Source organism: Zophobas morio, unplaced genomic scaffold, assembly GCF_036711695.1.
Source record: "Zophobas morio isolate AGI-343-1 ecotype UQ-CSIRO unplaced genomic scaffold, CSIRO_AGI_Zmor_V1 ptg000046l, whole genome shotgun sequence".
In the NCBI taxonomy this organism is placed as follows: Eukaryota; Metazoa; Arthropoda; class Insecta; order Coleoptera; family Tenebrionidae; genus Zophobas; species Zophobas morio.
Window position 1 is genome coordinate 2,155,670 of NW_026972151.1, and position 246,687 is coordinate 2,402,356.

At 34.4% G+C, this 246,687-nt stretch overlaps 32 protein-coding genes and 1 long non-coding RNA gene across 54 annotated transcripts; 12 read left to right on the top strand and 21 right to left on the bottom strand.

Moving 5' to 3' along the window:
• The first annotated feature begins 14,340 nt into the window (after window positions 1-14,340).
• On the top strand, window positions 14,341-21,554 carry LOC135141993 (vacuolar protein sorting-associated protein 26B-like). Of its 3 annotated transcripts, XM_064073623.1 has the most exons (5): window positions 14,341-14,511; window positions 14,562-14,705; window positions 20,067-20,805; window positions 21,036-21,325; window positions 21,372-21,554. In XM_064073623.1, exons 1-4 carry the CDS (start codon window positions 14,509-14,511, stop codon window positions 21,317-21,319), a joined length of 1,170 nt encoding a protein of 389 aa, XP_063929693.1. In that variant the 5' UTR covers window positions 14,341-14,508; the 3' UTR covers window positions 21,320-21,325; window positions 21,372-21,554. The 3 variants fall into 3 exon arrangements, with proteins under 3 accessions (XP_063929693.1, XP_063929692.1, XP_063929694.1); XM_064073622.1 differs by having other exon boundaries at window positions 21,036-21,554; XM_064073624.1 differs by having other exon boundaries at window positions 21,045-21,554.
• A 913-nt stretch (window positions 21,555-22,467) lies between these two features.
• On the top strand, window positions 22,468-24,072 carry LOC135141960 (uncharacterized). Of its 2 annotated transcripts, none has more exons than XM_064073576.1 (4): window positions 22,468-22,677; window positions 22,758-22,809; window positions 22,855-23,477; window positions 23,541-24,072. In XM_064073576.1, the coding sequence occupies exons 1-4, from the start codon at window positions 22,561-22,563 to the stop codon at window positions 23,847-23,849; spliced, it is 1,101 nt and encodes a 366-aa protein (XP_063929646.1). In that variant the 5' UTR covers window positions 22,468-22,560; the 3' UTR covers window positions 23,850-24,072. The 2 variants fall into 2 exon arrangements, with proteins under 2 accessions (XP_063929646.1, XP_063929645.1); XM_064073575.1 differs by having other exon boundaries at window positions 22,470-22,677; window positions 23,526-24,071.
• A 143-nt stretch (window positions 24,073-24,215) lies between these two features.
• On the bottom strand, window positions 24,216-42,795 carry LOC135141959 (hippocampus abundant transcript 1 protein). 2 transcript variants are annotated; one of them, XM_064073573.1, is made up of 6 exons: window positions 42,579-42,795; window positions 41,693-42,159; window positions 30,822-31,101; window positions 29,670-30,086; window positions 26,348-26,444; window positions 24,216-25,039 (listed from the first exon to the last, which is right to left on the bottom strand). In XM_064073573.1, the coding sequence occupies exons 1-6, from the start codon at window positions 42,675-42,677 to the stop codon at window positions 24,930-24,932; spliced, it is 1,470 nt and encodes a 489-aa protein (XP_063929643.1). In that variant the 5' UTR covers window positions 42,678-42,795; the 3' UTR covers window positions 24,216-24,929. The 2 variants fall into 2 exon arrangements, with proteins under 2 accessions (XP_063929643.1, XP_063929644.1); XM_064073574.1 differs by lacking the exon at window positions 42,579-42,795 and adding an exon at window positions 42,208-42,385.
• Window positions 42,796-48,213: 5,418 nt separating this feature from the next.
• On the top strand, window positions 48,214-57,531 carry LOC135141987 (lachesin). Its single transcript, XM_064073616.1, has 6 exons — window positions 48,214-48,623; window positions 48,820-49,218; window positions 56,227-56,418; window positions 56,470-56,781; window positions 56,850-56,964; window positions 57,031-57,531. The coding sequence occupies exons 1-6, from the start codon at window positions 48,569-48,571 to the stop codon at window positions 57,050-57,052; spliced, it is 1,095 nt and encodes a 364-aa protein (XP_063929686.1). The 5' UTR covers window positions 48,214-48,568; the 3' UTR covers window positions 57,053-57,531.
• A 252-nt stretch (window positions 57,532-57,783) lies between these two features.
• Window positions 57,784-64,353, bottom strand: Psidin (phagocyte signaling impaired). Its single transcript, XM_064073716.1, has 10 exons — window positions 64,136-64,353; window positions 63,790-64,014; window positions 63,229-63,721; window positions 62,998-63,179; window positions 62,691-62,947; window positions 59,313-59,652; window positions 59,087-59,256; window positions 58,825-59,039; window positions 58,244-58,775; window positions 57,784-58,192 (listed from the first exon to the last, which is right to left on the bottom strand). Exons 1-10 carry the CDS (start codon window positions 64,200-64,202, stop codon window positions 57,851-57,853), a joined length of 2,823 nt encoding a protein of 940 aa, XP_063929786.1. The 5' UTR covers window positions 64,203-64,353; the 3' UTR covers window positions 57,784-57,850.
• A 5,915-nt stretch (window positions 64,354-70,268) lies between these two features.
• Window positions 70,269-76,092, top strand: LOC135142089 (uncharacterized). The gene is made up of 3 exons (XM_064073750.1): window positions 70,269-70,458; window positions 74,188-74,409; window positions 75,247-76,092. Exons 2-3 carry the CDS (start codon window positions 74,189-74,191, stop codon window positions 75,980-75,982), a joined length of 957 nt encoding a protein of 318 aa, XP_063929820.1. The 5' UTR covers window positions 70,269-70,458; window position 74,188; the 3' UTR covers window positions 75,983-76,092.
• A 679-nt stretch (window positions 76,093-76,771) lies between these two features.
• LOC135141990 (NADH dehydrogenase [ubiquinone] 1 alpha subcomplex assembly factor 8) lies at window positions 76,772-77,201 on the top strand. Its single transcript, XM_064073620.1, has 2 exons — window positions 76,772-76,856; window positions 76,941-77,201. Exon 2 carries the CDS (start codon window positions 77,004-77,006, stop codon window positions 77,199-77,201), a length of 198 nt encoding a protein of 65 aa, XP_063929690.1. The 5' UTR covers window positions 76,772-76,856; window positions 76,941-77,003.
• Window position 77,202: 1 nt separating this feature from the next.
• On the top strand, window positions 77,203-78,756 carry LOC135141989 (GPI mannosyltransferase 1). The gene has a single exon (XM_064073619.1). It carries the CDS (start codon window positions 77,203-77,205, stop codon window positions 78,634-78,636), a length of 1,434 nt encoding a protein of 477 aa, XP_063929689.1. The 3' UTR covers window positions 78,637-78,756.
• Window positions 78,757-78,820: 64 nt separating this feature from the next.
• On the bottom strand, window positions 78,821-80,769 carry LOC135141988 (zinc finger Y-chromosomal protein 1-like). 2 transcript variants are annotated; one of them, XM_064073617.1, is made up of 3 exons: window positions 80,664-80,769; window positions 80,472-80,613; window positions 78,821-80,420 (listed from the first exon to the last, which is right to left on the bottom strand). In XM_064073617.1, the coding sequence occupies exon 3, from the start codon at window positions 80,410-80,412 to the stop codon at window positions 78,880-78,882; it is 1,533 nt and encodes a 510-aa protein (XP_063929687.1). In that variant the 5' UTR covers window positions 80,413-80,420; window positions 80,472-80,613; window positions 80,664-80,769; the 3' UTR covers window positions 78,821-78,879. The 2 variants fall into 2 exon arrangements, with proteins under 2 accessions (XP_063929687.1, XP_063929688.1); XM_064073618.1 differs by having other exon boundaries at window positions 80,472-80,609; window positions 80,664-80,767.
• A 4,094-nt stretch (window positions 80,770-84,863) lies between these two features.
• LOC135141980 (guanylate kinase) lies at window positions 84,864-86,006 on the top strand. Its single transcript, XM_064073610.1, has 2 exons — window positions 84,864-84,992; window positions 85,056-86,006. The coding sequence occupies exon 2, from the start codon at window positions 85,067-85,069 to the stop codon at window positions 85,643-85,645; it is 579 nt and encodes a 192-aa protein (XP_063929680.1). The 5' UTR covers window positions 84,864-84,992; window positions 85,056-85,066; the 3' UTR covers window positions 85,646-86,006.
• Window positions 86,007-95,338: 9,332 nt separating this feature from the next.
• LOC135142291 (zinc finger protein 208-like) lies at window positions 95,339-97,993 on the top strand. Its single transcript, XM_064073976.1, has 2 exons — window positions 95,339-95,702; window positions 95,755-97,993. Exons 1-2 carry the CDS (start codon window positions 95,650-95,652, stop codon window positions 97,949-97,951), a joined length of 2,250 nt encoding a protein of 749 aa, XP_063930046.1. The 5' UTR covers window positions 95,339-95,649; the 3' UTR covers window positions 97,952-97,993.
• A 3,105-nt stretch (window positions 97,994-101,098) lies between these two features.
• Window positions 101,099-110,661, bottom strand: LOC135142319 (protein argonaute-2-like). Its single transcript, XM_064074005.1, has 3 exons — window positions 110,536-110,661; window positions 102,961-104,750; window positions 101,099-102,903 (listed from the first exon to the last, which is right to left on the bottom strand). The coding sequence occupies exons 1-3, from the start codon at window positions 110,552-110,554 to the stop codon at window positions 101,788-101,790; spliced, it is 2,925 nt and encodes a 974-aa protein (XP_063930075.1). The 5' UTR covers window positions 110,555-110,661; the 3' UTR covers window positions 101,099-101,787.
• Window positions 110,662-110,798: 137 nt separating this feature from the next.
• Window positions 110,799-112,738, bottom strand: LOC135142322 (hyaluronidase-like). The gene is made up of 6 exons (XM_064074009.1): window positions 112,649-112,738; window positions 112,325-112,591; window positions 112,029-112,265; window positions 111,349-111,978; window positions 111,093-111,303; window positions 110,799-110,990 (listed from the first exon to the last, which is right to left on the bottom strand). The coding sequence occupies exons 3-6, from the start codon at window positions 112,097-112,099 to the stop codon at window positions 110,832-110,834; spliced, it is 1,071 nt and encodes a 356-aa protein (XP_063930079.1). The 5' UTR covers window positions 112,100-112,265; window positions 112,325-112,591; window positions 112,649-112,738; the 3' UTR covers window positions 110,799-110,831.
• A 43-nt stretch (window positions 112,739-112,781) lies between these two features.
• LOC135142321 (NADH-ubiquinone oxidoreductase 49 kDa subunit) lies at window positions 112,782-116,244 on the top strand. The gene is made up of 6 exons (XM_064074008.1): window positions 112,782-112,879; window positions 112,972-113,194; window positions 113,242-113,443; window positions 113,490-113,841; window positions 113,891-114,140; window positions 115,894-116,244. Exons 1-6 carry the CDS (start codon window positions 112,782-112,784, stop codon window positions 116,167-116,169), a joined length of 1,401 nt encoding a protein of 466 aa, XP_063930078.1. The 3' UTR covers window positions 116,170-116,244.
• LOC135142320 (splicing factor, suppressor of white-apricot homolog) lies at window positions 116,224-122,762 on the bottom strand. 2 transcript variants are annotated; one of them, XM_064074007.1, is made up of 10 exons: window positions 122,539-122,762; window positions 122,306-122,481; window positions 122,095-122,255; window positions 121,827-122,040; window positions 118,300-118,385; window positions 117,747-117,993; window positions 117,136-117,678; window positions 116,804-117,088; window positions 116,449-116,755; window positions 116,224-116,397 (listed from the first exon to the last, which is right to left on the bottom strand). In XM_064074007.1, the coding sequence occupies exons 1-10, from the start codon at window positions 122,724-122,726 to the stop codon at window positions 116,295-116,297; spliced, it is 2,310 nt and encodes a 769-aa protein (XP_063930077.1). In that variant the 5' UTR covers window positions 122,727-122,762; the 3' UTR covers window positions 116,224-116,294. The 2 variants fall into 2 exon arrangements, with proteins under 2 accessions (XP_063930077.1, XP_063930076.1); XM_064074006.1 differs by having other exon boundaries at window positions 117,136-117,699.
• Window positions 122,763-126,316: 3,554 nt separating this feature from the next.
• On the bottom strand, window positions 126,317-128,505 carry LOC135141971 (vanin-like protein 1). The gene is made up of 7 exons (XM_064073596.1): window positions 128,340-128,505; window positions 128,149-128,289; window positions 127,736-128,019; window positions 127,474-127,685; window positions 127,315-127,419; window positions 127,101-127,265; window positions 126,317-127,052 (listed from the first exon to the last, which is right to left on the bottom strand). Exons 1-7 carry the CDS (start codon window positions 128,412-128,414, stop codon window positions 126,388-126,390), a joined length of 1,647 nt encoding a protein of 548 aa, XP_063929666.1. The 5' UTR covers window positions 128,415-128,505; the 3' UTR covers window positions 126,317-126,387.
• A 1,114-nt stretch (window positions 128,506-129,619) lies between these two features.
• On the bottom strand, window positions 129,620-134,417 carry LOC135141972 (vanin-like protein 1). Its single transcript, XM_064073597.1, has 6 exons — window positions 134,128-134,417; window positions 131,299-131,439; window positions 130,763-131,249; window positions 130,611-130,715; window positions 130,317-130,481; window positions 129,620-130,264 (listed from the first exon to the last, which is right to left on the bottom strand). The coding sequence occupies exons 1-6, from the start codon at window positions 134,170-134,172 to the stop codon at window positions 129,651-129,653; spliced, it is 1,557 nt and encodes a 518-aa protein (XP_063929667.1). The 5' UTR covers window positions 134,173-134,417; the 3' UTR covers window positions 129,620-129,650.
• A 97-nt stretch (window positions 134,418-134,514) lies between these two features.
• Window positions 134,515-138,042, bottom strand: LOC135142006 (eukaryotic translation initiation factor 3 subunit C). Its single transcript, XM_064073635.1, has 9 exons — window positions 137,941-138,042; window positions 137,550-137,655; window positions 137,082-137,502; window positions 136,658-137,007; window positions 135,981-136,607; window positions 135,483-135,890; window positions 134,939-135,424; window positions 134,720-134,887; window positions 134,515-134,669 (listed from the first exon to the last, which is right to left on the bottom strand). Exons 2-9 carry the CDS (start codon window positions 137,637-137,639, stop codon window positions 134,583-134,585), a joined length of 2,637 nt encoding a protein of 878 aa, XP_063929705.1. The 5' UTR covers window positions 137,640-137,655; window positions 137,941-138,042; the 3' UTR covers window positions 134,515-134,582.
• A 280-nt stretch (window positions 138,043-138,322) lies between these two features.
• Window positions 138,323-140,003, bottom strand: LOC135142009 (protein Red). Its single transcript, XM_064073640.1, has 2 exons — window positions 139,182-140,003; window positions 138,323-139,134 (listed from the first exon to the last, which is right to left on the bottom strand). Exons 1-2 carry the CDS (start codon window positions 139,888-139,890, stop codon window positions 138,398-138,400), a joined length of 1,446 nt encoding a protein of 481 aa, XP_063929710.1. The 5' UTR covers window positions 139,891-140,003; the 3' UTR covers window positions 138,323-138,397.
• Window positions 140,004-140,088: 85 nt separating this feature from the next.
• LOC135142010 (chromobox protein homolog 3-like) lies at window positions 140,089-141,153 on the top strand. Of its 3 annotated transcripts, XM_064073642.1 has the most exons (3): window positions 140,092-140,352; window positions 140,431-140,989; window positions 141,035-141,153. In XM_064073642.1, the coding sequence occupies exon 2, from the start codon at window positions 140,451-140,453 to the stop codon at window positions 140,976-140,978; it is 528 nt and encodes a 175-aa protein (XP_063929712.1). In that variant the 5' UTR covers window positions 140,092-140,352; window positions 140,431-140,450; the 3' UTR covers window positions 140,979-140,989; window positions 141,035-141,153. The 3 variants fall into 3 exon arrangements, with proteins under 3 accessions (XP_063929713.1, XP_063929712.1, XP_063929711.1); XM_064073643.1 differs by having other exon boundaries at window positions 140,089-140,352; window positions 140,416-141,153; XM_064073641.1 differs by having other exon boundaries at window positions 140,096-140,352; window positions 140,431-141,153.
• A 36-nt stretch (window positions 141,154-141,189) lies between these two features.
• On the bottom strand, window positions 141,190-141,815 carry LOC135142011 (macrophage migration inhibitory factor homolog). The gene is made up of 3 exons (XM_064073644.1): window positions 141,627-141,815; window positions 141,404-141,576; window positions 141,190-141,346 (listed from the first exon to the last, which is right to left on the bottom strand). Exons 1-3 carry the CDS (start codon window positions 141,732-141,734, stop codon window positions 141,265-141,267), a joined length of 363 nt encoding a protein of 120 aa, XP_063929714.1. The 5' UTR covers window positions 141,735-141,815; the 3' UTR covers window positions 141,190-141,264.
• Window positions 141,816-148,052: 6,237 nt separating this feature from the next.
• On the bottom strand, window positions 148,053-150,902 carry LOC135142028 (alpha-tocopherol transfer protein-like). Of its 4 annotated transcripts, none has more exons than XM_064073668.1 (7): window positions 150,768-150,902; window positions 150,644-150,693; window positions 149,001-149,275; window positions 148,691-148,943; window positions 148,526-148,636; window positions 148,365-148,470; window positions 148,053-148,314 (listed from the first exon to the last, which is right to left on the bottom strand). In XM_064073668.1, the coding sequence occupies exons 1-7, from the start codon at window positions 150,820-150,822 to the stop codon at window positions 148,163-148,165; spliced, it is 1,002 nt and encodes a 333-aa protein (XP_063929738.1). In that variant the 5' UTR covers window positions 150,823-150,902; the 3' UTR covers window positions 148,053-148,162. The 4 variants fall into 4 exon arrangements, with proteins under 4 accessions (XP_063929738.1, XP_063929736.1, XP_063929737.1 ...); XM_064073666.1 differs by having other exon boundaries at window positions 150,644-150,700; window positions 150,768-150,890; XM_064073667.1 differs by lacking the exon at window positions 150,644-150,693 and having other exon boundaries at window positions 150,768-150,890.
• On the bottom strand, window positions 150,878-166,143 carry LOC135142031 (alpha-tocopherol transfer protein-like). 3 transcript variants are annotated; one of them, XM_064073678.1, is made up of 6 exons: window positions 163,584-166,143; window positions 152,290-152,425; window positions 152,077-152,233; window positions 151,663-152,026; window positions 151,511-151,613; window positions 150,878-151,083 (listed from the first exon to the last, which is right to left on the bottom strand). In XM_064073678.1, the coding sequence occupies exons 2-6, from the start codon at window positions 152,408-152,410 to the stop codon at window positions 150,932-150,934; spliced, it is 897 nt and encodes a 298-aa protein (XP_063929748.1). In that variant the 5' UTR covers window positions 152,411-152,425; window positions 163,584-166,143; the 3' UTR covers window positions 150,878-150,931. The 3 variants fall into 3 exon arrangements, with proteins under 3 accessions (XP_063929748.1, XP_063929746.1, XP_063929747.1); XM_064073676.1 differs by lacking the exon at window positions 163,584-166,143 and adding an exon at window positions 158,539-158,624; XM_064073677.1 differs by lacking the exon at window positions 163,584-166,143 and adding an exon at window positions 152,555-152,810.
• LOC135142029 (alpha-tocopherol transfer protein-like) lies at window positions 158,782-162,121 on the bottom strand. Of its 5 annotated transcripts, none has more exons than XM_064073673.1 (5): window positions 161,383-162,121; window positions 159,519-159,871; window positions 159,105-159,471; window positions 158,954-159,056; window positions 158,782-158,903 (listed from the first exon to the last, which is right to left on the bottom strand). In XM_064073673.1, the coding sequence occupies exons 2-5, from the start codon at window positions 159,839-159,841 to the stop codon at window positions 158,788-158,790; spliced, it is 909 nt and encodes a 302-aa protein (XP_063929743.1). In that variant the 5' UTR covers window positions 159,842-159,871; window positions 161,383-162,121; the 3' UTR covers window positions 158,782-158,787. The 5 variants fall into 5 exon arrangements, with proteins under 5 accessions (XP_063929743.1, XP_063929741.1, XP_063929742.1 ...); XM_064073671.1 differs by having other exon boundaries at window positions 159,519-160,284; XM_064073672.1 differs by lacking the exon at window positions 161,383-162,121 and adding an exon at window positions 160,590-160,979 and having other exon boundaries at window positions 159,519-160,284.
• Window positions 166,144-167,773: 1,630 nt separating the features above from the next.
• On the bottom strand, window positions 167,774-170,593 carry LOC135142108 (retinol-binding protein pinta-like). The gene is made up of 8 exons (XM_064073774.1): window positions 170,460-170,593; window positions 170,181-170,404; window positions 169,972-170,128; window positions 169,560-169,923; window positions 169,394-169,496; window positions 168,473-169,338; window positions 168,348-168,414; window positions 167,774-168,287 (listed from the first exon to the last, which is right to left on the bottom strand). Exons 2-6 carry the CDS (start codon window positions 170,299-170,301, stop codon window positions 169,223-169,225), a joined length of 861 nt encoding a protein of 286 aa, XP_063929844.1. The 5' UTR covers window positions 170,302-170,404; window positions 170,460-170,593; the 3' UTR covers window positions 167,774-168,287; window positions 168,348-168,414; window positions 168,473-169,222.
• Window positions 170,594-183,096: 12,503 nt separating this feature from the next.
• On the bottom strand, window positions 183,097-185,531 carry LOC135142042 (retinol-binding protein pinta-like). The gene is made up of 5 exons (XM_064073689.1): window positions 185,262-185,531; window positions 185,055-185,211; window positions 184,635-184,998; window positions 184,471-184,573; window positions 183,097-184,410 (listed from the first exon to the last, which is right to left on the bottom strand). The coding sequence occupies exons 1-5, from the start codon at window positions 185,380-185,382 to the stop codon at window positions 184,298-184,300; spliced, it is 858 nt and encodes a 285-aa protein (XP_063929759.1). The 5' UTR covers window positions 185,383-185,531; the 3' UTR covers window positions 183,097-184,297.
• Window positions 185,532-186,525: 994 nt separating this feature from the next.
• LOC135142120 (myb-binding protein 1A-like) lies at window positions 186,526-191,799 on the top strand. The gene is made up of 5 exons (XM_064073786.1): window positions 186,526-186,693; window positions 186,752-186,937; window positions 186,990-187,172; window positions 187,223-187,438; window positions 189,189-191,799. Exons 1-5 carry the CDS (start codon window positions 186,526-186,528, stop codon window positions 191,772-191,774), a joined length of 3,339 nt encoding a protein of 1,112 aa, XP_063929856.1. The 3' UTR covers window positions 191,775-191,799.
• A 321-nt stretch (window positions 191,800-192,120) lies between these two features.
• On the bottom strand, window positions 192,121-193,953 carry LOC135142121 (uncharacterized). Its single transcript, XM_064073787.1, has 4 exons — window positions 193,913-193,953; window positions 193,592-193,868; window positions 193,347-193,514; window positions 192,121-192,183 (listed from the first exon to the last, which is right to left on the bottom strand). The coding sequence occupies exons 1-4, from the start codon at window positions 193,951-193,953 to the stop codon at window positions 192,121-192,123; spliced, it is 549 nt and encodes a 182-aa protein (XP_063929857.1).
• Window positions 193,954-197,747: 3,794 nt separating this feature from the next.
• On the bottom strand, window positions 197,748-200,477 carry LOC135141973 (retinaldehyde-binding protein 1-like). 4 transcript variants are annotated; one of them, XM_064073598.1, is made up of 6 exons: window positions 200,324-200,477; window positions 199,496-199,635; window positions 198,572-198,728; window positions 198,153-198,525; window positions 197,998-198,100; window positions 197,748-197,939 (listed from the first exon to the last, which is right to left on the bottom strand). In XM_064073598.1, the coding sequence occupies exons 1-6, from the start codon at window positions 200,350-200,352 to the stop codon at window positions 197,788-197,790; spliced, it is 954 nt and encodes a 317-aa protein (XP_063929668.1). In that variant the 5' UTR covers window positions 200,353-200,477; the 3' UTR covers window positions 197,748-197,787. The 4 variants fall into 4 exon arrangements, with proteins under 4 accessions (XP_063929668.1, XP_063929671.1, XP_063929670.1 ...); XM_064073601.1 differs by having other exon boundaries at window positions 199,496-199,627; window positions 200,324-200,476; XM_064073600.1 differs by lacking the exon at window positions 200,324-200,477 and adding an exon at window positions 200,047-200,312 and having other exon boundaries at window positions 199,496-199,627.
• A 393-nt stretch (window positions 200,478-200,870) lies between these two features.
• Window positions 200,871-204,797, bottom strand: LOC135142208 (alpha-tocopherol transfer protein-like). The gene is made up of 6 exons (XM_064073881.1): window positions 204,531-204,797; window positions 204,330-204,483; window positions 203,911-204,274; window positions 203,748-203,850; window positions 200,979-201,101; window positions 200,871-200,926 (listed from the first exon to the last, which is right to left on the bottom strand). Exons 1-6 carry the CDS (start codon window positions 204,649-204,651, stop codon window positions 200,871-200,873), a joined length of 921 nt encoding a protein of 306 aa, XP_063929951.1. The 5' UTR covers window positions 204,652-204,797.
• Window positions 204,798-213,717: 8,920 nt separating this feature from the next.
• Window positions 213,718-214,795, top strand: LOC135142403 (alpha-tocopherol transfer protein-like). Its single transcript, XM_064074115.1, has 4 exons — window positions 213,718-213,818; window positions 213,872-214,235; window positions 214,281-214,383; window positions 214,436-214,795. The coding sequence occupies exons 1-4, from the start codon at window positions 213,763-213,765 to the stop codon at window positions 214,585-214,587; spliced, it is 675 nt and encodes a 224-aa protein (XP_063930185.1). The 5' UTR covers window positions 213,718-213,762; the 3' UTR covers window positions 214,588-214,795.
• A 2,618-nt stretch (window positions 214,796-217,413) lies between these two features.
• Window positions 217,414-218,391, bottom strand: LOC135141975 (uncharacterized). 2 transcript variants are annotated; one of them, XR_010282448.1, is made up of 3 exons: window positions 218,315-218,391; window positions 218,141-218,267; window positions 217,414-217,616 (listed from the first exon to the last, which is right to left on the bottom strand). It is a non-coding gene; the product is annotated as an uncharacterized LOC135141975 (long non-coding RNA). The 2 variants fall into 2 exon arrangements; XR_010282447.1 differs by having other exon boundaries at window positions 218,115-218,267.
• Window positions 218,392-218,834: 443 nt separating this feature from the next.
• On the bottom strand, window positions 218,835-219,994 carry LOC135142415 (retinaldehyde-binding protein 1-like). Its single transcript, XM_064074126.1, has 5 exons — window positions 219,814-219,994; window positions 219,616-219,769; window positions 219,199-219,562; window positions 219,049-219,151; window positions 218,835-218,996 (listed from the first exon to the last, which is right to left on the bottom strand). Exons 1-5 carry the CDS (start codon window positions 219,932-219,934, stop codon window positions 218,845-218,847), a joined length of 894 nt encoding a protein of 297 aa, XP_063930196.1. The 5' UTR covers window positions 219,935-219,994; the 3' UTR covers window positions 218,835-218,844.
• Window positions 219,995-246,687: the final 26,693 nt, after the last annotated feature.

Below are 246,687 nucleotides of genomic sequence, written 5' to 3' on the forward strand. Positions count from 1 at the left end.
ACCACTCAACTCAAGATCACACTTTCTACCATCATACATATCTCTTAATAAATGCAATTGTTCATTTTTTACAACAATTACTTATTATTAAAAGAACTTTCTCCAATCCATCGCGACCATAAAACCCATCTAGACAGCCACAATAAAAACAATGATTTCACACTACTTCTCCTCAAATCAGACATAATTGACCATAACACAACAAACATGAATCACAGAATTCGCATAAATTTGCATACCGCGAAAAAATTTATCCTGACATTTTCGAGCTGACACGAAAACAAACAAAGGCACATCGCCAAACGGGCGCCAGATTCCCGACAAGGCCGCGGCCTTCTTGATCCGGCTCACCAAGGGTCACAGTTCAAGTGTCACTCGATTTTTTCCACCGTGCGATGACGTCATTCCTTCAAAAAACAAAAGCAAGACGTGCGCCCGATTAGGTAATGCGGAGACTTCGACGCTGGAGTAGGAGACGAACCTGACGCGTCGCCGTTTTCTCGAAATGGAGAGTTTTCGCAGAGCTGTCCATAAATCGTCGCCATTTCTATTATTTATGGCCGAGTTTCGTGCGTCAGAAAAAAGTGCCAATTGTTGTAATGTCAATGCCAACCGCTGTCCACGTGTGGAATATTTTTGGGAGAAATTTAGTGAGATTGATGTTTTATTTGAAAAATTTTGACTATTATTTGCCTAGAAATTCTTGTGGGTACGAATGTGACGATCTTATGTTTGTGGGTAAATTATGACATGTTGTGTGGATAAAATAAACGGGTTTTTTAAATTACAATTACTAAAGTATTTATACATACATATACATTTATTTTCGGTAAATTTCCACATTACAATAAAAAAATTCACCTATTCAATGCTGATTGCACATTAAATTTAAAACTGATTAGATAAAAAATAAAGCACCGTTTTAATAACAATTCATTTTGCAATTATCTTTTGGTAATACATATATCTGTTTAATCCAGCATATTTGCATACACATTTTTGTTTAAAGTTACTGTATATCAAAAAATCTACTATGCCGCAGATTATTTGCCGCAATATTATAACAGAAATATTTTAACGAATGATTAATTTTGTTTCCTTGATGTTTTTTGTTTTTTAGAAAATGGTTTCCCGTTTCCGTCTTCCTGTCGCCTGTCGGCCTAGCAGTAATCTTACAAATTGCCAAACCAATTAGGTACACTGGAGTGTGAAGCATAACTCTATTAATTGTTTAATAAATAATCAGGTCATCTTAAAAAGTAAAATATTTGCAATAAACAAATATTGTGCCTAAAAACTAATAATATTAGTAATAATAATAATAATGATCCTTTATTGCAATATATTTTATAAATTTATGTATAAATAGAAACGAAAACTAAATAAAAGTCTAATTATTATTCGTGCAATTTGCTAGGTCAAAAAATATGTATTACTTGTGCTTCAGTAACACATGTTTAGTGCCTGTTATCCCTAATTTATAGAAAATTTTACATTTTAATAGATCTAATTTAAGCCTACATAAAAAACAACATTTTCTTAAAAAAAGTAGTAACATACTTAACTAAATAATATATTCAATACGAAAATGGTAAAGACCATGTTCAGAACAGCTGGACACGTAATATTACATCCTGTTAACACACCTTTGAAAATGAACAAATTTCCTGCTAAATTAAAAAGTATTTTAATTCATGGAATTCTAAAAATAGCAAACAATAGCTTCAAAATTCTGTTTTATCATTTCTCGAAGAGTCAGTATTTGTTCGGCTGTTTGTCAAGGGGGATGGAAGTTCTGTCTAAATACCTTTAGGCCAGTTTTCCTTGTTGCCTTTTTTACCAACTCTGTATATGTCAAAAAATTGTTAAAAAGTACAATGTAACGATAATTTCATTTCCAAGTTTATTGAGAAACATTCCAAATATGTACAAAATTTTCAAAAAAAAAAAGAATTATAGTAAAAAATATGTATTTTTAAGAATGAGATTTAGATTTTGATAATATTTCAGCTCAATTTCAACTTTGAATTTCAAAAATCTCTAAAACAATCACTCGATTCCGAATTGTAAATCCTCTGAAATTTTGGAAACGTTTTAGGTTATCATAAGCACGATAAATTATTAATCATTTTTTTTTTTTTTTGGTTTATGCCTCTAAAACAATAATGACATGATTTTACAATTTTGCCGATTTAATCCGATCGGGTTTAAGGATCGGATTATCGAACGATTTAGATGAAATTTCTAAACTGAAATCAGTAGAAAGTAGAAAGTTTTTCATCTATTTTAAGGTACTTTATCATGTTTTTAAGCAAACTGCCCAATTTTGACGTTGAAGTTGTTACTACTTTTTTTATAAAATAAAAAAAGGCAATTTTTGCCGTGAAGTTTTTTTAAATGCATTTTTTAACATTTCATCCCATTTTTAAGGCTATTTTTTAAAAAGTTGTGGATTTTTAAAGATTTTGATCATAATTCCAGCGGATCCATATAGAAACCGCCGACTTTGAGATTTGTATAAAAAAAAATAAATAAAAACCACTTTGAAGTCAAAATTGGCCTGTTAAAAATGATAACACTTTTTAATAAATTAAAAAACAAAATCTGGGGTGAAACGTACCATTTTACTTGTTACTAATTTCTCTCATTTTTTTTTTTGGTGTTATATATGTAGGTAATTTTATAGGCCTCCATATATACTCCTGCATGTGTGATTTATGAATCCGTGTCGCGTTTTCACCCTAGACATCCAGATTTGTGGGGAAGAAATCAAAACTGTGTAACATTTTACAACTTAACTTTGAAATTGTAAAACCGAATGCTTTAAAAACTTACAAGTTTAAAATTATTGTAAGCATGGTAAATCGTTAATCAAAATTTTTTCGTTTATGGCCTTCATTTTATAATTTTGTAGAACAAATGTTTCTTAAATTTTATAGAACTACATACTCCATGTATGTGTAATTTAAAATCCGTGTTGAGTAGACATCGACATTTTTGGGAAAGAATTGAAAATTGTATTTTACGATTTAACTTGAAAATTGCAAAACGAAGGTACTGAAATATTTAAATTTACCTATAAGGAGGATGATAAATCGTTAATCAAAATTTGTTCGTTTAAGGCCTCCCCAAAAAATAACATATTCCTGCATGTGTGACTTATGAATCCATGTTGAGTTTTTACCCTTAACATCCAGATTTTTGGAAAAAAATCATTTTCTTTTAATCGCTGATATTTGTGCTAGTAGTCGAATTCGGTCGAAATATAAACATAAACACTCGAAGTTAAGCGTATAGTGAGAAATTGATTACAAAACGAAAATCGCAGAATCTAATTTTTTAAAGAAGAAGAATTTATTGGACTATACTTCAAAGGGGAGAGAAATTCTGTCAAAATAATCTTCTACAAATTATTTTATTAAGTTTCTTTCTCTTGGTAGCGTCATCAAAATTCCAAAAACAACATAAATTTCTGTCCAGCAAAACTCAAAATAATAACAGTAATAATAATACCCAAACAACATCTGTATACAATACCACAAGGCTCCACTTTGTAAATTTCCCGGTGGACCCCCATGTCCTAAATCCGACACTGGATCCTCTATTAAAATTTTAGTTGAAAATTTTCAAGTAATAATTCGAAATTGGAGGCTTCAAAAAATGTTTTTTGATATTAAAAACTATTGAACATTTATTATTTACATTTCATTTAAGTATATTTATTAACATTTATTGCGGAGTTTTATACTAAATCCAAAAACATGAGAGAGAATGTAAAGTTGCCATGGTAAGTTTTTAGAATTGAGTCCGAAACACACTCATTTTAGGACACTTTTGAGTACGTAAAATAGCTGTTTTTGGGAGCGTATACAAACAAAAAATACATTTACAACAACAACTGCTGTAATGTTCTTTGGATGCTGTCTAGGGGTGTAAAAATATGTATATGTACTAATAAAATTTTTAATTCATTGACAACAGTTCCAGACATTAAAAATTTTAAAGAACTCTATAACAAAAATTTCAAGTAAGAATTTGAAGTTGATTTGTGTTTAGATATTAATAAATATTTCTTACAAAAAATAATTTAATAAATCATCATGAAAAAATGGTGACAAATTTTTACGATTTTGTAATAGTATCGGGAAGTGGAAATTATTTGCAATTTATTTGTAATTTCTATATTTTGTACAATTATATAAACTTCAGTAAAATACTTTTCTTTAAAAATGTGATTTTTTAAAAAACCAGTTAAGGATAAAAAATAAGGCACACGTGGGTAAACGGCATACGCCCCGGATCCTCCACATTCCCTTGACATTTCTAAAAAAAAACACTTCTTCCCGGCCGAAAGAAAGCTAAAATAACCTCATCTCGGAAATTTTTTGTTACTTTGTTTTTTCCCTGAAGGTCAAGGCCCGCTTCCTTCCAGGTAGCACGACGCGGAAGTAGCAACGTAACATCCTTGCAGGAATCATTTATAAATTAATGATCGAAGCGTTGAAAAAATAACAGATGCGCGACCATTTCTGTTATTACTAATTATTACATAATTGGATAAGCGCTTCATTGTATGGTAATACGATGTTATCACTTGTTACGGTTCGAATATTTTTTCCTGTATTGTTGGTATTGTGAGTTACGTTTAATAATGAGGTGGTGCTTTAAAGGAATGGGTGTTTGAAAGATCTATGGGTATTACGTGGAAAGTTGCTTGAAAAATGTTGTAAATCAATTTTCTGTATTGTCTTGTTTGATGTTAATGGTGCTAGAAGTGAATCGTTTGACTTTTTATGCGAATAACAGGACCATTAATAATAAGAGAAAATGTTAATAGTTTTGCGCTGTTAGTAACCTTTGGTGAATAGGTTTAACTGTGTGCTATGCGAATTATGTAAAAGATTTTAATTTTTACCCTGTTTATTTGATTATTACGACTGCAATTAATACAGTAGTTAATGGCACATATTACGCGATAATTTTCTTCTTGATTACGGCACTGAAAGCGTTAAATTACATTGATTTATGCAGCCATAATTTTTCATTCTTTATGACCAAACAACATTCCATATGTATCCATGATTCTCGTCTGCAATTTTATGAGCAGAATGATTTTAAGGCCGAACACGATTCTTGTATGTTCTTGGGTGCAAGGTTTTCACTACCCAACAACCATGACCGGATGGTACAAGTGTAAAGACATTTAAATGAAGCAATTCATTAAGATAAGCTCAAAACCAATGTAACATACTTGAATATGATTAGGTTTCACACAGCTCTTTAAAATAAATTATAAAAAACAAACTTTATAATCTGCTGTCATCCAAAGGCGAATTATAACACTTTTTATTGTAGTTTTTTATTTTTCGAGAAAGCATTGATACACAACTTGAAACGCACAAGTTTTAATTTAAAAAAATGAGTAGAAAGTGTTAAATTCAAAATAGACCAAATGAAAGCGAACAAATAAATTTTAGAAAACAAAACAAGAAACTAAAAAAACATTAATACATCTCTGTAGCAGGAGTATATGATTTATAAAAGATACATTTTTTTCAAATCCGTGAATACTTAATCCAAAATCGAAATTCTGAACATCTTCAAAATTATACAAATTAAGTATAATGAATAATTTATATTCAAAAATTAACAAAATTAAATTAAAAAATAAAAAAACCATGGCGTTTACAGAACTTCAATATTTCTATCCGCTCTCAGGAGATATAAGGCCGCGAAATTTTATCTGGAACGACCTGTAGGTATATCATTTTAATAACGTCATCTCCTAAATTTGCAAATAAATCCTTTTTAAAATGTGTAAAACATAATATGTCTAAAGATGTGTGGATTATTATTATTAATTAACACACATGTTTTTTAATCTTTCGTCAAAAAATATGTCTAAAAAAACTTGACATTTGATTACACTTTTTAAGGTGAGGGAAGTACTGTTCCTTTAAACTTTTTTTTATGTATAGCTAATACCTGCTAAAATAAAACCGATTTTGGCAAATGACATACCCTCTAACGAAAGAGAGGGTAGGTGGGCGGGGCTAGTACCTGCTAAGATAAGAGTGATTTTGGCAAATGAGATACCCTCTAAGAAAAGAGAAGGCGGGTGGATGGGGCTAGTACCTGCTAAGATAAGACAAATTTTGGCAAATGAGATCTCTCTAAGAAAATATAGGGCAGGTGGGCGGGGTTAGTACCTGCTGAAATAAGATCGATTTTGGCAAATGACATATCCTTTAAGGAAAGATTTTAAAATCATTATCACTCCCCCAAAATGTGAGATGGATTTTTTTACTATTTTTCCCAGACTCACCAGTTGATTGTTAAGAGCATAGTGTAGAACAGTTAATCCGCCATTTTTCAGACACCCGATGTACGTACAGGATGGTCCACGAGTAATAAAGAGCCTGAATAAATTTGAAACGCAACCCAAAATACATTTTCACCACTATCTTGGATATTATTAGAATTGCAGCTGGAGCATTAAATATAGTAACCTTACCACGGTACCCCGACAAAATCGCGCTAACAAAATAGCTCCCGACAAAGTAGCTTCATTTCGAAATAGCTCCGTCAAAATAGCCCAATATCTAAAAATCTCCACAAGGGAGTAAAAATATGACAAAAAATATTTGCATGCATTATTCTTTATTAAACATCATAATTTAGCAAAAATCAGAAACCACATTTTTGGTTTTTTTAACTATGGTATAGTCTGGTTATATCTATATCATGAAAGTTCCTGAAATAGTTATGAAGTTATGATTGCAGACAGGCAAAAACATGTTCCAAATTATGAAACATATCGACTCCTAACTTGTAGAGATACGTATTTTTTTATTATTTCTGTTTTCAATTAGATAATTGTTATTTTAGCTCATTTGTAAGTAGAGGCATATTCGCATATTACATATAGTACTGCATATTTGGTGTTGGCTGCATATTTTATAAATAATTTCCACTATTGCATTTTTTTACTGGTCAAAGATTTTTTATTTAGTCAGGTCAGGTAGTCCTAATCTCAAGCAGATAGGTAAAAGTGCGAGTTAATAAATGCAAGTACAGTGCAATGGTCGTTCAGGAGCGGTCTTACAATAGTTTAATTTACCAAGATATTGGATTGATTTTCTTAGAACGGTTTATTTTTTTTGTATATTTGAAGTCTGCGGCGTCCAGAAAAACGGTCGAAGCGGCGTTCGTTAAAGAAAGGTCCAGCAGAAACGGAAGTCGCGATGGATTCCAGAAAGACTTCGATTGGGAAACATCAAGAAGGAAATACGAGTTTAAATAGAGGCCACCGTCGGGAGCGGATTCATTTAGTCGAACCACGAGTCCAGCGAATGTTAAGTCAGCAAGTCGAGTGAACCACGGAGTTATTCTGTACATAATCTTAATAGTTATTAGTCGTGTAATTCGAGCTATTAAGAAATAAATTGTTGAGTTTTACCCACGCCAAATTTTATTCGCCCGAACATCGTAACAATTTTACTGTATTATTTTACTAAAATACATAGTTTTCTTTAGTTTGCAAGTTTTCTTAGTTATAATTATTCAATAAAACCTTGATTTGGCAGCTCTAAATAGCATTCTTTGTTTATGTTTTATAATTATTAGGTATACCATTTGAATTATAAGTTATCATTTTGTAAAAATTAGTTATTTACTAAATAATTGTGATAACCCAAACTTCCCGCCTTAAAAATTGACCTTGAAACAGTTTGAAAGGCCCGCGAAAAATTCAAAATTCAAAGTTTGGCCTTGGCTGTGATCGTCTAACAAATGAGAACCTACGTTGTGTGTTTTTTTTTTGTGGTTTTGAAAAATGGCGGGAAGAAGTTCTTTCATACAAGTGCATACACTGTCGAGAGCGCAAGAAATAATAGACAAATTAGGAGCCTTCCTAAGGAGGAAAAAGAAACGAAGAACGACAGACGCTCGATTTGCCCTTCTGGCGAGTCCGCAGGGCCAAGGCATCATCGGTCTTCATTCCCCAAAACCCCCTGGGGTTTTATTCACCGACATATTACATGTCAAACACCCTAAGATATGTGAAAGAAAAACACTCGCGAATTGACAGACATACACATATGAAAACCGAACGAACACAAGACCTACACATATGTAAATTGGATGGCAGAACCCGAATCATTATGAGAGTGTGGCGATCGAACAAAATATAGAGCAAAATATAGCAATTTCATTTACGAGCACAGCAAAATACCCAGAGGGGGCGTCGTAGCGTGAGCGAAGTTTGGAGCTCCCGGTCTGGGCTGGTTTCCCCCGCGACGGTGATTCTATCTACACCAAGCCTGCCAGACAGCACCCCTCCATGACGAACATGCCGTCCAAGCAGGCCGTTTCGGCCTAAAACTAGCGGTGAAGTCTGGTCAACTACTACCTCGTCGTCAAGACCGTTCCCACTGAAATCTGATTCAAAGCCTGCACGTCTTGTGCAGACAGCTAGGGGTTCGGTCTCGTCTCGTCTCGTCGAGATTTAATGGGTCTCGATATCGGGCTCGTCAAATCTCGAAACGTAGGTATCGGTCTCGGTTTTCGAGAGTCTCGATTATTATAGTCTCGGTATCGTCTCGCGAGAGTCTCGAAAGTCTCGAAAGTCTCGCTACAGTCTTTATTTCCTAGAATTGTTTTCCTACATCCACTGGGGTCAAGAACTTTCTGAGAATTAAGAAAACCAGTTCAATCTCTAATGATTTGTCGAGCATTGTAATATTATTCGCATTCGAATGTAAGTACGCTGACGTGCCAGACTGAGATATTATTGAGAAAGAATTGAAAAAAATTTAGTAGGCTTTACCTTGAACAAGGATCTTTGAGATGCAGTCAAAGAAAACAAATTATAATGAATCTGTACATCTTAATAACGCGATTGATAGTGACAGTGAACCTTCGACTGCAAGCACAGAAAAAAAACGAACTGTCAAAGATTTTTTTCATTTTGAAATGGAAAATAATTTTAAAATAGGTGTTTGTAAATTGTGTTCGACAAGAAAATGTATAAAAATGAAGGATTCCAACACAAGTGGATTAAAAAAACATTTAAAGTCAATACATCGAAACTCATATGAAGAAATATTTGGGGTTAATGTTAATGTCGCAGAGAAAGGGCAACTGAAATTGGAGGATGCATTTAAGTCTACTTCAAAGGCAAATACAGGTACAATATAGGTTTTTGTGTGAATGTGAATGTTATTTTTTTCTCACTTCTCGAATATATAATTAACAGGGGGATTTACCAAAGTTTGAAACGGCCGGTGCCGACGCAGTGAGTTCGAATTTATCCTTTTTCAGTCACGTTTTGTGATAATTATTAAAGCTGAATCTTTTGCGAAAAAATCATTAGTTCCAATTTAAAAAACAAATTATAAAATTATTAGCTACTCTTTGGGGGCTCGACTCTTTTTAAAAAAAGGTCCTACTGTGGAACTATAATTGGATATTAAAACCCAATTTTGGGTTGTTTTATGATTTTTTTTAGCAAAACTTAATGCCTCTGCCTCTGACGACAATTACATTTTTTTAGAAGTTGTGTAAAACAATAGTCTTTCATTGTCACAAAATGTGACTGTAAAACAAAAAATCAGAACTAACTGCATTGGTTGCTTCAAAGCTCCGTGCTCTGAAAATCTCTCAAAATCTTAAATAAAAAAAAAGATTTTACATATTTCATATAATAATACTCGTAATAACGTAATCACATGTTTTTAAGTAATAAGTTCTGATTACTAACCTATATAAATACAACTACGATTTTTTTGCTTTTCAGCATCTGGTGAAAACAGCCGATGCAACAGACATTTTTGTTAAAGAAACAGTTATATGGACATCAAGAAAAAGTTTGCCGTATAACTTTTTTGATGACGAAGCTACATAGAATTATTTCAAATTAATTTCTCCAAATCTATCAATGCCAAAAAAAGACAAACTACGTTGTACAACTCTCAAATATTTCGAACAAATGCGTGAAAATGTAAAACAACTTTTACTTGACACTAGCAGTAAAATTTCTTTTACTGTAGACGGTTGGACGTCTGTTAACAGAAAATCTTATTATGGAATAACAGCACATTACATAGATGACAACTGGAAATTATGTTCTCTAACTTTAGATTTTTTACCATCTGATGGAAAACATACAGGTTTAGACATTGCAAAACTCTTTCACTCATCTATAGAATTTTTCGGTCTTAAAGAAAAAATTCAAGGCATCACCATGGACAATGCTTCTGCCAACGACATGTTTATAGCAGAATTGAAAAAACTTCTGAATCAAGAAAGCATTAGATTTGACGAAAAAAATAGCCACTTCCGATGTATGGTACACATTTGCAACTTAGGCGTGAAAGATATTTTAAACACTCTAAAAATAGAAGAGGTACGAACAGAGGATCATGAAGATGATTATAGTGCTGATGAGAACAATGAAGAAGATTCTGAGGAGGAAAACGATGCTGATAGAATATCATTTGTTGAAAAAATTAGTGGAATATTTAAAAAAATACGTAAATCAGAACAACTATGCAATAAGTTTAGAAGTTGTTGTGAAGTAAAAAGAATAACCTACAAGGATCCTCCTTTAGATGTATCAACTAGATGGAACAGTACGCAGGCAATGCTGGAAGTTGCTTACAGTATGAAAGAAGCTTTACAACTGCTCTCTGAAAATAATGCCGTTTTAAAGCGCTATTCTCTAACTGCCTATGAATGGATTTGGGTGAACAAATTGAAAGAAGTTTTAAAATATTTTAAAAATTTTTCAGTGGTTTTGGAAGGAGAACAATATCCTACCTTATCACTAACCGTTATAGCCTTTAATTTACTACTTGATAGACTGGAGTCATTCATGAATTCATTGAATATTGCTGACGAAACCGACATATGCTTTTATAATGCATGTGAAAATGGAAAAAGAAAAATCCTGAAACACTGTCAAAAAACTAACTGGATTTATTGTGCCGCTCTATTATTAGATCCGCGTCATAACCTACGGAAATTCGATCAAACTGCATGGGGAAAAGAGTTGAAACATTATTCAGTGGTATTTTTTGAAAAAGTTTTTCAGCAGGAATACTACCCCCATTATGAGGACAGTGACTACCCAAAACATCAACCTACAAAATCAACGGCATCAACAGACAACAATCCCCTAAGCAGTATATTGGCATTTTTTGACGACACCACTGCTAATTTGTCTCCAGCAGAATGTTGGAGAACTGAGCTTAACCGTTATTATACAGAACCAGCCCCAGCACCTACCATAAACATTTTAGAATGGTGGAACATTCATAGAAGTATTTACCCTAATTTAGCAAAAATGGCCAAAGATATTCTAGCCATACTTGCTACATCCGTACCTGTGGAAAGAGTATTTTCAAGGGCAGGACAAATTATGCGGAAAGAAAGAAATCGGCTCACAGCCGAAACTGCACGAAGTCAATTGTGTATTGGTTCCTGGGCTCATTGCCCTCATGCAAATAAAATTATGCTTTGATTTTTTTATATACTCGTAACATACTCGTTTTTAATTATCTTTCTCTGTTTTATATTTTATTAGAATAGAACTAAATAAATGTTTTTTTCAAATTATTTACATATAATTTTATAAAACCGATACTCGAGAGTCTCGGCATTTGGTCTCGATCTCGCCGAGAGTTTCGGCAAAAGGTCTCGAAAGTGAGTCTCGCTTATTTTCTGGTATCGGTCTCGGGTATCGTCCCGAATTTTAAGCGATTCCGAGACGAGAACGAGATTAGTCTCGATGTTTGCGAATCCCTACCTGAGACAGCGCGATACATTCCGCTACCGCAACTAGGAACTGCGCCCATCGCCGACACTACATGTTATTGTGTTATATACCTTCAATTCTATTTAAATGTTCAATCTCTATGACTCTAATATGAAATTACAACCGAACAAATGTTAAAGTTTCAACAAAGAGCAATTAACAACATTTAAATTCGCCACACACTCTTACGGAAATTCAACAACAAATAATTCTTAATTGAGATTAAATTTGGACATCAGATAATTTACATGATAGAAATATTCATCAACAAAATATTTACATGACCAAACTTAGCAAAGATTTATAAAACAAAGATCTGGTGTGAAATAAACTTGTGCAAATAAAATATCCTGTTAGGTCAAAATTGCAGAGCATGGAAATTTACGTTCAATTCAAATTATACAACAAGGAAAATTACTGAGGCTAAAATTGTGAGATAAAGAAACATTGTATGAGGTGAGACATTACAAAGTTAACAAATTTACATGAGATTAATAATAATTCGTGTCCAGTCAAGTTATTGGTTAAAATTCAAACGTGAAATTATTCAGCTACATTGTGGGCCATTATTACACATACATATCCCCAAAACACATAAACAAGAACATGGCAGACAATCTGCAGGTCCAAAATGGCGTTGGACGAATTCGTCATTCCAACTAATAGGCGTCGAAAATATGCGATGCAAAAATGCGATGAATCCTGTGGCGTTGTTATAAACGATGGGCTAAATAAAAGGAATAAAAAAAAAAAGGCACGTCCCCCCATGACCCACAATGTTTGTTAATTTGTTCAATAGATTCAACAGTTAAAACATGTGCTCGTTTAAAAGAAACAAAATGGACGCTTCAAAATGGCTGTTGCCTGAACAAAGAACGGTGAAAATAACAACTCGTCTGCCGCCATCCAAAATACAGATTTCACAAATATAGCTAAATAAAGCATGGCCCGAAATAAAAATCACTTCCTGTAAAGCCCTACTGCGACGGATTTTAAATGAAAGATAAAAAAACGAGATTAGTGGAAAAAGGCGCACGCGTCGCTGTGTCACGAGGTCAGAAGTATCGTCGGGACTTGAAACTCGCCGCAAAACAGGTGTTCAAAACATACCTCTCCAAAGGTGCGAAGATTTCGACACGGCTTACCGCCAAAAGGAACGCAAAAACCTCGTCGTAAGAACGATGCGAAATCAGGAACACCCAATGGCTCAACGGGGGCTGCTAGATTTTCCAATGGAACGGATCAACACTGGAAAAGCAAGAAAACAACAGCAAAGGCACGGAATAACTCACAGTTAAAAATACAACCTGTTGCTCGAAGCGCTCGAAGGAAGTCGACCGTTTGTTCGAAGCGATCAGAGGGAAGTGGGCGGTTTTACCCGAGACAAAACCACCCTCGCTTTGCGCACGTCTGTTTCTTTTGGAGAGGTTGGTTGCCAACCTCTTCTTCTTACCAACCGTTTCTTGTGCGCGCGAAATTCATTTGAAATTTAAAAATTCGAATTGGATTCTTACATAATGTTCTGTGTTTTTCTAAAAACTGTGAATAGTCGGCAGTTGTAATTTGTGAAATAAAAATTAATAATAATTTTTTTCTGTCTACAAAAATTTCACACCGGGCTAATCTGACGGGGCTGTTTTGTCGGGAGCTCTTTTGTTGTTGAGCTATTTTTACTAACGCCAACAATTGCTGGAATTCTTCTTTGACTGCAATGGGGATTTTCGTTAACCATTTCTAGATCTGTTTGTTTTCGGTTTTTTTACAAATTACAAATTTTGTACTTTCCGTCAAAGTTTGAGGTTCAGATTGTATGGGTCAACACTTCGAACATTTATTGCATTAGTAAAAAATAAAACGTGTTTTTATCTTCCAATTTGAAGTTTTTGTCAAAACTTTTGGCAAGTGTTAAGGTTACTGTGTTTAATGCTCCAATTGTAATTATAATAATATTCAAGATAGTGGTGAAAATGTATTTTGGGTTGCGTTTCAAATTTATTCAGGCTCTTTAATACTCGTGGACCAGCGTGTATAAACTCTCATATCAAAGTCGGCGTTAACTTTTGCCGCCTTGTCGAAACAGGAACTATAATCATTTAATCAAGCTGCTAACGTGACGTCAATTGATAGTTGCTAAATAATAGTAGAGTTTTAAATTTCCAGTGGTAAAATGATATGCTAATTAATGTTTAATGATATATTTGTATAAAAGAGGTACTGGATTAAACAGATTTTTTCAATTAAAAGTTAAATTCTGGAAATTGGAAAATTAAAAATACATAGTTATCTTTTATTACGAAACTATTTTTATGTACACTAACTTTGAGGAACTTATTTTTTAATGGACGATGTCCTCTTTTTGTTAGCAATAACAAAGATTGTGGTGACAAACTTTTGACAATGTCTTCCCGCGTCAAAAAAAAACATTCTCTTTCGCGCCACTATTCAAGAATTCGATGCAATCAATCTGTCACTTCGACACATGCATCTTTCTTACATCGAAACCACCTGTCACTGATTCGATGTAACGTCCGCCATCTTGCAGGTGCCCACAACTCCCGATAAAATAAAATTCAATTAAAACAATGATTTTAAACTGAACAAGGCTGTGCCGTGTTGAAATATAAAACTCGAATAAAATAAAACGCCCCCATTTACACAATTCCAGAGACGCCGATTCGCGACACCACTGAAAAATGGTAAGGAACACTTTTCAGGCCTGTCCATAGGTTAAAATCGGTGTTTTTAGAGCTTTTTCGGATTCGGACAATCGGCTGAAATTGAAATTTACCTGGACGGGCAAGAGTCGAGGAAAACTGCCGAAGTGAAGACTGAAGATGGGAAGAAAGAAAGACTTTTGTTGTACTACGATGGAGAGACTGTGTCCGGAAAAGTAATAGCAGTTTTAAGTTGCTTCATTCGTAGTGGTAAAGGTTGTAGGGTGTTTAACCTGTAGACTAACGCGGGGGTCTGAGGGGAAGTGTTGATCAAGTCAGAGGCCTAGTTTAAGGGGTGCAACAAAAATATTAAATACAAAAAAAATTCAGTGTGTTAAGGGACTGTTGCATAACAAATTGCAGATTTGTTGTATGTAAGTATGTGTGACTTAATTATGGTGTTCAGTGTTAAAACTGAAAATGTGCATATTTCTCATTAAACAGATGGTTAATTTAAGACATTTTCCATTTGCATGTAAAGAATTAACCAACGTGCAAATATTTCATCAACTCTTGTTTTTATTAAAATTAATTAATTTTTATTTTTAACTGAAAAACCATCGTCATACTTTTGTTTTTTTTAACTCTTTCATGTTGTGTATGCATGGCCAGCATGATAACAGACAAAAACAGTATCGAATATAGAGTGGAATAGAGAATTGTTTGACATCAAGCAATATTTATTGACTTACTGACAATTACAAATCTAATGCACTATAAAAATACGTTTGCATGTAAAGAAAGTGTAACTACAATAGACAGATAAAGTTTTACCCTTTTATTTCTAATACATGTTTATTTAAATTATTAAAAAAGTAAAGTTGCAAACACCTTTAACGTTGCGCCTCTGAAAAGAACGATTCACTCCATTAATGTTAAGAGCACCAAATTTTTAAAGGATTTTTGGACAAAAATTCGTTGGATATTTTCGGTACAGCACAACCCTCACAAATGTTCATACTAACGTCATAACTTCCATCATTTTCTTTTAAAAAATCATTAGATCGGCTTCTACGTATCAACGCGTTAGTGTACATAATTCATTATTCAATTAGCGTTACAGCAAGTATTGCGCATGCGCAGTAGGTCTGTTAATGTGTGACGTATACCAAATAATAGCCTAAAACTGCGATAACTAATTTCAAATCCTAACGCGTAGATTAAAAAGATGACTAATTTTTTTTTGTTCTGTACTTTCCTGCCTTACAAAAAAAAAATCAAAATTCAGCAAAAAGATTTGCAATTTAAATTTGAAACAATAAAATGGATTATTTTGAATTTTTGCAACTCTAAGGATGGTATATTGCCACCCGGAATTCTTCTATTCGTCCTATTAATTAAATAAATGTGAATAATTTTATTGATTAAATAAAATATGGTTTATCCAATTTTCTCAAAATTCTGGGAACACAACACTATTATTGATTTTAATGGATGTGTTGTCATAAAAAATTGCAGAGGAAAATAAATGTTGCCTAAATGACCCACCCCTTTTTTTATTTTCATAGTTCGGACAAATTCTACCATGCCGCTTAATAATTCGATTTTTATTTATAAATCTAGTTTACACATCATTATCTTTATAATTCACGTCATCGCGTGATATATAACTTGTTGAACTTCACCTGAACGATCTGGTTATTTGAAAACTTATATACCTATGAAATAATTTTGCCAGAAGTAACGCCAAAACACGTATATATTTTTTATGATAATGGGAATGTAGCAATGGTACCCGAAGTCAAGACTCGGTATGGCACGGTGTGTTATTTCCCCAGACGCTTGACAGCAAAACTGAATGACTTTAACATATGAATTATAATTAACGTAAAATAAGCGTCTTATAAAAATAGCACAACTACGGTTACTGATATAAACCGCAGACCCAATTTGTAGAGATAAAGATTGTGCTTCTAAAATAGGATAAATTTCATTGTAGCACCAATTTAAGTAATTTTAACTTTAAAACACAAAATAAAAAATGGACATTCGTCCGACGGACTCGATCATTGGACCTCCTTAGCTTACGCTCAGGAAGTAAAAATCTGAAGTCGTAGATAAAATGTTGTATGTTACACGTGGACAAATATACATTACGCATACGGATGTGACTAAACCGCTCGGTTATATATTTGGAAATTATATTCATACACTACGTCAAACGTTCTAAAATTGAGCACAGCCTGTCTGTAGACAATGTATCTTTAGTCAGGTCAGGTCTATATATTATTTTTTTCTCATTTGTAGCCTAAATGTTTAATATTTTTATTTATTACGTGGATCGTTTGGTTCGACAATTGTATTTTTGCATTTTAACTTTTATTTTACTGCCGAAGATATTTAGAAAAAACTGCAGCTCCGATCTGTAGTATCAACTATGATACAGCTGTGATTCATTCATTCGTTTATTCATTGCTTTCATTTATTATTGTTACACGAGTGACTAATAAAAAAAAGATAATGCGTCATATTTATACTAATTTGCGCATTAAATGACATAATACAAGAAGTTTCATTGTTAAAAAATTCTAAATAAATACTTGTAACTATGTGTAGGAGACATAAGTTTACCTGGTATGACTCTAGCCTTTTGTGAAAAAATTAATTTTGGAAGTTTTCCATTTTATTCTAGTTACATACAGGATGTTTACTAAATATGCGGCAAAAATTTACGGAATTATTTCTTGGATAACTTTAAGATTTTTTCTCCTTGATGATTTTAGGGAAAACGCTTTGTTTCGAAGGAACAAGACGATGAAAGCTTATCAAAAAAAACAGTACTTTATTAATTCTGTCCTCATATACTGCCGACCTTTTTCAAAAATATCAGAGTTGTTTCTAATTGTATAACACCCCTCAATGGAGTCGAGTTCATTTTCCACTGGAGTTGTTAACGGTACACTAAAGTTTTCAAGTATACCCTTAAAAAAACCAAGGAATTTAAGTATAGGGATCGAGTAGTAGTAAATCTTTCAGAAAATCATTGCAGAACAACATTTTTTTTTAATAATCCAATGAATAACCCGTCGCATTTTTGCCGCATGTTTAGTAAACACCCTGTATATGAGTCATTCTAAATGAACTAACTCACTCAGTTTTTTTTAATGTGGTGAAATTGTAGAATATTACAAAACATTAGTCGTTGGTATTAATTTTAACGTATCGCACCCATTTATTTTGTTGTAACTTTTAGTCAAAAATGATTTTGACAATTAAAAATTATTATTTTTATGAAACTGTATGTCTGTCTGTCCATCTGCCGCCCCGATTTTTATTAGCAGACTTCGACATTGCGGAAGTGATGCTCATTGTCATCCGATCGCCAGCGCTATTGCAGTCGTGGCCTACAACTTCAGGAATTCTTAATAACAATACTGCTTTTTCGCGGTTTTCCTCAGATGTTAAAATGCGTTAAAAATTAAAAATGACTGTTCAATATCACAATTTTCGTGATGATCTTGATTAGATAAACCCTGATTTGCCTCAAACGTCAACCGAGGTTGAGACTGCACTGCGTCGTTATTAATATTTGTCTGGTTGCTTGCCCATCACTTCGACTGTGCCTAACTCTGTGTATTACACAGATAACCTCCGAAAGTACTGGACCGATAGTTGTCACATTTTGTATTTATATTAGGAATATCATGTAGATGGTAAAACGCTAACCAAAATTTGTCTAATCATCCCACCAATAATGTGATGACGTCACTTCAAAATTGTACATAGTAAATGGATTTTAAATTGTATAAAATAACATAGTCCTACACATGTAGTTTATGGTTCCGTATTGAGTTTTTACCCGAAACGTGTCCAGATTTTTGGAAGAAAAAAATCAAAATTATAAAACAACATTTTTCAATTTAATTTTGAGTCTGCAAAACCGAATGTTTTGAAATCTGGGAGATGTTTTAAAGTTATCGTAAGCATGATAAATTTTTGATCAAAATGTATTTGCTCGTCCCCCCTAAAAAATTGACGTCACCTCAAAATTTTGCTGAATAAATCCTATCTTAAATGTGCAAAGTGTCTATACTTGTGATTTATCACTGCATTTATATTTTTTAGATTTGCTTATACGGGGTGTCTCAAAAAAATTAATGACCGCGTCAATTTATTATTTTATTGTTTAAATCAAGAATTTCAAAACTTAATACTTCGAGATCTTGCAGGCGTTTTAAAGTTATTGTGAGTATGATAAAGTGTTAATCAAAATATATCTGTTTATTCTCCCCCAAAAAATTTATGTCGCCATCTCAAAATTTTGCCAAATAAATTCTACCCAAAATATGATGAGTTTTTACGTGTGATTTATTACTGCAATTTATTTTATTGACTAAATCAGGACCGGCTCACTCCCTTTTCTTAGAAAATTTTGGGAATACAATACTGTTATTTTTAGTATTACACTGCACCAATCCAAGTTGATATACGTGTCCTTGTTTTTTCTTGCACTGGTAATACGCTGTGACTAGTATTATCCATGTTGATGACGTCGTCACAAATTTTTTATTGGTCAAATGAAGAACGAGTCACCCCATTTTCTCGAAAATGTGAAGAATGTCTTTATATAATAATGATAAAATAAGAATTATAATATTCAGAACATTTTGTTCGATTGTGGTTTAATTAATAATTTTAGTCCCGTGTTTTGAGAAGACAAACTCATTCAAATCAAACTAATTTCTACGAGATGAATTATTTTAAGTTCACCATAGTGAGTCATCAGAATCTGACAGCGGACTGTCAGTCAGTAGCGTAACATGCACACTTTAGAAATGGAGAGGTTTTTAAATTGCAAACAATAACAGGCAGAAACATAACTTTAAGTGAACTGGTCAACACGCTAGCACGAATGCGGATGAATCTATTAGGCACTAATCTAAACAGGTACAGGTACCCATCGCAGGCAGAAAAATTCTCTATGATAGATAAACGATGACGGACGCCTCTGAGGGTGCGCCCATTCGAAAATGGTGGATGTTTCATTGTACTTCAGGAGCGAGGGAAGTTCTGTCGAAACAACTTTCGACCAATTTTTATTTGAATAAAACGCTACAAAACACTAAAATCTTAACACTTTACGAAACTAAAAAAAAAGTACGTAAGGTGAGATCCACGAATTGCGGCGAACGTTATGTTAAAACTAAGAGTAACTAATTCTCAAAAAAATGAAGAGAGAGTAGAACAAATAGACTAATTATGTATATTAATCGATCCTTATTCGCTGTAGTTTTAGACGTTCTCTCATAACTGGAAATCTACAAATTTGTTACGCTCTTAAATAAAACTCAACGTTTTTTTAAACGCCTCTGGATCTGTAAGCCACCCGTTCGAACTGTCTAAAAATTTCTGTGGGTTTTCTTATTTACATGAAACCCTTAAGTTACTGGTATTGTTTTATTACGAGTGTGTTTAAAATGGATGATTTTCCAATAAACTGTCAAATTTGATTGTTCAAGTAGAAAGGTACTCAATGGACATGAATATTTAAATATAGTAATAACAATGATAATAATAGTGCTAACATTGTCTTTCAGGTGAACATCAGTCTGAAAAAACCTGGGAGCAAACTGGAACATCAGGGTATAAAAATCGAGTTCATCGGCCAAATCGAGATGTTCTATGACAGAGGCAACCACCACGAGTTCATTTCCTTGGTGAAGGAGCTAGCCAGACCCGGAGACATGATCGCGCACACGTCCTATCCATTCGAATTCAGCTGCGTGGAGAAACCCTTCGAAGTCTACACAGGCGCCAACGTCCGACTGAGGTACTACCTAAAAGTCACCATCATCCGGCGACTGGCCGATATCGTCAAAGAACTGGACATCGCCGTGCACACCCTCTCCAGCTACCCTGAGATGAACAACTCCATCAAGATGGAAGTGGGAATCGAGGATTGTCTGCATATCGAGTTCGAATACAACAAGAGCAAGTACCACCTCAAAGACGTGATCGTGGGCAAAATCTACTTTCTGCTAGTCCGTATCAAGATCAAGCATATGGAGATCGCGATAATCAAGAAGGAGACGACTGGTACTGGGCCTAATACCTTCACAGAGAACGAGACGATCGCCAAGTACGAAATCATGGATGGTGCGCCTGTCAGAGGCGAAAGCATCCCCATTCGAGTGTTCCTAGCGGGGTACGAACTCACCCCCACGATGAGAGACATCAACAAGAAGTTTTCTGTTAGGTATTTTCTAAATTTGGTGCTTATGGACACGGAGGATCGGCGGTACTTCAAGCAGCAGGAAATCACGCTGTGGAGAAAAGGTACAGACATGCTTTTTTTTTCAACAATATGCGTTAAAATTTCCCTGTCCATAATAATTAACTGCAAAGAAAATCATTTCCAATTTTTATTTTTTTTTAATTTCGGCCTCTTATAAAGTAAGTCCACACTGCAGCCAATATTGCCGTCAACCTTAGACACAATGCAATTAAAAAGCGTTTTAAGGATACTTTTTCAATAAACTTGAATAATCTATTTTCCTAATTTACAGGTGATAAAGTCCGAAAACCGAACCTCCAAAGCCCCGCCATCCTCGCAGGCACCCAGACGCTGGAAAACACAGCTCCTCAGGAGGACGATCAAGAGAAAACAGAACCTGCACAGAAAGAGGATTTTTTGAGGGCCCCCAACTCCCAGTCGAACGATAAACTCAATGCTAGTGACCCCTTTGATCAAAGAATTTCCTCTCCGACTGAAAGTCCACCTGAAAGTCAAATACAAAACATGACACGAGAGGCAGGTGACGGTCAGAATGACCCTGAAAATACCGAGTGATACAAGGTGGTTATTTACATGAATCGGACAGTCCTAACTTGATTTGTTTTAGAAGGAAGATTTGTGATTGAGGTTATGTAACGGGGACTTTGGGGCGTAAATGCGTGCACGTTTTGTAAATATGTAATTGTTATTTACAGTTGAAATTGGCATTCTGTATAAATAAGCAAATTTATTATTTACACATATAATTATTGTATATTTCTCATATAGGAAATAAACAAGTTGGAAAATTTATGCGCAGAGTGAAAGGGAATCAGGTTGCTGCGGATCGAGGGTGTCAATGCTATATTTTTTTCCTTTTTTAGAACTGCAAATGGGCTTAATGTTGTTATTTTCAGTTCATTTATCACAAATTTAAGATTTAATGTAACAAAAATAGGTTTGACAAAAATGAAGTATGTTGTGATTCACGTTCGCCAATATAAACTTTTGAAAAATAAAAATGTAAAATCAAGAAGCTGTATGCCAGGTTCGCCAACATAGATCCGCTTGTAAATTTTTTGCACACAAAAAAATCAAAATACTTCATTGCGAGCCTGTAATGTAATTTTATATGGAAATTAGAAAAATGTATATCATAATAAAATAAGCAATAAGCCTCTGCAAAAAAAAAGACACAAGACGGAGACAGGAGGGACAGGAGTACCAATATCATGAACATGTTTAGCTCCAAGTGGGCGAAATTCGTCCAAAAGGATAAAATATTAAAAGGTTTATATTTTTTGTATAAGATTTCAATTACATTTGTAAATGCATGCATATTATATCCAAAAACTCACCTAACCTTAAGCGAAGACTTTCACCTTTCCCGCCTGGAAACAGTATCCATACCATATACAGTTTTAATCTGGTACTCAATAATCATAAATGTCTCACGCATTTCTACACAATTCACGCAAAAATGATGAATTTTTACACACAATTAGAAGACTTCAAAATGGCGCTACTTCGAACATCCAGTGATCTCTAGCAGGAGTGCCAACCATTGCGCAAACAAATATTTCCAAGTTAGCGTAAACCTAAATATGTATATGTGTTTTGAACATGTGAGATTCTAAAAGCATTAAAATTAAGATAGATTTCCGTACCTACACCTGCTTTTTAGCAAAATATATTTTTTAGAAGAAACGTCAAAGTCATGTGGCGCCCTCACCGCCGTCTGTCACTTGTCATTCAATGCCCAAATATTTTCCCAATTTTCATACTTTTCCACCCTCGGGAGCCCCTTTGCCGTCACCATGAAGAAAAATCACCCTCGTAAACCCTCCAGCGGGCGTTGTTGTCGCTGTTCGTGTGATAGCCCCAAACACGTCGCCTCCCCCAAAATATCGAATATTGCCGCCGAAAGGCTGACAGTAAGTAACATTTCAAGTTTTGCCGCCTCCAAAGTCAAATCGTAACGGTTTTGGTGGTGCCACTGATCATTTCCTTGCAGCTCTTGCCGGGGTTTCTCTCGAAAGGGGTCAAGTCTTTGAAAGCTTCTCCAAGTAAGTTAACCACGTGTTTGTGTTTGTAGTGAGCTTTCCTTGTAGTCTCAGACCATGACGACAGCCCCGTGAACCCCCCCAAGGTGAGGCGCTCGTGGCGACTGTGCAAGAAAAATCAGCCCATGACAGTGTCAGGCTACTTCCACAAATTGATTGAAGATAAAGGGAAAAGCATTTTTCGAGAAATTAAGGAGAAATTGAGAGAAGAGGAGCCTGTCGATGAAGGATTCGAAAGGAGGATTTTCCAAAATTTACACAATTTTGAGCTGAAGGACTCGGAATTTTATAGGAAGGGGATCGAGGAGGAGGTGGCAGCTATTAATAACGTCCTGATAGGGGAAGGGCGAAATATGTCTAATAGAAAAAGGGTGTACAATGAGGAAGATAAGGAAAATTATCCAATCAAATTCCCCTACGTGCCTCCTTCCAGCTGGGTTTTCCAGACCCCTCCAAATCGAAAACTCAGCTATAATCATGTCAAAGTTGATGATAAAGGAATAAAGCCCGCCGTTATTGAAACCCGCAATGAAAAAAAGGTTGTGTATGAAATGAACAAGAAGATTAATGTGGATCTGACTGGGTTCAGCAACAACCAAGAAATCAACATTGACAAAAGATACATGGTGGAAGTCGCAGGGTCTACTTTTACTGAAGAAGAAGATGACAAGGTTCGAATTTTTTTTTTAAGTCGCTTTTGCTAATATTGCTCTTCATAGATTGATTTTCTCCAGAACGACTCTTTGGAACTCGAGAACCACTTCCTTAGCCTCACTTGTCGTCCAAAGAAGGTCACCACAGCACTGCCAAGGTTTGCTACACTTAAAAGAAAACGTGATATTTTTGAGCCTCAACCAGGTTGTTCGACTGACGCAGACGATTACAAACCGAACGTTTGTTTTTTGGATTCTCTGAACTTGACCAGTTTAGAGGAATCGTTCACTTTCAAATTTACAAGTAGTGATAATGTTGAAGGGTCTACTACAGGACATCTCTTCGATTATGATGGGAATAAGAAAAATTCGTTCAATTTTCGTTTCTAGACTGACTGCGTATGTAAATAGGGAGAGTTTTTATTTTATTTTCTTATTACTTTTGTGGTTTTTCCTGTGCAATCGTTATAATGGAGTTTTTCGATGATTTTATCGTTCCTATGCAATATTAAATTAGATGTGTTCAATTGAAGAATATTTAAATTTGATTAATTTAAACGATCACTCGTGATTAATTACTATCTTAAGCAAAACTGTTGTTAATAAAATACTTTATCCCAAAGAATGTGTTTATTGTAAAAAATTTTACTGTATTAATATGGCAACGTGGAACACGCAGATTGGCGGGAAAAGTGACGTATGGTACAGTGGAGAAATTAGGAACTAAATTTATTTCGCGCGTCAAAAAAAGCCACCTACAGAAACAATTATTTATTTTTTTATATATATATATTTTTACACTTTAGATTTATCCCTAATAACTAAAATACTTCTTTTGAAACGTCTTTGTCAACCATGTCGCAAGCACGTTGCGTCCGCTCTTAAATAGTCACATTTACGTTATAATTGTATCTAACAGCTTTGATCTAAACCCGCATTATGAGATGTTCTACGAAACGAAAGCCGTCATAAGTACAATAAAAATATCACAATGAACCAATACTTTTTCCGGTGTGAATTTAGCGAAGATCATCTCATAGTTGTTCCTGGAGAAAACTAGTGCGCTATACGGTTTAACAGCTGCTCAATTCGAACAAAAAGAATTCTCAACACCTACGATTCTCTCATTTGTACATTAAAAAGTAACTCGTGTGGAAAAGATAAGAGATGGTGCGAAAAACACTTAGACTTGGCAATATTCGGCCGTAAACAATAAAAATAAAAAATAAATAGTAAAGCGTACTCTAATAAGTAGTAAAAAAAGAACGCCCTGTGTACGCAGGGCCGTAATTCTCCGACTAAACAACAAGAATCAACAAGTCACTTTTCTAAAATCCGCAGACCACGCCCCTCTCTTTACACATTCTTATTTACATAGAGATTTTTCTAACAAAATAGATCTCGATCATCGATTTTAGAAAAGTAAGTAAGGAATTGTAGCTTCATTTGGTGGCGGCTTACTTATTACTCTTATAATATTGCTGCGTTGTCGATGCTGTTCCGGCTCGGAATCAAGGGGCTCAGGGTACCGGCCACCTTGTGGCCTCTTTCCATCTCGTAGTGCGTGTCCAAGGGAATACCTACAACAATAACTCGTTATAAAAGACACTCGACAACGCCGCAGCAACGGTCGCTTACCCACGCAAGCTTTAATCGTTGCGTAACGTTGAATGGTAAAAATTTATTGTAAAACAATGATTTTATGTCAAACAAAATGGAAAATCGTCTTTGTCTAAATGTAAAATTCATGTTAGTGGAATGAATACAAGAAACCAGTATCAAAACAATGTCGGTAAAAAAATACTTAAGCAATGGGCACTTAAAGTGATAATATGAAGTTGAGATTCTTTTTTGTGAACACAAAAGATAAAGCGTGAGTAATTTTTCAGTGACAATAACTGGTCATAACTATAGAAGAACATAAACTCATTCTCATACATATTACCTAGATTTATTTTATGATCTGTGTTTTAGGGTGTACATAGTGCAATTACTAATTCATATAATAAAATGGCAATTGTCAGTACTGTTTGTAACGGTTACAACTTGCGGTTGACTAATTCCTAGAAGGTGTGCAATGGGGGCAAGGTCGTGTTAGAGGGTAGGAGGTCAATATCACTGTGAGTACAGTACAACGTTATGATAGTGTTTGAATACTACGCAGAATTTATTAGTTTCTTAGTAAGTGTGGTGCAGCATTCAAACTTTTTTGAAGGCGTATCAGTCCATTATACTTAACTGATTGATAGTGACTTAATAGGGACAGCGATAATACATACAAATTCATTAGTTTATTACGTTAATGATGACATGATGCGTCAACTTTCATTTTATTCATTCATTTATTTTTTAAATTATTTAATCAACTAACTTCATTAAGTATTTAATCTAAATTTCAATTAACGTAATGCGTTGTGATGAATTTTCCTACACAAACAGTTTTCATTCATTGCTCCAAAAGCGCTGTGCTCTTCAAAAGAGCTTTAATTACCTACTGATACTAGTGATCTATTTCTCATATTGTAAGACCATATAGAACAATAGAAAACAATCTAATAAATTAGAATTACTAAATGGACAAACAGTGCGACCAACTTAATCGTTTTTTGAGTATGAGGATGATTCATATTTTAAAGTCCCCACGTGTTATCACATTGCTATAAAATTAAGTTTTCAATGTAACACAAAAGATGACCACACTAATAGTCACAATTTTGGAAGGTGAGTTACCACAAAACTTAACCTAATTTTTGGGGTAAATTGCGGGATTGAGGGATCTTTCACTATATTAAACACCAAACAATCTAAAAATTAGCTATGCTTGTGTGGATAACTCGGCGAAATGGTACAACCATTTTCTCTGAAATGTAATGAATTTGTTTACTTACTCGACTCCGTGCTAGACTTCGTCGGTATAAACGAGGCCACCAACAGCGCGCAAATGACTAGAAAAGCTCCAAAAACGAACGGTGGTCCCGGCACCAACTGCAACAATAAGAATTAATTGTTAACAACACATAAGTAGGAATAATTTATTATAGAGTGGAAAATCGTTGGAAAGTCTTGACTTTTACTTTCTGGGGGCAAATAAGAACCAAAAGTGTTTATTGGAAGCTCTCCTCAATAAAGCGCTTAGGATTATAGTAATGATAATTTACAGCCTTGACCCTCTCACTGGAAGGAACAAAGGTGCTATGAATCAGACGTATGTGAACACATTTTAGCATGCAAGCATTTTAAATCATCGCTCTTATAACCGTGGGCAATTTAAAAGCTTTCAATAAACACTTTTGGAAATACAAACTCAACGTTCAATAATTCCTAGCTTGTATTACGATCGTGTCACTTTGAGAATTGCGTAATTTTGTTTTGTCAACGAGTAAAACACGAAAATGCAGGTTTCTCGCCTATTAATAATACGTACCAACAATTTTACAGATACGTCTCAAAACTGCAAAATACTTTAATTTTGGCGCCAGTACTAACCAAAATTTATCTAGTCGTTCTTTTCAAAAATGGATAATAAAAGATTTACATACTAAGAAAATACGTGCAAAATTAAAAAAAAAAAAATTTCAAGGAACTTTCCTCGCCTAGTTCTGTTCAGTCTAATGGAAGTCATTTATGGTTATAACTTAAAATTATTTTCAAATATATATACAAATTTTCCATTTAAAAGATACACCAATTTTATCTTTTTTAATAGAGGTTCCTATAAATTTTTCCAAATGAATTTTTATAGAAGGAAGAAAAAACAATAACGGATACCAGAGCTTCTTCATCGACAATTTTCAAGTTCTCTGCAAATGTTCATATTTAAAACTTCAGAGCTCTGCCATTTTTGAAGATGGAGGTTTGGAATTTTGCATAAAACTTGTTAGACATATTTATGAAAATCGAACAAGGTTTACACTTGTTTACAGTTTATACAGGGTCATGAAATTTGCAAAATGTCAATTTTCTCAAAGTTTTCAAATGGAACACCTATATATTTCCTCATTTTCGAACTCGTCTCTAATTAAGCTTTCTTTTGATGCCAGATTTGTTAGTTTATTTTAACAAATAATTCCATTATTAAAGATTAGGAGCCCACCCACCCGATCTCAATTGTGATGACTCTTTTTATTCGTCGTGAGCCAAGAAGGCGGAGCTTAACTGCAAAATCCTTATTTCTCTCCGAGAAAATAAAAACATGTTTTTGAGTATCGTGATGTTAAGAAAAAAATAAAGCCAAAAATTAAGCCCTACCCATAACCGCTCCGATCTCAATTCTCAATTGTGATGAATTTTTCATCCGTTGTCAGATCCAGGGGCGGGTCTTAATTACAAGATCGATATTTGTCTACAAGAATTCACCATTTTAAACATTTTTAAGGTTTTTGTTCTGAAAAGACGACTACATATATTAAGAAAAAAGGCAAAATATAAGCCCCGCCCCCCGCCCTATTTCAATTGTGATGATTTTTAAATAGTTGAGAGCCAAAGGAGCGGAATTTAATTGCAAAATTCTTATTATTTCTCTACAAGAAATTACCATGCGAGACATGTTTTTGAGTATCGTGTTATTCAAAGAATACTAAGTAAATTAAGAAAAAACTAAGCCCCACCCATATCTGCCCTGATCTAAATAGTAATGAAGTTTTCATTCGTTAGCAGACCTAGGGGCGGCGCCTAATTGGAAAATCCATATTTCCTTACAAAAATGTACCATTTTAACCGTGTTTCAAGTTTCTAAGAAAAAAATCATTACAACTGAGATGGGGCGGGTGGGCGGGGTATATATTTTGCCTTTTTTTCTCAATATACTTAGTATTCTTTGAACAACACGATATTCAAAAACATGTTTTTCATTTCTTGTAAAGAAATAAACACATATTTTGTAGTTAAGCTCTGTCCCCTTGGTTCACGGCGAATAACAAAAATTATCACAATTGCGAGAGGGCGGGTGGGCGGGCTTACATTTTTCCTTTTTATTTTAATATGTGTAGATTTTTTTTCCCAAGGCTCCGCTCCATAATTGCAAAATCCATATTTCCTCGCAAAAATGTACCATTTTAACCATGTTCTAAGTTTTTTGTTGTGAAAAGATGGCTATGTATATTAAAAAAAAAAAAGCAAAATTAAGCCCCGCCCACCCGCCCATTCTCAATTCTGATGATTTTTTTTATTCGTGGTAAGCCAAGAGGCGGAGCTTAATTGTAAAATTACGTTTGTTTCTACGAGAAATTACCATGTGAAATGTGTTCTTAAGTAATCGTGTTATACAAAGAAAACTAAGACCCGGTTTACAGAACGCGAAGTTAAAGTTAATTCGCGATTAACTTTTAATTGAGGTTCCTTGCTAGGTAACGTGAATGTTTTAACCAATCACGGGCTCATATTCCACATTTTAATCCTCTGTTAAATTAATCGAGGATTAAATATTTAATTCATTGTTCTATAAACCGGCCCTAAATGTATTAATTAAAAAAGAAAACCAAACGAGAAGCCCCACCCATCCGTCTCGATCTCAATCGTGATGAATTTTTCATTCGTTGTCAGACTCAGGGGCGGAGCCTAATTGCAAAGTCGATACTTTCCTACAAAAATTTACCATTTTAAACATGTTTTACTTTTTTTGCTGTGAAAAGAATATTAAAAAGAAAAAATGGCAAAATATAAGTCCTTGTGGTTGTAATATCTAACCTGCATAAGTACTGACAGAAAGCTGCAGTGTAGAAAATTATGGCAGCTATTTAAAATATGAGGGTTTCGGTGAACAGGTGGACATCATTTTCTCTATCAAAATTTGATTTTCGTGGAATTAGTGCTGTCAACCAGAAAAATGTCCCCTTATTTCAAGGGATTTTCCTTCAAATTGGAAGCACGGCAACGTCAACCTTTGCTTTATATTTATCTTGCAACGGCAACGTCAGCGGCAAGTTTATAAATCGACCTTAAGAAAATGTAAGTGGAGTGTAACCTTTAAAAAGTTCAGTGTTTTTAACTTTTTTTTTTGAGAAATAATTTCTGTTCGTGTTTAATAACAATATATCAACCAGTGTGTAAATAATCAAGAAATACATACAAGTTTTCTAAAACACCGATTTAATAACGAGGATGCTTATATTTGGTCCGTGTTTGTTCTAAATAAACCCGCACGATGAATGCGGAACTGCACTTCCAAAAAATTTCTTGTGAAAATAATTCTCCACATTCCCTCCCACTCACCTGCGCATAGCTTTCATCGTGCACCGGCGTCGAGTGCGTGCCCTCCTGTCCCTCGCCTTCGTTCAGATCCACGTGGAAAACGTAAAATATCAAGCCAAACATGGCCGGCCCTAGTCCGTTGCAGAGCCCCCGCATCCCCGTCACCATTCCCTGCACCACGCCCTGCCTGTCCGGGGTGCTGACGATCGAGACGAACGCCGAGATCGCCGGATACGTAATCGAGCTCATCGACGCCAACATGCCCGCCGCCCACATCATCCACGTCGTCGTGCCGAAGCCGTACCACAGCAGCTGCAACATCTCGAAGAGCAGACCGAGCATGATCGTGTGCTTGCACCCGAGGTTCTTCATCAGCGCGCCGAGGCAGAGCTGCGCGAGGACGGCGAGCAGCCCGACGAGGCCCACGAAGACGGCGACCTGGAACGATGGATGTATTAATTGCTCAGTTAAGTGATGTGTGAAGGAGAGAGAGTGGGCTGGACCATGCTCAGGATACCTTAAAACGTTTGCGAAATTTTCTAACATTAGGTTTTGCAGTTATATTGAGAGCGGGCCACGGAAAAGATTTAAAGACAGTATACACGAAGATCTACAACGAATAAACAGCGATTGGAAGAATAATACACATATAAAAAGAAGTGGAAAGAAGAAGGCAAAAAATGCAAGTAAAGAACTTAAAAGTGCAATAAAATATATTAAAATGAACTACGTTAAAAACTATAGCACATTATTATTATTAAACTGCAGAACTATTTAAATATCTAAAGAAATAAATCTGATATAAGAGTCACCCAGACAGACTTCAATGGAGAACTCGAAATCGGATTACGTAGGTAATAAAGATAAAAAATTGAAGTTTGTTCAAGGTACTTCATGTTTATCTACATACATAACTATTTCTGTCAAGAATTATCAAAGAAATTTATTACAGCTCATTGCCCTTCATAAAATGACGTTTGTAATTTCTAAATGCCGACTACGAATTTCATTTTTGTGAATTTTTTCGAACACACGTAAATTTTATAGATCGAAGATTTTTACCAGAGCTTGTTCGGGCACTCTTGGCCTAAATAACACCAATAGGTTATAAAATTTTATTAGTGTGCAAGAAACTATAGCAAATAAACACAGAGAAGTGGGATCGATACTGACCATCGGTGCGCTCCAGCCCATCACGAGTTTCAGGTAGACGAAGATGCAGCTGTACTGGCCGGCTTCTGGTAGGTACGACAGGAACACGGTGATACACAGGAGGAGGATAGTGGGGTCCTGGCCGACATTTCGGAGGGAAGAGAAGGGATCGGCCTGCTCCCAGCTAATAGGGCTGACGCGGACCTTCTCAGGGAGGCTCTCGGGGACGGCGACGAGGATAAAGAACACGTCGAGGATGGCGACGGCAGTGGCAAGGGCGACGACGAGTGAAACGGACCACCTGGAGAAGAAAAAGCAAATAGTTAGAACTGAGCAGTCAATGTGACAAGGCTTCAAGGGTAGTTATTTAAGCACGTGGTACAAAATCTGGTTTATTTTATAAGCAGGGAACTTTCTGAAAACAAGAAGTTTATATCAAGTGTATATCAAATTTGAAAATAAATAATGGTGTAACTATTGCCTGAACGAAATGTTTGATTAAAATTCAATTTATTTGAAGAAATAACTTCACAAGTTGATTAATTAATTAATTACTTAATTAAGCTACAATGGAACAAACGGTCTAAATATTATTTTGGGTGAAGCGCTGTTATTATGATAATTATTTTTTTATTATTATTAAATATAAGCGGGCGCGGCATTACTGTATTCTTAGATTTTTGAGAAAATAGGGTGGGATTTTTTCGGAATTTATCTGTCTCGAATTAAACTTGACAAAGACGGAGGACAGACGGAAACGATAGACCAATTGTTTCGTAATCTTAGGGTCATATAATGTCCAGAAAACATGAAAGTAACCATTCGTCGGATGAAGCCTATTACAATACTTCTTTAGCTTACGCTTGGGAAGTAAAAATGTATGAATCAACTAAAGTTTACAACTTTTTCAGCATTTATCCAACTAATATGTCGTATTATTCCAGAAACCATATTTTCAATGTCCTTAAAATTTTACATTTTACATACTTTTACTATTTACCATATTTATAAAGACACTCAGAAACTTGGAAAAATACAATGTATCACTTTCAAAATCGAATTAATCTGATAACTAGAGATTAGAACAGTAAATTTAAAAAAGAATAAATAAAACATTTTTTTCCGATAACCTCAATTACCAGAAATTAAAAATAGCATACTTTGTTACATAATAATTGTTCAGTAATTTATAATACAATTAACATTGAGAATTAGGTCCCTAAAATTAAAACTAAACATGACATGCCACCTGAACGTCATAGACATAATTCACGTGAGAATAAATTCAACGATACACAACTTTACAGTAATATTTAATTAACTGTCACTTCCGTAATTTTTCGAAATAATAATTGCACTTCCGACACAATTAATTCGCTTTGTGGTTTCATGGTCACGTCAGACGTGAAAATCACCAGAAACAGCAAAAATAATAATCTAAACAACATAAAACCACAAAACAATGCTCGATATTAAACCTAAAAAGCTGATAAGAAATAAAACTTGTCAAATTATAGCATATTTGATTTGCAATTTGCGTTCATTTATTTCGCTTTATCGGTTGTGAACGCTTACGTTCGACCATTTCATGGTTTCTTACACCATTTAAATTTATCAGGGGTTTTTAACACTATGCTAATTTACATTTAACTTGAACAACCTTCGGTCGATTTCAACGTATGTGTCTGGCTCCTTGGTATTTTTATCAGTAACGCTTCCGGCTAAACACTAATGACTTCAAATAATTACGAATTCTTAAAATAGGCTTTGTGAAACAGGGCTAGCAGCCAATGAAGATACAGAATTTCAAAATTTTCCTAAAAAATGGCCACTTACCCATCTTGCATTACTGATTTCGACTTTTTTTAAACGCAAATAATTATTCTTCAGTTACTTTTAATTTATGTTATCGCAGTTCTGAAATAAAATTTTAAGCGATAGTGGTAATGGTTTTAAAGTAATTTGAGATCACTCAACTGCGATTAAACACCATTATAATCCCTTGACGTCACAAGCGGCGCTGTTATATTCCGATCTATAATTTTTTCTCAAACTCCGTTCTTAAAAAACACAAATGGTTTCACAACTTTACAAGTATCAGACGAAAAGTTTTTAATTTATCTCCATGTCAAGCTTGTTTAAGAAACAGATGTGTAACAGGGTTGGACGGGCTTTATTCGTATTAACTTTTTTGTTTACTTAAAGTTTTTTTATTATGCTTTGAGTTTTCCGTTGTAATTTTATTTATGATTTCGTCATAGAAAAATTAACACAATAAATTACACTCCTGCTCAAATATAAATATACCGTAAATATTGGCGACGCTTGAGTTGTGGTACTACATGTCAGTTTATAAAGCAGCAATTTGATATACTAACGACATAATAAAATCCTAAAAGCAGGAAACATACAGAAAAATAGACAATTATTTATTTTATTTAAGTTATATTACAAATTACAACAAATGTTGATGCAATTACACTGACTACTAACGAAGTAGTAAGTAGAGCAGCTGGAGGTGTTTGAATCTTAATAATTTTGTCTTTCCATGGATTTGATCTCCGTTTAAAGCGTAGAGGCGAGACGCTGCATAGAGTAACAATAAATCCATTTAAACGACCATTATCCAGGACAAACCTAGCTACACGTGTCGCCCACTAAGGGCCGGTTTATCAATGCGCAGTTAAGTTAAAGTAACTGGCAGTTAAAGCTTGTCTGTGAGTTAACCTGTTTATCATTACCCGTTAGCTCAAAACTGGTGGTCAAAGTGCCTGATAAATTAACTGACAGTTCAAACTGTCAGTTAAAATGTTATCCACCAGTTAGTGGCAACATAACCTAACAAATCCAAATAAATCTGTTATGAATTTAACAATATTTTGATGAGGACTTATGTTGTGCAACAAATTGACAGAGAAAAGATGAGAAAAACACTCATTATTAGCTGATAATTTTCCAGGTCTAATGTGGGTACCAAAAATTAAAAACCTAATAATAATAATACCGCGAGATCGAAAAAGAAATTAATCAAAGTAGGCCATGCACGACAAGCCGTTTGTCGTAATCACGGTGGTAGGGTAATTTAATTTTTTTATTAAATGTCAAATTGACAGTTTAGAGATTAGAATTATGACGCCTACTTTCAAAAAACACATAAGAATGAATTAAAATCACCGTTTTCCAATTTTGTCTAAAATTTATCCCATTTCTGAAGATTCTAATAACAAAAAAGCTTTAGTTTCGTTTGATAACAGTGCAAATTACTTTTGTCACCGTGACGATTAATCAAAAATTATTTTAAACTAAGACAAACGCCTTTTCGTGCATGGCCAACTTTGACTAATTTCTTTTACGATCTCTCTGTATTTATTTATAGGTGTACCTACTTGTTTCATTTTTAATTTCCAATACTTTTTTTCTAATGCTAAATTTTGCTTTTTCATGATTGATCACGTGAAACACGATATACAATCGTTGAATACCGAATGCGGATCGAATCTGACGGAACTTTCAAGGTCGGGGTAGTTTTGAACTGACCAATCACAACTCATTTCCAGTGGGGTGAGCGTTACCAACTTAAGAGAGTAACAGCTAAGCTAAACCTCGAGCTACGAAACTGGAAGAAACATCGTGCATTGATAAACACTTTACCTCCGTTAACTGCTAGTTACCCTTATCTGACAGTTACTTAACAGACACTTTTAACTGAGCATTGATAAACCGGCCCTAAGTCGGTTCGCTATCCTGCTAAGGCTATCTCAAGACATAAGTATTGAAACTAAACACTACAATTTGGTCCTCACTATTTGTGAAACGGAGACCCACAAATCATTCATTGTAGTAATTCTAATTCTAATATTCACTTAAAATGTTTTTCCCAATACACTTAATTTTTGGTAATTAGCTCACATTAGGAATGTAAAACAAGTTAAAATGTGGTACATATTTATTTTTCTTATTGTTATTGTTGTACTGCTTCGCCTGTGTAGAATACAATACCGGACGAATCTTGGAAGTATTTTTCTTTATAAATTTACAAATACATAGAAACACAAAAACTGAAATTTTTGGTAGGGACAAATATATGTATATATTTAGAATTTAGATTGATATGTTTGTATGTATTCCTATATATTCAGTGAATAAATACCAATCTCGACGTTAATGTTTTATCGAAATTACAGGAAAATTAGATCATCGAGGCAAAGTCATACATTCATTTTCTGCGTAAGCAGTTAAACAAAGTTAAAGAATACTGTTGAAAAAAAGTGATCCCATCCTAAGGTATATTTTTTTTACATTTTTTTTTAATTTTTTGGATGTCATTAACCTTTTAGAGGGGATGTATAAATAAAATTTATTTAAGTTAATGTGCTGCAATCAATAACATCAATATTTGTGTCTGACCACAATAATAAAATTTTTATTAATTAATAATGAGTAATAATTATTACAATGTCGACTTTCATTGCGGCTATTTAGTACTGGTACACAAACATTAAATTGGGAATTACAGTATATCAAATATTATCTACGCGAAACATCACAAATACCAGTCTACTATCACGAAAAAAAAATTAGAACTAAATCAAAACTCTACTCCCGTTTCCAGCACGAAAATAAAAATCGAAACCCACTTCTGTAAATGTTTCGAGTATGGAGGGCCGAAAACGATAAAGAACGCTTTACTATGATAAAACAAACGAAAAAATGGTAACGGAACATGCGATTATTTCAACATTATAACAACGCTCTTAAAAACTTGTGTTTCGGGTAATAAAAAATAATACTAGAAACATTTTCTTCATCATTATTGTTATCTTTAGAGATAAAATATAAAAGATCGAAGTGGGTTTTATTTTTAGAAAATCTGTCACTGCATTTTTAATAAGAATTTGTCGTTTCCTTATTTAACCAAACACTATTTATCACAATCTAAAAATAACATAAATACGAATTAATATATCATCTGCTTGATGATGATGAATTGTTCAAAGTGGTCCCTATTTTGCTGCAAACACGTTCACGAAATTTCAAAGCCAATTTGATGTACTGTCTTTATAATCAATATACCCAATGTATTACCTTTATTTATAACTTAATCACCACCGTGTATATTACTTTGAAAAACCATGTCGTATGCTTCAAGTGGCATGATTTTGGAACAAAATCAAACACTGGGTGTCTTTACATGTTGTGTTGTTTTTTTAATCATCTCAACATAGTGAGCTGCAAATTTTGTAAATTATGGGATGGAAGTAAACAATTTTGGAAATACACTTAGTTTTCAAAAGTTTAAGTTCGTTTCAGCTCTATGACAAATGATACACCAAATTGCGTCGCCACTGCTTAGCGATACTTTCGAACCTAGGAGCGTGGTTAAATCTAGTACATAGTCGTAAACGGTGTATAAATTCAGAGAGGTCGGTGCCACAATTTCACTGTATTATCCCTCCGTTCTTATTTCACCCCCCTCGGAAAAATCAAAGACCCAAAATACACAGGGTGTTCAAAAAATTGCGCATCAACTCTATGACACGTTGTTCAAGACTGTTCATGGAGCAGAGAAAAAAAATTGGTCGAAGCTTATTTCGACAGAACTTCCTTCGCTCCTGAAGTATAAGTCCAACAAATCCCGTTTCTTTGAAAAATTGTAAAATTATATTTTGCGATGTTTGTTTTGTGATAACCTCTATAAAGTAAAAAACCGAAGCATAAACAACACCCCCGCAGCCCCTGCACCGTGGAGGTGCAAGAGATTGTGCAAATTGCACAAGTATAGACAATGTAAAATATATGTATTTAAAGTAGATAACTAACGGGAAAAATGGCCCCTCGGTAGTACTAACAAGCTTTAACTTCAAATGTTTATTTATACATCAGAAAAATGTGACATAGAAATTTGTTTCATTTGAATGAGTTATTAATTAGGCCACAGCGGAACGAAAGTTCTGAATATTACATATTATTATAATTTATATTCTCACCTTTTCGAGAAAATGGGGTTACTCGTTCTTAGTCTGATCAATAAATAATTTGTTATAACATCATAAACATAGATAACACACAGCGCACAAGAAAAAGGAAAAAAACAATCGGCCAAGTTTGACATCGAACGTGCGACCACCGGTCCGGATGCTGACGCCCTAACCGCACGCCCACGGATGGTTATATCCTGAATTAGTGGTAAAATGTTATTATATTGTATTAATTTTTTTGTAACATTTTGCCATATAGGGGAAAAACTTAAAGCGGATGCGTACACTACAAGTATAAGAGTGTATTACTGTGTAACATTAAAATCATTTTAAAAATTTCTTTGAAATGATGTCATCAAATTGTCGGTAAGTATAGTAATCGAATCCATCGGAAAAATGGCCACTTCTATGTTTTCTCGACGTTTCATAACTCCTAGATTACGAAAAAAGTAGTTTCCTGTTTCTGTTTGTCTACCTGGCGTCTGTGTCGATTTTTATTGGACACACAATCTTCGAAACTACTGGGCCGATTGCTATCAAATTTTGTATTTACATTACGAATATCATTTTAATCAAATTTTTTTTATCAATTTTTTTTAAATCAAAGTTATTCAAAAAATTGATTATGTTATCTCAAAATTTTGCCAAATAAATTCCTTCGAAAATGTGCAAAATATGATCAGACTAGGTTATGATAGGCATGATAAGTTTTTAATCAAAATATATTTTAGTTATCCTGAAATCTTGGAGATGTTTTAAAGACGGTTTACAGTTATGATAAGCATGATAAATTTTTAATCAAAATACATATATTTGCTCTTCCCCTCCGAAAAATGTATGAAATCATCTCAAAAGTTTGCCGAATAAATCGTATCTAAAATGTGCAAAATATGATGACTCTGTTGTGATTTATTATTCCATTCATATTTTTTTTATTTACATATACAAGGTGACTCAAAAAAATTAATGAATGCGTGAATTTATTTTATTGATTTAATCAGGAAGTACAAAACCGAAAACTTTGAAATCTTGGAGATATTTTAAAGTTATCATAAGTATCGAAAATTTTTGATCAAAATGTATTTTCTCATCCCCCTTAAAAAATTGATGACGCCACCCCAAAATTTTACTGAATAAATCCTATCTATAATGTACAAAATATTATGAGTCTGTACTTGTGATTGATCATTCCATTCGTATTTTTTGGATTTCCATATACAGGGTGACTCAAAAAAATTAATGAACGCGTAAATTTATTTTATTGATGTAATCAGGAACTACAAAACCGAATGCTTTGAAATCTTGCAAATGTTTTAAAGTCATCATCAGTATGGAAAAGTTTTGATCAAAATGTATTTGCTCATTCCCCTGAAAATTTGATGACGACGCCCCAAAATTTTGCTGAAAAAATCCTATCTAAAATGTGCATAGTATGATGAGTCTATACTTGTAATCTATCATCACATTAATATTTTTTAGATTTGCTTATACGGGGTGTCTGAAAAAAATTAATAACTGAGTCAATTTATTTTATTGATTAAATCAAGAATTGCAAAACTGAATATGTACTTTGAAATGTTGACGTTGTGAAGTTATTGTAAGCATGTTAAGTTTTTAATCAAAATGTATCTCTTTATCAATTTCAAAAAATTAATTACGTTATCTCAAAATTTTGCCGAATGAATTCTTTAGAAAATGGGCAAAATATGATCAGACTATACTTGTAACTTATCATTGCATTAATTTTTTTAATTTGCTTATTATACAGGGTGACCAAAAAAAAATGTGAATCAGTCAATTTATTAAATCAGGTGAAACCTTCTCGGGGGCCCCAAGTGTCTTTTTTAAGAAGGTGAAATTTTCTTTTTTGTGACTACTGCCTTCTATATTGTTTTTACTCCATAGAGGTTTTCACGAAAAAGTAATATTCCGCAAAATCAAATTTTATATTTTTTCAGAGAAGCAGTATTTGCTGGACTGTACTTCAGAAGTGAGGGAAGTTCTGTCAAAATAACTTTCGACCAATTTTTTAGATTTGCTTATACAGGGTGTCAATTTATTTTATTGCTTTAAATCACGAAATGCAAAACTGGCTACTTTGAAATCTTGCAGACGTTTTGAAGTTATTGTAAACATGGTAACTTTTTATTCAAAATGTATACGTTTATCAACCCCCAAAAAATTAATTACGTCATCTCATAATTTTGCCGAATAAATCCTATCTAAAATGTGCAAAATGTGATCAGTCTATAACTCTATACTTGTAATTTATCATTGGATTCATGTTTTTTAGATTTGATTATACATGGTGACTCAACAAAATTAATAAAGCAGTCAATTTATTTTATTGAATAAATCAAGAATTGCACAAGTGAAAGAAAAATACAAGCTTTGAAATCTTGCAGATGTTTTAAAGTCGTTGTAAGTATGGTAAATTGTTAATCAAAATAAATCTGTTTATTCTACTCAAAATGTGCAAGGGGATGCTGAGTCTCCCCTAGATCTAGACAAGTTATAATTAACCAAATTACAACATCGAAAATCAAAATAAAATAGAGTGTTTTATTCAATAAGCGGAAGTCAGAGCAATAACAAAGTCTGGACCGTCGGCATTGTGATCCGGTTATTACAATTCGTAGAAAACATCTTTTAGTTTAGTTTCTGTTTCACTCTCACGTCTACAGGTTGATAACTGTTATCGCTATTTGTCTTAAATTACGAGTACAATAAATGATTTCAGTTCTGTCTCCAGTCGCACCTCTGTTATTACTAAAGACGGGCAAAATTAGTTGGCTCCCACTACTCATTCTCATTGCTAGCCCAGGGTCGCGCGACCGAACCTGCAGCGATGGGCGAAGCGAAACAATAACATCGCGCGCTACTGAAGGAAAGTGGTGGGAGTCGCATGCACTAACTTTGCCTGTCTCTAATTATTACATACATTTTTACATACGACAGAGGTGATTAAATTGTTTCGTTATTTTATTGATTATAAATCACTATTCAAGAATTAAAATAATACAATACTTTTATTATTAGTATTACAATGCATCTACCCAAACTGATATATGCGGCCTTGCAAAAATGTGGATGATATCAATACAAAATTTTGTAATAGAAAAACTCACTTGTAACAAACGGTTAGCACGTTTCTTTACCTTTACTCAAATATTAGATACCTACTTTTATTTTAGCTTATAAAGGTTGTCATAAAAAACAATACAATTCGCAAAATCAAATCTTTTAATTTTTCGAAGGAGCTGGATTTGACAAGCTGTACTTTATGCGTGAGGGAAGTTCTGTGGTGTAATCTTCGACCATTTTTTTTTTACCTATCTAAATCTATATTTTGTTTTTGTAAGTGTAAGGAATTTTTTAATATTTTTTCTCGAACTGGGACTTGTGAACTTAATAATGTACCATTGAGTTGGTGTGCCACTTTTTGACCGCCAATTTTAGCACTCGACAACCTCTGTTCCGAACATTATCTAAACACCCGAATGGTGGTGTCCTCTAACAGTCAGTTAATTCCCAATAGCTGTGTACATATCTATTTCGTGTACGAAAATAAGTTTTGCTACATTTTGCATACTGTTGGAACCGCTGAAAACAGGTGCTACCCAAGTAATATAGGCCACCAATAAATTTAACAGTTTTACGAAACCACTACTCCTAAACAGATAAAGCTTGACCGTCGTAAAACAGGAAAGTAAGATGACTGCATTGGACTCTATACAGGATATACTTACTTAGCCCCTAATGTGAAAGTGATTAGCCAACGACAAGATAGGATACGAGAAGTTGATGAATTTTTGTTTAGTCGTTAACAATTAATTAACACCAAGTTGGTCGTTACTTATAGTCTTTAGGGCGGGCAAATATACATAAGTATATATTTTATTTCACACTTAGAATTTTTAGTTTATCTCTACAGTGCAACGTTGAAAGTCAACATCGCGTTCTGTCGGATAAGTGCTCAACCACGTTACGAATGTTACGTAGCCGAAATCAAGGGAAACGATGTTTCGTTTTTGAATACGGTTTTGGGAGTTATTTGTTAGACTTATAAATGCTTCACAAAAAAGCTCATACTTTTTCCGAACGCAAACCACCGCAGCACTTTCTTAAAAAATACATGAACGTGTCCCTGTAAGAGTGGTCTAAAAATTGGTCAAGTTTATCATTTTTTTTTTATAGTCTGTAATTATATGGAGCTCTGTTCTCAAGTTTGTTAATTTGAAACATAATTTTTAAAACAATATAGGTATGTATCTCGAATTTGAAAACTCCTGAAACGTCAATTACGTTTGCCATGTATTTTTTTGGACTAAACAATTAACTGTATTCCTTTTTTTATTTTATGATTTAATTTAATTATTATTATATTTTTGGAATTGGCGTTTTTAAAATCGTCATATATTTACCATGTATATTAAATAAGATGCACAATTATTTGTTCAAGTTTTAAAAACAATAAAAAACGTGCGACTGGTCGTAGACTGTCTTACTAATCCCTTGTTCTACATTAACTGATTAAATAAATAGGCAGCATGAGATAAAATACTTCATTCTCACTAAATTCACTGATTTGAGAAATAAAAATCACCCAGAAAGCGATGATTCATTTATCATCAAACAAATCTACTAATACTTTCTCCAGATAAAATAGATACGCGTATAACATGTGATACTGTTAGATAATGAATCACAAAAACCATGCCAACTATTCCAAAAACGAGCGCGCGTTTTAATTCCGCACCGCTCGAACCGGTTATTTCAACCAACAAACTAGCAATAATAAATCACAAGGTCGCTTCCCGACCCCATAAACATCATTTCACTACCAAACAAGTTGTTTGTCAACTCAACCTTGACTCGTTTGCTCCTCACTAAAATCACAACCAAAACACTCACCTTTCCATCAAGTAAGCCCCCATGGCCGGCGAAATAACCATACTAGCAGCAAACGTAGCACTAACCAATCCGTAAGCCAACGACCGATCCTTCTGGTCCGTCACATCGGCCACGTACGCAAAGACGACGCTAAACGTGACGGCGAAGACGCCGGAGATGCTCACCATCGCGAAAAACCAGAACGTGTTGATAGTCATAAGTGGAATTGGCAGACATGTGAAGAACACCGTAATCAAGAGGAACAGTTTCCTGCCGCAAACGTCCGATAGGGCTCCCACCAAAGGCGCACTGAGGAAACTCAGCAGGCCCTTGATGCCCATGATGAGACCGTTCATCAGGAAAGTGTGGTCGGGGAATGTTGTATTTAATACTGATATGACGGGCATGGTCAGGAGCCCCCAAGCGAAGAACTCCAGGAAGATGACGACTAGAGCGTGGTATAGGCTGGGCATGCCGATGCCTGAAGTCTGCAACAGAAGGGGTTAGTTGAGAGGAGCAACACAGCAGGGTCTTACGGGGGGGTATCTTAGGTAGAAACGGCGGAAACGACGGAAGTTGAGGACGTATTTTTTGCACAAAAAGTAGAAAACTAACATACACATCACGAAAGCGTGATATCAGCGATAATACAGATAACAGTTATCGGTTCGTGGGCAGGTGTAGAGCCCCTCTGAACGATCCTGCTCTCGTTCATTCTCATGCTCGAATCCCCAACTCTGAGTTATGCATCTAAAAATTCGTTATCTGCAGATAATGACAATCGGGAGTTTTGTGGGGACGGGCTTGTGAGGCTTAATGCCGACGGGTGTGAGGTCAATTATCGCTGATTATCCCACTTTTCGGTGATAAATTCATTATTCAAGCAGTGACAGGCTATTATACGTACAGTGACAACTCCATCCTTGGCGATCGATTTACGAGACATCATGATTATCCCAGCCATACGTTTCGACGATTTCGCCTTCATTTCTTCTTCTTCTGTCATTGACAGTCTTTTTTGGGTTTTTAACAACACCTGAGAAGCAAAACCATTTTCAAAGTAGTTATCGATTCACTGACGTTTACACAACGGCCGCCATCACTAATCATAACCTTTGTAACTGACGTGAGATGCCAACCGGACCAATAAAATCCCTACAATTTCGCCCCACTTATTACTTTTCTGAGAGTTTATGAGACGAGATTTGAGGGAAATCCCCGGTGCTATTGGATGATGAATGATAAGAGATAAGAAAGTTCAAGAAGGTTCATGAAAAACAATGGCTTACTTTGATTTGAAATATTTGTTTCGAGTACCGTAGTCGGACTTGGAAATTTCCATGGAGATGAAAGCATACCACGCTTTATTTTGGAGGTAATTTAAAGTCAGAAACTCGGAGATTTAAAACCGATATTTATTTAAAAGTACAGAAGGCTATCGTATGTAATAATAAATAAAACAGGGTCTTAAATTCATGACACAGTATAAAATACATCACGGTATAGATGACATTATTTACAGCGACCTTACCTTATTGTGAGGCTAGGCAACCCAATATTCACTAATGAAAGTGAAAAAAAAATGAGAAAAATATTGCTTTCAATAACGACGGTATTTCTACCACCATGCTTTAATCACAGCTTTAATTACTTTGTCTGATTGTGTTAAAAATATGAGAATTAATTTGTGTTTCCTATCGATTCCTTTTTACATACTAATTAGGTATTAGTGATTTTTGTTTTTTTTTTTTGTGAATTTCAATTGTAACAAAAAATGCTACCTACTGTGATGCTACTTTTAAATATTTCTGGAGAATTTTGATTATTTTTCACAGGTCTAAAATGATATATGTATATGTTTATTTAATTATTCATGTAGCAGAAATATGTAAAGAGACAAGTTTCGCATACTACCTACCAGTGGTTGGAAGTCCAAAGATAGTTCAATTACAAGTAATTCATTACTGTAATTCAATTCCTTTTCAAGTATTTAGTAATTGTAATGCATTACTTTTCCAAAAATGTTATTAATGAGTAATTGTAACGAATTACTTTTTGCAATTACTTTTAACCCAAGTACTCAAAAATATTGTTTTGTTTTTCTCCATGAATCGTTTACCTGACATGCTGGGATTATTCTACCTAGTTCGTCCCCACAAAGAGAAGATTAATCCAGTAGAGAGTTAAAATCTAAAACGAGTTTAGCACAGAATTTATTAAGAAACCAGGTAACTATAATATACATAAGCTCTTCATCATTTTAAGGGTGAGCTAAAGCATATTCCATCATATAAACTTCTGCCCAAGTTTTTGCCAAAAGTATACGTCCGATTGTAATAAACTTCACATCGTTGAAATGTGCGTAAAAAACCCTACCCAGACTGCTGTTCCGTTTTTAAAAATTGTGTTGTCAAAAAAAACTACAACGCTTTAAAATTGTGATGAGTATGAGATTATCTGTTTTTCACTATTTACATTTTTTTAATAAAAGTTAATTTTGAAAATCTCCCAAGCCCGTCACAACACATTTACATGTAGCCAGTAAATCTCCCACCAATGCAAATTTTTGTTTAAAAGTTGTAGTTGCGTTGGCATCGAACTTTTATTTGTAGCTAGAGTGGAATGAAATTAGGCGCAAAAGAATCGGCTCTTCAATTTTTGGTAAAATATCAAATAGTATCATTCTTTCCTCCATGTAAAATTTGTAACATGTTCCCCCATCCAGCGCCGTAGTGGAAAAGATGTTTAGTGTTGGTGCGGACGTTTTTAAGACAAAACGTCATGCCTTAGCTGACGAAAAGTTTGAATGTTAGTTATTGTTGAATTTAAATTATGAATATAGTCCTCTTGCGTGAAGTATTTATTTGTTTTATTTTATTTACTGATGTGAATATGCAACAAATGCGTTAGTAAAATAACTCACTCACTGCCTTTTTCATTCTAACACGTTTTTTCTTGACCCTTTGGACCCATACAACAAATATCTAAAATTGTGTGTTCATCAAAATTTTCAAAGTGCAAAAACTAGTTGTTAAAGTTTAAAAATAATGAGTAACTGTAATGCATTACTTTTTAAAAGTAATTGTTCCAATCACTGCTACCTACGTTCAATAAGATATTGAATCAATGAAATTTAAGTTAGATCTAAATTAACATTTTTAGTTCCCAAAAGTAAGCTAAGGAAGTATTGGAATCGAGTCCGTCGGGCGACTAGCTTCTTCCGTTTTCTCGACGTTTCACGACCCTTAGAGTACGAAAAAATAGGTATTTCGTTTTCGTCTGATGTCTACCGACTTACGTCTGGTGTCTGACGTCACCCGTCTAAATAGTAAATGTTATTTAAATTGTATAAAATAACATACTCCTCCATTAGTACTTTTATAAATCCGTATTAGATTTTTACCCTAGGCATCCAGATTTTTGAAACAAAAAAAATCAAAATTGCATAACGACATTTTTTAATTTAACTTTGAAGTTACAAAAGCGAATGTTCTGAGATATTGCAAACGTTTTACGGTTATCGGAAGCATAATAGTAAATCGTTAATCAAAATTTATTTTATTTTATTTATTCCCTCCCAAAAGAGTTAAAGAGTTTTGCAAAAATTCAAAGAATGAAATGGAACAATATTATATGGAAGTAACTTAGAGAGACACGCGTGTTGTCAACACAGTGGGACAGAGATAGGGCTCTCTGGGTGGCAAAACATTGACGCGAAACTGCAGAGCACTGTGTTTCTGGAGGTTTCTTTCGTGCTGTCGCATGGTGTTTGAAGCTCTATTTTTGCAAATTTACGTTTTTTAGGCTCAAGTTACCTTATTTAAATGTCTACAGTCTTCTTAAGTTGTATTTTATTGGACTGTTTGTTAAACATCGTGAAATCGTGTTGTACGTATAATTGAATAGAACGTGCAAAGAAAGCAATCCTGTTTCATTTCATAGGTAATAATCACATACACAGACGAAGGATTTCGTAAATAATTTAAAAAATTTGTTAGATTCCATAAACATTCCGAGTTACGAAAAAAAACGGGTTATTGCTACAAAAAGAGGGAATTTTATATCTATTGATTATTGTTTTAGTTACTTGTACGTGGATTTAGAAAATAGATTTTTGAATAAGTATGTTTAATTTAATTAGGCAACTTTTATCGAATGTTTAATTACTTGTATCCTAAAAATTTCAGAATTACCAATGAACATACACTACAAGATTAGTTAACTTGCGGAAGATTATTGTACTAACTGAATTCGTAATATATTGTAGATTCTCTATACATTTCATTTTATTAAAAGACTATTTCCACCACTTAACACGATTTTTGTTGTTTCACATTACACATAATTTTAATGTAAACTGTAAAAATATAGTTTTCATTAACAGACGTTTGTTATAATTGATTGTTTGAACAAATTCGTAAGAAAACATATTAATTCCCGTTCAAATGAAGCGTTTCTTGCCACCCAGCACGTGATATGTGATCAGCCGTCCTTTCCCCACTGATGCATAACCGCTCTAGCTATTTCTTTCTTATGTTGATTACACTCGCCCGCGTATGGAAACGTATACAAGGCTCTATCCACTCCTTTATTAGATCAATGAATGAAACAAGTAAAGGAAGCTACAATTTGTGCACACAAAGCATTTGTAGTCAGTTTTCGACATAAATGGAAAATTGATGAGGTGATCGTAACTGTTACTATGGAGTGAGCGACACATCGTAGACTTCAGTATGCAAAAGCGTTTTGTAAATCAAAGTTTTGCCAACTCTGCACTTACACTGCTTTGTAAATAATTTTTTTGTCAACTGACTTGGGTAAATATAGAGCGGCAACGAATAAACACACGTCATTTCTGTGATAAATACTTTTCATGAAATAATTTTGTGATATCATATAAAATAAAATTGTAGGTTCAACATAAGTCCAATGCAAACCACGCAGAAAGAGTTTTTAGTTTATTACAACTAATACACACATAAAAATAACTACAAAGCACAGTAAAATGTTCCGGTCCTACTCAGTCACATTTAAATTACTTCCACAATTAAGAACCCTTGTTATTCGAAATGTTGAAAATTAAATATTTAGAAAATTTTCGACTGTAATTTCCTATGACCTTCGATGAATATCGAAAACGGACGAAAAACCAGTAAAATTTCATGAATTTAAACTTGTTATATACACATGTATACATCATAGCGTTCCTTCTGTAATTTGGGTTGCATAACTCTAGTTTTAATTTTATAGAAGCGGATTATTGTAAAAATGCATAAATACAATCAATGTTTTTTTATCGCATTTATTTCCTTACCACAAATTTATGTAATTCGTATTTAACTACTTTTATTTGGTACAAAATTTAATTACCCCATTTATTAACGAACTGCAAACCGAGTTTTCAGTTTTTGTATGCAAACATTCCCTGTAACCTGAGTGTCTGGGTTTTCGTCAATCTTGACCATATCAAAACTAAAACGAAAATCAAAGAACGGTACCTAGAAGATTTAAAATTACTTTTTTTACTTGTGTTCCTCTAGTGACTTAATGGCTTTTAGTCGGAAAAATGCCTAAATATGAACGTTGCCAAATATACGATCAATAATAATATTATAAGAGGTGTTTCAATAGAAATGGCAAAGCAGGCAGAACCATTCACAAAGAATTAACAATTCTAAATTTAATCCAAGATTGTACAACACCCTAGCACAATGACATGTCATCATAACTCCTTGAATATATTTTTTGACATATCGTATAGATACGTTTTAATGATAAAAAACGATTAACACATAACCAGAGGGTTTTTCTATCGCTCGTTATTAACACCTATGGGTCCATTATTTGGAAAATATTCCAATTACTACATTTTTGACAAAAATATGACCATATCAGTGAATTACATATGAAATTTCCGTTTAGTTTATTAATGTTTATGGCAAGTTTATGGTTAACTAATGACTGACTAATTGCAAAGATGATAATGATTTATTTCGTGTAAATACCTTATTATTTTAACAACTTTCTGGTTATAAATACACATTCGAAAAACTATACGTGCTAGAAAAAATTGAAAAGCACATCCATGGTCAACAGACAAAAAAAATATATAATTTATAGACTAGTTTATGTGACTAACCGTTTGACTCTGGTTTGACAAATAATTAGGGACCAAAATATAGTCTTTAATTTCAGTCCTTATCTTCATGGCAATAAACATTTTTACAATTTACAGTTTACGAGAGAAAAAGGTGTTAACTAATAATAATAAGAAAAACAAATAAATAAATATAAATAAATGCTGGCTTTGAAAAGTGTGTTCAACGCAGTAAGAAACATCGGCAGACACATAATGCTTGATTCAGAATAAAAAATTAGAACTGAACAAACAAAAAAAGCAATAAATGGGGCATATTCGTCCAGTATTTATATCTTCACATTGTCACAACTGGTTTAGAACCATCGAGACAGCCATGAATCTTCTACGGCACTGTGTTAAAAGGCATCTTTTGTGGTCATCTCAATTACTCTTATTGTTGATGTTGTAATCAATTCATCACCGCCTTATCAAACACTACTTAAGTGAATCATCTCTATGACCACTGGTTACTATAATAACCGCTTCCATGGTGACTAATTTCATCAGTTACTGTTAATGCAGTCTTCTGGTGTTACACCCTTTTTCATACCCGTTCGTCACTTCCATCATTGACATGAAAGAACTCATTCTTTATCCCTATTTTTGAAACTTCAATTTTCCATAGAAACTTCTACCGGACAACCAACCTGTTCCGAAACACCAGATAACCGTCGAAAACCCATAAAACCGATTTTTTCGTCGTCCCCAGGTCAACATCATCGCCGCCACTGGACTTCAAGCAGGTGTGGTAAACGAACATGGCGTCGGTACAAACAGTGCTTTTACTAGTTTTAGGACTTTTAATAAGTAAATGTAAGTACAAAGCCCCGAAATTATGAAAAAAAACCCATTTAACATTACCAACGCGATAATTGTATTATCAGTAAGCTAACCTCAATCTCGATTGTCTGATAAGATAACAATGTAAACGAAAGGCGCTCAATGTGTCAACACACCTCCTGGATGCATTTCACCGTGACACTAACTCTTTTTTAACAATTTGTTGCAGCCCTAGCCCAAAGGTCACCAACGATATCATACATAACCCAAACACAAATTAAGGATATTGGAGGCTCTGTTGAACTCTTATGTTCAGTGCAATACACAGCTGACTATCCAGTGATTTGGTTAAAGGCTGATCCAGCATCAAAAAGTAACAGTTTACCTATTTCTACTGGAAGCTCTTTGATTTTGCACGAATCGAGATACTCTTTGCGTTATGATACAGCCAGTTCAACGTACACGTTGCAGATTAAGGATATACAAGAGACCGATGCTGGGTTGTACTATTGTGAGATTTTGCTTTCGACGAATAATAGAGTGTCAGCCGGGGTAGAGTTGCAAGTGAGGAGACCGCCGTTCATTTTAGATAATTCTACGAGGTCTGTTGTTGTGTCTGAGGGTGAAGGTAAGTGCAGACTGTAGTGAATTGCAATGTTCTAATTAACACTTAGTTTTTTAAATTTCCTAGTGACACTAATATTTTTATGGAAAATAAGCAATTTGCTTACAGTAATGCAATTTTGGCTCTTTATTAAACAACCTATTTTAATTTTTTTATTATTTGAGAGATGATGATTATTATTATTTGCCAAGATCCTTTTTGAGAAATGTAATTGTTTTTCAATGCATTCATATCTTTTAGCATTGGTTGTGTGAGTCATTCTATAATTAATGAATGAAGCAATTTATTTTATTGATTAAATAAAAACGACTTAACACATTTTCTAGAAATTTTGGGAATACAGTACTGTTGTTATTAATTAATATTACATTGTATGCACGTTTTAAGAAAATTTTATAGTTTATTCAAGAAACAGGATTTATTTGATTGTGCTGGGTAGAAAAGGAAATTCTGTCTAAATAATTATTGACTAATTTTTTAATTTCCATTCTGCCACTGTTAAGAGTTAAATTGAATTGATCGTGATCGCACCAACAACGTGATAGTTCTTATTAAATTAGTCCAAATTTATTAATCAGGTTGTAATAGGAAACCAAATCTAACATTTGCCAATCTTTTTTATGATACAGTTTATACCAGGTACAATAGACGCTACAGATTTGTAGATTTTGAGTAATGAAAAATTCTCAGTTAAAGTATATTCTCCCAACAATATTTACAGAGAATTTGTACGATTTTAGTCATTTATGTTGAACTTTTACATTCATTTAGTGTCTTGTAAGTTGGTTCAGAACAGTCGCTTTGGAAAATTACAGCAGTTTGTCGTCTGGTAGAACGCCCCCAGCCAAAGTTTTCTTTTCCAAATATGTATGTACACAGAAGATTGAGTTCAGATGGCTTGAGCCATTTACTTGGGCTCTGAAACAAAATTCTATTTTTGTTTTAATAAAATGGTTGTTCGAAAATTAGGCGAGTAGTTGTTACATAAATTCGCTTAAATATTTACATAAATGATGTAAAATCTTGTTTTAGTTGTCCATTTCTTATGTATGCTGATGATTTAAAAATCATAAATACAATTAACTCTCAAACTGACTGTTTAACTTTACAGGAAAATGTTAATAAATTATTAGTTTGGTGTAAAAACAACAAATTATCTGTTAATGTAAAAAAATGTCAGTCATTGACCATTAGTCGAAAAAATACTGCAATTAATTTTGTTTATACAATCAATAATGAAATTATAACTAGATCGTCTTGTGTACGTGATCTTGGTGTCTTAGTAGACACTACGCTTTCGTTCATACCACACATAACAAAAATTTCAAATGATGCACTTAAATTGCTAGGATTCATTAGACGGAATACGGTCAATTTTAGTAATATTGATAGTCTATTAGTTTTGTATTATGCACTGGTCCGAACCAAGCTTGAGTATTGTTCAGTTGTTTGGTCTCCCTATTATGATCAATACAATCGAAAAAGTACAGCGAACAATTTTTAAATACCTATATTTTGTTAAATACGGTAGATATCCACCACAACATTGCGCTCAAGCTGAATTATTAAAACAATTTAATCAAGTGTCATTAGCAGTAAGACGTAATTATATGTCTGTCGTATTCTTGTATAAATTAGTTAATTGTATATTCACTTCTGAATCTCTAACTGGACTGTTGCACTTTCATGTACCTCGTTCAACATCTAGATTAATGTTAACCTTTGATTATAGTACACCTAAGACTAATCAGCATATGTACTCGCCCATACGTACTATGTGTAGGAATTATAACAATATTTGCAAATATGTAGATATATTTACTCATAGTTGTCCGTCATTTATTAGGGAATGCACGAAACTCTTTAATTTAAATTAAAAATATTTGTATTTGTATTTCAGAATTATTTAATTTATTTTTGTTTCCTAGTTATATGTAAGAAAGTGGTTTGTTTCATATTGTATCCTGTAACTGGACTTAGTGTCTGTTGGTTACAATAAATGGTATTATTATTATTATTATTATTCAACAAGATGTAGAAAGTAATTCAATAAATTTAAAATAATCCTGTCGGGTTTTTTTGTGCACCACATTTGCGAATACTGTGGTATTTGAGTATTTTAATAGCAAGAGGTAGTTCAAATTTTTGGATCATCTAATGGGTATTGTACTGCTGTAGCTCTAAAAAATTGGTCGATAAAACTTCCCTCACACCTGAACCCCTGAAGTATAATAAAGCACCTCTAGCTTTTTCGAAAAATTAAAAATATAAAATTTGATTTTGCGAATTTTTATGAGGACACCTATAAATTAAAATGAAAATGAAAAAATGTATGTAATATTAAAGTAAACGTAAAGAAGCGTACTATAGTGTAAACTCTAATAATACCAGCATTGTATTCCTAAATTTTCGGGAAAATGGAGTGAGCCGTTCTTGATTTAATCAATACAAGAAATTTACTTGTTCATTAACATTTTTGAGTTACCCTGTATAAATAATTCGAAAAACTATGAATGCAATGATAAATTACAAGTATAGACTCATCAATGCACAAAATATTGTGCATTTTCGATAGGATTTATTCGGCAAAATTTTGAGATGACGTCATACATTTTTTGGGGGAGATAAACAAAAATATTTTAATTCAAAATTTAGAGCCGTTTCGTTTTCGCAGCGGGTAAAAACTCGAAGTGGATTCATAAACTACACCTAGAGGACTATGTTATTTTATACAATTTACAATAACAACTTATATATATTCGTCGTCATCACGTTGGTGGGGACGATAAGACAAAATTTGGTTAGCGTTTTATCATCTACATGATATTTATAATACATATAAAATTTGACAGCAATCGGTCCGGTAGTTTCGAAAATTATCTGTGTAATAAAAATTGACACAGACGGCGGACAGACAAAAACGAGATAACTATATTTTTGTACCCTAGGGGTCATGAGTCATGACACATCGAGAAAATATGAAATTAGCTAGCCGCCCGTTGGAATTGATTACAATACTTCCTTAGCTTGCGCTCGGGAAGTAAATATAAATAAAACTGTAATAATATATGCAGATATGCCCAAGAACGCCTCAACAATAAGGTTTTCATTTTGATTTCTGCAATATATCTGATTTTTCTCCATAAGGTTAGTTTTGATAAATCGCTCTTCACACGTTTCAGGAAGTCATGGTCTGATGCCTTGCTATTGTCAGAAATGAATAGTTTGACCATTAATGTAAATCATGAAGCGTTCCATTCTAGCTAGCAGTTTAAATTATAACGACTTTTATACTGAGAACGACGTTATTTCTGTATTTATTAAAACTTTATTGCCCTGGGAAGTTAAGACAATATAATAACTAATAACTGTAAGCAGACGCGAATTACACTTTTCAGTAGCACGTAGAATCCCGTGCCTCGTCAAACATTTAAACTTGTTTCATAGTTAATTTAATACATTTAGTTTTCTTTGAACAACACGATACTCAAAAACATGTTTCAATTTCTTGTAGAGAAATGAGGATTTTGCAATTAATATTCACCCTCTTGGTTCATGACGAATAAAAGAATTAATCACAATTGGGATAGGGCGGGGGGGCGGGGCTTACATTTTACCTTTTTTCCTAATATGTGTATTCCTCTTTTCACAACAAGAAACTTGAAACATGTTTAAAATGGTAAATTTTTGTAGAGAAATTCCGATTCCTCGAAGAAAATAAGAATTTTGCAATTAAGCTCCGCCTCCGGCTTACGACGAACAAGAAAAATTCATCACAATTGAGATAGGGCAGGTAATAATATACATACGTAGTCATCTTTTCATAACAAGAAACTTGAGACAATAGCAAGACATAACTGAACTAGTCAGGTAAAAATGGCTCATTGGTGGCTAAATTTCAAAGTCGTAATATCTAGTATTTTCTTCGATTAATTTTCTTAATGTAAAATTTGAAAAATATGAGAATAAAAACACCACCTTTTTACTTCCCGAGGGTAAGCGAACGATGTATGTATTGTAATTCAATCCGTCTCTATTTTACGTTTTCTCGACCTTTCATGACCCCTAGAATACGAAAAAATAGGTCTCCCTTTCTGCCGTCCGTCTGTCTGTCTGCCGTCACGGGTTTTTATTAGACAGATAATCTCCGAAAGTACTGAGCCGATTCTTGTCAAATTTTGTATTTATCATGTAGATGATAAAACGCTGACAAAAATTTGTCTAATCATCACCACCAATAATGTGATGACGTTACTTCAAAATTGTACATAGTAAATGGGTTTGAATGTGGAAAGAGATTATGATACTCGGTATGAAACCCCGGAAGCTCAGATCACATTTTGCAATTTAATTTTGAATCTGTTTTAAGGTTATAATAGGTGCAAGATAAATTTTTTATCAAAACATATTTACTTATCCTGAAATCTTGGAGATGTTTTAAAGTTATCATAAGCATGGTAAATTTTTTATCAAAATTTGCTCATCACCCCTAAAAAAATTATGACGTCACCTCAAAATTTTACTGAACAAATCCTATCTAAATTGTGCAAAACATAATCAGTTTATACTTGTAATTTATCATTGCATTCATATTTTTTAGATTTGCTTATACAGGGTGACTCAAAAAAATTAATAAATCAGTCAGTTTATTTTATTGAATAAATCAAGAATTGCAAAACTGAATGCTTTGAAATATTGCAGGTGTTTTAAAGTAATTGTAAGTTTAGTAAATTGTTGATTAAAATAAATCTGTTTATTCTCCCCAAAAAATTGACGACGTTATCTCAAAATTTTGCCGAATAAATTCTACCCAAAATGTGCAAAATATGATGAGTTTTTACTTGTGATTCATCATTGCATTCATATTTTTTATTGATCAAATTAAGAACGAGTCACCCCGTTTAATAAACGTCTTTATTTAATAAGAATTATAATAATGATATTCAGAACATTTTGTCGATTGTGCTCACTACTTAATAGTTTTGATCCTCTGTTTTGAGAAGACATTCAAATTAAACTAATTTCTACGTGACATTCTTCCGATGTATAAACATAAACACTTTTAAGTTGTTTTTCTTATCGAGGATGACCTAAAGACGTACAGTAATTGAGTCCATCAGGCAATTTGGTACTTTCATGTTTTCTCGATATTTCATAACCCCTAGACAAGGCCGTAGCTAGCTACATCGAAAATCAAAATAAAATGTAGTGTTTATTTAATAAGCGGGAGTCAGCAAAAAAAAAAGTCTGGACCGTCGGTATTGTGATCCGGTTATTGCAATGCGTAGAAAACATCGTTTAGTTTAGTTTCTGTTTCACTCTCACGTCTACAGGGTGATAAGTGTTATCGCTATTTGTCTTAAATTTCGAGTACCATAAATGATTTTCAGTTCAGTCTTCAGTCGCACCTCTGTTATTACAACGGTTAGCATGTTTCTTTACCGATACTTAAACATTAGATACATATTTTTATTTCAGCTTTTAATAGTTCCCATAAAAAACAATAAAATTCGCAAAATCAAATCTTTTCATTTTTGGAAAGAGCTGGATTTGACAAGCTGTACTTTATCGGCGAGGGAAGTTCTGTCGAAGTAATCTTCGACCAATTTTTTCTAGTGTTTTTTTAACGCATACAATTTCCTTAGTGCAACAACGCAACTTTTCATCATTGATTTATTGTTGTACAAAATTTCTTTAGCAGTTTAAAAGTACTAGTAATCATTTTTCCAATAACTGACCAAATTTTGCTGAATGCAAACGTTTTATTTATTTTCTGCTGACTTATAAAAAACTTTGCGAAATATTAACCTGAAAAATACATACCTTGGTGGCCTCAAAAACTCTTGGCTATAAAAAACTCACGTACAAGCAATACATGAGGACTGTAAATTTTATCATTAATTAATTAGCATGCCTTGAATTAATGAACGGTAAACAAGCCTCTGGGAAATTTCAAAGAAATTGTTGCTGTGTTGTAGTTACTAATTTTGTCAATTTTTAGGGCAGTGTTTGATGTATAGATCCTTTGTGAAAATTAAAAATTATTCATTTAAATGTAATAATAATTAATTATTAATTTAGCCGAGATACTCAATTTCTAAGTATATTTTTTATGTTCTAGCTGTTATTCGTCTAGAAACTTACTTGTACTGTTATTTTACATGTCCGGTAGTCAGTGATCGATAGTTAATATTTGTTGCGATAGAGCAAAATATGAATCTAATGTATTTTTTATGTACCTTGTTTGTTTGAAATCGTTATTGTAGTATTAGTCGGCCATTTATTTTATTCTTCAGATAATATTTTTATGATAAATAAAATATGAAGATAAACAGTTAACTTGAAAAAAATTATACGTTGGTAGCACCGTATGTTAACAAATTATTTACAACTGAGTGAAACTATTTACCCTGTATTAATTTTCAAGACCAATGCGTAAAATCATTTCCATAAAAATGACAAATATGTGCTTTATTTGTAATTATGCGTTGTTTGTTTCTCTTTGTCAAGGACTAAACGCCTTTTTATTGTTGTATGCTTATAGAAACTTAACAATTAATTTGCATCAGCCAGATTAGTACCCCCATCACTGTATACGGACATCAATAAAATAACTTTCAAATTTATATAACAACTTCTGTTATAATTTACGTCTACCATTTAGACAGTTCGTCCAAAAATATGCAGTCAAATGACATGACATACTGAGTGTTGTAATAATAAACAATTAAAACGAATTGCAAACCGGATATGGCTGTAAACTGTAAACAATATAGTGTTCCATTTTTTAAATATATAATACACACTATGATAATATAAATTACAAAAAAAAAAAATGTAAAACTTGCCAAAGGCTTTTGACCACACCTGTGTGGCATGTTAGACCAATGGCATAACTGGGTGTAGCCGGCTTTGATTGGAAGTTAATTTTGAGCTTACATGTGATCGTATTTGCTGTCTCGATTGCAGTTCTGTAGTTCCAAATAATTTTGGTTTTGTCCCATTCTCCAGCTGTGGAAATGGGATGTTACGCCGGCGGGTACCCGCCGCCAAGGATCTCCTGGAGGCGCGAAAATAACGCCATCTTACCCACCGGTGGCTCCATCTACCGAGGCAACGTCCTCAAAATAAAAGCAATCAAGAAAGAAGACCGTGGAACCTACTACTGCGTAGCCGAAAATGGAGTCGGACGTGGCACCAAAAGTAAATAAACCACATCAACCTATAAACATTATTCCAATTTCTTGACCAAAGGAAACATCGCCGTGGAGGTGGAGTTCGCCCCCGTCGTCACCGTGCCCCGCCCTCGCCTCGGCCAAGCCCTCCAATACGACATGGATCTCGAATGTCACGTGGAAGCGTATCCGCCCCCGGCCTTGACCTGGGTCAAGGACGAAGTGGCCCTCTCCAACAACCAACATTACAGTATTTCGCACTTCGCCACTGCCGACGAGTTCACCGACACCACCTTGCGCGTCATCACAATCGAGAAGCGGCAGTACGGACAGTACGTGTGCAAAGCGGCCAATAAGCTGGGAACAGCAGAAGGCGTGGTCGAGCTGTTTGGTAAGCATCTCCTTCTAATGCTAGTTGACTGTTCTGCGCATGCGTAGTATAGCGCCGCCTTTGTGTAGAATCTATCATCCCCGTGTGTCCCCCCGCCTGCGGCCAAGCCAGGTACGGAGATGCTGCCACCCTGTCAACAAGTACGGCGGCTTTGTTGTTGTCATTGCTGTTCGTAGGTTTTCGGTGAGTTTCGGCATGTGCACGGACGCGATTGGCCAGCTGCTAACTAATCGTGTGCGTTTTTTACAGAAATATCCACGCCCAACGTTAATTATCCAGGCCTACAGTGGCTCAACTCGAGCAATGTCTCGACGTACAGCGCCATCTTAATTTCGATCCTCACAACGAGTTTGTTGCGGTTGTTTGTTTTTTAGTGAATCGCGGACCAAAAGGAAGGATTTGATCTTTCGATAATGTTACGGTTTTTTACAGATAACATAGCGTCGTTTCGATGGTATTCCAATTAGTACATTTCCAGTTTGTATATTTTACGCTGTATATTTTTTTAAATTTTTACACAGTCACGGTTGTATATGTTGTTAGTTTAATGAGTTGTCGCACGTAAGTTATACAAAGTATGACATTGAAGGCCTAAGTTGCCAAGGACGGCTCTAGTCGCGTTATTCACAAAAGCCATTCTTGGCAACAGGAGCACACAATTACAAATTTTCTTTTTATAATTTTTTACGATATTAGTAACAATTAAGTCTGTATGATTCGTCCATTTTTAATTAAATTAATTTAAGTACATTGTAATAGTCTCCGCCTGTTCCCTACCCTCCCCACGTATCACGCAGTTGAAATTGGGCGAAACACAATTAAGACACGCCCCTTGCCCTTCCCATACTGCTGCACAGTCAAGACTAGATAAGTGCGTGAACACCTAAAAGAGTCAATTTATTATTATCCAAGCAATACGGTACAATTTTGTGTAGTTTGTCCCCGCCCATTTGCCCACCTTAAGTTAGCTCGCGCCTGGGTTTAGATGAATGATACAACCACTTAAAAACCACAATTTATTCAACCAATCACGATACAATGTGTCAAAAATGGCACATCTTTTTTTATCTTAGGATATACTATTCAACATTTTAACCTTACTTTTCAAAACACACTGCATTTCTCGGCAAGCCAAAACGTAACTGTTTACGACATTTTCACAAATGCTATGTCCGTCATTATTCAAATTTAACGCCTCAAACATACCTGATAAATCACTTGACACACTAAAATTAGACCATGATTGTAAAACATTATTTAATACGTTAATGTGCGTTTTAAAACTGTTCGCGAGCCGATTCACTAGTTCTTTCGATGACGACTCGTGCACTCTCTTTTTACCTTTTTTACCCTGTGTAGGTTTTACCAGATCATTGCACAGCAAACATACTAACGACGCCAAAGACACAATCTGAAAAAAAAACAACAATCAACTAAAGCCCTCCCCATAACTCCTTCATACCTCCACAATATTTACAACGTACTCCATGTTCTCGCGTCTATACACCAAATTCGCATTCTTGCCATCGCTCGTCTTCTTCTCCACCATCTCCAACGCGTCCTTCAACGTAACCTCGATCTTCTTGACCAAATCGTCGCTGACGCCGCTCTCTGATGATGCCTCTAACAAAATACGAAACGTGTTGGCGATAATTTCGTAATGGGGCGTGTCCAAAGCGACGTGTAGGCGTGACGGAAGAGGTAACGTGACTTGGTTCTGCCTTAAAGGCGTGTACTTGCGATTTCTGCTCTCCTCCCACAAATCCTCCCAACTATTCAATATGTTCTTCAGCTTTTCGACGTGCTTCGTTCGAACACCATCTGAAGACTTGATTATATCTACAGCTGATGCCAGCGCCCACAAAACGGACGCTCGCAACTTGAGAAAGACTAAGTTGTGGGTGAAGAATTTCTTCACGTCTTCGAATTCTTCCGGGGGACCTTCTAAGCGCTCGGGATCCCAAGTAATGTAACAGCTAAGGTCGTGATTGTCTCTGAAAGGTGGGATTATTTAACTCCGACTCCCGGCCAATCGACACTTACCTCAGAGCCTCCCACTCAATATTATTATCCTTCGGTGATATGTCGATATTGTACAGTCCTTCTAAACTTGTACATTCCACTAAACTCAGAACTATTCTATCTATTGCTACAGTAGTGTAATGCATACTGTTATTCAGTCTTTCCCTGAAGTCCATGAATTCATCCAATTTGATAAACGAGCCATATTTGTACGAAAAGGTTATATGATCAGAACTCTGCAAATGTTCGGTCAGAGTACATCACATTTGTTTTCCCCACTTACATCTTTATAATTTGACGAAAAAAATTTCAGCGTAACGTCGAACAAATTCGTACACACCGAATACAAACCCAAGGTTGGCAACCTCGCACAGTGAATGAAACCTAACGAATCCAATTGTAGGTGTTTCGTGTCTAAACTATTATACATGTTTTGAGCACCTAAGCAACCACCTACAAAGCATGAACGGAGTCGGTTTTGTACAATACTTACCTATACTTATACTTACCAACTGTATGGTAAAGTCTGACACACAGCAACTTCGCGTGAAAATTACTCGGACTGTTCTTTAGCATGTTCTCCAATAATACGAGAGCGGCAATTATAGGGTCCGAACTCTGTTCGGTCCTTGATAGGTCGTACAGAACGTGTGCCGCTAGTAAGGCGTAGGGATCTGAAGGACCTAAATCGGTCGACAGTAGATTTGTGCCGTATGTTTGGTAACCATGTTCGTAGTGAAGAGAAAATGCTGTTACTAAAGCTTTTAGATGGTCAGAGGTTAGGTTTCGGTGAGCTCCACATAAGCGTGACAGTTGGAGAGCACATAGATGGCGCTGCATTTGCTGTTCCTGGAAAGAAATTTGACCGCTACTAACTTAAAATCTTCAGTTACTATCCCCGTAACACAGATAATTTCTACAAACCACACATAGGTTTTAACAGATACGTTGCTATCTTCTCAGTATTTAAATTAAAATTAAACTGCGGGTAATTCAATATGACAGCGGGACTGTATTTCGGTGTACCGGGTGTCAGACCTTAATTGATAGAAAAGAAAGACTTTGTGTGAAAATATTGCATATACCCAGTGTTCCAGTTTACCAGTTCCACTATAGTATCTCAGTCACTTGAAATATAGAAGTTTCAAATTTAGACCGGATAATTAGTATAAAAAAAGTCGACAAAATCAATTTACAAGTAGCATTATAAAGCTTTAAGTTTTTTTTTTTTGGAAATGAGATCAAATCTTTTTCGAATAAAATAGAGCACGTTTTTCGAATGTGTTCAAAAGATTTTTTTTTTTTCAATGGTTGAGCACTTGTGAGTTATTTGGGTTAATATTTAAAGAAATTCGGTAGTGGATTCCTATTCCTCACAAATACCTCAATTATTTAAAAAAGCACAAATTTGAAATTTGAAAAAATATAAAACTTGATATGAATTTGTTTGACAAAATAGTTAAATTGCAGCATTTCCGTTTAATTTTTTAATTATTTTAAAAATTAAATTTTGAAACTTAGTGCTAAAAATCGACACAAAAACTATATAAACGGGTATACTGCAAAATTACAGGGATAGCGCAATTTACAGAAATAACATACAGTCTTTAATCAATGGAATGGATATTTTTTAAGTATTTCAAACAATATATTTTTTCTCTTTTTAGTAACATAATATTTCACGAAAGTGTTAGTTAAGTCACGATACTCATTTTATAGATTTTTTTTAATGAATTAATTGTTTTGAGATATCAGTAAACATCGTTATTAAAAATAAAATAAAAAAATAAAGCACCGAACCAAATGAGTTACAGACCAAATGCCACACCGCTGGAAAAAAAATCTACTTAATACCCTTAAAAATCATAACAGTTGTTATTTTTGCAACAAACAAAAATATAAAGCTAATATGGTACATTTTATACACTTTTTTGTTAATTAAAAACTTCTACCCTTTCATAAAAGTGAAATATTTATCTCACCGGACTGGCACAATATTAAAGACAATAAATCTAAAGTTTATTTTAATCACTACTTGACTCTTAATTGAACCAGGATCAAGTTTCTCGTTAATGATAATTGCACTTAAAGTAGTGACAAATTCATCTAATTACTAAGCAAATTTCGCTTGATCAACGGTTGATTAATAATTAAGTTATTCCCGAAGGTCATTGTAAAAAAATTGGTCGAAGGGTATTTCAACAGAACTACCCTCGCCTTTGAAGTGCAGTCAAATAAATCGCACTTTTTCGAATTTTTTTTTTTTTTGGAATTTTTGTTTTCTGATAACCTCTGTAGAGTAAAATCTAGTGGCGTAAATAACGGTCCCACAGCTTTTTTGACTTGAATTTTTTAAGTTCTTCAATCTTTCATTTTATTGTTTCTTCATTTTGTCGATTTCAAATTTTTTGATTTATAGATTTTGCAATTTTTCGAATTGAGTTTCTCGAGTTTTTAATTTTTAATTTTTTCATTTGCAATTTATTGTTTCAGTTTTTATTTTCTTTATTTTTACAATTTTTCAATGTTCCGATTTGATGATTTTTTGTTTTTCTTTTCTACAATTGTGCGATATCTCTTCGAGTTTTCATTTTTAAATTTTCCAGTTTTCCAATTTTCCAACTTTCGAATTTTTAGATTTTGTAGTTTTTCGACTTGAAATTTCACGAGTTTTGAACTTTTAATTTTTTAATTTTATTGACACTATGTTTTTTATTATAATATCTCTTGTTCTTTGTGCTAAAAAAAAACAAAGATTAAGCCCCACCCCTCCCGCTTTCAATTGTGATGAGCTTTTCAATCCTAATCAGACGGAGGGGTGGAGTTACATCAAAATTTCTCTAGAAAATTCTACCCTTTTAAAAACATACATATTTCATATGGTAATTTCTTGTAGAAAAATAAGAATTTTGCAACTAAGTTCCACCCTTTAGCTCACATCACAACAGAAGGGGTGGGTGGGCGGGGCTTATATTTTGTCCATTTTTTCTTAATTTACGAACTCTTTTGCCAACAAGAAACTGAAAACATGCTACCCACCCGCCCCGCGTCAATTGTGATGAATTTTTCCTTCGTTCTTTGACCGAGGAGTAGACCGTAATTGCAAAATACATATTTCTCTACAAAAATTTACCATTTTCAACATGTTTGAAGGTCTGGGTGTGAAAAGAATGCTACACGTATGTAAAAAAGGCAAATAAATCTGTCAAATTAAACAAAGCATAACGTTAATCAGGTGATTAAAAGTACGGTACAAACGGGCATTACAATTTGAATAACTACAAAATCGAAAAAACGAAATTTTGTAAATTCGAAATACTGGAAATTAAAAAATTTGAAAATTGGAAGATCGAGGAATAAAAATGTTACTATTTGTTTAATTATGGCATAAAAACAAAGATATTTCCAACAACATAAAAACTCAAGTAAATTTTACTGCTACTGCTTACTTTTGCATTTTATGCCCAGTACCCGGCAAACGCTTTCCAGCACGCCACTGAAGCAATCGATATCTCGGAGAAGCTGGAAGAGCCATTTATGGCCTATTCAAAAGCACGTTTTCAAACTATCAGCCCTCCTATCATTCCACCTCCATGGTTCTGATACACATTTCGAAATTTTAAATTTTTAGGATTTAATTAATGTTTTATTTAACAGATAAAAATAATTTTGACAAAATCACTGTCCCTTTTTTCAAATCAGGAACGTACATCCAAATTTGTTTTGAGTCTGACCGTTTTTTTGTTTGACAAAATAAAAATTACTCTGCTATTATGGTTTTCAGTTATGATGTCAAATAAATGGTTTTTGACAACTAGTCAAGAACGCTAAATCTGCTTTTGACAAGTAAAAAAACTTATTTTTTGTAGTAAATGTAAAATACTTACAGATTGTGGCACACTTGTTGAACTTATCCCCACATCCTTAATTAATCTAGCCGACAATTCAGCCTTTTTCTCTCCATCTAGCAAACTTAAATATAACCTCAAATCTGATACACAACATGGCTTATGCCCAAACTTCCGAAAATACTCAATAAAAAGCTCAATACTTTCACCAATAACGTCACTGGGGTCAACGTTGCGTTTTATTAGCTTTGAGCACAATTCAAACCTTGCCAAATATGGCCCTCTGAGCAAAAATCCTACAAAAACAAGTGATTTTATTGTAACTATATTTTTATAAACCAAGTACCATTATCAGCCCCATTTTCAACGATTCTACAAATAAACTCATGACACTTTTCAGGAGTATCATCCACAGTCTCTAAATCATTTTCTGAAGTCCCGTTATCATGATTATTCTCACATTTGTTTGTTTCCATTAACTCAAACACCGAGTTTACATATTCTTTCCAAATGTCCCATCGATCTACGCTAGAAACACGAAAAATAATGCTCGATCATAAACCGCGCTGATATTTACCTGTCAACAAGGATTCCCTTACACAACAAATTAACTTCATCCCACCTTTCTAAAGGTACAAGATACTTTAACCGACTCTGGGGGATGTTGCTACAAGTTAATTTCGTCCCCAAAGGGCCATCTAAAATCACTAAAATCTCCTCAAACTTCCCTTGCAATTCGAGAACCATAATGTACAGCTGAACCTCCTGCTCGGCATCAAGTTTTCCATCAACTATAAGTTTCTCCATCATTCGTTCAGCGAGACTTAGTAACAACTGGCGCTTTTTGGGATCATTTTTGCCCTCCCCTCTTGTCGCTTGCAGGATTATGCTCATAACAGCCCAGCAATAGTACGGAGTTTTCGGTTTGTGCTTATACAAAGTCATCGCGGTTTGCTGTTGCGACTTAAAATCAAAAATGCGAGCGTACGACATGAATAAATGCGTAAACAATTCCTCGTTTGTGGGGTCTAGTTTAACTGCGGTTTCATACAGTTTGCAGATTTTTTCCACTACAACAAAAAAGTTGGGTTATGTTTGACTCTCACACTTGCATGTTGCAAAATTGGAAGATACACACGTTGTTGCAATTCCCTATAGCAAAGCGTCATCGCTTGCAGAGTCGCGTCGTCGGTAGGCCTTTCTGCAGTAAGAGCGTCCAAAATATTGGCAGCTTCGGATTCTTTTCCCATTCGATGTAGAGTGAGCGCTTTGAGCGCCTTCGCGCACTGCAAGTTCGGTGTCTTCTTCAAGACTTTATCACATTCTTGTAGAGCTTTCTTATTATTGCCAATATCTAACCAGTCTGAAAAAGGAAAATTAAACATAACCTCACTTTTTCCGGTGAAAATTCGAAACGTTGGCCTCATTTTGAAAAGCTGAGGAACGCGTAAGGTTACACAGAGGATTATTTCAAACGAACTTACCATATATTGGCCGCAGTCGTCTTTCGGCTACTGAATTATCCTGCACGTGTTGTCCTTTCGAACTCATGTTGGTTATTTTAGGATTAAAAATGTACGGTTAAAATTTGACGGATAAAAATGTGGAACTGTTTGTGTGTTTTCTTTCAGGATTTTCGTGAAATTCGAACGAAAATAATTTGTTGGGAAAATAGTTTGTTCTTCAAACCGCCATGATTGATTTATTTTTCAGATTCTGACAGATGGAGGGGGTATCAAATGTCACTTGTTAGAGGCGGGAAAAAAAACTGTTTTAAAATTTTTATTCGTGTTATTATTAAAAATAAAATTACAACTTTACTATTTAATTGAAATTTAACATATGGGAACCTATTTAGTGCCGAAATGAATCGGTTTTCATTAAAACAAATATTGTCGCTTAAACTTATAGATTATTATAAATAAAGGTTGTTCGAGTGTTATTTTTTATTTATTTGTTTTTCGACGGATAATAGGCACCTAATAATAAAAAATAAGCATAAAAAATTATAACATTCTCGTATAAACAATCCATAAATTTTTGAATTTTAATTCAAATTGAAAATTTTTCAGTTCACTTCTGTTGTAATTAATTTCTCAAAATATATGTTTTGAGATCAAGAAAGGCACCAATGTATTTAAAAAAGGTGGGCGCTTTGGAATTAATAAAAAACTATTATTGACTCCTCGCCATATTTGCAAATTTTATCTGTTTTTAAATTTGTAGTGCACAGAAATATTTTAAATACTACTAGCTGCCATTTTTGGTTTATTAACATGACTTTTTGTATAACTATGCCACAATTTCAAGTCTTGCCTTATTATGAATTATTATTATGACTCAATGCATGAGTAATGAACTAGAGGTAGGAGTCAAGCATTTGGCGTAATTTATATCGCGATTTCAAACGCATTTTACACTAGAGGTCACTCTGTACGTTAGTGTACCTACAAACTGAGTTCATACGGCTTACATTAAGTTTTCTCACTACTTACCTTATCTGAATAACAGAACTATGTCATTTATATTAGCATTGTTTAAGTATATTATATATAATATACTTAAACAATGATATTAGTTTCAAGACCTACGAATTCATTCGTACGTATGGATTCAAGCATCTGCCCTGAGTCCACTGCTGTTTACATTAGATATATGTGAATAAGATAACAACTGAACTAAGTTCGTAGTTAAAATTTGACATTTTTTTTTTTAATTTTTCATCAAAAGTTTAGATAACTTTTTATCAAAGATCATAAATCGAACAGCGTTCAAAATAGGATATACCTACTTCTTTATTATTAAAAAAAAAGTTAGTACAAATTAATGCAAAATATATTGTCGCTATATTCTCTCAATAAATGAAATAAAATAAAGATTTATTTATCATTTCTACTATAACAAATTTTAGGCAGAATAAGAATTCTAATGTTATTAACTCATTAAAAGTGAAAATTTTGTTACACTATTAAACTGAACGAGATACACAGGGCCGGCTTAACACGGTAAGCGAAAGATGCACCGCATCGGGGCGCCCGTGACAAAGGGCGCCGGGCGGTGGGCGCCACCTATGCTATTATATTAACTCTATAAAAAAAATTAATATTAGTTTTGCATTGAATCACTACCAATAAAATATTATAGCAGTAACAGACCAAGGCGTCCATCGAAAACTTTTCAGAAAAAGCTACATTTTAACATTCCACTATGACCACCAAAACAGATCCCAAGAAGTCAATTCCTGCCACTTTCAAACTGTAATAATTGAAAAAAAGTGCGCCTTTAGGTTGGGTGATGGAACCTTTAGATCAATACCGACAAAAAATAACCAGATTTATGATGCATTATCTGGGTAACAATTTGACGAGACAGCGGTATAACTACACCCAGATGTTTTTCCTAACGTTTGTCACGTTTGTTTTTACCATAAAAGTCCATGTCGGCATACTTAAAAATTTTATTTTCCAAGTCTAGTCGGTTGGTTTTGGTTGTGGTTGTTCAACAGTTTTGTTATATTTTTCACTGTTCCTGTTTGTAGCCGAATTTGGTTGTATGTATCATTTCGTGGCTTTTTGTCATCATTAATTTTAAATTTAAATTTCGATTAACATTGAGGTAAGTCTAAATTAAAAATAACTTTGAAATCGTATCAATTTTACAATATTAAAAATTGAAAAACGTTTGCAATATAAATATTTTTATATCTATACTATATATAGTTTAGGAAATATCGGTGTACCCTATAAAATTTTATTGACAATAACGAGGCGGACAGTAGTACAGTGGTAAGAAATATTTATGGCTCACACCAGTCCCCCCGAATTTGTAGGAGAACATTTAGCAGGTAATTGTACGCATAGGATGGGACTTCCGCTGCTTTAGAAATTTAAGATCTGCGGATTACCGCCATGCGACAACTTTAAGTTGTAAATATCTCTTGCTATTGTACTACTGTCCGTCTCGTTATTGGCAAGAAAATTTTATAGGGTACAACGATACTTCCTAAACTATAGAAAAGTTGTTGCCCGCAGCTCCGTTTGCGTGGAATTCGCAATTAGGACTCATCACTCATCATTTTTCATACATGATCGTTTTCCGGGTTGGAACCGTGTAAATTGGGTTTTTGGGCTCAACGTTTCGCACACTTTCGTAAGTGGCATCTTCAGGAGCAGGGTTAAGAATAAGGCAAAAGCGCACGGTAACTCAGTATGTCAACCATACCAGAGGCGAAACTCTTTTGAGAAATTACACGGTTCCAACCCGGAAAACGATCATGTATTGAAGCCTCCGAATTATCATTTTTCAACTCGTTCACTTCTCCCTCCCCAGTGAACCCGTCTGACTTAAAAACTGACGGCATTTCTGCACAAAGCTTCATCCCCTATTTTGTCCCCGTAGGAGCGGAATTTCCAGAAATCTTTTCTTAATGGGTGCTTATGACACAAAAGTAACCTACTGTCCAAATTTCATGTTTGTAGCTTCAGTAGTTTAGGCTTTGCGTTGATGAGTCAGTCAGTCTGTCAGTTAAGACAAACATTTTTATATATTACGATTGATTCATCATAATTTTATGCATGTTTGTTAATAAAAAGTATCTCTCTACAAAAATATGTGATTACAAAATTTTATTTGTTTTTTTTCTACAATTTTTTTTTTAAGGGCGTTGAACAGTAAGTTTGCATCGGGGCGCCTGGTCCCTTAGAGCCGGCCCTGGAGATACACGATATAAATATCTGAGAATTATGTATAACAGCACTGTGAATTTTTTTCACAGGCTTGGGAAAGTTTGAGGTTTGTATATAAGAAGTAATTTTTTAAATGTTTTTTATGATTAGTTTTTGAGGTACAGAATCCCAAAGAAAGTTCTGTCGTCTTGTCAAAAATGCCACTGTTGTAATAAGTTAGCGTTACATTTTCTATACCACTACAATTTTTTAATAAATCTGACGTGATATTGCACTCAGAAAAAATAAATTTAATGTAAAATAAACCTAAACTTGACGACAGCTAGTTTTTCCAAATAATAGGAAGGATAAAATTGGCATTATTGAAAACGGTTTTTAAGTTACAAAAATTGTAAAATTTTTATTAAAAATGTTCATTATAATTTTTCAGCATTTAATTGACAAAAATTTGATTTCTAGTAAGCCAAATCTATAATAAGAAGCTCATTCTAAACCCGTTACTACAATTATCAAACAATATTTTTTTATATTATTTGTGCTTCCTAACAGAAAACGATAAACGAGACCTAGTTCACATAACGCAACACAATTTCAATAGTAAATTAATGCAAATTTATTCTATCAATATTATTTAATCGTTAAAATGTAACCGTCAAAGAAAAAAAATATACGTAACTCGTTCACGAAGCATCTGTAGCCTGGTTAGAGAAACTTAATTTTTGAGTAGTGGATTCAAAATAACTTCCTAAATTAGCTACTTTTACATTTAGATAAAAATCAAGCGATAAAATGCGGAACGAATTAATGTTTTTTACTGATTTTGATTTTTATTGGGGAACTGTTCCCAGTTTAGGTATAACAAAAAAAAAACAGCATGTAACATGACATCGAAATCACCACATTTTTTTGTACTACATATACTATTATACAGAGTGGCCCAAATAAAACAAAACAGACGGGACCGTAGGCGCTGTACTTGATTATCTGAAAAATGCCCGAACAGATCGATTTTTGATTCAGTTTAACGTTTTTTCACTTTCTTCGTACCTTCTGATTATTATGTCACATAAATGAAAACATTGTATTTGCTATATATAATCTGTTTCAACTAATCGTAAACTGCGACAATATTCAAAACAATGACAAGAGTGCTGTTTTAATATTTTTTGTTTTTTACTAACAAATAAAATCCTAAACGATAATCCATTTTGAGAAAAAAGACCTTGAAAATTTTCATTAGTAAAATTAATGACTTCGTGGGCCGGGAGTTGTGGGGTTTAATTTGTGCTTGTTTTTATTTTATGTTGTTACTCGTGTGTTCGACAGGCTGAATTACGAGATTTATTGAGACAATCTCGCAACGTGGGATGCACACCAAACCCGGCTGATTTTGATCTCCACTGGATTTGATATTATTTATCTATTATGTTAATTTTACACGTGCTTTATTATAAATGTAATTAGCGACCGGTTTATGATGTAAACTTGATGAGATAAAATTTGGAGTAACCAGTAATTTGAATTCATATAAATTCGAAAAAAATGTAGGAACTGAATTTTAAATTGACAAAAAGGCACAAAAGTTAATTTAAAAAAGTTCATGGGAAGACCCACGTCTGCGTGAACGGCGCAACTTGGTTAAATAGCTAGCTGTTTTGCGAAGACAGGGTAGAAAGTATAATATGCGGCAGATTTTTTGGGCATAGATATGTGGCGTATATGTGTTATACCTATCAACAGAGTAAAACCATCGAAGAAGCTTGAAAGTGTGTTTATATATCATAATTTAAATTTACCACCACACCATCGTAATGACTTGAGTATTTGGATCCAGTTATTATAATGAATGAATTTGTGTATTTAAATTTGGATGTTCAGATATCTGCTTTTGATTTATAAGTAGTAACATTTGATTGAAAACTGGAGGAGGGTTTGCAGTGTCAAATTTTGGCGGTATGTTTGGGTTAGCACACAGTGTGGTGAATTTGGTCTTTCAACAACCTATTTATAATCTATAATGTTAAAACTATTTCGAAATCAACTGTTTAAACCTTTAAGTATCAATGACAAAGGACATGTGTGCTTTAAATATAAATTAGTTCCACTTAGATTTTACCATCATTAGCTACAATCTTCAGAGAAATGATTTATTTATTTAATTAATTTTAATGAAATTAACTTAAAAAGTATTTCTTTGATCACATTTTTTACTTTCCATTAAATTAATTACTTCCCCAGCGATAACGAAGGAAAGTATTCTAGCAAAACCATTTAGATGATTGTCCAATTTCATGTTTCTTAGCGAATCATTATATCAACATTACGCAATACGTAAGTGTCCTATTTCTGTGCGTCCGTCTGTCGTCTGACAGTTTTGTCCGAAACTATTAAATTTCGTTCAGAGACTCCATTAATATTAACTACAGCTATATATGTAATTCATTAATTAGAATGACTTATTAAACAAATTTTTCATGAAAATTACGCAAACATCTTAAATTATATGAACACATTTATTTTCAAAAAACAACTTTTGTAATTTATGGTCAAATATTTTATTTACATGGCAAAATTGATATCGTCATCCCAAAATTATGTACTTATTTAAAAATATACGTTTACAGATTTTTTTTTTTTAATCTGTAACACAGCTAGCTGCATTTTGACTATTTTCATATTTGACACATTAAAATTACAAAATTAATGTATTTATCACCCCTACAAACTTGATGGACATCATTGGTATTACATTTACACACAAATACATGCTGTATTTGCTATGCTTCCGAAGCGTGGAAGTTCTATGTAAACGACTTTACACGTTTTTTTCCTCTGAACTTTCACACCTCTCTGCCTCTCTCACTTTACGATTTTCTTAAAACTGGAGCTTATAGTAACGGTACCGGAAACCTACCATAAACCATAACAGACCCATTCTTCCCACGGCAAGTAGGCTACGGTGGTAGCGTTGGGTGAGTCGACAAGTCGATGGACTCGGATTCGGTTGTGCGGCTAGACGGTGAGAGGTTCTTGTGCTTGGTTTAGTGACATAGTGTTCGATTTTCCGTGGTGGCGAATATATGGATGTGAAAAAGTAAAAAACGACAAAAAAAGACAAAAAGGTGAGCCAAATATTAGTGAATGAAAACTGATTCCAAGAATTGGTGAATGGTCAATGATTAGTAAGGGATGAATCACTTTCGAAGAGTTTACTTGTGATAATTCGTGTCATAATCTAATTATAGTCCTTGGGTTAGTGAACGCTATTAATAATAATAATTAGTGAAGTGTCCATTGTTAAAGAGCCGAAAAAGTCGAGTTGCTAAACTTTCAATTACGACAATTTTGTTGATTTCATACTCGGCAAGGCACGCACTAGCGTCCTACTTGCATAGAAAGTTGTCCAATTATGTATGGAAATTCTATTATTTTATTTATTGATTTAGCACATAATCAAAATTAATTGTTCGGACACTCTCACGTTGGTATAATGTCCCACTCCCCTTAAATGTTGCGGGAAGCATAAATTTACAAAACTGAAACTAATTAGGATATGCTGTAATTTTCCCAGGCTTTTGTCCGTGTAACTGCAGTAAATAAAAAGTAAAAACTAAAATAGAAACCTTGTACAACATATAATTTTTTTGTTATTTTATTCTTTGTTGAAGTAGTTATTAATTTGGTTTAATTTAAAAAATAAAACAATCAACAACTTTTTCCACTTTTTAGTTTTTACTCGAAATTACTTGTGCGAATATATATTTTATAAATTACTTTTGCTACAGTTTCTTTTGATAATTAAATTGAAACAAAAGCATAAAGTAAAACCAATTTCTAAGAAGAAATTAGAAACTTTATTTACCTCTGATTTATAACTGTCATTGCCATGGGGAAAATATGACGTCAGGATTCTTTTTTTGGATCAACATTTTATTTGTTTATTAAACTGCTTCCACTTTTCAACCACAAAACGAACTTCTCTCTGTGAAATTAATTTTGATGCTCTAGTTAAGTTTTCATTGGATGAAGTATACCTAATAGAACAGATAATTTAGTAAATATTAATCTGCAAGGTCCAAAAATTACGAAAAAAAAATAGTACAACGCTGAGTAGTATTCCTAGATTACATAGTTAAAAATAAAACATTTGTTCCCTTCAAACCATTCAAAAAATTGATGAGGACATCTCCAATATTTTTTGAGTAAATGATCTGTGTACATGATATGTTTGTTTGCCTGTGGTTTAAAATTTCACTCCAAAATTTAATTATGTGCATAAAAATTATTCTTACGTCCAAGAGAGCTTTTGAAATTTTGAAATTTATCGTAAATAAAATTAGTGAGTGGAGATGTTGTAATTAAACAAATTAAATCAAACCAAAATCTGCATATACAAACAGTTCTAATGGACATACTTAACGCTTATTGGCTGGGCGTTACCTACTGTTGCCATGGCGACGACATGACGTCATCAATGATACGTTTTAACGGAACAATATTATGTACTTTTATATTTCTTATCCTAATATTGGCGATTTCTGGATTTCATGGTTGTGACGCTGAAATCCATTAGTAAGCTCTTACTTAAATGGATTCTAGACGGTAAACATCATAAAATCGTTAATTATGACACATACCTAAATTTACAGTTTCCACAATTATTTCAAAAATCCTCGCTGGTGACTTCTGGTTACTATAAAAACCGCTATCAATATTTAAATTAATAGAAAATGAGACTTTTAATTTGCCTTACAAAACAGTTGTTGCATTTTATTTTGCTTGATATAAATATTTTAAAGTCTTGTTTTCTACATTACTAAGTAATTTTTTACATGTTTCTAATTTCTAGATCTAAATGTCATTCCGTCTAGTTACAATAGTCTACAACAATTTATACCTTTTTTGTGTGCACATTTTACCTAAATCTTTTAATTTAAATCTAATGTAAATATTTCTGAATAATGATTTGTTCTCTAACTTTTCATTAGACATCTCTTTGCAGTGCTTGTAGTAAGATTTATGTTTAAAAAATATATATTCAAATAACTATTTTAAAGAATCAAATTTTCCTCCTCCGAGAATAAAATGGAACTGGACCCATTTCGTACGAGTTGCTAGAAGAACTCGAGGGAAACAGAAAGCGTGCATAATCCACAATCTTTCTTAATTTCTGGTGAATGTATCAAAAAGTTTTTTAAACGGTTGTGTGGATGTTATTTTAGAACAAAATTACCAAAAATTATTTATTTCTATTTATTAGAATTTACAGATTTTAATATTGTTCTACTTTTCACATTTCGCAACTTTTGCTGCTGCTGGTAGGTTGTTGGATGTTGGTTTATTTCAAAACGCGAAACTTGATGACTTTTTTAATTGAACACCCGTTACTTCTACCTACACATTGAGCTTTAGTAAGACATTGTTATACGAGGCATATTCACAAATTTATACTGCAGTGCATTCTACCTACATATGTATAGTGACTTTTAAACATACATCTTATCTTTTAAACAAGTCGTTATAAAATCCGACAGTAATTTATCCACATATCTGCAGTAATAATTCTTTTACAAATTTTTTATACAGAATCCTCCTACACTGTGAAACGTTTATTGTTAGTTAATTATTGCACCTGTTTGACAATTTTTTTACGAAAACAATGAGAGGTCAACATTCGCCATTAAACTTTTGCCGACTTCCGTCCAAGTCCAAACAAGGTCGGGCGTAGGTCTATCTAAATTACAACAATTCATAAATTTTAATGAAATTTTTCACAGTCCAAAATCAAGGACTCCGATCATAATCATACCTACATTAAAAGAAACGAGTCCGCCAAGTGAAAACCTTCGATTTTTAAAGCGATTAAACGCAAATGACACGTTTAAAAATAAAAAAATTAAGAAATGCATGCATATGACCTTGCCGTTCCAGTTCCTCCATAGAGAAAATTAACATGAGGAAATTAACGCTGCAAGTGTGTTCTACTTATTTTCATTATCATAACCTCAATTCGTACGAAAAAAGTCTGCCTCACAGCGCACAAATCCGCACTTTCGTTATGCGAATTGGTCACTTTCGTTAAATATCCCGGAGCCCTTCTCATAAGAAAGCCCAGTGATAATGTCACTTGAAAAGGCTGCTAAGTTTCATAATACAGTAATTAACCTTATATAATTAAAAATTACTGATACGGCAACCATTCACTTATTTTAATAAAATCTTGATAATTACACAATTTATAAAACAGTAAAAAATAATGCATATGATTTTATCAAACGTTACTTCATTTCCATATTCAGGTTTTCGGTAACCACGTGCCAACTTACTTAATAGTACAACCCGTCGACTGCAACGCAAAAATTTCACCAACTTTATGTAATAGTGATGTATCAAAAAAAATCCTATGGGAACATTCCAGTTTCGCTTTCTTTTATTATATCCAATCGTTTCCTAATGCCAATGAAATATTTAAATCTATGCAACGCCTACTGAGTTTCACAATGACAATATACTTCCACTACCATTACCGTATGGTATTGCGATAATTTACCACACAATATATCTAAATGATTGCATGCTACATGTAATTTAAACGAACGATTCCCATTTAAAACATTTCGCTCTATTTGTTTACCGCATTTGTTAATTAGTAGCGGAAATAAAGACAAAACTGTTTTTCCATATGGATGCACCGCAGTAAACGACCTTTTATTAGACATGCAGGACGCGTGACTATTAATTCAATATCAAACAACTGTATAAATTTTAATTTTTTTCATTTGGAATGGGAACTGCCATTAAGTATGTATACAGTGTTGGGAATTTCCATTAAAATTTACTTTCTGCCGTAGGATGTTGGTCGGCCTGTATGCGATCGTCGTCGCTTTTTTTCTGCCTCGGATCGCCGCCCATGGTCGTCTCATTGAGCCGCCAAGTAGGGCTTCTGCGTGGAGATATGGATTTGACACCCCTCACAATTATAACGACCATGAACTGTATTGTGGGGGGTTTACGAGGCAATGGGTGAAGAATGAGGGGAAATGTGGGGTTTGTGGTGATGCCTGGGATGTTAAGTGAGTTAATTATCAATTAATTAGTACTTACTGGAATTACTTAATTAATTAAAAATAATTGTGCAGTATCTTTATTGTCTGAATAATTAGTATTTGACGGAGGATGTAATTTTGTACAATTAATTATCTGATTATATATTTACTGTAGTTGTTTTAAAGAATTTAAATGTGTAAGTAATGAATTTTTAAATTTTATTTTAATAATTGCAATTTTGAAATAAGAAGATAAAATCTGAAGAATGGTTTACTTTGAAAAGAACAACACTTTTAAAACCTCTTATTTTATACTAACTGATGTAAATCTGACTTTTAGGGAAAAGTTATCATACCAACGGAAACACTTTTCAACTGCCACTAAATGTAGACCTCTAAAAAAATTTTATTTTCGTTCAATATGATTTGGAATGTGTCCCTTATGGGTACCATTAAGATACGCCACTGGAAACTGCAGTCATATTCATATTATTGAAAGACTATTATTGCTAAACTGTCACTCAATTTTTTATATTCATTCGTCCATGTTCACACACTTATGCGTTGAAAAAAATGTGATATTTTTAAAATTTCTTATTCTAATTGACGTAAATCTGTCACACAAATAGAAAAAATCACCTGTCAACAACTGTCAATCAACTGCAATGCCAACAGTATTATTTAAAAAATTAATTTCATGACCCTATGGTATCATAATTTGAATGAAGCAGGTTGCTTTGGAATGAACTTAGTTTACCTTTCGGAAAGGATAAAAAAGTAGGTAAAATAAAACTCTTAATTAATTAGGGAATATTAAAATAATAATAATAATAATAAATGACACTAAAAATCCCTTGCTTTCAGAACACCCCGGCCCCACGAATTTGGCGGCACTTACGGCCAGGGTCTCATCGTCCGCAAATATGGCGTCGGCTCCGCCATTACCATCCGCGTGGAACTCACAGCCAACCACTTCGGCTACTTCACCTTCGCCATCTGCCCCAACTATAAAACCACCACACAAGAATGTCTCGACAAACACATTCTACAACTAGCTAAACCCCAAGAGGGCGTCGACCACCAAGGCATTCGTTTCTACCCCAAAGCAGGCAATTCGGTCTACGAAATGAAATACCGCCTACCGAAAAAATCGTGTGAGCACTGCATTCTTCAGTGGCGCTACATCGCGGGCAACAACTGGGGCAACTGCCCCAACGGTACGGGGGCTGTGGGTTGTGGCCCTCAGGAAGAATTCCGCGCCTGCGCCGATATACAGATATCAGGCAAAGGGGTGGAGACTATGGTGCCGGAGGTGGAAACTACGACCACGACTACCGTGGCCCCGCCCTCATGGGAGGAGTCGCAGAGCCCAGTTACTGCTTTTATTATCAATGTTGTTTCTTTTTTAGTAGTGTGTTTAGTTTTGTTCCTTTTATATTTTCATTTTTACCGAGTTGGTAGACAACTGAAGGATTGGTTGAAGGGAAAGGGAGAGGGAGAGAAGGTGGTGCCCATTGCACCGCCGAGGACGAGGAGGCCGAAAGGGAGCGAGAAGGAAGGGATGGATGAGGTGGATTTGGGCGGAGACAGTGTGGCGTAATGGGAGGAGCTGGAAGTGGTTTTGATTGATGAATAATATTTATTCACCCATGTACGCACTGAGTTGGCACTGATGTATTTATTGTAGGTTAGATTGTAAATAAAGATATTACGTAATTGAGAAGTTTCTTTCGGATATCGTACAAGATTTTTATTATACATATATATACAGTGAAAACATTTACTTAAACCTGACCCCTTTCCATATTATAAATAAGAAATGTTTATCATTTCATGTGAAAGTTTTTAAGTTTTTTAAATTCGAACATCAATTGTCAATTGGGTACCAATCGCGAAATTAAAATCACTAGAGCTGACTAAATAACTAAATATAAAAATAACCGACAAGCTACTTAAGCCAGTGTAATAAATCAGATTAATTTTTAACTATTAGAAAATAGTTTTAACAATGATTAAGCTCTTTTTCTTTTTTAACATTCATCTGATGATTTTCATCACAGTATATCGGAACAAATACTACCAACCAGGTAAAATTAAAATTCCCTAACTCCTAATCTGTCATCGGAAAGTCACCCGGTGTTTTGCATCCCGAACGGATGAGACTTACGGATCTCTTTGAGCGTTCCTTTGTCACCCTTAATGCCTAAAAAAGATCCTTGCAAAGTCTTCGCTTGCCGCATCCAAGACTGTCTCAAAGGTATGTCTTAACCTCAATTTTCACCATTACATAATTCCTCCCCTAGAGAACAACTTTCAAGAATCTGCTTGTCGCGAAGCCATCGAGACCCTTCGCGAGTGCTGCCGCAAGTGGCACAAACACAGCCTCGTCTGCGACGGCATCAAAATCGACCCTCCACAACAGTCCCAATGAAACAGCCTAAAATCCTCTACAAAGACCGGCCCCTGATCTACAGGTATCCACGAACAAGTTCCGCCGTACTCACCACCGCCGGTTTACTTATTTTCTTTTCAAAACCTATCTATGACTTGTGCTTCAGCGACCAACAAATTGACATCGAGGAGTTGAAGAGAACACACAAGTCCAGGTTTGCAAAGTCGTAATGGAGTCAGTGCAGAAAGCCAAGCAGAGGTTTCGGCAGTACCCTGCTCTTCTGGCAAAGTGTGGTAAAGAGGCGACTGCATATGCGACGTGCGTGTTGAAGAGAGACAATGTGAATTTGAACGATTGCAAGGAGGAGTTTGTAAAGTTTAAAAGTTGTTTGCAGAAGTCAGCGGCGAGTTTGAAAACTAGGTTGTAATATGGCGTGGCGTCGGTTTTCTAGCTTTGATTATAGAGCGCACTTGCTTGTAGCGTTAGTTGTTAGGTTGGCACTAGTGGCGTATGGGGTTTACCATGATAGCGTTTCTGCCGTACCATATACTGATATTGATTATAAGGTTTTCACGGATGCAGCGAGGCACGTTCTTGAGAACAGGTCGCCCTATGATAGACACACATATAGGTATTCGCCTCTTGTAGCATATATGGTTATTCCAAACATATTGATTCATCATACGTTTGGGAAAATTTTCTTTTCTTTGGTTGATTTAGTAGTGGCGGTTTTAATTAGAGCAATTATAAAGACGACGCTTTTGGAGTACCTTCAGTACATGGGAGAGGGGGACAACAATAAAAATTGTGCCCCTATTACTAGAGGAAGGAAAAAGTCGAAAAACAAGGGAAAAAAGGATAGGAAGAACGACGAAATTGAGATATCTTCCAATGTGGGAATGATCGTGTGGTTATACAATCCTTTGACAGTTGCTATAGGTACAAGGGGAAATTGTGACTCTGTCGCCGTACTGTTTGTTTTGGCAACACTCTATATGTTACAGTGCCAAAAAAAGTATTTCTTGGCGGGGTTGATCCACGGTGTTTCAATACATTTCAGACTGTACCCAATTATATATAGTCTCACGTTCTATATGTATTTAAGCAAATTTTCGTTCTATTCTTTGGAAGATCGTCGCAAACGTCAAAACTCAATCACCGTGAAAGAAATAACAGAACAGGACATTCGGGCCGTTGTTACGCGAAAACCCGAACGTAAAACCATCTTTAAGAAAAAATACCTTCTCTATTTGGTGCCAAATTTCGACCAAATCCGTCTTGTCCAGGGTTGTATTCTCTCCCTTTTCACTCTCATAGGCGTTTTTTACTATCTCTACTCGTACCAATTCCTCCACGAAACATATTTATATCACTTTGTACGAAAAGACACGCGCCATAACTTCTCCCTCTACTTCTATCTCCAGTACTTAACAGCATGGATCAAGAACATCGGACTTTGGCAAAAAGTTCTAATAGTCCTCCCCCAAATCGTTCTCCTTCTTGTTTTTTCCTTCCGTTACGGTTTAAATCGCTTCTCTTTAAATTTCTCGGTACTTACACAGACCATAGTTTTCGTGGCTTACAACACGGTGCTAACTTCACAGTATTTCGTTTGGATTTTGGCTATTTTACCATTGTGTCTTTGGCAGATCCGGATGAGCACAAGAAACGCCCTTTTTCTGGTACTGGTGTGGTTTGCGGCGCAAGGGGCGTGGCTTCTGCCCGCCTACTTTCTTGAGTTTCACGGACAAAACACGTTCTTGTTTATATGGATACAGAGTGTGTCCTTCTTTTGTGCCAATATCGCCATTCTAGGGAGGTTGATAATGTTCTTTATGCCGATTAAGAAAAAGGAAGTTTGAGGTGGCCCTGATGGGGGACTTGGTCGTGATAGTCGGTGCTGCGTCTACGTAGTGATGTATAATGTAGTGTATATGTGTATTTATACCATTTGTAAACGAATGAATAAATAAGAGTACGAATTTGTAGTTTTTTACTGGGGAAAGGGAAAAGGGCAAACATTGATATAATCACGTAAAAATCATATCACAGTATCAAATATATTATAGGTTTTTTACAATTTCAGTTAATTTCTGTGTGGATGATTAATTTTTGGTATTCGTTTCATTAAAGTGGTGCGTTTTTATGTGTCTCTTCAAATTATATTTTTTCTTGGCTTTATAGGGACACTTTTTGCATCCGTACCATTTCATTTCCCGCTCATCTACATGATGTATATTGATGTGAGTTTTTAAATTAGAAATTTGTTTAGATTTGTATGCACACTTTTCACACCTATGCCATTTAATATCTTCTCTATCCATGTGATGTGCGTTTATATGATTTTTCAAATTAGTCGTATGTTTGGATTTGTATGGACACTCTTTGCATTCATACCACCTTACATCTTTATCTTCTAAATGATATGTAATTGTGTGGTTCTTTAGAGTCCAATTTTCTTTAGTTTTAAATGGACACTTTTTGCATTCATGCCACTTGACACGTTTTTCCCCTAAATGGTGTGCTTTTATATGTCTATTTAAAGTCGATCTTTGTTTAGCTTTAAATGAACAATTTTGGCACTCGTACCATACAATATCCTTCTCATCCAAATGATGCGCATTTACGTGCTTTTTTAAATTATAGTTTTTTTTAGTTTTATATGGACATTTTTTACATTCATACCATTTAATATCTTTTTCATCCAAGTGATTTGTGTTTATATGACTTTTCAAATTGGACATTTGTTTAGACTTGTGTGAACACATTTTACATTTATACCATTTAATGTCCTGCTCTTCCAAGTGATTTGCGTTTATGTGATCTTTCATATGGGATATGTTTTTTGTCGTATATGAGCATTTTTTGCATTTATACATCTTAATAACCTGTTCATCTAAGTCGTCTGTATTATCTGGGTATTTTCGGCATTCAAACCACATATTATGTTTATCAAAATGATGCCGACTTACATGTTTTTTCAAGTCGGAATTATGTTTACTTTTGTATGAACAATTGTCACATGCATACCACTTGATGCTTGTTTCATCTGTGTGCTGTGAGTAGACGTGTGTTTTTAAATGAGATTTCCTTTTAGATTTGTATGGGCATTTTGCACATTGATACCAGAATATATCATCATCATTCAAATGTTTTGCAATTTTGTGTATCTTCAAAGAGTATTTCCGCTGGCATGTGTACTCACATTGATCACATTTTTGCCAGGTAACAAAATTTTGTTCACGCTTCACTAGTTGTGTGTTTTCTTCATTTCCAAAACACATTACCATGTGTTGGCACCATTTAAGTGAAAAGTGTGTCTCAAAGTTGCACTTGTCACAATTATAATTTTTAATTGTGAAATCCAATATCATTTCTTTTTTAATTTTATGAAGCTTTTGAATGTGATCTTTGAAATGAAGAGTTAATTGGGTTTGGAAATCACAGTCTTTGCAGTAATATGGTTCAATGTTTGCATTTTCGCAGTTGAAGGGCGGAAATGATGATAGGTGGTGATTTCTCGTGTGATTCACCATCAGAAAAAATGATGTTGTGAAGTATGGACAGACTGTGCAGCTATGGGTTTTTTCAGTTGACGGTTTTCTATGTACGTAATTCTCGGAGTATTCCAGAAACATTTTGGTACCTAAATTTTTTACTTTTAGGTACATTGTGGAAGCGACTCATTTTTCCTTACCTATACTTTGAAGGCAAAGTGCTAAAATGTCAAGAAGGGGTTTCCCGTTGTAGTTCCGGTAAAAAAGTTGTCATTAAAGTTGTACACACATAACCTCAAATATATGTCTTAGAATTCACATAACAAGAGCCAGAGGACCTAGCTGTAAATATGATAGCAACATGAGCAATCAAAAACAGAACTGTTACTAACGTTCAATGTACTATTACAATTGTACACTACATCACAACTGATCACAACAGAGTCAGTACATAACACCCTATGTAATACATATTCTACGACAAGACGCGATAGGCAACACATAATACATTGTGATCCAGCTTAATTGAAATAATCGTGTTAAATTCCGTTTATAATTTTTTGACTATTCTATGTTTCCAGTTTCCTATTTCCATCAGATAAAAATAACCGTACAATTTCAGTGGCAAAATAACATAAAAATCGGAAACAAGTTTAGGCGCCCCACGATGATAGCAATTTAACTGATGATAATTTTCAAAGTCCGTTCTGTCATAATTTTGGATCAACGGTTTAAGATTAGTTTAAAGACCATAAATTAATTAAGCATTTTCAATCTCGAGTAACGAGTAATGAAGTATGAATAATACAATAACTTAAGTAAAGTTATCCAGAAATTTAGATGTCGTTATTTATTGTCGTAAAATTGCGTTAAAACCACGACGGTTAACAATCCTGACATGAAGAGTAAATTTACAAACAGTGAAATAAAATTATACGTGTTGAGTGTTGGTGCACTAGTCAACAGTTTCACGACATCTCAGATTAGAAAATCGTTAATAAACTGAGCGCTAAAGAAAAGCCCGGAAGAGGAAGTCGCGATGGGCACTCCAGAACAACCTCGATCACGAAATATCTAAAAAGGAGCGCGTGGCTGTTAAAAGAGAAGTAGAGTCTAGTCTAATCCATTCCAGTCTAGTCGGATTTATTCTGTACATAATCGCTGTATAATTTTGTATTGCAGTGAAATAAATTGTTGAGTTTTACCCACGCCGATTTTAACACCCGTAAATTCTAACAATATTGAAATGAGTAGTATTTACTTGAATGCGTGAAAATCTAATAGGACAGTAAAATGAATAAATGGACAGTTACGTGTAAGCAGTTACTAACTCAAAATCAGTCCGCTAGAAATATTGGGTTAAGTAGTTCTCATACACATATTTTTTATTTAATGTTAGCGGAACTCGAGTAATTATTTTTGACAATTTAAATTTTTATTATTATTTTTTTATTGGAATATCTAGTAGTGTTTTAAAATACTGTAGACTTTGAGTGAAATAAAGGAAATATTTTGCTATGAAAATATATCTTTTTTATTTTTTAATAGAAATATAAATAAAATTATTCCAACGATGTCCAAAGAAATATTAAAAAATATATTTAAACTTGTTGTATAATAGAGACAAAAAATTGGTTGAAAGTTATTTCGACAAAACTTTCCTAGCCCCTAAAGTTTTAGTTGAGCAAATACAACTTCGAAAAATTATTATCAACTTTAATTTTGAGAATTGTTTTTTTTTTCTTTTTTTTCATCGTATCTATATCTTTGTAGTCAGTTTTTCCATACATTTTTTTTTTTTTTTGATAACGTCGTTAACATTTTAGCGAGGGCATTTCTAAATGTTATGAAAACATCAATCTTCGGATATGCTAGAATTCAACATTTTCCTCAGTTTTCAAGATTTCTAGATCTTCCAGATTTTTCACACTTGCTACATATTTCCAGATTTTCTAAAATTAATAGACTCCAAGAGTCTTTAAATCTTTGAAATTTTTGGAATCTCTGGAATCTTTAGAATCTCTGAGATGTATAAGATAATAATTAGGGTGTTCAAGACCCCTAATGATTGGAGGATTTATAAAAATTAAAGGAAGCATTCTTCAGATTTTTACGATTTTTAGATTTTTACGATTTTTGTTTTGTTTAGAGTCTTTGGAATCTTTAAAATTTTTGTCGTTTAAAATATTTGGAACAGAATTTTAAAAACCTTTTTAATGTTTGAATCTTTAGAGTATTTAGAATCTTAGTTTTCAGAGTCCTTAGAGTTTTAACAATCTTCGGAAATTTGGATATTTCAGAATTACTAGAAATTTTATAAAGTTTAGAATTTTTATAATTTCTAGGAACTTTAATACTTCCCAAGATCTTTACAATTTTGTTGCATATTTCTTCTGTTTAGAATCTAAAACTTTAGTTTATTTAGCATATTTGGTGTCTTTACAATTCGCAAATTCTAGTGTATGAAATCTTCAAGATTTTTAGAATGTGTCGAATCTTTCGAATTTTTGAAAAGTTTGAAATTTTTAGAATACCTACAATCTCAAGATTTTGTAAACTTTTGAAATTTTGAGATTTTATATTTTTTTATTTTCTGTTAATTTTTGGGAATTTTCGTAATTTGCAAAATTTTAAAAATTTCTAGAATGTTCAGATTTTCCAGATTTTCCAAAGTACACAAGATCACCTGAATTTCCACGTTTTACAAAATTTCTAAAATTATCAGGCTCCAGTTATATCAGAACTTTGAAATTCAACTTTTTTAAATATTTTCAAGATTTTTAGGTCTACCACATTTTTGTCACTCTTTCTGAATTTTTTCAGATTTTCTAAAATTTATAGATCTCAAGAGTCTAAATCTTTGGAATTTTTGGAATCTCTGGAGTCTTTACAGTCTTCAAGATTTATAAGATAATAATTAGGATGTTCAAGGCCTTCAGTACTTTTAGGATTTATAAAAATTAAAGAATTCATTTTTCCGATCTTTACGATTTTTAGGTCTTTAAGATTTTTGTTTTCTTTAAAGTCTTTGGAATTTGTAAAATCTTTGGGATTTTAAGAGTTCACGCGATTTTTACAAGTTTTAGAATCTTTGGCTTTGGGAATTTCACTACAACCTTCAGAATCTTTCAAGTATTCGAAACAGAATTTTAGTGTTTGACCCCTTTGGGTGTTAGTCTTTAGACACTTCAGAGCCTTTAAAATCTTTAGACTTTAGATTCTTTAGAGTCTTTCCAATCTATGGAAATTTTGAACACTTTGGGAATTACTAGGAGTTTTATGAAGCCTAAAATTTCTGCAATTTATAGGATCATTAGTACGCCCGGGTTTTAAAAATTTTCTAAGATTTTGTTGAATGTTTTTTATATTTAGAACATTAGAACTTTAGTTTATTTAGAATCTTTAAGTGTATGTAACCCGGGAAAGCTTTTATACTTTTTAAATCTTTCAAACCACTGGAAACTTTAGAATCTTTAGAATCTCTAGAATCTAGAAACAATCGAATTTTTATAATCTTTAGACCTTTCAGATTTTCATTATTTTGAAATACTTCAGTATATCTAGAATTTTAAATATTTTTGGACCTTTGGGATTTTTAGCATCTTTCCATTTTTTAAATATTTGGAATCTGTGGAATCTTCGGAATTTTTGAAATTCCTTTAGAATTTTCAAATGCCGGCTTCTCTAACTTTTTTTTAATGTTTTGAAATTCCCAAAATCCTTGTAGTTCTTAGAGTTTTTAGCATCCTTGAAAGCCTTAAAACCTTTGAAAGGGTTAGAATATTTGGGACTTTCACAACATTTGGTATCTTTCCACAAATTCGGTCAGAATTTTAGAATTTCTGTAATTCTGTAAACGGAAATAAGAGACCTATGTTTTCGTATTCTAAAGGTAATGAAACGTCAATTTTCTTTCATTAATTTTTGTGAGTCACCCTGTATAAGAAATTTAAAAACTTTTAATGCAATGATAAATCACAAGAGTATAGATTCATCATATTTTACACATTTTGGATAGGATTTATTTGGCTCGGGAAGTAAAAAAATTTACAAGAGCTGTAGATATACCGATGTTAAATTAATTCGATAAAGTTCAAATCATAATAATAAAAATCGAATTTAAGAGTGTGTTGATACCTAATTTATATTAAAATTTGCCTTTTTTGAAGAGAGAAAAAAAACAAATCTGAACATTTAAAGGATTTTTTTTTCATTTGGATAATTCTTCGGCGATTTGTATACATATAAGAATTTCTTTGAGCTGTATTGTCGTTGTTATTGTTTATTATGTGTACTTTTTATGCAGGTATCGTTTGTATTGTATTTTTTGGTAAGTTTATATTTTATGTTTTGTTACTCAACTACAAGCATTATAAATTCACCGACACCTAACCGGCAAGGGTCATTTTACAGTCGTCACTAACCCTGTAGTTGTTCCGTCCAACCCCTCATCATCATATCATAAAATTTTAGTGGGCAAAAAAATAACGTTCTGAGTATACCTTGGGTACCCATTCCTATTCAACGATTTCTTTAAGAATTTGTGATTTGAGCCCTTTGGCACTTACCACATCGACACCACTGCCGCGTCCACACATAGGCAACATCCAATACACATCAATACCGAATTTTTCCCCCTAACCTCTAAATTTGAAACAAATTGTTTTCGTGCCTGATTCCTACATTTCATTACAGACAACTACTCCACAACCAGCGTTTAGGCAAGCAGCACCGTTCCCCAGAAACATGTTGTACTCTACTTAACCTAATAATCATGTTTGCAGGTTTATCCAGAATGTCAAAATTGCGACCTTTGGTCCTTTGCGGCCCTTCAGGCTCCGGAAAAAGCACCTTGTTGAAAAAAATGATGGAGGATTTTCCAGATAAATTCGGCTTCAGCATTAGCCACACAACCAGAAAACCGCGACCTGGAGAAGTGGACGGACAACACTACCATTTCACCACAGTGGAAGACATGCAGAAAGCCATCCTGGATGGGCAGTTTATTGAACACGCCACGTTTTGTGGCAACATGTATGGAACAAGCAAAGCGGCGGTGAACTTTGTCAGAGAACAAGGGAAGATTTGTGTGCTGGATATTGATGTGCAGGGAGTAAAACAAGTAAAGAACACAGATCTCGATCCGCTTTATGTGTTCATAAAACCACCATCTTTGGACGAGTTGAAGAAAAGATTGACTGCACGGAAAACAGAAACTGAAGAAAGTTTGCTGCATAGACTGAAAGTTGCCAGTGAAGAGCTGGATTACGGGACTGAGGATAATTTTGATTGCATTGTTATCAATGACAATTTGGAACATGCATATGTACAGTTGAAAACATTTCTAGAAAGTCAGGTTTTTGGGGATAAATAATTTATTCCTGGAAGTTTACATCATTGTAGGTGTGTCATTAAACTTTGCATTCCTAGAGGAGCATGCATTAAAGCTAAGCATACATAAACTTGAGTTATGTTGATAAGTAATAGTAATGCCTAGAAACCAGTGTCAAATGTAAATGTTTAGAATGTTAGGAATTACCTAATTGTTTCGTTTCATATGTATATATAGGTTGCGATAATTCTGAAATGGTGATAAATGTGTAAGTAGCGTATTTGAATTATTGTTATGTATATATTAGTAAAAATTGCATTTACAAACAAATGGTCATACGTAGTTCTGTGATTATTGGTATTTTTTCTAGTTTATTTATATCTGTAACAATAACAATAAATAATACATCACACACATGAAGTTTTGTTTTTTATATTCAGTGATTATTATTATATATTTACTACATGGGCAAAACCGTATTATAAAAGACTAAAACTACAAACAAAGTACTCAAACCTAGACCTAAGGCTGGTTCTTACTTACAGTTAAGTATCTAATTGCAAATGGTTTCTTTTAATAATACTGCTACCTAGTGTTCTGGTCATTCAAATGCTGAGAATGTGTGTCTTTTTAGATTAGAATTTCATTCAGTTTTGTATGAACCAGGGGCGGCTTGTCCTATGAGGCAGGTGAGGCAGTGCCTCACCAATGAATTTTACGCCTTATTAGGATTTTTATTATTTTATACGGACACATTTCGGCCAATAATTTGTGTCTTTTTTCTAAAATTTTAAAAATAAATATAGAAAATTATATTCTTATTTTTATCTCGGTAGGTACTCGTTGCTCCCTTAATTAAACAGCGCGCTTAAACACTCCGCACAACATGTATTTTGTGACGCGAATGAGGCCGACTCGAAGCTTGCCTCTACAGCATATATAGAAATCATGTCGTTAATAGGCAAGCAACCTGCAATACACTTATAAGCGGTATGAGTTGAAAAAAGACAAAATTGAGGCTAGCCTCATTTCCGTGCTTGCAAAAGAGATGGACAACTATAATATTTGCGCGCGGGGAACGTGCGATTGCAATGCAGTCTGCATTCGCAGGAGTATTCAAAATTAGGCCGTTGATTGTTTTGCCACAAATCTGTGTGTGTATAAATTGATTCAAAATTTCGGTAACAGAATTTTGTCTTAAAAGTGCCTACGTTTGCGTGGGTCGCGTTAGTGCTTTGTGCTTGTCATAATTTGATTTCGGTAATCGTTATTTAAGATTACGAGTAAATCGGAATTTTTCTCTACTAACGTTAAATGACAATGGCAGTTCTGTTTTTTCTACTTTCACGTATGATGATAAATTGTATGTAGTTAAGGAATTAAAACCGCCGGTTCCTGATTTGAGTAAATCGTTAATTGATCCATAAAAAAAATTTAAAATAAATCCGTATTTATATTTTATATTTTTTTCATTTTGTTTTTTGTTATAAATCAAATTAGCTTTATTTTATGTTGTATTTGATCTTTTTCGATATGTTTCCTTTAAAGTTTATTTTAATTTTGTTTTTTGTTAGAAGTTGTGATAACCCAAACTTCCCGCCTTAAAAATTTGACCTTGAAACAGTTTGAAAGGCCCGCGAAAAATTCAAAAATTCAAAGTTTGGCCTTGGCTGTGATCGTCTAACAAATGAGAACCTACGTTGTGTGTTTTTTTTTGTGGTTTTGAAAAATGGCGGGAAGAAGTTCTTTCATACAAGTGCATACACTGTCGAGAGCGCAAGAAATAATAGACAAAATTAGGAGCCTTCCTAAGGAGGAAAAAGAAACGAAGAACGACAGACGCTCGATTTGCCCTTCTGGCGAGTCCGCAGGGCCAAGGTGTCATCGGTCTTCATTCCCCAAAACCCCCTGGGGTTTTATTCACCGACATATTACATGTCAGACACCTTAAGATATGTGAAAGAAAACACTCGCGAATTGACAGACATACACATATGAAAACCGAACAAACACAAGACCTACACATATGTAAATTGGATGGCAGAACCCGAATCATTATGAGAGTGTGGCGATCGAACAAAATATATATCAATTTCATTTATGAGCACAGCAAAATACCCAGAGGGGGTGTCGTAGCGTGAGCGAAGTTTGGAGCTCCCGGTCTGGGCTGGTTTCCCCCGCGACGGTGATTCTATCTACACCAAGCCTGCCAGACAGCACCCCTCCATGACGAACATGCCGTCCAAGCAGGCCGTTTCGGCCTAAAACTAGCGGTGAAGTCTGGTCAACTACTACCTCGTCGTCAAGACCGTTCCCACTGAAATCTAGTTCAAAGCCTGCACATATGTGCAGAGAGCGCGACACATTCCGCTACCGCAACTAGGAACTGCGCCCATCGCCGACACTACGTGTTATTGTGTTATTTACCTTCAATTCTATTTAAATGTTCAAACTCTATGACTCTAATATTAAATGACAACCGAACAAGTGTTAAAGTTTCAACAAAGAGCAATAAACAACATTTAAATTCGCCATACTCTCTTACGGAAATTCAGTCAACAAATAATTCTTAATTGAGATTAAATTTGGACATCAGATAATTTACATGATAGAAATATTCATCAACAAAATATTTACAAGAGCAAAACTTAGCAAAGATTTATAAAATAAAGATCTGGTGTGAAATAAGCTTGTACAAATTAAATATCATGTTAAGTCAGAACTGCAGAGCATGGAAATTTACGTTCAATTCAAATTATACAGCAAAGAAAATTACTGAAGCTAAAATTGTGAGACAAAGACAAATTGCATGAGGTGAAAGATTGTAAAGTTAACAGATTTACGCATTGCAGGTTTGCGGATCACCGAAACTATCTGTAACAAAAAATGTGAAGCTGCATCTTTGTATTCATATGATTAATATTAATTCGTGTCCAGTCAAGTTATTGGTTAAAATTCAAAACGTGAAATTATTCAGCTACATTGTGGGCCATCATTACACATACATTTCCCCAAACAAAACACATAAACAAACATGGCAGACAATCTGCAGTTGCAAAATGGCGTTGGACGAATTCGTCATTCCAAATAATAGGCGTCGAAAATATGCGATGCAAAAATACGATGAATCCTGTGGCGTTGTATAAACGATGGGCTAAATAAAAAGGAATAGAAGGCACGTCCCCCCATGACCCACAATGTTGTTAATTTTGTTCAATAGATTCAGTTAAAACATGTGCTCGGTTAAAAGAAACAAAATGGACGCTCCAAAATGGCTGCTGCCTGAACAAAGAACGGTGAAAATAACAACTCGTTTGCCGCCATCCAAAATACAGATTTCACAAATAAAGCTAAATAAAGCATGGCCCGAACTAGAAATCACTTCCTGTAAAGCCCTACTGCGATGGATTTTAAATGAAAGATAAAAAAAACGAGATTAGTGGAAAAAAGCGCACGCGTCGAAGTGTCACGAGGTCAGAAGCATCGTCGGGGCTTGAAACTCGCCGCGAAACAGGTGTTCAAAACATACCTCTCCAAAGATGCGAAGATTTCGACACGGCTTACCGCCAACAGGAACACAAAAACCTCGTCGTAAGAACGATGAGAAGTCAGGAACACCCAATGGCTCAACGGGGCTGCTAGGTTTTCAATGGAACAGATCAACACTGTTGCTCGAAGCGCTCGAAAGGAAGTCGACTGTTCTCTCGAAGCGATGAAAAGGAAGTGGGCGGTTTTACCCGAGACAAAACCACCCTCGCTTTGCGCACGTCTGTTTCCTTGGGGTGGTTGGTTGCCAACCTCTCCTTCTTCTCACTAACCGTTTCTTGTGCGCGCGGAATTCGTTTGAAATTTAAAAATTCGAATTGGATCCTTACAAAGTTATATTAGTTTTTTCTGACCACGCTTCCCTTTCCTTTTGTCCTGTCATTCTCATCCTTTCCTTGCAAGACCTCCTTACACCTTCTTGGTTCTTTGTGGACAGTTAAATGAGTTTACAAATTTGTTTATTTGACTAAATAGAAAATATTTAAGTAATCTTGATTTATTTATATTTTAGAGCGTTTTGTGCTGTGCCTCATCAATTTTTCAAGTCATGAGCCGCCCCTGGTATGAACACTTTTTGCATTTGAATGGTTATGATTAGAGCTGTGCGGTTGAAATTTATTTACCCCCACTATCGGCCCACAGTGCAGATCGCTACACAGCCTTGCCTTGCTCGCTTCTCGCTTTTCAGTTGTGGATTATTTTTGCTAATTCACACAAATAGTTTTATTGTCAGCGAGACGGACACCTGAACATTATTAAAATTATGATTACTCTTATTTCGTGAATATGGATTTTAAAATCATCAACTGACATGCCGTTAACATTATTTTTCGCGTAATTTTCTTCGCGATACATAACGTCGGTGCAAGCCTCTGGCCTGCCGGAGTGGGGGTCAATTCGCAGCGTTTAAATTTCAACCGCACAGCTCTAGTTATGATACTTCTGAGTTAAAAATTTAGCAGCCAATGTGTCAGTCTTGAGCTGCAATTTCTGTCCACTTTTCTGTGCTCTTATAGAACTGATTAACTTCTGATTTCCTTCATTGTTTAAACATTTTATATTATGCTGAAACCACTTCCAAAAAAATTTGTTCCAAATCCACACTTGTCACAAATGTAGTTTTTAGTTCTGTATCCCGCATTTGGTAAGACTTCTTGGGTTTCTTTGTTATTGTTATTACATTTTTGAATGTGTTGTTTGAAGTGTAGTGTTAGTTTGGTTTGGAAATTGCAGTCCTTGCAGTAATAAATTTCCATGTTAAAAGATAGCGTGGGACACTGATGTCTAATGTGGTTCATCATGAGGACAATTGATGTGGTATGTATTTGGATAAGGTTCACAAACTACGTTTAGAAGTTTAGAACTAAGGGCATTGTTGTAATTGAGGGAAACAAAATTCTCAGATTTTCCAGAATCTGGTTCACGAAAATTTATTATTAGTTTTGAAAAAACAAAGTGTATTTTCTGCTCACCTAAATTGTTTATTTTTTTCTGTACACATAACCTCAATTTATAAAACAATATAGGCAACAATAATGCACAATTTTGAAATAAATTTACATATAGACCCCCACGTAAAATTTGAAGCAGAACCTGAAAGACGTCAAAAATGTATTATTGGAGTGGAAATGGGAGAGAAAAAATTATATATTCAACCCGTATCATTACTTTCTAGTATATTGTTGGTTGCATATACAAAAGTTTAATATGTATTCTTTAATAAAAATATTCCGATATTGCAACTTGTGTTTATGTTGGCAGACATATAAGTCATCACATACGATAAATTTATGTTTTGGATACATTTGCATACATTTTGAACAAGTAAAAACTGAGAGATCCAAAAAATCCAATTTATTAATTTTTGTTGCCACATTTTTCCATAATTTGATTTTTTAAATTGCAGTTGTTTCATACTTATGCTTCCTCTTCATGTGCTGTCTTAAAGTTCCTATTACTTTAGCCTTGTACGGACACTTCTCACATTCATACCATGTAATATCTTGTTCATCCAAATGGTGTGCACTTACGTGATTTTTTAAAGCATAATTGTACTTACATTTATAGGAACACTTTTTGCATTCATACCATTTAATATCCTGTTCATCCAAATGGCGTCCACGTATGTGTCTCTTCAAATTACCTTTTAATCTAGCTTTGAATGGACATTGTTTACATTCATACCACTGGATTTTATTTTCATCCAAATGGTACGCATTCATGTGACTGTCTAAATAACGGCTGCGTCTGGTTTTATACGGGCACTTTATACATTCATACCATTTAATATCTTTTTTGTTCCAGTGGCTTCTTTTCATATGTTGTCTTAAAGCTTCTGGTCTTTTAGCTTTGTATAGACACTTCTCACATTCATACCATTTAACGTATTGCTCATCCAAATGGTGTGCATTTATGTGGTTTTTTAGCATATAGTTGAATCTAGCTTTGTATGGACATTTTTCACATTTAAGCCATTTAATGTCTTGTTCATCTACGTGGCGTGCAGTTATGTGTTTGTTCAAATATGTTTTCAAGGTAGCTTTGAATGAACATTTTTTGCACTCATACCATTTCATTTCATGTCTAGCCAAATGCTGTACTTTTATATGCCTTTTTAGATTATATGGTGTTTTAGATTTGTATGGACATTTTTTACATTCATACCACTGGATTTGCTCCTCTTCTAGATGGTGTATATTTACGTGATTTTTTAACATATACTTGAACCTAAATTTATACAAGCATATTGTGCATTCATGGCGTTTAATCTTCTGGTGGTTCAAGTGGCACACCTTGATATGATAAAGCAACCACGAATATATTTTTGTTTTGTACAGACATTGTTTACATTCATACCACTTAATATTTTGTTGGTTAGTATGGGACACATCTCTGTGTTTTTTAAGCTGTTTCTTTGTGTGTATTGGTAAATGTTCTCACATGTTAAATTTATCTGCGAGTTTTCGTTATTTTCCAAACATTCTGTGCTATGTTGTAGCCATTTCAACGAAAACTGTGTTTCAAAACCACACTTTTTACACATGTAGTTTTTAATGGTATATTCCACGTCAGGTGATTCTTCCTGTATTTCTTTTTTAAAGATACATTGTTGAATGTGCTGTTTAAAAACTAGTGTTAGCTGTGTTTGGAAATTACAATCTTTGCAATAATAAATTTCAATGTTTGTGTTTTCGCAGTAAAAAGGTATTGAGGCTGAACAGTGATGCATGGCGTGATTCTTCATAAGAAAAAATTGTGTAGTGAAATATGGGCAAAGTTCACATTTATGGACATGGCTTAACCAAGGTTTCGCAAATGCATAATTCCTGGAGTATTCAAACATGGGCATTTTGAGTCACCTAAATTTATCAGTTAATTTCAGACTACAACATAGAAAGGTATTTGTGAGTTTTCTTACCTAATATTATTTGTGAATAGTAATTTACTTAATGTTTAGATCTCTTTAAATTTGCTTGCTACAAATATAACCTCAAAAGCAGAGGCCAAAAATGTGGATTCATATGTCAATTTTAAATATACTAGCAGCCCAAAGTAATTTAATTGATTCTTTATTAACGACTTGCTAGCAGTGCTTGCCACAAGTGCCTTAAATGATAATTTGATTTTAAATGCCTGTTTTACAGATAATACGTTTCTACAAATTCGGCACTAAATGTTATCGAAATTATCGCACAGACATCATTAAACTAACAGGAAATGATACAAGGCATGAAGGCAGGATTATCAACTTGATACATTTAAATATGTTGTATAACAGAATTTTCCTTTTTCCAAAGACATTGCTCTACTATATTATACATTATACTCTGGAAAAAGAAAACTGTAGATCGTATATTTTGTGGTACAGAAAAAAGCGCTAGCTACATCGGAAATGCATACGTTTCTAGGTAAACAAACCTCTAGAACAAACGTCATTATTATTATTATGAAGCAGATGAGTAGTTTTAGAAAATTCATTCATAACTATTTACACTTTCAATTACGTGTACAATTGGTTGCATACACAAATTTATTTCATAAACGTGATCAAAAAGTTTTCAGATTAAAGTTAGCCACGAAAGTATTTGTTATGTCTTTGATTAAACTGCAAATGTCATACATAACTTCATTTGTATTTCAATAGTTTGAATTTCCATGGCGATCTCTAATCTGAATATTTTTGATCACCCGTTTTAAATAAATATTTATAAAATCAAAAGTTTTTTGGTGGTCTTTGAACACGCATTGTAAAAAATTGGTCGAAGGTTATTTCAAGAGAACTTTTCTTGCCCCTGAAAAATTATCGTTTTTTTGCGATTTTTGTTTTCTGATAACAGTGATAACCTCTATAAAGTAAAAACCTGTGGCGTAAATAACGCTCCCGCAGCTTATTTGACTTGATTTTATTTTCAATTTTTCATTTTTTTGTTCCTTCATTTTTTCGTTTTGCATTTTTTCTAGTTTTCAATTTTAAATTTTTCAACTTTCCAATTCGATTTCTAGAGCTTTCAATTCTTAATTTTTGTGCAATTTTTCGTTTCAATTTTTTATTTTCTTTATTTCTACAGATTTTTCTCATTTTTTGTTTTTTCAATTTCAATTTTTTCAATTTTCGGTTTGCAATGTTTCAAATTTTCTTTTTTCTTTCTTCAATTTTCCTATATGTAGCTCATTAAATTTTTAGATTTTGCAGCTTTTCGATTTAAAGTTTCACGAGTTTTTAATTTTCAATTTTTAGATTTTTCATTTCTTCAATTTTTCGAAAAAAACGAGAAAGTACAAGTTATTTTACGTGACATACATTACGAGTACAGCCCAAAATTACTAAATAATAGATCGACTTTATGTTTTTTTATTATAATATCTGTTGTTCTTTGCACCAAAAAATTGTTGAAAGTAAACTACGTATAAAAAAAAAACAAAGATTTAGCTCCACCCACCCGCCCCGATCTCAATTGTGATGAGATTTTCATTCCTAATTAGACTGAAGAATAAAGCATTCATCAGAATTGAGGAGGGGTGGGTGGGCGGGGCTTATATTTTGTCCATTTTTTCTTAATATACGAAGTCTTCTTTTCCCAACAAGAAACTGAAAACATGTTTAACTTTCCTGTTGTTGAAAGAAAACTCTATATATTAAAAAAAAAAAAGATAACGTTATTATACCGTGCAATTGTTTTTGCGAAGATTTGAACGTTAAGCGAAAAAACTGAAAGCGGATTCGTATACTACAAGAGTGTGGGGGTATTTTTGTAAAACATTCAACTTATTATAAAACACGGTTCATTGAGATGACGTCATCAAATTGTTGATGAGGACGATTAACCAAATTCTGGCTAGCATTTAACCATCTACATGATATTTCTAACATACAAACAAAATTTGACAACAATTGGTCCAGCAATTTCGGAGATTACGGGTCTAATAAAAATGGATACAGACAGACAGACGAAAACGAGAGACTACTTTTTTCGTACTGTAGGGGTCATGAAACGTCGAGAAAACATAAAAGTGGCAATTCGTCCGATGGACTTGATTACTATGCTTCCTCAGCTTACGCTCGGGAAGTAAAAATTGGTCGAAAGTTGTTTTGACAGAACTTCCCACGCTCCTGAAGTAAACATATCCAGCATTTTCGAGTTGGGTTTTTTCTTTACACAATCATCAACATTTTTGCAAGGACACGTACATCAACAATTGGTAAATAACAGTGTTGTATTCCCAAATAAATAAATAAAATAAAGAAGGCGGCCATAGATCTGTTATAGTAGTAATACATATATCAAGGCAGTGGTTGAAGTAATTGTGTTTCAGAGGGTAAGGAAGTTAATACTTTTATTTATTTAAATTATATTATATATTTTATAAATTTAATTTAAAGAATTTTGTTATGTGGCGAATTTAATACTTTAAAAAGAAATTAATACAAAATTTCTTTTTCCCTTTTTAAAAGAAAAAAAAAAGTCAAAATTTTCACTGGTGGATAACACTATATAAATTTTTTGTGATGATTATGCATATGCCACAGTTTATCATATGCAGACCCTGATGCAGACAATATATTTTCGACGATTGGCAACATTGATCATAACAATATATAATATAAATTTTATGGTGATAGCATAGGGCGATGTGTGGGGTGGTAGGTGGTAGGTTATACACCATTGACACCAAACACCATTCACGCAAAGGCGCGAAATTTAGCGCCACTTCGCGAAACTAGTAACATTTTGTTTTTACACCACCGATTATTTTACTATTGGTATCACTAGCTGTCAGCTACGGGTGAGATTTACTGTATCCTAACATTCATAACAAATAATGACCTTGCAACGTAATTCCAATAAATACGTGCGGTCAAATATTTTACCAATAACCCATTTGGACAACTATTTAAAAATTAACTTCCATTTAAACTTTTACTTGTCCTAAACCTGCGCGGACAATTGTCAGCGTAAAACTGTTGCTTCTGAAATAATTAAATATCCACTTTTGAGGTTATGTTTACAAAAAATAGTCGGTCTGAGAATTTGGATTCTTTATTAAAGCTTGGGTAAGAAAATACGAATATTGCATTGTATAATCTGAGATATTAATGAATTCAGGCAAAACAAAATGTCCATTCTCGAATATTCAGAGAATTTTACCGCTGTGAAACCCTTGTTCAACAGTGTCCACAAATGCGAAGTTTGTCCGTATTTCACGTCGTCGTTTTTTCTCTTGGTGGATCATTCCAGGAACCACTGCTCCTCCTCGACACCTTTTGACTGTGAGAACACAAACATCGAAACTTATTACTGCAAAGACTGTGATTTTCAAACAGAACTAACAATTGTTTTCAAGCAGCACATCCAAAAATGGCATAGTGTTAAAAAGGAAATTGAAGAAGACCTACCAGACGTCGAATATACAATTAAAAACTATATTTGTGAAAAATGTGGCTTCGAAACACATTTCTTATTAAAATGGTTACGACACACTGCAGTATGTTCTGGAGATAAAACAAACTTTCATATAAATTCCCACGATTTCGACCAACAACTAATAAAGTGGCGTGAGTGCAAAATGTGCCCATACAGGTCCAAGTTTAATTATATGTTGAAAAAACACATAAATGCACATCATCTGGATGAGCAAGACATTCAGTGGTATAAATGTGAGAAGTGTTCGTACAAAGCGAAAGGACCTGAAGGTGTAAGACAGCATACGAACGCGCACCATAACATTAAGTGGTATAAATGTGAGAAATGTCCTTTTAAAACCAAGTGGAACGGTAATTTAAAATATCACATAAACGCACAGCATTTAGATGAACATGAAGCCAAATGGTACGAATGCAAAGTTTGCCCTTTTAAAACTAAAAAAAGATCGTCACTTTGTGATCATACTAAACGACATACTTTAACTGACGAAGATATTAAATGGTATGAATGTGAAAAATGCTCATTCAAGGCTAAATCAAAAGCTAATATAAAAAAGCACATGATTGCGCGGCATTTAGACGAACAGGACATTAAATGGCATGAATGCCAAATGTGTCCATACAGAGCTAAATATAACTATTTATTAAAAGATCACATAAATGCTCATCATCTGGATGAAGAAAATATTAAATGGTATAAATGTGAGAAGTGCTCTTACAAAGCTAAAGGTACAGCGGCTTTAAGAGGTCACATGAAGAGGAAACACTGGAATGACAAGGATTTTAAATGGTTTGAGTGCCAAAAATGCCCATATAAAACCAAATATAACCGTAATTTGAAAAGTCACATAAATGCCTACCATTTAGGTGAAAATGAAATTCAGTGGTTCAAATGCACGAGTTGCCCATTTAAAACTAAAAAAAAATCATCATTGAAAAATCATAACATAACTCGTCATTTAGACGAAAATGAAATTCAATGGTATGAATGCAAAGATTGTTCATTTAGAACTAAGATAAAATTGTCGCTAAATGATCATAACAGAACACATCATTTGGATGAAAATGGTATCAATTCCTTGATATGTGAAAAATGTTTGTTTAAAGCTAAATCAAGAGCTAGCTTGAAAAAGCACATATTTGCTCGTCATTTAGATGAACAGGAGATTAAATGGCACGTATGCAAAATGTGTCCATATAAAGCTAAGTATAACTACATGCTAAAAAACCACATAAATGCGCACCACTTAGATGAGCAACATATCAAGTGGTATGAATGTGATAAGTGCCCATACAAAGCTAAAGGACCAGAAGCTTTAAGAGGACACATAAAAAGAAACCACGTCGATGAAAAATCGGCAAGCCAACTAAATGAGCAAGAAATCAAATGGTATGAATGCGAAAAATGCTCACACAAAACTAAAAAAAAATCAAATCTAAGAAAACACATATATTCGCAGCACTTAGACGAACAGGATATTAAATGGTATGAATGCGAAAAGTGTCCATATAAATCAAAATTCAACTACATGTTAAAATACCACATAAATGCACACCATTTAGATGAACAGGACATTCAGTGGTACAAATGTGAGAAATGCCCATACAAGGCTAAAGGATCAGTAACTTTAAGAAGGCACATAAAGTCGAACCATTGGGATGAAAAGGATATTAAATGGTACGAATGTGATCAGTGCTCGTATAAAACCAAATACAACCGTAATTTAAAAAATCACGTAAATGCGCGGCATTTGGATGATAATGAAATTAATTGGTACGAGTGCGAAAACTGTCCATTTAAAACAAAAAAGAAGTCGTCGTTGCGCGATCATAACAAAAAACGTCATGTGGATGATAAAAATATCACAGAAGGAACGTGAAACGCAAAATTTTTCTACCATTCTATATTTAAGAGAATGAATAAAGTATTTTTCTAAATCTGAGTGTTCTTTGTTACTAATTGTAATCGTGTTTATTAAAAAAACTCGAATTATATCGAATTTTCCTGACTCTTCAGCTATGAATATGCCAAGTATGTGGTTTGAGTACGTTTCTTCGTCATACAAACTGACGAATTAAAATAAGTTAATTTTTAAATTAAGCTTAACTAAAAATACACGAGTGGCCACCCATTTTACATATTTTTGCTAATTCATTATAAATTATTTGAGTTTCATAAAATATCAGTAATTCCGAACAAGATTTCCATAAAATGGTATAATCATTATTACACACAGGTTGGTCTGTAAGATATGAAAAAGATTTTACAAGGAAACGTCACGAGTTGTAATTCTAGTTTTTTCTGACAGTATGAAAATTTGATGAGAAATTAAATTTTTCAAAGCGGGACACCAGAATAACAATCAGAAAAAATTTCCTATTATTTTTGAAATGTCTAGCTGAGCATTAACAGTGATATTAATTATTGATTAAGATTTCAGACAACTGAATTTAATAAAGATCCATATTGACAGTAGGGGATTTTATGTAAGTAGTTGTCCCAAATTAAGTCAAATTCCTTCCAAAATCTTCAATTGGGTGTAAATTAACCTTGTTAAATTAATTAACGGTATTGTCAGTTGTATTTTCAAGGTTTTATAAATAATTCTAAGGGCGTAGTTGGCCATGGATTTCAAAAATCCCGTTTCGCTGAAATTATGCCTCATTATGACAGTTCTCACTTGTCATTAATGTTATTTGTAACCTGTTACTTAAAGGTGTGGTGACCAAATTTGAATTAAAATTTCGCGCTAAAAAAAACGGCACGAAATCGCAATGGAATAATTTGAATAAAAAAAAAAAAATTAATCAAGAAAATCATTAAACATAGGCAACCGTGTGCAAGGTTAGTTCTTTTCTGGTATGTAGTTGTTTATTGTTTGTAAATTCACAGTTCATGTTAGGATTTTAATCGTCACTGGTTCTAACAAAACTTAACAGTTATGAGACTGTTTAGATAAGGCACTTGCTAGAAGATTTCATGAAATTCACTTAGTCAGGACTCATTCTTTGTTTATCAAGTTATAAATAAGGTTTCTGGATGCTTATGCTTAAGTGTTACATTATAACACTTCTTAATTCCTCACATAAGATTGCTAATAGTTCATTTACGGCAGTTAAATTCACCTAACGTTGTCCCAGTCTGGGAAAAGGATCGTGGAAAGTGCACTAGAATTCATAATATCGTGGACTGAGGGACGGGGAGATAAATTTTTTCCCTTAGGCAGTTATCATCATATCATCATCACGTTACCGAGAAGCATTTCTCGCGACGAGGGATGCGTTTTGTGTTTATTTATCATGTGTTTGTGGGGGATAAGCTGGAGACAGTCCACGATATAAACTCTCAAAGCTAATTGTTTTTAAGTAACCAATCACTTGGATCAAGGCATAATTTCACATCATGTAATTCTTTCTTTGAATCGTTGATAAAGTGTGGCATAATTTAACATAATGTAAATTTTTGTTTGAATCATTGATAAAGTGTGGCAAATATTAAACTCATGTAATTTTGTTAGCTTTGCAATTTTTCACCTCATGCAAATTTTCTCTATCTCGCAATTTAACCTCAGTAATTTTCTTTACTGTATAATTTAAAGTAAACGTAAATTTTCATGTTCTGCAGTTCCTAACCTCACGTAATTTGTTTACTCTGCACAAGTTTTACTTCACACCAGATCTTTATGTTTTTATAAATCTTTGCTAGTTTTTCTGATAACGTAAATATTTTGTTGATTAGTGCTTCCATCATATAAATTGTCTGCTGTCCGGTATTAATCTCAGATAGGAATTCTTCCCTGTTAAAATTTTACCAGAGTGTATAGCGAATTTAAATTTTGTTTATTGCTTTTTTTGAAACTTTAACACTTGTCCGGTTGTAGTTTAATATCAGAGCCATTGAAAGTGAACATTTAAATGGAACTGTGATAAATAACACAGGAACACGTGGCAGAAGTTGGCGGGATTTATCGGGTCATCTGCACAAAAGACGCGGAATAGAAGTCAGGGGAGCGGTTGGGATGACGTAACGCTCGCAAGATTTCCAACCACGAGTTTGCGACCGTACGGCCTGAACGGCACGTTTCTTCGTTAGGTATAGGGGTGCTGGGTGGTATGTGCTTGCCGAGTAGAATCACCGTCGTGGTGGAAGAACAGCCACAACCAGGAGCCCCAAAATTTTGCTGTGCTGTAGAATGAAATTGATATAGTTCGATGGCACACTCTTATAGCCCAATTTTGTTCTCTTGTTGACTACCAGAATTTAAATTTGCCGCCATACGCCCGTAACAACTTGTGTATTTGCATCCAGTTACTTTAATTCAGTCTTTGTTTTATTAAATTTGTGATTATTCTTGCATTAATTTAAAACGTTTAAATTGATTTCATTCAAAGTTAGGCAAGTTTTTTTTTGTAACGGAGCACTAAGAATTGTCAAACACAACGTAGGTTCCATTTTGTCAGACGATCACAGCCAAGGCCAAATTTTTTAATTTTTCGGGGCTTTTCATTTTTTTTTCACATATCATTTTAAGGCGGGATGTTTGAGTTGTCACAACCGTGATGTTTAACCACAATAAAGGTTTTTTTTTATTGTAATGAATTAGTTGTATTTTTTTGAGATATGAAGACGTTAGGCAACCAGTTATACAGATGCGTCTGATATCTGTCGTGAATTCTTGGACATGAAATAACATTCGCATAAAGTGATCGGCGGCACACACCTATTACCTACTTCGACCCTATAATCATTTATAGAAACCCTGTATTTCAAAGCTCAAATTCAAATTTTTACATTTTTCATTATTTCAAAATAATTATTCACGACTCAATTTCCCGCGCAATTTACCTACACTTGTGTTGTGGCTATTGTTTTTTATTTACATACTCGACTAATTTCCATTCGATACAAAGAACGTTCACCTTTTGCATAGAAACTCCCATTTTTTACGACGACCTAGGCCAATTGAGTAATGAAAACGCAATGCACTTTTATACAACGTACGTATGTCATATAACAAAAACGAGAGAAAGATGCAAACTCCTTTAATAGACATAATAGAGTTACAATATAATATGATTAGTAAGAATAGTATCAATTTATAAGAATAATAGAACAATACGATAATTAGTTCTCCTAAAATATTTCAAACATGTTAAGAGTATCTATGGTACCAACCACAGTTGTAGAACAGATAGGAAGCATCGTACTAAACATGGAGGAAATAATATAAACTAATATAAAATATTCAATAACACTATAACGATTCATTAAGCTCCAAAACAGCTATACAGCGTGTTATTGAAAGGTACGTACAAAATAAAATCGGCAATTGGTCTCGAAGAATTGGTGCTAAAAGTAAAAAAAAAGTTCAGGTAAAAATGTTCTCCTTTTAGAGATAAAAATTATTAAAATTTATATCCAAATTCGGTGTACGCCTCTCATAAAAAGGTAATTTTTCGTTTCTATAGCAACAAAAGGGTCTTTTATTTTTTAATTATTGTTACAATTGCCAGGATTTACTAAAATAAATTAATTTTACCTATTTATCCTTCAGTAGCGTCTAAAAAGGTTGGATAAGGGTTAATTTTCCCCTTAAAATTTTGATAACACAAAATAAGTTTTTCAGACTTCTTAGACTCCGCGAACAACTGTCAATTTTGTTGTACGTACCTTTCAATAACAGCCTGTATATAAAGTAATATTACAACTAACAAATTAGGAAAAGAACATTGGATTTTTAGACGCAAATTTGCTATCGATTTTTACCAAACCTTGATTCAAGTTGTCCAAATTAATATTCTTCTTGTAGAGATACCCTTTAGCTCTATCTGCCGCCAAATGTGCGAAGTAGGTCGGAGCTGGATAACTCACCGCCCTATTACATCTCGTGTACACATGACACAAATAATACGCCAACTTTTCCACATCGTCATTACTTAAATTATTTTCATCATGTAGAACACAATATTTTGTTGGCCTTCCAACACCTTTAATACTTTGATGCGACATCAAATAAAAATTGGGTATAGTTGGATCCGTAATCACAGTGTCCACATAGGTCCCCACTGGTACGTTTTCATATTTACCCGTACTATATCTCTTATCAGTGGGGAAAAATCTCGTATTGTGCCTTTTCTGCACTACGATGAATGTAAGATGAGGATTGCAGTCGTAACTTGCACATGCTCTCTTAATTGCGTTGATTTCAATCTCCTTGACTCTTTCAAACTCACCATCGGATACTCCATCTCGGAAGAAATAGATTCTCTTAGGTTTTTGACCAGTTTGATTGTGGAAGATTTTCAATTTGTCTCTGGTGATGGTTTCCAGACTCTGGATGATCTCCGACAGCGTGGTTCTTGGTTCTTGCAAGCCGACGTGGATGTTGTAATTCGTAGCTTTCAGGTTGTGAGAGGCAGTGACGGCAATGACGCTGGGTATAGTTCTGGCTTGTGGACTGGGATGAGTGACGTCAGCACCCATCACCATGCAGGACTCTTTGTCTATGAGGTCCAAGTTGGCCAAGACGTGATTAATACCGTTCATCTTGCAGTTGATTTTAAGAAGAATATTTCGAATTGTTGTCTGATCGTCGAGCTTGAACAAAGTGTCGACTTTGACACATTGAGTCAAAAGACCAACGCGTTGTTCGGCTTCTTGCTTTACGAAGTAATACGAATCTTTATTGTTTGGAATTATGACCACAACCAAGTCGTAGTTCTTCTTCTTTTCCAAACAACTAATAAGGGAGCGCTTATCGCTGGAGATGTACTCAAAGGGTTCGTCCGGTTTGGAGAAGATCATACCAGTAGATTGTCCAAAGTTCACCACCTGCAAAAACAATGGTTGATTATTGATTTTAAACTACCATAAATTTTAAAGTTGTACCTGTCGTGCCAACTCGTTTACTTTGGTACCAATCCGATCGTGTTGCACTCCGAAACCGATGATGGTCCACTGCCGGATTTCTGCCCCTACTTTAAATTTCTTCGCCCACCAGGTACCGTTTTTAGGGTCCACTTTGCCATCGCAGTATTCTAGACGTGGTGGATCCAATACCCTGGCATCTACACACTCAAATGTATCACTGATGGAGAAACCAAACTCACGGATGCATGGGTTGTCATTATGATTAGCTTTCTGCATGACATCTTGAATCTTCTTTTTTCGTTCTGAAGTTGATGTAGCTGATGAGTTCGTCATTATTGCCGTTTGATTCTTCAATAGACGAGAACCAGCAAGTGGTTGTCCGTCTTTTAGATGGCAGTACTCCATTGGTACACAAATCCGCTTTTTCTCGTTACCAACCCATAAGGTTGGCAACTTTGGATATTTTAGCGTACAGTGCCACTTTCTCTTGAAGTAGTGTTCCACAGTGAGGACTTGATCCTCAAACTGGAATTTCTCTTGAGAAGGTATATTTGCAAAACCATTCACTTTGTAGATTTTCTTAGAACCACATTGGTTTGGAATCTGGTACACGACCCTCAAACCTTTCAAGTACTCAGTTAATGGTTCTATCTGCCATTTTTGAAGGCCATTATTTTGCAAATCTTGAGCTTGAACCGGTTTGTATTTTGTTGAAAACATTTCTTTGATTAAGTCAATGATAGAAGTTGAATTGGTAAAGGCTTTGTGAGCCACATCTACATTTAAGAAGGGTATCCAACCACTAACTGCTGCTTGGTAACCTCCTAAATACATAACAGCTCCTGACCCCAGAGGGTACTCGTTTCCAGTAGATGGGGTATAGAAACGTCTTCCTATACTCAAAAAAGAGTTTGTATAAGCTTGTTTAAAAACCGTCTCAACACACTGAAATGCTTCACCCAAACCAATATTTTTCTTTTGCAGTAAATTGTATAAAGGAGAAAGATCTATAGTTCCCGTTAGTCGTATCGTTATTTCAAATTTAACTTCATAGGGAGAATCTTTTTCCTGAAAAGCTACATTTCCACTTACAGTATCATTAACCAACGGCAACTTCCTCGCACTATACAGAATGTGCTGACCATCATAACATGGCTCATAGTCGGGAACATGATTTTTCAAAAAAATTGTCACTGCTCGTTTTAATAGCCTTTTCACACTCTTCTCTGGTGAAAAATCAACACTATAACGATAAGCAGTTGTTAAAGTACCCAAATTTAATCGAAAGTGGTTAGTTTCAATGCGGATTTTCCTTCCGGAAACACCAGGTTTAAAAGGTACTAAATCAGCAATTTCTGACAACGACAACGATTGTGTGGGAAATTCATACTCGGTAGTTTCTTTTAGTTGTACTTTGGCAGCTTCGTGTCTTGCTCCACCCTGCGACTGCTTTGGTGACGCCTCAATGCAAGTTTGCGCACGCGTATATCCAGGTTTGTGTGGAACCACGCCTCTGCCCTTTCCTCTTCCTTGGGGCGGTTTCTCCTGGATTTGTTGATCTCCACCTCTGCCCCTGCCCCTACCCAACACGTTTGGAGTTTCTTGGGGAGGTCTTGCTGCTTTTTGAGTGGGCGGTTGTGATGGGCGGCCTCTTCCCCAAGTTGTTTCTTCTATCTCTTGAGGTGCTGGTTGCGGCCGTTCTCGGGGGGTGGGAGTGGACGTGGTTTGGATTTCAGAGGTGGAAGGCGGGGTTTCTTCTTGTGGGGGAGGTTGACTTTCCGGAGCGGTTGCTGCTTTTCCGCGACGTCCTGAAACAAAACGCAAAAATCAAATAATACAACGTCGTATTTAAAGTCTTTTGTGTGTATATTTTACTTTTAAGTGAGAATACAAGCTTTTTTCGAATGAAGTTACACCTCTTTAGGCATAGATCTAGAATTAACTTTTTAATTCTAGATTTTTTGGTATCAATCTGAGGCAACAACCAGGGCCTAAATTAATGTGCACTTCTACACATTTTGTGCAGTTCAAAAATGCATTTGTGCAGCTGGAAATTGCAATTTGTGCAGTAACTTTTTCACATTATTAATATTTTTACTTCCCGAGCGTAACCTACTACTACCGACGCCGGTTCATCCCTTCACCGAAAAGAATCGAGGAATTTTTATGATTTTGTTTGTCAAGTTGGAACCGCAAGAAACCCCAGATGTGCTATTTTCGCTCTGTCACGTACCTGCTTAACAATAACACTTGTCTCAGTGATTTCTAAAAAGTGAACAACAAAAATTTATCAGTCGTACTTGCGGAGTCGTACTGCCTTCACAGCTGTTATCACTAGACAGCGGATTTCTGTCGGGCTACGTCACGATTATAGGTGGGGACGCGCTGGATCGCCGGGACTCAGTAGCGGGTGATCGATAATCACTGAATTTAATTGTCACTTATTCCATAAATACAATTAACGATTTATTAATCAAGCGGACAAGTAAATGGGAACGGGAATTAACAGCAGAGTGCAACGAAGCAGCGTTATTCTAATCTCAAATAAACCAAGTGCAGCCCGTAACTGCAATGAATTCCCATCCCGTACGAGCCGTACCGAATTTGGCCTTGCCTAGTCCGACAGAAATCCGCTCTCTAGTTATCACTTTAGTTTTTTCTTGCATTGGTAATGCGCTGTGACTAATTTTCTTTTGTGCTATGACAAGTATTATTTACGTTATTGGCGTCATCACAAATTTTTTATTGATCCAATTAAGAACGTGTCACCCCATTTTCTCAAAAATATGAGAATACGCAAGTCTTTATTTAATGACAAAATAAGAATTATAATAATAAAATTCAGAACATTTTGTTCTTGTGGCTTAATTAATTATTTTAGTCTTCTGTTTTGGGAAGACAACACACAAACTTTTGTGATGTACTTTTAAATACTGATATATGTATGTATTAATAGTGTCGGTATTATGCCTTTTTTAGATTTTTAGGTTTATATCTTTACAATATATTTATTTTGAATTTGCGTTTTGCTACTATTTATTTATTATTATTAATGCTGTAGGTATTCTCACAAAATCGACAAAATCATAGTGGACCTTAAGGGGGGGGGGGGGGGGGGGAGAAGTACTATTAAGGACACAGGGAGGATTATTGCGATTGTACAGTTGGAAATTTTCCTTAATTTAGGCGCTGGCAACAACTTATCTTTTAATTGGTGGTATAATGGATTTGAATTGAAATCGAAAGACGGGATTAGTTAAATAAAAAGTAAGCTGATGAGGAATGAGGTCAGTTTTCTTTCAAAACTTGTAAAAAAAAAAACAAAAAATTGAGCAGCATATTACATAAACATCATTGAAAAAATATTAGAACTTAGATTTTTTTTCTATAATCACAATTACCGTAAGTGTGCTTTACTTAACAATATTTTGGGATTTCGTCATCAATTTTTAGAAAGGAGAAAAAAGTTTAATTAGTGGAATCGAAGCGCGAAGGGCCTGAGTTATTGACAGAAGGACGCTTCTCGAGTTTGGATCGTATCAATTTTGAAAAAGATTTTGATGTTTCGCTCATGTTCGTAAGGAGCATCTTCCAGGGACAACGTGGAAACTTTTTCCAAAACCCACACGACCCAAACTTGGACAAGGTCTTTCTGTTACAGATTTTGAACTTAAAACTTCAGTTTATTCTTCAAAGATATTTTTTTATGTAAATTAACGTGAATGGTCTATCTCTGGAAGTACCTACTTTTGATTTGTAGAACGGAAACAAACAGTATCTTAAAAATTATGTAATACAAAGGATAGGAGTGACAGGACTTTAGAGGACATGACAGTCGAGAAAGAGAAAGAGGTGTGCAAGGATAGGGGTCAACGGTACTCTGTCGTTACTGCCTATTCTTTTGGGAAATCGGTGTGATGACTGATGATAAATATCGCTAAAATGCATGGCAACGGTTAAATATCTTGAGAACCAACTGTACAAATCAATTGAAATTAGGTATAGGGGTACAAGAAGTTGTGCTTTAATTATTTGTCAAAAAAAAAAATTAATCACGTCTGCCATATGTAATAACAGAGGTGTGACTGAACACTGAACTGGTACTCGTAACTTAAGACAAATAGCGATAACACTTATCAACCTGTAGACGTGGGAGTAAAACAGGAACTAAACTAAAAAATGTTTTCTACGAATTGCAATAACCGGATCACAATGCCGACGGTCCAGACTTTTTTATTGCTCTGACTTTCGCTTATTGAACACTACATTTTATTTTGATTTTCGATGTTGTAATTTACATTTGGTTACTTATAATTTGTCTAAATCTAGGGGAAGCTCAGCATCCCCTAGCTTCTCCTTAGCTACGGCCTTGTCTAGGGGTTATGAAATATCGAGAAAATATGAAAGTACCAAATTGCCCAATGAACTCCATGACTGTACGTTCTTAGCTTATCCTCGATAAGAAAAACAATTTGAAAGTGTTTATGTTTATACATCGAAAGAATGTCATGTATAAATTAGTTTGATTTGAATGAGTTCGTCCCTTCAAAACAGAGGATCAAAACTATTAAGTAATAAGCTACAATCGACAAAATGTTCTGAACATCATTATTATAATTCTTATTAAATAAAGACGTTTGTTTTTACACATTTTCGGGAAAATGGGGTGACTCGTTTTTAATTTGATCAATAAAAAATATGAATGCAATGATGAGTCACAAGTAAAAACTCATCATATCTTGCACATTTTGGGTTGAATTTATTCGGCAAAATTTTGAGATAACGTTATCAATTTTTTGGCGGGAATAAACAGATTTATTTTGATTAACAATTTACCATGCAATGATTTTAAAACGTCTGCAAGATTTCAAAGCATTCAGTTTTACAATTCTTGATTTATTCAATAAAATAAATTGACTGATTTATTAATTTTTTGAGTCACCCTGTATAGGCAAATCTAAAAAAATATGAATGCAATGATAAATTACAAGTTACTGATCATTACTGATAATATTTTGCACATTTTACATAGGATTTATTCAGCAAAATTTTCACGTGACGTCATCAATTTTTTTTAGGGGAGATGAGCAAATACGTTTTGATAAAAAAAATTACCATGCTTATGATAGCTTTTAAACATCTCCAAAATTTCAAAGTATGTATTCGATTTTGTTGTTCATGATTAAATCAATAAAATAAATTCACGCATTCATCAATTTATAATTCCTATCTAAAATGTACAAAAGATGTCTGTACTTGTGATTTATATTCATATTTTTTGGATTTGCATATATAGGGTGACTCAAAAAAATTAATGAATGGGTGAATTTATTTAATTGATTTAATCAGGAACTGAAAAACCGAATGCTTTGAAACCTTGGAGATGTTTTACGGTTATCATAGGCATGGTAAATTTTTAGTCAAAATATATTTCCTCATTCCCCCTCTAAAAAATTGATGACGTCACCTCAAAATTTTGCTGAATAAGTCCTATCTAAAATGTACAAAATATGATGAGTCTTGTGATTTACCATTCCATTCATATTTTTTAGATTTGCTAAACAGGTGGCTCAAAAAAATTACTGAATGAGTCAATTTATTTTATTGATTAAATCAGGAATAGTTCACTAAATTTTCCCGAAAATTTGGAGATACAACACTGTTATTATTAGTATTACATTGCACCAACCCAATTTGGTAGACACAAAATTTTGTAAAGTAAAAACTCGTTTGAAACATAGGCGTAGCACGCTTATTTACATTTACTTTAACATTACAGACGCGCATTTGTTTTGTTGCGCTGACTAGGTTCCGTGAATGTGGTATAGACAAGTTATAATCAACCAATCGTGAATTACACCATCAAAAATTAAAATAAAATCCACTGTTTTATATAATAAGCGGAAATCGAGCAATAAAAAAGTCTGGGCGACCATCGGTATTGTTTGCAGTTTCTCTGTTTGACCCTCACGTGTACAATCTCAACATCTGTTACCGCTTGTTGTCTTAAATTAAGAATGCTTATACATAAATGATTTTGAGTCGCCTCTGTTAAAACACGCGGCATACGTGAGTACACTGTTTCGTTATTTTATTGATTATAAATCAATATTCAAGACGACCCAATTCATTTTCCCAAAAATTGGGAATACAGTACCTTTATTTTTAGTAGCACACTACATCGATCCAAAATGATATACATGTCCTTGCAAAAATGTTGATGACGTCATCACAATTTTTTTTAAATTGGCCCGCTACAAAAATGTAATGAGAAAAAAATATTTATAATAGGTATGCAGTCGTCATGTTTCCGACAGCCAGGGAAGTACTGTCTAAACTCTTTAGACCATTTTATTTCTGTAATTGCTATGATTGCTTATTAAAAAAAAGACTTGACAACGTCTACAAGATTTCAAAGTATCCAGTTTTGCAATTACTGATTTAATCAATAAAATTAATTTACTCATTCATTAATTGTAATACTTTCGGAGATTATCTGTCTAATAAAAATCCGTGACGGCAGACAGACGGACAAACAGACGGAAATGGGCGACCTATTTCTTCGTCCTGTAGGAGATGCATAGGTATATACGTGTATGATATGTATGATAGTGTTACGAAAGTAAACCCATACGCCACCCCGGTAACGAGGCCTATGAGTTTTCGCGAGGGTTTTCTAGTACGCATGCCGTCACCGACTTATCGTCGGTGACGGCAGCCGATGGATATTTCAGAAAAAAACTCGATGGCCGAAAATCTAGAAAGGGAGTACGGGTTTAAATGTGGTTTAAATACAGACCACCTTCGGAAATTCAGTTAAGACAGATGCCAATAAAGTTACGCCGAAATTATTTTGTACATAATCGCTGTGTAATTAATAGTGTAAATTTGATCCTCTTTAAATTATCGATCTCTTAGAAACCATACTTATACTTTGCCAACAGCAAGACATAACCTTTACAATAATTTATACGCCGTTTAAAAATTATTATTGCTCTTATATTATATCGAACAATTATAAAAACAAAAACGCGATAACAAATAAAAAATAAAAACAACCCACAATGATGAACTAAGGAATAAGGAACAAAACAAAGAATGTTTCTTATTTTTTATGTTTTACTTCTTGCATTGTGTTTGGGCCTTATCAGATACATCTAGCGATAGGAAATTATTGTTATCGCAGCGAATATTCTGGAACGTGATTTAGGTATTTCCCCGATCGAGTTGTGCACACCACCATAGTGTCAGAATATTGCTCAACATGATGCAATAACAACTCTTTCTTTATGGACATGATGATGCTATTATTTGGGATCCCCCTGCCTCCACGACCGAAGAATTTTGGCAGTGTTGTGTTTTTGTGGGTGGTCGATAACGAAAAATTTGTACTTAAAATTACAGCTAGGTCGAACGTTGTGGAATGTAAAGTGAATGAAATATTCCGTGATGAATAATGTTCTGAAATGTACACTGGGCATTTGCGAGAGCTTTTGCAAATTATACTCTCTATTACTGCATCATTATAAAATATTTTGTGTAAATCCCATAATCAGCGTACTTTTTTGGTCATTAAAATAAAGTTACACTTACCTCCACGTTTTTTTCCCATTTTTAAAGCTTGGCAGCTTAACAAGAATCGGCTTCGGCAACAAAACTGATCACTGATAAAAAATTAACACAATTAGACTTGCAATGTTTGCACAACTTCTGCTGCGAATGCGAATACACGCGAATATAAATGATGATTCAGGATTTAGGAAAGAAGAGTTTGCGCAATGTGAACAACAAATAATTGGAAGTAAATACAATATCGCCGGTGGTAATAATAAAATATCGATATAATAACCGCCAGAAACAGTTGAATGATTAAACTATATTTGCATAAATCAGAAATTATTGACTAGACTTGGACCCAGAACATTATCAACATATTCATATAAAGCCAAACACTTGTTCTTCGTGTTGACGTCATTACTACTGCCCCATATCACTAAACCATCGACTTCCGTAGCAGATATGGTCAAAAATGTGTTGAAGAGATCCTCCTACAATAAAATTTACATTTTACACCACATTACACGCCATCCAACAAAAAACTAAACTTTTGAAAAATATCAACTAATTTTTAGAACCTAAAAACTATTTACCTTTGTAAGAAATTGTTTTCCTCCATGGTACTTGTACCAAAAATACGGAATTACCTTGGGAATATGTGTTTTTGTCTTAACAGAACTAGCAATCCGGTGAGCCTCATTTACACGTCCTTCTATCATCTGCATTTTCTCTTTGGCGTTAAGACGTTGGTCGAAATAGATAGAAGGGTAAAAGTTGTCGCTGAGGCGAAATAGCCAGTCAATCCTACAAACCCCACCTTAAAACTAAACACACCGGGGATTCCCTCACCTGTCATTCTCTTTTTGAACATCATTCGGACACGCCATTTTCATATTATTGGGCGCCATATTGAAACAGTATGGATAAGCGTAGTAGCCCCAAGTTGCATTCTCCCTTAACTTTTTCGCCAAAAAAAGCGTCTCTTCCATAAATTTCTCTGCGTGGAATTCAAATCTTCTTCTTGCTTCTTTCTCTATAAGAAAACTCGGCCAAAATGGATGATTCTGCTGCTCGATCTCGATCGAAAGATCTTTGTAAGGTGCCAGCGTTCCGAAATTTTGTCTAAAAATCGGGCGCCAACTTTCAAAGTCGATAATCCCCAAGCCGGAGAAGTCTTCGGTGATAAGTTCTTCAACCAGTTCTTCAAAGAGAGTTAAATGGAGGGTTAAATTACCCTCTTGGGGCACACCGCCGTTGCGCTTAATTATCTGAGTGTTGTCTTTCAATAGTGCAGGAAAGCTGCCTGGGTCATACAAAATCACGATTTCGTCGCCTCGAAATCTGTCATTTGCGTTCTGGATTATTCCGTATTTTTCGGCAAGACCTGTGAAGTTAAGTTTGTGGGAATCGCACTGGAATGTTGGGACGTTCCAGTAGTAGTTGATTTTTTTCGTGCGTAGTGGAGTTTTCTTATAGTTACTACAATTTTTTTTTTTTTTAGTTTGGGTAACACTCGGCTGGATAATTACCTGTTAGTTCCAAGTTCCATAGTCGCAAGGAGCAACCTCAGCAGTACAAACACAACGAAAATCGTTGACATGACGGATTCTTTGAGTGAACATTCAAGCTGGTAAAAGCGGACTAATTTGTTTATTTGAAATGAAATATGGTACGTCTCCAAAACAATATCACGAAGTTCCTGCGGAAACTTCTAATTTAAATATGGGAAACAATGAATATGTACATATTTTACACACATTCTACACCTACAATGAAAATGCGATACTAATTATTGCACGACTGATTGTTTTGATATTATACACACCAGTGGCGCAAAATTTACAAAATTTCGCCAAAACGGAAATTCCACTGAATATTTTTTCCTACTTTTCTCTTTTTATAGCGGACCTTTTATTGAACGACATAATAAGAAACCATAAACATTCTAACCAATGTCATGAAACCAGTTCAAGAGCAATAGTTTATCGCGCCCGAGCTGATTACATTTTTTACAGCACACTATGATTTTCTATTTTTCGAATTTTCACCTGTGGGGGCTCTGCTACGCCACTGGCAGGAATGCAAATCACACCTAGCAAACAAAGCCTATTAATTCTGTACACAAATACTAATTAGCGCGATGCCTTACCATTCTTTATCTTTCCGCAGCGATACTCTTAGCCCCATTACCTTAATTAATTTAAAATTGCTAATGACTTTGACGTAACCTTAAACTGACAGCCTGCCGAAATTTTAGCCACCGTCGGGCCATAAACGTCAGAATGGCAAACGCACTTTTGAACACAATTTTACGAAAAATCGGCCCTTTTTCCACCTCCAAGGCCGTTCTGAGTAATGGTGCCGCCTTAATACATACAAGGTAGGGTAATCAATCGCGAAATCGATCGATTTTACCCTTAAAACAATTATGTAATAAAAGTGAGGTTATGGCATTTGTTTTTAATTTTCAAGTGGCAACCATCAGGCTAAATGGTACCCCGATTCGGAATGGATGAAGCAGTTCGAAGGCCCCGTTATGTATCCAGATGAAGTTACTAGTAAATGGGCTCTACCTCCATGGAGTGCCCAGAAAGCCCCTGTCGAAAAGTCCGTAAAAAATATGACCCTAAATTTTGGTCCACAGCATCCAGCCGCCCACGGGGTGTTGCGTCTGGTTCTGGATCTCGATGGAGAGGTCAGACACTCGCATGTGGTATTTCATACTCAAAACATCGTTTTTAGATAGTGAAAAGGGCTGATCCCCACATTGGTTTATTACACAGAGGCACAGAAAAGTTAATTGAATATAAAACTTATACACAAGCTCTCCCATATTTCGACCGTCTTGACTATGTTTCCATGATGTGTAACGAACAGTGTTACAGCTTAGCCATAGAAAAATTGCTGAATATAGATGTCCCTATTCGAGCTAAGTACATCAGAAGTAAGTTACCAGAAGAGTGACTTTAGTTATTCACACCACATTTTAGCATTGTTTGCGGAAATTACGCGAATCTTGAACCACATTATGGCTGTTGGCACCCACGCTCTAGACGTGGGGGCTCTAACCCCCTTCTTCTGGTTGTTTGAGGAACGTGAGAAGATGATGGAATTTTACGAAAGAGTCTCTGGGGCGCGTATGCACGCTGCGTATATCAGACCAGGAGGTGTCTCTCTCGATTTACCTCTCGGACTAATGGACGATATTTATGAATTTTCCGCAAAATTTGGTGAACGACTTGACGAAGTTGAAGACGTGCTGACGACGAACAGGATTTGGGTGCAGCGCACGGAAGATATTGGTGTTGTGTCAGCGGAAGATGCTCTCAATTATGGATTCAGGTTTAGTTATTTAAAAATTTGATTTTTGTGTATTGTTTTTTTTTTGTAGTGGTGTTATGTTGCGAGGTTCAGGAATTAAATGGGACTTGCGCAAAGTCCAGCCTTATGATGCTTATGATTTGGTTGATTTTGATGTGCCTATTGGCGTGAAAGGGGATTGCTACGATAGGTATTTGTGTCGTGTTGAAGAGATGAGGCAGTCACTTAAGATTATTGAACAGTGTTTGAATAATATGCCTCCGGGTGAAATTAAGACGGACGATGCGAAATTGACGCCCCCAAGTCGAGCCGAAATGAAGGTGAGTAGATGTTTGACAGGTTATGCCAATTCTGGGATTTGGAAATTATCCAGTAGGCTTATACAGTGCAACCAATAAGAAAACAAAGTTGGCTAATAAATTGAATTTTAAAATGTGATTCTAAGCAATAATTGCAGAGGTACTGCTTGTGGTATTTAAAAAATGTTTTAAGCGAATGAAATGTGCCAGAATGAAAAATTCTGGCACATTTTTTATTTTTCATGTAACTAAGATTATATCATTTTGATCAGATTTTTCCATAAATTAACGTAGTAGGCGCGTTTGCAGTTGACATTTCATTTCAAAATTTGGTTAAGATCTAGTTGGCTTTACTGTTCATGATAAAAATGGATGTTTGTGTGTAAAAAACGTTTATTATACGATTTTTGTGTCAAACTTACCTTCAAAAAGTAGGTATCTTGAAAACTTGCAATCAAAGTGTATTCAAAAGATTGCAAAGCAACTATAAACTAAGAATTGTGTGATAGTTCTACTTGAGAGTTCTCAGTTGTATGAGAACTCCATAAGCCTCTTTAATATGCACAGTTATAGGCGCGAAACCGTAGAACGTTGTGAAAGTATTGTAGCATATAATTAATCCAAAAACGACGACCTTTCCTAAAATTTTGGCAATGCAGTACTGGCTCTGACAACGCGCAGTAATACACTGACCGCCAAAAAAAACCGGCCACCCTGAAAAATTTCGCAAAACCACTTTAAAAATTATTAATTTAACTAGTGATCGTTATTTTATTAAATAACCATTCACTATTGACACATGATGTACAAATTACCAAAAAAAGAAGACAAATAAACGTAGAATTAAATTTAATTTAACAAAATAACAAACAGACCAAGTATGATATTTTTTTAAAAAAACAATAAAGGAGGCTGTTGATGTAAACAGTGTTTTTCATCAATTGATTATAAGTTTTGCAATTAATAAACGTTTTCACGCGAAAACAATTCCATTAACTCCTACAGACGTCTCTCAAATTGTCCCTCTGTTTATGTTATTTTGTTAAATTAAATTTAATTCTGCGTTTATTTGTCTTTTTTTTTGTGTCACGAGTGAATGGTTCTTTAATAAAATAACGATCACTAGTTAAATTAATAGTTTTTAAAGTTTGGTTTTGCGAAATTTTTCAGGGTGGCCGGTTTTTTTGCCAGTTAGTGTATGTGTGTGGGCCGTGGGTTGCGAACATCAAGGCCGGGAGTTTACGTTGACAATTGCTCTGAAAATTTGCCTTAAAGCTTATCGCCACCCTTGCAAGTGTAGGGAGACCAAAGTTGGCCTATATACGCCTGCGGTATTTGTATTTTTATTGCGTAATAAATAACGCGAATGACCTCATTTAGTTACGTTGTACTTAAAAAAAAATCGCTGGATTTGTTTGATTGTACTATATGGGCGAGGAAAGTTCTGTTTAAATAACTTTAAATTAATTGTTTACTTCCCGTTTTTTCAGAGTAGCGGGTAGTAATGTAGAGTTTATAAGAGTATCATGCTTTCTTTTTGCCCATAAAATCATTATGAAATATCTATAATATCACAATAAATGTTCAGCTACTCACTCCGGACTACTTGCGATTTACCGATAAGTGACTTACATTACATTAATAAGTGGAGTTTAAATCTGTTCAGTACACTATCGGACAGGAATTTTTTTTTACTATTATCAACCTGTAATTGGTGTGATCAATAAATATTAAATTTTGTTGACCCATTCTTAATTTTTTCTTTTTTTTTAAGACGTCCATGGAAGCGCTGATCCACCACTTCAAACTATTCACCCAAGGTTATCAGGTGCCCCCTGGCGCCACATACACGGCTATCGAAGCACCGAAGGGTGAATTTGGCGTCTACTTAGTGTCAGACGGCGGTTCAAAGCCCTACAGGTGCAAAATTAAAGCTCCAGGCTTCGCCCACTTGGCAGCTTTAGAAAAAATAGGTAAAAACCACATGCTGGCAGACATCGTCGCCATCATCGGTACTCTCGACGTAGTATTTGGTGAAATCGATCGATAAGCTTAAACTGTATTTTTCCAATTATTTAAGTGTAAATAATGTCATAAGTTTAAATAAACTAAAAAATAGTGTATATTTACAGCTTTTTTTTAAATAAAATATACAGTGGTATTTGTACTATGGGGTCACGAGGATTTTGAATTGGAAGAACTGCACGATTCCGACCTTCTCCTTTTCTTCTTCGACTTCTTCTTGCTTCTCGAATCGTGCTTGCTCTTTGAATGTTTCCTGAAAGAACCACTCCTGATAACGCCACGACTAAACCGCCACAGATGTTACCTTTTGTGTGATTTTTTCTTTTTGGAAGCCCTCTTTTTTCGTTCCTCTTCGTCCCCAGAGTCGTCGATTTGCACCACTTCCTTTTTCCTTTCTCTGCTCTTTGACCGTTTCCTGCTCTCCTTCGCTTCTTCGGCTGGCGGTGTTGACTCTTTCTTCGCCTCTTCAGGAACGCTGGTTTCTGCCGACTTCAACTTGAGGAAGGCCGCCGCTTTCTTCTTTCGCTCGAGCTGCAAGGCGCGATCTCGCGCCACAGAAACCATCTTCTCGCGAGCGGCTGCTGCCAGTTTGTCTTTGATTTTGTCTTCAGCTGGAGAAGAAGAAACTTTCAGTGTGTTCTCACGAATTTGTTTCTTACCTCTTTTCGCGTCTTTCCTCTCTTCTATGTCATCGGTAAGATCGATCATTTCTAGAAGAGGGTCATCAGCGTCGAAGATTGTACCGTTCTTGTTATGACTAGATTCTGAGGCGTCATTAGACGAGTCTGCTTCTTTAATGGCTGTGTCGCTAGTGGGCGTGGCAACAGACGCCACTGGTTCCGACATGTTTGTGTCTTCATCATCGCTTTCTTCTACGGGTAACGCACTCTTAATTTCTTTAGCACCATCGTCTTTGGGTTTCTTGATAGAGAAGCTTACAGGTGCTAAATTCGCATTAGTTTGTGCACAAACAAGAAATACTACAACTAACCTATGACTTTCTTTTCCTTTGGTTTGGGTGGCGTGGGGGGTGTAGGTTTGACGTCCTTTTTCTCGGTATCTAGGGTGTTCTTAATCTTGTTCTTATAGTACTTGTAGTACTCGTGATTTTCGTTCAAGAACTCGAACCTCGGGTCGCCCTTAGCTTTGACGATTTCTTCAAATTGGACGCCGTTTTTCGCCACATAGCTCGCCATTTTGTCAATGACGATCTGGACTTCTCCCGATGGTACTTTAAAGTCGTTCTCCTCTTGCTCGGATTCGGAATCAGACCCGTATTGTGCTAACGAAAGAATAGTATTTCTTACGGGTTCCACTTCTTGAACTTCTGGTTCTGTTTTTGGCACTTGTGCTTTAGTTTCACTGGTGGGATTGATCTGATCAGTTAAAGGAGGGTACGGATTTGACACTTCTTTATTGCTGACGTTTGAAACGATTTGAGCGTAAGGATTATTGTTCGATGACTGATGCTGCATGTATTGAGTGTACGCCATCTGCTGGATGTAATTTTGCACGGCTGGGTCCAGATGCGTATCTGGGGGTTGAATATTGGGCCCTAGATGGCCGATTATCCACTACGATTGACACCGACGTGATACTCACCTTGTCCATTTCCTTGTTGGTACTGCGCCAATTGCTTGTAGTATTCATAGTACTGCGTAGTGTAGTAGTACTGGTAGTACTGCTGTTGCTCGTACGTCATTTGGGTGAACGCTTCCGGCGGCTTGGCAGCTTCGGCTTGTGCAGTGTCCGTTTGGTTGCTCCCTTGAATCCTGTTAACCAATTGTGAATAGGAACAATTGGCCGAAGGCTTGTATGGTATTGTCGGTATTGCACTGGTTTGTACATCCTGTTAGACAATAAGTAAAAGTTATTTTTCTGATTAACCAGTAGCAATGTTTAAATTAAATCTTTTTTCGTTAAAAATTAAAATAAAATCCCTAAAAAATTGTTCCAAAGACAATTTTTTTAAACGAGTCGTTAACTTTCGACACACAACGAAAATCACCTTAGTACCTGCAAACAGAAAAAAACGTTATTAGTTGTTCACGACATTAAAACTAAGATATAGTATGGAAGCGTTTATTTTAAGACTAGTGGTACAAAGACGTATAATTATCACAAAGTAGGCTACTTTAAGGCCGCGGAAACCTACCGGTTGGGAGGTGGTCGACACGAGGCTTGGATGAAGGTAGTGCTCCTCGGTAGTACTTGTGTCTGTACTCTCCTCGCGCTTTTCCTCTACAAGAAAAAACGTGTTTAGAGTATCAGCAATAAAATAGGTTGTAATTTAATATTTGAAGTTTGTCTGGCCATGGCCATGACTATCTTCGTATCCGCTGACACGCATCCCATTTTCAAAATAATATATAAATATATTTTATTTTTGAAGTTGTAGGAAATGTTTATATGCTCAGAGAACTGAGGAATCCAACTATCACAGAATGTAAGGATGATAGTAGCAAATTTTGGTTCGTAACAACTATATAAGTCGGTGCCAGAAAATCTTGAACGTCATTGTCATTCCAATCTTTTAAACTTCAAACGTCAAAGTAACACTACAGCATGGCCTATATAAAAATGACGTCCAAGATTTTCTGACCGCGACTGTAAATGAAGTTGGTTATGGTTTGGTATATTTTCATATTCAACTAAAATTTGTTAGCAATTAACTAATCGGTTTGAAATTGATGTGAAGTTTATTTTTTGTTTTACATTACATGTAAAATTTTGTTATTTGGAATTCAAATTTTACGATTAATCTAAAAAAACTGGATTTGTTAGATTGTGCTGGAGACGCGAGGGAAGTTCTGTCTAAATAATTTTAGACAAATTTTTTTGCTTTATGTTACATTTAAAATTTTGTTACTTCGAATGTTTGTGGTTTAAGTAAATGTGTTTTATTGGTAGTAATGGCTGTTTCCTAAGAGTTAATTTCGTCATTTTCAACGGATTCATACAATTTTTCTTCATACTTTTCAAATACGTTTTACGCAAACAGGAATACGCATTGATTAAGTAAACTAAACTTAGTGTTGACGCTGTATTTAAAGGGGTTTTAGAAGAAAAATGGAGGCTTTAAGTTGATCACTACAAAATTTACCATTTTAGACATATTTAAAGTTTCTTATTTTCGAAATAAGTCTACACATATTAAGAAAAAAAAAAGGCAAAATGTACCCCGCCCACCCACCCTATCTCAATTGTAATGATTTTTTTATTCATCGTGAGCCAAGAGGCTGGAGCTTAACTGCAAAATCCTTATTTCTCTACGAGAAATTAAAAACATGTTTTTGAGTATCGTGTTGTTTAATGAATACTATGTTTATTAAGAAAAAAATAAAGCCAAAGATTAGGCCCCACTCATACCCGCCCCGATCTCAATTCTCAATTGTGATGAATTTTTCAGTCGTTGTCAGATGGAACGGCGGGGCTTAATTGCAAGATCCATATTTGTCTACAAGAATTTACAATCTTAAACATGTTTTAAGATTCTTGTTCTGAAAAGACGACTACGTATGTTAAGAAAAAACGCAAAATATAAGCCTCGCCCACCTATCTCAATTGTGATGATTTTTTTTTAATCGTCGAAAGCCAGAGGAACGGAATTTAATTTCAAAATCCTTATTATTTCTCTACAAGAAAAGTAAGACATGTTTTTGAGTATCGTCTTATTCAAAAAATACTATGTAGATTAAGAAAAAATTAAAGCTAAAGATTAAGCCCCACCCATTCCTGCCCTGATCTAAATAGCAATGAAGTTTTCATTCGTTGGCAGACCTAGGGGCGGAGCCTAATTGCAAACGTGTTTTAAATTTCTAAGAATTAAAAAAATCATCACAATTAAGATGGGGTGGTGGGCGGGGTTTATATTTTGCCTTTTTTTTTCGTATTATAAGTAGTATTCTTTGAACAACACGATACTCAAAAACATGTTTGTAATTTCTTGTAAAGAAATAAGTATTTTGCAGTTAAGCTCCGCCCCCTTGGTTCTCGGCGAATAAAAAAAATCATCACAATTAAGACAGGGCGGGTGGGCGGGCTTGCATTTTGTCTTTTTGTTTTAATATATACTTCTTTTCACAACAAGAAACTTAAAACATGTTTAAAATGGCAAGTTTGTATAAGCAAATATACATTTTGGTATTAGGCTTCGCCTCATAATTGCAAAATCCATATTTCCTTGCAAAAATGTACCATTTTAACCATGTTTTAAGTTTCTTGTTGTGGAAAAACGGTTATGTATATCAAGAAAAAAAAGCAAAAGTATAAGCCCCCCACCCGCCCTATCTCAATTCTAATGATTTTTTTTATTCGTCGTGAGCCGAGGAGCTACGAAAAGTTACCATGTAAAATATGTTCTTAAGTAATCGTGTTATACAAAGAAAACTAATTGTATTAATTAAAAAAGAAAACCAAAAGAGAAGCCCCACCCATCCGTCTTGATTTCAATCGTGATAAATTTTTCATTCGTTGTCAGATCGAGGGGCAGAGCGTAATTGCAAAATCGATACATTCCTATAAAAATTTACCATTTTAAAAATATCTTTTACCTTTCTTGCTGTAAAAAGAAGACTACACTACACATATTAACAAAAAAGGGCAAAATGTAAGCATTTGTAGTTATAATACCTAATATTTTTTTGAGATGAATAGCAATAAATCTTGTTGATTTAAACGTCGAGACCTATTTTTAATAATGCATATACAATATAAGAAATGTTTTAGACAAGATTTTGAAAATTTAGTACATATTTCTCAACCTATTAAAAATGCCAGGAGCATTAATTTTTTTGAAGGAGAAGCGTACGCTACTGGAATATTTCTGATTAATGTGGTTAATAAACGGGGGCAAAAAAAATAAAAACTTTATCAGGGAAAAAACCTTCACTGATTTACGTGAATTTAAATTAATTCTTTACGCATATCAGTAAAATATATTTGATTGTCAAACGTGGTGTGTTTTCACACAATTGTGTTACTGGTACAAGGTTACTTGGAAATTCGCAAGCGCTCAAAAGAAAATCGACGAGTTAGTTCAAAGACCACATTTAATACAAATTAGCTTTTTTCTTTTAAATTTGCATCTAAATTGTATTTTTTATTTTATATATTTTTCAAATTCAGGTAAACACAGTTTTGCATTTTGTGTTTTCGTGGTTTATGCGAGTTCTTCGTACTTTATTCAATCAGTTCTTTTCATAGCTAAAAGTTTTCCAAGTTTTGTTAAAATATATTTTAAATTACCCGCACTTCACAACAAAAATGATACGCCACTGGTTAAAGCCTAAGTGATTACTACCCTACGTTCTTCTCAAAATATTTTCACTCTACTTTATCTTTATCTCTAAATTCAAAACCATTGAAGATACAGTCAAACGTTTCAACGTAGATATCACAAGATCTATGAAAATTATTTAAAATTAGTTGAGACAATTATAGTTTCTAGACATCTTTGTAAATCTGGAACTACTTAACAACATGATTATCAAAGATATAAAATGTTTGATGAATGTATGCCAAATAGGAGTGTTATGAGCCAAAAAAGTTATTCAAATATCTGCTGCAGCCATCTTGATGTACTTTGACAATTATATTTTATCTTGCCATTAAGACAATTTAGAGTGTAGAAATAACTCTATGGACATTAATTTTGCTTATTTTCTTCATTTCAGCACTTACCTTTTTTAAGAGATGAGGTCACTTGATAACGCCCACTTTTGATGGCTGTTAGCACATGCCGGTAATACTTGTACAACTGATGTCCCTGATTTAGAAAACCAAACTGGGGATTATCTGCTTGCTTCGCCTTGATCAGGATCTCCATCTGCGGTCCCTGCTTGCACACGAACAGCGCTGTTTTCTCAATCCGGATGTTTTCTTTCAAAGTTTTAGGCTACCAAAAAAAAAAAACAATAAAATTCCAGTACTCATCACACTCAAAACTTACAATTGCAATGTCAACGGGCACATCCAAATTTGGCGGCGGTACAAACTTCTCGTCCTTCTCTTCAGCCTCTGGTACAGTCGGTGCCATTTCTTGAGCAGGATCAGTAGGAACATCGTAACTATACTGGAACTCATTGGCCTTTTGTCTCTTTTGTTCTTCCTCTAACCATTCAACTCATAATTACATAATAATCGCACTACTGTGTGAATACCTTTGTACATCTGTTCCTCCTCTTCATTGATATGCAAAGAATAGTACCGCTCTTTATCACATAGTTGTTCAAGCTTCCTTTCTGATTCACTCAAACCAAGCCATCTCATGGCGTCGAAACCCTCTCTGCTGGCTTCGTACGGGGAAAGATCCGACAAAGCCCCTCTGCAGTCGTACCTATAAGAATTTCGTAATTCCACGTGAGAGCCACTTTTTGCTTAAATAACAACTAACCTATCAATTTTGAGTTTTTCGTCACCCATCCATGGAATAAGATGGTGGCCTTTATCAATGTAGGAAGCTTTGTCATCATCGCGGAACAGTTTACAAGCGTACCCGAAGACTAGGAGATCTTCGTGGTTTTCTTTGGGTTTGTTTTTACGCAAAATTCCTGATTCTGAACTCGTTCCCCATTGCGCCATGTTTGTTTTTATGGATTGACGTTTGAGAAAACTACGAAAATGTCAAAGCGTGCGCCGGTAGCAACGCCAACATGATGGTGATAATTCTACTAACTCATCATTTGGCGGAAAATTTAAATAAAACATTATTATTTTTATTATTACTCCCAGCAGAACGTTTTTTGGTATTCACAAAAATGTTACCGCCCTGTGAAGTTAAGGACACTAATAAGCAGATCTTAAATGTAAATGACACTGTATCATTGTACCAGTCGCAGGTATGTATAAACTCATGTTAGGATTTCTGCCACAGAATTTTCTGCATTAGCACAGTAGTCTGCCGTAATATCGTACTTAACGCAACCCTTTAATTGGGTGGTTTAAGCTCCGCCTCTCCATTGTCAGTGATTCTTGATTTCATATACAATTACCTAGGTCTTGACACTGGAAGGAACTTTGTCAGATGCTGGCCAAAATTTTTTTGAGTCACCCTGTATATTGTCCTTTTATAACAAATATGAATGCATTGATAAACCACAAATATAGACTCATAATACTTTGCCGAGGGCCCAAGAACGTTGTATTAATTAATTAATTTATAATATTTTGCTAAGGACCCAAGGACGTTGTATTAATAATCAAGTTTTAAAGGGGGAATAAACAGTAAAATTTTGCTTAAATAGCGATTTAAGTACCATGTTTTCGATGACTTTCAAAACTTTGCAACATTTCCGAGCATTCGTCTTGCAGTTTCTATGTTAAACTGTAAAATGTTGTTATACCTACATTTTTTTTTTGAAAATCTGAATACCCGAGAGAAAAAATCAAGGCGGATTCACAAACCAAAAGTACAGGATTGTGTTATTTTATAAAATTTAAATAACATTCACTACAAATTTTGGTTAGCATTTTACCATCTACACTATATTCCTAAAATGCATTTAAAATTTGGCAAAAATCAGATCGAAAGTTTATCTGTCTAATAAAATTCAACACCTATTAAGATGTTTCCCTATCAGGGAGAACTATTTTTTCGTACTTTAGGGGTCATGAAACGTCGAGAAGAAAACATGAAAGTAACCAAGTAACAGAAAATAACCCATATCTCTGTTGGTCGTCAAGGCACGATAGGATAGAAGCTTTTCGACTTAAATATGGGGTTGTGTTAAAGGCACTTTCAAAAATTGTTTTAATATCCAATAATAAATCTGAGATACATTAAGTCAAAACTCTAAAAAATTGATCGACGATTACTTCGACAGAACTTCCCTCGCCCATAAAATACAGCTTGTCAAATCCAGCTCTTTCGAAGAATTAAAAGATTTGATTTCTCGATTTTTATTGTTTTTTTATAGCAACCATTATAAGCTAAAATAAAAATATGTATCTAATGTTTGAGTAAAGAAACGTGCTAACCGTTTTTCTATTAAAAAAATTTTCCACATTTTTACAAGGACGCATATATCAGTTTGGATACATGAATTGTAATACATACTAATAATAAAAGTTTTGTATTATTGTTATTATTAAATAGTGATTTATTATTATCAATAAAATAACGAAACAATTTAATCATGTCTGCAGTATGTAGGTAATAGTCGGTGCGACTGAAGTCTGAACTGAAAATCATTTATGATATTCGTAACTTAAGACAAATAACGATAATACTTATCAACATGTAGACGTGAGACTGAAACAGAAACTAAACTAAAAGATGTTTTCTACGAATTCCAATAACCGGATCGCAATGCCCACGGGCCAGATTTTTTTATTGCTCTGACTTCCGCTTATTGAATAAAACACTTTTTTGATCTTCGATGTTGTGGTTCACATTTGGTTAATTATAATAATCTGTCTAGATCTAGGGGAGGCTCAGCATCCTCTAGCCTCCCTCGAGCTACGGCCTTGTCTAGGGGTTATGAAATATCGAGAAAATATGAAAGTACCAAATTGCCCGACGGACTCCATTACTGTACGTCCTTAAGTTATCCTCGATAAGAAAAACAACTTAAAACTGTTTATGTTTATACATCGGAAGAATGTCACGTAGACATTAGTTTGATTTGAATGAGTTCGTCTCCTCAAAACAGAGGATTAAAACTATTAATTACTAAGCTACAACCGACAAAATGTTCTGAATATAATGAGAAAATGGGGTGACTCGTTCTAAATTTGTTCAGTAAAAAATATGAATACAATGAGGAATCAGAAGTAAAAATTCATCATATTTTGCACATTTTGCGTAGAATTTATTCGACAAAATTTTAAGATAACGTCATCAATTTTTTGGGGGGAATACACAATTTACCATGCTTACATTGACTTTAAAACGTCAATTTCAAATCGTTTAGTTTTACAATTCTTGATTTATTCAATAGAATAAATTGACTGATTTATTAATTTTTTTGAGTCACTCTGTATAAGCTAATTTAAAAAATATGCGTGCAATGAAAAATTACAAGTATAGACTGATCATATTTTGTACATTTTAGATATGATTTATTCGGCAAAATTTTGAGATGACGTCATCAATTTTTTGGAGGGGATAAGTAAATATATTTTGATTAAAAATTTATCATGACTACCATAACCTTAAAATATATGTAAGATTTCAAATCATTCAAAATTAAATTGCAAAATTGCAATTAGGAAATTTCGGGACGATGTTTTTAATTTTTCTGGAAAGTAAAATTTTAAAAAATATTGATGATGCTAGTATGCTTTGGTAGACAATAGGAAAATATTGAATAAGAGTAAAAATATTGTTACGTTATATGGGCGAATAAAATCGGCGTGGGTTAAACTCAACAATTTATTTCTCAATAACTCAGATTTACACGACTGATTATACAGCGATTATGTACAAAATAATCCAGGCGCAACTTAGCTGGACTCTGTCTTCACTCAACTCGATTCGTTAACTGAATGATCTCGTTCCCGAAGGTAGCCTCCATTTAAACCCATATTCCTTCCTCGATGTTTCGCAATCGAGGTCTTTCTCGAATCCATCGCGACTGCCGCTTCCAGGCATTTCTTTAGAGAACGCCGCTTCGAGGGTTTTTTGGGCCCGTCGCGACATCCGCTTCAAGGATTTCCTTTTGTGAACGCGGCGTCGCGCGGCCGATGAGTCATACTACATATTGGAAGAAACACATACATACTAGAAGACCCATAGACGTCGTACCGGGGCGGCGTATTGTTTTATTTCGTAACAATATATAACAATTTTAAATTAATTTGAAAATATGAAATATGTAGTGTATAAGGAACAAATTTCGTGTGATTAAAAACTGGGCCAGGAGACTTTGGCAAGAGAGGGCCCAGCATAGAGTTTGTGAGAGAAAGAATATTTCAACCAAAACGATTTTTTGTTGTCGAGCTAACTGTTGACAGTTTCAATTTTAACTTTAGGCCAAACTATATACATATGGTAATAGGGTTCTTTTGATGTTCTTTTCATTTACTTCCAACGGTATATCTTCAACAAAAATTTGTTCACTGTAATCATGGGTATAACATATTTTGTGGAATGACGTCATCAGTTTTTGTAACGAATGAATAAACAAATTTTAATCGAAGTTAATTATTAAGTACAGTGGTGTTTCAATATCTTGTTACAACGAGTTATATTTTTCGAAATTTTTACAACTGTTTGCTAGGTATTATAGCCATTTATTTGTTTCTATTTTAATGTAACAACAACTAAAAGAAATGAAAAACTTAACATTATCCCATGAGTGTATCCTGAGATCATAATACTTGTAGCAAAACCTTTACCGTCGTCATCATCGTCATCATCATTACTATTAGCCGGATCCAAATCAAAATTTCTTCCATAAATTCCAAAAGTTAACAGACGGTTTTGACTTTCTGCTATTGAGAAACTTCTTTCAATTAAATTTGTTCCCGTGTCTTCTACATTGACAGCATTCCAGACTGTCTTACTAGCATCTATAGGACGTATGGAGCTCAACAAAGAGTTAGGATATTGCGTCCTATTGTCAGTTTTCTCAAAATTCGCCTTAACTAAAATCTCTTCAAAAGTCACAGGCCACTGGACTTCTTCGTATTTAGAAAATCTTTCCCCACATGAAGATAATGAAGAATTCAAACATGCGATTACAGCGCATACGTCTATACTGCCATTGTAGACTCCATCATACGAACGAACGCCAGAATAAGCCACTAAATGGTACGTGTAGAAATTTAAATCTGTTTCTGGTTTTACAACCGACATCTTAATGGTAAAATTGCAACAAATTTGACTTTCATTTGTCTCGTTTCCGTGACAAAGTTCAGTTTGGAAGTCTGTGGTAGCAGACGTGTTCAAAATCTGTGAAGAATAATCTAAAACAAGCTATACATTTGGTGAAGATTTAAATATGAACTTGTTACCATCAATACTGGGATCTCTTTTCAAGTAAAAACCATCCATCTGCTTAGCTAGAGAGTCAGTATCTTCAGATGGAAGAGGTGCAACTTCCCCATTTTTACTCTCGTATATGAAAAATTGCGTTCCACCCTCTGCAATAACATCACGTATTACGGCCCCTGTCGCACCTGGAAAGTTTCATTGCTGATAAATACGTAAAAAAATAGACAGATGTACCTCTGTATACCCCACTGCCACCACTCCCAACGGCAGGGTTGTTAGCTCCGGCAGCGAAAAGTGTGACGTTATGAGTTTGAGCCCACATTTGTTGTGTTTGTATTGCTACAAAAAATTGCAACCATTTTAAAACAAAAATAAAAATAAATATATAAGTACCTGTTAGGAATGGGATTTCTGAGAACCACATAGTCGGAAAAATCACCGCATCTACACCCTGGTTAAGTAAATCCTGCGCAGGACTTTTGAATAAAATGTCAAAACAAGTAAATATTCCAAAAGTAACACCAAAGTCGGTTTTAATAATAACTTGATCAGGTTGTTCTGGCTGGTCTAATTCTCTTTCGCCAAAAAGATTATACTTTCGGTATCTACAAGTTTCGATGTTAACATTTTCAAAAAATGTGGTTATTTCACAAACTTGTTAATGATTGTACCACTTCGATCGAACACCACGTCTGTGTTGTAAAAGTGAAAACCATAATCTTTACAATTTTGACTTTCATCAGATTCGTCACATTTAGACTTTTCGACCAGATTTACGACAACGTAAGTTTGAAACATGAGTGCTGTGTATGGAACGGCATGTATTTGTGCATCTACACAAATTGTGGTAGTGGTACAAGAGGCGCCAATTTCAATTTCTACCGCGGTTTCTGGATTGTTTCCCAATGTGGCTTCCGGAAATATGATCATGTCAATTTTCTGAAATATAATTGGTTTTGACGCAAGTTCAGTAATGGATTCGTTTAGAGTAGGCTCATAATAATTATTTTAAGTTTGCAGAGCCTACTTTAAACCTAAAAATTTTTGAACACTTGTTATCTTACGTACTGTTTTATCCCGTATTTCGTACATTTGCGTCATATAGTTTACGCTGTTTGCAATTACTTTGTCACGAGATGTTACATTATTGTAAACGGGTTGGTACTCTACAACTGCGATACTTGCAGTTAAGTTGTCCCACACGGATGCCTAAAATGTGGTGGTGGGGTATATATACTTAGTTTTTTCGGTCGACTTACCTGTGAAAACGTAACTAAAATCGAAAAAATTATAAAAAACATTTTGTCTGACCCTTTAGAACTTTCACCCGACATTAGAAATTAATTGTGTTATTAGTTTTATAAAAATGACTAGGATGATAAGATAAAAGAAAATACACTTCACTTTAATCTGCCTTTTATTGTCTGAAATCTCAGTGAATTAAGACACGTGTATAAAGAGCAAAAATGACTTAATAATAATTCATTTTTAATAGAGATTGTAGAGTTATCGGTTAACTTTGATAATCGAAATAAAAAAATGTTGTTTCCTCATATTTTTTTGTCAAATCTCCTGAATTGTGACAATAACAAACAAGAGGAAATAAGTAAATTTTAATTATACCACACTCTTTGGAGTTAATGATTAAATCAAAATTATTTCATCAAAACTACATAGTGGATTCAACAAAACCACTAACATGTAAACAAAGCACATATTAAGTACAGTCAAAATAAAAATAATAATTCGAGAATAAATGTTCAAATTCAAGCTGTGAGAAAATAATTTAGCTCGTACGAAAATAGTAGGTACATTAATATAATACAACATAAATATAAAATACACCTGTCATTTTGAGCTTACAACGATGTTAATTTGACTGATAATAATTTTCAAGGTACTTTCTTTCAAAATGGATTAACGTTGAAGATTCGTTTAATACCATAAAATGTTATAAATCTCGAGTGAGAAGTTATGAAGTGTTGCGATAATCTGATAACCCAAACATCCCGCCATAATTTGGTAATTGAACTACGTTTTAAAACCCGTTTAAAAAAAATGGAAGCCTGCCTTTTTCATGGCGGAATGTATTCAAAGTTCTTGTTTTCTTGTGTAGAATTTGTTGTTCTGCGTTGCAGTCTATTTAAGATAGGTAATACAAGTAATTAAATCACCTTTAGACCTATCAAACCTTATGTCGATATCAAAGTTCAGCACTAAATTCAAACTTCAGCTGATAACTATCATATTATTTTACAATAAGGTCTAAATTGTGGACAAACAACATACGATTTCACACCCAATAATTTATCTTAATTACTCGACGTAATAATAAAATTGTAGTAAACATATAAACCTTTAGTTCATTATTCACTTGTACAATAAAATGTAAAAGGTCCAAAGAATTTTCTTGAAATATTTTCTGAGTGTATTGTTTTTGTCTTTAAAAAATAATGTCCATGCAAACATCTAATCCAGAAGGTTCTTCTGAAAAATTACTTGAGAAAGGGAAAGACATATATTTAGTTCACATACCTACTTAAGCAGATTACTTTTTACTTTATTCAGAACTATGTTATAGTAACAGTAGATAAAACTATAACACAAATTAACAAAAACCAAGTAACAGCCCCTGAACTGCTAGTGTTCCTCTCTGGTGGTGAATCATTTCCAAAATTTCTGCCATAAATTCCAAAAGTTAAAAGTCGATTTTGAGGTTTTCTCAAAGCAAAAGTTACTTCAACAACTTTTTCCTCGTTGTCTTTTTTCCGGCGTGTCCAGATGGTTTCGCTAGCATTAATCGGACGTATAGAACTCAACAAAGAATTAGGAAATTGAGTCTTATTCTCATGATTTTCAAAATTTGCTCGAATGGAAATTTTTTCGAATACTATAGGCCACCGAATGTCTTCATAATTTGAAAATCTGTGTCCACAGGACGATAATGAATCGTTCAAACACGCTACCACAGCGCATAACTCTATTCCTCCGTTGTATACACTCATGAAAGAACGAATTCCTGAAAATGCTACTATGTGGTAAGTGTAAGAATGAAGATCTCGATTTAATTCTTGCGTAGACACAGTAACATCAAAATTACAACAAAGGCGATCTTTTTGATTGCCATGACATAGCTCCTTCTGTAAATTTGTTGCAGAAATGTTTAAAACTGTGGAATTAAATTCTAGAAACATAAATGTTTAAACAAGTTTGTATAAAACCTCTTAATGCGTTACCTCTTAAACTATTGTCAGTATACAGTTTAAATGAATCCATTTCTTTTCCTAAAACATCGATGTCTTCATGTGGAGGAGGAGAGATTTCCCCATTTTTGCTTTCATATAAAAAAAGTCGAGAATCACCATTTGCCACAATTCCTTCTGATACTGTGCCTCTGGAACCTACGTAACGACACATATCAAATTAAGAACCAGTCAAAATGTAGAGACGGGGCTTAAATCATCCAATTAAATAGTTACGTTAAATACAACACCAGGAGTTAATAGTGGTAACATGATGCGATTGGTTACCTGCGTAAATTCCACTCCCCCCACTACCAGCAGAAGGCGTGTTAGCTCCAGCCCCAAAGAAGGTGACGTCATGTGCGTAAGCCCACATTTGTTGGGCTTGGAGAGCTACAATTTCATTATTTTACAAAAAATTACAATAGTAAAAAGTTTACCTGTTAAAAAGGGCAACTCTGAGTACCACATGCTTGGAAAAATAATTCCATCAACGTCTTTCTCCAATAAATCTTCTGCTGGATTTTTGAACATAATGTCGAAACATGTGAAAACGCCAAACTTTATACCAAAATCGGTGTCAAACGTCACATTTTCAGATATTGTAGGTTTGTCTAACTCATATTCGCCAAATAAATTATATTTTCGATATTTACAAATAATAATGCCCTTTCGATCAAAAATTACGTCAGTATTGTAGAAGTAAAAGCTATCATTTTTACAGTTTTGGTTATCGTCACACTTTGATTTTTCAACGAGGTTTACAACGAGGTAAGTCCGGAATTTTCGAGCTGTGCATGATAGGTCGCTTAAAAATTGAGGGTAAGTTACAGAACTGCAAGGGTTGCTTTTTATTTGGATTTCCACTGCTGTTTCGGGGTTGTTTCGTAAGCTCGCTTCAGGAAAAATGATCAAATCAAGTTTACTCTAAAAATAGAACTGACTAAAAGGGTTGAAAAGCAACTGCCGTACTTACAACAGAATTGGTGTCTGTTACTATTTCAACGTATTTTTTGGTGTTTTGTAAAATTCTTTCATTTGTTGAAAGGGAGGGATCTCTTATTGGCTGAAACTCTACGACTGCAATGTTTGCAGTGAGATTATTCCACGGTGTAGCCTGAAAAAAGGTTTTGGTTCTACATTTATTATAATAGATTATAATAAATAAATTTAATAACAATAAATAAAAAATGTATGTTTTCATTTCTTATTAATTACCTACTACTGACCTCATTAAAATATTGTAAACAAATCTTGCTAGATACCAACGCGCTATGTAATGTGACGTTTTGTCTGTGGCTTAAAAAAATGTTTTTGCGTCGTGTTTTTCTCTACGTGAATGAATTATTCTAAAAAAAAGTATGTTTTTATTTTATTCTACACTTTATGTCAGCAATTTCATAACGGATTTGCTTGAAATAATTATCTGATCAATAATATTGATTTGGGGATTATAGAACTTATCTCAAAGGCAAAAAATCTGAAGTGTGGCACTACTCCTGTTTCAGTTTGATTGATTTTGTATTAATTTTTCAACAGATCGCTACCGTCTTTCCTGTTTCACAAAGTAAATTTACAGATATTCTTAGAGGTAGGAATTTCTCCCTAACAACATTAAGTAAATTATGCGAATCTACAAGCAGTCACGATTTTTTAAATACAATTTATGAGAAACTTGACATTAATAATTTACCGCCGAAACGTCCTCAAGGAAATGAAAAATGATGTCATATCTCAACATTTTGTGTAGTAACTTTCATAAAAACCCCTGTACTTGTGGTTTACGAATCCGCCTTGATTTTTTTCGCAATTTTTTGAAAAATCTGTATTTGTTCACCTGTTTGTACTTTAGGGGTGAATAACTTTAGACATTTCTTTAATTTACGATAAGGGGTATCACAAAATAGGTAAAAATTTCGCAAAACCAAACTTTATATTTTTTCGAAGAAGCTGGATTTGTTCAGAGGCGAGGGACAATCTTGTTGTCGAATTCTACTTGTAAATATGTTTGACAGGAATAGGAAGGTACACTAGATATTATTCAAAGTTTATAAAAGAATAATAAACTGCTACTCTTACAGTTGTGGTTTATGAATTGACTTTTTCTCTTAGGCAAAGAAATTTTCACAAAAAAAAATGTAGGATAACAACCTTTTTTTATACTAATAAACTAATATACCTACGAGGTTGGTTCGATAAATCCCTGCAAAAGTAAGGAAAATAGCAAAAATATGTTTAAATTTGTTTTTACTTTACTATATAATCTCCTTTGAAATTAACACATTTAGTCCAACGGTATTCGAGTTTTTTAATCCCTTTCATAAAGTAGGATTTCTTCAACTCTTCGAAATAGCACTGTCGTCATTTGACGTAAATTTGGTCCCAGCAACATAATTTTTCAGGTTTGGAGATACATTATAGTCGGACGGGGCCAAATATGGAAAGTACGGTGCGTGAGGTACCTACAATTTCATAACGTAACTTCAGGAGTTTAGTCGGAGCAATAACAGAGGAATGAGTCGGCGCGTTATCGTGATGGAAAATATTTTTTTTGTAAATGCGGCCTTTTGAGCTTCACTTCTGTGTTTCACTAATCTAATAAGGCTGCATAATATTCTCCTGTGATGGTTTTGTCCTTTTATAAACAGTCAATAAAGATGATGCCACGAGTGTCCCAAAAAACCAAACAGCAGTCAAAACAGTGAGTTCCACGTTCACCTGGTCCAACCCACTGTTTTGACGGCTGTTTGGTTTGGGGCTGGTACTGATGTATCCATCTTTCATCAACTGTTACAAATCGACTCAAAAATTCACTAGGATTTCTTTGAAACAACTCCAAATTTTGTTTAGAAGTGTTCACTGAAGATCTGATGTATCCGTTCTAATGAGATGTCAACAGCCTCAGAAATCTCACTGTCAATAGTTTCTTGGGTAGAGACTTCAACAGGACACAATGAAAATCAGAATACCACTTAGGTAGGCGAAGGTGCAGACTCTTCATAATATTCTTCTCTATTGTGCAAACAACAGAACTAAACCAGCGTGGATAAAACTCAACAATTTATTTCGCAGTAATACGAAACTACACGACTAACTATACAGCGATTATGTACTGAATAATTCCGAGTGGAATGGATTTGACTAGACTCTACTTCTCCCATTGTCTGGACTTCACTCGTTGACTGAGACTGACTCGTTCTTGAAGGTTGCCTCTATTTAAACCCATACTCCTCTGGATGGTTCGCGAACGCCGCTCCGAGGTTTATTCTGGATCCCGCAATCCAGACTTCCGGCAATCCGCTCCCGGCTTGTCTTTATGCAAACGCCGCCCGGCCGCCGTCACCGATGATCCCATCTTCGCCGCGCATACTAGAAAACCCATAGACATCGTACCGGGGCGGGGTATGGGTTTATTTCGCAACAATATTGTATCTTTGTTCCAAAGTGAAAATTAAAATAAAATAAATTATTTATTGAAATCAAGGCAGTTTCTTTTTTGGTAAATTGTCTGTTTTCCCTCACTTGTTTCAACTTTCATCTGTTAAGACCTTAAGACGTTCCTCCGTTTTATTGCACAACAAGCATAACGTATTTAGAGAAGTCTTCCAGTTTAATGACATCATAGGTTCTGATGGGTTATGGTTTCCAATAGAATTAATAATAAGTAACTAGTATAATATAGCAGTAGTACCAGAGGTTAGTAACGCAATAAGATTATGGAACTAAATGAGTAATTACGTGGAATAATATTGGGTGGTAATATTTCAATGTTCTTAATCGTTATAATATTATTATCTACCATTACCTTAAGATAACCTATAAGGATTAGCCAGATCGGAAAAAATTTCATCTTCAAAAAATGTTTTCAGCGATGGACAGGTAAATTCTTTGCGATAAACTTATGTCCTTCCCGTTACAAATACAGTGGCAGGATTTTTCATTAGTTTTCAAAAAGTGTTTGTGTTATGGCACTCACATTGTAATGACTAATAACTCCATGAAAATACTGACTACATATTATACAGTCCATGCAAACGTTTGCATAATCTTTTCATAGAAAACACAAAAACATAACCTGTCACACTTTGGATATCTTTATAATTTATTCTATTAATAGAAGGGATTTTCCAGTCATCTTTGTGTGCATTGCGACACATTTATAATCTTCGTAGAAAAAAGAAAAAAACAAAAGTGATCTTAGACCTTTATTTATTGACTCCATTACATTACACAATGAATAAAAAAAAGAAATTGAAACACTTAATACTCTTTCCTGTGATCTCTGCGTTGACGATTCCAATCTTGATTAGTACCTCTATAATTCTGTCTATCCCCTCTGAAATTCCCCTAAAAAAAAAAATGTAGAACCTCAACCCTTGCCTGAGTACCGCGCGTACCTGATTCATTCCCCTTGAGAAGAAATTGCCTTGTTTCGTTTCCAAAATCCTTTCATTAGAATCCACAAAATTGTTAATTTTGTCCGCCAACTGCAACGCCAGTGACTGCAGACGCGACGGCTCACTGCGATGCATCACGACAGTTTGAGTAGGATCATCAAGTGAAGCCTAAAAAAACGTGTACTATACTCGACCTCACAACTTCACCGCCACACTCACCATCAACTCCTCGTTAATAATCATTTTGGAGATAATGGAATGTACCACTGGTTTATCCAATTCGAACATCTGCGCCAACGTAGCCATGGAAATCGAGTCATATACGTGCGAATACGTGAAGAGGTAAGTCCTTAGAGACTCTTCTTTGATCAGTCGAGTCAACATAGCTCTTACAGCATCCGCTTGATAGAACAAATCCCAAACTTTCGCGTTCATTTTCTCGTTTATAATGTAGCCATTACAAGCCGACCAGTTACCATTTCGCATCGCCTTTGCGGCTGCTACCACATGTTCTCTCATGCTCTCTGGAGGCCCCACCAAACTCTGCCTTTCGGAGCTTCTCAACTGCTGGTAGAAAGTTTTTGAAATCATGCGACGTCTAGCGTCAAATTCGTGCGCCGCCATGTACGGTATTTCGATCAACATCGCAGACACCAAGTACACACACTCCAGGAGTTCTAAATTGATGTGCATATGGAACGGCATCTGCAATACCACGCAACAGAAGAAATTATAATAAGAAACCTTGAGGAGTGATCCTCACCTGTCTCTGCTTCTCGATTTTTTCTTGTTCCTTGCTTCTTTCGTGTTGGCGTTGTGGCAACAACCCTTGGGCTAGCAATTCCTTGGGTTTACCAGTCATCATCAGATCAACGAGGCAGTTGTGGGCGTCTTTGATATTGGCATGCCGGAAAGCGCAAAGTCCCAGATGGGCCATGGTACGGTTGTAGAGGATTTGGGTACTAGGGTCGGAATGGTGGATGGTTTCTTGGAGATGGGACATGAGGACGAGGTCACGTGCTTGGAACCAGTTGTCGTGTAGGGCGTGATGGTAGATGTGGGAGAGAATAGCACGTGTGCGCAGACGGTCGGTGCCGTCCTTCGCGTAGATGAATTTGCAAAGTTTTTCCATTTCTTGGACTGAGGTGTAAACGTCCTTGGGAATCTCACCCTGTACAACAAGAATTGCTTTGGTTATTGTAAATTCTAAAAGGGGCGGACCTGACGAACCGCCACTGATTATGTGACAATTTAAACTTACCGCTTTCTGCTGTAGTACTCTTGGGTCAAATTTATAATACAAATGCTCGATTTTCCTCAAGTAAATTCTGCAAATCTCTGACGGAAGATTCGCCCTCTCTAAATATTTCATTGTCTTATCAATAATCCCCGACACTCTCGCTTCATCCTTCAACCTCTCCACATATTCATTACTGTGAGGATCACACTCCTTCAACAACTTGGTAAACTCGTCGTCCAGACGTTCAACAGATGTCAAAACGCAACCCCTAATCTTATACGGAGGTTCTTCCAAATTTTCCGTTTCTTCTGTAACCGTCTCAGAAACCAATAAATTACTGCTAACAAGCAACGCATCAAGCATTTCAGACATCCTATCCAGCAATTTCATCCAATATTCCGGCTTCATCGCGTCGGAAACCTTCGGGTTATAATCGAAAATCGCCGAAATGATGGCAAACTTAATTTTCACGAAGATAGCAGGTCCTAGTTGATGCTGATCCGAAACGTTTTGCAACTCGTGGAGAAGCTCAATTTGCTCGCGTCTATCTGTGCGTTTTTTGCCTCTAGCGGCCATTATTTCGGTCAGTTTTTTGATCACGAGACTCAGGTCAATCTCAGCGTCTTTGGCGAACATTTTCGGTTTTTCCTACAAGTAATAAATTATGTTTTGTCTGGTTTGCATACATTTTTACTTACACTGGGAATTGCAATGCCACCTTTGACGTACTCCCATTCGCCTTCGCCATCTTCTTCATCTTCTTTCTTCGCTTTCCTGCGTTCCTTCTCTTTACGTTCTTTTCTGCGTTCTTCTTTACGCCGTTCTCGTTCCTCGTCATCTTCGTGCGCTGGACCAGTTTTCTTCAAGAAGCGCTCCCTCATGCTCTGGTACTTGCTTTCGTCTTCATCAGAGCTATCGGAGCTCGAGTCACTGTCAGATGGCCAATCATCAGACTCAGATGATCCTTCGTCATCCATTACTTGCTTGGATGAGGCTTTAGTAACGGATTTTGATGGGGCTTCGGTCTCAGAGTCAGGCTCAGGCTCATCTGTTGCATGATATAAAAAATTATAAATATATACACAACGATCTACACATTTGAGAAAGTCTAAAAAAACTTACGTTTCTCTTCTTCCTCTTCATCATCAGGCTGATCCGGGTTCTCTCTAAACTTGCCAATATCCTCTTCAAAGTCCTTAATATACTTCCTCAATTTTTGCCGCATCGAAGCCAGAGATTTACTATTATTCTTGCTCATATTCTTTCTTCCTTCTCTATCCTCCCACATTTCGTTTATGAAATCCTCCATCTCCACCAAGCATCTCGTGAAAAAGCGCGGAGTTTGGCCGGCCTCCTCCTTCGCTATCACCGGCAACGCCTTAACATATGCTTTCTGAAGATCCTCGAAACTTGTCAACATACTACTCATGTCTTTAATCTTCTTGAAGTTACGTATTTGCTTGATGATGTTAGTGAGTTCCTCATATCGTTTCTCCTTAGCTGAACGCACAACGCGTTTGACTTCTTCTTCTTCATCGCTAAACTAAGTTTGAGGTTAGGTTTGATTAGCTTTGTCAGAAAGGCACTTACGGTGTAAACTTGCGCTGGCGCGCGCTGAATTGGCTCGTCATCGGTCGAGCTGTCGGAATCTGAGTCCGAACCGGCGAAAAAACGACTCATTTTTTAAGTTTTATACCTGGAATTAGAAGCAACATAACCTCAACGTTTGTACACAAACATGCAGCGTAGTGATAAAACATACACAATGTAACACGAATATGTCCAAAATTAACTAATGTGTCTATTTTGCTTTGATTTTGGCTTGAATTTGAATTCTCAAGTGCAAATTGAGGTCCATGTGGTGAATAACAGAATGGGGTAATGTGGCATAAGTACATGATAAGATATATCTTGGACATAACAGTTAATTTACCAATAACTTCAAAAGGTGTTTTAATCAATAGGAAAAAGTTAAACTTACTTATTTCACCGCTTTATTGAGTTCACAGATTTCGTGAAACGTAACCAGAAAATGGCACAAAGTGGCCAAAGATCGAGAGATCTGTCAAACTGGTGTTTTTGGTTGATGTCAGTTGGTACCACTAGACTAATGACATGAATTGACATCCAACGTCGCGCTAATTTGGAATTGTGCGTTTTTTCGTTTTTGATTTTGAAGTTATACTAGAAGTGTGAAGGGACTCAGATGGCCAATTTAAGGTAACTAATTTATTAAAAATATCAAACATGGGTTTTTTTAGTCTATAAAGCTTTATTGAGTATTTTATCGCTACAGAAGAATCCTTCATTGCTTAGCAATTATACATATTACTATTATTCACAGCTTAAAAAAATCATGTACAAATCCTTAACAATATATTCATTATAAGCTACCTGCATATAGGTACAATCAAGTATACAATTATAAATACAATAAATTACTTCTTTTTAATGATACTTTGAATCTTCTGCCACTCCCTATCTAAATGAGCTTTCTCATTTTTGTCTTTATGTTTCCTTGATCTTCGCCCATCTGCCATTTTCAACCCATACTGGAATGCCGCTTTGGGCAAAGCCTCCTTTTGGTTCATGTAGTCAGAATACTCCTCAGCGGTATCAAAGTCCCACCTTCCAATAGGTCCTTTTTTGTTACCCAAGTCCATCTTTGAGTAATCCACTTCATCATCAGAATCATCAATAGCGTCGTTCATTTCCTCTAATCCTGGGTAACACTCGGCATAACCCTCAGGTTCTTGTGCTAACTTATTCAAAATTTGTGCTGACTTATTGACTTTGAATGATGGAGCATTATTATCTAGAGGTTCTTCTTGTTTATCAAAGTATGATTGCTTATTGTGGTGCTCCCTTGAACCATGCTTGCTGTTTCTAGTTGGTACATAATCCCCAATTTCTCCATAAATGGAGTCATCCATCGTGGGGCGCTTCGCCGGCTTTTTACCTTCCTGTTCTTCAGTTTGTTCATTCTCACGAGATTCCGGAACCCCCCTTTTCGTCTTTTTGTTTTTGCGATTACCTTGACGTAGGTAACTCAGAATTTGCGTAAGCTTGTTGATGACTATATCATTGGTAGTTAAGGTTGTGGTAAGTTCAAACGATGGCACGTCTGCAATTGAACGTATGAGGGTAGTCGGGATGTCACTTTCAGCTTCATCATCTGAAAATATTAATTAGTATTTGCATATTATGACTGAAAAAAAAAACCTAAATCGATGACGTACGCCATGCGCCCGGGCACAAAAATTTCGGACCTCTCAATATGCCGACTCTTTAAAGAACAAATCGTGTGATAAATCGACTTCCCAATTTTTGTTTTAAATTTAAGTTCATCCTCTTCCCTCTTCTGCGTTTCCTTTTTTTCTTTTTCTTCTGAATGTTTCGTCGCTATTCTCTCCAACTCCTGTTCTTGCTCCTGCTCAATTTGTTGAATCTCGCTCCTCACTTTCTGCAATAAAGCATAATCCAACCCTTTTACCAAATGGGTGTGTTCCATATCACCACCCAAGAACTTCGATTCTTGAATCATTTGTCTTCTGCGTTCCGCTGCATCGAACCCTGATTTTAAATCGGGGGCAACTGCTCGGTAAGCTTGTGCCGTTGCCACAGGATCGTCATTCTGGTAGTCGGGATTAACCCCCTGTCTCCTCTCATGCGCTCGATCTCTGTATTTCTCGGCAAGTTCTGCCATTTTGTTGTCTTCCTGTTTTTTCAGTTTAGCGTAATAACTTTTCTTTTTCCGTCGAGCCTCATTTTTGTCCTCTTTGGGGGGCGCCATGGATGAAGAATTAGCCATGGCTTCACGAATTGACCCTGGGGCTGGGGCATTCGCGGGGGTTGCCCGTGGGGTCATTAGTAATTTTCTGAAGTCATCGTTCGTCAAACGCTGAGAGCCGGGGGCGGCGTCTGACGGCATTTTGGAAATTGAGCCGCCAACAACCACGAAAAATGAAAATACAAAGGAGCACAAAACGACTCAAGACAAGTGACAGTATTGACACTATTGACAGATATCAAATGTCAATTGTCAAAATTTTTGCCGCCCTCTGGATTGATTTTATTAGCCACTGCTATATTATTTATAGTCACTAAAAGTGATTCTTTTGGTGAAGTGTTGTTTAATTGCTGTTTCAACGGTAGAAGGTTGTTTACTAACTTTAAACTTAATAAATAATGCGTTTTGGTAATTTTTTGAAAGGAAAGTTGTTTTCTTGAGTTGTTGGTAAAGTAGTAATCTGTAACACATACCGGCCGAACACGCCGACAAACGCCATGTTTGTTTGATTTTCCATTTGGAAGCGTCTGTTTTTGTCGGCATTTGACGGAATTCTAGTGACTGTGTGTTCTACAGGGATACAGGAGCCCCCACAGCAATTCTGTAAGTACCATAACTGCGAAATATTCTACTTACGTGGTTAGAGTTTGCTTAATTCCTAAGTAGCGGTTTTTATTGCAGCCCCGCCAAAACTTCTAAAAATGAGCAAAAGCAAAAGAAACAGCCCTTCACCGGATGAAGAAACAGCGCCAGAAGAATATGTAGTAGAAAAAATAATCGACAGCAGAATTAATGCACACGGCGTTAAAGAATATTTTTTGAAGTGGATTGGTTATGATGACAAAGACAACACATGGGAGCCAGAAGAGAATCTCGATTGTCCGGGTTTAATCGCAGCTTTTGAAGCCGAGAGGGTCGCTAAAGAAAAGGAAAGGAGTAAAAAACGCAAAGCGTCAGGTACTCCAACTCAAGAACTAAAGGGTACAAAGAGGAAGAATGAAGAAAAGAAAGTGCACGGGTTTGATCGAGGGTTAGAACCAGAAAAAATTATAGGAGCTACAGATAGTTCAGGACAGTTGATGTTTTTGATGAAGTGGGAGGGTACAGATGAGGCTGACTTAGTACCAGCTAAACAAGCAAATGTCAAGTGCCCACAAGTTGTTATTAGGTTCTATGAGGAACGTTTAACATGGCATTCACCTACTAACGATGAAAATAAAGCGGAATGAGGAGCTTAGTTGTAAGGATATTTTATAATGTACATATATGACTCAAATAATCTCAGTTGTAGTGATTTTATTGGCAATCGTTTCATTTCCGTTCACTAATCAAATCTCTATAGTATTTTACGTTCATTTTTCAAAACCCTGTAAGTTAGTGAGTTTAATAAGAATATTTTCTTTAGTTTATGTTGTTTTAGTATTGTTTCCCCATAGAAAATTTGTAATAATTTTTTAAAAATTTAATAAACCCAAAACACCAGTTAACTACTTGAATACATTTAAATAACATGTTTTAACCCCCAAAGATGTCATGGAAGGTTGTTCCATTATACCCTACATCACTTGTTGTGGCGTTAATGAAGTGGATGTACATTCTACAAAAAAAGTACAACTGATGTAATAATATTGATTATACCATTGTTAACAATTACCTATCACTGGGCACTCCTAGCTCTTTAGATACCAGTTCATACAATGCTTTTGCATGCTTTTTATTCTGTTCAACCCCTAAAGCCCCAATGCTCATTAAAGTAGCTTGCGCAGCTGGTTCCGTTGTGCCACCCCATGACATGTTGACACCCCCAATGACCGTCGCTACGCAATACTACAATAAAAATATGTAAACAAAAAGTGATTACATAACCTCAAACTTACGTTTAACGGTTTTCCCAGTGACTGCGATACTACTTTGCACAACTTTTGAGGTAAATCAGCTGGTATTTTATTTTGTGGCACGTTAGTTTCTAAACGGAAATGCGGCATTTTGTACTTATTTTTTACAAGGTGAAAAATGCACTATCGGTTTTAACCTTTGGAAATGACCTTGTTACTGGATAGGGGATTGCTATTGGTTGGCTCTGGTCTTAAGTGTGGGAGGGTTTTGTAATCGATATGACTTAATTAAAGCGGGATATTTAAAAGGTATATTATGATATTGATATTAGTTTATACTGCAAGGGATTATGGCATGAATGAAACTTTAGCGCACGAGCCCAGCGGGCTTTAAACATTCCCTCGTGCCATAATCTCCCTAATTATGCTCTTAATACATGAATAACTATTACGTTTGTAATTTCTCCGTCTTGATTGAAAATTAGTGATGAGTGAAATTTGTGCTTGGTTACTTTTAATCTAAATTTAAAGCAAGTTCTATATTTTTCAAAGTAGCGACAACGAGCCATTTTTATGTTTATAGTTGTAATAACGTGTTTGTTACATTCCATACCCCAACTTCCGTTTCTTAGTACCTACTTTTATAAAACTCTATAATAAAAATTCCGGAATAGAAATTTCTGTTCTAATTTTTATTTCATTGTCTTATAAAATGTATGTATAAAGAGGTATGACGGACCAAGTTATAAGAACATTTTATCTTCATGCACGGATCATTATCCTAAGTAAGTCGAGAGGGACAAAACAGACAACACGAAGTCAATGATAAAAATCGAGGATTGTCCTCCTAAGGTCTTAAGCCATCGGAGCATTGTTTTCGGTTGGAATTTCTTAAAAACAGCTATGTAATTCATTTATTTGTTTACACAAAAGCAACTGCATAAAACGGATACTCTTATGTTTTGTCAAGAATATCACATGCTAATCTTGCTATGCAGAAAACGTTGCTTAATTTTAATTTTTTATTAGGCAATTTAAAGCTACTCCCTACCCCTACAATAAAAAAATGGATATTTTTAACTGTAAAAAATGTCGCGAATGGTCGGTTTTTAGTACCTCGTTATTTATAGTGAGATATGAATGAAATGTGGGTATATTCTAGAATAAAAGTAGCAGGGACAGTAGCCGAACGAATATGTCATTAAAACAACACTAATCACTTATTAATCACCTATTATCGAGCACCCTTAGCTCTTTTGCCAGTACTTCAATACATAAAACAATGTTTTATTGCTCAGCTCTTGAGGCTCTAATGCTCATTACTTCATTAGGGTTTCAATAAGATAGGTATGGTAAAATACCGCGTTTTGTATTTAATACTGTTTGTAAAATTGAATGACCTTCTCTGTTACCGCGAAAGTAATTCCTATTGGCTAATAGTGGCCTTGGACGTAGGATGTTCATGCATTCCCGCTATCATTGAGTGTACTTAAATATCATTGATTACGATGACTTAGCGGCATATTTTAAATTATACGGTTGTTTTCATCTTTTTAACAGGCTTTTTACTCATGTGTGGACGTGAAACAAAAACAGCAAGTTGTTATGCTCGTGAATGATTATGAGTTCATTATTACGTATTAAATTAATTTATTTATAGTTTCTTGTGTTATATAATATCTGTTGATTCTTTTGTTTTCTTCTTCGTTTTTTAATCAGTGGTTTGCTCTTTGAACAGGAAACACTTTTAATCTTAATACATTCTATAGTACACATTCTATTGATGTAATCTAATGCTAATTATCGTTGCTATCATTTTATTCAATAAAGTGTGTCCAGGTTTGAACTTTCATAATTTTGCTGTGAGATTTTTTATTTTAACATTTATAACATTATTTGTATTTATTAAAAAAATCGAGGGCAAAATTTTTATATTTTTGAATTTGGAAAGGGAATTTTTATGAAGAACTTAGAAATCTTTGCTACGCAAACTCAAACATATAAAATAAAAATTGGTCCAAAACAATTTCTTTGCTAGTAAGGGGTTCGAGGACCCGATTTTATTATAACCATGTTTTTAAAATATCGTAAACTCAGAATAATAGGTAGGAAGTGGAGACGGCGGAAATTTTACGATTGTTTCTGCTTGTTTGATGACTATCCTAAAATAGCAGTACTGTATTTTCAAATTTTCGGGAAAAATATGATAAACCGTTCTTGATTTCATTAATAAAAAAAAAGTTGAGGCCCGGTAGCCTTTGATGCGAGGACCTCTCGTCTGTGAAGCTGATCCCTTGACTATCGCAGTGGTAATGGAAATTCGTAATATGTATCTAAAGAACAAGACGGATTAAAAAATACAGGGTTAGTCACGAGAGAATTACTTCTGAAAATTATTTTTACGCAACCCAAAATACTAATACCCTGTACCACTTGATATTATCTAAATTTAAAATGAAATGCCTAATCCATGATTGCTTTGGCTTTGGCAGTGTCACTTTGACGTTAATTAATTTTTAACTTTTTTTTTTCATCGTTGACTCGCCTCTAGAGCCCCATTGGATCGACGACATACAGTCAGATCAATCTGGGCTATCCTGAAGCCGTAAGTCCTCTACCAATGTTGTTCGCCACTAATGTGCATGTGTTAATTCGCCATCTCTGCGTCACCTAGACCCTCTTTGAAGTGCAAATCTGCAACCTCTGGACTTCTTCGGCCATTTATTTACAAAAAAGCCGTAGCATCTCTCCAAAATGCCCAACATTTTCAACAGATTAGTAGTTAAATTATTTACTTACTTGTTTGAGTTTGTGTTGTAACCTTTGAATAAAATGCCGTAAAAGGAATTTTTGGAAATAATTTTCTCGTGATTAATCGGTTGCAAAAGATCAAGAGGCACACTGACAAATTTATTAGCGGCGCCAGAGGAGATTTCCGACTGGATGCGGTACCACCATGGACACTCGCGTAACCTCCTTTTCCACAATTGTCAAAATGAGATTGCCAAACTCAAAGCAATCATGGATTAAGCATTTCATTTTAAATTCAGTTAGTATCAAATGGTATATGGTATTCGTATTTTGGGTTGCGTAAAAATAATTTTCAGAAGTAATTCTCTCGTGACTAACCCTGTATATACTCGTAATAATAATAAACAAAATCAAGGTAGATTCATAAGTCACAAGTACAGGAGTCATCACATTGTTGGTGGGGATGATCAGACACATTTTGGTTAGCGTTTTACCCTCTACCTCTTCTATCTACCTACCTATCTATTCTTAAAATACATATAAAATTTAACAACAATTGATCTAGTAGTTTTGGAGATTAAATACAAATCGCCACAGACAGAAGGCAAACGGAAACGGGAGACCTATTTCTTCGTACTCTAGGAACGAAACTGTGAGAAAACACGAGAGTACCTATTCGCCGAAAACACGAGAGTAAACGACGTGGTAAGTTAGCTAGGTTAAGTTTAGTTGGTTTGATAGTTAGAAAAAGGGGGAAGCCTTTGTTTAACGACAACTAATCACAACGACGACGACGCCACAGTTTCCCCAACACGCATAGCTAATTCTTGAGGTTTTTTCAAGTGGAAATATGCGAATTTTCGACCGACGCTAACACGTGGTGTAAATTTGTTTTATTGTTTGTAAATTCACAGTTCATGTTAGGATTTTAATCGTTAACTGGTTCTAACACAATTTAACAGTCAGGAGTTTGTTTAGATACAGCACTTGTTAGGAGGTTTCATGAAATTCACTTAGTCAGGACTCATACTTTGTTTATCAAATTGTGAATAAGGTTTCTGGGTGCTTTTACTTAAGTGTTACATTATAACCCTTCTTGACTCCTCACACAAGGTTACGGGGGATTGTAAATTTTTCCCTTTAGGCAGTTAGCATCGCTATCACCGAGACATTTTTCTCGCAACGTTGAAAATTACATCACCGAGACGCATATTTCTCGCAACACAGGATGCATTTTATGTTTATTTAGCATGTGTTTTGGGGATAAGCTGGGGACAGTTCACGATATAAACTCTCAAAGCTAATTGTTTTTAAGTAACCAATCACTTGGATCAATGCATAATTTAACATAATGTAAATTCTTTGTTTGAACCGTTGATAAAGTGTGGCATAATTTAACATCAGATAAATTCTTTGTGCTGGCAGCGGCCATGTTGAAAGAGTTTTTTTAAACCGAGCGCATGTTGGAACTGTAAAATCTCGTTGAACCAAGTAACAATATTGTGAGTCATGTGGGACGTGCATTTTATTCCTTTGATTTAGACCATTATTTGCAGAGCGCCACAGCATTGTTCGCATTTCTGGGAGACATACTTTTGACGCAGTTTTTTGAACGACGCATTCGTCCGACGCCATTTTGAACCTCCGATTGCCTGTTATGTTTTTTATGTGTTTGTTTGGGGAATGTAAAAGGATGGCCCACAATGCAGCTGTATAACTTCACTTTTGAAAATTAACCAATAACTCGAATGGCCATAAAATATTAATCTCATGTAATTTTGTTAGCTTTGCAATTTTTGACCTCATCCCATTTTTTTTTTCTATTTCACAATTTTAACTTCAGTAATTTTCTTTGTTGTATAATTTAAATTGAATATAAATTTTGATGCTATACTAACCTCCCGTAATATTTTTTTGGTCTGCGCAAGTTTTACTTCACACCAGACCTTTTTTGTTTGATAAATCTTTGGTAGTTTTTTTCATGTAAATATTTTGTTGATTAATGTTTCCATCATATAAATTGTCTGATGTCCAATCTTAATCTCAGATCATTCTTTGCTCTTTCAAATTTCACGAGAGTGTATGGCGAATTTAAATGGTGTTTATTGCTCTTTTTGAAACTTTAACACTTGTTCAGTTGTAGTTTAATATCAGAGTTATAGAAATTTAACATTTAAATAGAATTGAGGTAAATAACAAAATAACACGTGGCGGAAGCGGAGTGCGCGGTTCCATGTCGAGCTGGCGGTCGCGCTATCTGTATAAAGGATGCAGGTCTAGAGTGGAAGTCAGGGGCGGTCGAGATGACGTGACGCTGTTGGCTTGGCCCAACAACGAGTGTGCGACCGTAACGGCCTGTTCATCCAGGGTAGAGGGGTGTTGGACGGCAGTGCTTGCGATAGAATAGAATCACCGTCGTGGGGGGAGAACATCCACGACCAGGAGCCCCAAGCTCCTCCATATATTTTGTGTTTTATTTAGCGGTAGTTTTCCAACCTTAGGGTCCACCACTTGCATCCGAACGCATCCCGCCACTTTTTAAAAACACAATGTACGATACCATTTTGTTAGACGATCACAGCCAAGGTCAAATTTTGGAATTTCTGAATTTTTCGCGGGTTTTTAAAACCTGCTCACATGTCATTTTTAAGGCGGGAAGTTTGGGTTAACACAGTTTATTAAAATGAAGTGGTATTAATGCGACTTCAGATGATATTCAAATATTATCATCCAAAGTGTAATTCTGATAAATGGGTAAAAACACCACCAGTGTCTCAATTCCGATAACAAAAGTCAATAATGTTTCTTTTGTAATTTCCAGAGTTTTGTAAACTGAAAATTCGTAAAATTTATAAATAACTGAGATATTGACTTTTAAAGATATGTGACGAAAAATTTCACTTCACCAAAATTTTAAAAAGAGTAATGATGATAAATTGTTTTTAAAAAACTGCCATTGTGTCATGCAGAGAAAGTTATTGACACGTTATACATGTTTCTATAAATGATTATAGGGTCGCAGTAGGTCATGCAAGCGTGCCGCCTATCACTTTACGTGTATTTTACTTGTATGCCCAAGGACGCATGACAAATACCACACGCATCTGTATAACTGGTTGCCTAAATGATTCATACCGTATGTTATTAACAAATAAAACTCACAATAAAAATAAACAAATTTACTGTGATTAAACATCTTTTCTTATTTTCAAAAATGTTCTGTAACATCCTTTCGTTAATGTTTTGGACCCATTGTTCACTTTCATATTGCAAGTCATCAACCTCAGATACTGATGGTCTTCTAGGGGATAGGTGTCAACAAAAGTGTTGACACTGCCAGTTCGAACAAATCTATTGATTACATCTCTAATGTGAGTGTTTAACGTTTCTTGAACTTGCAAATCACGGTATTTGGCCAGATATTCTTGCTTACAAGCGGTTACCGAATACACAAACTCTTCCATTTGCGATAGGAGGTACAACCGTACAACTTTGGTTTTAATTTTTTTATTTTTTTTCTAATTTTAATAATTAATGAGGTATCGAGCAACACGCGCTTAGTAACTCACCCCACGCTGATAGAAGGAAAAATTTGCTTGCACCATTTCAATTGTAAAATTAATCTTTATTGAAAAAAAACTTCCTGAGGTGCTTGTGGTCTTTATTGTGCAAGTGAAATTTTATGTAAATAACTCTAATTACATATATTTTGCTAATTAAATTTTACTCTAACAGTCTATAATATATTCTGTACAATAAGTAACAGAAAAGAACGCAACTACAACAAAACTATCAACAAAAACAATTAATACTAAACTATTAACACTTCAATCGACTTCTAACTTTTTGAATGTGCCATCAACACCAAAAATCTCTCCAGCATTTTTCGGTTTTCCTGGACGTTTACTTTCATCTACTTTCAACGTATCTAACCATCTAAAAAAATCCATATTTTCCAGAAGATTTTTCCTGTTTTGCTCTAAAATTAAGTCAGTCATATTACAATAAAAAAAACAAGTATGTATTTACCATGTAGAGTAGCTAGTGAAGGACCTTCACCACCATAGTCTTCAGGCATAATTTCCTTTGGTACGAACTTGAACAAACTCTCCATAGAATCCGTATGGAAATTTAACTAAAAATGGTTAAGGTATATTTTTTAATGTGAAAGGTGCTTGGTTTGTTTTTACCAGTTGAACCAGCTCTTTCTTCATGAAGGGTTTTACCATTGCCATTATCTTGTCCATGAACGGAACGACATTAATGTAATGTACTCCTTTAATACGGATGGGGGCAGCTTCCTGAAATTTGTGTTTTAACGATCAAAGATAATATAACTAGCGTTAATTACGCACCTGAATATAGAACAAATGTTTCTTAATTGCCACCAAATTAAATCTGGTAAGGTGTCCGAAAGCCAACCCTTTCATATCAAAAACCGTTATGATACCCGTGCTGGTACCTTTCTGGTGCAGACTGAGCATCAAAGTTAAGTCAGAAAAATTAATTTGACTGACGTTGTGGTAATGTTCTGGGTTAGGATCTAGCAATTTCATTACTATCACACTGTAACCTTCTGGAGTTTTCTTGGGTAGAACATTGATGGTACTATAGAGATAAAAAAATGTCTATTATTACCGCACTTACAGGTAAGTTAAACATTACCTTACTGATAATTGTTGCTTAAGAGTTTCTACGCTTGGCGTACCAAAAATATCAGGACAGAGAGTTCTGACAGTGAAAAAATTATCAATGGCCGTTTTGGCAGCTTCCAGACGATAATAACAACTTTGGAGAAAAAGGACTAGTTGAAGTTCCGTCGCTTTGGGTAAATGTGGTTGTTTGTCCATCCATTCGGCTAAAATTTGAATGTCTTCTCGTTTGAGGTTTTTGTCTTTTTCGTACTCTGTTTCTACATCCATTAATTGAAAAGACATTTTCTAAAATCTTGACACGTTAAACGTTTTTGTAGCTGTAGGAATTTTAGTTCGAGATTTTATAAAATTTTGGGTTATGGTTTGTTTTCCTTTCTTTTTAAGTGTGGGGGACTTTTTCTTGTTATTTATTCTTTTATTAACGAAAATGTAAAAAATATTAGTAGGAACAACTATAGTAAAAATTTGATGGTAGGTAAAACAGTTTGATGTAGCATACACGAATTATTCGTTGTAAAGGAGTCAGTCACTCAAAATTGTTGTATCAGTTTAAATTAAATTCGTTTATTTTATTACAATTACTACAGAACAGAGAAATGAAAACCTGTTTTACAGTGTAATCTAAAAAAAGTCTATCTTGTATTTTTTGCTGTAATTAATAAATCAAATTAATGTGTTATTAATTAAGGTCATAAACGTCAATCTTTTGTTGTAATATTAGTGTACATGTAATTGTGTTGTGTAAGTATTTATTGTTTATTAAAGAAAAGTAGTCATTAATTTAACTAATTGCTATTATTTTCTGCACTTTTAATTTGAAAAATATAACCACGTAACTGCGGTTTAAAAGCAACCCATCATCAATAATAAATTTCAAGTATAAAGAAACATACTCATTTAATTAGCCTTATATAAAAATGATGACTGTTCGTATTCCATTAAAAGTCTTCTTAAATTATCTTTAATTGCGTTGTGGTTATTTTCTGTCACTGTAAATAAAGCTTTCCAAATGAATCATTTACAGCTGAGGCAAAAGTCGTTAATACTCGGTACTAAATTAGTGGAAATGTATTTAATGTTGCATCGAAAAGTAGTTTATTACAAATTAAAGAACAAAGGCAAGACTGATTAGAAATTTTGTCATAGGTATTACAGTTTTAATTTGAACGTTTTTAGATCGTAAATTAACACATAAAAAAGCACAAAATTTTTTCAGAAAATGACGCCAAAAAGTCATTACCTACGCTATTTTCTATTCTATTTCTGTTTCATTTTAATGCATTTGTATGTCAAGTCATAAAAATTTTTGCAGAAAATACATAATCTTTGTGATTTTTTTGAATGAATTGACACAAAATAGTTATGATTTCACCTTATGACTGAATTTAACTTCTGGGGTAAAACCAAGAAATGCTACTGAGAGAACAACATTTATTTCAGTATTAGTATTTGCATGATGTGCAATTTTTCGTGTTAAACATTTCCTTAAATTGAGCTTTTATCTTACTAGAATATTTTCACTAATAAATAATACTGCAATATGTAAATTCCAAGTTTCTGATATGCGCAAAAATACAGCAGCTACATTTATTTAGTAGTTAGGCTGCTGAGCAGTACTCTATATCTGATTGATTTCTGATAAAGGGAAATTACCTTTTTTGTATGGGACACTATTTCAATATTATAATTCCGCGTGTGAATTTCTGAAAACTAATCTAATGTGGTTATTACACGCTTCAAATGTACTGCAAACTATAACAAACAATAAACTACTGACCTGGTAATTGTGTATCCAGTGCTGCACGTCCTGTTGGTGAATTGAAACTGACCATGAAAAAATAATGTACCTGTCATTAAGGCTATAGTCATCGTAAATTAGAACATTACTAATGATCAACATAATATATTGTTACTACAGTTATAATTATTACATCATATGCATCAGTCTATTTCTAATTTCTTGAAAGTACCCTCAACCCCAAATATATCACCAATATTTTTTGGTTTTCCAGGTCGCTTGCTTTCATCAACTTTTTGAGTTTCTTCCCATTCGAACAAAGCGGTATTGTTGCGCAAATCACCTTTAATTTTTTCTACAAAAAAGTGTCTCTGTTACGTAAGAGTCCGTATATTTTGAACATTATTTTTGTATCCACTCAAATTTTATTTCAGTTTTTTCTGTAGCATACTGCTACATGTGTTTCGGTATATAGTAGTACCTTCACCAGGCAGATGAACTTCAGGAAAAAGTTTAAAGTACCAAGTGTATGAAGACATCTTAATTGCGGTTAATAATTATAATTCATCATCATTATTATTGTTTGTTTAATGTTCATTTTGTGTATTGCCTAAATAATGCTTTGCCATTTGTTTCCTGTGGGTCTCATTCTCTATTAAAATAAAACCCCTATATTTTTATTCAAGGTTATCCGTTACTGTGCCACTATACCGGCTAGCCCTCCACAATCATATCATAAAATTTTAATGGATACAAAAATAACGTTCTGGGTATAGACTTACCGTGTAAAATAGGTACAGCCTCTACAGACCCGCCGTATTCTTGTGGAAGACAATCTTGCGGAACGTATTTAAACAATTCGTCTACAGTTGTGTGCAAAAATAACTAAAACAAACTTATGAGGTCAGAAATAAATTTCCCATTACATAATTACCACATCCATGAGTTCCTTTTTCATGAAGGGTCTCATCAACGCTAGAATTTTATCCATAAACGGGACAATATTAACAAAATGTAAGCCCTTCAATCTCACAGGCAGGGCATCCTGAAGGTAGAATAATAGCTTCTTCATGGTAATAGGCCCTAGTTTAGCTAAATGTGGGAAACTTATCCCCTTCATATCAAAAACGATCAAATGACCTTTTGATGTCCCTTTCTGGTACAAATGTAACATGGAAATCATATCAAAGTATCGGCACTGATCAACAAATATATATTTATCAGGAGTAGTATCTGTTAATTTGACGAAAAAAATTGTACTACCATCAGGCGTTTCTTTGGGAAGGGGTGTCATAACGCTAGAGCGGCACCAATGTTTAAATTATCAAAGTAACCGAATTGTACTTACCTCACATGTATTGTTTCTTTCATAGGTCCTGTTAAGGGATTCCTATTCCCAAACATTTCAGGACACAGAGCTTTGACAGTGAAGTAGGTATCAAGGGCAGTTTTTGCCGCTTCATTACTATAATAGCAACTTTGTAGGAAAAGAATGGCTTGCAGTTCTGCAATTTTGAGTTGACATTTATGAAAGGTACGACTTTTAAATAGGACCACTTACCATTAATTTTTGGTAGATGTGGCTGCTTGTTAACCCAGGTCATAAATAACTCAACATCCCCTTGTTTCAAATCTTTGTCTTTAGCGTACTCGCTCTTGATATCAATCAAGTTGAGGGTCATCGTGAACTGAGGTACCTACAATGGTCAAGGGCAAAGTGTAGTGCTTTCTTATGTTCGTGCGTTTGAGAAATCATTCTGATTGGTTAAAATATATGAAATATTTTTAGTCAAGGTTTATTTTTATTCTAACGAATACGGAACTACCTGGTTGTGAGTGAACGATGCACTTTCCGAATAACCGGTTAGAACGGAATTAATTTCCGTGTAGTTAATTTAGTTTTTAGTGATAGTTTTTGTGTATTTACAAAGAAGCTAAAGATAACGCAGCACGACAAAATGAACCTTGATGATTTCGCTATTTGGTGAAAAATTTAAAAAGCATGCATCGACTAGGTTGTGCATGTATATATTAATTCGCAGGAACTGAAATAAAGCACGGCGTAATAAACAAAACAAAACAAGAACATACGTTATTGCACAATCGTAAATGTTGTTATCGGGTAAAAAGTAGTAAAAAATATTGACATGCGGCGTTAATTTGAAATATTTCAGCACGGATAAATTGCGTGTTCTAAAATCGGTCGTAGGTACTTAATTAAAATAGGAACTCATAACCATATCATATGTATTTGAAAAACGAATTATATTTTTTGTTGAATGGTTGTATAAATTAGGTGCGCACGTATGTGAACACTTTCTTCACAAATTACAAATTAATAATACGTGTAAAGGTCATGAAATGCGCATTCCTTATTGAGTTTTAATGAGGTTTACGTTTAGTTCCTTACAAATTTGGTAAAATTTTGGGTTTTAAATTTTTAGATCTAATAAATAAGCTGTACAACAAGTATATATTAATCTACAGATTATATGCAAATTCATTTTTTAACTTTTTTAGAAGCTAAAAATTATAAAATTTAACTGGAGTGCCAATGTTATTTTAAATTACGAATTGTGACGTGTTAAAACACTTAAAACTAAACTTGTGCATATTCTGTCATGAAGTTACAAATAATTACACACGTTATATTCACGACCTTTTTAGATGTTAGTAGATCATGTATTTTTTTTTAATAGCTACTATGACTCACTGACATGTTTTTTTAATGTCATATCTCACATGTATCTTTCCCGCATGCTATATTTTACATATATACTGACAAGAAAAAAACCGGCCACCATGACATGTTTCGCAAAAAAACTTTAAAAATTATTTATTTAACTAACCAGTGATTGTTATTTTATTTAAAGAACAAGTCACTATCGACACAGGATATACAATTTACCTAAAAAAAAAACGAGACAAATAAAATACAATCACCAGTTAAAATATAATTTTTGAAGTGGTTTAAATTTGTTTTATTGTTTGTAAATTCACAGCTCATGTTAGGAGTTTAATCGTTAACACAATTTAACAGTCATGAGATTTGTTCAGGTAACGTACTTGTTAGGAGAATTCATGAGATGCACTTAGTCAGGACTCATCGTTTGTTTCCCAAGTTAAAAATAAGGTTTTTGGATACTTATACTTAAGTGTTGCATTATAATACTTCTTAATTCCTCACACAAGATTGCTAATAATTCATTTACGGCAGTTAAATCAATCTAAAGTGTGGGGAAAGGACCGTGAAAGTACGGTAGAATTCATAATATCGTGAACTGAGGTAAAGGAGGATTAAAAACTTAGGCAGTTATTATCATCATATCATCATCACATTATCGAGATATTTTTCTCGCAACGTGGAAAGCTATATCACCGAGAAGCTTTTCTCGCAACGCCGGATGCATTTTGTGTTTATTTTTCATGTGTTTGTTTGGGATGGGCTGGGGACATTCCACGTAATAAACTCTCAAAGCTAATGGTTTTAGGTTATCAGTCACTTGGATTAAGGCATCATTTAAGATAATGTAAATTCTTCGTTTGAATCGTTGATAAAGTGTGGCATAATTTAACATAATGTAAATTCTTTGTTTGAATTGTTGATAAAGTATGGCATAATTTAACATAATGTAAATTCTTTGTTTGTAGCGTTGATCAAGTGTGGCATAATTTAACATCAGGTAAATTCTTTGTTCTGGTAGCGGCCACGTTGAAAGACTATTTTCAAAGCAAGTACATGTTTGAACTGTAAGATCTCGTTCAACAAATTAACAACATTGTGGCTTATGGGGGACGTGCATTTTACTCCTTTTATTTAGACCATTATTTGCACAGCGCCATAGGATTGATCAGATTTCTGGAAGACATATTTTTGACGCCTATTTTTTGGAATGACGCATTCGTCCGACACCATTTAGAACCTCCAGATTGCCTGTTATGTTTTTATATATCTGTTTGGGGGGAATGTAAAGGGATGACCCACAATGCAGCTGAATGACTTCGCTTTTAAAATTTAACCAATAACTTGAATGGACATAAAGTATTAACCTCATGTAATTTTGTTAACTTTGCTATTTTCCACCTCATATATTTTTTTTTATCTGCACAAGTTTTACTTCACACCAGATCTTTTTTTTTATAAATTTTTGCTAGTTTTTTTACCATGTAAATATTTTGTTGATTTTCATCATGTAAATTGTCGGATGTCCAATCTTAATCTCAGAAAAAATTATTTGTTGTTTAAAATTTCACGAGAGCGTATGGTATGGCGAATTTAAATGTTGTTTATTGCTCTTTTGAAACTTTAACAGTTGTAGTTTAATATTAGAGTCATTGAAAGTGAACAATTATAATGGAATTAAGGTAAATAACACAGAAACACATGGCAGAAGCGGAGGGTGCGGTTCCTAGTCGAGCTGGCGGGATTTATCACGCCGTCTGGATGAAAGACGCAGATTTTGAATGGGCGTCAGGGGCGGTCGGGATGACGTGACGCTGTCGGCTTCTCCCCATAGCCGGGATCCAACCACGAGTTTGCGACTATAATGGCCTGCTCGTACGGCGTTCTACAATGAAATTGAAAATCGCGACACCCTTATAGCGCTCCGGTGCCGCTGCCGCCGCATAGAGTTAAATTTTGTTCTCTTGATGACTGCTATAATTTTAAATTTGTCGCCACACGCCTGTAATAACTTGTGTTTTTACATCCAGTTACTTTAATGCAGATTTTTCTTTGTTTTTATTAAATTAATGATATTCGAATATTTGCATTGATTTAGAACGTTTAATTTGATTTCATTCAAAGTTAGGCAAGTTTTTTTTTGTAGCTGAGGATTAAGAGGTGTCTTCAATCGGCACAACTTAGTCGCAGTTTTCTTTTCTTTTTTTTTGTCAGTGGAGGAATAAATAATTTTGTGTCCTCCATATAGTTTCTGTTTTATTTAGCCTTCCAACCTTGGGGTTGGAAAAGTACCGCTAAATAAAGTACCATTTGCATCTGAACGCATTCCGCCACAAAAAAAAAAAACAAACAAACACAATGTAGGGTTCTATGTATTTTGTTAAAGGATCACAGCCAAGGCTAAATTTTGAATTTTTGAAATTTTCACGAGCTTTTCATTTTTTTTTTCACATGTCAATTTGGGTTACCACAATTCACAATTGTGATGTTTAACCACAATAAAGTTCGTTTTTTCTATTGTAATGAATTAGTTTTGATAGTTCCTTGTTTTATTTGCGATTTTGTTTACTTTTTAAAAATTCTTGCTCAACTAAAAAAACTGGTTACGAAATTTTATCCTTGTGAAATATTCAGAACTATTAGGAATAATTGCAGAAACAAGTTTTAACAATTAGGTTACTATGAACAAGTGCGTTATTAAGAAGAGACAAAATGTTTTTGTAGCTCTACCTTGTTGGTAAAATAATTTTGTATATGTCAGTGGCGCCGAGTGGGGTCAAGATTTTGGATTATTTACCTCTGCATTATTTTTTTTTAATACTTGTTTAGTTATCAATTTAAATTCTAAATATATGCATGTATCAGATTTAAATTGAATCGGCATAAATACACGGGATCGGGTAGCAGAAGCGGAGTGCAAGGGCCCTAGCCTAAATTGATAATAATTTACCTCTCATTGTCATTGTTCATGTAAATGTTTATTCGCAATATTGGATTTCGCCAGTATAGCTTCAGAATAAATCAGGCCTCTAGATCTCGGCTATATTGGTGTGGTTTTTATGGAGCTGTGGTTGGTGCGAAAAAACAGAAAGCGAAGTGCTGGCGTCGCTACGGTTACTTGTTTCTCGGTTATCGATTTTGTTACGTTTAATTTTTGTTTTCTTTGTTCAATTGTTGTTTCGTGAACTTGTTTTTATGTCACTTTATCGAATAAATTGCATGACAGAACGCATTCTGCCATTTCAAAAATACAATGTAGGGTTCCAGTTTGTTTACGATCATAGCTCAGGACCAATTTTAAACTTTTGTGGGTTTTCAGATTTCTTGAATATATCTTAATTTTGGAGGAATATTTGGGTTATCACAACCTTAAGCAAAATAAAACAAAAATACTCGAAATTATTTGATCAGGAGAAAATGACGGAAGAAGTTAAAACCTAACAGTAAACGTGAAATAGTGATTCGGTGTGAAAATGAACAAGAACAAAATTTTGAAAATGGATAAAATTAATATAGATTTTGGAAGAGGGGTGAATCTTTATAATAAATCGGGGGTTGCTCTCTCTAAATTTTTCAACTGAATTCATTATTTTTATCCAAAATCAAACAATTTCACTCGCGCAGAATGAAAATGAAATCCCGCAACTCATGTGAGTTACTGGTAGTGGTCATTGTTTGAGTAGGACCTGATTCCAGCTGAATACCGCGACTATATGCACGGTTTCCATCGCAACGGTGTAAACAAAACGTCTAAATGAGGCATGATTTGGTCTCCGCTTTTATCAGCACTTCAGCAACGTAACATATCTCCAAGACACAACATCTTTAGATGTAAGTTTTGTTATATTTTATACAAATGGAGCAAGATAAAAAAATTAGTTTTGATAATTATGACGCAAATTTCCGGACAATTTTTTAAATATGAAAATTACTATTTTGCTATGTCCAGTGTGTTTGTAGACGTTGTAATTTTGGGGGGGTACGTGCCGTTGTGCCCCCTGGCACCAGTCGCGCCTGCAAATAACGAGACTTTAATGAAAAATGGTGCAAAGTTTCATGAACATTTTTGCATCTATATCGAAAACAACACCGAGAAAACAAAAACAATTGTATAGTATGAATAAAAAATAATAACAAAATTTGACATAAATGTATATGACAATTAATAAAAATATGTAAGTAGGTATGAATTGCGTACCAACAAGGTAGAGCAGCACGAAATCGACATAAGATATAAAATATGCGTAGAAAATATTTTTTATTATTTTTTTTTTTAATAAAAAAATCCAGAAATTCGAAGCGTTTGTCAGAAGTTTTGTGTTAAATTCGAAAAAATGAGAAAACATTCGAGACGTTCAACGATATTTCCGTTTTAGATGAAAATATTTAGAAAAAGAATTTAATTTGTTTAATTTATGCTCGTTCGATTTTTATTGTTTTATTTTACCAAAATCTTTTTGAAATTTAAATGCGATTGAAAAAATAAATTAATAGTATAAAGAAAAATTTTAAATAATGACATTTTCGCGTTTCAAATTTAAATTCCTTGAATTAGTTTCCTGATGTGTTGTTTGCCTTGGCGTTTGTTGCTTAAGTTCAACGGATTTTTGTTTATGTTTCTTCATGTTATTTTGTCGGTATTAGTTAAAATTCTTAATATATAGGGAAGTTCAACGATGTTTCCGCTTTAGATGAAAATATTTAGAAAAAGAATTTAGTTTTTATTTAATTTATGCTCGTTCGATTTTTACTGTTTCGCAAATATTGTTTTGTTTTAACAAAATCTTTTTCAAATTGAAATACGATTGAAAAACTAATTACTGATATAAAGAAAATTAAAACTAAGCATTGTTAAAATTAATGACTTTTTCACTTACCAAATTCTAATTTTTTTAATTAGTTTTTTCACTGTGTTGTTTGCCTTGACGTTTTTTGCTTAAGTTCAACAGTTTTTTGTTTACGTTTCCCTATGTTTTTTTGTGGGTTTTAGTTAAAATTCATAAAATGTATATGTATATTACCTACTCGTATAATATGGTGATTATGATAAAAACGTTTTAAATTTAGCATATTAATTTTACGCAACGATAATTTGCATATCAGCTTTTAGTACATTCTGGCACGTACCTGGTTACTCACTATAATCGTAATCTACTTAAAGTTCCTTTCTTCTTTCTCTTGGGTTATTAATGTTTTCAAAATTATGCGCTTGTCTTCATGTTTAAATGACGTATAACGCTATTTTCTTTTTCTCTCCCGCACTTCTTTTTTCAGTGACAAAATAAAAAAGTAGAACATTTTTCGAAATACTTCTAATTCAACATTCAACTTTCAAATTAAACTAAATTGTTATTTTGTACCAACGACACAATTTTCTTAGCCCCAACTAAACCAGTAGCTCTTCTTCTTCGGTCTTAGGCTTTCATCAACAACTTGTGTATCTTCCCACTCGAAAAAAGCTTCATTTTGGAGAAGTTTTTGTTTGCTCTTCTCTAAAAGAAAACGTTTTCGATTAGTTCATTTCTACTGACCACTAACGCACCATGTATAACTGATATAGCTTCGGCAGACCCACCGTAATCTTCTGGCAAACAGTCAATAGGGATAAATTCTGCTGAATCTTCAACCGTGCTGTGTACATGAATCTAAAAAATAATGTGTACAAACATAATTTTAAATTTGAAAATACATACGATGTCATAGATTTTTTTGCTTAGTAGAGGTTTAATCAAAGTTAAAACCTTGTTGATAATAAATGGTATAGTATTCACGAAGTGAAACTCCATTATCCGTCCAGGGATACCTTCGGATATATAATAAAGAAGCGCTTTTAAAGCAGATGGCGATAAACGGAATAAATGGCGAAGAGCCACTTCCTGCATATCCAACATGGCTACATAGCCCTCAGTAATTCCGGTCTGATGTAAATGCAACATACATGTCATATCAAAAATTTTGACCTGTGTTGCCATGTTCAAATGTCTGGGATCGGGATCAATTAATTTGATATATAGAATGGTATACCCTTTGGGAGTTTTCTTAGGCAACATAGACATAACACTGCAACTATATGTTAGACCAGGGTAACTATATTACCAACCACTTACGTAACGTCTAAACCTTCTGTAGTTGGTAATTTATGTGGATCTCTCATTCTGAACACATTAGGGTTTGAAGTTTTTACCGTAAAGAAAACATCCGCGGTCTTTTTGGCCGCGTCTTCGTCATAGTAACAGGAGTGTAAGAAAGTAAGGGCTTGAAACTCTACATACCTTGGTAAAATTAAAAGTATTACATATTTCTCCTTACCAGTGATTTTGGGTAGATGAGGCTGTTGGTTAATCCAATCCATAAATTTTCTGACTTGTTTCCTCTGCACTTGCTTGTTTTTTTCATATTCCGTTTCGATGTCAATGAATTGTACAGACATTGCGAGGCGTTTAATTAAAACTTGCTGTTACTATTTAAATATGATTTTATATAGTGCGTAAACTAATTTAACTTATTTAGCTTATGTGGCTTAAGGAATCGTGGTACTTAGTCGCAGTTTTAAAACTTAAATGATTAATCAATCCAGTTATAACCAATAGCGAACCTTGAAATCGCTACATGTACTTAAGTATCTAGTTTTTCAAGGTGATAACACTTTTTCAAAAACTGGAATTTTAATCAGGAACGGGTTTAAAATACCTAAATGGTAGAGGAAATACGACAATGTTTGAAACCGAGGGAAACTGTACGTGTAAACAATAGAATTTTTGATAATATATAATTTAAACTCAATAAATGTCATATTACTTTGTGACCTAACTACTGAAGTAACCAAAGAGTTAGTAGACGCTTATATATTCAATGACCGATTAAGATATTCACCTGGAAGTAATAAAAAATTGCTGTTATTGGTTCTTTCATAATTCATCGATAAATTATCATATAAAAAAACTCGGAAGTATCTTGTTACTAAAAAGTTTTCGAGTTATGGTAGACCATGATGTACGCTGTATAATGGACATGACAAAGGGTCATTCCAAAATATGTTTTTTTTTTTTGTCAGACAGATGACCTGTTCACGGACAACCCACTTTTGTGCGTACTTCGAAGGGCTGACGCAATACAAATTGGAGCTCCCACTTGTTCGAAAGCTTTTTATTAAAGGAATATAAGTTATATAGACTTACATAAATGGCATAAAGTGGATATACTGTGACGGGCTTGGGAGATTTTCAAAATTAACTTTTGTTAATTTATTAGATATACAACTGTAAAACTCTTGTCGTGGACTTTGGGCCCGACATATAGTGAAAATATTATTTATTTGTTCGTAGGCTGGTTCGTGATGATGGTAACACATTCTAGTGACTGGACAAAGGGACTACTTCAAATATATGCATTTTGCTTAAATGAATAATATATTTAATTTAGAAATGAGTATGTACAAAAGAGATTTAGTCATATGAGAATAATTTGGAATAACAATAAATTGTAGTGTAGTTTAACATGCAAATATAATTAACAGAAAATGAACTTCAGTATTAAAACATTTTTAAATAAATTCAAGAAAACCTTATAACTTTGAAACTAAATCATTGAAAGCATAATAAAACAAACATTTAAAAAAATCTAAAACAAAAATATAACAAAACTGAAAATTGATACCATAACTCAAAATTTGTAACAACTCAAATTTTGTAACATAACTCAAAATTTGGTAACAACTCAAAAATTTGGTAAGGAGCATTATAGTAGTTGCGTGGTCAGCGTTCATCAAACAATATAACTGTTTAACTAATAATTACAATGCAAATTAATCTTTAAAAATAGGTATAAATCTCAAAACGTTATCCAATCGAGAATACAAAGGGCGATTTATCATCAAAATTAAACTGAACTTTAAAAATATTAATAAAAACAAAAGTTTAAACATTTTATGAAATCGTGCACATTTTTGGAGATATAGATATAGATACTTACCCCCTTGTGTCACAACACAAACACACACTAAACAGGCAACTGGCTAGAGGACTCTGGTCTTTTTTGGATCTTTCGATCTTTTATAAGTAAAGACCCCTCCAAAGGAGTTGTTTTCGCAAAATTGTTTACAAGTTACCAGTTTATTTGGGGCGTCGTAAAAGTATTTGTTTTTCCACCAAATTAGGTTTAATTAACTGTAATATGAAGATTTTTAGTGGCTAAATATGCTTTTTGTTAAAATTAACAAATTTAGACCATGAAATTATAAAACTGGACAAAGACATCGTGTCCAGCCAAACGGCGGCAATATTTATTTAACTGTGAAATTATAAACCTTGATTAGCATGGTGTGAAATTATAAAATCCAAGTTTCACAAGGACAACCTTGAGCTTTACGACAATGACGATTGTTCTGATTTATACCAACATCTCCAAAAATAAGTAAATTTATCGCCCGTTACAATACTATACAGTTTTGTTTTAAACAATTGTCTGTGGAAAAAGTAAACAAACCTTTAGCGATATAAAGAAACCGTCTAACAAGTTATGATTTTTATAGAGTTACCTACTGGGAACACACGTTAACTAAAGTAAATAACCTGATGGTCTGATGTGCTTGTGATCACCTGAATTAAATGTAAAAGTATTATGAAGTGTCATAGGTTATGTATAGACATAGAAAATTTTACAGTATCTTACAACTGTGAAACAGGTTCAAATAATTATTCATGAATACATTTTTGTTTACAAAAAATGTTAATAAAAATGCTTGATTATGGCGATAGTTAAAAGTTCAAAGCCGCGTATAAATTTCATTCATTAATAAGATGCATTCATTAAGACAATAATAATATGCTTACATCTATTTCATTAGTAAAAAATAAAATGTGTTTTTAACTTTCAGTTTGAAGTTTTTGACAAGTTACAATGTGTTTAATATTCCAATTGTAATTATATAATATCCAAGATAGTGGTGAAAATGTATTTTAGGTTGCGTTTCAAATTTATTCATGCTCTTTATTACACGTGGACCATCCTGTATTTTACGTAAAGTTCATCTTTGTATCAGGTAGGTATCTAATGTGTAAATACAAAATACAATGGCTAGCATCCGAGGTAGGTAAGTACCTAGCTTTATTGCTACCTAGAAAAGTACAAAATAAACAAAAATGTTTACTTAAATATAAGACGATTACAAAAGATCTTTGGTTTTCAAATTTTGTGGATTTTGTCGCGTCGTTATAATTATTGATCACTATTAGCCACTCACGAGTGTCAACTTAATTTTCTTAACATTTCCAGCACATTTGCTGTCTGCTGGGTAGGCAACCACATAATTCAGGTACCATGATGCCTTTTTTCCATGTAGCCTATGCAGGCGGCAAATTCTTATTAAAAATGCAGCGACAGATTTTTCAAAGCCAACTTGATGCATGATCATGATAATTATTGTAATAAATTTGTATTTAATGACTTTGTTTATGTAATCTTTGGAACTGCACATTGCACAGTGAACAATAAACAATTATCTCTGCGGTAGCTCTGCCGGCTCTGTTCTATAATTTATTTCAATATTTAGTGTCCAAATTTTGATGTCCGAGTTTTTGCCGGTGGCCGTCACAAAAGGGGTGCCCCTTAGGTCCTGACTTGTGTAATCTATTAATAAACAAATGCTACAGTTAATATTATTATAAGACTGAACAAGAATAGGGCTCGTACATTTTATTCGTAACAACTAAGAAAAAATTGTGTATTATTAGAGAGAACAATAAATGGCAGTAAACATAAAGATTAAGTTAGGTTAAAATAAGCGGGCTTTCCTAGTACTGTGTTCAAAATATAACAGATTAGAGAGTTGTTGGAGTTGCCCTGGGTCGTGGCGCATCATTTGTGGGAACCCCGGGGAAAGTGGTATTAATCTAACCATTCGTATTGAATACGGCCCCGGTGTTGCGAATGCATACCTTATCAATGTCCGGTTGCTGAATTGAGTGCGTGTTTGAGATAAAAACGTGGGCAGTGCCCTATAGGGTAGAGTTTCCTGATACGGCATGGGGGTCCCGAATAGAACCGAAAGAATTTGATTTGATAAGGGGAGTCCATCATTTGGGGGCGAGATTCATAATGATGTGTTAAAATCACTAACCTGGTCTCCGCAAGGACAGAACAGGGTATACCGTAACTAGGTCAGTGAACCTTACATGTCATCGAGTTAGCAGCTCGGTAGAAGGTTGGAAGGGGAAGCTCGGGATGCGCCGTTGCAACCAGCTGAAGAAGGTCGGCTTGAAGATTGGAGAATGGAGATGCATTTGGCACTATTTTGCACGGGTTCGGCGCTCGGCGGCCGGAAGTTGGGGTATCGCGATCACACTAGGAAGTGGTCGGACCGACCGAAGGATTGAATTGGATTAGACTGAATTTTAATTCCAATCATGTCATGTTTATAGCGGCAAGTGTTTATAAAAATGCATTTCCCGTCATTAATTGCCGGCCGACCAACCAGAATGCTGGCGAATTCGTCAGATTTGTCGGCCTTGATCGTAAGTGTTTTGCAGTTGATCTCCGGGTCTTCCACGAACTGGTGCAATTTTGTAGATGAATTGCAGTTGGAGTGATTAGATTTTGTCGAAATCTAAAGAATAGGCGCATTCCCTAGATGGTGATGGACTATATTCATTCATGATATTCGTGGAAAGAAATCTTAGACAAAGAAACAAGCTCAATGTGAATCACTACTGAAGTGATTTGACTGGCCGCGGACAAGTGATTGCTTGCTTTGGTGATGATGTTAACTGGTACTAACTCACAAGTTCGGACTTTTTGTTTCCAGGATGACGAATGGTGGGCTTGTTATGAAAGGGACACCATGCGTCAAAATATGGGCTAAGATGGGATAGAACGACCTGGGTGGTTTGACACATCAGACGAGTCACCTTCTTTCAAGGCATTATGAGCTCAATGGGACTCCTTGCAGGTCGGGAAAGGATTGGTTAAGTGAGCCTGGCAAAGTCCGGATGGAAGGCATGTCACTATGCAGTTGGTGGTTCCGGCCATTAGAACCTAGGAAGTATTTCAAGAAATGCACAATGGAGGTTCGGGTGCTCATTATGGAACAAACAAGACGCTTTCCAAAGTTAGGGAGAGATTCTACTGGGTCCTTTGCTGGGAACACGTCGAGAGCTGGGGCAAGAAGTGTAGGACCTGTACGGCGGTTAAAAGATCTAAGATTAAGGCGAGAGGACCGATGCAACCATAGAACGTCGGTTCACCTTTTACAAGAACGGCAGGAGATGTAACGGGTCCCCTCTCAGTGACCGAAGAAGGGAATAAGTACATGAGTGGTGCTATTGCGAGGGATCGTGCCTTTCCCGCCGTTAGGCTTTAAGGCACGCCCAAGGAGCCAAACCACGATCAAGAAGCTTTTCACTACCCCCTCCAGTCCTACAAGAAAATATGGGTCGACAATCCATTCCCCAGTGGAGCTTGGCGCCCGCCTCTAGGTACCCGGTTTTGTTGCCATTGCCCCGTTACCTTGCTTGCTATGGACCGAACGGGCTACAAGTTCGTACCTTCGAAGGTGGGATTAGCTGACTTGATTGGGTACGAAATAAATTTGGATCCGCAAGTCTTTTAAAACAAGTGAAAAAAATAAGTCAACTCTGAGGTAGCCGCTACGCTCCCTAACTGCTCAGTTGACTCGCCCTAGACAACTTATTATTCGCATAGCTCCTTTACTAGAAAGTAGAGCCTTATCAGAACGCAAGTGTTCCGTCAAGTCCCTCTTACGGAGGTAACTCTTACCAGCCCCAGTTTCCCCGAAGGAGGTAGGCCACGGAATAAGTACAGGAAGAATGTCAAAGGGTACCGCGATGGCTTGCAGGAGAAGCTGCCGAGCCTTCACGAAATGCTGCACCACAAGAGTAGAGTGGCGAGTGGTAGAATGGGGACACGTTACTTAGGGACAACTCTGTAGAGTTCCAGGCAGGAGATTTGGTATGGCTTTGTAACCCACGAAGAAGGAATGGTCGTTGCCCTAAGTTGTCACCAGATTGGAAAAGCCCATATACTTTTGTGACGAGGATCAATGATTTCGTTTACAGGATTCGACAAGGGCCGAAGACGAAAATGAAGATTGTTCACTTAGACCGCCTCATGAAGTACGACAGTGACACCATTGATGTTTCAGGACGATTAGAACTAAGGAGGGGGCAGTGTTACGAAATAAACCCATACGCAGGCCCTGTACGACGTCTATGGGTTTTCTACATAACATGTGCCGCGATGATGGGTGACTCATCGTCGGTGACGGCGGTCAGGCGGCGTTCGCTAAAGAAAAGACTGGAAGCGGAAGTCGCGATGGGTATTCGAGAAAGACCTCGATCACGAAACATCTAGAAGGGAAGTTTGGATTTAAATAGAGGCCACCTTCGGGAACGATTATTATTCAATGAACGAATCGAGTCCAGTGAATGTTGAGAATCCAGTCATGTTGCGCCAAAATTATTTTGTACATAATCGCTGTGTAATTAGCCGTGTAAATTTGAGTTACTAACAACTAAATTGTTGAGTTTTACCCACGCCGATTTTAAATTCACAATTATCGTAACACTGTTTTAATTGAATTGGGTTTCGTTGAATTGCTGATGTGGGCTTCTGAGTGGTTTGTGAGTTTTGTAACGAATGTTTCAACAACTGTTCGCACGGGCGAAGTTTACCTCTGTAAAAAATGTGACGAAGGAATGACACTAGTGTCACTATTAGACAACTTAGTAAATGATATAAGGGAGAAGATTGACAAACTTTAGCATTAAAAAGATTACATAAAAACGAGGAAGACAGTATTGATGAAATCCAGGACAGAATAAACGGATCCAAAAACGTAGTAGTGTTCAATGTTTCAGAATCAATTGACGGTAAGGTTAAGAAAATATTTCGTGTGGGAAAAACAAGTACATACTTCTAAAACTAGACCAATAAAAATTGTCTTAAATGATTCCGACGAAACTTTAGAAAATTTGAAAAACAAATTTAAAATAAAATGTGACTACAAAGTCAGCTATGAGTAAACGTTCATGTAAAGAGATAGATTGAAAAAAATACGGTTAGAATTAGCGGATAGGGTAGCAAATGGAGAAAATGTTACTATTATACATATATCTAATACTACTATATTGCTAACTCTTCAGAAGTAACATAGAAACGGTGTTCACGGACAGAGAGAGACAGAAGATGTTTTTTTCTGTCTATAAGAGTACCGAGGGTCTGTGCGCATGTCCACAAAATAGAAGCGAAAGTACGAAATGTCAAAACGCATCCAGTCACGCTATCGACTACAAATCAACCAAGTACGAGTGTATGCGCAGTACTGTTTAGTACCACAGAGAGACAGAGAGGTCCGATATATTGCTCTGCCGTTATGTTTTCGGAATCTTTTGAGGCCAGTTAGCAATATAGTACTATTAGATATATGCTATTATACAGGGTTAGCCACGAGAGAATTACTTCTGAAAATTATTTTTACGCAACCCAAAATACGAATACCATGTACCATTTGATACTAACTGAATTTAAAATAAAATGCTTAATCCATGATTGCTTTGAGTTTGGCAATCTCATTTTGACAATTGTGGAAAAGGAGGTTACGCGAGTGTCCATGGTGGTACCGTAGCCAGTCGGAAATCTTCTCCGGCGCCGCTAATAAATTTTTCAGTGTGCTTCTTGATCTTTTGCAACCGATTAATCACGAGAAAATTATTTCTAAAAATTCCTTTTACGGAATTTTATTCAAAGGTTACAACACAAACTCAAACAAGTAAGTAAATAATTTAACTACTAATCTGTTGAAAATGTTGGGCATTTTGGGGGGATGCTACGGCTTTTTTGTAAATGGATGGCCGAAGAAGTCCAGAGGTTGCAGATTTGCACTTCGAAGAGGCTCTAGGTGACGCAGAGATCGCGAATTAACACATGCACATTAGCGGCGAACAACATTGGTAGAGCACTTACGGCTTCAGTATAGCCCAGATTGATCTGACTGTATGTCGTCGATCCAATGGGGCTCTAAAGGCGAGTCAACGATGAAAAAAAAATGTTAAAAATTAATTAACGTCAAAGTGACACTGCCAAAGTCAAAGCAATCATGGATGAGGCATTTCATTTTAAATTTAGATAATATCAAGTGGTACAGGGTATTAGTATTTTGGGTTGCGTAAAAATAATTTTCAGAAGTAATTCTCTCGTGACTAACCCTGTATATCGACGAGGCATATCTAATTTTTGTATGCAACTCATCAGTGTTGGAGGCAAGTTCTCGACATTGAGTATGGGCCACACGCCTCACTAGCATGAAAAGTAACATACTTTTCACATTAGTGCGAAAAGAAAGTACATGTAAGATAAATGGTTTAATTAAAAGTATGTATTTTGTTAGAACTGAAGGATATTAAAAAGTCACTTATTTTATTTGTAGGCCTGGAATTTAAAATAAAGTCCATTGCAAAGTGTTTAATTACACCGAAAGCTAGACAACCCGTTGGAAAGCTGTAGACTGCAGTTTCGATCTTGTTGGATCTCATCAGTACAGCACATTCCATCGAGTTGTCTAGCATTGCAGTATTCGACTTCCATGCACCGTATCTTTGACTCTGTTGAAGGCCGATGACTTTCGAGAACAGTGCCTTGTATATTGTGAAATATTAGCAGTTCGACGAATGTCACTATATTTTTATTCGTATTGCTTCTGAGATTGGACGATTAGTTTTCCATAGGAAATTAAAAATTGTTTTATGGTTTGGTCTTTGTGTTGGGTATTGCTATCGCACGAGCATCCTGTTCATCCTGCACTTAATTGAGTAATACCAGATTTAATTCGTCTTTCCTGAACGTATTCGAAATATTCGCACAATCTAAAAAAGTTTTCATTGATTAAATTATGTTGTTTACTTTCTTTGCACAATGAAATGTACCTTTATCATGTGTCTGCTTCTTCAACATCGGATTCCATACTACCATTGTCTGAATTCATATAATTCCCTGTATTAAACCAAAAGGTTGCAATAACATTATAAAAAAAATTGGATTTTTTTCTTACCTAAACCTACAAAATCTGTTTATAAAAAAAGCAGGAGCAAAAATTAATTTCCTCGAATTCAGAACTAATTCGCTAAGGTGAGGGAAAATCCCTATGTCCAGTGGAAATTCGTTGTGTGCGTAACCCAAATAGCTACGTGACACACAGGCGAAAAATTTCACAAAAATATTTTTAAAGTAATTGTGATAAATATCAAGGCGAATTCATAAACCACAAATACAGGAGTACGTTATTTTATAAAATGTAAATAGAAGTTACTATGACCAAAATTGATTTTTTACGTCATTTAATTGTTGGTGGAGATGATTAGACAAATTTAGGTTAGCGTCTTACCATTTAAATATATTATTAAGTCACTATAATATTTGATAACGGTCCAGTATTGTTTCGGAGATTATCTGTCTAATAAAAATCGACACAGATAGACAGACAGATGAACGGGAAACCTATTTTATTCGTACTCTAGAGGTAATGCAACGTCGAGAAAACATGAAAGTAGCCATTCGTCGATGGACCTTTGCTTGCGATCGGGAAGCAAAAATGGAAACGAAATTTAAATTACTCTTAGAGAATTTTTACAGAAACTTATTAAATATTTATTTAAATGAATAGAGTGTACTTTCAGATTTTAGTTGTGTTTTAAGACTATGATGAAGATTTTCTCGAACTTTTTGTAAATTGAGTGTTACATTGTGCATGTATTGACAGCGTACTTATGCCTTATGCTTTATATTTCGCTACTGATATACGTCATCGCCAATTAAACCAGTTCCTTTTGACTTTTGGCCTTTGACTTTCGTCCACACTTTGTTCATCCTCCCAATTAAAAAAGTCGACATTTTCAAACAGCGTTTTCTTCATTTTTTCTGCAGGCACACACAAACACTTATGTATTTATCTGCTGAATGTCGGTATATTTACCATGTAGCTCTGATACAGTTTCTGCGGAGCCTCCATAATCTTTCGGCAAACATTCAAGAGGAACATATTTTGTTAAATCGTCAATGGTATTGTGTAAATAAATCTAGAAATATAAAAACACAGCGATTTTCAATTTTAAATGAGCTATCATTAACATAGTACGTACTATATCGTAGAGTTCTTTTTTCATGAAGGGTTTCATTAAAGCCATAATCTTATCCATAAAAGACACAAGATTCATATAATGTAATCTTTTCAAACGTGCTGGTATACCTTCTTGTACGTAGTATAGAAATCTTTTTAAGGCAAGTGGTGATGTGCGGAACAAGTGTCCAAAACTTGTTCCTTTCATATCAAAAATAGCTACGTAACCATCAGAAGTACCGTACTGCTGTAGATGTAACATACACATCATGTCAAAAATTTTTAATTGTACTTCTGTGTTGTAATTACTGGGACTGACGTCTTGCAGCTTAACAAGTACGATGGTATAACCTTCAGGGGTTTTCTGGGGTAACGGAGTAAACAGCCTACGAATAACATACTACTTGTGGTTAATAAACCGAGTAGTAACTTACATAACATCAAGGGAATTGTTAATTGGAGAGTTCCGTGGGTTTCTCATTTTAAAAAGACCAGGATCCATAGTTTTTACAGTGAAAAAGGTGTCGATTGTTTTTTTCGCCGCATCCTCGTTGTAATTGCAAGCATGGAGGAAAAGTATGGCTTGAAGTTCTAAAAATAGTTGGTTAAAGTTGTGTAAGCGATTGAATTTGCGTTCACTTACCATTGATTTTGGGTAAATGAGGTTGTTCATTCACCCAGTCGTAAAATTTTTGGACTTCTTCCTTTTTTAAACGTTTGTTTTTCTCGTATTCGGCGTTTACGTCTGCCAGATGCAGAGACATTATTAGCACAAATACTCCGAGTAAACAAAACACTTCGATCTATTTGTGAGTGATAAGCTTTATCTCTTACAATCTGTTTTGATCGGGAGATTATACGATCTTGCTAAAAACGTGTTGTCTACTATTAAACAAGTTTAAAAATTCTGTCGGACACGTACTAAGAGAGCTTATTTCAAGCAATATTGCGAGTAGAACGATTCGTGTCAGATTTGTAGATATCTAGTTATAAACATTCTACGTAATAACAGCGAAAGTTTACCTTGAACAACTGTAAGTTTGCATCCTGTTTCTCGTGATTTTTGCTATTCATTTACATAGCGTTACGTTTATTGACGACAAGTTTGTTGCAGATGCCGGTTTTTTTATATATTTTATTGTATACTAAGTATATAATATATAGAGTAAAAGTGAGTTCTAATTATTAAAGATTATAATTACAGAAAATATAAAATACTTAAAAATAAAAATAAATGTAAGTAAACAATAAATATATATAAATATAAGTTCAGTGAATGCTTACCGGTACCTATTGAATAATTGAATATATATGAAGAAATAATAATAATAAAAAAACTAATAAAATTTCACACCAAAACAGTAAATAATTATGATTCCATAATTTTGACAAAACAATGAGCAATGTTTTTGAAAGAATCAGAATTAATCGCACAATATTTCGAAAAGACGTTGTACCCTAAAAACATTTTTTGAACAAGCCAAAAACAATCAATTCTATTATTAAGTAGTTCACATAAAAAATTTTCAACAATCATAAACTGCCGAGATGCTAAAGATACATAGTGAAATCTACCTAAAAGAAAATTATCGGGTCTCCTAGGGGGATAAGTAGCAATAATCACGTTTTCCGTTGACGTTACTATGGCAACTATTTTCGGTGGCCTAGGATATTATTTGGTCAATGACATAACTCAAATCCGGGCCTTTATAGAGCAATAATTAACCGGTAAGACATAAAGTATATTGTCGGATTCGGAACCGGATGCATTAACACTTTGGTGATAAAAATCTGAGGAATTTTTATCAAGAGGCAAAAAAAGAAACTAATAACTATTACCGACAAAAAATGATAAAGGAAAGACGAGAAAGGAAACTGATGGTAGATACGATATAAATAGTGAATCGATGGAAACAAAAATTTCAAATTGTATTAAGTAAATAGCAGCTATCCGGACAAAGAAACAGAAAACATAAATCTGGAAACTCCGCAAGAGAAAGAAAAAATGCCTACAAAAGAGAGTTGAAAGAAATAATTAAAAACTAAAGAAACGAGGAAAGTGCAGGGGAAAACCGAATAGTGAGTAAACTTATTAAAGATGGAGGACTGAAATTGAAAGAAGAACTCCAAAAACTTGTACTCCTAGTGTTTTGACTTACAAGGCCAGAAACCAAGATTTTACGAATATGAGCGTGTTCGCAAAAGCAGTTTCTGGCAGAGTGATTCACAGCATTTTGTGGGCGCGTAAATGCATGATTTATTAAACATGAAATGATTTCTATTTTTTGAAACAACAGAGTGTTAGGAATCATCGAGAGTGACAGTCAGTGCGGACTTTCTTTTGCATAGAGAGCAATGATATTGACTGTCATTTTTTACGGCCTAGGCCGGAAACATATATTTAGAGAATGATGGCCTGAAAATAACTTTTAGGTGCAGGAGCATATTACCTAGCAGCTCCTCCCGAACAGTGTTCAGTCTATCCGTAGCCTTTAATAAGAGAAATGATGTTAGACTTATGGGTCGAAAGTTCTTAGCTTAGGCATACGTACCATACAGGTTTTGTATTTAAAGCGATTTTACAAAAGATTTTAGTACCGATTTAAATTGAGCAAACAAGTTAATTGGCCATTTCAACTGGTCTGGGGTGACGAATTCAGACGCAAATCTCCATGCCTTTCGAGAAGAGGTGTGATTTGGTGCTTTCTGTATCTTCTCGTTACACTCTCATGAGTTCGGGAAGTGCGTATTTACTTAATAAGAGCCTCAAAAAGTCTTCTTCGGATAACGTGGATTTCCCTGACAGCGTACGCAGCGATCCCAGCCTAGCCGACGGGTCCTTCTGAAGTCTTGTTGCTTGTGAAAGTTTGTATATCTTTCTATAGAAGTCTTTTCATCTGTCTGTTTTCCTGCTTCGAATTGCAGATTTTAATTCTTTTTGAGCCCTCTTATAAAGCTTTCAAAAATTAAATGATTTGTCAAGTCGACCCCTATTTTAGAGCTCCTTGCAGTGTGTCTCAACCTACAGAGATAAGAATTTCACTATGGCACTACGAAGGTTGCGTGTTGGACAACTCTCCTTGTAAGCCTCGATAATTGGACTCTATTGTCAGCCCTCCTTATAGCAGTCGCAGTTTGTCGTTCTTGGATCTGTATACTTCCGTTCCGCCTGTTCATTCTTTTGAATACTCAAAGGGGTGTATCGATGAATCGATGAACTCAGTTCTTTCATCCAAGCCAGTCTTTGATTTCAAGAACCAACCAAGTTGAGCTTAAGGAGATGTCGATAACCTCTTCCTTCAGTTTAGTGACCAAAGTAGGTTCGTTTCCACGGTTCAGAATATCCAAAGCCGTTGTAGCAAGGTAATTCAGAAGAGCTTACCCTCTGGAATTGACATTAGAACTTTCCCACACCGATCTTAGGATAAGAGGCCGTCCCTTAGCCTTGCTAAAGTTGTATTACCGCCATCAGCTCAGTTGAGCGTGGCAGCATAGGTGGGTCATAAGGCAGATAAGCCGACCACACAGTTAGTGTTCTCGGCGTTTCACTACTTATGATATTTATATGGACAGCCACTACATCCCTACAGCACAGGTTTTCCAATGGAAGCATAGCTCCCTGATACCCAAGGTTCCTGAAGAAGCCTAATGTTCACACCCTAAATGTTGGTCTACCTGTGGTGCAAATTGGGCTACAGAAATGAGAGCCAGTCCTTAATCATGAAGCCCGTGAATATCATTTTCTGCTCTTTCGTCTTCCTGTCTACCCAGCAGCCTTTTAGTTGCCGGGTTAAAGAAGTAGAAAACCGTGAAGCCCAACAATGAGCTCAGTTGTGTTAGGTCCGACTCATTCTGTTCCATAGATGACCCAATTAGGGGTCCCTAGGTCAGGATTCTGGGCTTCTAAGAGCCTCCAGAGTTACTGTGGGAGTCAAGAGTGGTCCCTGGACAAGCACAAGGCTTTCCTTGGCCTTGGAAGTGGCTGGTGTATACCGCAGGGTAAACCCTCCAACTGTAGGTCCCTATTAACAAGCCCTAACCAGTCTCGGGTTCTCTCATCCTCACACTCTATGTGGATTACTTCCTGTCGGAGTTTTCCATATTCAGGAAGATTATCTGCAGCACGTAGCAGTGCATTGGGAATCTTGTCTTGGATAATATTCCAATGTGCATTTTCTAGTCGCCTCTCTCCAAAAATGCACATGCAGAGAGCAGGTACGACCATCCGCACAAAAGTGTCCGTGCAACAGTGGGAAGACTTTGAATCCGCTCCCGGTCTCGCTTGGTGCCAGGTAGCGGTTCAATTTCTCTGTCTGCGAGATTCCTTTTCCCACGGTTTGTTGTTGGAGGCCGTGGACCTGCGCCAGAGGGTCCAGGTTGGTTTGGCCCTTTTCGTGGAGCACCATTGGTCGTTCTTACTTTTTGCTTTGCGATTCTACTTGACCCGCCGATGATGTTGAGTTCATTTCTAAACTCTGGCAACCATTTCGTGTGCCACTCGAACCCAGCGCCGGCTCAACACGGTAAGCGAAAGATGCACCGCATCGGGGCGCCCGTGACAAGGGGCGCCGGGCGCCGCCTATGCTTTTATATTAACTCGACAAAAATAAATTAATATTAGATTTGCATTGCATCACCACGTACAAAACATTATAGCAGGAACAGACCAAGGCGCCCATCGAAAACTTTTCAGAAAAAGCTACATTTTAACATTCCACTATGAGGAGTGGTTCACCGAAATAGTTCCTAAGAAATCAATTCCTGGCACTTTCTGACTGTAATGATTGAAAAAGAGTGCGCCTTTCGGTTGGGTGATTGGACTTTTAGATCAATACCGACAAAAAATAACCATCAGATTTATGATTGCATTATCTGGGTAACAATTTGACGAGACAGCTGTGTGACCAAAACCAGATGTTTTTCCTAACATTTGTCACGTTTGTTTTTACCATAAAACTCCATGTTGGCACATACTTAAAAAAAATATTTTCCAAGTCTAATTGGCTGGTTATGGTAGTTGTTCAACAGTTTTGTTATATTTTTCACTGTTCCTGTTTGTAGCAGAATTTGATTCTGTGTATCATTCCGTGGATCTTTGTCATCTTTAATTTTAAATTTAAATTTCGATTAACATTGAGGTGAGTCTAAATTAAAAATAACTTTGAAATAGTATCAATTTTACAATATTAAAAATTGAGAAACTTTTGCAATGTAAATATTTTTATACTTATACTATGTAGAAGATTGTTGCCAGCAGCTCCGCTTGCGCATAATTCGCGATTAGGACACATCATTTTTCATCTCGTTCACTCTCCCCTCCCCAGTGAACCCGTCTAACTTAAAAATCACGGGATACCTACACAAATGTTCATCCCCTATTTTGTCCCCGTAGAGGCGGAATTTCCAAAAATCCTTTCTTAATGGGTGCTTATGGCACAAAAGGAACCTACTGTCCAAATTTCATGTTTGTAGCTTCAGTAATTTAGGCTTTGTGTTGATGAATCAGTCAGTCTGCCAGTAAGAACAAACACTTTTATACCTATACTAGCGTTTATAAGGCACAAAAGTTGGTAAATAGCTGTAGTTTATAGCTACTTATGTATCAAGAGTAGGTATTATGAAGTAGTTGATAGTTCGCCCGAGGGTATAAACTTCAAATAATACCCGTGCTAGACACAAAATTTTATGTCTGACCGTTTAATTTTTGATGTTTACAAAAAAAGTCTACATTTACTGTCTCGGACTTTTCTTTAGAAGTTTTAGAGGGGAACAATTTCATCATACATGATTTTTACGCAACTTTAACCGTTTAAGCAGCGTAAGCAACGGAAGCTGTCAAAGGAGGAATATTTTTTCCCGTTTTTCCGAATTTTTCATTGCTACTTCGCTCCTATTGATCGTAGCGTGATGTTATATAGCCTATATGTAGATACGATAAATGGACTATCCAACACAAAAAGATTTTTTGAATTCGAAGCAGTAGTTTCTGAGATTAGTGCGTTCAACTAAACAAACTCTTTCTTCAGCTTTATAATATAAGTATAGATTAAGATTGATTCATCATAATTTCATGTATGTTTGTTACTAAAAGTATCTCTCCACAAAAAAATGTAATTACAAAATTTTATTATTTTTTTTTACAAAAATTTTTTAGAGGGAGTTGAACAGTAAGTTGCATCGGGGCGCCTGGTCCTTTAGAGCCGGCCCTGCAGTCGAACCCGTCTTTTTTCCACTTTACTGCGGTATCTCAGTATTTAAAAAATTGGTCTAAAGAGTTTAGACAGTACTTCCCTCGCTGTCGGAAACTTGACGACTGCATGCCTATTGTGTTTTTTTTCTCATTACATTTTTGTAGTGGGAATTTAAAAAAAAAATGCGATGACGTCATCAACATTTTTGCAAGGACACGTATATCAGTTGGGATAGATGTAGTGTAATACTAAGAATAAAATTATTATATTCTCAAATTTTCGGGAAAATGAATTGGGTCGTTTGAATATTGATTTGTAATAATCAATAAAATAACGAAACAATTTACTCACGTATACCTACGTATCAGAGGCAACTGAAAATCGTGTATGTATAAACATTGTTAATTTAAGATGACAGGCGTAACAGCATACGTGAGAGCCAAACACAGAAACTGTAAACAAAACGACCGTCGGTTTTATTGCTTCGACTTCCGCTTATTATATAAAACATTGGGTTTTATTTTAATTCTTGACGGTGAAATTCACAATTGGTTGATTATAAACATGTCTATTTCACATTCGCGGAATCAAGTGAACGCATAAAACAAATGCAGGTCTGTAATGTTAAAGTCGATGTAAATAAGCGTGCTACCCTTATGTTTCAACCGAGTTTTTCCTTTAACAAATTTTGTGTCTACCAAATTGGGTTGGTTGGGGTGTAATACTAATAATAAGTGTTGCCTTTAATTTAATCAATAAAATAAATTGACTTCATTAATTTTTTTGAACCACCTCTTAAGAAAATCTAAAAAATATGAATGGAATGATAAATCACAAGTACAAACTCATCATATTTTTTGCATTTTAGATAGGATTTATTCAGCAAAATTTAAGGGTGACGTCATCAATTTTTTTAGGAGGGATGAACAAATACATTTTGAACAAAAGTTTACCATGCTTATAATAACTTTAAAATATTCCCAAGATTTCAAAGCATTCGGTTTTGTAATTCCTGATTAAATCGATAAAATAAATTCACGCCTTCATTAATTTTTTTGAGTCACCCTGCATATGCAAATCCAAAAATATGAATGGAATGATAAATCACAAGTACAGACTCATCATATTTTGTACATTTTAGATACGATTTATTCGGAAAACTTTTGAGCTGACGTCATCAGTTTTTTGTAGAAGATAACCAAATATATTTTGACTAAAAATTTATTATGCTCTTTATAACCTTAAAACATCTGCAAGATTTCAAAGCATTCGGTTTTGTAGTTCCTGATTAAATCAATAAAATAAATTTACGCATTCATTAATTTTTTTGAGTCACTCTGTATATGCAAATCCAAAAAATATGAATGGAGTGATAAATGACAAGTACAGGCTCATCATATTTTGTACATTTTAGATATGATTTATTCGGCAAACTTTCGAGCTGACGTCATCAAGTTTTTGGAGGGGATAAGCAAATATATTTTGACTAAACATTTATTATGCTCTTTATGACCTTAAAACATCTGCAAGATTTCAGAGCATTCGGTTTTGTAGTTCCTGATTAAATCAATAAAATATATTTACGCATTCATTAATTTTTTTGAGTCACCCTGTATATGCAAATCCAAAAAATATTAATGGAGTGATAGTTCACAAGTACAGACTCATCATATTTTGTACATTTTAGATATGATTTATTCCACAAACTTTTGAGCTGACGTCATCAAGTTTTTGGAGGGGATAAGCAAATATTTTTTGACTAAAGATTTATGATGCTCTTTATAGCCTTAAAACATCTGCAACATTTCAAAGCATTCTGGTTAGCAGATTAAAAATTAAATTTCAAAATGTTGTTTTATAATTTTGATTTTTTTTACAAAAATCTGGACGTTTCGGGTGAAAAGTCGATTCAGAGTTGTAAACTACATGTGTAGGACTATGTTATTTTATACAATTGAAAACCCATTTACTATGTACAATTTTGAAGTGACGTCATCGCTTTAGTGGTGGGGATGATTCGACAAATTTTGGTTAGCGTTTTACCATCTACATGATATTCTTAATATAAGTACAAAATTTCACAACAATCGGTCGAGTACTTTCGGAGATTATCTGTCTAATAAAAATCCGTGACAACAGACGGACAGACGGACAGACGGACAGACGGACGGACAGACGGACAGACGGACAGACGGACAGACGGACAGACGGACAGACGGACAGACGGACAGACAGACGGAAATGGGAGACCTATTTCTTCGTCTTCTAGGGGTCATGAAAGATCGAGAAAACGTAAAAGTAGAGAGTCGGCCGACGGACTCGATTACAATACTTCCTTTGCTTACGCTCGGGAAGTAAAAATGTTCTTCAAATTGTTGTGATTCTTCGACGTTCTAGCATATTACTAATAATTTAAACTAAATTTAATGCATACAACAGGCAGTGGCGGTTTGTGACCTTTTAAAACGGGGGGACACCATTTGATTGATGAGTTAAATATGAAGATATAAAACAGATTGTGACGGAAATAAATACAAAAATACATTCAACAAACGTAAAAAAGGATTTCTCCACATACCTTTCTGCCTTCGGTTAAAATTTTACGTTGATGGCATCTAAAAGTTCATTTTGAACAGTTTTAGGCGTTTTAAAAACCGTTGCTTCTTTCAAATGATTTGATAAAGCAGAGTCCAATTGAGCCGTAAAATTAATCAGACCTCGAAATGTACCTGGATTTTTGATTTTACTTTCGTCATGTCCACGTAAAGCAAGTTCAAACACTCCACAAAATTTTATGCACATTATCAATCGGCGTAATATACAACGTGTTATTGAAAGGTACGTACAAAATAAACTCGGCAATTGGTCTCGAAGTATGGGTGCTAAAACTTAAAAAAGTTCAGGTAAAAAGTAGAGATAAAAATCATTAAAATTTATGTCCAAATTCGTTGTACGCCTCTGATAAAAAGATCTTCTCTCGTTTCTATAGCAACATTTAGTCTTGACAAAAGTTTCATTGTTACAGTTGCTAGGATTTACTCAAATAAATTAATTTTACATATTTATCCTTCAGTAGCGTCTAAAAAGGTTGGATAAGTGTTAATTTTCCCCTTATAATTTTGACAACACAAAATAAGTTTTTCAGACTTCTTAGACTTGGCGACGAACTGTCAATTGTGTTGTAAAGTTTGTCCAGAATTATAAGAATTTTATGAACTCCCAACGTTAATTCGTTTTACAGCCCAGGCATCAATTCTATTGTACAGGTAAAGAGCCTGTCAGGGGAAAGCCGATCCTTACTGTACCTGAGTTCGTCCCGCTCTTCAGCTGTACAATAAAATTGACAACAGGGCTGTAAAACGAATTAACTTTGGGAGTCCATAAAATTCTTATAATTCTAGACAAACTTTACGTACCTTTCAATAACACCCTGTATGGCGATTTTTGAGAAGATTATCCAAGAATATTTATCATACGTGTTCGCGCAGTATGAAAATTAAAACCCGCGATAGTAATTCAATCCTGCCGAGTACGGTCGGAACGGGACCGCAGTTCAGTTGTATCAGGCGGCTACGACGTGTGGTTTCCATGGCAACGGTGTAAACATAACATCTAAATTAGCCATGGTTCGGTCTCTGTGCCCGACTTTTATTAGCAATAACATATCATATATATCTTTAGATGTAAGTGGATGTAAGTTTTGATACATTTTATACATGTGAAGCGTGATAAAATAATTATAATTAGTTTTAACAATTATGACATAAATTTCCGGATAATTTTTTAAATATGTATTGAAAATTACTAAAATACATAAGTATTTCGTGTTTCGGCATTTTGGCTTGATGCTTCTATTATTATCAACAGTAAATTTATTTCACTAAATTAGTTAGTCTTTTCTGCGATGGAAATTTTCAGAATTCTGATCTCCAAAGAGGAGTTGACAGTTTAACTCTTGTTGTGATCACGTGGTAGGTCTCAAGCTAAACCACAGACAAATATAGCTATCCTTGTCCTTCTCACTTATATTTATTCCTTCACGCGCACCAATTTAGGAGTTTGAACAATTTTTTGATACACAAAGTACATTAGATTTTCTAAATAATGATCATATACAGGGTTATTCACAATGATCTAATAACTAATGGATGGAATGTTGAGGCGCGTAATCCCGCTCGCATGCGGTGACAACTAGAGAGAGAAATAAACATATCTACAGTGAGTGTTGTTAGACAAGGCCAACACGTATCGGTAGGCAAGAACGAGCTTCGGTGCCGTTGAGTTAAATAGGAGATCATGTAAAAATGATTTTAAAATTCTTTGTTGTCGTTTTTTTTTTTATTTTGTAGGACACTGTATATACATACAATACAAAATGAATATAAACACACAATTTATTGAACAAAATTAATTTTGTGTATACCTGTCTGATTTTATTAGGAACTTGACTATTTCTGCTGTTTTCATAATTCAGTCTAATAATAAAAAAATACGTAAAATTACATAGACCAACTGGACTACATGATTGTTAAGTGGATCTTGATCCAAAATGTGGTCATTTAAGACATTAAACATATTTCTGAAATTTAGTAATCTAATGGTTTTAATTGTAACAATATTAATAACATTCGCTGAAATATTATATTTCATAGTTCTGAAAGTGGTTTCAGCTATCTTACAAACTTTGATGACATCAACTGATGGCTTTGTAAGTCCACCTCTCTTTTTTTTAATTTAGCAGTGCCGAAAGAGTCTCATTGGGTCTCATTGTTAGTCAGTTTTCTAGGCCTTGTTTCATTTTTTTTGTTTTGAAAAATTGAAAATGAATGGTACTGCGTCCTTTTTTGAAATTCTCAGTTGTTGTGTGGGATTAACAGAATTTGTTAACGGCTGAAAATTCTCATTTTTAAAATGTTTGCTACACACTCTTGACGCAGACGTCCGAACAAATTTATCTCGTTTAAGTGCAACAATCCATTGCTTTCTTAGCAACAGATTTGTCGGAAAACTGAAATTAAATTAAATAAAGATTGTATGAAAAAATTATTCAGCAGATATCTCACCGATGAAATGAAATATTACAGCCTTTGTGATGCCGCTCCTCGCATCCAAATGCACAACAAGATATAACCATCGTGAATATGATTGTTATTATTGCGATTGTAAGAAAACAAGCACTTTAGAACTGCACAGAAATGCCACACACACCAGGAAGTGAGTAATTAAAAGTAAATTTTAACTGGAAGTTGCTCTGCTGTTTTGCCTACCGATTCGGACCTCTCAAATGGTCACCGTACCCTCTCTCTCTAACATCTCTCCCATAGAAATAATATTATATGGAAGTAACTTAGAGAGAGACGCGCGTTGTCAACACAGTGGGACAGAGATAGGGCTATCTGGGTGGCAAAACATTGAAGCGAAACTGCAGAGCACTGTGTTTCTGGAGGTTTTTTTCGTGCTGTCGCATGGTGTTTGAAGGTGTATTTTTACAAATTTACGTTTTATAGGCTCAAGTTACCTTATTTAAATGTCTACAATCTTCTTAAGTTGTATTTTATCGGACTATTTGTTAAACATCGTGAAATCGTGTTGTGCGTATAATTGCATAGAACGTGCAAAGAAAGCAATCCTGTTTCATTTCATAGGTAATACTCACATATACAGACGAAGGATTTCGTAAATAATTTAAAAATTTTGTTAGTTTCCCTAAACATTCCGAGTTACGAAAAAAACGGATTATTGCTACAAAAAGAGGGAATATAATATCTATTGATTACTGTTTTAGCTATTTGTACGTGGATTTAGAAAATAGATTTTACTAGAAAGTTCCATACAATTTAATATGTGTAATTTAATTAGGCACCCTGTCACTTTTATCGAAAGTTTAATTACTTTTATCCTAAAAAAATCAGAATTACCAATGAACATACACTACAAGATTAGTTAACTTGTAGAAGATTATTGTATTAACTGAATTCGTAATATATTGTAGATTCTGTACACATTTCATTTTATTAAAAGACTATCTCCACACCTTAACATGATTTTTATTGTTTCACATTACACATACATAATTTTAATGTAAACTGTAAAAATATAGTTTTCATTAACAAACGTTTGTTATAATTAATTGTTTCAACAAATTCGTAAGAAAACGTATTAATTCCCGTTCAAATGAGGCGTTTCTTGCCACCCAGCACGTGATACATGGTCAGCCGTCCTTTGCCCACTGATGCATAACCGCTCTAGCTATTTCTTTCTTATGTTGATTACACTCACTCGCGTATGGAAACGTATACAAGGCTCCATCCACTCCTTTATTAGATCAATGATCTCTCCAGTCTGAGATCTCTATGGTTATTCACGAGAAGCTCTACACCTAAAAATCCAAAACACTACCAAAAATACAATTTCAAAACCATCTTTGCCATTTAAAAAAAAAAGTAAACATTGTTGTTATCCGTTTTGTGTAACAGACGTAGTGACAGATACTACTGTCTTAAAATTGCCATTTTGTCAGAATTGATGCAGTGTGTTTAAACGACGAAAAGCTGATGTGATTTTGATATATGGTGAGTGTTTCACAGTTACCGAGCTCTTGTTTTGACTTTGTTTGTTTTTAATTTTAACCTAGTAATTGACATTTACTTCCAAATTATCAAAACCAAACAGCTAACTATGGTTAACTTAAAACAGAAATGATGGTAAAAATCAGCGATTGATATGAAATTGTACTGTTGGTTGCTTTTTGAATTTTTTAGTCCTGGAGGTTCTCATGAATAACCCTGTATTGTAACTTGTTATTGTTACTTACAATTAATAGATAATTTTAATGGCCGTACCACAAAATAAGTTAGAGTCACGATAAACAACTTCAAAGAATTCTATGACCTAAATCAACACAACGTAAAATTTAATATTACTCATAAATAATCATATCCTGAATTTATTTCTTTAATTGTATATTGTCAATTCTGGTAGACAAGGATTCACACCATGGCATCGTTCATTATATATAATTATGAATATTTCAGTCTCACCCCGCTAAGAGTTTCTTTTGAACAACGAACTTGAACATTATTACATCAAATGGGGTAATTTTCCGTTACTGTATGAAATCGTCTCGTCCTCAAAAAATTAGATTTTTGACCGCAGTATCAAAATACAGATGATTTAGCTTAAATACTCATTTACCCTTTTCTTATAGGCACCCCAACATATATTATCTGTTACTCCTTAACTTTTTAAAAATTTAATTTACAAAATGTCGTGAATCCAGTGTCGAGCTAATATGAATTTAGTCATTCATCAAATATATTTTTAAAACATAACATATTTTCAGTAATAACAAAAAAAAATTGTTTAGCATGAAGTGGTGGTAAACTTGTATTTAATTAAATAGACTAATTAAGTAGTTAATGAGATTATATTTGTGCGTGAATTGTGAAAAAGTCTCTGAAATTTTGAGAACACGGTAACATTGTACCTGACGTTAATAATACATGTCAAATTCAAAGTATTCAAAGTGTTTAATACTTTATTTTTTTGGTTTATTCTCCATTTCACTTTGAGTTATCAGTATCAGCGTAGAAAATCGATTTCTAAAGATATACATATATTTATCATAAATTTTCTGCCATTCCGCGTCTCTTTATGTGAAAATTCGATTTTTATACATCAAAATATCATAGTAAATTGCATTGTTTTTTGGATTTTCATAATTTTAGTTTTTATTTTTTCATTACGTCATATTTCAAAAAATATTCAAAATTTTGTCTTAGTTTTTTTTAAGGGTAATAAATATAACCAAACACTACTGATTTTAACAAAGTAACTTTGGCTGTACTAATATCCTTCCAAAAAATATTTCCTTGTTAGTTGCAAAAATGGTGTATTCGAATTTTTTACATGCGATTTTGTTTTATTACGGAAGATTTTAAAATAGATCAACAGCAAAGTTGTAGATTTTGGTTTAAAATATTTTTTGTAATGAAGCAGTACTTGACGCCGCTTTTGCCTTTGAGGTAAAAATTTTCAAACTTGGGCGATGTGTCGGATACGGGATATTAACCGAGACTGGAAGTAGAACTTGTGATTGATTATATTAATTTTTCCAAAATAATTCCAGTTTATTAAGTATTACTTTGTCGCAGATCAATTTCAAAATTTCCAGTAATAAAAAACCCCGCTCATGAAGATTACGAAACACGTTTATTTTAGACGTAAATGCAATCACAGTTTATGACTACTATCGTTAAAAAACAATGCCTTAAAATAAAATAGATTTTAAAATATGATGTGATAAAAATGTAAAAATACAACACGATGAACTAAAAAACGCAATTTTAAAATTGTGAAAATTTGAGAAATTATAGGATTTATTATGAAATTGACAATGACAAAAAGTTCAAGATAAGATGTGCATGTATCAATTTCTTCAACAAATCGGCAACTTTTTGATAACTGACAACACCGCGGGGAATTCTGCTACTTAAAATGTATTGGTTACGAATTTTTTATACTGCCAACTCAAAGTGGAACGGAGAATAGATCCATATTAATTATTTAACTACCATTTAAACCAGTACTTCTCAATTTTTGGCCTTTGGCTTTCATCCACGTTCTGCTTATCCTCCCATTCAAAAAAATCGACATTTTCTAGCACTTTCTTCTTAATTTTTTCTACAAGTACAATATAATACAGAAATATTTCTCTGGTAAATATAAGTATTGTATACTTACCTTGCAGATCCGATACAGTTTCTGCGGAGCCTCCATAGTCTTTCGGCAAACATTCAAGAGGAACATATTTTGTTAAATCGTCAATGGTGTTGTGTAAATAAATCTGTGAAAAAAAAAAATCATACAAATCGCTAATTAATATATAACTAGAATAGAGTACATACTGTATCGTAGAGTTCTTTCTTTACGAATGGTTTAATCAAAGCTAAAACCTTATCCATAAAAGGAACAATATTCACATAATGTAGTCTTTTCAAACGTGCTGGTATACCTTCTTGTACATAATGTAAAAATTTTTTTAAAGCAAGTGGCGATATGTGGAACAAGTGTCCAAAACTTGTTCCTTCCATATCAAAAACAACCACGTAACCATCAGAGGTGCCATATTGATGAAGATGTAGCATACACGTCATATCAAACATTTTTAATTGCGCTTCTGTATTTAAGCTACTGGGAGTGACGTCTATAATTTTAATAAACATGATGGTATAGCCTTCAGGGGTTTTTTTGGGTAAAGGTGTAAGAAGTCTATGAATACGGGGTTACTTTATCTACTATTTACGTATGTCATTGTAGTCACTTACGCAACATCGAGAGATTCTTTGACTGGGGATTTATATGGGTTTCTCATTTTAAAAAGGCTTGGATGCCTACTTTTTATGGTGAAAAAGTTATCTATTGTTTTTTTCGCCATATCCTCGTTGTAATAGCAAGCATGAAGGAAAAATATGGCTTGAAGCTCTAAAAATTGCTTAAAAAAAGTGTAGATGAAATAAATTGTTTTGACTTACCGTTGATTTTCGGCAGATGAGGTTGTTGGTTTACCCAGTCGTTAAATTTTTTGACTTCTTCTTTTTTTAAATGTTTGTTTTTTTCGTATTCGGAACTCACGTCTGCAAGATGTAAAGACATCACTGACACAATTATTTTGTAGTTAATACGGCACTTTGATCTTTTTGTCACGGATAAAACTTTGATGTTTGTTACACAGATTTCGTTCTCAGAGAGATCGCATGATCTTTTAACTTCGGTATCAACACTTAAACGAGTTTAAAACTTGCTGCATTTTTTCTGCTTTTATTGTGTGTAAAACGAGTCGCGTATATTTCGTAGACCTATAGTTATAAACAATTAACATTAAGATATTAAAGCAAGTTTACCTTGCATTACCACATTGCGTGCATTCTTTTTTTCGATTTGATTACATTGGGCGTTGGACGAGGAACTTAATTTGTAATTGAGTCATACCTGGACAGGATTTAGCATAATTAGTAAACTACAAAATTGGGGATAGTCAACGATGTTGTTGGGAAATTTTTCCCAGAATTCATTTCAAACCTTTTGAATCTAGTACTCTCACACAGTGTTTATATTCATTTTGAAAATACGACTCAATTATAAACATTTTATGCTTCAATGGAAATTCAATTTTTGAGTGAATACGCAAATAAAGTTCCGAAAAAAAGTGTTTTTAATGTACATATTATTTCTCCAGGAAGTAACAAAAAGCAAGAAAACAAGAAAAATGAGGTTGGAAGGAGGAGGTTTTAAGTGACGGTTGAAAAAGTCATAGCGAGATTGATTGTAAATTGAGGTAGAATTTAAATCAAAGTTAAAATCAGTTTATAGGGATTTTAGTTCTTGCTTTTTTAGGTGCCTATTTGAAATATTAGGTTCACAAAATTATCAGCAATTAAAATTAATTTTATTAAGAACGTTTCTATGACGTAGCTTTAAATGGAGCGTTAAACGTATCATTTCAAATTACCTGGAGAAATGGGTCACCAAGTGAGGCGATTTGGATCAAGTCCAACTAAATAATGATGAATTTTAAGTGAAAATGTGCTTCTTGCATTTTTACTCACTCTGACCCCATTAAAAATAAATAAAACACTGTACTAACTAGATACCCCGAAAATTGGGCACCTACTTTTGCCTCAACACATACAGAACTCAACATTTTTGAATTCAAACCTCGCGCGCTCAATATTTTACAAAAACCAATCAAACGCGACCTCTACTCATTTCTGATTGGTCTGTCCATCTGTTTACATCATGGCGGCCGAGCAGCACGTGGAAAATGAAGAAAATCCCGCAAAAAACCTCAAACGCAAACGTGACCCGTCGGTCCTAGATAATTTCACCAAATTAACAAATAGACAAGAAAAAGTGCGTGTGAAGGCCGGTGTTAATTTGCTCCGACATCTCTGGGAAAACGAAAATGTGAGAAAAAGTGAGGTTATAACGCATGTAACTGGCGATACATTTTGTAGTGTTTTAGGCCGATAATGAACTAAATTATGCCCTTGGACGTTTGATACGCGGTTTGGGATCTTCGAAGGTTCAGGCGAAAACTGGTTTTTTTGCAGCCTTGGTGGGGTTATTTAACCTCAAAAGTATCGCAATCCATGACATCTTTGAATATGTTTCGAAGGAATTGCATAAGGGGGGCAGTAACAGCAAGAGCGTAATTTTGTATTTTTTGTTGTGTTAACGTGTGTAATCTTTGTGTATTGCAGGAAAATGCGGATGTTAGTTCTGGACAAATTCTGATTGTGGGGGCTATACTACAATCCAATTCATATGAAGGTTGTAGTGATGAGGATAAGACTAAGTTGCTTCAGTTGTTACTTACCGCTGGCAAGGAGAGAAATTATTTGAATTTAGCCGCATTTACATTTTTAGTTGATTTGTTTAAAAAAGTGAGTTTTTTTTGTACTTGAGAAAGTTTCTTTATGGTAATGTTTTATAGATTGATTCTAAAGAATTTGAGAAAGTAGTTTTCCCGCTTGTTAAGGATGAGCTGTCGACACCTTGGCCTCGGCAGAATTTGGATACTCTTTATCTATTGAGTGAGATTGAAAGAAGTTTCCCAGAGTCTCTCCATTCAAAGTTTTTGAAAAATAATTTAGGAACATCTGAGGTGTTATGTAGAGAAAGTCTTCAACATGTCGCCAATACACTAACTGTAAGTGCAATTTAGTTCAGTAGTTCAGTGAAATCAGGTTTAAAGGTTCTTGTAAACCAGTGTTGGTTTGTTCATTTTTGCTTTTATTTTGATAATTTTGTTTTGATGCTGTAAACAATGTAACAATTATGTTAAGTGACACCTATCGGGATTCTACATGTGTATTTTTGGTATACAAAAGTCAAGTCAGTTTTGCTCAAGTTAATTTTCTTTTTTTTAATAAAATATTTAAATATTGTTTCACAACTTGGGCCACAAGGTCTTACATTTTTCGAATACATTTATCACTATCAAAATTGAAAAATATTTGCAGCTGATGATAATATACTCTTCTTGTTACTTTTTGTTTTCAGGGTAAAAATATTATATGTTATAAAATTTGAACAAAATTTTGGAGAACCACAGTCCTGACATTTTATACACATAATTGTATTCTAATAAAAAATAATAAAATGAAAAAGTTGTCTAACATAGTTTAGACAGAAGTTCCCACGCTCTGAAGTTCAGTCGAAGTTTTGATGATACCCTTATCAAAAAATTTGCTGGATTAATTCTAGCTAAAATGTGCAAAATATTGTGAGTCTATAATTATATGCTTTCATATTTTTTAGAATTGCTTATACAGGCTGACAAAAATGAATGAGGCAATTTATTTAATCAAGAACGATTCACCTCATTTTCTCAAAAACTTGAATCATATTGCACCTATTGAAACTGATACACGTGTCTTTGTTTAAATGTTAATGACGTCATCACAATATTTTGCAATGGAAATACTTGAAATATACACGCACGCTTTTTTTAGCTTTACTTTAACTACACATATCATTTAATTTACATAGGTTGTCAAAAAAATAAAATTCGTAAAATCAAATTACATATATATATTTTTTAAAAACTGCATATGTTGTACTGCAGCTCAGGGGCGAGGGAAGTTCTGTCTAAACAAAATATCCTTAGTTCAATTTTTTTCTTATTATCATAATTTATTGAATGGTCGCTTTTGACTGAAATTTTATAGGTGAGGAAATGAGCGAATTCCTGGGTGTAACGCGTTACTTTTAAACTTACTTTTTTGTTGTTGAAAACTTCTAGAAGATTTCAGGTTCATACGGTACTATCCGTTCAGAATTTTCTGGAAAATAGGAACATTTTAATTGTTTTTTATTCATACTTGTTAATTTTGTCCACATTTTATGTTATTTGAGTTTATGTGAACGAAAAGTACTAAATGCCACCGCTTTCTCATTGAAAATAGTATGAAAATACCGTATGGTCGAGAAATCAAAGTCCTGTAATAGTCTATGAAATTTATTTTAAAAATAATGATGTTGGCAACACCAACGCGTTCTTTGTTAGGTTTGACGGTTATGGTCAAATAACTGCAATACCAACAACATTATTTTTAAAATAAAGTTCATGACTTGCCTGAGAATAATAGCCACTATTTTACATTTTCAAGGTGCAAGCAGTTATAGTAGCTTTGCGAATTGAAGAACAAAAATAGTACTACATAATGACATTTTGCAAATTTTTTACATCAAAAACAAAAAGTATGCAGTTGGTGCAAATTAAATTTAGAGAGAATTTTTCTAAAACTTTTACTCCTCTTGTACAGTCGAACAAATATTGCCTCGTGTAGCCTTAATTTTTTTAACCATTAAGAATCGTTGATAATTCTACAAAAATAATCTCAAAACCCATTCACCAACATCGTAAACAACATTAAAGTATTAAATGTTAATTTCAGACAATCCCTCGACTTCTGGCGTTGAAACACCCGGTCTTCGACATCTTCACAAAAAAATTACTTGAATCGTCTCTCATTGAAGAATTCTTCATTGAACTAGACCAAACTTTAGCCCGACCAAATCGTAACAAGTTCTTCGTTTTTACTAAACTCTTGACCGATATTTTGGCAAATTTAAACGACCCAACAATAATTCCAAACATTTTAACCAAAAACTATATTCAACAGACCTTATCGATGTACAAGAATTCAGTCGGTAGATTCAAAGATAAAGAATTTAAAGACATCACCCAGAAACTTTTTGAAACGCTATTAACGAGTCTCAAAAAAGACGGCGTTAAATCTAAAACAAAAATAAAAGTGCTGAAGAAACTTTTATTTTTCCCAGGAATTTTCATTTTTGAAAAAATAACAAGAAGTAGATTAATCCAAAATATAATTGCAAGTTTGAGTAGTGAAGGAGTCAAAAAATTGGGCGTGGTTTATAGAGACGTGATTTTAGCTAATCACGACAAAGTCATCAACGAGAACATTAGTGAGAAGTGGTGGAACACAGATCGGGTGTATGCTGCACATTTGTTGGTAAAGTTAGTTAATCACCCATCTACAAACGAAGAGAATGAATGGAAGATCGAACAGTTGATGTTTTTGGGAAAACTGGGGCTCTTGAAAGACCAAGCAATCGGCCTCGAATTGGCAGAGTCTTTAAAAGACACCTTCTACTCTGCCCTTGACTTAAAATTGGGAAAACTAGACGACTTACGGTTCATTTTATCAACAATTCTTCACGAATTTGACACTCTTATTCCCGACTTGAGGAACCCCCTTGATGAAGAAAACCAAGAAACATGGAAACGCACGGTAGAACTAGTGACAAAATTGGACGGACATATGAAGAAGAAGAAAGCAGTTTTTCACACACTCTTTTTAAATCTAGGTCTTCAAATCTTCAATGACACAAAACTTGCGACCGATTCTTTAACCGAACTTTTCACTTGCTACGAGAGAACGAAAAAGAAGAACGAAGAAAGCGACGATCCTCTGTGGATTGAAGTCGTTGTCGATCTGTTTCTAAATCTACTCAGCCACAACTCTCACCTACTCAGAAGTGTGATCAACTGCGTTTTTCCGCATCTGTGTAAATACATGAACGGTAGCGCGATCCACCAGATTCTATCAGTTCTCGATCCGAAGAATGAAGACAATCCGTTATCGACACTCCATGAGGAAAGCGACGAAAATAGTACAGACGTCGAAGAGGAAGAAGACGATTATTCCTCGGATGAAGATATGAATGACGAAGAGGAAGACCACACTGTCAACGACAAACTCCGAATAGCTCTTCACGAAGTTCTGGGAGCCGATGCTCAAAGCGACGCCGAAAGCGTAAATCTAAATGACCTAGATGATGAAGAAGGTGACAAGTTGAACGAGGCTTTAGGACAAGCTTTCAAGCGGTTCAAACCCGACTTAGGAAGGAACAAGAAACAGAAAAAAGATGATGAGGCTTTGACACATTTTAGGATTCGAGTACTCGATTTGGTGGAAATCTATTTAAATACGAATCCTTCTATGTTACTAACTTTGGAAATAATGTTGCCACTGTTGCAACTATTGGAGTTTTGTATAAAAGATGATCACCAAAAGCCACTCGAAGATCGCGTCAAAGCTTGTTTGAAAAAGTTGTCTGCTTTGAAGAAATTTAGCGACTGGGAAGACGTAACTGAAGATGTTTTGGTAGAATTGTTGAAGAGTCTGTTACAAAAAGGAACGAAAAATGCTATCGTGATTCAACAAATGAGTGAGAAGATCGCCGATTGTTCAATGTTTGTAATAACGTGCTCCCAGATCGTGAATGCTGAGCGTACAAAGAAAATAAATTGTGTGATGAAAGAAGGCCTAGAAGCTTTCTTCACGAGGAGAGACTGTATAATACCTTACGTACTCTTCAAGAACTTACTACAAATGAACTGGGAGGGAATCCTAGTATTAGTACCTTTTCTTCTCGGATGTGTTTTCGCTTCAAGCATTAGGCCTTTCCGAAAAAACCAAGCTGTTGAATTAATGAAGATATTTCTTCACAATCAAAGATTTATAAGTAGTCATGCCGAAAAAATCGTCGTTGTTGAAGATGACTTTTTGAACTTTCTTCGCGATTCTGTTGATTTTTTTAGAGAATTTAATGCAAATTCGTCACAAAAAAAAATGAAAGAGAAGTTTTTGGCTAATTTGTTAGATTTGTTGTATATTGTTAAAATATCGGTTTTGGGGCGGACTTTTGAAGGATGGGAGTTGTTAGGGGAAGGAGTGCGTAATTGCCGTTCGCTGATAACGTTCTCGAGAGATACGAAATTAGCGTTTAATAAGCTTTGTAAAAGTTTGAATATTTCCAACGTCGTTGAAATGAGGAAGGAGGTGGTAAATTTGAATAATGTTGAAGGCGACGATGGTGAGCAACAAGTGAGTAAGAAACAAGAGAAAAGGAAAAAGAAGACTAAAAATAAAGATAAGTTGAAGTTGAAGAAGCAGTCAAATGAGTTGAGGTTGCAGGGTTTGTCAGAAGGGTTCAGTTGTAAAATAAAATAAATAAAAATAAAATAAACTAGTTTAATCGAGCTAAATTATACAAGATAAAATTAGACTTAAATATATTAATAATATCCAAAATAAAGGATTTACATTAATTAATTAAAAAATTACATAACTACATAACTATTACACATCGAAGCGTTCCTTAATTACTTTCCTAATCACTGCTAAATTACAATTAAAAAAATCAATTCGACCGTCACTCTCAATTCGGCTTAAATAATTGACCATTACAAACAGTGGTGCTTTTCTACCTATATTAGAACGCGGAGTAACACAGTAAAAAGTGACAGAGAACCTGGAGTTGAATCTAGGAACATAAAGTTTCAAACCGTTTAATAATTCAGTACAATTTATCTGGTTGTTGAATAGTTTGAACAGAAAGATGACAGCATTTGTTATCCGCCTACAATGCAAAGAACTTAAATTATATCGATCCAATAATATCTGTTGCGGGAAGTTTCTTTGTGGCCAGTACTTCTCCTCTTTATGAAATAAATATTTAAGGAATTGTCGTTGGATGCTTTCAATGCGTGAAATTTGGTAGTTGTAATCTGGAAACCAGGCTAAGGCACCATATTCAAGTTTAGAACGAACCAGCATAAAGTATAAAGATTTCAGTGACGGAATGTCAGTGAAATCACGACAATGTCTACATATAAAACCTAAAACTTTTTTAGTACTAGCTGTCAAATAATCAACATGATCTTTGAAATTAAATTGAGAATCGTATAAAATTCCGAGATCCTTAATTGTAGAAGATTTTTCTAGTTTACTATCGCCAATGTGATAACTGTAAAACTGAGTGTTTTTCCGCAGGGAAAATGTAGTAAACAAACATTTCTTATTATTAGAGCTGTGCGGTTGAAATTTAAACGCTGCGAATTGACCCCCACTCCGGCAGGCCAGAGGCTTGCAAGCGACGTTATGTATCGCGAAGAAAATTACGCGAAAAATAATGTTAACGGCATGTCAGTTGATGATTTTAAAATCCATATTCACGAAATAAGAGTAATCATAATTTTAATAATGTTCAGGTGTCCGTCTCGCTGACAATAAAACTATTTGTGTGAATTATCAAAAATAATCCACAACTGAAAAGCAAGAAGCCAGCAAGGCAAGGCTGTGTAGCGATCGGCACAGTGGGCCGATAGTGGGGGTAAATAAATTTCAACCGCACAGCTCTACTTATTATTAAGCTCTAAAGAATTCTTGACTGACCATTCCAATAAATTATCTAAGTCATTTTGGAGTAATAAACAGTCATCAAGAGTATTAACCATGCGAAATATTTTAACGTCATCAGCGAAAAAAAAAAAATTCATCATTCCAAAGCAAAACTTTGGAATGATGAATGTGATCAACAATATCATTTACATAAATGTTGAACAATAATGGGCCAAGGATGGACCCTTGTGGAACACCTAATGTTGTGATGTAATTGTCAGATTTGAATCCATTTATTAATACAAAATTATGACGTTCAGCTAGATAAGAAATAATGAGTTTAGTTAAGGAATTAGAAAATCCGATGTTAGCAATTTTCTGACCCAAAGTGTGGTGGCAGACCTTATCGAACGCCTTAGAGTAATCTGCGTATACAACATCTATTTGACTCTTATTTTCTAGAGCCTCAGAAATAGATTGCGAAAAATAAGTCATATTTGTTAGTGTTGATCTGTGCTTCATGAAGCCCTGCTGAGAATCATTGAGTACAGACTTTATATGAAAATATATCTGGTCGTATAGTATAGACTCCAGAACTTTCGAAAAATTGGACAACAGCGAAATAGGTCTGTAATTCCTCACATTACTGGGATCCCCCCCTTAAAAACTGGAATAATTTTAGCATCTTTCCATCTACTGGGAAAACAAGAGGTCTGATTAATAAGATTAAAAATGTACGCTAGTGGTTCAATGAATATATAAGCACAGTCTTTAATAATAAAACTTGGCACCTGATCGACGCCCGCTACTTGATTGTTCTTAAGCTTTTTTATTGCTTTAAGTATATCTTCATTAAGGATACTAATATTGATGGATAAGCCACTATAACTAGCATTGACACAATAATTGCTGGAGTCCTCCAATCTATTAAACGAAGAACAAAAAAGCCGAGCAAAGCCGTTAACAACATCCATCGGATTGTCATAAGAATTGTCATCCAAATAAACATTGCTAGGTATTATTGTATGGCCTTTTTTTTCCTTAATAAAAGACCAAAAGTATTTCGGGTCATGAAGTAGAGAATGCTGTACATTTTTTTATGTATTCCACGTAATCTCTCTTAAGCCTGATTTATAGTTTGTCCGTATACGCAAACGGGCCCGGATGACACAACGGAAGAAAGTTCAACATCAGGTTTTGTTAACATGCATTTATAGTAACTCCGCATCCGGAAGCAGGTCCGTAACAGACGCAAGTTCTTGCGGTGCTTACGTTCGACCAATACGGTTAGCTATTGTGCCGAAAGAATCCGAATAAATGCGACGAAAATCGAATCAAATTGCTTTAGCTGATTATTAGAGAGCGGATTTCTGTCGGGCTAGGCAAGGCCAAACTCGGTACGGCTCGTACGGGATGGGAATTCATTGCAGTTACGAGCTGCACATCGTTTATTTGCGATTAGAATAACGCTGCTTCATTGCACTTTGCTGTTAATTCTCGTTCTCATTTACTTAGACGTTTGATTAATAAATCGTTAATTGTATTTATGGAATAAGTAACGATTAAATTCAGTGATTATGTATCACCCGCTACTGAGTCCCGGCGATCCAGCGCGTCCCCACCTATAATCGTGACGTAGCCCGACAGAAATCCGCTGTCTACTGATTATTATTATGTACAGCAAGCGACATAACCAAGTGACAACTGTAAATAATAATTTGCGACTGTGATCAATTTTAATAAAAAAGTTGCATAAAAAATGGACACAATATAAGTCAAAAACAACGACTGCACAAAAGAAGATTTAAAATGCATGAAATTAATTGTAATCGACATAGGAATGATTTTATATAGATGTTTATATTATATATAGGTATTTAATATTAATTAAATATTAATTAATTTAAATAATTTATATTAAATATATTGGAATTATATTACTACAAATATTTCTGTAGTTTGAGTAAAGCAAAAACTATGAAAAGCAAATTTATGAAAAAAGTCAAGATTTACATTTAACAGAGAACTTATCAAACGTTGAGACTGATATTTTTATTAGTGTTTAATTAGGGAGCGGATTTTATGAAATTTGCATATCCGTTATCTTTTGCATATAAGTCTTGATATTTAATATGTGCACGAATTATGCTAGTTAGAAATGAATATAGCTATATGGCATATTTTGCATTTTTATACATGTTTGTGCTAGGTTAAAAAAAATATTGTCTTTCTGTCGGCACTTATCTAGAAAGACGAAATTTTATGAATCATGTTGCAAATTTTGTCCTGAGGCTCAAATAACCAGGAAATGGGTTTGTGTTTTATGATAGTTTGGAGCAAATCACTGGGTGTTAAGCCGTCCGTCTAGGTAAATTCGGCTCCTAATTACTTCTGGAAATTCTATTCATTTCCAATATTTTTGTTCGTTATTTAATAAGTGTATTAATTGTATGTTTTAGGTGGTCGAAGGGACGTTATCCTATTACTTTTCATCTTGAGTTTGCATTGAAAACATTTAAAACGGTACACGAGTGCCAATATGTCAAAGTAATTTATAGATTAAATCTTTTCCTGAACTTATTCTTTAAGAAGGAAACCGTGTTTTTTAGCACCTGCTTCAAACCGCATTTCTGTTTACAAATATATGCTTTCGGATCGCCAGCAAAATTTTTTGCTACAATATTTCGAAAAGTATTTAAAAATAAATTGTTGCCAATATACTAATTAAATGGGCGATTATTATTATTATTTTTTAATTTGTCATGTTCATATTTATTTTTTAGTATAAGAATATTAACTTTAACTTTTTTATTAAAGTTAAACACAGTCTCAAATTATTATTATTTGCAGTTTCTGCTCTGTCACTTGGTTACGTCACTTGCTGTACATAATCATAATCAGCTAATGCAATTTGATTCGATTTTCGTCGCATTTATTCGGATTCTTTCGGCACAATAGCCACCCGTATTGGTCGAACGCACGGTTGAACGTAAGCACCGCAAGAACTTGGGTCTGTTACGGACCTGCTTCCGGATGCGGAGTTACTAGTTATAAACACATGTTAGCAAAACCTGATGTTGAACTTTTTTCCGTTGCGTCATCCGGGCCCGTTTGTGTATACGGACAAACTATAAATCCGGCTTTACGGACAAGCCGTACGTGCAGGCCGTTACGGTCGCAAACTCGCAGTTGGGTCCCGGCTATATCACGGCTACAATATCTAAGCAAGCTACTATAATAGGAAGTATAGTAGCTTGCATAGATATTGTATAGAGTCGAAATTTGCGAATAAAAATAAAATAAAACCGGTTCAAACGGAGCCGACGGTGGCTTGCAAATTCTGACGTCACTCTGGCACACGTTGCACAGAGACGTATTTAATATTAAATGTCATCTTTTCCATTATGATATAATCTGTTTCATTTCTGAGCTCAATCTCGTCAATAAAAACGAAGCTCTGTTCACTGTACCCAAGTGGTGGTATGGTATATTCATCGTTGCAGGGGTAGGTGGAGCGAAAAACCTAGTCATCTTAGCAGCAAACACGGCTATAAACTAGTCCACGTGGACTGTTTGTTTCCCGTCATATTTTAGTTTGCTTGAACCAATTGTGTTGCACCAAACGGTTATTACACTTGTTGAAATACATTTTCAAACTTCCATCTTTCTCTAGATCGTCGGTGTCGTAGCTGTGTGACAAATCGTTTGTCGTAGATAGAAAATAGTAAGATTACAGTGGCCCTAAGATTTTGTGCAAACGGCCTTAAATACACCCCTGTGTGATGCGACGCGTGCCGTAGTGACAGAACTTGCAAGCCGTCGTCGGCTCCGTTTGAGCAGGTTTTATTTTATTTTTATTCGCAAATTTTGACTCTATGGATGGCTACAATATCTATGCAAGCCACTATACTTTGGAACTACAATATGTTTAATGAAGTGAACATCTGGTTGTATCGTCACTGGTTTTATACAGGGTTAGTCACGAGAGAATTACTTCTGAAAATTATTTTTACGCAACCCAAAATACGAATACCATGTACCATTTGATACTAACTGAATTTAAAATGAAATGCTTAATCCATGATTGCTTTGAATTTGACAATCTCATTTTGACAATTGTGGAAAAGGAGGTTACGCGAGTGTCCATGGTGGTACCGCAGCCAGTCGGAAATCTCCTCCGGCGCCGCTAATAAATTTGTCAGTGCGCCTTTTGATCTTTTGCAATCGATTAATCACGAGAAAATTATTTCTAAAAATTCCTTTTACGGCATTTTATTCAAAGGTTACAACACAAACTCAAACAAGTAAGTAAATAATTTAACTACTAATCTGTTGAAAATGTTGGGCATTTTGGGGGGATGCTACGGCTTTTTTGTAAATGGATGGCCGAAGAAGTCCAGAGGTTGCAGATTTGCACTTCGAAGAGGCTCTAGGTGACGCAGAGATGGCGAATTAACACATGCACATTAGCGGCGGACAACATTGGTAGAGCACTTACGGCTTCAGTATAGCCCAGATTGATCTGACTGTATGTCGTCGATCCAATGGGGCTCTAGAGGCGAGTCAACGATGAAACAAAATGTTAAAAATTAATTAACGTCAAAGTGACACTGCCAAAGTCAAAGCAATCATGGATTAGGCATTTCATTTTAAATTTAGATAATATCAAGTGGTACAGGGTATTAGTATTTTGGGTTGCGTAAAAATAATTTTCAGAAGTAATTCTCTCGTGACTAACCCTGTATATACAAATATAGTTTGGATGAAATAGGAAGGAGAAGGAAATAAAATAATATTACCAAGTAAAAAAAATATATAAGTATTTATCCAACTAAACTGGTCCTTAATCTATTTCCAATTTTTTAAAACTACCTTGGATTCCACCCTTGTTTTTAAAATTGTCTAGTTTTTTTTGTCTTTTTGTTTCATCGACTATCTGCTTATCTTCCCAGTCAAAGAAGTCTGCATTTTCAGACAACAGTCTCTTAACCTTCTCTGCAATTAAAGATTTTCATGGTTTATTCTATTAAACTAATATATTCCACGATCTTACCATGTAAAATAGTTGTGCTTTCAACAGACCCCCCATAATCTTCCGGGAGGCACTCTGCTGGAACATATTTTACTAACCCATCGACATTACTGTGCAAATGCAGCTAAAATTCAAAATTATAAAAATCCTCTATATTACTATCAAAACGTAAATACCATATCCATAATCTCCATTTTCATGAACGGCTTTATCATAGCTAATATCTTATCCATAAACGGTACAGTATTCACAAAGTGTAGTTCCTTCAGTCTTAAAGGCATTGCTTCTTGTAAGTAAAGAAGAAATTTTTTAATCACTCCAGGTCCTGCCAATGCCACTCTTGTCAAATGACCAAACACAGCTCCCTTTAGATCTGCCACAATTATATAGCCTTCAGAAGTACCTTCTTGATGCAGTTGTAACATACAAACCATATCAAAAATTTTTATGTGTTCAACGAAATGAAACTTTTCAGTACTTGTTTCCATTAGTTTTAAGAACACTATGGTGTGTCCTTTTGGTGTCTTCTTTGGCAAAATGACAGCAAGACTACAACTGGTAAGATGTACATTCCAAAAAAAAAGTCTTTGATTACCTGTTGTCGATGGTCTCTTTTAAGAGCGGTGACGACGGGTTCTTTCCTTTAAATAGTTCGGAATGCTGGGTTTTCGTAGTGAAGAATGTGTCAATAGCGTTCTTAGCCGCTTCATTCTTGTAGTAACAACTTTGTAGGAAGAGAATTGCTTGGAGTTCTACGTAAGAGTGGTAACAATTATTACACTTTTCCGAATGGTAGGAAATTTTGGGAGAGGTTGTCAAGGTTATGATATCATATGACTACATTATGGTTGTTGATGATATACTAATACATACAAATTAATAAAGTTGTGATGATGGTAGTTCTCATTGTTGTTGATTATTTTTTTACTCTTGGTTTTCCCCAATATTTAAATTTCTTACACGAAATAATATTTCTATCTTTCTCGAATTTATTGCTTTAAAAACAATGCGCTAATCCCCTGAATCTCTGCGGTCCGAAAATGGACCGCAACTCGGTCAAAACTATTCCGGTACCTAACTACCTGATATTTGAACAAAATTTCCACGGCAATTCAGATACGATCAGTATGATGACCGCGAGACCTTCGGAAAGATTGCAAACGAGTTAGACCATAATGAATATTTTGAGTTGTTTTAAGACGGTTTTCGGGTTGGTTTATGGGCTTTAAAACTAACAACCAGATCCTTTAACTGTATGCGTCATGTAATAACAGAATAGAACATTTATAGACTTGGAATGATTATAGATTTAGCTCACGACAGTAATGATTATTTATGCGTACATAAATAGCATATTGAATGATATTTTTGTTAAAAAAAAAAACAAACTTGTTATCTGGTTTTGAATTCAGTAATACGAATAAAAATATTATTATACAAAGAATTCTTTTGCATTAGAGTTGAATAATTAAAAAAGTGACTTAACACAAATGTAGTAACCGCAGGCTTTCTAGCTTACCATTAATTTCGGGTAAATGTGCTTGTTTTTTCGCCCAATTCATTAGAGCTTCTACATCTTCTTTCTTCAAATTTTTGTCTTTGTCATATTGTGACTGAACGTCAGCCAGATGGAATGGCATTATGCAGTTTCCTAGAAAGCTATTTTAAAAATGCAAAAACTTTAACACTATCACTCTCAATTATTTTAAATATCATTTATGACTTCTCGGCAACGCTCTACAGCTGATATGTTATGTTACTGTTTTGTTTATTTTTTAGGTTTAGGGAGATGTATACAAATAGTAAGTGCGATCAATGAAAAATGGCTGCAAGGTGGCGCTGGACGAGCAAGCAGCTGTCTTTGTCGTCATCGATATTCACACGGGGGTCGAGAAAGAGAGCCAAACTTCTAGTGCCACCTACCTCGTTGTTACTAAAATATTATGTACATAAAATAATACAAAGAAACCGTGAGTTTTAAATTATTCAACAGTAATATGACATACAACTTTGTTCATTTGGAATTTACAAATACAAATATTAATACTGTTTTTAAATGCAATTTCTTACCAAGAACAGTTGAAAATATCGTGTGATTTGAAGTTTTCGAGTTTTAGCAGTCTAATTCCGAAGTTCAATAACTGATCAGTTGATCACATATTAAAAACTACTGTTTCAATACAACATAACGGTTATATTAAATTTGATGTTTGTACGATAGCAATTACTGAGTATTGTTATCACATCAGGTGTTATCTGAGACAGGTTTATCTAACTGGTCAGATTTCATTTCAGGTGTTTGTGTTTGTATTGAGTAACACAATGCACATATTATTCTAACACCTACTTGTGTGCGTGGAACCTTCGGTGATTCATCAAACACTAATTTATTTTTAAAATTGCATTTCGGATGTTTTGATCAGCAGCTGATGTTTTAGACTTGGTCGCATACTGTGTTGAACCCGAGAGCGCAATGCTGTGGCCAGGTATAAATAGTGTGAGATATAAATAGATGTGCAAGTTGAATACTTTCGGATGGTCATTCACACTCAGCCGCCCGAGTCTTTTGGTATATTTATACCTCTGTTTTGTAACATTTTGAATTATACTTTATAAATCTGTACGCAGTTTAATTTTTCTGAGATAGGAATGGCTGAGCAGTTATTCAAAACATGCTTTTAACTGCTATATTTTTTTCTTTGTACCAAGTGGAATTAAACCTTGATGAGTAACATAACTCGTTACGTGTGTTCTAAATTGTAAACATGCTTTTTTTTAATTCCAGGTTGAAGATAAGTAGGTATTAAATAAGTGGGTCGATTTATATTATATATTTCCCTGTAACTTGTACATTTTTAATGTAAATATAATATGTTCTTTTACTTAATACGGTGTTAACGTTGACTTTTTTTATGTCGTCCAAGTGGTATCACAATAGAAGCGTAAAATTCTTGAAAAATTCTTAGTAGTTTATTAGTCAATTTCCAGTTTCTTAAAAGTACCTTCTGTCCCATAAATATCAATATTCTTCCATTTCTCGCCAGGTCTTTTCTTTTCGTCGACAGTGAAAGTTTCTTCCCATTCAAAAAACGCTTTATTTTTTAAAAGGTCGTTTTGCATTTTATCTGTAACGATATAGTTTTGAGTCATTTCAAGTTACGGTCAATTAGTTATTGAACATATAAATGTACAAAAAAGTGTGCTTAGGAACAAATAAAATGAAAAGAAATGTTGTGTCTTAAATAATACTCTAATTGAAAACGTTAAATATAATAAAGTAATAAGCTAATACACGCAACAGATCTTTGATCTCTGTCACAATTTAAAACGACTTGTTGATAATTTCAGTAATGTTATTATAAATACTGTTGAAAAACAATGATGGCCTGACGTCATCCTATTGGTGGTGCGGATGATTAGCCAAATTTTGATCAACGTCTACTTGATATTCTTAATATACGTACAAAATTTGACAACAGTTAGTTCAGTAGTTTCGTAGATTATGTCTCTAATAAAAATTGGGGGCAGACTAACAGACAGATAGACAGATAGATTGACGACATACAGACGGAAACGGGGGACCACTTAGCTTACGCTTACGAAGTAAAATGAAACTTGTAGAAAAAAGAAAAAAGGAAGAAACATAACCATAAAGTAATACTGTTTATAAGAGTAACGGAAAGTGTATCCATGTAGTCCAAACTTTTTTTTAATTTTAATTCTGTAGCGAATAATAAGAAATTATTTAAATACTAGCTTTTCGCTCGTGGCTTCACTCGCGTAGACGATTCGTTGTATTGAAGAGCATTATTACCAAGTTTCAAGTAAAAATATGTTGAAGAGCATCAATACAAATTTTCAAGTAAAAATCACCATAAAAAATATTTCCTCAAACAAACTTTGTCACCCCCTTTAATTCTTAGGGACGGAATCTTGACAAAATCTAAAATCCGTGTTTCATTATTTGTGTTGAAGAGTCTTGATATTAAGTTTCACGTAAAAATTTACAGTAGAAATATTTTTCGTATACAAACCTCGCCACCACTTTTCACCCCCTTAGGGGCTGATTATCGGAAAAGGCTTAAATACGTGTTTCATTATGCATTAATAGTAAATTCCACGTCAAAACTTTACAATAGAAATATTTTTCCAATACAAACTTAGCCACCACTTTTTACCCCCACGTAAAAATGTAAGTTTACAGTAGAAATATTGGTCATATATAAATTCTACCACCTCTTTTCCCCCCTTAGGGGATGAATTTCGAGAAATTCCTTCTTAAACGATGCCTCCAGTATAAAATGAACATCCTCTTCAAGTTTCAAATTTTTATCAACAACGGTTTGGGCTGGGCGTTGATAGATCAATCAATCGGGACATTGCCTTTATACAGGGTGTTATTGAAAGGTATGTACAACAAAATTGACAGTTCTTCGCGAAGTTTAAGAAGTCTGAAAAACTTATTTTGTGTTATCAAAATTATAAGGGGAAAATGAACCCTTATCCAACCTTTTTAACCGTTACTGAAGGATAAATAGGTAAAATTAATTTATTTTAGTAAATCTTAGCAACTGTAACAACAAAACTTTTGTCAACACTAAATGTTGCTATACAAACGAAATATGATCTTTTTTTTTATCAGAGGCGTACAACGAATTTGGACCACTTTAAACATTATTAATTTAACTAGAGATCGTTATTTTATTAAAGAACCATTCACTATTGACACATGATGTACAAATTAGCAAAAAAAGAAGACAAACAAACGCACAATCAAATTTAATTTAACAAAATAACAGAAACAGACCAAGTACGATATTTTTCTAAAGAAAAAAAAAAAAAACAATAAAGGAGGCTGTTGTTGTAAACAGTGTTTTTCATCATTTGATTATAAATCCGGCAATTAATAAACGTTTTCACGCGAAAACAATTCCATTAACTTTTACAGACGTCTCTCAAATTGTCGCTCTGCTTATGTTATATTGTTAAATTAAATTTAATTCTGCATGTATTTGTTTACTTTTTTTTTGCTAATTCATACATAATGTGTCAATAGTGAATGGTTCTTTAATAAAATAACGATCACTAGTTAAATTAATAATTTTTAAAGTTTGGTTTTGCGAAAATTTTCAGGGTGGCCGTTTTTTTTGCCGGTCAGTGTGTATACAGGGTGGCCTAAATAAACGAAACAGACGGGACCGTAGGCGCTGTACTTCATTATGTGAAAATTGTTCGATCAGGTCGATATCAGCGATATCATGTCCACATTTTGTCATAAAAAGCGCTACCAGAAGTAAAAAAACAAACAGCAGGGCAGCAACATTACACAACCTTTGCAACGCTGCAGGGAGCACAAAGGCACTAAAGAAAAGCCTGGGAACGAAAGTCGCGAATGGCAATCCAGAAAGATCCTGATCACCGACTTCTAGAAGGAAATACGGGTTTAAATAGAGGCGACGGTTGGGAACGGATTTTTCATCCAGTGAAGTCAAGAGTGTCCAGTGAAATTCGTCGGAATAATTTTGTACATAATCGCTGCAATAGTTAGTCGTGTAAATGCGAGTTATTAAGAAATACATTGTTGAGTTTCATCCACGCCGAATTTATTCGCCCGCAACGTAACAGTACCATAAAAGCAAATACAAACATGTTAACTAAGAACAGTAAAATAGTCTCGACTTGAAGAGGAGTAGAAGTATTACGAATTTTATTTTTTCTCGTTTATTTTCCCTGATTTTATATGTATAAGCAGTGTAATAAATGACACTTACCATGTAATACAGTTGTACTTTCAACCGATCCACCATAATCCTCAGGTAAACATTCTAAACATACAAAATTAGTTACACTATCTAGAGAGTCGTGTATATGTATCTATAAAAAATGAATAAAATAAAAATAAATAAACAATTAGGACTTTATGTTTAAGAGCACCTTCTCTGCAGTCTCCTTCTTGAGCAAGGGTTTTATTAAAGCCATAATAGCATCAATAAATGACCCGAGGTTATAAAAATGGAGCCCCTTTAATCTTACAGGCATAGCTTCTTGTAAGTAATAGAAGAAATTTTTTAATACGAGCGGATTTACTCTAGCAGTGTGACCTAGCGACCAGCCTGTACAATCTAATAATATCACGTGACCATTGGAAACGCCATTTTGGTACCGTTCCAGCATGACCATCATATCGAAATATCTATATATATTTTCAAGATTAAAGTTACTTGGGTTTTTGTTTATAAGTTTAAAAAGGTACACTGTATAGCCTTCTGGCGTTGTTTTTGGAAGATTCGCACATAGCCTAAAATTGGATTGTAGTTTTGTTCAAAATTTTTACCAGTGTATATAGTTATTACGCAATATCAATGGTGGTCTGTACCGGTGGGGACGAAGGATCTCTGTTTCTAAACATATGAAAAACTGTTTTCGATGTGAAGTAATTGTCGATGGTGACTTTAGCTGCCTCGTTGCTATAATAACAACTGTGAAGAAATAGAATTGCTTGTAACTCTGAAAGTGAAATTCTCGCATTATGTGTTTGTAGTATTGTAACTTACCATTTATTTTTGGAAGATGTGGTTGTTTATTCACCCAGTCTATCAGTGCCTCTACATCCACTTTCTTAAGATCTTTGTCTTTCGAATATTGCGATTCAAGATCTGCTAACTTTAAGTTCATGTTGAACTGTTACGATTTTATCAGATAACAAATAACAAGCTTTTGTAGACTTTGCAGCACTTCTGGCGAATATAAATCTGATGAAACTTAATAATTTAATGAGTTTTTGCATAGCCTTGTAGAAAGTCGTCTCGAATCCGGTTTTTCTGCTAATGGGAAAGTGGACAATTTTGTTGATTAATTATTCTAATTTGTAAACTGAGGAATTAAAGAAATATAAATGTGCAATTATATTAATGACCATAAATAAGTTATTTCCAGAGATTAAATTAATAATTACTGTTACTATGGAGGCGGAGGCACTAGATAAATTTTCTATTTTTAGCAAACTTCTTGATCTTGTTTACTTAGTTTTAGTGTGACCACAATAAAATGAATTCAAATATCAATGTGTGAGTAGTTTAAAACATTTATAAATTTTTAGCCGTTCCTGTTTTTTGTTAATATTTTTTAGTTATATTTGTTACTTTTCGGTTCTAAATTCAATAAAAACATACTTCAGTGTCAGAGTGGTGTAGTAGCAACCAGATATTGCTTTTATAGTTTGAAATGAAGTAATCAAAAATGAACAAAAAAATATTAAATGCAAAAATTAAGTTATAGAAGAAAATTATTTTGTATGGTCACTAGAAGAAAAATAGCTATCGTTTGCACAGGTTTCCGTTATATTAAACACTCGTCCAAGCAGTAATAAATATAATATTTTAATAAGTTTACTCTATTTATTAACTGGACACGACCATATGAATTTCGTCAAAAATCTGATATATTTAAAAATGTTGTTAAAAATGTTTACAATTTGAAAAGTGCCAAAACTATCTAAAATAAAAAAAGGGAAAATACTAAAAAGAACAAGAGCGTTGTTAGAATATAAAATTAGTGGCAGGTTGAGATCATTTATAACGGTTTATTTTTGTTTTACTATTTTTCTATATTTCGGAAATCGCTGTGCTCATTTTCAACAACGCTTTTTGACAAATTAAAGCGTCTGGTGGTTGTCAAATGTCAAAATTCAATTCCAAAGCCTTCGTTCCATTCGCAGGTGTAGCGCAGGGGTCAAACTTGGGTCAACTATTTTTTTTATTTATTCATGATCTCAAATTCGATTAACAGCGAATATTTCAAAATGTAAAATTGTGTTCTTTTCACGAAAGCAATTCATATTCTTCGCTGGTTACAACATTAATAGCTACAGTACTAAAAGGTTAGAAGCGTTAAGGATTTGGGAATAGTCTTTGACCGCGAGTTAATGTTTGAAAATTGAGGAAATAATAGGTATACGTTTTCAAAATGTTTTTTCCTTATGAGATCTAGGCTCGAATATGAACGTTTACATCCTCAGGTTGTAGGCTATACAGAGAACTTCTTAAAGCTTTTGGTATTGAATCAAGTTAGTGTATGTTTGTTTTAACCCCTTAATTAAGATAATCTTTATAATTGCATTTTTAAAAACCTCAGCTGAGCAACTTTAAACCATTGTTTTAATGACTCAATTTTTTTTTGATTCGTTAGTTTGCTTGTCAACCATATTGACATCAAGTCAGAGAAATTTTCTTTTACTAACTTTGTGATGTACCCATTTGAAAAATTGGGTTCGAATAGGATGGACAATTCAATTACCCTACAGGTTGATAGTTTGGGGTTGGAATGCAAAGAGTTTGGTAAAATTTAAGCGCACTTGAGCTAGTTGTTTCAGTTGTGGTGAGTGTACACACTTAGCAGTTTATAATTTCACTAAAAAGTAATTGTTTAAACAAAAATGAGACCGCATTCGACGCCATGGTCTTCCTTAACTTAGTGTAAGATTAGTTTGTTAACTATTTTCTAATTTGAAATGTTATGGATTCCGCTAACATTATAATTTTGTTTTACAGTTTGTAAATTCACCATTAAGCTTTTTTACCGTCCATGGTAATAGAATTTAATGTATGTAAAACACGTGGCTGAAATTCATTAATTCAGGATCAACTTTTATTTAAGTTATTATATTATTCATACTTCAAAGTGAACGTGGGAAATCAAATTTTGAACTCAACTGAGTACAACGAAGCTACCAAGGCAATCATAATATTACAAAATTGCCCATGCAATTGCACTACAGTCCAAAATGTAATTACTTACCAAAAAGAATAACATTTCTTTGTTACTGTTAAACTTCAAATATTTGATTTTTCAGTTCATTTATTTCCTTTGATATTTCTGATTGCAACTTATCAATAATGAATTTTGAAGATAAAGGTCTTTCATTATTGCAATTGGTCGTAGAAAAAATAGTGTACAACTTTCATTTAATGGCCATTAAGACACGCGTATCATTACGCCAAAGCTCGTGTCGTAATTCTCACACTCGTGTCTTAATGGCTATCATTAAATGATCGTTGATATGCATTGATTAGATTAATAACAAACTTTCGAGATCCTAGAATTACAGCATACAAATTGGTCTGTTATTATTCTCTAATTTCACTCCATTCCCAAGAGTCTAGCATAACTACTTTTTAATATTATTATTATTGTTATTAATGATATTCTTAATTTGAAATTTTTGTAAACACTAGACAACTATTAATGATTTTATGTAATAAACAAGTATTTTGTTGACATCGAACAAACAAATCAAGGTCTTAGATTTCTAGAACGTCAGAAAATTAATTGATTGGTAAACAGTTCATGCTTTAAAAACGAGGTAAGTATATGCTTACCTGGTGGACCAATGTTTAACGTGTTTAAGTCTTTGGGTGCTTCACATGTTATTCACATGAGGAAGAAACTATTTACCTTCTAAAAATATTGATGCAATTCATGTAAAGACAACAATGATATTTAATAATAATATTAATATTAATAATAAAAAAAAAATCTTCACACAGTATAGAAGGCATCATCCAAAATCGTCGATTGAAAGATTGTCATTACCAAGACAGTATGGAGGAAAGGGTTTCCAGAACCTAGAAAACTTATATCAGAGACAAATCTCAGATTTGAAGAAGTATTTCTTGAAACGAGCGGAAAGAAATGAAATGTTTCGCACCATCACAAGAGCAGATTTGAACCACACACCCTTAAATCTGTCGAACACCGAAGAAATCCACACACCCACACAATAGACAAAATAATAAGTGGGCTAAAACAAAAACAACTACATACATGGAAAATTCTACAAAGACTTAGAAGAAACTCATGTCAATAAGAAGATGTCATTGATTTGGTTAAAAAAATCAAGTTTGTATGCCGAAACAGAAAGATTTGTGTTTGCTATTCAAGACCAAGTAATCAATACCAAGAATTACAGAAAATACATCATCAAAGATCCGAACATAAGAAACGACTGCTGTCGCCTCTGCAAAGCAGAACCTGAAACGATCCAGCACATAATCTCCTCCTGCAGCATCCTAGCACAAACTGACTACAAAGCTAGACACGACAACGCCGCCAAAATCATCCACAAAGAATTAGCAACACTTATGAACTTAATCGAAGATACGACACCCTATTACACTTACATTCCATCTCCGCTCCTTGAAAATAACAAACACAAATTATACTGGGATCGCACAATACTTACTGACTTAAACATTACAGCTAACAGACCAGACATCATACTTATCAAAAAACACACGAACAACATTATTCAAACATACCACACCAAGATTTCAAAATATCTACAATTATCGATGGAAATGAAATCCATGTTGAATCTTAAAAAAATTTCAATTCTACCCCTAGTTATCTCTAATGTAGGTGTAGTTCCAAATAGCTTAGTTGAGAATTTAAAGTCTTTGCATTTGAATGATTGTCAAAATTCAAAAAGCTGTTTTGTTAGGAACATGTCATATTGTTCGTAAGTTTCTCGAACAGTCTGATCATGTCAGTCAGATTAGATTAGCACCAGTAGGTCAGAGTAGTGTAGGTCACTTTCCAAGTGATGCGCGGATAAATGGTCGGTAGTTACGCTAGACTTTTGGGGATGAGGTGAGATTAGAGAATAATAGCAGACTAATTTGTATGCTGTAATTCTAGAATCTCGAAAGTTGTTTTGTTCATCTAATCAATGCATATCATTACTTGGTCTTAGTACCCGTAATGATAGAAGTCTTGCCTGAATGCCGGTCATTTCCGGGTCAGTGGTGGGTCTTAATAATATGTCATTTATTGTCCAACAGATTTACCACTTATAGGACAATATTAATAACAATTATTAAGTGTGATTAACAAAATAAAGTTAAATAAAGAAAATTAACATTAAAAAAATTGGTCTAAAGAGTTTAGACAGTACTTCCCTCGCTGTCGGAAACTTGACGACTGCATGCCTATTGTGTTTTTTTTCTCATTACATTTTTGTAGTGGGAATTTAAAAAAAAATTGCGATGACGTCATCAACATTTTTGCAAGGACACGTATATCAGTTGGGATAGATGTAGTGTAATACTAAGAATAAAATTATTATATTCTCAAATTTTCGGGAAAATGAATTGGGTCGTTTTGAATATTGATTTGTAATAATCAATAAAATAACGAAACAATTTACTCACGTATACGTATCAGAGGCAACTGAAAATCGTGTATGTATAAACATTCTTAATTTAAGATGACAGGCGTAACAGCATACGTGAGAGTCAAACAGAGAAACTGTAAACAAAACGACCATCGGTTTTATTGCTTCGACTTCCGCTTATTATATAAAACATTGGGTTTTATTTTAATTCTTGACGGTGAAATTCACAATTGGTTGATTATAAACATGTCTATTTCACATTCGCGGAACCAAGTGAGCGCATAAAACAAATGCAGGTCTGTAATGTTAAAGTCGATGTAAATAAGCGTGCTACCCTTATGTTTCAACCGAGTTTTTCCTTCAACAAATTTTGTGTCTACCAAATTGGGTTGGTTGGGGTGTAATACTAATAATAAGTGTTGCCTTTAATTTAATCAATAAAATAAATTGACTTCATTAATTTTTTTGAACCACCTCTTAAGAAAATCTAAAAAATATGAATGGAATGATAAATCACAAGTACAAACTCATCATATTTTTTGCATTTTAGATAGGATTTATTCAGCAAAATTTGAGGGTGACGTCATCAATTTTTTTTAGGAGGGATGAACAAATACATTTTGAACAAAAGTTTACCATGCTTATAATAACTTTAAAATATTCCCAAGATTTCAAAGCATTCGGTTTTGTAATTCCTGATTAAATCGATAAAATAAATTCACGCCTTCATTAATTTTTTTGAGTCACCCTGCATATGCAAATCCAAAAATATGATTGGAATGATAAATCACAAGTACAGACTCATCATATTTTGTACATTTTAGATACGATTTATTCGGCAAACTTTTGAGCTGACGTCATCAGTTTTTTGTAGAAGATAACCAAATATATTTTGACTAAAAATTTATTATGCTCTTTATAACCTTAAAACATCTGCAAGATTTCAAAGCATTCGGTTTTGTAGTTCCTGATTAAATCAATAAAATAAATTTACGCATTCATTAATTTTTTTGAGTCACCCTGTATATGCAAATCGAAAAAATTTGAATGGAATGATAAATCACAAGAAGAGACTCACCATATTTTGTACATTTTAGATAGGATTTTTTCAGCAAAATTTTGTGGTGACATCATAAATTTTTTAGGGGGGACGACCAAATACGTTTTGATCAAAAATTTACCATGCTTATGATAATTTTAAAATATCTTCAAGATTTCGAAGCATTCGGTTTTGTAGTTCCTGAGTAAATCAGTAAAATAAATTTACGCTTTCATTTATTTTCTTGAATCACCCTGTATATGCAAATCCAAAAAATATGAATGGAGTGATAGATCACAAGTACAGACTGATCATATTTTGTACATTTTAGATATGATTTATTCGGCAAATTTTCGAGCTGACGTCATCAAGTTTTTGGAGGGGATAAGCAAATATATTTTGACTAAACATTTATTATGCTCTTTATAACCTTAAAACATGTGCAAGATGTCAGAGCATTCCGTTTTGTAGTTCCTGATTAAATCAATAAAATATATTTACGCATTCATTAATTTTTTTGAGTCACTCTGTATATGCAAATCCAAAAAATATGAATGGAGTGATAAATGACAAGTACAGGCTCATCATATTTTGTACATTTTAGATATGATTTATTCGGCAAACTTTCGAGCTGACGTCATCAAGTTTTTGGAGGGGATAAGCAAATATATTTTGACTAAACATTTATTATGGTCTTTATGACCTTAAAACATCTGCAAGATTTCAGAGCATTCGGTTTTGTAGTTCCTGATTAAATCAATAAAATATATTTACGCATTCATTAATTTTTTTGAGTCACCCTGTATATGCAAATCCAAAAAATATGAATGGAGTGATAGATCACAAGTACAGACTCATCATATTTTGTACATTTTAGATATGATTTATTCCACAAACTTTTGAGCTGACGTCATCAAGTTTTTGGAGGGGATAAGCAAATATTTTTTGACTAAAGATTTATGATGCTCTTTATAGCCTTAAAACATCTGCAACATTTCAAAGCATTCTGGTTAGCAGATTAAAAATTAAATTTCAAAATGTTGTTTTATAATTTTGATTTTTTTTCCAAAAATCTGGACGTTTCGGGTGAAAAGTCGATTCAGAGTTGTAAACTACATGTGTAGGACTATGTTATTTTATACAATTGAAAACCCATTTACTATGTACAATTTTGAAGTGACGTCATCGCATTAGTGGTGGGGATGATTAGACAAATTTTGGTTAGCGTTTTACCATCTACATGATATTCTTAATATAAGTACAAAATTTCACAACAATCGGTCGAGTACTTTCGGAGATTATCTGTCTAATAAAAATCCGGGACAACAGACGGACAGACGGACGGACAGACGGACAGACAGACGGAAATGGGAGACCTATTTCTTCGTCTTCTAGGGGTCATGAAAGATCGAGAAAACGTAAAAGTAGAGAGTCGGCCGACGGACTCGATTACAATACTTCCTTTGCTTACGCTCGGGAAGTAAAAAGGACCAATATTAGAGCCCTGCGGAACTCCGGAATTAGCTGAGAATTTATAAGACACATAACCACTAGTTATAAGCAACGTAAGATGTCCTGTCTTTTAAATAAGAACGCATTAACAGCAATGAATCCTCATACAATCCATACAAATCGAGCTTTTGCAAAAGAATACTGTGTTGAATTGAATCAAAAGCTCGAGTGAAATCAGTGTAGACCACATCAGCTTGACCTCGAATATCAATGATTTCACTTAAATATTGCGTGATAGTGGCTAAATTACTGTAGACCGACCACTAATAAAGCCATGCTTATAGGGAGAGATATATTTTTTTACATTACTGTAGATTGTTAAATATAGTGATTGTTCAAAAACTTTTGAAAAATTTGGCAATATAGAAATCTATCTGTAATTCAACACATCTGAACTATCACCTTTCTTCAAAATTGGGCAGATCCTGGCGCATTTCCACTTTGATGGAAAGGTTGAAGTTTTAATGGCAAGGTTGAAAATAATTGACAATGGTTTTGCAAATGCATATTTACAATCCCGAACAATGAATCTCGGGATTAGATCGTCTCCCGCTGTTAATTTATCATGAAATTTGGACATTATATTAATAAGTTCAAGTAGGCTGACGTAAGGAAATTGAAATGGTAAAGCGTTACTTGAAGATTGAGATGGAATGTGTGCAGAATCACTTGAGTATGATTTTGAAAAATTGTCTGCAAAAGCATTAACTATACTTTGTGGATCAGTGTATTCGGTAAAACCATTGTAAACTCGACCAGGAATTCTTGTAGAACTTAATTTAATGTACAAAACAGGTAAAACAGTTAAGATCGGTTGCATTTTTACTTTTCGAGCGTATGCTAAGAAATTATTGTAATAGGGTACATCCGGCGAATGGCCACTTTCATGTTGTTTTGACGTTTTATGACCGTCAGAGTATAAAATAGACCTCCCGTTTCCGTCTGTTGTCTTTTGTATGTCTATCGTTTGTCATCTCTGTCAATACTTATTTGACAGATAATTTTAGAAACTACCAGATTCCCGGCTTAGTGTTTGCTAAATTTGTTAGACCTAGATGTATATTCGATTTACTGTTCAACTGTTCAATTTTTAAAATTCTTAAATAATTTTTGCAATGCCATGATAAATGCATTCATATTTTTTAGATTTGCTTATACAGGTAGCTCAAAAAATGAATGAATGAGTCAATTTATTTTATTGATTAATTAAATCAGGAACGGCTCATTCCATTTTCCCAGAAAATTTTGGGAAAACAATACTGTTATTTTTAATATTACAGTGCATCAATCCAGGTTGATATATGTGTCATTGCAAAAATGTTGATGATGTCATCACCAAATTGTGTAAAATAAAAACTCAACTCGAAAATGCTGAATATGTTTCATTGTACTTTAGGTGTAAGGGAAGTTTTGTCGAAACAACTTTGGACCAATTTTTAATTTGGGTTGTGTTTGTGGCACCATTACTTGTATGGGTGAAGGCCTTGGATAGTTTATATTTTTCTTTTTCCCCACTCTGTACAGACTTTGAGTAGCATTTAGTATACATAGTAAGCATGTCCTCAATTCATGTATTTAATACATATAATTGCAAAACATTCATTACCTATCATAAATAATCTTCGCATTTAAACTCGTCAGAATTCAATTCAGTTGCTTGAAGGTTAATTCAAAAGTTATATACAAAGTTTCGCTAAAGTAGTATCTACGCTGTTACTGTATAGCGCAAACATATAGAAAATCTTCTGATTTCTGGGATTTTTGCTCGCATTTGACACCAACAATTTCAATAATTCACGATGGAACTGATATTAGTGGACGTCGAATCACAGTACGCCAAAGACAAAAATTTGAAAAAAGAAGACGTAGAGGCACTTTTAGACTGGGTGAATAAACAACCACATCTTCCAAAAATAAATGGTAAGTGACAATATTACAAACTCACAATATTAGAATTTCATTTTCAGAATTACAAGCAATTGTTTTCCTTCACAGTTGTTATTACCGAAATGAAGCGGCTAAAGTCACCATCGACTATTTTTTCACAGTTAAAACGACATCTGATATGTTTAGAAATAGAGATCCGTTATCTGCACCAGTACAGAATGCCTTTAGGACTACGTAACTACCATTTAGACTAGTAGAAATATTTCAAATCTTCTGACCAATTGCAGCCTCTGTTCCATACTTTCCAAGAAAACTCCCGAAGGCTATGTAGTTTGCTTTTTCAAACTGTTAGATTCAAATCCAAGTAACTTCAATTTTGAGAATATAATCCGATTCGCTGATATGGTTAACACACTGGAACGATTTCAATGTGGCATTTCCACCGGTCACGTGTTATTGCTAGATTTGGCAGGACTGTCATTAGGACACATTGCTAGAGTAGGTCCTCTTTCATTAAAAACATTTCTCTTTTACTTACAGGAAGCCCTGCCTGTACGATTGAAGAAAATACATGTTTACAATGCAGGGCAATTTGTTAACACGCTTATGAATTTAGTTAAACCTTTCCTGAACAAGGAGACTGCAGAAAAGGTACTATGACAAAAACATGAGATTTTATTAACGAATGTTTTGCAGGTAATTATACACCAGTCATTTGACAGTTTAACAAAAGATATACCTTTGGAATGTTTACCTGAGGATTATGGTGGCTCAGAACAAAGTATCGCTGAATTACATGGTAAAGTAACTTATATTTATGAACATGCTGTAAAAATACGATCTTGTTACAGCGAAAATTAAAAAGAACCTCTTAGAAAACAAGGCGTTGTATGAGTGGGAAGAAACTCTCATTTTGGACGAAAAGAAAAGACCCGGTGGAAAATTTATGAATACTAATACTTATGGAGCTGATGGTACTTTCAAGAAATTGCAACTTGATTAACGTCTTTAGAGAAATAGTTAGGAGCCTTCCATTTTTGTTTAGTATATGATATAAGATATAATATATCCCTATTTTAAATTTAATGGCAAGCTATAAAAACTGCGAAGCATTATGGGATATTTGCCGATAACACAGGTCTACAAAATAAAAAAAGCCTTATGACTCCTCCTTACAATCACTAAAATGTGCCAAAATAAGGCAAAACGCCGTGTCCCATTTCATCCATCATAACATCTAAAGACTCATACGACATAATATTGTTACGAAATAAACCCATAACCTCCCCGGTGCGACGCCTATGAGTTTTTCTAGTATGTGTGTCGATGAACGGTTACTCAATCTAGAGCCGGTTACCGGAAGTCTCGAAGTGGAATCGCGATGGATGTTCGTGAAAGATCTCGATCGGAGAAGTATGGGTTTAAATAGAGGCGACCGTCGGGAATGGATTATTCAGCTAGTGAAGTCAGCCAAGAGCGTCAAGTGAAATTCGCCGGAACAATTTCTGTACATAATCGTTGCAATAGATAGTTAGTCGTGTAAATACCGGTTATTAAGAGATAAATTGTTGAGTTTTACCTACGCCCGATTAATTATTCCCCCGTCAAACGTAACAATATGTTCCTATTGGCAAACACAAATCTTCACGGGAATAATTTTTATATTGGATTAAAGTTTTTCGTTTAAAAAATAAAAATTGAAAACGAAAAACTTATTTTCACTTCCCGAGCGTAAGCGAAGGAAGTATTGTAATCGAATCCGTCGACCGAATATCTACTTTGCGTTTTCTAGACCCCTGCATGAAGATCCTTGGGGGGGGCTGCGCTACCTCAGCCTTTTCCGCTGTTAGGCTTTAAGGCGTACCCTGAAGGGCGAATCCTCCATCAAGAAGCTTTTCACGATCCCTTCGAGTCCAATACCAAATGCGGGTCGACACTGGGGTTCGGCAGTCCCCGATGGAGCTTTGCGCCTGTCCCGAGGTACCAGGCTTTGTTAGTTCGAGGGGGCACCTCGATGAGATAGATAAATACTGGTGAACCCTCGTCACCCGTATCCTTCCTTGATGTGGATCGTTTGGACCACCCCCCAGCACGGTCTGACGTCCGTTGCTAGCTACCCAGTCCGTACCTTTGGAGGTGTGGTTGGCTGACTTGATGGGGTGTGAAATAAATTTCGGCCTTTTGAAGCAAGTGAAAAAAGCAAGTCAACTCGGAGGTAGCCGCTACACTCCCCAACTGCTGAGTTGAGTCTCCCTAGATAACTTACTAAGCCGAAATTGAACCGCAATGATCCTAATTTGAACCATCATTTGAATTCATATTGAGAGGCAAAGTTCACATATAAAATTATCTTCCTCTCCAATCCCGGCGCATTCTTCATGAATCCACTTAGAACATCGGCTACAGCAAGTTCATCCCTCTCCACAACGTGACCTTTTGTAGGTGTCTCCACAATACAGGCACTCTGTGTTTTCTTCGCCACTCTCTTCCTCTTCGGGGCTTATCTGAGGTGTCGACGGGTTATGCTTAACTTTTTTTACTGTTACCTTATTTTTTTTCCAAATAAATATCTTATCACATTTTTTCCCGCGATTGCTCTACTCCTTTATATGGTGTGCTTGTTAATTCCATAGCAGATTGGGATGCCTTGCCTTGTCATTCACTTGTTTTTTTGCTTCCGGTCGGTAGTGGCGAAATCTCGTACAAACTGAACTGTTTTTTTATTGACTGAAGGGGCGAGGAATGTCTTCTGCAAGACGGAATAAGAGATTCGCTCATATTTTTGGCAACTAGTTGATGGAAGGGGCGAACTAAGTGAAGAGCAGCTTTGTTGTTGACCTGGAGTAGGAATGACCCTATGATCTAGTGGGGAATGTAATACTTCTGACGAATGTCTGGTTAAAATAGAAGATACACTAGTATCTTTAATATAGCTATTTGATGGAAAGGGTAAGCTAAGTCAGGAGCGCTTTTGCTGTTGGTCAGGGAAAGAAGTGATCATACAATCAACTGGTAGGGGTAAGATTGCTGTGGGCTGTGGGAGACTCTGTGCCTTCCGCTGTGTCAGATTGTAAAAGAGTAGATGATGCAAAGTCATGATCTTGGAATTTATGATGGTTTACTGGACAAATTCCTGCTCGTCTGAAGACTCCTGCTGCAGTTCCAACAGTGGTTGCACGGCCGTACGCTTCTCCTATCAATACTACCACATTATAAAAGATATTGGAGTTCGAGGATTAGCACGCATCCATGATTCTTGGACTTGCACATAACAATTCTGTAAGGGTTTAAAGAAAGCCATGTCTAAAGACTGAAGTCAATGGGTAGTATGACCTGGCAAGTGGAGCAAATGGAAATGATTTTTTTTGCAAACTGCAAAGCCTCTAAATATTTGCCATGCGTACAATGTCCATCTAATAAAAGCAAGACAGGTTTCTCAGAACCGGATTTAACTATTGAATGAAAGTGTTTTAACTACTAAGAAAAAGCTCCGAATTAATATATCCACTGTCAGAAATTTCGGAAATACTACCTGGAGAAGCTCCAGTTCTTAGTTCTAGAATACTTCGCTTTCTTTTATAAATGATCATCGGTGGAATGTAAAGGCCTGTTGCATTTATGCAGCACACCGTAGTAAGCACTCCTCTTTTTCCACTAGTGATTCCCCCAACCTATCTTTTACCGTGTTAGCAATGATTTTTTGTTTTCTTTTTTGAACCGTACTATAACCTGATTCATCTATGTTGCAAATGGTGTTCGATATAATTTTATCCGCAAGTTGCTTTAAAATATCAAAAAATTCCATGACTCGTTGTTTATTAAAGCCTTTTTCAAACGTAGTAGATCGCCCTATGACTTTCTTGATATCGTTGGCTACTTTATTTTCGTGGTTAAGTGTCTCTTTAAAGTCGCTTTCGGCACTGCAAATCTTCTTTGGCGCTCATTAAGCCCGACCCCACTAGAGCGATACACTTCAACAAACATTTCAAGGTCCTGCTGAGTGCAACGTCCGTACTTTCCTCTTTGGATATTCTGGAAATGAACAAGATTTCTAATTAGTTAAAAGGCTGCCTTTTGGCTCGTAGGGCTTTTAATACATTTTCAAAATGCAATATCTCTATTATTAGCAGACTTACTGTTTTTTAATTTTATTAAAAATTTTGCATCACATCTTTAAAAATCAAAAGTCTCTTTTTTAAGGAAATTATGAAACGCGGTTTTTGTCACTGCTTTCAGTTTACAAAACTATGTATTATGTAAATCCTAAGAAAACATTGTCCACCGTTTTTGTCAGTGAAAATAAGAAGGAACAGTTATATAGTTTTAAGCTGAAAACAGTGGTGAAAACCGCGTCCCGAAATTTTCATAAATAATTAAGGTGTTGACCTAAATTTCACCACAATTTAGTAAAAGATGATAATCGATTATTGCGTTTTATCCTACAAGTAATGGACAAGTTATATTTAAAATTTCATAACAATAAATCTGTTAATACTGGAAATATTACATTCTGAATACGATTGAACACACCACAAGAGCCAAACGTGGCGACTCGCCTTAAATAGAACCGCTCCAATGTAAGATGCCAAACCAGGTTCAAATAGGGCACCTTTACGAATTTTCTGTCCATCTAACCTCCACCTTTTATCTCAGTGCTTAACAGCTTTACTTTATAGTAAGATGCTTTAAAACACTTTAAACATTGTGTAGAAAAATTCAAAAATACTTACCTTACAAACACAACAAGTTATCACTTTACAAACAAACTAGATTATAACATCATGATGTGGAGATATTTTTACGTTTTTTTTTTACAATAGTGAAGACAGTATTCTTCAATTTTACTAATTCAGCAGTTGACTTACAACTAAAGTTTTTGTTCCATACCAACAGATGTCACTTATATATGCCCAATTAGCTAAAATGACTTGGTTCCAAATTAGGAGACGGTTCAAACTACGCAACCCTCCCCTATTCTACTCACGGGTGGTAATGACGACTACTCACTCAGAAGAATTACATACCCGCCATGCGGTTCGTGTGTAAAAGTGATGTTCGTGAGTATCGCCATTGTTACCCGCTATTGAATAACATATTGTGGCTTATCAAAATTGTATAATTTTGTCACCAAATAGAAACAAACTAAGTATTACAACTGGTTTGATGAATTATTATTTATCAACCAGTGTCACCTAATGCTTCGTAGTTTTTATATCTTCCTAGAACACAAAGGATTGAAACCCCATAACTATTTAACATGTTAATCAAGTTCTAATTTCTTGAAAGTACCATCGGCCCCATAAGTATCAATAGTTTTTGATTTGCCACTTTGCCTTTTCTTTTCGTCCAAAATGAGCGTTTCTTCCCACTCATACAACGCTTTGTTTTCTAAGAGATCCTTTTTAATTTTCGCTGTAACAGGATCGTATTTCTATAGTATGTCCTTAAATTTAATTAACTTTACCATGTAGTGCGAAGATACTTTGTTCTGATCCACCATAATCTTCAGGTAAACATTCTAAAGGTATAAATTTTGTTAAACTATCAAGTGACTGATGTATAGATATCTACAAAATATTCGTTAATAATATAAATCGTGTTTCAATTATAGTACCTTTTCTGCTGTCGCTTTGTTCAACAAAGGTTTAAGTAGATTCATAAGTGTGTTAATAAATGGCCCTGCATTGTGAAAATGTATTTCCTTCAGTCTTACAGGCACGGCTTCCTGCAAGTAAAAGAAAAACGTTTTTAACGCGAGGGGACCTAGTCTGGCAGTGTGTCCTAATGACCATCCTGTCATATCTAGCAATATCACGAGACCCGTGGAAATGCCATATTGATATCGTTCCAGCGTGTTAACCATATCGGCGTATCTAACTATATTCTCAAAATTGAAGTTACTTGGGTTTGTATCTATCAGCTTGAATAAGTAAACTATATAGCCTTTAGGTGTTTTTTTGGAAAGTCTAGTGCAGAGGCTGCAATTGGTATAAAGATTAAAAACAAAATTACTAATTTAAATGGGAGTTACGTAGCACTAGTAGCATTTTGAACTGGTGCAGATAAAGGATCTCTATTTCTAAACAAGTCAGACGTTGTTTTGACTGTGAAAAAATTGTCGATGGTTACTTTAGCTGCTTCGTTTCGATAGTAGCAACTGTGAAGGAAAAGAATTGCTTGCAACTCTGAAAATGAAATTCTAGCATTATGTGGTAATATTGTCACTTACCATTAATTTTTGGAAGATGCGTTTGTTTATTCGCCCATTCTAAAAGTGCTTCTATGTCGCCTTTTTTGAGATTCTTGTCTCTTGCATATTGAGATTCGACGTCTGCTGATATCAGATCCATTGTGAATTGTTTAAATTATTGTTGGTGTCAAATGTGACCAAAAATCCCAAGAGTCAGGTAGTTTTCTATTTTGATGTTTGCGCTGTCCAGCAACGCTGTAGATACTGCTTTAGAGAAACCTGTGTATTACTCTTATCAGGTTTGAGTTAACCTTCAAGTAAATAAATTCAGTGTAGTTTGAACACTAAAATAATTTATGATAGGTAATGATGGTTTTTGAAGTAACTATTTAATAAAATAGATTTTTTTCAGTAATTTAAAAACTGCAATTCATTGTTTACAGAAAAAAGTTGTAGATCGGAGTCCAGAATCCAAGTTGATTGTCAAAACGGGTTTCGTTGGAATAATTTCCTATGATTTTTGTTCATGCTTCAGAATTTTCTACTTCATTTTGGTGTTTACACTTTTATTGTTAGTATTGTAGTCAGTGGCACACAATGTAGTATTTGTTGTAATTTTTACAAAAATTTAATGAAATACTTGTAAAAAATTCGTTGTCTCAAACTGACGTGGAGTCAGTGTCACAACGGAGTATTTAATTACTTAAATCGTCAACATAATTAATAACAATAATAATAATATTAACGCCATTTAAATAGTTAACACTGGTTTTTAGCAGTTAAACATATTTTGAATCATTATCTTCTTACCAAAGTACATTAATTTTACTTGCCGACCTTAAGCTAAAGAAATATTGTAATTAAGTCCAAAGGACAAGGTTTTATGACACCTGGAGACCTGGAGTACGAAAAATAGGTCTCTCGTTTCCGTCTATCTGTCTGCGGTCTGCCGTCTCTCCGCATCTGTAGTGATCGAATTTGAATCAAATTTTTGTGCTGAAATTAATTAACAACAGGCGAAAGCGCTTGGGGGAAGTTATGTATGTTTAAGTTCGAGGGCGGTGGTCGTCTTGGTAGACAGAGGGCAGCACGGCGAGGAGTCAGTCTGGGTTTGTTTTTGTGAATATAACCACGTGGTAAGAGCTAGTTTAAATTAGGTGGTTTGGTAGTTCATAAAAGGGAGGAAGCCTTTGTTTAACGAAAATTAATCGTAACGCCAATGGTGCCAAGTTTTCCCCAACTCACGCGGCGAATTTTTGCGGCTTTTAATCGGGAAAACATCTGATCTTTTGACGCGGACCACGTGGTGTAAATTTGTTTTATTGTTTGTAAATTCACCAATCAAGTTAGTTTTTTTTAATCGTCAAAATTTTATTTGCATTGATTCAAAACATAAACGTAGGGTTTTTGTACTTGTTCGGTTTCCCATATGTGTATGTCTGTCAACTCGCAGTTGTCTCTTTCTTTCATATTTTTATGTGTTTCATTTGCGATGTATTATATGTGGGTGAATAAACCATAGGGGGTTTTTGGGGCTGAGGAGTGAGGGTGAGATGACCAGCCACTTGTCGCCCTCGCTCGCAGCTCCTTTACCTCCTAGAGAGGGGGTGCGATTTTTAGCCTCCTCCCAAAAATTGTGTCTATTATTTCTTGCGCTCTCGACTCGCACGTAGTGTATGCTCACTTGTATGAAAGAACGTCTTCCCGCCATTAAAAAAAAAAAACGTAATTTTGGTTTTTTGAATTTTTCGCGGGCCTTTCAAACTTTGTCAAGGTCAATTTAAGGCGGGAAGTTTGGGTTATCACACATCTGATTCGATTTGTGTCGATTTTTATTAGATAGATAATTTCCGAAGTAACTAAGTAGTGGACCCACCGGTATGAGTCTTTACTTAGCTCTGAATAAAGTCGATTATGCTTAACTTACAAAGTTTTTAAAGCAATTGTTTGTTAATCAATTAATATTTTCACGTTTTAAAGAGACTTTGATTTGTTTGTTCTATGCCAACTGAATACTGGTTTATTACATAAGTTCGTAATTAAGTCTTGTTAATTTGAAATACATATACATATATGGGTAGCAAGGTGAATGATTACAGCAATTTTCCAAACCTGTATCTAATTGAAAACTTAGTTCTAGTAAGTAGTTAAACAAGTTTTCCCACGCCCCACATCGTAAATGAGTTATTAAATTGTGGGTATCGTTGGTGATTTTGAGAAATAGCGACGGTTACGGTTTTCAGATTTTTATTAGATGCTCATGGTTTGAGAGCTCGAGGGAGAAGTTAAAGAAGGGTCTTTGAATGGTCGACAGGTAGGCAGGTAGACGCAAGATAGGACGTATTTACATTTGTACAGATTTACATAAATTATGAATGCGTTTAAGTCCATCACGTGATTTTGTGGGAACGGTTGTTCCTATAAAGTCATTAACCGTTAACTAGATTTTATCACAAGGGCAACGGGTAAAAATGTTGATTACTTACGTCATTATAGAAAAAATAAAATTCGATTTTTTAATAAAATTTAATGTAGATGAAGTCTTTTTATAATTTACCGATCGCAAGCAAAGAAGTATTGCACTAGGATCCAACGGACGAATAGCTACTTTTACGTTTTCTCGACTCGTAGAATACGAAAAAATAGATCTCTCATTTCCGTATCTCCGTTTCTCCGTCTGTCGTCTGTCGTTTGTTTGTATCGATTTTTATTAGAGAAATAATCTTCGAAACTATTGGACCGATTGTTGTTAAAATTGTATATGTGATTTAAGAATATTATTAGATGTAAAATGTTAATGAAAATTTGTTCAATGATCCCCACCAACAATTAAATGACATAAAGTCAGTTTTTTCATAGTAACTTCTATTTAAATAAAGTAACATATTCCTGTGCTTGTGGTTTATGAATCCGTTTTGATTTTTATCACGATTATTTTACAAACATTTATGTGCGTTATTTCATGTCAGGTAGATGACACTTCGGGGATGTACTTAGCTGTGTTTAGGTAATCTCGGTTTTTTGCTCCTCCTCGTAATGCTCGTTATTTCATGTCAGGTAGATGACACTTCGGGGATGTATACTTGTCCAAAAGGTATAAGGTTATATGACCATCATAAAAGTAGTTGACCGCAAATAAATACCCCCTTTGTGTGGTTCTGTTGTAGACCTCGGTCACAACAAAGGGTTCTTCCAATTTGTTAGAAGACACTTTTATTCACCACGTTACTTTTATTCGCGTAGGGAAAATTTAGTAATGAAGACAGCTTCTTCACCAATACTACTTTTATTCAGGAACGAGTCGACAAGTTATGATCGCAAATATCAGGCGTACCAAACAGCACCGACAGTAATTAACTTTTAATTATTTATATTCTGAATGTCTTCACACTGATCACCAATTTATGTCTTGGAAACAAAGAAAGTACAATACTTGATCTCTGATAACAGTCACATGAGTTACGGAGAACTACAGCTATCAAATACAAATACAGTCATTGAATACAAATACTAAATGCAAACAGTGGAAACTTGTGAACTCGATTTACATTAATTTAACATTAATTGATTATATTGTAACATATTCGTAATAAAAATAGGAGGTCCGTAACACCTCCCCCCTTAGAAAAGAATTCATCCTATTTATATTGCGGGCTGAATTCTTGCTGTTTCCGTCCACTGTGTCCAGTTGGAGTAGAGGGTGGCTGATAATGCGACTGACAGCCATTTTCATTGTCATCGTCATCAGTCGTCAATTCTCCAGACTGATGGTGCATCAACCCTGTCATCTGGAATTGGGTTGGAATTTTGCTTGGTCTCTTTCGTCTACAACAGTGTGATACAATATTATTTATAACGGAATTTTGATTAGAGATCCTATCGTCTTTACAATTCTTGTAGTAACAATAAATAAATCTATAAGATATGTAAACAATTATAATGAGTATAAATATATAAAATAACAATGAGTAATGAGACAATGTATTTACATAATTGGATTCTCGTTCAGTTTGTTCAATTAAACTGGAAACTTCTTGAAAACTTTTGCTAGCTAAATTTAACTGATGGTAATTGTGAATATTATACAATCTAGGTACATACAGGGAAAAGTCTGTACTATTGCTAACATTATTGGTCTCATTTAAACACAGATTAAAATCTAAGGTAAAAGGTGGTAAATAATTAAAGTTGACAGTAGACAATAAAGATTCCTTAGGCTCTAATACTGATTGACTCGTGAAAGTTTGACAACTTGAATCTAATTTGAACAATCTGCTGCCTTGCAATTTGATGTTAAATGGGGTGCTATGATTCTTACAGTTAATTATTAGATATTCAGGAGATAATGTGGTATACAACCAAACATTTTGTTTATAAAGTTTATACCATAAGTTAGAATTTAAATGGACAAGTTTTGTTTGACAATTTTTTGGAACACTTATGGTGTAAGAGAACAATTTCATTTCGCATGACTCATGCATGTGCGAGGAAAATATAGCTTGTTCTTGCTTACAAATCTAGTTATATTCGAATCTCTTACAATAGTTTATTTGTATTTTTATGAGTTGGTTCTATGTATAAGAAAAGATTATCAGTCTGTTTTGAAGGTAAAGGTATTAGGTGGTATAGCCTAAAAGAATTTGGAGAAACTAAAGGAATATCAATTATGTAGACTAAAGTGCGTTTACTGTAGTACACATGCATGTCAACCACACTCACGATTTTATGAATGTCGTTAGCATCAAGGGATCCACAAAATTGTGTACCTGGAGGAAGAAATGGAACTACCTTATTTAACTCCGCAATTAATTTGATAGGTGTTATTACTGATGGATGTAACTGGCCAGATTTTGCAGCAAAAACAGATTGCATTAAATTTTCTACTTCTGACTGATAAATTGATAACAAGGTGGAAAAAGAATTATAATAACTATTTAGCTTTTCGATTACTTTTAACTGATCTATTTCCTTCCGTTGTTTATTTGATTGACTTACAGTGGCTACTAACGTTTCATGTAAGATTTGTTCATTTTTTAAAACTTGAGTCGAAGTGTCATTAAAATTTGATAAAGTTGATTGAACAATGTGAGTTTCACGTTTTAGTAGTTGCATTATGGTTTCTTCGCGTTGCGAAAATTTACGTATTTGTTCGTTATAATATTCAGCATCATCATTATCTAAAGTACCAAACAAAAATTTACTAGCTTCACCAACAAAATTTGCAAGACCTCTCTTAAATCTAGATGGTTCATTGTTCTCTCCCAGGAGTTCCATTAAATTTTTAACCTTTTCTTTTAATCTATCAAATGTAGGAGAAATAATTTTTTCATATGTTTGACAAATATTAAGAGCTACGTTATCACGGACTTTAGAGCATGCAACTGCAGAGATAGTGTGCCATTGATTATCCAAATTTGTGTTTGTTAGAAGTTCAGAAATGTTGGTATATATTATTAGTTGCCAATTATCGTTACTAATGTAAACTTCTTCACGGGCTTCAAAATAAACGCCGGGTTGAAAAGCAAACGGCTCGTCTTGATAATAGTGATTGCCCATGACAAGACCGATGGCCCTGCAAATGAAAAATGAGATTAACGAAAGGTATAAAGGCGTGGTCACAAATGGAATTTTGTTATTCGCTTTGGACACCAAGAAAGGGTTATTCCGAAAACAGAGAGAGTCAAAATGTAAATCGACCGAATTTATGAAAACTTTGAAGTGAGCTTGTGGAGTTTGTGACGTGGGAAGTGTTTTGAAATGATGGGGCGAAAAAGAGGGGATTCACTTGTTTGGTGAAAGTGAATCAAAAGAATTTATGGGTTTGATTAATGTGAGTACGATATGGTTTACCGTTCTTGTCGATGATTAAGTTATCGTTATCTTCTACGGATTGAACAACATAATGACTCAACCATCTGGTATCTAGTTTATTCTTACTGGCATTATTTTTTAGTAAGACTTGATCTCCAACATGTATGTTTTCAGAATAGACATTTTTATCATATTGTAGTTTGCTCTTTTGTTTGGATTCTAGAATTTTTTGTTGCGCGATATTCCAAGTTCGCTGAAACGTGTTTTTCATTTCGTACAAATAATCATCGTAATTGTAAACAGGTTCAACTTTTGAAAAAGATGAAGGAGTTATAAATTTTCGACAAAACATTAATTCGAAAGGCGTAAATTTTGTTGAACTATGTACGGATGTATTGTAACAAAGCATAGATTGCGCTATTAACATATCCCAAGCTTGTGTGTCTTTATCAATGAACGATCTTATATAATCAACTAATGTTCGATGTGACCTTTCCAATGCTCCATTTGTTTGAGGGTGATAAGCCGTGGTCTGTAATTGTTTAATTTTGAGTAATTTGCAAATGTTTTTGAATAACTGACTAGTGAAATTAGCTCCTTGATCTGTTAAAATAGATTTTGGTATCCCAAAATAACAAATTACATTTTCTACAAATGCTTTCGCTACTGATTCGGTTTCTTGATTTGGTAGTGGAATTGCAAACGAAAACTTTGTTAAATCATCTTGAATAGTGAGAATGTATTTATTGTTATTGTGTGTTAATGGCAAGGGACCTACAATATCCAAAAAGATCTTATCGAATGGTTTATCTGAAGTTGTTGTAATGATCATTGGCTGTTTAACAGTTTTATTCCTTGTTTTGACTTTCTGACACACATCACACGTTTTAATAAAATTTCTCACATCAACTTTTAAATTTACCCAATTAAAATTTTCACGAATTCGCCTAATTGTTTGTTTAATACCTTTGTGTCCCCCTATTAACGAACAATGATTTTCTCTAATTATTTCCAATTTTTCTTCATTAGAGAATTCTCTATTATTTTCACAAAATTGCAATGTAAAAGAACGACTACGGAAAACATCATTAAGTTTGGTTTTAAATATTTGCCATTGCTCTGATGCAAAGAGGTTATTTTCGGAAAGTCTAAGGTTGTAGATGCGATTTTTAATACAGTACTGCTGAAGTTTTATAGCAATATTTGTTAATGCATCGGTTTCGATATTATCCGTCTCATTTTTCTTGATAAGAACATACAAAAATTTAAAATCTTCGTTTTCAATGAAGTGAATTATGTCGTTGTTGTTAGCAGATAAGGATTCATGTAAAAGAAATTTAACTTCCGGATATCTTTCAAATATTTGTTTTGATAATGGTGTTTTAACATTATTTACACAAATGAAATCGACTATAGCAATATCAGGACTCAAATTAAAAATTGAATTATTATCGTTACGCGTCACGGGATACATTCTACTCAAAGCGTCTGCATTATCGTTCAATTTACCTGCCTTATGAACTATTTCATACTGATATTCTTCTAATTTTAATCGCCATCTCATTAATCTTGACCCAGGATCTTTAACATTAAAAAGCCAAACTAACGGTTTATGATCTGTTACAATTTTAAATTTTCTACCAAATAAATAGGGTCGGAAGTGATTAACTGACCACACAATTGCAAGAAGTTCTTTTTCCGTGGTACTGTAATTTCATTCAGCCTTATTAAGAGTGCGTGAAGCATATGCCACAGGTTGGTCACCATTAGCAGTTTTCTGTGATAAAATAGAGCCAATCGCTGTACCGGAAGCGTCTGTAGTTAAAATAAAATCTTTAGTAAAATCTGGGTACTGCAAAATTATGTCATTCGTTAAAATGTTTTTTAGTTCCTCAAAAGCTAATTGCTGATTAGAGGTCCATTGAAAACTAACGTCTTTCTTTAGTAGGTCATTGAGAGGCTTTGCAATGTGACTAAATTTCGGAATAAAACGTCTGTAATATCCTGCTAGCCCTAAGAACATTTTAATTTGTTTTACATTAGTTGGAACAGGAAAATCTTGAGCAGCTTTAACTTTTGCCGGGTCTGGTCGAATGCCTTTATCTGTAACTAGATGACCTAGATAACTAACTTCTTTTCTGAGAAATTCACATTTGTCAGGTTGTAATTTTAGGTTGTGCTCTCTATAAGTCTATTAAAAACTTCTTTTAGTTTAATTTCGTGTTCTTTCAAATTCTCAGCGTAAATTACTATATCATCTAAGTAAACAAAACACTTAACGCCTTGTATCCCAATCAAAACTCTGTCCATTAATCTCTGAAAACACGCAGGAGCACCCTTTAAACCCATTGGCAATCTTTTGTACTGATAATGACCGAAAGGGGTACTGAATGCAGTTTTTTCAGCATCAGTGGGGTCCATGGGAATTTGATGGAAACCAGAAGCTAGATCGAGTACGGTAAAATAACGACTTCTGCCAAGTTGGTCTAAAATGTCAGTAATGTTTGGTAAAGGATAGGCATCGCCTAAGGTAGCATCATTAATCTTACGAAAATCCACAACAATTCGAAATTTCTTTTCGCCTGAAGAATCGGCCTTTTTAGGTACTAACAGAATTGGGGAATTCCAAGCGCTTGAGCTAGGTTCGATTACACCTTGTTTTAACATTGTTTGTACCTGAGTGTTAATTTCACACTGCTGAGAATGGGGTAGACGATAGGGTTTGACCTTAATGGGAGTTTGTGTGATTGACATAGGGATTGTATGACTCACGCTATCTGTTTGTGATAATGGCTCCGTTTTAAATGTGAATAAATCTAAATAGTCTGTACCTACAAATATTTCTTATCTGTCTCTGTTCCTCTGAATTCAAATGATCTAGCCGCAAATTTTCCATGACTTTTTGCTTTTTGGAAACTAAATTATCGTCATTATGATGAGAGTTACCGGTAGTAGCTAAAGGAAAACAACTGTATAAATTAAGAGAATCCACTTGTATATTTAATGTATTAATTTTTACCTCATGTTCCGTTGGATTTTATAAAATTACGTATGAAACTTTACCTTTTACATTTACAATTGAGGCGGCATTTAAAACCGATTTTTCATGATTCTTATTACTTAGTACGTAATCACCATTTGGCAAATCTATGTTAATTTTAAAAACTTTTTCACATCTGGGTGGTACATCAAACGATTCATTTACTACAGCATTTTCAAAATTCAATGTAGAAGGATTATTGCTTGTGACCAATTTATCTAGACTTTTACTATCAAAAAGAATTTGCCTTTTTAAATTTAAATTTAAATCATTATCCTTGAGAAAGTTTTTTCCTACAATACCATCCTTTGGAATTGGGAACGATGGTTATACTACATGGAATTTTACAATATCTGACTGATCATTAACTTTTACTTTGATATAACCTAAAGTCGGTACGGGTTCATTACTTATACCTGCTAAAAATGTGGTTTCACTGTAAACAACAGTAGGGTCTGTTACAACATTAATTTTTATTATATTGAGATCAGCGCCAGAATCAACTAAAAAATCACAAGGTCTTTCAAAAGAGTCGGAATTTAAACGTAAATGATCATTTGTTAGAGTTTGCAAATATAAAACGTTTGGCTTAATGTTTTGCGTGGTATTTTGAGCTCCTGAACTTGAAGATTGCGGTCTGTTATGGAAATTTTGCGAATTAGAGGTACCTTCATGGCTTTGTGGCTTGTTCATATTATATTTTCGTTTTCTGCAATCATTAATGTGATGTCCGGGCTTTTTACAATAATTGCAAATTAAAATATTATTTCTGGGCGATTCAAATTTTGGAACATAATTATTATTTCGATTAGGAAAATTTTGAGAAAAATTTCTGGAGTAGCTAAAGTTATTATTCGAATTATGACCTTGATTTTTCTTACGACAATCTTTGGCTATGTGTCCCTTTTTGTTGCAAAAGTGACACGTTTTATTACTGTTAGAATTAGAAAAATTATTATTAGAAGTAGTATTCCGCGGGTTAGGCCTAAATAAAGTAATTCGTTCTTCCTCAATAGCACTTTGGAGAGCCTCAGCTAACGATTGATTATTTCGCGCTTTTACAATATTTTTTATAGAGTTATCTAAACCTTCCAGAAAAATATTTAATGCCAAAGATTTAATGTACCTTAGGTAGAAATAGTTTTGCTTTCAGCTTCAGTCTTATTTTCACAACTTGCATTAATTAATTTGTACTGTAATTCTTCTAGTCTTAAACTGTACGACCTTACATCCTCATTACGACTTTGCACACACGAGTTCAATTGCATTTGTAAATAAGAAATAGTTTTCTTCCAACCAAAACTTTCCTCCAGCATAAACTTAAGTTCATTCCACTGTGTTATCTCCCGATATTTAATTACATCTAACGCCCTGCCTGACAGCTTAGTGATAATGCCTTTCAAAAGACTAGGTTTAACAGTTTCTTTAACACTGGTTATCGCAAAATCACACTTATTTATGAATGCATGCAAATCTAAATTACGACCGTCAAATTCTGGAACTAATCGAAGTGCTTCAGCAAACGGTAATTCAATTTCTGCCATGATGAAGTCAGTGGAGTTATTTCGTAAAAAACAGATGCCCAAAGGAAATAGAAAAATGGAAAAAATATTCTTACAGTAAGAATGCCGTGATCTTCATTCCTTGTTGGGTGACTCTTGTAGTACCGGACCTTTCCTTCTCTCGAGAATAAAGAGCCAATGTGAAGTTCTCGTCAGCTACCAGGTGTCCTCTTGATTATGAGATTGACTAACTGCGATGATTGCTCGCAATTCAGCAGTAACAGCCTATCAGCCTATCTGCCTATCCGTCAATCAGCCTATCCCACCGCTGCCACCAGAAAGATGTTGTAGACCTCGGTCACAACAAAGGGTTCTTCCAATTTGTTAGAAGACACTTTTATTCACCACGTTACTTTTATTCGCGTAGGGAAAATTTAGTAATTAAGACAGCTTCTTCACCAATACTACTTTTATTCAGGAACGAGTCGACAAGTTATGATCGCAAAGATCAGGCGTACCAAACAGCACCGACAGTAATTAACTTTTAATTATTTATATTCTGAATGTCTTCACACTGATCACCAATTTATGTCTTGGAAACAAAGAAAGTACAATACTTGATCTCTGATAACAGTCACATGAGTTACGGAGAACTACAGCTATCAAATACAAATACAGTCATTGAATACAAATACTAAATGCAAACAGTGGGAACTTGTGAACTAGATTTACATTAATTTAACATTAATTGATTATATTGTAACATATTCGTAATAAAAATAGGAGGTCCGTAACAGTTCGCACTAAGCTTACCGGTTGGCAATAAATCGTCTTCTAAACATTTCTTGCTCATATTTAACAGGGCCGGCTTTCAAAGCGAGTGGTTATTTCGGAACCCTCAGCGGCTGGAGGTAGTAAAGAAATAGTGGAGTGGTGGATTTTCATATTTAGTGAAAGCCGCCCCTGAACGAAACCACAACAGGCGGTCGAGCTGCAGTGGACACGTTATTTACGACCCTAAAACCTTTTCTATTGTAAACAACTTAACTTCGACACAATAGGATGATTTTATGATGGCCATATAACCTTATAGCTCTTGGTCCACTATACTTAGCTGTGTTTAGGTAATCTCGGTTTTTTGCTCCTCCTCGTAATGCTCGTAATGCTAGTAATGTAACTTTATTGCAACTAATAACATATTACTTAATAGCTATTAACATACATAGGAACAACCGTGGTGTGTTCAATAGTTTATCGGTTACAGGTGACCAGCTTCCAGTTCTTACAATTACTGAAATTTTTTTTCCTTAAAAATCAAAGTCATTGTGAATAAAACGACGGGAGCTATTTTATCTGAAAACGAGGTGGAAAGTGCTGAAGAAGCTCTTCAAGCTCTTATTTCAACCAAGTCCAAAGTAAGGTACGAAAAATGTTATAGTGACTGGCAGTGCCAGCAAATTAATAATTGTGCAGAAATAGTTCATGAAAATGTTCTTCTGGCGTATTTTCAACAGCTTGTAAGTTTATTACATATAATTATTATTATTATTATTGAAATTATTATTGCATAGGTTTTACCTCCATCCTTATTTTTGTATTAATAATAATAATAATAATATCACTATTGCAGTTAACTTTATTAAGTGTATTTATTTGCTTTTTAGTTCACGAAGCACAGTTTTTCATTTCTGTGGGTATACTATTCCATACGATATATCAATGTCAATAAGAACATAGATATAAAATGTTATGGCAAGCTATTTACTTACGTTTTTAAAAAAGAAAAAATGTTGGACATGTAGTAAAATAGCAGAAGTTTTGACGAGTAACAATCTGAAAATTTTCTTTCAGGACGCCGAAGATGATCAATTTTTAATGCGCAAGGTAAAAATAAGTCCATGTCAAGAGGACAGCCTGACGTTTACTGTTATTATTGGGTAGTGGTCAATTTTGGTTTATTTGGGACCACCCGATGCGACGAAATTTACGATTTACCTACAAACAATATTAGAAAAGAGCAACGTGTCATAATGATGACAATTAATCAACCAAAAACTTATAAATCCAAATTTTTCGCTGTTGTCCCTGAGGGTTGATTTAATTATTTTGATATTGTGAATAAATACAAAAATTTGAGTCCTAAGTATACTCAGCATAACTTTTTTATTTTCTATAATTGTGGAAAATGTAGTACTCAGAGAGTGGGCATACATAAGATTTCTGCGGTTTCCAAAATAATTGCAACGTTTTTGGGACTTTCGGAACCTGAAAAATACACCGGCCACTCTTCTCGACGTAGTTCAGCAACAGTTTTGGTTTGGCCAATAAAGGCGGCAATATCTGAAAAGATTAGTGATATTGCCGAAGTAAAGGAATTAGGTGGCAAAGGTCTACTATCGCTGAATCATATGTGGAAAAATCAGTGCAACGTAAGTTCAATACTTCTAAAAAAATGGTTGACTGCGAAGCCTCTTCGTGTATGACAGAAAATAATTGTAATAATTTAACAATGGTAGGAAACGTTAATATTAGCACTCATAATGAATTTGCCATTAAAAAAAATTGGTCTAAAGAGTTTAGACAGTACTTCCCTCGCTGTCGGAAACTTGACGACTGCATGCCTATTGTGTTTTTTTTCTCATTACATTTTTGTAGTGGGAATTTAAAAAAAAATTGCGATGACGTCATCAACATTTTTGCAAGGACACGTATATCAGTTGGGATAGATGTAGTGTAATACTAAGAATAAAATTATTATATTCTCAAATTTTCGGGAAAATGAATTGGGTCGTTTTGAATATTGATTTGTAATAATCAATAAAATAACGAAACAATTTACTCACGTATACCTACGTATCAGAGGCAACTGAAAATCGTGTATGTATAAACATTCTTAATTTAAGATGACAAGCGTAACAGCATACGTGAGAGTCAAACAGAGAAACTGTAAACAAAACGACCATCGGTTTTATTGCTTCGACTTCCGCTTATTATATAAAACATTGGGTTTTATTTTAATTCTTGACGGTGAAATTCACAATTGGTTGATTATAAACATGTCTATTTCACATTCGCGGAACCAAGTGAGCGCATAAAACAAATGCAGGTCTGTAATGTTAAAGTCGATGTAAATAAGCGTGCTACCCTTATGTTTCAACCGAGTTTTTCCTTTAATCACCTTTACCAAATTGGGTTGGTTGGGATGTAATACTAATAATAAGTGTTGCCTTTAATTTAATCAATAAAATAAATTGACTTCATTAATTTTTTTGAACCACCTCTTAAGAAAATCTAAAAAATATGAATGGAATGATAAATCACAAGTACAAACTCATCATATTTTTTGCATTTTAGATAGGATTTATTCAGCAAAATTTAAGGGTGACGTCATTAATTTTTTTAGGAGGGATGAACAAATACATTTTGAACAAAAGTTTACCATGCTTATAATAACTTTAAAATATTCCCAAGATTTCAAAGCATTCGGTTTTGTAATTCCTGATTAAATCGATAAAATAAAATAAATTCACGCCTTCATTAATTTTTTTGAGTCACCCTGCATATGCAAATCCAAAAATATGAATGGAATGATAAATCACAAGTACAGACTCATCATATTTTGTACATTTTAGATACGATTTATTCGGCAAACTTTTGAGCTGACGTCATCAGTTTTTTGTAGAAGATAACCAAATATATTTTGACTAAAAATTTATTATGCTCTTTATAACCTTAAAACATCTGCAAGATTTCAAAGCATTCGGTTTTGTAGTTCCTGATTAAATCAATAAAATAAATTTACGCATTCATTAATTTTTTTGAGTCACCCTGTATATGCAAATCGAAAAAATTTGAATGGAATGATAAATCACAAGAAGAGACTCACCATATTTTGTACATTTTAGATAGGATTTATTCAGCAAAATTTTGTGGTGAGATCATAAATTTTTTAGGGGGGACGACCAAATACGTTTTGATCAAAAATTTACCATGCTTATGATAATTTTAAAATATCTTCAAGATTTCGAAGCATTCGGTTTTGTAGTTCCTGAGTAAATCAGTAAAATAAATTTACGCTTTCATTTATTTTCTTGAATCACCCTGTATATGCAAATCCAGAAAATATGAATGGAGTGATAGATCACAAGTACAGACTGATCAAATTTTGTACATTTTAGATATGATTTATTCGGCAAATTTTCGAGCTGACGTCATCAAGTTTTTGGAGGGGATAAGCAAATATATTTTGACTAAACATTTATTATGCTCTTTATAACCTTAAAACATCTGCAAGATGTCAGAGCATTCCGTTTTGTAGTTCCTGATTAAATCAATAAAATATATTTACGCATTCATTAATTTTTTTGAGTCACGCTGTATATGCAAATCCAAAAAATATGAATGGAGTGATAGATCACAAGTACAGACTCATCATATTTTGTACATTTTAGATATGATTTATTCCACAAACTTTTGAACTGACGTCATCAAGTTTTTGGAGGGGATAAGCAAATATTTTTTGACTAAAGATTTATGATGCTCTTTATAGCCTTAAAACATCTGCAACATTTCAAAGCATTCTGGTTAGCAGATTAAAAATTAAATTTCAAAATGTTGTTTTATAATTTTGATTTTTTTTCCAAAAATCTGGACGTTTCGGGTGAAAAGTCGATTCAGAGTTGTAAACTACATGTGTAGGACTATGTTATTTTATACAATTGAAAACCCATTTACTATGTACAATTTTGAAGTGACGTCATCGCATTAGTGGTGGGGATGATTAGACAAATTTTGGTTAGCGTTTTACCATCTACATGATATTCTTAATATAAGTACAAAATTTCACAACAATCGGTCGAGTACTTTCGGAGATTATCTATCTAATAAAAATCCGGGACGGCAGACGGACAGACGGACAGACGGACGGACAGACGGACGGACAGACGGACGGACAGACGGACGGACAGACGGACGGACAGACGGACGGACAGACGGACGGACAGCCGGACGGACAGACGGACAGACAGACGGAAATGGGAGACCTATTTCTTCGTCTTCTAGGGGTCATGAAAGATCGAGAAAACGTAAAAGTAGAGAGTCGGCCGACGGGCTCGATTACAATACTTCCTTTGCTTACGCTCGGGAAGTAAAAATTGTATTTGGGTCATTTAATTTCAGCTGATGGAGTCTCTCCACATCCTGAGAAGATACGTATTATGCGGGCGTATCCCTTCCGAAGGATTCCAGTGAGACGAAGCGATTCATAGCGTTTGCAAATTATTATCGTAAATTCATCAAAAATTTTGCAGAAATCGCAAAGCCACTAAATAATTTATCCAAAAAAGGAGTTAAATGCGAATGGTGTGAAGAATGCCAACATGCTTTCGAAATACTCAAAACAGCTCTGATTAATCCACCTATTTTAGATTTTCCAGATTTTACTGAAAATACTCCTAATAAATTCAAATTATGGACAGACGCGTCAAAATTTGCTGTAGGTACACTTTTATGTAATAGCAACGGTAGACCAGTCGCATTTGCTAGCAGAGTTTTGAATAAGGCCGAGCAGAGATATTGTACAATAGGGAAAGAGTTATTAGCTATTGTCTGGGCTGTTACTAGTTTTAGGCCATATTTATTCGGTACACATTTCCAAATTTTCACAGTTCATCGGCCTTTACAAAATTCAGATTAAAATTAGAAGAATACGATTTTACCCTAACACACGTGAAAAGAAAAGACAATGTTGTGGCGGACACATTATCTCGTGTAGAAATACATTCAAAAGATTTGGTTAGTTTATCAAACCATATAAACCTAAAAATTTTTGTAACCACCCGAACTCAAACGAAAGCGCTGCAAGACGAACAGGATTCGTCCGAAAGGTTACCGAGTGCTAGGCCTGATCACCCTGGTATGGTAGAAGTTTTGAAGATGACTGAGCGTTATGTAGATCTTAAGTTTGTTGATGAAATACCGTTTAACAAAATCTACAAAAAGTATCGCGATACAAGTACAAATACAGATACAAGTTACGACGAAATTCCGGTTGGGATGGACGGTGTCGGTCCGGAATCTCGCCGATAACGTGTAGTGTCGGCGTACTTGGGTGCCAAGCTTATGCTGCGACCTTCACGCCGCCGGGGGTGGCGCGTTCGGTCAGGAGCGGCAGTCGCTCGGGCGCCAGCTCCCTCTCCGGGGGAGGGAGCGCCGGTGTGCTCTAAAGCCGGAGACACGGAATATAGGTAGTGAGCGCCCGCGAACACACGAGAATAAAAATAAAACGGCAAGGATATTTTATAACAATAAATAGGATTTATTTTCTGCCACCAGCTGCACGGTCTAAAATAATAAAACTTACGGCTAAACAACTTAAATAATTACAGATCGGTTTTACAAACAAAAATAAAGGAAAAGGGGAGCGCGGTGACGGTAACGACACATGCACGACGGTTTCGACTTCTGACGGTGACAAAAAAAACCCGGTGACGGTGACACGGTTTTTCGCTCGGGGGCGGCGATTCGAAAACCAGTACTAAGACGGGAAGATGACCCAAAAAGGTACTTACGGTGGTCGGAGGGTCAAACTGCACACTTTGCCACAATTCTCAAAAACTCTTCTTTTCTCGACACAGCCACAACACTCTTCACCCTGAAACCTCAGACAAGATCGCGGATTTACCCCCGGCTCTCGCGGTACGCGTCACGGTTTCTGGCCCGCGAAAATTCGCTTCGTTACAAAGTACAAATACAGATACAACTATAAATACAAATGCCAGTACAAATACAAACACAAGTTCAAGGTCAAATAAAAGTGAAAGAAAAGCAACTGTAATGTTTGATGACGAATCAAATATAGTTTATTGCAAGTATCGGGATTCTCGATCGACGACGTACCTAGGTAACATGTTAAGAGAACTGATTAAGACTTGCAAATTAAATAAAATTCCGGAATTATTAATAATTAAAGGTCATATTGAAAAGCAGTTGTTTGATTATATAGTAGGAAAGTTATACGTATTTCGCGAAAGGGGAGTAAAAATTAATGTTATCAGAAACCAGATAAACGTCACAAATAAAGAAACTAGAGTATTAATTTTAAATGATTTCCACATGCTACCAACAGGTGGACACGCGGGAGTCAACAAAATGTATAATAACATCAAAAAATTGGTCTAAAGAGTTTAGACAGTACTTCCCTCGCTGCACTTCGTTTATTTGAGATTAGAATAACGCTGTTTCGTTGCACTCTGCTGTTAATTCCCGTTCTCATTTACTTAGCCGTTTGATTAATAAATCGTTAATTATATTTATGGAATTAATACCGATTAAATTCGGTGATTATCTATCACCCGGCGATCCAGCACGTCCCCCCCTATAATCGTGACGTAGCCCGACAGAAATCTGCTGTCTAGTAATATGAGGGGCAACTGAAAATCGTTTATGTATAAACATTCTTAATTTAAGATGACATGCGTAACAGCATACGTGAGAGTCAAACAGAGAAACTGTAAACAAAACGACCATCGGTTTTATTGCTTCGACTTCCGCTTATTATATAAAACATTGGGTTTTATTTTAATTCTTGACGGTGAAATTCACAATTGGTTGATTATAAACATGTCTATTCCACATTCGCGGAACCAAGTGAGCGCATAAAACAAATGCAGGTCTGTAATGTTAAAGTCGATGTAAATAAGCGTGCTACCCTTATGTTTCAACCGAGTTTTTCCTTTAACAAATTTTGTGTCTACCAAATTAGGTTGGTTGGGGTGTAATACTAATATAAGTGTTGCCTTTAATTTAATCAATAAAATAAATTGACTTCATTAATTTTTTTGAACCACCTCTTAAGAAAATCTAAAAAATATGAATGGAATGATAAATCACAAGTACAAACTCATCATATTTTTTGCATTTTAGATAGGATTTATTCAGCAAAATTTAAGGGTGACGTCATCAATTTTTTTAGGAGGGATGAACAAATACATTTTGAACAAAAGTTTACCATGCTTATAATAACTTTAAAATATTCCCAAGATTTCAAAGCATTCGGTTTTGTAATTCCTGATTAAATTGATAAAATAAATTCACGCATTCATTAATTTTTTTGAGTCACCCTGCATATGCAAATCCAAAAATATGAATGGAATGATAAATCACAAGTACAGACTCATCATATTTTGTACATTTTAGATACGATTTGTTCGGCAAACTTTTGAGCTGACGTCATCAGTTTTTTGTAGAAGATAACCAAATATATTTTGACTAAAAATTTATTATGCTCTTTATAACCTTAAAACATCTGCAAGATTTCAAAGCATTCGGTTTTGTAGTTCCTGATTAAATCAATAAAATAAATTTACGCATTCATTAATTTTTTTGAGTCACCCTGTATATGCAAATCGAAAAAATTTGAATGGAATGATAAATCACAAGAAGAGACTCACCATATTTTGTACATTTTAGATAGGATTTATTCAGCAAAATTTTGTGGTGATGTCATAAATTTTTTAGGGGGGACGACCAAATACATTTTGATCAAAAATTTACCATGCTTATGATAATTTTAAAATATCTTCAAGATTTCGAAGCATTCGGTTTTGTAGTTCCTGATTAAATCAATAAAATATATTTACGCATTCATTAATTTTTTTCAGTCACTCTGTATATGCAAATCCAAAAAATATGAATAGAGTGATAAATGACAAGTACAGACTCATCATATTTTGTACATTTTAGATATGATTTATTCGGCAAACTTTCGAGCTGACGTCATCAAGTTTTTGGAGGGGATAAGCAAATATATTTTGACTAAACATTTATTATGCTCTTTATGACCTTAAAACATCTGCAAGATTTCAGGGCATTCGGTTTTGTAGTTCCTGATTAAATCAATAAAATATATTTACGCATTCATTAATTTTTTTGAGTCACCCTGTATATACAAATCCAAAAAATATGAATGGAGTGATAAATTACAAGTACAGACTCATCATATTTTTACAGTTTAGATAGGATTTATTCGGCAAACTTTCGAGCTGACGTCATCAATTTTTTGGAGGGGATAAGCAAATATATTTTGACTAAACATTTATTATGCTCTTTATAACCTTAAAACATCTGCAAGATTTCAAGGCATTCGGTTTTGTAGTTTCTGAGTAAATCAGTAAAATAAATTTACGCATTCATTAATTGTTTTGAGTCACCCTGTATATGCAAATCCAAAAAATATGAATGGAGTGATAGATCACAAGTACAGACTCATCATATTTTGTACATTTTAGATATGATTTATTCCACAAACTTTTGAGCTGACGTCATCAAGTTTTTGGAGGGGATAAGCAAATATTTTTTGACTCAAGATTTATGATGCTCTTTATAGCCTTAAAACATCTGCAACATTTCAAAGCATTCTGGTTGGCAGATTAAAAATTAAATTTCAAAATGTTGTTTTATAATTTTGATTTTTTTTCCAAAAATCTGGACGTTTCGGGTGAAAAGTCGATTCGGAGTTGTAAACTACATGTGTAGGACTATGTTATTTTATACAATTGAAAACCCATTTACTATGTACAATTTTGAAGTGACGTCATCGCATTAGTGGTGGGGATGATTAGACAAATTTTGGTTAGCGTTTTACCATCTACATGATATTCTTAATATAAGTACAAAATTTCACAACAACCGGTCGAGTACTTTCGGAGATTATCTGTCTAATAAAAATCCGGGACGGCAGACGGACAGACGGACAGACGGACAGACGGACAGACGGACAGACAGACGGAAATGGGAGACCTATTTCTTCATCTTCTAGGGGTCATGAAAGATCGAGAAAACGTAAAAGTAGAGAGTCGGCCGACGGACTCGATTACAATACTTCCTTTGCTTACGCTCGGGAAGTAAAAAAGACCGAAACCGAACAATAACCAAAGCTTATTTTCAGGTTCTTCTAATTGCACGGTGAACATAAATAATTACTACTATGGAAACTAGAATTAGTAGTTTGTTTGTGTATGTTTCCATTTCTTATAATTTTGATAATATAGGTCTTTTCTTGTCTTGTAAACATATTACCATATCAAATTATGTCATTTTAAATTAAAGTTATAAGGTGCATTACATAGCAACTTTTGTAAATGTTAAGAGCATTTTTACTTCGTGGAACCGATAAAATATTAAATTAAAACATGTTTAGAACAATAATTTAGTAATTCCGTCTAAATAGCAGGTTACAAACCAAATGTGAGAAATATTTTGTGGTCCGTAATTACGGTTTCAGAACATACCTACCCACATTAACCACCAAATTTATTATATTTTCCTTTTAAAGTGTCACATAAATCATTTTTACGTACAACCTAGTCGGGGTTAAGTAAGTATACGAAACCCATCAACAATCGAAAGTACAAAATCTCAAAGTATGATTGATAACACAAGAAAGAATTTACGAAATATAAAAACACTATTAGGAATATTACCCATTCGAGCAAAATACGTATCTCACTCACGACACAAAAATTGTTATTCACTAGACAAATAGATCAGAACAGCAGAAGCTTAAGAAAATGGTCATCATAATCATCGTATTTAAATTTTTCTTACTGCAAACAGCAACATCGTTAAAAGCATTCATTCAGAAACACTTCTTTAAAGAAACAATAGTCGTTATCAGTTCCAGTTTCGACAATATAGACGATAGACTCATGTTTATTTCGTACCTTGAACAACCAAAAATATTAATAAATACGCAAAATGTGGCCAACTTAGAAGCATTCAATAATTTTATAATTATCGAACCAAATATAACCAATTTATCATCATCTATCAGTTCGATAAAAAATCGTACTAACACAAAAGGACGTTATCTTGTCATTATAAAAAATAACAATACCGAAAAAGAAACTAAATCCGTATTCAAAATGTTATTTCATTTTTACATCTACAATGTGGTGTATTACGCTAATTGGTCAGTCCTGGTCACATGGTATCCTTACAATCATGAAAGTCGGTGCGGAAGCTTGGTTAACTTGGTGGCGAAGAAAAAGGCAGAAAATTTATTCCAAAACAAAATTCCTAAACAATTACAATATTGTTCCATAAATGTGACATGGGAAGAAGTTCCTTTGGCTATTAATGTACCATTTGATAAAAAGGATCCAGGCTATAGTGTTCAACTTTTAGATACGATGTCAGATATGCTAAATATTACAACTATTTATTTAACCAAAAACGTTAAATATATGACAGGTAACAATGGAACGGAAGTAGTGAGAAAATATATGATAGAAAGAAACATTCAAATGGCATTTTTTGTCAGGCATGAGCCCTTACCCGTAGGGCCTGAGTTTGAGCTAAGTGTACCATACCAAGAAACTTACCTTTTCTTCGTTTTACCACCCAGACGTAAGATCCTTAGCAGTACCGATACCTTAATAGTATTTTCAATTCATACTTGGTCATTAATTCTCGCATCGGTATTAGGAATGGCAGTAGTATGGCGAAGTTTGTGTGAATCTTCTCTAAATTCCTGCTTATTTCAAGTAATCCGTCTTCTGCTGCAAGGTACCACACACAGAGTTCCTAGTACGATTTTTGCACGACTCGTTTTTGCTGTTTTTTTCTTCTACATTCTTAACTTAAATTGGATCTACTTTAGTCAGTTGAGTGGAATTTTGAGTAAACCGAGATATGAATTAAAAATATCAACGATAAAAGAGTTGGCTGTAAGCAATAAGAAACTGTTGTTTTTTGACATATATCTAACAATTCTTGCTAAGACAAGCGATTTCGATCTATTACTCAAAAATAGGTTACATGCTGAAGTGCCTCCCTTCCATGAGAAAATAAATAATTTCGTTCGAAGACTCGACCATGGAATTATAGAATCGGATGTTAGACTGTTATTTATTAAAAACTACGAACAGTTAAATGTGGTATCAAAAGACAAGGTTAAGTATGATGTAATTAGTCTTTTGTTGTATTGATTTTAGTTTTTAGGTTTCAACTCTACGATCTTACTTAATGGTCAGGAAAGGATTTCCTTTGTTGGATAAGATAAATGATGCTTTATTACGTATTACAGAAAGTGGTGTTGTAGCTAAATGGTTGTTTGATAGTCAGGTTAATATTAACAAGACATTAGTTCCCGTTTATCAATACATTGAAGGACATTTAGACTTAGATCGTATTTTTTGTGTTTTTGTACTTTTAGGAGTGGGATTTTTTCTATCGTGTATAATATTTGTGGTGGAATTAATATACAAGAAAGTCTATGATAAGGATGTTGTTTTTCAGAAAAAATAATGCATTATAAACTACTTGTTAACTTTGTTTTATCCATTAACAACAATAAAATCAATATCGTAAATTAAGCATCATTTCTAAAAATGAATAACAATGAAAAATTAAATGCAATCGATACATAAAAAATTGTAATATTTATCTAAGCTACTATCTACAAGTAGTGTTATTAAGAAAACTGTGTAACGTCCTAGTGTTTTCTTACGAAGTGGTGCGGTGAAAGTGGAATTTGAGCAAACGGTTTTTCAGTTGCGACTAAGCTGGGCAATGATTAATAATAATAATAATAATATTAATAATCAATACATATCATTACTTGGTCTTAATACCCGTAATGATAGAAGTCTTGCCTGAATGCCGGTCATTTCCGGGTCAGTGGTGGGTCTTATATTAATGGTTTATTGCATCCAACAGGGTAACACCCAATTACTGAATACAAAACTACATACACATATTTTTAAAAATACCACAAGTACAATAATATAACTAATTTGTACAGATACAGAAAAAAAACAAACAAACAAATGAATCTACTTCGTTGAACAACCTAATAATGAACATAACTAACCGAAATTTTTTTTATATCGGATAACCTACAGCAGAAGATATCTATTTTAGGATGGACAATATTCACTGTTCGGCAAATATTGTAAATTGGGGAATACATCAAAATGTTGTTCTTGGTGTACGTAGATAAATAAAATTATTCGAACTAATCTTGAATTTTGGACAATTGAATTTCAGGAGGCTCAGTAGATATGATAGCATGAGATTGATTTCATTTCTGATAAGCTTGCTAAAAAAGCGCAGATATCCCGTCTTTACCCGGTGAGCTATGCTGGGGATTGAGAATGTCTGGAGCAGATATTCTTATGAGATGCCTCTTGGTGGGTATGTTGTGTATACCTTAAAATGTAAATACTTTAAAAACCGACGATGAACATTTTCAATTTCATTGTATAATGTATTTCAAGTACATATAATGCGGATACCATACAATAGCAGCATATTCTAGTTTACATCTAACAAACGAATAATAAAGTCATTTTATTACAGCTTCATCATTGATACTGCCACTGTTTCTCATAATGAAACTGAGAAGTTTGATGGCCTCTGATATTAGGGTTTGAATATGCTCTGAAAATGATAATTTCAAATACAACACCTAAGTCGTTAACATGCGATGTACGTGACAATGAAACATTATCGATGCTATATTTGTATTCTATAATTTGTTTCGCTAAGCTATATGATAAGGTGTAACATTTTTCCAAATTTAAAGAAATTGCTTTTGCATCAAATAAAATTTTTATCTAGGTCAGACTGAAGTTCTATACAATCTTGGTAGCAGGTAATCCGACGATACAATTTCAGGTCATCTGCATATAGAAGAGCCGAAGATTTAATGTCCTTCACTATGTCATTAATGAAGATATTGAAGATGAGTGGACCAAGAACCGAGCTTTGAGGAACACCCAAAGTGGCTATAAAAGGTAGAGAACGAAAGCCACGGCATTCAACAAAGCAACTGCGAGCCGAAATATAGCTGCAGATAATGGAGCACATATTGTCCTATAAATCAGAATTCAAAAGTTTAGTTTGTAGGATTTTTAACATAACTTACATTATCTTACATCACCTGATATATAGATGTTCTTGCATTATTGGTTGTGAAGGATTTCTCTTTTTAAACATGTTAGTCATTGTTTTAGCTGTAAAGAAATTGTCAGCTGCTTTTTGGCTGCTTTATTTCGGTAGTAAAAGTTTTGGAGGAAAATAATTGCTTGCAACTCTTGAAAATAATGTTTAGATTATTTATTATTAACATGTGAAAAAGGTTTACTGCTATTAATATTTATTTTGGGAAGATGTGGTTGCTTGTTCCATTCCATTAATGTTTTAACATCTCCTTTTTTATATTTTCCTGTTGGGCATATTGAGACTCAAGGTCAATAGTTCCAAGTGCTATTTGATTTTGACAACCGCAACTTGAGGGGGCTTTGATACCGATTTTAACAGCATTACAAGTGACCCTCATACTCGTATTTATGCTAAAATTTCACCTTCGATATAATTGTTGATCAAAGGACGAGAAAAATTGCTGCGACATATTTTAGTTTAATTATATTTAATGAACTTATCGTCATTGTTTTAATTTAATCAACTGTGGTACCTATCTCAAAAAGTTGTGTTTTATGGTTACTGCGTTGTATATTATGTGCACTGTGCAGTGTCTCAATGAAAATCTTCGATAACTTATTTCTATGACGGGTTAACTTTATGGAGAAACAGAAAACGATTTGGGTGATGATTTGGCGCTATTCACCACTATTTTTTTTAATGAAACTACGTATACGCATAATACGTTGTTGAAAGTTGTGGAAGTGCGATTAAAAATACTTTGGTTCTTCAAAGAAGGTATTAATACAGGTAAATTACCAAAACAGAATCTAAAAAAAATAATAAATTACAACTGAATTTAGCAATATTGACAATTAATTAAAGACATAAACAAAATGATTAAATGTAATCTGAATATTATTTTTTAATTTATTCTTTAACTTGTTGCGTTGTTTAATGCAAATATTATCATAATTGCAACAATTATTTTAGATTTGCTTTTAGACGATGTAGTGTTGAAAACATTAACTTTCAAACTTTGTTCATTAAAATATCACTGCAATCATGTTTGTCTCTTCCAAATGAGACATTACACTGAAAATCAGACGGTGGCCGTAGTTCCAAAATGATTAACTTTGTAAAATGAATCAAAATTTGGGTGATGTATTTAAATAAAATTGAATTAGGTTTTTTTTAAGTTCTTGAAAAACGTTTACTTTCTTAGTTATATTATACGCGTGTAATACCAATTGTATATATACTAATTTCCATAAAAATCCGAACACGTTGAATTAGTTGACTGATAAAACTGAAGTTTCACCAAATATGCATTAGATGGTAGAGTGCAGTCAGTACGATATCGTAACTTCTATTCAGAAATGTATTCGCCGACATCTGGAGTTCCTCAGAGGTCTAATTTGGGACCACTTTTGTTCTTATTGTTTATTAACGACATTGTTGAACATACTCGTATATCTTCTGAAAAGTTGTTATTTGCAGATGACTTGAAATTGTTTTTTGAAATTAACACAACTGATGATTGTAGGATTCTTCAAACCAACATTAATACTGTAGTTGAGTGGTGCAACACTAATCGTTTACCAATAAATAAAAAGAAATGTTTTGTAGTTTTGTATACTAAAAAATAGGAACCTATTATTATCTTCAATTATAATATCGATGCAGTTATCCTAAATCGTGGAGAAAAGTATAAAGACCTTGGAATCACCTTTGACAGTAGGCTAATGTTTAATGATCATATGACAGAAATAGTGTCAAAAGCTGACAGGATGTATGGTTTCATTTACAGAAACTGTAATGATTTTCTCAACATCTCTACTCTTTGCAATCTGTAGTACTCATTAGTTAGATCTCAACTTGAATAGGGAGTACTAATATGATTTCCAAGTCACGAAATCCATATAAAAAATATAGAATCCGTCTTGAAATTTTTGTCATATCTTTCATCTGGAGTATATCCTGACAGAGGGTGTGATCACTTACAGCTGTTAAATCAATTCAACTTTGTTTCCTTAGAAATTAGGCGTATTATTCATACAATCAGCTTTTTACATAAGTTATTATTATTATTATTATTATTATTGAAAACGTTGGGCAGAGGCAGAGCCTATTATGCCCATCCGCCGAAAACAATTTTCCAGCAACTACAATTTATTACTGCTTCTCACATAGGAAGAGTTCCGGTGTCAGATGGGTGTTAAGATGACTGGTACAAATATATACCCAGTTTGTTTTTAAAGGAAGCAGTTGTAGTTGCTTCAACGATTTCTACGGCTAAGCCGTTCCAGATCTGGAAGACTCGGTTGGTCAGAAAATTTTGACGCCATTTAGTTTTATAATTTTCATGGTATAATTTCAACGAGTGTCCCCGGAGACGGGAAATATCCGACAGAACAAAGATGTCGGCAAGGCTGAAACTAAATTTATTGGAGAGGATGTTATAAGTACAAACCAAATCATTGAAGAGACGCCGTTTTTCGAGGGTAGGGAGTTTCAGTGTCGAAAGTCTATCTTCATAAGATTTATTTCTGAGAGATTGGCCGTACTTAGAGAAACGACGCTGGACTTTCTCAATTAATTGCTTATCTTTTACTAGGGCAGGAGACCAGATTACAC

What these genes read in the sequence shown, in the direction of transcription:
- LOC135142029 (XM_064073673.1), bottom strand. Translation starts at nt 159,841, where the DNA reads ATGTCTGTACAATTCATTGACATCGAAACGGAATATGAAAAAAACAAG. An exon ending in ACAGAAGGTTTAGACGTTAC is followed by an intron (nt 159,472 to 159,518) that starts GTAAGTGGTTGG and finishes ATATAGTTGCAG; the next exon opens with TGTTATGTCTATGTTGCCTA. An exon ending in AGCTATATCAGTTATACATG is followed by an intron (nt 158,904 to 158,953) that starts GTGCGTTAGTGG and finishes GTTTTCTTTTAG; the next exon opens with AGAAGAGCAAACAAAAACTT.
- LOC135142321 (XM_064074008.1), top strand. Translation starts at nt 112,782, where the DNA reads ATGGCAAACGCACTTTTGAACACAATTTTACGAAAAATCGGCCCTTTT. An exon ending in GCCGCCTTAATACATACAAG is followed by an intron (nt 112,880 to 112,971) that starts GTAGGGTAATCA and finishes TTAATTTTCAAG; the next exon opens with TGGCAACCATCAGGCTAAAT. An exon ending in TTCTGGATCTCGATGGAGAG is followed by an intron (nt 113,195 to 113,241) that starts GTCAGACACTCG and finishes CATCGTTTTTAG; the next exon opens with ATAGTGAAAAGGGCTGATCC.
- LOC135142089 (XM_064073750.1), top strand. Translation starts at nt 74,189, where the DNA reads ATGTTGGTCGGCCTGTATGCGATCGTCGTCGCTTTTTTTCTGCCTCGG. An exon ending in GGTGATGCCTGGGATGTTAA is followed by an intron (nt 74,410 to 75,246) that starts GTGAGTTAATTA and finishes CCTTGCTTTCAG; the next exon opens with AACACCCCGGCCCCACGAAT.
- LOC135142415 (XM_064074126.1), bottom strand. Translation starts at nt 219,934, where the DNA reads ATGGATCTGATATCAGCAGACGTCGAATCTCAATATGCAAGAGACAAG. An exon ending in CAAAATGCTACTAGTGCTAC is followed by an intron (nt 219,563 to 219,615) that starts GTAACTCCCATT and finishes TACCAATTGCAG; the next exon opens with CCTCTGCACTAGACTTTCCA. An exon ending in ACAAAGCGACAGCAGAAAAG is followed by an intron (nt 219,152 to 219,198) that starts GTACTATAATTG and finishes AATATTTTGTAG; the next exon opens with ATATCTATACATCAGTCACT.
- LOC135141980 (XM_064073610.1), top strand. Translation starts at nt 85,067, where the DNA reads ATGTCAAAATTGCGACCTTTGGTCCTTTGCGGCCCTTCAGGCTCCGGA.
- LOC135141993 (XM_064073622.1), top strand. An exon ending in GAGAGACTGTGTCCGGAAAA is followed by an intron (nt 14,706 to 20,066) that starts GTAATAGCAGTT and finishes ATTGTCTTTCAG; the next exon opens with GTGAACATCAGTCTGAAAAA. An exon ending in AATCACGCTGTGGAGAAAAG is followed by an intron (nt 20,806 to 21,035) that starts GTACAGACATGC and finishes CCTAATTTACAG; the next exon opens with GTGATAAAGTCCGAAAACCG.
- LOC135142121 (XM_064073787.1), bottom strand. Translation starts at nt 193,953, where the DNA reads ATGTTTATTTGGATGACAATTCTTATGACAATCCGATGGAT. An exon ending in CTTATGACAATCCGATGGAT is followed by an intron (nt 193,869 to 193,912) that starts GTTGTTAACGGC and finishes TTCGTTTAATAG; the next exon opens with ATTGGAGGACTCCAGCAATT. An exon ending in ACTCTAAGGCGTTCGATAAG is followed by an intron (nt 192,184 to 193,346) that starts GTCTGCCACCAC and finishes TTTGCATTGTAG; the next exon opens with GCGGATAACAAATGCTGTCA.
- LOC135141987 (XM_064073616.1), top strand. Translation starts at nt 48,569, where the DNA reads ATGGCGTCGGTACAAACAGTGCTTTTACTAGTTTTAGGACTTTTAATA. An exon ending in AGTCGGACGTGGCACCAAAA is followed by an intron (nt 56,419 to 56,469) that starts GTAAATAAACCA and finishes TCTTGACCAAAG; the next exon opens with GAAACATCGCCGTGGAGGTG. An exon ending in AGGCGTGGTCGAGCTGTTTG is followed by an intron (nt 56,782 to 56,849) that starts GTAAGCATCTCC and finishes GCCTTTGTGTAG; the next exon opens with AATCTATCATCCCCGTGTGT.
- LOC135141960 (XM_064073575.1), top strand. Translation starts at nt 22,561, where the DNA reads ATGAAGAAAAATCACCCTCGTAAACCCTCCAGCGGGCGTTGTTGTCGC. An exon ending in GTCTTTGAAAGCTTCTCCAA is followed by an intron (nt 22,810 to 22,854) that starts GTAAGTTAACCA and finishes CTTTCCTTGTAG; the next exon opens with TCTCAGACCATGACGACAGC. An exon ending in CTGAAGAAGAAGATGACAAG is followed by an intron (nt 23,478 to 23,525) that starts GTTCGAATTTTT and finishes TGCTCTTCATAG; the next exon opens with ATTGATTTTCTCCAGAACGA.
- LOC135142120 (XM_064073786.1), top strand. Translation starts at nt 186,526, where the DNA reads ATGGCGGCCGAGCAGCACGTGGAAAATGAAGAAAATCCCGCAAAAAAC. An exon ending in GGGGCAGTAACAGCAAGAGC is followed by an intron (nt 186,938 to 186,989) that starts GTAATTTTGTAT and finishes TGTGTATTGCAG; the next exon opens with GAAAATGCGGATGTTAGTTC. An exon ending in TAGTTGATTTGTTTAAAAAA is followed by an intron (nt 187,173 to 187,222) that starts GTGAGTTTTTTT and finishes AATGTTTTATAG; the next exon opens with ATTGATTCTAAAGAATTTGA.
- LOC135142009 (XM_064073640.1), bottom strand. Translation starts at nt 139,890, where the DNA reads ATGCCGTCAGACGCCGCCCCCGGCTCTCAGCGTTTGACGAACGATGAC. An exon ending in GGCGTACGTCATCGATTTAG is followed by an intron (nt 139,135 to 139,181) that starts GTTTTTTTTTTC and finishes TAATATTTTCAG; the next exon opens with ATGATGAAGCTGAAAGTGAC.
- LOC135142322 (XM_064074009.1), bottom strand. Translation starts at nt 112,099, where the DNA reads ATGTCAACGATTTTCGTTGTGTTTGTACTGCTGAGGTTGCTCCTTGCG. An exon ending in ATGGAACTTGGAACTAACAG is followed by an intron (nt 111,979 to 112,028) that starts GTAATTATCCAG and finishes AAAAAATTGTAG; the next exon opens with TAACTATAAGAAAACTCCAC. An exon ending in GAAAACAATTTCTTACAAAG is followed by an intron (nt 110,991 to 111,092) that starts GTAAATAGTTTT and finishes ATTTTATTGTAG; the next exon opens with GAGGATCTCTTCAACACATT.
- LOC135141959 (XM_064073573.1), bottom strand. Translation starts at nt 42,677, where the DNA reads ATGACAGAAGAAGAAGAAATGAAGGCGAAATCGTCGAAACGTATGGCT. An exon ending in ACGATGAAAGCTATGCGCAG is followed by an intron (nt 26,445 to 29,669) that starts GTGAGTGGGAGG and finishes TTATTGTTGCAG; the next exon opens with TTGGTGCCGGGACCACCGTT. An exon ending in GAAGTCTAGCACGGAGTCGA is followed by an intron (nt 25,040 to 26,347) that starts GTAAGTAAACAA and finishes TTATTGTTGTAG; the next exon opens with GTATTCCCTTGGACACGCAC.
- LOC135142042 (XM_064073689.1), bottom strand. Translation starts at nt 185,382, where the DNA reads ATGTCTTTACATCTTGCAGACGTGAGTTCCGAATACGAAAAAAACAAA. An exon ending in AAAGAATCTCTCGATGTTGC is followed by an intron (nt 184,999 to 185,054) that starts GTAAGTGACTAC and finishes CCGTATTCATAG; the next exon opens with ACTTCTTACACCTTTACCCA. An exon ending in AACTGTATCGGATCTGCAAG is followed by an intron (nt 184,411 to 184,470) that starts GTAAGTATACAA and finishes TTGTACTTGTAG; the next exon opens with AAAAAATTAAGAAGAAAGTG.
- LOC135142108 (XM_064073774.1), bottom strand. Translation starts at nt 170,301, where the DNA reads ATGTCTCTGCATCTGGCAGACGTAAACGCCGAATACGAGAAAAACAAA. An exon ending in TCATTTACCCAAAATCAATG is followed by an intron (nt 170,129 to 170,180) that starts GTAAGTGAACGC and finishes AACTATTTTTAG; the next exon opens with AACTTCAAGCCATACTTTTC. An exon ending in AACAATTCCCTTGATGTTAT is followed by an intron (nt 169,924 to 169,971) that starts GTAAGTTACTAC and finishes TGTTATTCGTAG; the next exon opens with GCTGTTTACTCCGTTACCCC.
- Psidin (XM_064073716.1), bottom strand. Translation starts at nt 64,202, where the DNA reads ATGAGTTCGAAAGGACAACACGTGCAGGATAATTCAGTAGCCGAAAGA. An exon ending in AAGGGAATCCTTGTTGACAG is followed by an intron (nt 63,180 to 63,228) that starts GTAAATATCAGC and finishes TCGTGTTTCTAG; the next exon opens with CGTAGATCGATGGGACATTT. An exon ending in CAACAAGTGTGCCACAATCT is followed by an intron (nt 59,653 to 62,690) that starts GTAAGTATTTTA and finishes ATTTCTTTCCAG; the next exon opens with GAACAGCAAATGCAGCGCCA.
- LOC135142320 (XM_064074006.1), bottom strand. Translation starts at nt 122,726, where the DNA reads ATGGCGCAATGGGGAACGAGTTCAGAATCAGGAATTTTGCGTAAAAAC. An exon ending in GAAAAACTCAAAATTGATAG is followed by an intron (nt 122,482 to 122,538) that starts GTTAGTTGTTAT and finishes AAATTCTTATAG; the next exon opens with GTACGACTGCAGAGGGGCTT. An exon ending in AAGAAAAAATCACACAAAAG is followed by an intron (nt 116,398 to 116,448) that starts GTAACATCTGTG and finishes TGGTTCTTTCAG; the next exon opens with GAAACATTCAAAGAGCAAGC.
- LOC135142028 (XM_064073666.1), bottom strand. Translation starts at nt 150,890, where the DNA reads ATGTTGATCATTAGTAATGTTCTAATTTACGATGACTATAGCCTTAAT. An exon ending in AGAAAGAGCTGGTTCAACTG is followed by an intron (nt 148,471 to 148,525) that starts GTAAAAACAAAC and finishes AACCATTTTTAG; the next exon opens with TTAAATTTCCATACGGATTC. An exon ending in TTCACTAGCTACTCTACATG is followed by an intron (nt 148,315 to 148,364) that starts GTAAATACATAC and finishes ACTTAATTTTAG; the next exon opens with AGCAAAACAGGAAAAATCTT.
- LOC135142031 (XM_064073678.1), bottom strand. Translation starts at nt 152,410, where the DNA reads ATGACCCTCAACTTGATTGATATCAAGAGCGAGTACGCTAAAGACAAA. An exon ending in ACATCTACCAAAAATTAATG is followed by an intron (nt 152,234 to 152,289) that starts GTAAGTGGTCCT and finishes TCAAAATTGCAG; the next exon opens with AACTGCAAGCCATTCTTTTC. An exon ending in AAAGAAACAATACATGTGAG is followed by an intron (nt 152,027 to 152,076) that starts GTAAGTACAATT and finishes GTGCCGCTCTAG; the next exon opens with CGTTATGACACCCCTTCCCA.
- LOC135142403 (XM_064074115.1), top strand. Translation starts at nt 213,763, where the DNA reads ATGTTTAGAAATAGAGATCCGTTATCTGCACCAGTACAGAATGCCTTT. An exon ending in CAGAATGCCTTTAGGACTAC is followed by an intron (nt 213,819 to 213,871) that starts GTAACTACCATT and finishes GACCAATTGCAG; the next exon opens with CCTCTGTTCCATACTTTCCA. An exon ending in AAGTATCGCTGAATTACATG is followed by an intron (nt 214,384 to 214,435) that starts GTAAAGTAACTT and finishes ATCTTGTTACAG; the next exon opens with CGAAAATTAAAAAGAACCTC.
- LOC135142006 (XM_064073635.1), bottom strand. Translation starts at nt 137,639, where the DNA reads ATGAGTCGTTTTTTCGCCGGTTCGGACTCAGATTCCGACAGCTCGACC. An exon ending in GTGGCATTGCAATTCCCAGT is followed by an intron (nt 136,608 to 136,657) that starts GTAAGTAAAAAT and finishes TATTACTTGTAG; the next exon opens with GAAAAACCGAAAATGTTCGC. An exon ending in TTATTAACGAGGAGTTGATG is followed by an intron (nt 134,888 to 134,938) that starts GTGAGTGTGGCG and finishes ACGTTTTTTTAG; the next exon opens with GCTTCACTTGATGATCCTAC.
- LOC135142010 (XM_064073643.1), top strand. Translation starts at nt 140,451, where the DNA reads ATGAGCAAAAGCAAAAGAAACAGCCCTTCACCGGATGAAGAAACAGCG.
- LOC135141988 (XM_064073617.1), bottom strand. Translation starts at nt 80,412, where the DNA reads ATGTTTCTGGAATACTCCGAGAATTACGTACATAGAAAACCGTCAACT.
- LOC135141989 (XM_064073619.1), top strand. Translation starts at nt 77,203, where the DNA reads ATGGCGTGGCGTCGGTTTTCTAGCTTTGATTATAGAGCGCACTTGCTT.
- LOC135141990 (XM_064073620.1), top strand. Translation starts at nt 77,004, where the DNA reads ATGGAGTCAGTGCAGAAAGCCAAGCAGAGGTTTCGGCAGTACCCTGCT.
- LOC135141971 (XM_064073596.1), bottom strand. Translation starts at nt 128,414, where the DNA reads ATGTCGGGTGAAAGTTCTAAAGGGTCAGACAAAATGTTTTTTATAATT. An exon ending in ACGAAATACGGGATAAAACA is followed by an intron (nt 128,020 to 128,148) that starts GTACGTAAGATA and finishes ATTATATTTCAG; the next exon opens with AAAATTGACATGATCATATT. An exon ending in AGTGGTACAATCATTAACAA is followed by an intron (nt 127,686 to 127,735) that starts GTTTGTGAAATA and finishes CGAAACTTGTAG; the next exon opens with ATACCGAAAGTATAATCTTT.
- LOC135142291 (XM_064073976.1), top strand. Translation starts at nt 95,650, where the DNA reads ATGTTTACAAAAAATAGTCGGTCTGAGAATTTGGATTCTTTATTAAAG. An exon ending in GATTCTTTATTAAAGCTTGG is followed by an intron (nt 95,703 to 95,754) that starts GTAAGAAAATAC and finishes TAATGAATTCAG; the next exon opens with GCAAAACAAAATGTCCATTC.
- LOC135141972 (XM_064073597.1), bottom strand. Translation starts at nt 134,172, where the DNA reads ATGAAATTTTTTCCGATCTGGCTAATCCTTATAGGTTATCTTAAG. An exon ending in TCCTTATAGGTTATCTTAAG is followed by an intron (nt 131,440 to 134,127) that starts GTAATGGTAGAT and finishes ACCTTTTTTCAG; the next exon opens with GCTACACCGTGGAATAATCT. An exon ending in TACTGACAATAGTTTAAGAG is followed by an intron (nt 130,265 to 130,316) that starts GTAACGCATTAA and finishes TTATGTTTCTAG; the next exon opens with AATTTAATTCCACAGTTTTA.
- LOC135142011 (XM_064073644.1), bottom strand. Translation starts at nt 141,734, where the DNA reads ATGCCGCATTTCCGTTTAGAAACTAACGTGCCACAAAATAAAATACCA. An exon ending in CACTGGGAAAACCGTTAAAC is followed by an intron (nt 141,577 to 141,626) that starts GTAAGTTTGAGG and finishes TTTTTATTGTAG; the next exon opens with TATTGCGTAGCGACGGTCAT. An exon ending in CTAGGAGTGCCCAGTGATAG is followed by an intron (nt 141,347 to 141,403) that starts GTAATTGTTAAC and finishes CTTTTTTTGTAG; the next exon opens with AATGTACATCCACTTCATTA.
- LOC135141973 (XM_064073598.1), bottom strand. Translation starts at nt 200,352, where the DNA reads ATGAATCACCGAAGGTTCCACGCACACAA. An exon ending in CGAAGGTTCCACGCACACAA is followed by an intron (nt 199,636 to 200,323) that starts GTAGGTGTTAGA and finishes TTTTTAAAATAG; the next exon opens with CTTTCTAGGAAACTGCATAA. An exon ending in ACATTTACCCGAAATTAATG is followed by an intron (nt 198,729 to 199,495) that starts GTAAGCTAGAAA and finishes ACTCTTACGTAG; the next exon opens with AACTCCAAGCAATTCTCTTC.
- LOC135142208 (XM_064073881.1), bottom strand. Translation starts at nt 204,651, where the DNA reads ATGAACTTAAAGTTAGCAGATCTTGAATCGCAATATTCGAAAGACAAA. An exon ending in CAGACCACCATTGATATTGC is followed by an intron (nt 204,275 to 204,329) that starts GTAATAACTATA and finishes ATCCAATTTTAG; the next exon opens with GCTATGTGCGAATCTTCCAA. An exon ending in TGATATTTATGGGACAGAAG is followed by an intron (nt 200,927 to 200,978) that starts GTACTTTTAAGA and finishes GAATTTTTCAAG; the next exon opens with AATTTTACGCTTCTATTGTG.
- LOC135142319 (XM_064074005.1), bottom strand. An exon ending in TAAACGAGTTGGCACGACAG is followed by an intron (nt 102,904 to 102,960) that starts GTACAACTTTAA and finishes TTGTTTTTGCAG; the next exon opens with GTGGTGAACTTTGGACAATC.